General features: G+C 51.0%; 2 protein-coding genes and 1 long non-coding RNA gene across 4 annotated transcripts; all 3 read left to right on the top strand.

Annotated features, from left to right (window-relative positions):
- The first annotated feature begins 4,800 nt into the window (after positions 1 to 4,800).
- Positions 4,801 to 57,148, top strand: LOC116952627 (protein phosphatase 1L-like). The gene is made up of 4 exons (XM_032972174.2): positions 4,801 to 6,704; positions 10,290 to 10,698; positions 36,838 to 36,999; positions 48,439 to 57,148. Exons 1-4 carry the CDS (start codon positions 6,171 to 6,173, stop codon positions 48,867 to 48,869), a joined length of 1,536 nt encoding a protein of 511 aa, XP_032828065.1. The 5' UTR covers positions 4,801 to 6,170; the 3' UTR covers positions 48,870 to 57,148.
- A 12,173-nt stretch (positions 57,149 to 69,321) lies between these two features.
- LOC116952524 (uncharacterized) lies at positions 69,322 to 77,301 on the top strand. Its single transcript, XR_004404460.2, has 2 exons — positions 69,322 to 69,497; positions 70,978 to 77,301. It is a non-coding gene; the product is annotated as an uncharacterized LOC116952524 (long non-coding RNA).
- Positions 77,302 to 92,754: 15,453 nt separating this feature from the next.
- Positions 92,755 to 252,170, top strand: LOC116952487 (glypican-6-like). Of its 2 annotated transcripts, XM_032971873.2 has the most exons (11): positions 92,755 to 93,550; positions 155,718 to 155,876; positions 179,360 to 179,514; positions 183,441 to 183,677; positions 216,421 to 216,586; positions 228,630 to 228,760; positions 229,926 to 230,105; positions 231,327 to 231,356; positions 238,508 to 238,638; positions 242,748 to 242,923; positions 243,559 to 252,170. In XM_032971873.2, the coding sequence occupies exons 1-11, from the start codon at positions 93,298 to 93,300 to the stop codon at positions 243,804 to 243,806; spliced, it is 1,866 nt and encodes a 621-aa protein (XP_032827764.2). In that variant the 5' UTR covers positions 92,755 to 93,297; the 3' UTR covers positions 243,807 to 252,170. The 2 variants fall into 2 exon arrangements, with proteins under 2 accessions (XP_032827764.2, XP_032827765.2); XM_032971874.2 differs by lacking the exon at positions 231,327 to 231,356 and having other exon boundaries at positions 92,756 to 93,550.
- Positions 252,171 to 261,033: the final 8,863 nt, after the last annotated feature.

Genomic DNA, 261,033 nt, shown 5'->3' with positions numbered 1-261,033 from the left:
AATGAACATCTGAATGATTCAGAGGACAACTGGGTGAAAGCGTTGTGGTCAGATGAGACCAAAATAGAGCTCTTTGGCATCAACTCAACTCGCCGTGTTTGGAGGAGGAGGAATGCTGCCTATGACCCTAAGAACACCATCTCCACCGTCAAACATGGAGGTGGAAACATGCTTTGGGGGTGTTTTTCTGCTAAGGGTACAGGACAACTTCACCGCATCAAAGGGACGATGGACGGGGCCATGTACCGTCAAATCTTGGGTGAGAACCTCCTTCCCTCAGCCAGGGCATTAAAAATGGGTTGTGGATGGGTATTCCAGCATGACAATGACCCAAAACACACGTCCAAGGCAACAAAGGAGTGGCTCAAGAAGAAGCACATTAAGGTCCTGGAGTGGCCTAGCCAGTCTCCAGACCTTAATCCCATAGAAAATCTGTGGAGGGAGCTGAAGGTTCGAGTTGCCAAACGCAGCCTCGAAACTTTAATGACTTGGAGAAGATCTGCAAAGAGGAGTGGGACAAAATCCCTCCTGAGATGTGTGCAAACCTGGTGGCCAACTACAAGAAACGTCTGACCTCTGTGATTGCCAACAAGGGTTTTGCCACCAAGTACTAAGTCATGTTTTGCAGAGGGGTCAAATACTTATTTCCCTCATTAAAATGCAAATCAATTTATAACATTTTTGACATGCGTTTTTTTTGGATTTTGTTGTTATTCTGTTTCTCACTGTTCAAATAAACCTACCATTAAAATTATAGACTGATCATTTCTTTGTCAGTGGGCAAACGTACAAAATCAGCAGGAGATCAAATACTTTTTTCCCTCACTGTATGGCACCATTGGCATGACATTCGGGGAAAATAAAATAAAAAAGGCGCAGAGTAACAACATTATAAACAAGTTTGTCCCAAAACTGTCTCGATTTACAGGCACAAAAAGCATTTTATTTTTTACAAAAACTGCATTACTTTGACAACTTCTCCCTGATGTGATGAACAAACCGAAGCTCAAAGATACAAGCGAAGTTTCCTCTGAAAAAAACAAACGAGACATCCATCCTTAAGAGGGATGCCTATCATAGATTCACAGGGTCCCTTTAAGAGACACCTTTAAACAGCTGGAAAACGTCGCGACAGACGCTCCTCCGTTGGGAGACACTCCTCCGTTGGGAGACACTCCTCCGCTGGGAGACACTCCTCCGTTGGGAGACACTCCTCCGCTGGGAGACACTCCTCCGCTGGGAGACACTCCTCCGTTGGGAGACACTCCTCAGCTGGGAGACACTCCTCCGCTGGGAGACACTCCTCCGTTGGGAGACACTCCTCAGCTGGGAGACACTCCTCAGCTGGGAGACGCTCCTCCGCTGGGAGACACTCCTCCGTTGGGAGACACTCCTCAGCTGAGAGACACTCCTCCGCTGGGAGACACTCCTCCGTTGGGAGACACTCCTCAGCTGGGAGACACTCCTCAGCTGAGAGACACTCCTCAGCTGGGAGACGCTCCTCCGCTGGGAGACACTCCTCCGTTGGGAGACACTCCTCAGCTGGGAGACGCTCCTCCGCTGGGAGACACTCCTCCGTTGGGAGACACTCCTCAGCTGAGAGACACTCCTCAGCTGGGAGACACTCCTCCGTTGGGAGACACTCCTCCGTTGGGAGACACTCCTCAGCTGGGAGACACTCCTCCGTTGGGAGACACTCCTCCGTTGGGAGACACTCCTCAGCTGGGAGACACTCCTCCGTTGGGAGACACTCCTCAGCTGGGAGACACTCCTCAGCTGGGAGACACTCCTCCGTTGGGAGACACTCCTCAGCTGGGAGACACTCCTCAGCTGGGAGACACTCCTCCGCTGGGAGACACTCCTCCGCTGGGAGACACTCCTCCGTTGGGAGACACTCCTCCACTGGGATACACTCCTCCGTTGGGAGACACTCCTCAGCTGGGAGACACTCCTCAGCTGGGAGACACTCCTCAGCTGGGAGACACTCCTCAGCTGGGAGACACTCCTCCTTTGGGAGACACTCCTCCTTTGGGAGACACTCCTCCGTTGGGAGACACTCCTCAGCTGGGAGACACTCCTCCGTTGGGAGACACTCCTCCGTTGGGAGACACTCCTCAGCTGGGAGACACTCCTCCGCTGGGAGACACTCCTCCGTTGGGAGACACTCCTCCACTGGGAGACACTCCTCCGTTGAGAGACACTCCTCAGCTGGGAGACACTCCTCAGCTGAGAGACTCTCCTCAGCTGGGAGACACTCCTCAGCTGGGAGACACTCCTCCGCTGGGAGACACTCCTCCGTTGGGAGACACTCCTCTACTGGGAGACACTCCTCCGTTGGGAGACACTCCTCAGCTGGGAGACACTCCTCAGCTGGGAGACACTCCTCAGCTGGGAGACACTCCTCCGTTGGGAGACACTCCTCAGCTGGGAGACACTCCTCAGCTGGGAGACACTCCTCAGCTGAGAGACACTCCTCAGCTGGGAGACTCTCCTCAGCTGGGAGACACTCCTCAGCTGGGAGACACTCCTCCGTTGGGAGACACTCCTCCGTTGGGAGACACTCCTCAGCTGGGAGACACTCCTCAGCTGAGAGACACTCCTCAGCTGAGAGACACTCCTCAGCTGGGAGACACTCCTTCGTTGGGAGACACTCCTCAGCTGGGAGACACTCCTCAGCTGGGAGACACTCCTCAGCTGGGAGACACTCCTCCGCTGGGAGACGCTCCTCCGCTGGGAGACACTGGTTATATTGCCAGGCAGAGGGCGCTCTTGAGACAGAGGACCCCATAATTGGAAGAAATGGCGCAACCCTTAGGAGTACATTTTGACTTAAAATTTTCGTGACTGCAGGAATTCATATTCTATGGTTCTTTCGGTAAAGTAACGTAGATAGAAAAATAAATACCATGTAACGACAGGTGGAGTTCACTATTATGGGAGACAGTCCTACAAATGATTCCCATTGCAAAGGCACACCGAGCAGTGGGAGACGTGCGCCTTTAAGACACTCAGTTAAAGCGAACAGCAGATGGGGATTTTTGTTTGTTTTAAAGAGACCATTAAGAATGGGGTCACTGATAACATCACAGACACGGGGTAGCCTTAAGACGTCAGCAGCACGGCTGGTAATAATGTGAGATAGACGTGCGGCTTCAGGAAGTGCAACCTTTCCATCGACACCTTTAATAGTGATACACATAAACTGGCAGCATAAATAACACTCTTCACCTTTAAAGAGGCACGCTTAATAGAGAGTAGCAAGGGGTGTCCCCTCTAGCTAGGCGCGCCTGTAACAGTGGGGTACATCGAATGCTATATCACCCCTCATATCTGCAGTTATACAAGAGACGAACATCGCCTGATCCGATAATTACCCACGATATATCATTTAGGGGGGAACCTGCGGATAATCGAAATAGCCCCGCGGATAACAGGAGTTTTTGTGGATGCCACAGATCCCGCGGATAATAGAATTCCCCGGTAACAGGGAATTCTACTTGAAAGGGAGATTCTGTCCACTCGCAGTTATCATACTGCAGTGCACCTTGAAGGGAAGCCTCCTTCAGACACTCATAACGAGAGCAGGATGCACCGTGCACATTGTAGACGGAGGCACCCACGTTTAGCGCGGTTGGCTATGTACTGTGTCGAAAGAAGTCCATACACTCCTATAAGGATAGTTCTTGGTCAATCCACTGCTGGACGAAGGCCTCCCTACGCCGTGTCGGTTACGGGGGCTGTTTGACCATACTTCGCCACACCGGTCAGTGAAAGATGGGCAGCATTAGTCGTGGGAGCATAAGAGTGTAGTCCAACGCTGCGTGGTGGTTGCTGCAAAATGACGCGGCAGGCTGAAGGCATGCTTAGCCCTCAAGGCAAACGTCAATATGATTAGACCACATGGTGTGCGTATACAGGGTGAGGCAGCCTAAAGACAGACGCACCTTTAAGAGAGCGGCACCCTTAAGAAAAAGACACTCGTAATGCACGGTGCATCTTTGAGACAGAGGCACCAATACTGGGATACGTGTTGCGCCTTTAAGAGAGACACACCAATGCTGTAGAGATACGTCAAACCACCACGCAAGCATTGGACACGTTTAAGAGAGAGGCACCCGTAAGGTGGTATTGTGGTATACGGTACAGTCCCAACATTATAATGATGTACAGACCTGGACTGGTAGCTCTGCTTGGTATAGCAAGCGTCTCTTTAAGGGAGGCATCTTTAAGACAGATTCTTACAGCAGAGACGCTTGATAGCGGCACACAGACAAATATCTCCCGTTATAGCCTTTAACACATTGTTGGGCCGAGTGCTGTCAGAGACTACATTATGGAGGCATCGCAAGCGGGTGGGTGGCCAGCACCACGCCCGGCCGCCTTTGTCCTCGGGGAGACCCAGGGACCGGTTCAAGTGTTCGTTTACTGGTGTTGGTCGTGAGCGGGACTCGAACCCGGGTGTCTGGGTTTTTTTAGTGCAGCGCGCTAACCACTGCACCACCGCTCCCCACAGCACACACACGCGCACACCGGACACACACACAGAGCACACACACACACGGGACACGCATCCCTCTTTCATCAGCGCACACGCACGCACAGAGTACACACACAGCGCGCATACGCACACAGAGCACACACACACACAATCACACAGCACACACACAGAGCGCATACAACACACACACAGATCACACGCAGCGCGCATACACACACAGAGCGCGCACACACGCACAGCGCACACACACAGCGCACACACAGCGCACACACACACGCACAGCGCACACACACAGCGCACACAGCACACACACAGCGCACACACACACACAGCGCACACACACACGCACACACACACAGCGCACACACACACGCACACACACACAGCACACACACACACAGCGCACACACACACACAGCGCACACACACACGCACACACACACAGCGCACACACACACGCACACACACACACAGCACACACACACACAGCGCACACACACACAGCGCGCACACACACAGCGCACACACACACGCACACACAGCGCACACGCACAGCCTCTACTCCTCCCCTCCGCACTGTGTGGCTTCCGTGCTGCTGCTGCCCCCACAGCAGCGCCCACCGCAGCCTGCCGGCAACGCGCACGCACGGATCGTGCACGCAGCACGCAGCAGCAGCAGCAGAGCGTGGCGTACAGCACTTTGCGGGATTTCCACACGGTCAATACAACCAACACAGATCTCGTGAGCCTGCCTGCTCGCGCGTGCGACACGCAGAGCGTTCTATTTCGTTTCTGGAGCGTCCAGGCGCGCTCGGCTGTCGGGACCGAGTCGTGGTGATAGCGACCTTGCCCTGCACGCCAGGCGTACGGTGGTGGGTGGGTTGTGTTTGCGAGCGTGGTATGTTTACTCTCGTACGTGCGGGTATCTGCTTGAATAATTAACGAATTGATAGCTCTCGGTCTGCATTGTGTGCTTGTCGTCAACGGGCGCTCTCTGCTGACAATTTGATCTTTACTGCTGCGATATCAAAGGGGTGAGTAGCTACACCATTGAACATTATATTACGTGTGCCGGTGTGTATATATAGAGAGACAGTACTATATTTAAAACCGACACCGATAAAGTATAATGGTATGTCCAGCTTGCAAATCTAGCGAGGCGGATTGCATCTATGATGGTGTGGGCTTGCCGAGCCATTTGAAGGCGTAGTAGGTAGGGGCCCATCCACACCCCCAGATTGCACGGTGTGTTATTATATTGGTACAAGTGTCAACCCGTCAAATTATCAAACAACAGCGGGTGACGTTCTCGTGCATTCGTTGCATTACTGTGCGCATTGATAATTGCATGTAAACCCGTGTAGCCAATCGCATTGCAGTGTTACTATACGAATTGTCAATACATAAGACGGTCTCATTTGAATTTGTTCGAGAATTTGAGCAGCGAATATTGCACGATTTAGCATTGTATTATGTATATATGTAGTCTGCATAGAGCACGCGATTAACTTATAATAGTTAATTGTCATTGGGACCCCACTGCCATCGCTTGGCTCAGCGTACGTGCAGCAAACGTCGTGATGATTGTGCTGAGGTGTAGGCAGTAGGTCGGCTCAGTGGCTCGTTTAGCCAGACGATAGCTCTCTCACAACCAGACGATCGCCCTCGTCACAATGGGTCTGTGCTCTCTCTGCGGCCGCGCCATCCGCTTTATCCTCCTGCGCCCCGCATCTCTGCTCCTCGCCTGCCTCTGCCTGGCCTTCTGGTCCTACCTCGGATCTCCGGGCACCCGGGTTCGAACCCTGGTCTCTGCTGGGAGCGGCACGGCTGGGCGTGGCGCTGCTCGATTCCTGGGTGGGGGAGAACTCCTGCCTGGTGCCAGGGCCGGTGCTGGCGGTGCTGCTGATGCTGCTGCTGGTGGTGACATCTCAGATGCTGCCGATGACATGGAAGGGCCGGGAGGCTACATGGCTCAGGCTGGCCGCCCAGGGATGATACCTGGCGGAGGGCCTGAGTTTGTGGAGGTGGCGAAATGGAACAGCAAAGCGGCCTCCGCATTTGCTCTAAGGGGACTTGGTCGAAGGGCTGCTGGTGGTGGTGCTGGTGGTGATCGAGGACCTTCAGACCCTAAAATGCGCGCGCTTGAAGATTGGGACAACCGCACTCACCCTGGAATATTTGGCATCTTTGACAGCCACGGAGGAGAGGTGAGGAGACGTCATACGGCCATCCTGCTGTGTTGGCATGCGGCAGCATTCGCAAGTCCGTGTGTGTTCTTTTTAATGTGAATTTGTGATGCTCGTGGACACAAAGCGTACTGTCGATTGACTAACGTGTACTCGCATTTTGTGCTCACCAAAATTTACTAACATGCAAATGACCGAGCAATATGATAGGGCAACTACAAAGTTTGTAACAATTTCAGTTGTCCTAGAATGATCTTGTGATGGACACTCTGGCTCCAGTAGGACAACGCTTGTCAATAGTTTATCACTTCCATACCAGCAGAAGCTTGCCCAGGCACAATGAATGAATTAATGTCGAGCTATAATCATTTACAAAGGCTCACTGACTCGATAAACTCACTTTCAAAAGTGCTCTGTTTTTCAATACTTGACCATATGATATTGGATTATCTTTCAGGAAGGAACCCAGATTTTAAAACCTTGTATATATAAAAATATATATTGAGAACCAGTGAAGATTTCCTGGTTAACTATGTAAATACTTATGGTTATATAAAATGGAATGCTACAGTGGTGTTGTTAGCACTCTGGACCTGTAATCCAGAGATGGCCCGTTTTATCTCCCGGTCTGGAAATTTAAATAATCGTGCAAGTTACGTCAACTCCTCCGTGTCTCTCTCTCCCGTGTCTCTCTTCTCTCCGTGTCTGTCCATCAAGCAGCTGTTGAATTTGTGTTGACCACAGTCGATGGGCAGATCGCACGTGGAGGGGTAAAGTGTGGGTACTCCCACCTCTTCCAACACATCTGGGCAGCGTGGAAGAGTAGGCCAAATTACCATCTAGAGTGGCTTCTTGAAGCTCCCTAGAGGGAAGGCATTTCCTCCAGCTGGGGCATGAGAAAGCCATTCCATACCTGCACCTTTATCACTACTTTTACCGATGCACAGTACAGACAATCAAAGTCATCTCTTCCATACAATACCTTGGGCGAGTTTGTACACGTGTGTTAAATTTAACACTGTACATGTCCGTGACATGATCTCTCCTGAGATTCCGAATATTCTATTCTTGCGTATGGCAGCAACATTGCCCAGGAGGTCGATGTCGCTGTCGAGGTCTGCTGCTCGCCACGACGAGAGGGCTTCAGGAGGGAAAGGAGAGTTCGTGTAGTTCTGCTCTTTCCCCACCTCCTGCAGCGGCTCACGATTCTGTCTGTTCCAGAGTTTGTGTGGGGGGCATGGTCACAGTCGCGCTGCTGTGGCTTGCGTCTTTCATTTGCCGTTTTTGAAGGAGATTTGCACATCGGACCGTTGATGTTCTGATGCGGTTGATGGTTACACCACCGGTGTCTTCGCACCTCCGATTAGCACGGTTATCTACGTGCGGTGCGAAAGAAGTCCAGCATACAGTACATGAGTGGTCACGGATGACTGTCCAAGCCAGGAGGTGCAATGTTTGGGTTTCGAATGAGGTGTTTATTCAAACCAGGATGGAAACAGCATGTAAAAATTCGTTGCGCTTTGTTTGGCAGCCACCGTAAATATTGTTACAGAATTTCCTCTCGTGTTCCAACTGGTTGGCACCATGGTTAGTGCGCACCTGACCGACTATCGGAAAGTTACAAGTTAATATCCCAGTCAAGGGCCGACTCAGCACATAATTTATCAGCGAACAACAAATCAGGTACCATATTGCGTGAGGTGACAACTTTTGTCCTCATACGGGCGAGAGACCGCCTCCAGCCATAACAATGGTAGAACGTCTCGGAACCTATAGACTCGCAGAGACCCATAGACCTACCCTGACAGTCCACCACCATCGACTCTTAGACACCTAGAGACCTATAGACTCACACAGGGACCTATAGACTCTTACAGAGACCCATAGACCTGCCCTGACAGTATCCCATCATCCACTCTTAGATACCTAGAGACCTATAGACTCACACAGGGACTTATAGACTCACACAGAGACCCATAGACCTACCCTGACAGTACCCCATCATCCACTCTTAGATACCTAGAGACCTATAGACTCACACAGGGACCTATAGACTCACACAGAGACCCATAGACATACCCTGATAGTATCCCATCATCCACTCTTAGATACCTAGAGACCTACAGAGTCACACAGGGACCTATAGACTCTCACAGAGACCCATAGACCTACCCTGACAGTATCCCACCATCCACTCTTAGATACCTAGAGACCTATAGACTCACACAGGGACCTATAGACTCACACAGAGACCCATAGACCTACCCAGACAGTAGCCCACCATCCACTCTTAGATACCTAGAGACTTATAGACTCACACAGGGACCTATAGACTCAGACAGAGACCCATAGACCTACCCTGACAGTATCCCATCATCTACTATTAGATACCTAGAGACCTACAGAGTCAAACAGGGACCTATAGACTCACACAGAGACCCATAGACCTACTCTGACAGTACCCCATCATCCACTCTTAGATACCTAGAGACCTATAGACTCACACAGGGACCTATAGACTCACACAGAGACCCATAGACCTACTCTGACTGTATCACACTATCCACTCTTAGATACATAGAGACCTACAGAGTCACACAGGGTCCTATAGACTCACACGGAGACCCATAGATCTACCCTAACGGCATTTGTACACCAGGCTGCTGTGGGCCAAACCAAGAGGACTAGGTTGCAATGAGCGGGACACGTGTTCTGGAAGGAGAAGGGGCAGCTACCCTCGCAGACATTGGGGTGGCAATGTCTGTATGGGTTGGCGACCGAGGGGAATACATAAATGGGAAGACTTAAAGCAAGACGATGCCGGTGGTGATGATGATGATGATGAGACTGTAAGAATGGATATTTGAGGTTGGGTTTCAACTGTGTAACAGCTCAGGACTGGCAGAAGGAAGGAATCAGTGGCATCAGTGGAATTGACCACAATAAACACTTTTGATGTTGAGATCTTTTGTATGTGTTCAAGTCGAAGTTGATGTTGTTTAAACAGGTGAGCACTCCAAGAGATCAGCACAGAGTCTCATTCGCACGAGTGGCCTGAGACGTTCGTCTGCCAGTCGGGGGCGACGATCGGCAGCTGTGTGTGTGTGTGCGATCCCAATTGAGTGATGTGCGGTGTAACTTTTGAATTTGGCAAATTCGGACCCTGATGCCTGCACACGGTGGCCTACTCTTGCGAATGACGTCGGGGGGATCTTGTATGCCTGCTGCGAATCGGATGGCGCGTGGGCGTTGCTATGGTTACTACACGCCCAGTATTAACCAGGGCGACCACTGGATTCGAACCGTGAACCTCTGCAACGAGCGGCCAACGTGCTACCTCGTGTCTCTTCCGTTTGCGTTTTCGTCGCCAAACGGCCCTGAACTTGCCTGGCCTCATCACAGGTGGGAAGCCAAGCAGAGCAAGCCTGGGGAATATATTTTAGGGTAAACTTCCACTCATCGACGTAATTGGCCAAAAAAAACCCGAAATAGCAGAGGACTGGCCGCGTTTACAAAGAGTCTTGAGCCTCGGCAAAGGCGTTTGTGGGTAGATCAAGAGAATCGTCACCTCGGTCGCGAGTAATGACGACGATTGTTCATCTTTAGTTCGCCGCAGACTTCTCTCTCAAGCGGCTGACCCAAGGCCTCCGCCGACGGCTGCTGGAGGAGAGGGTCGGCACCGCGCCGCCGGCCGCTCCCCGGGCTCCTCCGGGGGCCCCGCCTCCCCCTCCGTCTTCAACGTCGTCGTCGTCGCTCTCGTCGGCCCCAGCCCGCGACGTCGCGGGCGCGGTGGCGGCGCCGTCCAAGGGAGGAGGGACCTCGCCCGCGGCGGCCGTCGCGGCCGGCGGGACGTCCGCGGCCCTGGGCGGCGACGGCCGGGGCGCGAAGGCCCGGGCGGCGGGGCGCCCCGCGCGGGAGCTCTCCCCGTCGCGCGTCCGCGAGCTGGCGCTGGAGGAGGTCCTCGCCACGGAAACGGAGCTGCTGGCGCACCAGGCGGCGAGCCAGGACGAGTCCGGTAGGACGCGCCGCTCCGGGCCCTCTGCGCGAGATGGGGTCCCCGTTCGATTCCACGGCGACGCGAGACATTCACCATTCTGGTTGGATGCTTTGTTTGAAATCACATTTCTCGCTTACCGTCGTCGTCGTCATCGTGATGGGCCATGGTCTGTTCGCTGCTAGATGATGGCCTCCCCACGTCGTAGTAATAAGTCCATCACGCACCATCGATCAATCTCCTCGGTGGACTGAAAGTGCTCGCTGCCCCAGCTGCCCCTTTGCCACTATTTGAGCCGCGTGTCCTGCGCTCATGCCACTTAATTCATCAACAGCGAGAGCGATATCTACAAGCTACCATATTTGTTATCTAACCCACTTGTTCCCACTTTCTGTCTCGTCATATTGAATCTATAATAATCATCCAATACCACCATCATTGTCTATTCTCCATTCCTGAGTTGATGTCTTCCCCTGTTAGCGTCATCTACTTGGCAGTTCCTCATCGTCTTTGTCCACAGCTTAATGACCGATGACCGCATTGCTACTGTACAGTATAGAGTATTCATTTTTGTTTTGTTTATGCCAATGCTGTGGGTGTGCCGCCACTCTCCCGCAACGCGCCGCCGCTCGAACAATGCCGTGCTCTTTCGTGCTGCAGAGGGAGTTTATCATCAGCGCGGCTGTAACTTCAAAGGTCAAGCGGAAATTCGCGGAAGCCCTCGGTTTGCCGATCGAGATCGCCCAGCCGGCGAGGTGTCGCGCGGGAGAGACCTGGGGTTCGCATCCCAGCTGGGATGCTGGGATGCGAACCAGCCCCATCGACCGGGTGCTTGCCACCTCTGTCCTCAATCTTCCCAGGATCGCCCCCCTTGTTTGAGGCAGCCAGCTGTCCCGGGGCCATTTAACAGTTCTGGTTTTTGTCAGTCGTGTAATGATGGCGACGGACGACTCAACACGACGCACTCTCGTGCAGTTCTCTGCGGTATTTTTTATCGCAGGTGACAAGCCGGACCTTCATCTCACCGGGTCCAGTAAAGTAATTATTAATGGGCACGTCCCATGGATACACTTGACTTTTGCTATTGTAACGTGGAATTTCCACCCAATGGGCACAATCGTACCCCCCTTTTCCACTTGCACATCCGAGCCACGCCAGCGCAGCGCAGGCGGTTTTTCCACTGGCGTTTTTACCGACCCCGAGAGAGACGAAGCCGAGCCGCGCTATATCGTCCTCGCAGAGGCGACATCGGAATCTGGCTCGGGGTCAAGCAGGGCCAGGGCGCGGGACTAATGACGTCACGCGGTCGGTGCGCAACTCGAGCACCGCGTCACCACGGCACCCGCGCGAGTCTCGACGACGCAAGTCGCGCGCGAGTCGGCATCACGGCACACGGCCACGCGCGGCGGGAAAACCCAAACGCGCGCCGGGCCAGCACGGCTCGCGTTGTGTACGCACGCGTCAGCGCGTGCGTACGTTGAACTGGTTTCGCAGCGGACGTAGACAACCACGCGAATCGGAGGTGCGAGTGACGAGAGGCTTTATCAGAGCGGCTGCCCGGGTGCTCGGGTGACCAGAATTCTTCTTCTCCGGTGAGATGTTTTTGTTGCTGCCAAAGCATCGTCGCCGAGCGGCACGGAGCAAAAAGTCGTCGCAGAGCAACGGCGTCCATTTGGGATGTTGCAACTGGCACGGGCGAATGGGCAGAGTGGCGTGGGTGGACGAGCGTTGCCACGGATGTCCACCGAGCAGTGGTGCGACGGAGGGATGGTTTTGGGGGTGGGGGGGGGTAAAGACATTGCGGATCGTCCTCTCGTCGTGCGCCAGGGGGTGCCCGTCGGGGTGGTGGCTGGGGCGCCGCGAGCCTCGTCGCATCGCCCGGCGGCGCTGACGCATACGGTGGCCACCCCGACTGTGGGAGAGAGCTCCGGTGGTGTCAGTGGACAGGAGACGGTTATCGCAACTTTGGCGATATAATCGGGCGGTGTAAGTGGTTCGTTCGTGCGCGGACGCACGCACGCAGGGCAGGCAAATTGTATTCGAATGAACGTCGTCGTGGCTGTTGGTTGTGGGTGCCCCCGCTTTGTTTGGGAGTTGCCGATGAGGCTCAGCGAGGTCAAAACAGTCCCCGGGTTTATCTTACCTAATAAAAAAAAACAATGTCACTTTGAACAAAAAATAATCTAAGAGAAAAGTGATTTAGTCCGCGGGATTAAACTTTATTTCATTTCAGGGACTGATACAAAACCGATTAGTGAAGGAAGTATTTCCATTAAGTGTTGCCTTAGAATTTTGCCATCAAAGCATTTAGTTTAAAAAAAGCCGCTTGTTTCCTTCGAAAGGCATTCCTCGGGCCATTCCAATCCTCGTTGAGATTTTTCGAGAATGCCGCCCGTCGAATGTGATTTGGCTACCCAAACAGCTCAACTATTCCAGCGATTGTATCTCCTCGCCCACGACCGCAGGCATGCAGATCTCTCCGCGTTCTCTCCTCGATACCCGCATTACTTCGAGTCACTCCCTGAGTTTTATTTTAATTCCCAAATCTTCTGCCGCTTCACTTTATGGCTTCATAACCAAAAAGGTGCCGCCCCATCACCTGCTATAGACAGTGCCACCCTGTCACCTGGGATAGACAGTGCCACCCCGTCACCTGGGATAGACAGTGCCACCCTGTCACCTGTGATAGACAGTGTCACCCCGTCACCTGTGATAGACAGTGCCACCCTGTCACCTGGGATAGACAGTGCCACCCTGTCACCTGGGATAGACAGTGCCACCCCGTCACCTGGGAAAGACAGTGCCACCCCGTCACCTGGGATAGACAGTGCCACCCCGTCACCTGGGAAAGACAGTGCCACCCTGTCACCTGGGATAGACAGTGCCACCCTGTCACCTGGGATAGACAGTGCCACCCTGTCACCTGGGATAGACAGTGCCACCCCATCACCTGGGATAGACAGTGCCACCCCGTCACCTGGGATAGACAGTGCCACCCTGTCACCTGGGATAGACAGTGCCACCCCGTCACCTGGGATAGACAGTGCCACCCTGTCACCTGGGATAGACAGTGCCACCCTGTCACCTGTGATAGACAGTGCCACCCCGTCACCTGGGATAGACAGTGCCACCCTGTCACCTGGGATAGACAGTGCCACCCCGTCACCTGGGATAGACAGTGCCACCCCGTCACCTGTGATAGACAGTGCCACCCCATCACCTGGGATAGACAGTGCCACCCCGTCACCTGTGATAGACAGTGCCACCCCGTCACCTGGGATAGACAGTGCCACCCTGTCACCTACTATAGACAGTGCCACCCTGTCACCTGGGATAGGCAGTGACACCCTGTCACCTGGGATAGACAGTGCCACCCCGTCACCTGGGATAGACAGTGCCACCCTGTCACCTACTATAGACAGTGCCACCCTGTCACCTGGGATAGGCAGTGCCACCCTGTCACCTGGGATAGACAGTGCCACCCCGTCACCTGGGATAGACAGTGCCACCCTGTCACCTGCGATAGACAGTGCCGCCCCGTCACCTGTGATAGACAGTGCCACCCCGTCACCTGGGATAGACAGTGCCACCCCATCACCTGGGATAGACAGTGCCACCCCGTCACCTGGGATAGACAGTGCCACCCCGTCACCTACTATAGACAGTGCCACCCTGTCACCTGCGATAGACAGTGCCACCCTGTCACCTGCTATAGACAGTGCCACCCTGTCACCTGCTATAGACAGTGCCACCCCGTCACCTACTATAGACAGTGCCACCCCGTCACCTACTATAGACAGTGCCACCCCATCACCCGGGAATCTGCTGGATCTCACCGTTTGTCTTCCAAACCGTGATCCCTTCCGTCGGATTCTTCCCAAAGATCCCTTGATAGTCGTCTCCACGTAGCCGTTGGATTCCGATGGCGATGATTCAGGCGTTTATCGCGCGACACTCCCGACGACTGCAGCATCCGCTTCGTCCTCTCCGGCTGTTTCGTGCCATTGCCGTGCGGCCCAGGGACACCGCGGCGATGACCCTGAATGACCTTTCCAGGCCGCAGCTATCCTAGCCGTGTACTTTGACCCAAGGCACTAAACAATTCACAACTCCGGAGTGTTTTCTCAAAGTCACTGCAACAGGTGTCAGCTTATCGGTGGGGGCACAGATCAAAACGATTGAGTTATGATTAATTAATGTGCATAGCGGAAGCGTGTGAGAGTGCAGTCGGTGTATAAGCCCTGCTGTGACATTTGGATCGGAAAGGTGAGCGTCGTAAGAGGAATCGGAACAAAGTGTGCAAGGAAGCGTTGAGAGATGAATGCCTGGATCGATTACAACGAAAGACGGCGAGAAAGACCTATTGGTTGGAAAACGAACGTAAGTTACAGACGCATTAGCTGTGAAGAACGCAACAATTGTCGACGCTTGGGCAGGGTACAACGCGAGGCTAAGGACCTGAGTGGCAGCCAAATGTGTAAACACTCCGCACGGGATGGACACCGCGTAGACGGAGCGGTGAAACGAGCTCTCGGGGGTGAATTATCCACGTGGAGATCGCGCGCGACCTAGCGAACGCGCAAATCGCAAGAGTGCCACAGGGCGTCCTTAATTTCACGGGGCGAGGAGCCCGCTAACGCTCGTCTCCTCTATCGGCGGGGAGATCTCGGGAGAGCGCGCGGCTTTCGTGGAGTTGACGAAACAAAAAACAGCGCGAGCTGAAACATTTAGCGTGGGGGCCGTGGTGCAACGCGCCCCCCCCCCCGCCTCTCTACCCTACCCCCCACCCCGAGCCTCCGTTATCGGTTAAAGACCAGATGAAGTGTTTTGCCTCGCTCCTAATGCGTCACTGAGGGAAGCCCAGATGTTTTTTTTTCTTTTCTTACCTCCAGAACCCAGCGTGTTTGCAATGTAATTCCAGGAGCGGCGCTTATGAAAATAGAGTGCTGGTAGCTTCGAGCAAAATACCTCCTTTGAGCTTGCGGATTTAATTCCAATCGAAAATACATATGTGTATATTCAACAACCAAAATAACAAACGGGACGTTTTAGGCACAAGATTTAATTCCAATCGAAAATACATATGTGTATATTCAACAACCAAAATAACAAACGGGACGTTTTAGGCACAAGTAGGGATTTTACGGCGGCCTTAATCGCAAGAAATGGGCTCGTGCGCGGGGATGTTACGTCGAGTGATTGCGGCAGACGGTGGCGACTCGGCGAGGCCTCCATCCAGCAGTGGAGTTTTATTTTACTTAGGACGTAATACGGACACCGGGATTAGTAACGAGAGTCGGAGCTTGCAGAATCCGGTCACCGCCGGTTGGATCGTTAGCTTCCCCAGCAGTGGAGTGAGCATGGCTGTTGATGACGTTGGTGAGGGATTAATTGCTCAGTGGTGCAAGTGATTGGAGCGTGTGGCCCCCCGCTGGTGAGTCGCGAGTTCAATCCCAGCCAGGGGTCGACTCAGCCCATCACCCATCAAGGGGGCCCACAAGACCGGTACGACTTTGTGCGGGAGTCAGCGGTGGCTCTCACGGGTTGCCACCTGTCTTAGTTTTTCCCGGCATCGTCCTATTGTTGAGGCAGCTGCTGTCCTGGGAAATCTGTGAATCTTCCCCAGGCATTGAAAGTCCCACATTTCATCAGTTGCATAACAAAATTAACATGCCCCGTTATTTGTTTTGTATATTAGGGGCGGCAACCCAAGTGGTTACCCTATGGATACACTCACCCTCGCCATAGGAATGTGACAATTCTGCCTCTGGCTCAGAGTTGTAAACTGGAGATTAGCGTCGCCCTAGACTCGTTCATCATCATCATCCGTGGTCAATCCACAGCTGAGTGAAGGTGTACCCAAGCCACCACCATCTCCAGGAAGCCTGCAATGTAATGATAACGTTTAGTTTTTTGACGGCGTTGTCAATCTTGCAGATTGCATCTCACAATCATCGAGGAACCACAGACAATCCCGGTTGTAGCCAGGCGGTGAGCGGTGCTAAAAATTTCCCAAGCTCTGCAGTCCTCTGTATATTCAAATGTTCTCAACCAATTAATGAATGTGTATATGTGTCGGAGACTACCGGAGCACCCAGAGAAAACTCACGCCTGCGAGGGGGAAACACTTGACCCCATTTAGAAGGGACAGATGACATTGGCCCACTTTCTGTACATGCATTCTCCTGGCGAGTCAGGCGACTGCACCTCCTCGACACCCAGGTCGAAGGGAGTTTCACACCATCTGTGTGCGGTCCACCAACCCTCGCTGCCTCCAAAGCGCTAGAGGAGTCCAAGCCACGTGCACATCCGCCACCACCACCACCACCGCCCGGTTATGAATGACACATTCAAGACTCCTCAATTTTAATTATTCTTTTGAGGGGCGCAGTCTGCCGTTAGCCACAGAAACGTCTGGAATTCCCGTGCGGAACGTGGGTCGTGTAGCGCCTTGCATTTTCTGGACCGAGACGCAGCATGCAAAGAGCTGGCTCTGAATAATAAATAAGCAAAACGAGCTGGATCTGTTTCATGAACAAATTTCTTTTTTTGTTTTAGTCCTCATTAGTGTATGGGGCCTACGGGAGCAATGACCCAGCAGGATTGGTTTAAAAGGAGGAGATCCTTGGACCGGTTTTGACTTCTCTGAGTGCCATCAGCAAGGTTTGTGGCCTGTTCAATAAAAGTGCCGCTCTTACAGCTCCGTGCTGTTGTGGAGGGAAGAGCGCTCGCGGACACGATGGAGCGGGTGAGCTGGGCGATTTAAACAGCGCCTCTCTTCCCAGAGCGTCCACCAGCAACAATGTCTCTCTGCTTCGGATTGCACGATCTGATCCTATATCCGGAGTCGGCGAGTAGCGCGTTGTAAGTTGCAAACTACTATAATCGGATCACCCAAGTTAGATACGAGTAATCCCCATTGGATTACTAGTTTTCAGTGCCGAGCTTGTACCCAGATTACCGGTACCTAGCTTGTACCCACTGGGTTTTCGTTCTGCTCACACGTGAGTTTGGTCGTGACGGGAGTGCTGGGTTCTCTAGTGGCAGCGGTGTGTGCAGTGAAACGCAGAGGGCTCTATTTATAACGACGGCCAAGTGTTTTCACTGGTTCCTGCTGTGCCGAGTATAAAAATACAGTACCAGCTCTCTCTCTCTCTCGCTCTTCAGCCGTGTCTGTTTGTGTACAGTGAGGATTACGTCTTACATTTCTGTTCTACTTGAGTGTTTCTTGACCCGCAATGCCGCCACCGAATCATTCCCAAGTCCCGTCCTCATCCCCACAACAGCAACGGGACCCGCGCCTCGCTCCCCCCGCCTCGGTGGGACGTCACCGGCCGCTGGGCCGAGGGACGCCTGAACCCCACGACCGTCACCGGGCCCGGGTGTACGCGGGTCCGATGCTGGCACGAGGCGGTGCCAAAATCGGCGGCGGCGGCGGTGCGCTGCGCCGCAGATCAGACGGCCTGATGAGACGCGTCCTGCGGAGCTGCGGTGGAAGGAATGTTCCCGGCGCTTCTGGGTCGCGTGTTCCTACACGCGTTTAAGCCCCCAACAAAGACAGACGCAAGACAAATATGCGCGGGGCTTCCATTGTGGGGGGGGGGGGGGGGGGATTATTTATTTAAATACGATTCATCGCTTCATTCACTGCCGTTCTCTTTGGTCCAGGAAATCGTTGCTGCCGTGCGGTACAAAACGTGGCGAGGACATATTTGTGGGTTTTTTCGCGTTCACCGTTAAGAACGGTCGCCCTTTTGACAGCAGCACCCTGAAAGAGCCCGTTCTGGTCGGATCTCCGCAAGCGAAGCGGGTGTTGAGCCTGGCTAGGACTCGGATGGGCCACTGCCTGGTTAATACCGGGCCTTGCAGACTTGAGCTGAGAGGTAAGCCAAGAGGTGGCGTCACAGAAGCGGATCGTTGATCCCATCCGTTCGGCTCCCCTCGTGTGCGTGGGAGTTGTTCTCCTACAAGCCAGACGCTCCTCAGTGAAATTCCATTAAAAAAGAACCCGCAGGGCAGCGCACTGCGTCCTGAAGAGAGGACAGTAAATGACTCTGTTGGCATTGCACCCATCCCTCGTTGCGCTCTGCTGCCGGAGGGATGTCCGCTGGCAGGTCCGGTGCTGAGTCGCCTTCTGCCACGCAGAGATGGCTACCGCTAAGTGGGGGGGAGGATCCCCGCCGGCGCCCTCCCCCCCCGCCCCCCCCCCACGTCTTCTTCTTCTTCTGTACTCACTGCTGATGGAGCTGCAGTGCGACAACTACAATTTCAGATGCAGGTGGTCTAGCCCAGATAAGCGCGTCAGGAGCAGTGGCTGAGTGGTTCGTCGCTCCGGTGACGCCTCTGTCGTATTTGCCGATCGGGGCGTTGCGTCGTTGTGCGTTGTGCGGTCCGTTCTGGATGATCACGGTCGCACGCCGCTGGAGACTTCGGCAAGCACCCTATCAATTCACCGACTATTGTTGCAGTACTATCGTAATGACATCTTGAGAGCAATGTCTCTTATTTAAATTCTGTTGAGAGCCCAATGAGAGAAACGCGGTTTGCCGAATGTCAGTCATTTGAAAAATTGATACATTATCTGATATATATACACACATATCATATAATACACAGTATTCAGACTGTTAAGTCCTATGGTCCAGAACAATGCCAAATTGGCAGCCAAGAAACGGAACTTGCCTGAACGCGTCCATCCATGACACGGAGCGATAAAATCGCGTGCTATGTGAGAGACGGCGTCGGCTCTTTCCTTCGTGCAGCAGTGGATTGCCCCTGGCTGATGAGGGTTTCTCAAGCCCGGCTTGACCTCCAATTAAGTGCTTTTCCCCCTCGACTGCGATTAGCACGGTTGGCCACGTACGGTGCGAAAGCAGTTCTACATACATACACACACAGCACGGTTGGCCACGTACGGTGTGAAAGAAGTTCAACATCCATCCATGATGACCGCACGTAGAACAAAGCGTCATTCTTGCAGGCGGTGGGCGAGGGGGGTGCTGACACTGTCCACGCGCTCGGCGCGAGCACCCGGCCGACTCACGCGGCGGCTCAAGCTCAGGCTCGAACTCAGCCTCAGTGCGGTGTTGGCCCACAGCCACCATGTGGGGGGCGGGGGGTGTTTAGGGGGGGTGTCTTGGGGGGGATGTTTAGGGGGGGTGTTTAGGGGGGGTGTTTAGGGGGGGTGTCTTGGGGGGTGTCTAGGGGGGGTGTTTAGGGGGGTGTTTAGGGGGGGTGTCTTAGGGGGATGTTTAGGGGGGGTGTTTAGGGGGGTGTTTAGGGGGGGGTGTCTTGGGGGGGATGTTTAGGGGGGGTGTTTAGGGGGGGGTTGCGGGGGGGGCTTCTCGGGGAGAGGTTGGGGCGTGGACGTTGCCAGATTTGGGGTCAGCGCGGAGCTGCGGAACTCTCGTCGAGGGAGAAGCAGGAGGAGAAGCAGGAGGAGAAGCATTATGAGCAGTAGGAGGAGCAGTAGGAGGAGCAGCAGGAGGAGCAGGAGCAGCAGGAGTAGAAGCAGGAGGAGAAGCAGGAGGAGCAGTAGGAGGATGAGAACCAGGAGGAGCAGGAGGAGCAGTAGGAGGAGCAGGAGGAGGAACAGGATCAGGTCTCTCCATGTGGTGGCGCTGGGTACAGAGAAGGGCGGCACACAACGCCCCCCCCCCCCCCCGTCCGCGAGGTCGCCGTCTCCGCATCCGCGAGACGGCGACCTCGCCCAGGGCCCTGGCAGCGTGCACCTCTCTCAGGGGGGACGCTTGGCCGCGTGTGTTGACTCAGGCCACCGTCTCATAGTCACCACCACAGTGCATTGCGGGGTTTTAAAAATATATATTGAGGAGTGGTTTTTTTTGTCGTTGTTACAAAAATCTAGAAACCACCAACCCTCTTGTTGCTCTATTTGTGATGTTGGTTGCTGAGCCCTGGCGTAGGGCGACCGGCACGCGGAGGGCTTCGATTTGTTTGAAATTCTTTGGCTTCCCCCTGCGCGCGCCGTGCCACCGTGAGAGGCGCTGTGGACATCCACGTCACTCTGTGCCTGCTGCTGCTGCTGCGTGTGTATAGATGTGTAGGTGTGTAGGTGTGTGTGTAGGTGTGTGTGTGTAGGTGTGTAGGTGTGTGTGTAGGTGTGTGTGTGTATATAAGTGTGTAGGTGTGTGTGTACGTGTGTGTATAGGTGCCACCGTGAGAGGCGCTGTGGACATCCACGTCACTCTGTGCCTGCTGCTGCTGTGTGTGTATAGATGTGTAGGTGTGTGTGTAGGTGTGTGTGTGTGTGTATATATATAGATGTGTAGGTGTGTGTGTGTATAGGTGGTTTCAGGAAAGGGCGGTCCTGCACAGATGCCATATTTTCTGTCCGTCTGCTACAGTAGAGGTGTAGAGAATTCCAACAAGACCTACATCTCTGCTTTCTTGACCTGGTCAAGGCCTATGATACCATCAGGAGGCCTGGGCTCTGGGTTGTTCTTTGTGCTTTTGGAGTACCTGACCCTCTGCTCACGATCATTAAGGACCTTCATGATGGTGAGCGGGCCCGGGTAAAACTATGTGGCCGGGAGTCAGAGCCATTCCCTGTACACCTTGGGGTGCGACAGAGATGTCCTCTGGCTCCCACATTATTTAACATCTATTTTGACCACGTAGTTTGTGAAGCCTTCAATAGCTGTACCGGGGGAATCTCCATATGGTACAGATATAATGGGAGGCTGATCGATGCCCGGGTGCGATCAAGGGATGGCTCTCTATTGCTCAACCACGTTATTATGCTGATGATTTGGTAATAGCTGCTCATTCAGAGGAGGAGTTGGAGACGCTGCTGCTGAGACTGGAGCATGCCACTAAGAGGTGGGGCCTTACCATCAGCCCCACCAAAACTAAGCACCTGCCTGGGTATTTTGTACCATCGGACACTCCACCCCCACAACTCCCAATCGGTGATGGGGCAGTTGTGGAGAGAGTGGAGAGTTTCCCATACCTGGGCACTGTGCTTATGACTGGCTCCAGTTTAACAGCAGAGGTCTCACTCCGAATCAGTCGAGCGGCAATATCTTTTCATCGGTTGCGTAACGCTGTGTGGAAGCTACCTGGTCTGTCGCTCCGCACTAAGCTTCAGGTCTTCTCGGCCACGGTCATTCCCTCCCTTATCTACGCTTGCAAAACGTGGACCCCCCTAATGGAACATCTTCGCCGGTTAGAAACATTTAGGCTGGCCTGCCTACGATCCATCCTGGGTTTAACCAGACTGGATTGTGTGAGGAGCTCACAAATCCTTGAAAGATCTGGGCAGGGTTCCATCGGTGAGCTCCTCCGGCAGGCAAGGCTGCGATGGCTGGGTCATGTAGCCCGCATGCCCAGCCACCGCATGCCGAAACAGCTTTTGTTTGGCCGGATTGAGGGGGCTAAGCGGGCGCGGCACGGGCTAGAGAAGAGATGGAGTGATGTGGTACAGGAGGACGTGGAGCTGAGTGGACTTGCCGATGACTGGTACCAGCGGTGTCAAGATCGGCCTCTGTGGAGGAGGCTCGTGAAGGATGCTACTGGGCAGTTGGAGGCAGTCGCCCTCCAACAACAACGGAGGGCGGAGGAGCGACGCTCACAACAACGAGCGGAGCGCCGGGTGGCTAAAGCACAGCGGGTTGGCACAGTAGGGGGCACAGGTGGTGCATCAGCCAGTCATCTCAGTCAGTCGACCCGTGGCACCTGGGTCTGCCCAGTGACCTCCTGCCAGCGGGCGTTCGACACTTCACGTGGCCTCACGGTGCACATAGCCTGGCACAAGCATCGTGGTGACGTCACCGCTACTTAGTGGCGAATGGCGGTTGTTGTTGTTGTTGTAGGTGTGTGTGTGTATAGGTGTGTAGGTGTGTGTGTGTGTGTATGGGCGTGTAGGTGTGTGTGTAGGTGTGTGTATAGGTGTGTGTGTAGGTGTGTGTGTGTATAGGTGTGTAGGTGTGTGTGTAGGTGTGTGTGTAGGTGTGTGTGCATAGGTGTGTAGGTGTGTGTGTAGGTGTGTGTGTGTATAGATGTGTAGGTGTGTGTGTACGTGTGTGTATAGGTGCCACCGTGAGAGGCACTGTGGACATCCACGTCACTCTGTTCCTGCTGCTGCTGTGTGTGTATAGGTGTATAGGTGTGTGTGTAGGTGTGTATAGGTGTGTAGGTGTGTGTGTACGTGTGTGTGTAGGTGTGTGTATAGGTGTGTAGGTGTATGTGTACGTGTGTGTGTACGTGTGTGTATAGGTGTGTAGGTGTGTGTGTAGGTGTGTAGGTGTGCGTGTAGGTGTGTGTGTATAGGTGCTACTGGGCAGTTGGAGGCAGTCGCCCTCCAACAACAACGGAGGGCGGAGGAGCGACGCTCAGAACAACGAGCGGAGCGCCGGGTGGCTAAAGCAAAGCAGGTTGGCACAGTAGGGGGCACAGGTGGTGCATCAGCCAGTCATCTCAGTCAGTCGACCCGTGGCACCTGGGTCTGCCCAGTGACCTCCTGCCAGCGGGCGTTCGACACTTCACGTGGCCTCACGGTGCACATAGCCTGGCACAAGCGTCGTGGTGACGTCACCGCCACTTAGTGGCGAATGGCGGTTGTTGTTGTTGTTGTTGTGTATAGGTGTGCAGGTGTACGTGTGTATAGGTGTGTGTACGTGTGTGTAGGTGTGTGTGTGTATAGGTGTGTAGGTGTGTGTGTATGTGTGTGTGTAGGTGTGTGGTCTGGTCTCAGTTATCTGATGAAAGTTGCAAGCGAGAATTCCATCATCGCCTGCGGCTGGGGTTGGCATCGTCCCCCACTCCTCCGGATATCGAGGGTAAATGGGCGAGGTTTAGGACTGTCACTCATGCAGCTGAATTGGCTGCTTTGGGTACGCGGTCCAGACCTCCCCAGAGACCCTGGCTGACAGAGGAGGTGTTCAGGATAGTTGTGAAAAAGCGACAGGCCCACTGTCATCGGCTACAGAATTCCGCGTCAGAGAATGCGGAGGCTTACCGCAGCCTTCGCTCGGAGGTTCGGAGAGCCGTGAGGCACTGCAAGGATGGGTGGTGGTCGCGGGTTGCTGAGGAGATGGAGTCTACCTCAGTGGCCCGCGATCACAAATCTCTATTTTACTCCATCAAAAAAGTAACCTGCAGCGCCACACCTATTACCATCATTGGGGGAAAAAACGGTGATCCAATCTCCGACCCCCAGGAACAGGTTTGCAGATTTGCTGAGCATTTCTGTGAGGTCCTGGGGGAGGGAAAATCCCTCAGCCAGGAAAACATCGTGGCACAAAGTGAGGATGACCCTGCTGAGGCTGCGGTGCCTCAAATATCGGAAGGAGTCACCCCCTGTGAGTGGCTGGCTGAGGTGCCATCTGTTGAGGAAGTACTGAAGGCGATCCGGAGTCTGATACCAGGAAAGGCAGCGGGCAGAGATGATTTCCCAAGCGAAATGCTGAGGGAGGGTGGCGTTTGTGCACAGACTGCCCTATATGACATCATAACAACAGTCTGGACCACTGGACGGGTTCCGCAGGATTGGAAGGATGCCCTGGTGGTCCCCCTCTTTAAGAAGGGGGACTGCACAGACTGTAACAACTACAGGGGCATCTCACTCCTCAGTGTGCCGGGAAAGGTCCTGGCAATGATTATTCAACATCGCCTTGCCAGGCACACTGAGGAGAGGCTTGCGGAACCCCAATGCGGTTTGAGGAAAGGGCGGTCCTGCACAGATGCCATATTTTCTGTCCGTCTGCTACAGCAGGGGTGTAGAGAATTCCAGGAAGACCTACATCTCTCCTTTATTGACCTGGTCAAGGCCTATGATATCAGTAGGCCTGGGCTTTGGGTTGTTCTTCGTGCTTTTGGAGTACCTGACCCTCTGCTCACGATCATTAAGGACCTTCATGATGGTGAGCGGGCCCGGGTAAAACTACGTGGCCGGGAGTCAGAGCCATTCCCTGTACACCTTGGGGTGCGACAGGGATGTCCTCTGGCTCCCACATTATTTAACATCTATTTTGACCACGTAGTTCGTGAAGCCTTCAATAGCTGTACCGGGGGAATCTCCATATGGTACAGATATAATGGGAGGCTGATGGATGCCCGGGTATGGTCAAGGGATGGCTCCCTATTGCTCAACCACGTTATGTATGCCGGTGAAATTGGTAATAGCTGCTCATTCAGAGGAGGAGTTGGAGACGCTGCTGCTGAGACTGGAGTGTGCTACTAAGAGATGGGGCCTTACCATCAGCCCCACCAAAACTAAGCACCTGCCTGGGTATTTTGTACCATCGGACACTCCACCCCCACAACTCCCAATCGGTGATGGGGCAGTTGTGGAGAGAGTGGAGAGTTTCCCATACCTGGGCAGTGTGCTCATGACCGGCTCCAGTTTAACAGCAGAGGTCTCACTCCGAATCAGTCGAGCGGCAATATCTTTTCATCGGTTGCGTAACGCTGTGTGGAAGCTACCTGGTCTGTCGCTCCGCACTAAGCTTCAGGTCTTCTCGGCCACGGTCATTCCCTCCCTTCTCTACGCTTGCGAAACGTGGACCCCCCTAATGGAACATCTTCGCCGGTTAGAAACATTTAGGCTGGCCTGCCTACGATCCATCCTGGGTTTAACCAGGCTGGATTTTGTGAGGAGCTCACAAATCCTTGAAATATCTGGGCACGGTCCCATCGGTGAGCTCTTCCGGCAGGCAAGGCTGCGTTGGCTGGGTCATGTAGCCCGCATGCCCAGCCACTGCATGCCGAAACAGCTTTTGTTCGGCCAGATTGAGGGGGCTAAAGGGGCGTGGCACGGGCTAGAGAAGAGATGGAGTGATGTGGTACAGGAGGACGTGGAGCTGAGTGGACTTACCGATGACTGGTACCAGCGGTGTCAAGATCGGCCTCTGTGGAGGAGGCTCGTGAAGGACGCTACTCGGCAGTTGGAGGCAGTCGCCCTCCAACAACAACGGAGGGCGGAGGAGCGATGCTCACAACAACGAGCGGAGCGCCGAGTGGCTGAAGCACAGCGGGTTGGCACAGTAGGGGGGCACAGGTGGTGCATCAGCCAGTCATCTCAGTCATTCGACCCGTGGCACCTGGGTCTGCCCCGTGACCCCCTGCCAGCGGGCGTTCGACACTTCACGTGGCCTCAGGGTGCACATAGCCTGGCACAAGCGTCGTGGTGACGTCACCCCCACTTAGTGGCGAATGGCGGTTGTTGTTGTTGTAGGTGTGTGTGTACGTATGGGTAGGTGTGTGTGCGTACGTGTGGGTAGGTGTGTGTGTACGTGTGTGTAGGTGTGTGTGTGTGTGTACGTGTGTGTAGGTGTGTGTGTGTACGTGTGTGTAGGTGTGTGTGTACGTGTGGGTAGGTGTGTGTACGTGTGGGTAGGTGTGTGTACGTGTGTGTAGGTGTGTGTGTGTACGTGTGTGTAGGTGTGTGTGTGTCCGTGTGTGTAGGTGTGTGTACGTATGTGTAGGTGTGTGTGTGTACGTGTGTGTAGGTGTGTGTGTACGTGGGGAGCGGTGTTGTAGCGGTCAGCGCGCCGCGCTACGAACCCGGCGATCCGAGCTTTATCTTCCCGCAACAGGTCCAACACCGGTAACGATTATTTGAACCGGTCCTGGGCATCCCCTAGATCGACTCGGCCTCAAATTGAGTACCTGGTGCGATGTCTAGTAACATCGCCACTGGGGAGACAAAGGCGGTCGGGCGTGGTGCTCGCTAACAGCACTTGCCCCAACAGTCTGTTAAGGCTACACGGGGGGTCTTTGTCTTTTTGGGTGTTTCCCCCCCCCGTACCCTCCCGCGTGTAACTCGAAGCTGTCCCAGTTCATAAACGGCGCTCGCGCGCACGCGCGCGTCGCAAGGTCGTGAGTTCAAATGGCAGTCGGGAGCCGATTCGGACGGCCGTCCCATCAGGGGTTAAAGCAACCAGCATGGCGGTCTTGTGCGAATTGGACAGTGCTCATCCATTATAGAGGTTTTTGGGTTAGATCGCGTCGTTTAGAATGTGTCGCAACCCTCCACCACCCGACACGGCCAAACAGTAAAAAATGTGTCACGTTGACAAAAGACAAAATAGTTCTCCTGCCTAGGGTGCACTTGTCCCTGCCGTAGGAACGTGGAGTGCCCACCAACACCGGTTCATGGGTGTAATAATGGAGTTGAGTGCCACCCCAGGTTTCTTTTAAGAAGGAAGCCACTTGGAATTTAGTTATGTAATCGTACTTGTGTTTGTATGTGCTACTGTGTGAGTGTATGTACTGCTGTGTGTGTATGTGCTACTGTGTGTGTGTATGTACTACTGTGTGTGTATGTGCTACTGTGTGTGTGTATGTGCTACTGTGTGTGTGTATGTGCTACTGTGTGAGTGTATGTACTACTGTGTGTGTATGTACTGCTGTGTGTGTATGTACTACTGTGTGAGTATGTACTGCTGTGTGAGTGTATGTACTACTGTGTGTGTATGTACTACTGTGTGTGTGTATGTGCTACTGTGTGAGTGTATGTACTACTGTGTGTGTGTATGTGCTACTGTGTGTGTATGTGCTACTGTGTGTGTGTATGTGCTACTGTGTGAGTGTATGTACTGCTGTGTGTGTATGTGCTACTGTGTGTGTGTATGTGCTACTGTGTGAGTGTATGTACTACTGTGTGAGTGTGTCGATAATAGTAGTGTAGCGGTTAGCGTGCTGCGCTACGAACCTGGTGACCCGGGTGACGCAGGTTCGATTCCCGCTCACGGCCAACACCAGTGACGATTATCTCAACCGGTCGTGGGCCTCCCCTAGGTCAACTCGTCCTCAAATGAGTAGCTGGTGCGGTGGGGAGACAAAGGCGGCTTAGGTGTGGTGGTGGCCACCCACCCCTTCGGAGATGCTACCCACCAACAGCACTTGCCCCAACAGTCCGTTACGGCTATACGGGGGATCTTTGTGCGTTGGTGTGTATGCGTCACCGTCTGTTTTCCATGTGTTTACACCAAATGGCACAGTGCTGAGTGCGGTCTTCTAGCAATGAGGTCGAGACGGATCGATGCGCGTGGACAGGGCGAGTCTTTTATCCGAGGCAATGAAAACGCTCGCCGCGAGCCGTCCCCGGAGCTCCGGGGAATACATCCGAGATCAACACCGCATCGCAAGAACGCCGCGCTGTACGCTCGATAGCGAATCCCGCTTTAACGCGATGCCAACAACCTGGCCACGTCGCTTCCCGCTCACGAGGAGCGGCGGCAGCGGCACGGGCAGCGGCATGGATAGCTGATGACCCTGAGCTCTTGGTGGAAATTCCACATTCCCATGCTGGTAGGGTTGCCACCTATGATGGCTTTCCCAGGATCATCATATTTGTGAAGTGGCTACTTTCTTGTGAAATCAGAAAGTGCTCCTAGGACTTTAATAATCTTATTTTATTTGTCAGTTGCTTAATGATATTTATCATTATTCACCACTCTGACGATCCATTCGACGCTCGTGTTTCCCATTTTCCGGCTTCGTGAGATATATTCGGCTTCGTGAAATATATTCATCTTCCCACGATGTGTCGTGGTGTTTTGTACCTCAGAGATGGCAGCCCCATATGAGCCCTGGTGACTTCGCACAAATTGGTACGTACTTTATCAGCCCAGAGAGGTGATGGGCCGAGTCAACCTCCGATTGAGGCCAGAACTGGCGACCTTCAATATCGCAAGCGGGACCGTCTGACCGCAGTGCCACTTCAGAGTGAGATGACAGGGTGAATCAAAAAAATGTTAACACTTCGGAGAATTTGCAACACCACAAGACATGTGCTGCCTCCGAGCTCTGGAGAGCACGTGGAGAAGTTTCCAGACACGCGTTGACATTCAATATACAATGATTTATCACGTTATTTTTCCATTTTAAAACGATAGTAGCATGTAAGTGTTTTGAAGCACCCTGCATTTATTTAGACTCGAGTAATCCGATGAGCTCTGAAACAGTTTGTCACAGATGCCACTCGACTTCACGAAAGAAAACAGGTCGCAGGTAAAATCGAAGCACTTTTGCTCAAATGTCCGTTCACAAAAGGCGACGGTGGCTGTTGTCAGGAGTGAACATCGCGAAAGTGAATCTCCACTCCACGTTCCCGTGGATCCGTTGCGCGCAGTAGCGCGCGGCGCAAAGAATGAGCTGGGAAATTGTCTAATTGAATGCGCGAGCTAATTGTGATTCAGAGTATGTCCCGGGCCACCCCCTCCCCTCCGCTCTTCTCTGCGAGGTGACCTCGGCAGCCCCCCTACAAATCCCTCACATTTACACGGGGACAGGGGGGAGGGGTGCAGTGGGAAGGATGTGGGGAGTGGTGGTGGGGGAGCGCTTCTCAGATTGTCCCTTTGTGTTCCATTCACAATGTGTGGCTCGCAGAGGCTCGCCAGCGCGCGCGCGCGTGTGTGTGTATGTGTGTACACCTTCCTGTGTGTGTGTGTACACCTTCCTGTGTGTGTGTGTGTGTGTACACCTTCCTGTGTGTGTGTGTTGGGGGGAGGTGTCGCGGCGGTTAGCGCAATGCACTACGAACCCGTTTACCCGAGTTCGATTCCCACCGACGGGTCGACATCAGTGACGAACGTCTGAGCCGGTCACGGGCCTTCCCTAGGTCGACTCCGTCTTCCACAAGTACCTGGTGCGGTGTGTAAACATCGGCACTGTGGGTAGGCGAAGGCGGATGGGCGTGGTGCCGCCTTCCCGCCACCGCTTGCGCCGTGACCACCTTAATAGGCGCTTGCTAACAGCCATCGCTTTCCCCAAAAGTCTTCCGAGGCTATTTGGGGGGTGGGGATCATTGTTGTGCGTGCAGAGGGCACTTGGCCATTCCCGCCCTCTTCGTACCCTGGAACCGCTGTCCCACCACCCCCCGTCTATGGGGGCGAATGAACCATCTCTCTTACGAACATCGCTGTGCTGTTTTACAAAGAACTCGACACGTTCGTCACTGACACTGCCCTAAAAAGGGAACCGATGTACAGGGTGTCCCATAAGTCTTGAATCATAGGTCTTGAATCATAGGTCTTGATTTATAGGTCTTGAATCATAGGTCTTGAATCATAGGTCTTGAATCATAAGTCTTGAATCATAAGTCTTGAATCATAAGTCTTGAATCATAGGTCTTGAATCATAGGTCTTGAATCATAAGTCTTGAATCATAGGTCTTGAATCATAGGTCTTGAATCATAGGTCTTGAATCATAGGTCTTGAATCATAAGTCTTGAATCATAGGTCTTGAATCATAGGTCTTGAATCATAAGTCTTGAATCATAGGCAAAATAATACAAAAAGGCAATAAGAACGCTTTTATTCACAACACGTGCTCAATGTGTCCACCGTTGCTCCTGATACACAACTCCTGGAAGTTCCACTGCGTGGTTTACCTCGTATGGATCCCGTTTCCCTAAACTGTGCGACAGGTTTGCTAACACAGCCCTGTGTTGGTGGCTCGCGGTCTGGATGCGCTCTGTTAAACTCAACAGCGATCCTCACTCCGATTTCCTCCGAGTAGAATTCTCTGGACTCGTTCTTCCTACCTCAGAGACATCTTGGGCCTGCAGACGCAAAAAAATATGAATTAGTTTTTTTCCCCCTATGATTCCAGACTTATGGGACAGCCTGTATATAAAATATATAAGAGGTGACGTTTCGGGCGATGGCCCTGTTTCATAGCACATCGGTGCACGTGAAGCCACTGCCAACGCAGCATCACCAAACGATTTGTCGTGCCACAGAACAATCTAAGATCGTGGCGATTTTTTTGTGAAACTCAAGATCGATATCATAAATCATTAACGACCCTCTCCTCGTTTTTTTTTAATAAAAGAAAACCTTGCCTTAATGGGGTCAGAGGTTCTCGCGTATTGACACAGAGCTATTGAAACACAATCGATTGCTGTAACGCTATCTGTCCGCACACGTGTTCAATACATTCGACCGAGAGGCACTGCGGTTAGACCGCTAGAAAGGAAGAAAACACATCTGTGGAAAGACTGGCCACTGCCATGGGAATGTGGACTTTACACTGCTGGCTCAGGGCTGCCCACAGAGATTATCGCTACCCCGTTGGTTCGTATTCTAGCCTGAGACCAAATTGCCCTGAATGTGGCAGATCCCATAAGCTCAGCAGGGCTGAGTCTGGTTGGTACCTACACGGGAGACTGCTGGGAACACCAGCTATTGTAGGCTTGGCCCGCTAGGTTGCAGTACTGGAATAGTTTATTTAATCTATCTGTGTGGCGCTTCGAGTGTTAACTCCTGGTGTACGTGGATTTTCTTCAGATCCTGCAATTTCCTCCAACCAGCCAGACACTCATTCATCGAATTGGCCAAACATCCGAGTGCAGGAACCTCCTGCAAGAGAGTCACGATTCTCATTCCTGGGGCAGCGTGGTGAGGCAGTAGCTGGCACAAGGCACTGCAAACCCAGTAACCCGAGTTTAACTCCTGACCACGGCACTGTTTTGTCGATGGCGAGTGATAGCTGAACCAGTCCCGGGCCTCCGTTCGCTGCTGTGCACACCAACCCGCGTGGTGAAGTATGGTCAAACACCGTGCGGGGAGATCTTCATCCCGCAGTGCATTCACAAATGCTGGTACCGTATAGCATCATCATCATCACTATTATTATTTGAGCAAGAAAAAACGTTAGTTGTTTTACTATCACCTTCAATTAAATCTCACGCGTATGTCATTATGTATTTGCTGGTATGTCTATTACTCGATTCACTATCTCATCGGCATGCCTTTGCTTATTGGGGCACGGGCCCTGAATACAAATGACCCGATTATGTTTTGGGCACAAGGAAAGGGCTGTGTGGTTTAAAAAAGATGTCTTTCACCATCGTGTTCCCTGTGTTAAGCTGCACATCACAACCATCGCGCGATGCGTAGCTCGTGATGTGACATCATCATCGTCGTCATCATCGTCATCATCGTTAATGCAACATTTGTATTGTAACTTTCCCCGACCATGTGATCTCAAGGGTTAACTCTGCTGCATTTCGATCAACGTCGTCATCATCATCATCATCACTGGGCTCTCGTCATCCATCTCACTCGACCGATAGAATCGTCATCACCATAATCAATGGTGGCGTTCCAAAAAACACTTCAGAGGAGTCGGCGTGTCACCATGGACAGTGGCTCTCATGACAGCGGCAGCTCACTTATGATTCCTCGCTGAGATCATTTGCACGGCGCTTTAACGTGTGAACCCAGATCTCGCTTGCAAAACAACCTTCATCTTCACTGGTCATGAATAGATGTCATACGTGTGTGCGTATGAGGTAAGAGTTGGGAGACGTAGTGTCCTGGTCAGCGTGCGGCGCTACGAACCCGACGAGCTGAGTGACGGTTATCTGTACCGGTCTCGGGGCTCGCCTCGGTCGACCAAGCCGTGTGTAGAACAACAGCACTGGGGAGACAAAGGGGGCCGGGCGTGGTGTTGGCCGCACACCCGCTCGTGTGCTGTGCCGGCCTTCATAGGCGCTCGCTAACAGCACTTGCCCCCAACAATCTGTTCAGGCTCTATGAGGGATCTTTGTGGGCTTCGTCCAGTAGTGCCTTGACAAAGGGCTGTAAGTGATGACTCCCAGCATCACCACACTGTACCTATGTACGTGGGGACTTTGTGGCCGTGAATTTATCCCGCGACCATGTAAGTGGGAAGTGAGGTTGTGGGGTCACATGGAGAGGGGGGAGGCAGTGTGAGACGCACGCCTGCCGGGTTGGTGGAGCATGCAGGAGGCGGCAGAGCAGCAAGTCGATTTCACACTGACTACTTGCGCCATGCAGCTTGAGGTTTATCGCAGGGTGAGGTTTGCCACATTTCCAGTGGGTGGGCAATGCAATAGATAGGCTGCATCAACCCGCGATGACCAGCGTGGTGAAGTATGGTCAACAATTACCATGACCGACACAGCACATGAGGAGACCATTGTCCCATAATTGCTTGACAAATAACGCCGAGTAATAAAGACTGAACACATGGCCAGCGATAATGCCTTCGGGCGCTATATGCACTCTGAAGAAATATGAATGCCAAAAATTATAGTTTGGCCAATTCCAAACGTGAGAGATTGGCTTCTTGCGTATGGAAACCGGGGAAGCCTCGAAATCCCACCGCGCATACGAGGAGGGGGTGATGATACTCAAAGATCCGCACAGATAGATTCGATAAACCATCGCTGTGCAACGGTTTTCTGACCACACCTCGCAACCCTACAGCGGCTGCGATTATTCCCGGGCAGTCTCCCACTTAGGCACCAACAGTCGTTTCGAAAGGCGCAACACAGGGCAGTTTGCTTTTGGTGGGGGGGGTCTCGAATGTAGAAAAATATAATTAATAAACTGGGAAAATAATAAAATGACCATTTCGAAAAATTCAAAGCAATCTCGACTGTGCTTGTTTTGGCACAGCACTGCTTGCAGAATCTTTCAAGCAAAACATTTTGCTGTTCCCTTTATGTCCCAGGCTTCCTCCCTGGCTTTTATCCTCATGCAACAAACAAAAAACGCAGCAATAAATAAAGGCCGCTGTTTTCGACGTGAAGCTGAGACTCGCCTTCAAATGTAAAACCGTCGTAAATAATTTACCGTCCCATTTAATGAAAAGATATAAAGATAGCCATGGTACACGTGTTCGCATTATTCATTGTTGGTTAAGAAAATGAACAAATAGTAGTTTGGGCCCGGTGGATCAGAGGTCAGAGGTCAGCCTGGGTTCAAGTCCAAGCAAGCCGCCTGTGATTAAACAGGGCCCTCAGGTGTTGCGATTTGATGGTCTCAGCCTGGTCACCAATGACTGCATGTGCTTCACGGTGGACTTTAAAGATCCCGTGATGTAATTTGAAGAAGATGAGACCATTGTGTGCTGGTGTCATGGTCTAAATTTGGAAATAAAACAATATTACGTGCTAAACTATTGAATTGGGAAACGTATACCAATCGCTGTGCACTTTCCTGAGTAAATGAATGTCATTATAATACTACTACTACTGTGATGAACTTAACATCCATGCACAGGGTGAGTTGGAAGTGATGCCCTCTACTATGTGCGGATCAGAGGTCGCTGGAAATCATCTCAGAGGGAGCTCTGAGAATTGTGTGCATAAGGCTATCTCGCAAAGAACAACATAGTCGTATGCTTCATAAGTAGATAAGGTGTAATGTACATTTCATTTTACGAGATTCCTCCAACGCCCGACAACAGAGCAAATCAAATAAACTTTGTCACGTGTGTGGGTAAATGTGCCGTGTCGATTTGTCTTTCAGCAAAAAAACACAGCGAGTGTAATGTCGAAATTCAAGCAAAAATTGTATAAGGTGTCAAAATTGCGCGTTTCAACACTCCTCCGGGTTTGGCTGAACAGCCAAAATCAATTGGCACATTTGGCCACGCGCGTGACAATCGGATTTTGATCAGCTCCGTCGTCGTTGTTGGTGGAGGGTAATGATCGGTGGTAACTCTGTGGTATCCTCTTCTGTTGAGCCAGTTCTCGAACACCACGTGAGAGACCACTTGACCTTGTGACAGCGAGATGGAGGGGGGGAATTACAACTTTAAAAAAAACTCAGATAATTTTTTTAATTGCCGAACGTTTCGTGTAAACTCACCTTCTGCCGAATTATTGTCAAATGTTTTTTTCGCCGAGTAAAGTCGTTTCTCTCAAATGTAAATCTTGTTTTAATCAATCTACATCACCGTGCCTGTACAATAGTTGTATATATATGTGTGTGTGTTGAACTTATTTCGCACCGTACGTGGACAACCGTGCCAGTTGTCGGTTATTAAGGAAAATCAAACGCATCTTTTGCTCCGAACCTAGCAAATGACACAAACTTAACCTGTGCCAAGCTGCAAGAAGCCATGCGGCTGAAATGTAATCCTATTTTGTTTTACAATTTCCTTCAGGGCTACAAAAAGAAGAGTAAGGGAAACCCCTCCACTGATTGTTTCTGCGTCATCAACGAATGACTTTATTGTAAAATTGGCAACAATTTTGCCCAATGTACATTCTAATAATTGCTCCTGTGTGATGCATGTTCACGTTTATTGCCTGTGCGAGTTATATATTTATTTACTTGTGACTGCAATGCAGCACTGTGGTCACGTGCGTGTGTGCCCACGTGAATTTAAATTAAGCCTCTGTGCGTGTCTCTGCGTGTCTCCGTGTGTTCGTCTGTGTCTACGTGTGTCTGTGTGTGTGAGTGTCTTAGTGTCTGTGTGTGTGTGTTAGTGTCTGTATCTCCGTGCAAATGGCGTTTGTTGTTTCCGTGTGTGTGTGTCCGTGTGCCTTTTTGTGTGTATTCATATCCACGTGTGTCTGCACGTGTGTGTATGTGGGGAGCGGTAATGTAGTGGTAATCGCACTGCGCTACAAACCCGGCGACATGGGTCTAATTCCCGCTAACGGCCACCGTGACAGGGAATCGATCCGGTCCTGGGCCTCCCCTAGGTCGACTCAGCCTCAATGAGTATCTGGTGCGACGTGTAGTAAACATCGGAGGAGACAAAGGCGGTCGGGCGTGGTGCTGGCCACCCACCCCCTCGCGTGCCGTTCCGGCCTTAATAGGTGCTTGCTTACAGCACTTGTTCCAACAGTCTGGTAAGGCGATACAGTGATCTGTGTCCATGTGTGTGCTTGTTCCTGCAGACGTGTGTGTGCTGCGTTGGACGTGGTGTGTTTGTGGTCCGACACGGAGCTACTATTTCTGCCTTCTAAATGACCACCCACTCGCTCATCCTTTTTCTGACCCCTGCATGGACCTCCCCTTACGTCAGCTCAGCCAAAAATCCACTCATTTTGTTTGTATTATGATCTTAGCAGCCGTTCAGAGCGCACATTGCAACAGATTTACCACACTCCAAATCATCGCTACGTTCTGCATTACCCCATTGTGCAAGGCCCAAGCATATAAATCACTCTGACGCCATACATTCCCCATACAGCTAAGTTATGGATACTTAAAACACTATGAACCCAGACGCACAAGGATAATCAAATAAATAAACAGAGCTCCATCTGCCTCCGCATTTTTTTCGACCAATCGTCCTTGCGGATGTCATTCAGCAGCATTTGCCCGGTCTCAGCATAGTCATACATGTTTAAACAAATACTTGTGTATTGTCAGATGTTATCGGCAACAACATTTTCTCCCCCACACGACAGTGCCCCCCCCCCGTTCCGGCGGAAAAAAAATCAATAATGTATAGAAACTCATTACGTACCGTAGTGGGGAGGATGATTTTATTACCACTAATGCACCACGTTCAGAACGTAATGGGGTTTACGCTGGTGTCAAGGAGCACGAGGTGAATTCCGAAGCGGCCCTTCGGAGAGAGGGGGAAATGAGTCATCGTCATTGGACATTGAAGAAAAACCACGCGCACGCGTGGGTTACGTAACGCCTTGGCATCGCGTGTTTGTCCATGAAAGATTTGATCGGTCTGGAAGCCGATGGTTAACAGCTGTCAGGGGCAAAATGTGTTTTCACGTTTTGCAATTACTCCAGGACATTCTTTTTCACTGGCTTGTGTCTCCAAGTTTTTAGGAAACACTTTCATCAGTTTGGGCCGCTTTCTATTCTTGCATGCGATGGCAAAATACGTTCAGGAGCTGTACGTCAATGTCTAGGTCTGCCGCTCGCCACGACGAGAGGGTTTCAGGAGGGAGAGTTCGTCTGCTTTTCCTCCTCATCCTCGTGCTGCGTTGAAGGAGCGCAGACTCCCGTGGACTGCGAAGTGGAACCACAGTTTCTGGGTTGCTTGGCCACGGTAGCCCCGCAGTGGCTTGCCTCCAATTCGGCAGGTGACGCATTGTGTTGCACTGCCTCTGTGTGGCTGTGTGGGTCGGTGGTGGAGCGTTTAGCGTGCTGCGCCACGAACCCCCAGAACTTGAGTTCGACTTCCGCTCATGGCCAACACCAGTGACAATTCTCTGAACCGGTCCTGAGCCTCCCCTAGGTGGGCTCGGCCTCAAATGAGTACCTCGCGTGGTGCGTAGACATCGCCACTGGGGAGACAAAGGCGGGCGGGCGGGCGTGGCGCTGGCCACCCACCCCCTCGTGTGCCACAGTGCCGGCCGTCATAGGCGCCGCAACTCGCTACCAACAGCACTTGCCCCCGACAGTCTTTTGAGGCTACACGGGGAATCTTTGTCTCTGTCGTGCTGCCTGTGGCTGCAGGGACGTCCCTGCTGCTCGCCGTGCTGGGTGAGCGCGGCCTCACCGTGGTGAGCGTGGGCGACTCTCAGGCCGTGCTCTGCGACCGCGCCGGTCCCGCGCGACCCCTGACCCGGCCGCACAAGCCCTACCTGCAGGCCGAGCGCAGGCGCATCAAGCGCGCCGGTAGGTTCCCACGTGGGGCCGCGTCAGCCACCTCGCGTCGGGGGGCGGTGGGGGGCTGGGGAGTGGGTGGGGGGGCAGGGGAGTGGGTGGGGGGCAGGGGAGTGGGTGGGGGGGCAGGGGAGTGGGTGGGGGGCAGGGGAGTGGGTGGGGGGCAGGGGAGTGGGTGGGGGGGCAGGGGAGTGGGAGGGGGCAGGGGAGTGGGTGGGGGGCAGGGGAGTGGGTGGGGGGCAGGGGAGTGGGAGGGGGCAGGGGAGTGGGTGGGGGGCAGGGGAGTGGGTGGGGGGCTGGGGAGTGGGTGGGGGGCAGGGGAGTGGGTGGGGGGCAGGGGAGTGGGTGGGGGAGCAGGGGAGTGGGTGGGAGGCAGGGGAGTGGGTGGGGGGCAGGGGAGTGGGTGGGGGGGCAGGGGAGTGGGAGGGGGCAGGGGAGTGGGTGGGGGGCAGGGGAGTGGGTGGGGGGCAGGGGAGTGGGTGGGGGGGGCAGGGGAGTGGGAGGGGGCAGGGGAGTGGGTGGGGGGGCAGGGGAGTGGGTGGGGGGGCAGGGGAGTGGGTGGGGGGCTGGGGAGTGGGTGGGGGGCAGGGGAGTGGGTGGGGGGCAGGGGAGTGGGTGGGGGGGCAGGGGAGTGGGTGGGGGGCAGGGGAGTGGGTGGGGGGCAGGGGAGTGGGTGGGGGGGCAGGGGAGTGGGAGGGGGCAGGGGAGTGGGTGGGGGGGCAGGGGAGTGGGTGGGGGGGCAGGGGAGTGGGTGGGGGGCTGGGAAGTGGGTGGGGGGCAGGGGAGTGGGTGGGGGGCAGGGGAGTGGGTGGGGGGGGGGGCAGGGGAGTGGGTGGGGGGGGGCAGGGGAGTGGGCAGGTGTTGCTGAGCACGTGCGGCTTACAGGCACAGGCCTGCTGCTTCTAAACTAAACTATTTTTTTTATTTTACCAGGTAAGGCCCACTGAGCTCTGTCGCTCTTTTTCAGAAGCGACCTGGTTATCACAAATTATAGAGTAACTGAGTGCCTTATCACGTGGACATTTATAACAACCAACTACTCTTAACTGCACGTTCTAAATGTGGAGGGGAAAACCAGAGGACCCAGAGAAAATCCACGGAGAGAGAGACACGCAAACTCCAAATATAGAGCAGCAGGCTTCAGGATCGGGATCGAACCCACAACCTCCTGCATACCAGGCGAGGTAGTTAACATCTCGCCACAGTGGCGCCCTCGGCCCATCCCTTGTCACCGGCACGTGGGGCAACCCAACGCCTCCAACGCCTCGGCTCATCGCGATTCCGTGACGCCTGCAGCGGCACACGCAGACGCTCGTAGAGACAAGTCGACTCTCAGGAGAGACCTGTGACCGCATCTCAAGACGCCGTACAGAAACTGAGCACATTTATATTATGAAGAGAGGCAGTCAGTCATAAGGGGAGGATGAATCAAGTATGTGAAGCCCCATGACAGTTTTAGGCAGTGGCGGTCCTGCACTGACGCCATATTCCCTGTTTATTTCTGCACCTTGCACACCACATCCAGTATACCTCATTGTGGCTGTGGCTACGACCAAGGTGCCACCTCCGGGCCTACCAGTGACCTGGTAACTCTTTAGTGAGAAGAGGTCTTGAGTCTCCAATTGACCAAGTGCACGCAGCCGACAGCACAGATGGCTGGTTGAAGGGATATTCTTTGGGTCTTTCGGTAAAGTCACGTAGACAGGTTCGTTTAACCTATCTAGAATATGAATTCCTGCAGTCACGAAAGCTTTAAGTCATGGTGGAAGGGAGTTTTAGACCACGGGGGCAGTATGTGACAACGAGCGACGTCCCTCGGATCGAAGGTTGACGGGAGTCTTGAAGAGCAAGCCTTGGCTGCCGGAGCAGATCGTGCGTTCGGTAGGGTACCAACACGCACACAACAGCGCCATTCCTTTAGGTAGGGGAGTCACTTTGACTTTGGCTGGACTTCCGGTGTAGAATCAGATTGCCTTCACTTTGCATGTACCAGATGATTACATTTCAAGATAACTTTCAAAGTGACCCGATTAGATTCTGAGGAGTGTAATTTAAAACGCCTCGCCGCTTGCGTGCGGGTCATTGCACTCAGGCTGATTGAGTTGAAAAATCTTTTCCTCCCCTCACTGACCAAAGTCCAGGCGTGCAGTGTGAACACAAACACAGAACACAAACACACAACAACAACGTCCAGGCAAGCAGTGTGAACACAAACAAACAACAACAACAAAGTCCAGGCGTGCAGTGTGAACACGAACACACAACAACAACAAAGTCCAGGCGTGCAGTGTGAACACAAACACACAACAACAACAACAAAGTCCAGGCGTGCAGTGTGAACACAAACACACAAACACACAACAACAATAAAGTCCAGGCGTGCAGTGTGAACACAAACACACAACAACAACAACGTCCAGGCAAGCAGTGTGAACACAAACACACAACAACAACGTCCAGGCAAGCAGTGTGAACACAAACACACAAACACACAACAACAATAAAGTCCAGGCGTGCAGTGTGAACACAAACACACAACAACAACAACAACGTCCAGGCAAGCAGTGTGAACACAAACACATAAACACACAACAACAATAAAGTCCAGGCGTGCAGTGTGAACACAAACACACAACAACAACAACAACGTCCAGGCAAGCAGTGTGAACACAAACACACAAACACACAACAACAATAAAGTCCAGGCGTGCAGTGTGAACACAAACACACAACAACAACAAAGTCCAGGCAAGCAGTATGAACAGAAACACAGAACACAAACACAACAAAGTCCAGGCGTGCAGTGTAAACACAAACACAGAAACAGTAACAAATGGCTCAGAAAAAGGTCACGTGAGCGATCTTTCGCTGGCCGTTTCACGGGATATAATTTGACTGGAAAAACTCCCAAGCGACAAGTTCTATTTTTGCTGAGCAGCCTGGGTAAATGTATTCAATAATATTCACAGCCTGCTTCGGGATTGCCATATTGTTTTCCCTGCATCGCAGATGTACGTTCTTTTCCTTCTGCGCTTTTTCCCGAGCGCTGCCGTACTGGTAACTCGGCGTACATGTGCACATTGTTTACGAAATTTTCCCACTCTGCAAGAGTTTCCGCTGAGTGACAACAATCTGAGAAGCACACGTTTGCAGATTGGTCACCTTTTTTTGCTGCAATAACGGCAATTTAGTATTAAATATTCGGCATTTTACGTGCTCATATACACTCAGTGAGCCAAACATCCCAAAGCAAAGGCCCTCTTGAAAATGAGTCTTGAGGCTCAGTAAAAAAAGAACGTTCCTGAATGTCTTAAAATATATATTTGTACGGTCATATTTTTACCTGGGTAAATAATAAATGTTTTAGAGGGTTGTGCAGTGGAGAGGCTGATCTCCATCACAGGAATGTGCAAAATCCACGGATGGCTCTGGACGGCCAACGGGAAATCAGAATTGGTAACGAACCTTGCCCCGTGATGGTTATTCTGCTCTTTCCTTGCCATAACAGCAACTCCTCCTCTCATTACATCGATTGGTTCTGTATTCAGTTATCCACATATACACAGAGATACACAACGACAAAGACAAATCATCCTCCCGTATAGCCCTAACAGACCGCTGGTGCAGATGCTGTTAGCGAGCCACCGATGAAGGCCGGCACCATGGCGGCCTTCAAGGCTCGCACCGCCACACCTCTCTCCGGCACACTCTCTTCTGCCCGTCGGCACAACTATTTTTACGTGGCTCTCCCAGGAGACACGGCGGTGTAATTTTGAAGAGAGATGGCGACGCACTCGCAGCTGTCTCAGCGAATATTCTTTGTTTTACCGCCTGACAAGGGCCGGAGGTCATCGACCCAAATTGCTCTTCTTGTATTAGATAGCTACGTGGATACAGTATGTAGACAAATATCTCATTATCTACATTTCATAGAGCCTTTTGCAGACATCACTAAAGCTCTGCTTACCACATGTTACCACACGCACACAGACCCACAACAACAAAGATCCCCCGTGTAGCCATAACAGACTGTTGGGGCAAGAGCTGTTAGCGAGTACCCATGAAGGCCGGCACGGCACACGAGGGGGTGGGTGGCCAGCACCACACCCGGCCGCCTTTGTCTCCCCGGCTGCTCTCTCTCCGGAGGAGTGGGAACGGAGAGCTCGTGGCAGTGTGGCACCGGGGCGATGGATGAAGGAAGGTCCGGATACGTGATGCCGGGTGCGTTCTTGCCAGTCCGACGTTTGGAAGGGTTCACCATGCAGAAGTAGCAGTTGCTTGAGTGGTCAGTGGGTTCCTGACAAATTCTTTGGATAGCGAACATCATGGCTCTCTTTTCCCCTCTGTACCATCCTACAAAAATACATTTATTTCACCCATGACTAATGTGTAAGAGATTCTCGCAACATTTTTCATATATGATATATATTTTTTCAATAACATTGAAAATGGTAAAACATTTTGAAATAAAAAAATTGTTACAATGAAAAATGTGAACAAATTTTATAACATTAAATTCAGAGCAACAATTGTCCATCTTACCTTCCAGAGTTGTTTTTGCATTGCTCGCAGGTGAAATGAAGTGCCCAGGGTTTGTCTTGATCCCCGACAGGCATGCCGAAATATGCCTTGTCGGTCTCACACATCTTAGCAGATTCTTCCACAGATAACTTTTTCGCTCTTGTCTTGATAATTTGGCCGCAGACATAGCAAAATGCGTCTGCTGGATGCTTGCAGCCTCTTGATGCCATCTCAGAAAAATGCAGATATGTATCCACTAAGTCAGCTGGAACTGAACTGAACTTGTGGGCTTAAGGCCCCTGTATTTATACTACTATTTATATTACTGGAAAGTTCTAGAATGTTCTAGAAGGTACTCCAAGTTTTCTCAGCACTGAATCTATGTGAAATGTTCTGTAAAATAGGTCAATTTCAAAATATCACTGTCCTAGTCACAAAAGCTTAGTTTGTGGGGAATAATATAAATTATCTGTACTTTTGAGGCATATGCAATTAGGAAATAACACTTACTAGCCAGAATCAAAAACAAAATTCTTACACAGTGTGGTCAGTTCACTCGGAATGCATCCCATTCCGTCACATCTTGAAAGCTAAGCAAGGATTTGGGCCTGGATAGAGCACTGGGTGACCACCATGCCCAGCAGGCTGTGGACGCAGGTGATAGACAGCAGAGGGCAGGAGAGATAACGTTGTTGTACTGTATTTCTACGCTCTGATGTCAATGCTCCCCACCTTCGTAACTAGAACTGAACAGTGCGGTGAATTGTGGTAAAATCACCGCCATGAGCCACAACGGCATGGGGAGGCCTTTGCCCAGCAGTGGACGTGGGCTCGTATTGATCCGAGGGGCTTCTCTCCGAGACCTCGCAGAAAGTCTCGGCAGTTCTGCAGACGTGATACTTTTTGGGTCAGAGTTTGGGGTCAGATAATGTCGTGAGGTGATTGCGAGGGCGCCCGCCGGTTTTGCGTTCAAAGGGTGATTCAAGAGACACCTTCCACCTCTCCGTCACATTCATTCAGCTGGGTGTCTGGCCATGTCGGCAATACGCAAGATCTGTCTTTGTCCAGCACACCACGTCCAGGATAGCTCTCATTATTAGTCACACGTTAGTCCCAGGTCAACCCGTTATTAGTCACGTGCTACCCCCAGGTCAACCAGTTATTAGTCACGTGGTACCCCGGTCAACCGGTTATTAGTCACGTGGTACCCCAGGTCAACTGGTTATTAGTCACGTGGTACCCCAGGTCAACCGGTTATTAGTCATGTGCTACCCCTGGTCAACCGGTTATTAGTCACGTGCTAGCCCCAGGTCAACCGGTTATTAGTCACGTGCTATCCCCAGGTTAACCGATTATTAGTCACGTGCTACTCCCAGGTCAACCGATTATTAGTCACGTGCTACCCCAGGTGAACCGGTTATTAGTCACATGGTACCCCAGGTCAACCGGTTATTAGTCACGTGCTAGCCCCAGGTCAACCGGTTATTAGTCACGTGCTAGCCCCAGGTCAACCGGTTATTAGTTACGTGCTAGCCCCAGGTCAACCGGTTATTAGTCACGTGATACCCCCAGGTCAACCGGTTATTAGTCACGTGATACCCCCAGGTCAACCGGTTATTAGTCACGTGATACCTCCTGGTCAACCGGCGACCCGGAAAATATGAATAGATAAATGAAGCCTTGCCTGTGAGTGAAAGCCGCGGTAATCCTCTTCATTCTCGGGATACTGCAGATGCTTAGAATGGGCTTTCTGCTTTGTGGCTGTTGTTGTTGTGGATTTGTGTGCATAGGCACACAAAGCCAGAGCAACAACAGCCACCATTGACATCACCACAGCGCTTGTGCCAGACCAGGTGCGCGCAGACACACGCTCACCGCCACACATCCACACACGTACGCACACATTCATGCAAAGAAAACCACACGTGCAGAGGCAAGTACGTACAGTATTTGCATGCCCAATGGGCAATGATCCCATGTGTTGCCCCACAGACTGCTGGCTAAAGTTAGCGCGTTAATGCGTGTGCAGCGCGCACACACGGGGTGGCGTGGTTAGGACCGTGCACGCCAGGCCACCTTTGTCTCCCCACCACGAGGCACGCACGTTGTGCAGACGCAAACAACCTAGTGGGGTACCAGGGACAGGTTCAGGCAGCAGTGGCGACTGGGGGTAATGGGCACCCGGGACAGGTTCAGGCAGCAGTGGCGACTGGGGGTAATGGGCACCTGGGACAGGTTCAGGCAGCAGTGGCGACTGGGGGTAATGGGCACCCGGGACAGGTTCAGGCAGCAGTGGCGACTGGGGGTAATGGGCACCTGAGACAGGTTCAGGCAGCAGTGGCGACTGGGGGTAATGGGCACCAGGGACAGGTGCAGGCATCAGTGGCGACTGGGGGTAATGGGCACCTGGGACAGGTTCAGGCAGCAGTGGCGACTGGGGGTAATGTGCATCGTGGCCAGGTATCAAACTCGGGGCGGCTGGAAATATTTGGCGTGGTGCCGTGATCCGCTGACGCCGCAATCGAAACCACAGATTGGGACCCGAGGATCTTGGCGATGTTGGCTGATTGCTCTGACGTGGCCACTGTGAACTGCCCAGCCGCCTGCACAGAGGTCTGGGCACCCTCTTGATGTAGGGACAACAGGAGCTGTGGCTGGGGAAAACGCCTCTAGGTTGGCTCAGTCTAAAATGAGTACCTGGTGTCATGGCGAGTCACTATCAGCACCGCGAAGGCGCCACGGTGGTGAGATGTGAACTACCTCACCTCTTATACAGGAAGTTGTGGGTTCAATCATGACCTTGACGCATGTATATTTGGAGTTTGCATGTTCTCCCCGTGGTTGTGTGGAATTGTCTCCACACCACGCGTTCGGAGTATTTGTCTACTGCTATAAATGTCCACGTGATGATAAGCCCACTTTGTTGAGCTATCATTTATGTTCGACAGCTCGCTTTTGGAAAAGAGCTACACAGCTCCATGGGGCCTTACTTGGTTAAAATAAAAATAAAAAATTTTTTTATTTTAGAATGCGGTTGGATAGGCCTCGGTAGATGCTCGTGAACAGAAACGTGCCTGGACAGTCGGTCCAGCGACGAACAGAAACGTGCCTGGACAGTCGGTCCAGCGATGAACGCAATGCACACGCGTTGTTGCAGTCACCGCCTGCGCCGTGCGTGCGTGCGGAGGACAGACTGCACGGGAGATGGCTTTGGCACCTACAGCAATATAACAGAGGGGGCATTAATCCAATCATTCCATTATCAAGGTCAACAACAAACACCACTTGAATCTCAGAGCTGAAAGCAATTTACAGCCAACCTTTGAATGGCGATTTTCTTGTCAGAGAATTTCCTAACCTTCTCGTTCCCTCTCCGCCGCTCTCTCTCTCTCCGCTGCTGCTCACCGTTTCCCCGCACAATTGGGACACTGCACAGATTTATATTTTGTTTCTGTGCCGAGGATTCCCATTGGTAAATTTATTGTTTTTCTTAATTAGGCTCCGCTCTTAGTCATAATTACCAAAATAATTATCGTTATAACGATTTCAGCCCTTTGCCAATCCACTTCTGGATGTGGGTCTCACTCTGTCGGTCATAGGAGTTGTTTGACCATACTTCACCACGCTGGTCAGTTCGGGTTGGTGAAGGTGAGGGCTCAAGGCTGGTCCACACAGCACCTGCCGCTGATGTTAGCCATGGCGGAGAATCCAAGTTACTTCGCCACGCGTCACCGCTTCTCCCAATAATAATCAAAGTAAAATTCAGAGTCCTACATCTCCCTGTTCAGATGAGTGTGGGGCCGCTCACCTCCCTGTGCTATATTGCGACAGAACGTTCCACTGTGCTCTCAACTGCGCCGCTATGCCGCCCAAAGACATCCGCAGTGCCGCTCGATTCTCACGACTGTACCGCGCTCTCCGGATTATGAGATGCTCGAGAAAGGTCACACGCACCTCAAACTGGTGCCTGGTGTCCATTGAGTTACACAAATCTGGTCTCACTCACACACCACAACACGCACACACAGCACACGTTATCAGTCTCCTGCTGTCCCAGCGTCTCCCGTTCTAAATTTTGATTTAAAGCTTTCGTGACTGCAGTAATTCATATTCTTAGCTCTTTCGGTAAAGTCACGTCGAAAGGAAACAACAAAATAATAAAATATATATGCAAACCGACACACCTGATGACGACCGTTTGTGTTATGGTCGAAACGTCGTGAGAATTTTTATTGTTTTATATATATTTTATTATTTTGTTGTTTCCCTTCAACGTGACTTTACCGAAAGAGCTAAGAATGTCTCCCGTTCTGTTATTGGCCTCTTGCTGTCCCAGCGTCTCCCGTTCTGTTATTGGTCTCCTGCTGTCCCAGGGTCTCCCGTTCTGTTATTGGTCTCCTGTTGTCCCAGGGTCTCCCGTTCTGTTATTGGTCTCCTGCTGTCCCAGCGTCTCCCGTTCTGTTATTGGTCTCCTGTTGTCCCAGGGTCTCCCGTTCTGTTATTGGTCTCCTGCTGTCCCAGCGTCTCCCGTTCTGTTATTGGTCTCCTGTTGTCCCAGGGTCTCCCGTTCTGTTATTGGTCTCCTGTTGTCCCAGGGTCTCCCGTTCTGTTATTGGTCTCCTGCTGTCCCAGCGTCTCCCGTTCTGTTATTGGTCTCCTGTTGTCCCAGGGTCTCCCGTTCTGTTATTGGTCTCCCGCTGCCCCAGCGTCTCCCGGTCCGACATCGGCCTCTGCGCTAATTTTACAGTTGAGAGGGATCCATTTTGTGTCGGGCTTTGCCCCGTGACTCTTAGCACGGAGGGTGATGACCATCCGTGTTTTACTCCGCTTGAATTAAACCGCTTGATCCCAACAGATGTCACGTTACCTTAATGAGTATCTTAAACAAGGGTTCATGTAATTAAAGCTAAGAACATAATTAACATGCTTTCGAGATGTGCTTTATAATTATTTATTTACTTTAAGGAACCGGTTCATCACTTCGGTTGTGTACCTGGTTGTGTACCCAGTTGTGTACCTGGTTGTGTACTTGGTTGTGTACCTGCTTGTGTACCTGCTTGTGTACCTGGTTGTGTACCTGGCTGTGTACCTGGCTGTGTACCCGGTTGTGTACTTGGTTGTGTGCCCGGTTGTGTACCTGGTTATGTACCTGGCTGTGTACCCGGTTGTGTACCCAGTTGTGTACCAGGTTGTGTAACTGATTGTGTACCTGGTTGTGTACCCGGTTGTGTACTTGGTTGTGTGCCCGGTTGTGTACCTGGTTGTGTACCTGGTTGTGTACCTGGTTGTGTACCTGGTTGTGTACCCGGTTGTGTACCTGGTTGTGTACCCGGCGCTTTCTTCATCGTTGGCGCCGTCGCCACTTTGATCCTGTGGCCTCTTTTTTGTCTCTCTCCCGCAAGAGATCTCTCACGTCGCGTGCACATTCTCTCGCGACGGCACCAGTTAGCAGTGGCCTACTCTGTCTTCTAATTTCGCGGAGTCTTTTCTCGACCACAAGTTAACAGATGGCCAACAACGGCGTCCGTGGAACTTTGAGTTTCATTAAAAACTAAACTTTAAACTAAACTATTTTCGATTTAAAGCTTTCGTGACTGCAGGGATTCATCTTCTTGGTTCTTTCGGTAAAGTCACGTAGAATGGAAATATTATGTTTTATTTTTATTATTTTATTTCCATTCTACGTGACTTTACCGAAAAAACCAAGAAGATCAACTATTTTCATTTCGCCAGGTGAGCCCCACTGAGCTACATAGCTCTTTTTTAGAAGCGACCTGGCCACAAATGACAGATCAACGAAGTGTGGAAATTGATATCAGCGGACAAATCATCTAAACGCACGTTTCTACATGTGGAGGGAAAAAGCACGTGACCACGAGGAGAGAGAACACGCAAACTCCAAATATACAGCAGCAGCAGGCGTCAGGGTCGAGAGATCGAACCCACGACCTCCCGCGTACCAGGCGAGGTCGTTAACATCTCGGCACCGCCGCACCCCGAGGCGATAATTCCGGGCGATGCGACCGAACGTTTACAAGGGCCAACTCGGCTCTCGGCACGGTGGGCCCACGATGAGCCCACGACCAGATCTCCCGGAATCCGCCTCCATCTCGTCAGATCCCGCAGGCTCAGGCGAGGTTCGAACCTGCAGACTATGTGGACACGTGACCACAAGGTTGCTACAGGGCAGCAAACGCCTTTGTGCCTGTGCTGCTGCCCGAGTATTGGCCAAGCCACCGCGACCAGCGTGGTGAAGTATGGTCCAAACAAGCCCCATGGCCCGCACCAAGTGTGGGCGCTCTCATCCAGCAGTGGATTGTAGAAAGTAGTCAGTTGGTGTTCCTGTGCCGTGCCATAGGAATGTGGCATTTCCATTGCTGGCTCAGAACTGGAAAAAGAGTGTGGGAACATTTAACTTTGTACCAATGTGCAGCTATGACCGGCCTATTGACACATCATGCGGCTAAATTATGGTTGGGGTACTTTTTATTTATTTTTAGCATTGGTGGACTGACCTGTAATTAGCTTTTCATTATTACTCCACGTGGGTAAACATTTGCGAAGTGGAAAAATAATTCATCTTTTTTTCTTCCATCTGCCGCAGTAATGTGGACAGCTGTTTTCTAAGTCAAGGCACACTTCATAACAATCCTCTGTGCCAAGTTTGGACATTTCTGAGAAATCTGCACAGTATAAATAGATTGATTTAATTTGCTATTATGAATCGGGACAGTCTGCAATCCCTGAGAATTGGCAGCAGCAGCAGCATATGCTTGTATTTGTCACCATCCATCATCAGCGATGATAAACGCGGCGTTTCGCATGCAACCGCACGAAGCATCTTCAGGACAGCACCCAGGAAGCGAGAAGTGTCCCGTAATGAATGGGTGTCGTCTCTTCCCCCGTGGCGCGCGCGTGTGCGCGTGACAGGCGGGTACATCAGCTTCAGCGAGCGAGCGTGGCGCGTGCAGGGTGTCCTCACGGCCTCGCGCTCGCTGGGCGACCCGGGCCTCAAGGCCTCGCGGGTCGTCATCGCCGAGCCCGACGTCGTCACCCGAGAGACGATCCCCGACCCCGTCGAGTCCGCGACCGGCGTCTCCGCCAGCGCGGACGCCGGAGGAGCTCGCGCCGCCGGATCCCCGGGCCTCTTCGGGGAACCCGGCGGCGGCTTCCTGCTGCTCGGCTCCAACGAGCTGTGGAGCGGCGTCTCCCCGGACGAGGCCTGCGCCCTCGTGAGCGAGCGGCTGCTCGACCCGGGCATGGGGGCGCGGGAGCTGGCCCTGCGAGCGTTCCACCGCAGGGGCGGCCCCGACGCGCCCATCGCCGTCATGGTCGTCAAACCGCCCCTCGGGGCCCACTGATGACCCCCCCACCCCCCCCGCTCAATGCGTGCGTGCGCGTGTGTGCGAAGGCGCTGGATAACGACGCTTGCCCCGACGGTCTGCTGAGGCTACGACGGCGATCTTTGTCTTTGTGCGCACGGCGGCGTAGTGTCCAGCACGCTGCGCTACGAACCCGGCGATCTGTGTTCGATTTTCTGGCCCACGACCGGTTCTGTGAAATCAGTGATATCCTAGGCGATCTGCTCTCGGTCGACTCAGCCTAAAATTAATTATTGCTGCAGTCTTTAAATGTCAGCACTAGGCAGACTAAGGTGGCCGGGCGTGGTGCTACCCCTTCGGGCGCTGTGCCAGCCTTAGCACGTGCTCCCTAACAACATTTGCCCAACAGCTTGTAAAAGCCTCTGCGGGGGATCTTTATCTGTGTGTTTGTTGGCACGGCAGGGAGTGTGGGTAGGCCATGTGACACTCACTGTGTTGGCTTAACCCAACTACAGTCCCTGTGACCCACCATGATATGCGTTTCCACGTTCACCAGTCTTCTCTCATCACACATCTACGAATAGCCAATAATGCTTCATTACGTCCCACGTGACGTCCAGAGTGCTGATTTTAGTTACAGCTCGTGTGTGTGTACTGTGTGGGGGAGCGGTGGTGCAGTGGTTAGCGCTACGCTGCGCTACAAATGCGGCGACCCAAGTTCAATTCCCGGTCACGGCCAACAACAGTGACGATTATTTGAACCGGTCTTGGGCCTACCCCTGGGTCAACAACTCAGCCTCAAATAAGTACCTGGTGACGTTTAAACATCACCACTAAAGAGACAAAGGCAGCCGTGCGTGGTGCTGACTACCCACCCCCTCCGTGTGCCATTCCGGCCAACCGTCTGTTCAGTATCCGCTCACTCGTAGAGAGAGAATGACTCGAGTGTGAGGAGCCGCAGACGAGCAGGAAGGCAGCCATGCAATAAGTCGGTGCCAACAACTGCCCAAGCTCTGCGATCCTCTATATGAACGTATTGGCGGTACACCGGTGGTGCGCGGTATAAAACAAAACAAAAAGCAGATTTTTCCCATATTGCGCTGTGGTGGTGGTGATGGTGGTGGTGGTGGTGGTGATAGTGGTGGTGGTGGTGATGGTGGTGGTGATGGTGGTGGTGATGGTGGTGCGTCAAAATCAGTTCTCGTGATGTCGAAGCAGTCGGAAGACGAATGTCGTTAAAATGTAGATTTTAGAACTGTTGTTATGAGGACCCCGGTGTGCTATGCTGCACCGGTGTACACAGGCCAATACGTTCAATGAATGAGTGCTAGAGGAGCAACCGTGCATTTGTTTGGTTACACCATAGCACGTGGAAGGGTCCCCACTCAAGCGACTTTCATTCAAATAGTTGAACCTGTAAAAGTGGATAATGATGAGTAACAAAGACTGACGTTTGGAAAACGCTTCGTTAACCCATTACACCTGAGCCCACTGGAATCGTCTTCCCTTGTATATCATGCAGCAGTCACCCTCCTGCACCTCCTTCCCTTCATCTCTTAAAGCCTCAACCTCTTCAAGCCTCACCTCTTAAAGCCTCACCACTTCCCTACCGCCCGGTATCTTCATCTTCCCTCCCCTTGCCCATTCCACTCCTTCCCGTTCCCCTCCCCCCTCTCCCGATCCCCAAGTGCCCCTTCCATCGCGGTCGCCCATTCCTCAATCGCCGTACGCCCCTGCCATCGAAATCATTCTATCCTGTCACCGTGTTGCAAGCGATGTCAAGCGCCTTGACTTGAAGGCGCCCGATGGACGTTCGATTACGTTCGATTAGATGACCCGGCCGCGTAGAGCGTTGGGGCCCCTGCGTCCGCACGGGTTTCATATTTCTGCCCGGCCGGAAATCTCACCTGAAAAATCCAGGTGAGGTGAGAAGCGAGATCGTCCGCGTGAGAAACCGGGCTTCCGCCTGGATCTGTAGCCGAGCTCGCGTTGTGTCGAGAGACATCGACACGGAGTGAGGGGGGGGGGGGGGCTGAGTAAGGTGGCAGAGGGGTAGCCGACTCGAGTTGGCCTACGTACACAAGTTCTGTGGCTTCATGGATACTTTGTAGTCGTGGTGGATGGCGGTTGTTATTTGTCGCCGTTGCTGTTGTTTGCGTGTTATGCCAGTGCATTATTATTTGTACGTGTTGAAGTTGACGGTTCGCCGTGGAGTGTCCGCCGTGATTCGCAAGTAGCAGTCGCGTCTGGCTGCGTTGTGGCACGAAGCACAACTCCCAAATCGCACGGCTCGCGAGCTCAAATCCCAGTCGGGGTCAAGTCGGGGTCAAGTCGGTTCATTCGTCCCTCTGACGTTTGAAAAAAATTCAATACCGTTAAGTGAAAAGTCGTAAGCTAGCCCTCGTCATGGGAATGTGGAATATCCACCACCGGCTCAGAGCAAACAACATAAACGAGTACTGCCACCGCAGCGTTTTTTCTGAGCAATGAAAGCCCTTTTTGACATTTTTTGACCGATGAACATTCGCCATCACTGTGACGCTCCGTAATTTGTTCGCGGTTGTCCTGTGGAGCGCTCCGATCTGTTCCCGCCCCCCCCCCCCCCCGTCGTTTGGCACAACGTCCGACGTTTCAGCTGCCCGTGCCGGGAGCCTCTCCAGGAATGCGCCGGGAGCTTTCTTTGGTTCGGGCGCACGGAAACAAAACGTCGGACATCGTTTGCCGCAGCAGCACGCGGTACCGTCCAAGCCAACAGCTCGCCACAGGGGAGGGTCGGCCGTAGTTTCACAGTAACGACGTCTCTATTTTTAGACGCGGGCAGCTTTTGTAAATGTTTAAACATGCGTTTCCGTATAATTATTATTTAGTTTAACACGTAGGCTTTCGCGACCAATATTATTCATAATATAGGTTTTTGGGTTAGATCGCGTTATTTATAAATGTGTCGTAACCCTCCACCACCCGACACGGCCAATCAGCAAAAAAGTGTCACGTTGACAATAGACAAATAGTTCACTACTTTAGCCCACCGGTGTGTTGAAGAGTGAATCCACAACATTTACAGTTTGAGTACGACGTTTCGCTGGTAATTACATCCAGCATCATCGGGAAATTCTGGCGGTGGGCTAAAGTAGTGAACTATTTGTCTTTTGTCAACGTGACACTTTTTTGCTGATTGGCCGTGTCGGGTGGTGGAGGGTTACGACACATATAAAAAATAACGCGATTTAACCCAAAAACCTATATTATGAATCATGATTTAGTTATGTTTCTTTTAAAATGTAACTTTTCTTCCTTGTGGAAGGTCCATTGAAGAAAAAAAAAGGTAATTCACGCGATGTACACAGATGGGTGCTTTTCATTGCAACGGCTGAGTACTTCATCAAGTTTACACACTACATTGGATCCCCTTGTTTATTATCCGGCATGCACGACATGAATGGCCATTACTCCCACAATACACTCACTAGCAAAGGCCTTCACTTTATTTTAAACATGACTTTTATTTATTCCGTAAAAAAACCTCTAATTTTCCTAGAATTGCGATTGCGGATTCTAGCTGCTCCAACTTTACTTATTTTCCATTCGTCATGTTGATTAATATCCGTGGGCGAGTTCACTGGACTGTATTATGCCAAAAAATGTCACAGTAATGTTGTATAGGAATTAGTTCTCTGATTTTTTTAGAGACCGTTAATATTATGATTGAGTTTAATAGTGTTGAGATTATTGTCATTTTAACAAGTAGGCTTTCGCGACCAATATCATCCATAAGAGAGGTTTTTTGGCTTAGATCGCGTAAAAATATATAAATGTTGTGTCGTTAAAACCCACCACCACCCGACACAGCCAATCTGAGTACTCAGATTGTAAATGTTGTGTATTTGCTCTCCAACACACCGGCGTGCTGTACTAGTGACGAATTGGCCACGTTCTGTTTACGTGACAACCCTTACTAGTTGGCTGTGTCGGGTGGTGGTGGGTTTAACGACACAACATTTATATATTTACGCGATCTAACCCACAAACCTCTATGATGGATGTATTGTTGTTGCTGTCTGTCTGTTTGTATGCACGTATTAACTTGCCCGTGTGTGTGTGTTGAGTGTGTGTGTATGTTGAGTGTGTGTGTGTAGTAGAGTGTGTGTGTATGTAGAGTGTGTGTGTTGAGTGTGTGTGTATGTAGAGTGTGTATGTGTAGAGTGTGTGTATGTATTAACTTGCCCGTGTGTGTGTTGGTTCGTGCCCATGTGTGTATGTCAGTTGTGCATACGCGTCTGTGATTACTGGTTTCTGTGTGTGCGTGCATTGCTTTGTGTATATTTGTGTTTGTGTGTAAATTGGTCCATATGTGTGCGCACTTCTGTGAGTGTGCACTAGTTTGTGCTTGTATCTGTGCTTATGCGTGTGCTGGTTTGAGAGACGATGTATGTTTGTGTATGTATGTATGTGTGTCTATTGTTGCGTTATTTCTTTTGTTAGGTATGCGCAAGGGATATTTGTGCCCCCTGCACACCACACGCAGGACACATCTCTCGCTATTGCTAGGGGCCACTGGTCACGTGGCGCCCACTCCAGTCCACCGGCGACCCGGAGAACTTTCATTAAAAATGAATCCCTGTGTGTGTATGTAGAGTGCGTGTATGTAGTGTGTGTGTATGTATGTAGAGTGTGTGTATGTAGAGTGTATGTAGTGTGTGTGTATGTAGAGTGTGTATGTAGAGCGTGTGTACGTAGAGTGTGTGTGTGTAGAGTGTGTGTATGTAGTGTGTGTATGTAGAGTGTGTGTATGCAGAGTGTGTGTGTATGTAGAGTGTGTGTATGTAGTGTGTGTGAATGGAGAGTGTGTGTGTAGTGTGTGGGGAGCGGCGGTGTAGTGGTTAGCGCGTTGCGCTACGAACCCGGGGACCCAACATCGATTCCCACTCACGGCCAACACCGGGTGACGATGATCTGAACTGGTCCTGGGCCTCCTTGAGGTCGACTCGGCCTCAAATGAGTAGCTGGTGTGGTGTGTAAACATCACCAATGGGAAGACAAAGGCGGCCGGATGTGTTGTTGTCCACCCATCCCCTCGTGTGCCATGCCGGCCTTCATAGGTGCTCACTGACAGCACTTCCCCCCCTGTTACAGGCTATGCGGGGGATCTTTGTCATTGTTTTGTTCACTTGTGTACGTGTCATTACCTGTACATATATATAGAGAGAGGGTATAGAGAGCCGTGTAGTACACTCAACGTTGGCTGTGCACACCTTTTGCGACTACGTGCGACGTTACTGTTTGGGGATGTTTGGAGGTCTTCCTCGCAGCTCCGTGAGCCCTGTCGCCTGCTCCTCCTCGGCGTGCCCTCGTGACATCAATCAAAGGCCTCTTCCTCTCTCTCGCCGTTGTGCAGGGGCTATTGTCAGGCAGGTGCTGCCTCCTTTGATGATGATTTAATTTGACGATGCTGATTATTACAGATCTCCATCCAGCAGAAGATAGCGAATGGATAATGATGGTGGTGATCTATCGACCTGATGGTACACTGACATTGGCAGATGTGAATCAGCAGCAGATGGAAAAATTCTGCTGATGGTGATTGTGCTGATGATTATGATGGTGGTGATGATGAGGACCTAAATTCAGCCGGGTCCGTCCGGGTCAGCATACCTGCAAATAGTTCCACACCCGGCATACCACATCGAGTACACCTGTCGCTATGGCAGTGAGTACTCGTCACGTGCCTACTTCCGGGTATGCAAACGATCCGGATATTCAGTGAGAATTTAAGCCCTGATGGTGGTGATGATGATGATGATTTTACATGGTGTAAATTTAAGATGGTTAATGATTTTAAATAATTGGATCATGACATGTTTCGTATGACAATGAAGATGATGAGCGAGCTGATGATGATGATGCTAACGTGGATTATGGTGACTTCGAAATAACTATGATTATTTTGCCCCAACAAAACCAAGAGTGGAGGTTTTGGCATCCGTTATATATTAAAATAACCCTGTATATGCAACAGTGCTTAAATGTTTATAACTTGTAAATTATTACAGAGCTTACGCTATCGATTTACGTCCAAGATGTGTATTGTTCAAATGGGCATTTCCCACAGCTCCTACAAGCGCCTCGCCGTCAGCAGAGAAGCATCGCGTGGCAATTTCACATTGCCACGATGGAACAAACCACATCCATCTCACGATATCCATCTCACGAATACAACCAGCTTACTCGGACAGAAGTAATATGATGGTATCGTTGTTGTTGTTATTATTATTGTTGAAATTTTTTGTGGTATTTTTTTATTTTTTAGTAATTGCCAAGTGTGCTTGTGAGTTGTGTTTCACACGTAGGAGGCTTTCGCAACCAATATCATCCATAATACAGGTTGGTTTTGGGTTAGATCGCGTCAATATAAATGTGTCTTAAACCCGCCACCACCCGCCACGGCCAATTAGTAAGGTGTGTCACGTAAACAGCCACACCATTGACAATCAGAGTACGACGTTTCACTAATTGTAATTACTGGCGAAACGTCGTACTCAGATTGTAAATGTTGTGGCTTTGCTCTCCAACACACCGGTGTGCTGTACTCGTGACGAATTGGCATGTTCTGTTTACGTAACAAACCTTACTAATTGGCTGTGTCGGGTGGTGGCGGGTTTACCGACACAACATTTATAACCCCAAGACCCCAGTGTTATGTTTGTGAGTAGTATTGCAATGCATGGTGGAAAGCTTAGTGCCGCTATTCCAATTACAATGCCGTTCAAGTCAAGTGACAGCTGCCGGTAAATTCGTGCTCGTCGTAGAATCTTGAAAATATTGGACCTCATGAATCTATCTAAAGAGCAAAGTACGCAAACATATTTGCCGTGTTGTGTAACTATTAGCTTACAAATGCCTGAGCGTAACAACCGATGGGGATGTATTGCGTTGGTTCCATGCTATCATGTTCACCTTTCCAGCTGACGAGTAATCTACAACGCCATGAGATATCCGCTCAGTTATGAATGAAATGGTCGCTTATAAATGATTTGAGTCAGATATACTTTAAATCCGACCTTGAATCGCATCAGTTATGGGCACTTGTGGTCGGCTATCAGTGTTTCGCCCTGTGGGTGGACTGGCCTTGTCATCGGAACATGGAATTTCCACCGATGGCATCAGGCCACCATTGTAAGTTTCACACCAATTCACGTCCGTGTGTGCAGGGCGATTCTCTGTCGTTTTGACTTTTTTTGGTTTTAAAACGTGACTCACAAATAATAAACCCATCACTGCGCAGCTGTGTCTACTACGACCTTGAAAACACCTTGCAAATGTTTATGTGACCACCCCCAACTACTCCGCGTGCGTGCGTGTGTGCGCGTTTGCGCGTGCGTGCGTGTGTGTGCGTGAGTGTGCGTGCGTGTGTGCGTGTGTGAGTGCGTGAGTGCGTGAGTGCGCGTGCGTGTGTGTGCGCGTGCGTGAGTGTGTGTGCGTGTGTGCGTGCGTGAGTGTGCGTGCGTGCGCGTGTGTGCGCGTGCGTGCGTGTGTGTGCGTGCGTGTGTGTGCGTGTGCGCGTGTGCGTGCGTGCGTGTGCGTGCGTGTGTGCGCGTGCGCGTGCGTGAGTGCGCGTGTGTGCGTGCGTGAGTGTGCGTGCGTGAGCGTGTGTGCGTGTGTGCGGCCAGCCCGCGACACGGTGACATATACAACCAAGCGCCTTGTGAACCCGGCGTGGGAGACGGCTCCCACTTGCAGGGACAGCTGTTACTAACTTAATACCATCACCCCCCCCCCCCCCTTGTCGTTTTGTTTGCTTTTAAGGGGGGAAGAGAAATCTGTTCCGCATCAAAGCGATTGTTTAATGTGCGAATGCAAAATTGTCCCTCCCCCATCCGTATTGCTCGACATTTGCCCACGCTCCACTTTGTGCATTATTGATGGGCGTTCTCATATTTGTTCTTGTTAAGCGGGGGGCGTGGAGGAGGGGGGGGCGTTCCATTTTTACCCCCCCCCCCCCGACAAATACAAAGAGGCTCCACGTGCCGTCCGTCGTCGGTGTATGTCAAGAGAGGGGTTTTAGATCGTCAACAACAACAACGGCGATGGGTAAACAGCCCGGCCCGCGACACTTCGCCATCCGGCAGTCGCGTTGGGGAAGCTTTAACCCTCTGGCCCGTCGCACCGGGACGCAGTGGAAGGGGTCACTCGCACACGGGAACCGCGGCGAAGACAGGAATAACGTCTCAAGATAACACGCAGAGAGAGACTCCCCCTCTGGGGCTTAAACGTTCGAAACGATGTCGAGTTATGCAATAAAACTCCCCCGTGTCACTGTTGTTGTTGTTGCAATGTCTAGTGTGTGTGTGTGGTATGTGTCTGTGTGTGTGGTGTGGGTGTGGTGTGTGTGTGTGGTGTGTGTGTGGGGTGTGTGTGTGGTGTATGTGTGGTGTGTGTGTGGTGTATGTGTGGTGTGTGTGTGTGGTGTGTGTGTGGGGTGTGTGTGTGTGGTGTGGTGTATGTGTGTGTGGTGTGTGTGGTGGGTGTGGTGTGTGTGGTGTGGTGTATGTGTGTGTGGTGGGTGTGGTGTGTGTGTGTGGTGTGTGTGGTGTGGTGTATGTGTGTGTGGTGTGTGTGGTGGGTGTGGTGTGTGTGGTGTGTGTGTGTGGTGTATGTGTGGTGTGTGGTGGGTGTGGTGTGTGTGTGGGGTGTGTGTGTGTGGGGTGTGTGTGTGCGTGGTGTGTGTGGTGTGTGTGGTGGGTGTGGTATGTGTGTGGTGTGTGTGTGGTATGTGTGTGGTATGTGTGTGGTGTGTGCGTGGTGTGTGAGTGTGGTGTGTGTGGTGTATGTGTGGTTTGTGTGTGTGTGGTGGGTGTGGTGTGTGTGTGGTGTGGTGTGTGGAGTATGTGTGTGGTGTGTGTGTTGTGTGTGTATGGTGTGTGTGTGTGGTGTGGCGTGTGTGTGTGGTGTGTGTATGGTGTGTGTGGTGTGGTGTGTGTGGTGTGTGTATGGTGTGTGTGTGGTGTGTGTGGGGTGTGTGTGTGTGTGGTGTGTGTGTATGGTGTGTGGCGTGTGTGTGGTGTGTGTGTGGGGTGTGTGTGTGGTGTGTGCGTGGTGTGTGTGTGTGGTGGGTGTGGTGTGTGTGGTGTGTGTGTGGTGGGTGTGGTGTGTGTGGTGTGAGTGTGAGGTGTGTGTGTGGTGTGTGTGGTATGTGTGTGGTGTGTGCGTGGTGTGTGAGTGTGGTGTGTGTGTGGTGTGTGTGGTGTGTGTGGGTGTGTGTGGTGTGTGTGTGTGGTGGGTGTGGTGGTGTGTGGTGTGTGCGTGGTGTGTGTGTGGTGTGTGCGTGGTGTGTGTGTGGTGTGTGTGTGGTGTGTGTGTGTGGGCAAGTTCTGATTATGGACCGGGCCAGTGGGGCCAGTGCCCCGGGGCCTCGGACTGCCAGGGGGCCTCCAAGCCTCAGGCCGCACGTGGTGCGTGGCCCAAGACTTCCGTATTAAGTTGAACGCCGGGGCCCTCAGTGGGCACAGCGCAAGCTGACCACTAGGCCCCTGGGTGTTTGTAGCGTGAGCTCACATCTCGGGCCCCTGGGGCTTAAAGCGTCATCTGACCACTCGGGCCCCTGAGTGCATACATCGAGCGTAACACGTGGGCCCCTTGGTACATACAGTGCATACTGAGAGCCTCTCGGAGACTACAGTGCTTCTGTGCTACTGAGCCACTGGCTGGCACGCCGCAATACGCTGTAACATGATACAATATTCACCAACAAGTCAGTTCATTCTGCATAACAGGACAGTTTGAAGGGCGTCATTATGGCAAGCCGTTCGTTACTTGACTTACAGTAACTAGTCATCCCTTTATTTTAGCTAGCTGCCCATTTTCCCTAGCTAGCTGCCCATATGATTCACCTTGTTAACAGAAATGAGTTAGCTAGTTGCCATTTTTGCCAACTAGCTGCCCTTACAACCAAATTAGCTGCACTAAAAAGCCAGCTCGTGAGACCGAGGGCTCGTCGTTTGTTGAGAGCTTAGTTAGCCATTGACAAATCTCGATCCCGCAATCCCAAACAGGTGAAAGTCTGCATCGAACAGAACCCCCCACAAGGACATCTACCTAACGACGAGAGAAAATTCACACGAAATGTCGTTTTCAATGAAGTCTTCCAGATGTAAAATGATACTTATATATAAACAACTTTACTCTTTGGTTCTATTCGGTAAAGTCACGTAGGTATCCTTGCAGTCACGAAAGCTTTAAATCTAGAATAAACAACTTTCTCTATCTGTCTATGATGAATATGATGAACGCTTGAGAGAGAGAGAACGAGGGGATTCGGTGTCGATTCCCAGAATCTACTTGGCCCGCACCGACTCGACTTTGCCATTTGTTTTGCGACGACGACAATTTCCCATTCTCCCCGCACACGCGATCACAATCAACAAGTCGCAGGGACAGACGTTACATTATGTTGGTAAGCGCACAACTCTTTCTATCTTTCTATGATGTCGGAAAAGGAAGAGGCACAGTGTCCTATGTGTCATCGACAATTTGTGAAGAACTCATGGAGCTAATGGGTCAGAAAACTCGCCAAACAATAGCAGGTGAGATTCGGGATGTCAAATAGTTTTCAATAATTGTTGACTCCACCCCAGACGTGTCACATATGGACCAATTGATGTTCATATTCTGGTTTATTAACAGCAGCGGGAATGTGGTGGAGCGATTCCTGGGCTTTGAGCGAATTGAGAGCCTCACTGGTCAAAGTTTAGCAGACTGTGTGACTTTGTATTCTTAGCTCTTTGACTTTGATGGTGGAGGGCCTTGGGTTGGACCTCTCAAACTGTAGAGGTCAGTCATATGACAATGCAAGCAACATATTAGGAAAATACAATGGGCTACAGGCCCACCTGAAACAAAAAAAACCTCTGATAGAGTCTGTGCCTTGCACAGTGCATTCACTTAACTTAGTTGGTGTTAACACCTTAGACGGCAATAGCCCAGAGGCTGACGAGTTTTGTAACATGTTGCAGTCACTGTACACATTTTGCTCTTCATCCACACACAGATGGGAGAAAGTCTTTCGGAAGACAGATGTCAGACTGACATTAAAATCGTTGTCCAGTACTCGATGGAGTGCTCGGGCAGAGTCAACCAAGGCACTGTGGAGAAATTACACCCACATTAGAGAGGCCTTGGGTGGTATGTACAATGATGATAATGAGAAAAGAGACACTCGAATTGAGGCCGCTGGACTATGTACTAAATTGGACACCTTTGAGATGGTCTTCATGGCACATTTCTGGGGCGTCGTACTTGACGGTTCCACGCTACAAGCATACACCTACAGAAACGTGACATTGACATCTCTGTAGCAGCACATATTTTGTCTTCGTTGAGGGATTTTGTGGCGGGACAGCGACATCAGTTTGAGGCTTTTGAGAGGGCACCCTTAAATGTGACAGGTTCTCTCTCAGTCATATAAGCACGATCTTCAGCCAAAGAGGAAACGCAAACCATTTGCAGATGAGAGCTCAGAGCCAGGTGTGACACTTGAGGGGAGGGAGAAGTTCAAAAGAGAAACATTTCATGTGGTCATTGATAAGCCAGTGGCATGCCTTGAACATCGCTTGGACGCTTACAAGCGTTTGACCAGTCTCCTTGGAGTTCTGTTTATGTCAGATCAGGTGTCTAACAGTGATATCATAGTGGAAAAGGTAAATGCACTCTCCGCTGCATATCCATCAGACCTGGACATGAACTTTGCCAACAAACTCATCCAATTCAAGTCTTTCATGTCTGACTCTGAGGGTGAGAAGTGCCCAACTAAATTGCTTGAGACGTTGCAGGCACTTAGTCTGCAGTCAGTGTCCCACAATGTTTTCGTGGCACTTCGGATTTTTCTAACTTTGCCGGTGACAAACTGGCAGGGTGAGAGGACATTTTCCCTTTTAGGCAGAATGAAAAATAAGCTGCGGAGTAGCATGTGCCAAACACGTCTCAGCTCATTGTGTGTGTATGGTGTGTGTCGTGTGGTGTATGTGTGGTGTGTGTGCTGTTTGTGTGGTGTTTGTGTGGTGTGTGTGTGTGGTGTTTGTGTGGTGTGTGTGCTGTTTGTGTGGTGTGTGTGGGTGGTGTTTGTGTGTGTGGGTGATGTTTGTGTGGTGTGTGTGTGTGGTTTGTGTGGTGTGTGTGTGTGATATTTGTGTGGCGTTATTGTGTGGTGTGTGTGGTGTTTATGTGTGTGGTGTTTGTGTGGTGTGTGTGGTTTGTGTGGTGTGCGTGGTTTGTGGTGTGTGTGTGGTGTTTGTGTGGTGTGTGTGATGTTTGTGTGGGGTGTGTAGTTTGTGTGGTGTGTAGTTTGTGTGGTGTGTGTGGTGTTTATGGGTGTGTGTGGTGTGTGTGTGATGTTTGTGTGGTGTGTGTGGTGTTTGTGTGGTGTGTGTGTGGTCCTTGTGTGGTGTGTGTGTGGTGTTTATGGGTGTGTGTAGTGTGTGTGGTGTTTGTGTGGTGTGTGTGTGGTGTGTGTGTGTGATGTTTGTGTGGTGTGTGTGGTGTTTGTGTGGTGTGTGTGTGGTGTTTGTGTGGTGTGTGTGTGTGGTGTGTGTGGTTTGTGTGGTGTGTGTGTGGTGTTTGTGTGGTATGTGTGTGTGGTGTGTGTGATTTGTGTGGTGTGTGTGTGGTGTTTGTGTGGTGTGTGTATGATGTTTGTGTAGGGTGTGTAGTTTGTGTGGTGTGTGTGGTTTGTGTCGTGTGTGGTGTTCATGGGTGTGTGTGGTGTTTATAGGTGTGTGTGGGGGGAGAATCGGTGGTGCAGCATTCCAGCATGCATCGCTACGAACCCGGCAATCCGAGCTCGATTCCCGCTCAAGGCCAACACCAGTGACTTATCTGAACCGGCTCTGGGCCTCCCCTAGGTCGACTCAGCCTAAAATGAGTACCTGGTGGGAGGTGTTGACGTCGGGTGTGGTGTTGGCCACCCACCCCTTCGCATGCCGTTCCGGCCTTCATAGGTGCTCGCTAACAGCACTTGCCCCACCGTCTGAGAAGGCTATCGGGGGATCTTTGTATGGGGTGTGTTTTGTGGAGTGTTTGTGTGCGCGTGCCTGGGCAGGTGTGTGTGTGTTGTGGTACGCATGTGTTCACAACCGTCCATGCCTTCGTGTTGGCATTGACAATAACCACACGTGGGTGGAGTGGTGGCGCAGTCGTTAGCGCATTGTGTTCTAAACCCAGCAATCCAAGTGTAATGCCTGCCCGCTGCTAACGTCAGTGGCGAGTGATGTCTGAACCAATCCTGGCCCCACCCCCTTAACCAACTTGCATTGAATAGCGCGGTGAAGTATGGACAAACGAGACCACGTAGCTTAGAACATATTCAGGTTAAGAGCATCATTTGGACATGTTAGCAGTTTTAAATTGGCAGAGTTAATAAGCAATTAACTTATATTACACGGCAAAAAAGCCTTCAGTGAGATGGGTACACGTATCGCTACGGGTACACGTATCGCTACGGATGCCACCCTTTCCCATTGTAGACCAAACCCGGCCATGTTTCTCAGTCAGCACGAGGTCGATAATCAAAACGGTGCAGTTTACTGCAATAAAGTTCAACCTCATAGAGGTACCACCCGGACTTGGTGCAAGTCAATCCCTGCAACCAGAATACAGATGCCAATTCCCATGTGAATACTGGACAAGTGGCAACCTCTCTTCTGTCCTGTATATGTATATTGGGTGGGGGGGGGGATTGGTGGTGCACGCATACTTGCAGCCATCATCATGGAGAGGGCTTCATCCAGCAGTGGATTCACAACGGGCCGTAATGTATTGTTTTTTCAATGTCATATAGGTGAGAGCGATGATCTGAAACAATCATTCACATCGTACAAAACCACTGGAATTATTTTCCACCAGAGACCTCCAATTATTTATAAAGGGCTTAAACTAAAATCCAGACTCCATCCACGATTGCATTGCTTAAATTTAAAATCTCAAAGTGAGTGGCTCAAAATAGCCAAAATCTTATTTCTTGATTTACATAATTACACGACTGCAGGATACGACACTGCGATAATTATCTAACACTCATTTATTTCAGCCTCTTTCACGATCTCTTTTGCTGCCCTCTTAAGGATTTTCACACCGCTAAAAGAGATTCGCACTCCAATTTAATTTGCTCTTCATCCGAAAACTCAAGCTTCGTTAGGCTCATTCAAATATCCGTGATCTGAACACTAATACCAGTTTCATATGAACTGACACAAAATGAACACATCTATTTAATTTCAGAATGTCCTGCCTGGCCACAAAGCCTCTGGTTTAATGTCTCTCACCAACATGAATCCTTCACATTGTCAGAATTGTGAAATCACCTTGGGGTGCAGCAGTGGCTCATGAGGTTTGCTTTAATTAGATGAACAGCTAAAGTGGTCCGCGAGCCCAGGAGACCAGATAACTCTCTCACATCGTCAATATCACCTGGGGTGGTAGCGTTCTAGCGGATCATAGGTCTTCATGTGGCCAACAACAGTGAATGACGTGATAACACTTTTAAACGAGTGGGGCTATCCAGTAATTCACTCTAATTCGCAATCCTCAAAATACATCTATATCAGTGTTGCTACATTTTGGTGTCAAAAACCACTGCTGTGACCCATGGACTAAAGGCGAGCAGCCATGAGTGGGCGAGTGATCCTGGACACTACCTATCACCAACCCGATCTCACCTGCTGTGTGAAGTATGAACAAACTAACACTCCATGGAGCCCGTCTTCGATTTCGCCCCCCCACTCCCCGCCTCACTTCACCGACTCGCAGTGTGCTCCAACAACCCCAATGACCGACGTGGCACGAGGAGGCCTTCATCTAGCAGTGGGTTGACAAAGGGCCGTAAATTCATGTCCTCACTGTACAGTCTTCCATTTCAGCACAGCGGCAATGGACAAGGGCCGGCGTCGCCTCGTGTTACACTACTGCCCTCTTGTGCTCATTGTGGTTATGGTCTGCTCACAATGGAGGAAGCTCAAGATAAGTAATGTGTTGTTATCCCCCCTCCCGCCCCCTGTTTACCCAGGAAAGCCTCGCTGAGTTTCGCCACTCTTTTTCAGGAGTATCCTGCCAAGTTGTCGCAGTAGGTGGGGGGATAAATAATCCCACTTAAGTAATTTGCGGTTCATTCTTTTCAAATGTCCTACCAATATAATCAATGTGATTTTCAAAACTGAATTTTGAAGATCACATTGATTATATTGGTAAAAGGTCAAAATTGGTTTTCTGTATCGACACAAGCACTGCTTCCCCCCTATGTTCCGTTTAGAATTGATAAAAGCTACCATACTGCCTCTACTGATTACTGTGATATCGTGTATAAATCAGCCCCAAGTACTGTACTGAAGAAGCTTGATTCCATCTATCACTCGGCCTTAAGATTTGCATTGAACTGCCCATATAGGACTCACCACTGTGATCTCTACATTGGGTCAAACTTAACATCTCTTAATGTTCGACGGCTTGTACACCAGATCTTATTTATTCACGATGTACTTACAAAAAAATCCGCAGACTACCTCCTGGATCTCCTCTCTGTTTCAAAGAACAAATTTGACCTCAGGTCTTCGCTCATCTACCAGCTTCACATTCCCTATTGCCGTACAAAAACCGGAGGAAGGGCCTTTGTTACTGATGCCCCCAGGGTCTGGAATGCTATTGCCAATAAACTGCAACTTGAATCACTACCTATGAGATCTTCACTCAAAACTGCTCTAGAGGAGTTGTACACCCCTAGCTGCCACTGCTATTCAGTGGCCTAAAATAAAATAAAATGTTTCGCTCCGGATGACCGCTGCAAAGTATTATCTGTATTTTGATTTAGTGTGCTGATCTTAAAGGTGCATTGAAAAATGTGATACTCCGACTGATGCTCCTGTTGTTTGTGGAGTGACTCATGCAGCCAGCTGTGGCTCTAGGGTTTGGTGTTACATGTTATTTATGTAGTTTATTGCTAAAAATTCGGTCACAGTTCCTATGATCACTGTTACATTGCATTTATGGCTTTATTTTGGTGATTTCTAAAAGTTTTTTGGTTTGGCCATGTTTTTGTTTATTGTAGTACGGAGTTAGACTGATGGCCTTAATCTAAGTTTTGTTGTTGTTGTTTGACTTGCATCCCACTGAGATTTTTGCACACAGCGTTGGTGTACGGTGCTATTTCAGGAATATTTTTGATGTTTTTTTCCTGGATTTTCTGTTTGCACATGCACAAAGTCACTTTAAGATCTTCTTTGGTTCTTTCGGTAAAGTCACGTAGAATGAGAATAAAATAATAAATTGATAAAATAAAATAACACAATAATATTCTCACGACGTTTCGGCCACAACTCAAGCGTCCCTTCACCTGATGAAGGCCGCTTGTATTGTGGCCGAAACGTCGTGAGAATATTATTGTGTTATTTTATTTTATCAATTTATTATTTTATTCTCATTCTACGTGACTTTACCGAAAGAACCAAAGAAGATGAATCATTGCAGTCACGAAAGCTTTAAATCACTTTAAGATGTTTTCTTGTTCATGTTTTAGATTTTTTGTTTGTTGCGGTTGCACCTGATTCAAGAGCCGAATGGCTCACAGGGCTATACCAAATAAATGAAAACTATGAAAATTTAAAACTAAACTCTTGGTTGGGAATGACAGCACCGGATGATTAACTACAACTGTGCGTATGTATGTTTAACTCCTTTAGCACCGTACGCATTCAACCGTACTAATCGGAGGTACGCTCAATGCACCCACAGCATTAAACAGGGCGGCCGCTGGAATCAAACCTCTGCTTGTTGCGGAGGTTTACAGGCCAGCGCAGAGACAAGTGATGTCCCCTGTTCACAGGAGTCATGTTAGACTGGTGGTGGTGGTGACAGCAGCTCATTAGGGGCCCTAAGCATCATTTATTTTTTTATGTTTCCCATTGCTACGAAAGTGATATGATGAACAAGGTGAATAACGTAATAATATCACAGTTGTAATAATGAGGCCAATTAAGACAAATCACAATTCTTTTCGTCGGGGAATGATGAACTTTTCCTTTATTATACGGATCTGAGTTCGAGGTAATATTCGATTTACCCCGATTGTCTTCATGAACCTGGGGCCTCTTCAGTTGCTTAGGGCCCCACGCTTTTACTTGGTTTGCTTACTCCTGGCACCGCCACTGCCTATCGAGATAGGGAAGCATCCACTGGCACACGGCGTTTCCTTTGCAATTCGACTTGAATGGAATCTTTTACAGACCATGATAAATATGCATGTAAAAGAGTAGGTGATTTTAGAGCGAAAGAACAAAGACGAGTTTGTGCAGAATAAAACCGACAATAACGCGTTAGACATCCAGCACAATGGCCGAAAGGATGGGTACAAGGGCCCGCACTGAAGGTTCTCCACAGGCTTGCCGGGCTCACCACTCTGCCTGATCGAGTGAGGAGCTCGGCAATCCGGGAGAGCCTCAGGGTCGAGCCGCTGCTGCTCCTCCAGATCGAGAGGAGCCACTTGAGGTGGTTCGGGCACCTGGCAAGGACGCCGCCCGCAAGGCTCCCCCTGGACCCTCCCGGGCAGCAGCAGCAGCAGCAACGTCCCGACACTGGGCCAAGACCCCGGGGCCGGCCCAGGACCACGCTGCTGCTGCTGCTGCTGGTGCTGCTGGCGGGACGACGTCGCTCGGCTGGCCTGGGAACGCCTGGGGATTACCCTAGGAAGAGCTCGAGTCTGTGTATTGTAGTGTATAGTGTAGTGTATAGTGTATAGTAGTGTTGAGTAGTGTATAGTGTAGTGTATAGTGTAGTAGTGTTGAGTAGTGTATAGTATTGTAGTGTATTGTGTAGTAGTGTATTGTATAGTGTAGTAGTGTATCGTGTAGTGTATAGTGTTGTAGTATATAGTAGTATAGTGTATAGTAGAGTATAGTGTAGTAGTGTATAGTGTAGTAGTGTATAGGGTATAGTAGAGTATAGTGTAGTAGTGTATAGTGTAGTAGTGTATAGTGTAGTAGTGTATAGTAGAGCATAGTGTAGTGTATAGTAGAGTATAGTGTAGTGTATAGTGTATAGTAGAGCATAGTGTAGTGTATAGTGTAGTAGTGTAGAGTAGCGTAGAGCTCGAGTGTGTCGCCAGGGAAAGGGAGGTCTGGACCCAACACGCTGCCGCCGCGACCCTCGCCACGACTAGCGGGTTGAAAAACGAACGCACGAACATCTGCCAAGCTTCACAGGCTGACGTGGCGGGACCACGTGCACGTTGTCTGGACCATGTTCTCTTTTAACACATCTGGAGAGCTTGGAAGAGTAGGCCAAATACCTTCCCAGACTCTACAGGGTCTTTCCAGAGCTCCCTCTAGTGAAGGCCCTTCTGCCAGCAGTGGCGTGAGCAGGCAGGTGCAGGGCTGCGCCTTTGTCTTGCGAGTCATTTGATTGGATCAGCATATGCAGTCTGCTCTCAGAAAACAGAAGCTACCATCCAGCGGTGGATTGAGGATGGTTAAGGGTAGGAAGAGTTTTCAAACGACTTCTGAACAGGCAGGTATGTGGTCTCTGTTCGGATTAAAAAAAATACGACTGATGCCTTTTGGGTCCATAACCAAATGCCATACAATCACGTCTCATGCCAAAATAACGTTGTCTCACTTCTAATTAGCGTAATCATTCAATGGTACAGATTCTGTTCTGTCCACGAGGGTTCTTTTCTCGGGATTGAAGTAACGCCCTAAACATTTTCATTCTTGGAACTAGAATAGAAATGTTGCCTCCCACTTCAACTGATCTCAACTGAGATCTCGTAGGCGGCAGCTGGCCGACCCGTTCAGACCAGAGCGCAGGGAAGAAGCCTCGCCATTGCCAGTAGATTGTCACTGAAAGTTGTTATTTTGTGTTCAATGCAGGGATGCTACCACTGGGAAACGACGGTGAACACCCCCTGTGGTTGCAATCCAGAGGTCGCCGATTTAAATCTCCCATGCGCGGCAGTTTAAACAATCGGCACGTTAAATTTTGATTTAAAGCTTTCGTGACTGCAGTAATTCATATTCTTAGTTATTTCGGTAAAGTCACGTTGAAGGGAAACAACAAAATAATAATATATATAACAATAAAAATTCTCACGACGTTTCGACCATAACACAAACGGTCGTCTTCAGGTGTGTTGGTTTGTGTTATGGTCGAAACGTCGTGAAAATTTTTATTGTTTTATATATATTTTTTATTATTTTGTTGTTTCCCTTCAACGTGACTTTACCGAAAGAACTAAGAATATAATCGGCACGTTTTTATTTATTTTAAATCCTCCGCCTCTGCCCACCCATCAGGTCGCGTGTTGCGTACGACTCCAATCCCTGTCGTGTCCAGCAAGAGTCGGCACATCACCACGTTGTGGAGCCTCCCCTGGTGGAAGCCCCAGGAAGTGACTCAGCAGCCTGCGGCGCGGAATGTTCTCGATGTCCGTGAAGTTCTCGGGGTGGGGGGGGTGGCTTCGCGCCGTCGAGGCTTGGATGGGCGACCACCGTGCACCACGTGGTGGGCATCAGAGGGCACGTGCAGCAACCTCCATTGTTGTCCCGGACTTCTATGCTCATCCAGCAGTGGATTGAGAAAAGGGCTGTGCATGTGTACGTGCGCTTTTATGGCAGTGAACTAAAGTATGTTGCGGTAAGTATTGTGAATGCTGACTGGTCTCGTCAAGAGTACAGTTACATTTCAGGTTGCCCCATACATCACTGCCATCGGCACATGGGAGATTCATCATCATCCATGTTCTATTCACTGTTGGATGAAGGTGTGTGTGATTGACCAGATTTGGATACCGTGAGCAAGGTGTGGGGTGAGGGTTATAAGGTAAAAGACGTCAAAGACATCCTCTTAAAAGCGACGGTGGGCAAGCGAAGGGTCGACTGGTTTAACCGCCATGGCACCGTGGAAATTACATAACCTCGCCTCAGGACCAAACGCGAAACCTTCCAGAGCGCGTTCCTCCGTGTGTTTCTTGTCCGACACGATAATTAATAATCATTGTATAATCACTGCCACGAGCAATTTAGCGGCACGTCAATAGAATGAGCGCGCCACTGCGACTCGACGCACGCGGCACTCGCGCGGGACGGGGAGGGCTGGAAACTCATCATCATCATCATCTTCTTCATCTGCCGCGCAATCCGCGCGCCAATTGACTCATTGGCGCGCGTGATTCATTCGCAATCTCCCCTCCTCCTCCTCGTGTTGCTCATGAATGGGACTCAGGTGGCGAAGGGGTGGGCGGGGTTGAGGGTGGGCGGGGTCGGCGGGAGGGGTGGAGGGAGGGGGACGTGCTCTAAGCGCGAGACGAAGTGGGGGGGGAGGGGCGCGAGGCAGTGGGCGGGGCTGTAAGACGAGGGGGGGTGGGTGAGTAAGTGGGGGAGGGGGTGGAGTGAGGGGGTGGGGGTACCCAGTTGTTAATGGGGAGGGGCGCGGTAGGGGGTTGCGAGGGGCGGGGCTCGCGGGTACTAAGTCACGTGGTGCGTAGTTCGCGCCATTTTTCTCAAACAGCGGCGTGAGCGCGCGCGCGGCGGATGACCCCGTCCAGCGTCAACAACAATTTAGTTTGTTTTAATATTCGATGTAAACTTATAATTAGTCACAAATGTTCAACAAAGAAGTCTACAGTTATAAGCGCAGGTAAGCCTTTTTTATAAACACGACCGTGTGACGGAAGTTTACGCGAAACAATTTAGAAACATTTAAGTTTGTGAGGGGGGGGGGTGGTGTCTGTAAAAGTTGTGGACGCTGCTGTCGGAACAATGCCGCCGCTAACTTAAGTTAACTTTTCCCGACCAAAATATCCACTCGCATCGTTATAAAATCGTGCCCGTTCCGCCACTAGGCGCGCGCAGGCGTTGTGAAGTCGCTAATTTTAAAAAGTGATGCTTTTTTTTGGGGGGGTGGTGGATTTTTTTTTTAAAATAAAGTTTAAATCGCGGCCCGCCTGCCCGCCCGCGGCGTGGTGAGTGCGGGCTAGTCGAGCCCACCAGGCCGCGATTGCGCGACAAACAAAAAAAACGGCGCGCGAGCCGCCCCTTCTCGCCACCCATTTTTTTTTGTTCAATAATTTCTCTTTTTTTCGTTAATCTTCGCGACCAGAAGTAAACGCTGCAACTTCGCCTCGCCGTTTTTTTGTTACAGCAACTGCTGCGGTGTTTTTTTTTTGCGAGGCGTGTGTGTGTGTAGCTCTGCTGCCTGTGTTGGTGGGTGACCGCGGGCCGAGCACATGTTCGCCTGTAGCGGGGCATGGGGGGGGGTGGTGGTGTGATTTTTGGCTCCGCGGGTGTCGCGCATAACAAAAGCGGCTCGTCCCAAACGGCGACAAACTCGCACCGAGCAACTCTATTGTCTAAGATTTTCACACCTGAGTGGTGGCGCGCGGTGCTAAATGTCGCTAAAGCGGCGCGAAAAGTTTTTTTTTTGTGTGTGGAGGCAACGGCGGGGCCCGCACCCCGCCCTGGAACAATGGCCGCCGCCAGCAACATGTGGACGAGCACATGGCGAGCGGGGTCAAATGATAACTCTCACTCGAGCGAGTTGTTCTTCTGTTGCCACGTTTCTGGTCGTGTTCGTGCGGCGCCGCTTTCCCCTACATTACGGCTATTTTGTTGTATTTTTTTTTACTTTCGTTAATTTTGTAATGCGCTGGTTTCGGTTGTTGCCTAATACGCCGCCTAACAAACACGTGTTCGCAGGCGAAGCTGGCAGTGAGTGGTGCTCTCTTGCATTGTACGCTTAGCAATTATTTAAATACTTGTTTGTAATAAATTGCTTACAATTTACCAATTAACTTTACAGAAATTTTAGTTTTTATATATTGATATCGCGTACACGTGCTACAATCGGCGCTTCCAATTAGAATTGGAGAAATAACGCCGCTTTGTACAATATACGCGGTGTTACTCCAATAAACATTTGTAGCCTCGTACACCGCGGTGTTACAGGATTTGTACATTATGCGGAGTGTACATCTGCTGTGTACATTATACGCTAGGCAGCTGGATGCGACTCGCAACATTTTAATAATTGTTATTTAAGTTATCAAGTGTTATCGGCTGCGCAGCTGTTTAAAACATAGTGTGGCTGATTTATTTTGTACGTCTTTTGTTGTTTTCAGGGTGGCGGGAAAGTCTTTGGATGCCACGTGCAGTGTGCGGCACGTGGCCTTAAATCGGCCTTCAGCAAAAAGACGGTGGTGGCGGGTTTAACGACACACATTGACGCGGTCAACCCCAAAAACTATGAATGCTATTGGTCGCGAAAGCGTACTGTTTAAAAATATGGTGTTTTGAGTGTGGTGAGATTGGCGATTTTGTTGTGGGAGGGGGGGGCCTAACGGAAATCGTTGCAAAATAAAATATTGAGAAGAGACGCAACAGTGCAATCCTCTTAAATGTGTTTCTTTGAGAATGCCCTGGCCTTGCCAAAGTGCTGACATTGCAGGTAGTGACGACTTATCTTTCTACTGCAGTGCAAGCACTTGTAGCTGGGCCGTCTGGGTCATCCACCGCACAAAAGAATGTTGCACGTTGTGGTTGTCACGACGCTTTAGAGTTTTGGCAAAATCCCCCCCCCCAGGTCGGGCATTCGGAATTGTTGTGTTGGTAATTAGCGCGTTTTTTTATAAGTTTACTGATTTTCTTGCCTGCGCGTGTTCGCGTTGCCAGCCTTGTCCAGATTTGAGCTTCCTGCGCGCGCATGTGCTGTGCTTGCTTGTGTAAAGGTGCATTTAGTGCAGATAGTGGCATAGCTGGCATTCTACTGCTCTATGTGCTCCTTCTTTCACAAGAAGTCACTTTGCTGCTGCTGCCGCTTCCTCATTCCTGCTTCCATCCCTGGACACACCCCGCCCGTGCGCCATATGCCCCCCCCCCGGGGCGTGCTACCCAGCTTGGGATTTTCATCGGCCGTACCGTCGACTTAATTGACGCCAAATGTAGTGTTGTCGACTGCTGGCAAGACTGCGACTCTTGGGTCGACATTGCTCACCTGTACTGCAAGTGAAATTACCGCTTGCTCTGCCTGATCAATCTGTCCCCCCCACCCCCTCTGCACCATTTGTTCCATTAAATCCAAGCTGAGATATTGCGCTGCTGATAATTCGCACCTGGTGGTGGGGGGGGGATAAATGTGTGCTGTGGTGCTGTGCTTTTGTCAGGTTGGGGGGTGGGGCAGGAGTGCACTTCGACCTGCGGCTTGCTCGCTCTACGGTGGCGCTTGTGCAATCGTGTGGCGCTGGATTCAGGTGGTGATTTTTTTTTAAACACGCGGTCTTGAAATGGCATAGCGGTGAGATTTCAAAGTGAAGAAAACAAGGACTCAAGCCTGCTGTGGGCGTGCATTGTTAAAGTGCAGATAGTGGTAGTTGGTCCTAAAAATGACAGCTACTCTATTTACACTTTAAACACTGTGCGGTCCCAATCCCCTCTGTCGCCTTCTGCTGGATGGTTCATTGTTTAACAGGAAATGGTTCCCTGTAAAAGTTGATGGGCTTCTGGTTTGACGACACGCTTCGTTTTTAGAGCCCAGTTGTGTAATGAGCAGGTGGTGGGACTGATTTGTCTTCATCTTGGGCGAGTGGTTAAATATTAAACGGCATGCGCACGTCCGTGAAATTCTAATTTATTTTGGGTTTTGTAGCACGATGTGGCATATTTTGCAGAGTTGTGTGCTTTAAAATTGCTTGCCCCCCCCCCAACACTGCTCTTGAAAATATTTCACGTTAAGCAAATGTACTTGCAACTAAGTGCAAGGATTCTTGAGTCCCAACAAATGTAACTGCTCAGCCACTTGAGGCTGGCATGGGTGCAAGTTCAGGTGCTAACCTGTTTAAAGGAATACCTCGGATGATTATCAACGTTCAGAATTTATGTAATGTAGCTGGGATGATTGTTCTTACCCTGAATTGGTACATGGAGACAATTTTTGCAAGTTTTTTTTTACTTTCTATGCATTTAGAGATTGCACTTTTAAAAGAAGTGAAGAGAACAGGATTCCTTTGCATCGTCTCTGCGCTGGTGAGAAGGTGCCTCTGTCAGTTTTGCAGATTTGCACTGCGGTGGTGCCTCGTTCCCAAGCTGTGCAAATCCCCTGCAAAACTGATGGCGACACTGCATGTGCTCCCTACCTCGTGCCCCCATCCCCTCGCTAATGCTGCTGCATTGTCAACTTCACTTGCATCTTTTTTTTGCCTTTTGGATACATTGTAAAATTCATACAAGTTATTTTTAGACTTTTTTTCTCGCCCCACAATTGCTGTTGTATTAAATCGGATGTAATTACGAAAAATTGTAAAAAATGGTTTTTAAAGTAATCGGCTGCCATGAGTTTGTTTTATTAGGTGGCGCATGGTTGGGGAGAGCACCCGTCCGTGGCTGCTTGTGTTTTTGGGGTGTCTTGCGCATGTGCTGAATTACATTTGGCTGAGACTTGCAACTTGCCCCTGCCCCCTCTTTCACGCGAGCCGGATACACGTCTTTCCAAGGCTTTGGCAGAAGTGCTGAAATGAAAACACGGGGGGCAAGGATTGAACTAAGTAATTTTGTTTGAACGGACCCTGGTGATCCTCAAGTTACCTTCTGCTGTTGTAATATTCCCAAGGATTGTAGCCTTTCTCCTACAGAGTTGACCCGTCATGAACCCCTCTCCCTTCCAATGAAGGCATCTAAATTCAGCTTCTCCCATTTTCTCACACGCATGCTGTCCCTTAGTCTCATTACAGCAATCTCGAATTGCATGCTTGGTGCAAGGTTTGTACTGTTGTCCTTTTGGAATCGAGGTTTAAAGTAAAATCCTGTAAGTGCTGAATGTCCTATTATCCATGCAGAATTGATAAGATACGTACACTTGGATGTGGTTCTCACCATTGACTTGCAGAATTTGCGTTGGCTGCGGGTGGACAATTGCGCATTATTTTGCTGTCGAGCATTTAATATTCATTGCATGTTTGCGTTTTTGTTAAATTATGGTGCCTTTCATTATTGTAACTGATGTGCGTCATATTTTGTTAATGCTGCCAATGTCTTGCCTTTACAGCATTTCACGTGTCCGTTTATACCTGCAAGTTGTGCTGCGTGTTAACCAGCCTTGCAGTAAATTGTATACATGGGAAGCAACATTGTGCTCTTTACCGATGCCTCTGCTGCTTTCTGTGCTATATAGTTCAACACTGGCCATTTCTGCAAAACGATGCTTGGTGTGTAACCTTGACTAGAAATGTAAATGCAAGTCTCCTCGTTCACCCAACTGTTTTGCCTCAACCTAATCCCTTGCTGTTAAATATGGGGACAATAATGCTTTTATCTAGCACTTTTCCCACGCTCAATGCACTGAATGGTAAAACTAACCTTTATACATACTAGAGAGAATATTACATGAAAAACAATGACCTGTAATAAAGCTAAAGAGCATTGCAGGGACAGAGAATATACAGAGGAAGAGGGACTTTAAGCCAGTTATGACCTTTTGAACAGTCTTTAGTTGATTTGAAGGTAAATATCGACTCAATCCGATGTTGCATAGCCTCGGGGCAACTGACATGAGTTTAGCACGCAACCTCCCAGCTTGCTAATTATCTTGTAGGTCCACATTGATTACACGTTTGGCGGGATTATTTAGTGGCAGGACTTTGCTTGTGGTGTTATGTCTGCCCACAGGGTGCCAAAGTGCTTATAGTGCAGGTAGTTGATCTTAGTCTACTGCATTTTGAGCACTTGTAGCACCAGGTGTGGAAAAACCATCCTGTAGGTCCGTATTGTAAAAGTTTATGGATACCTCCTCACCTTGCAACTGAACTACAGGCCTTTCTAATCGTGTTGCTTATGTTTGAATTTTAAAACGTTTGCACCCTTCATGCTCTCCCTGCCAGTTTTGCATGTTTGCTGTCGGCTTGTCAAAATGTGCTGTGCAAATCCATGCAAAACTGACGGTGAGTGCACCTCCGCTGACTGCCCACATCAACCCAGCATGTCTTCACGGTCTGCAACAGATTCGGTGTTGCCCTGTCGCGCATTTTGGGAGGTTGCCTTGTGATTTATTTATTGTTGCATCTTTATACAACGCGTTCCCTGTCCCGCTGAGGTCAGGATGGGCAGCAATGCGTGACTAGATCCTGTATTGCACTCGTCCCGGCCTTAGCGAGATTTATCGGGTATCCGATCATTTTCAGGGGAATGAGGTGCAGCCTTGAAGTGGCATTTTTGTTTTACCACCTTGTCAGTGTTCATGCCTTTTAAAAGTAACTACTCACAGCTTTTAAAATGCTTTATGCAAATTGGGTGGGTAAAGTTATTTCCTTCGTGCCATGTGTATTTGAAAAGTTATAAAATGTTAAACGGTTTGAAATATTCTGCCTTTTTAAACTGAACTGTAATGTGAACGCCTGTGGCCAGATTAAAACTTAGACTTTGAATACCACTGAAATGTAAATTAAGTTTGTTTGTGCCCCAAATTGGTTTTGGTTTTAAGTGTATTGACATGCTGCTATCACTTTGGTATGTCAAATATTGGTATTAATTGGATTGTACAACTAATTGTAAGTAAAATCTGTGGGTGGCCACAACTCTCCCAAGGTTTGCCAAGCAGTTAATTGCGGCTTGACATGTTTGCGTCATCCCTTAATTGAGACAAGGGAATATCGAGTTGCAACAGTGTCTGAATTTTAATATACCTCTGGCTCGGCCAACGGTTTTGAGGTCGAAGGGATTACATAAATCTATACCAAAAAGGGCATTTCAATCGACGTTAAATTCAGGAATAGTTTGCAATATTAGTAACTGTTATATTGAATGAATCGTGACCCTTATGCAGACATTGGTTGCTGTGCATTACCATTTTCTAACTTCAAATGCTATTAATAAATTGACAATGTTAATGGTTACGTTTACTGCAATTTGAGGTGCATATTTGCGAACCAATAGTCCTGATTTTGTTCAAAGTTGGTTTATTTTGGATGAAAAGTGTTTTTTACGGGTTTGTTTGATTCATTCCGTAATCCATTAAGTTAATTTTCAATGTGGGTGCCAACATGGTAAGGAATGGCATTTTTTGAAACAAATGTTTTTCATGTTTGATTTGACATTCTGGCAATGTTGTCTTGGTTTGCATCACCACTGCTTGGGCCTGCCAAGCTTGTAAACATTTGGCAAGGGCCCAAAAGACTCAATTTAGCCAGTGGCGTCAATGGCACACAAATATTACGCATTTCATCACTGCTTAATGTGTGCAAAGGCTCCCAATATTAACCTGACAAGTTGGATCTATAATTGCTCTGGATTTTAGAAACCATTTGCCGTATTGAAGGCACTCGGTTTTGCAGTAGTTTCAATTACCAACCTCGGCAGAAGATTATTTTGTGGGGGTGTTGGCGACATCCACGGTCCCTTCAGTTGCCTTCCGAAAGTGTAGGCGCCAGGGCTGCGCCTTGTGACCTGACATTTTGTAACGCTCAAACTATTTTGTAAAGTGGCGTTTTATCACGTTAATTCCTACTCGCAAGTGTTAGAGCTATCGTTGGCGAGAGGTTTTCTGGAATTATCCAGCATGCAGATCTCAAACTAACCTTTTTGAACATTATTCTAGTCGGACTTGCAAAAATAACTTTCTAAAAGGTGGTGTCATGTGAAAAGCAGCAGTGCGTTTGTGGTTTGAACGAACCACGTAGACAACGTATGCCGCTTTTCGTGGGGGAGGAGGGTGGGGGGAGTGACATCTTTGTAACCTGCATAGTGCAGGCTGAAACCTGTCGCTGGCCGTTAGCCCAAACAAAACAACCCAACTCGTTCTCGCTGGTTCGAGTTATGCAGCGCGATGTCTGCCGATAGCGGCATTCAACACTGTCCTGGGGCCACAGGTGAGCAACTCCGGTTGGAATTGGGTGGTGGGGGGGGGACCGGAAAGGGAAGGGGGCTGCCCTTTGTCCCCGTGGGCGCTGGGTGGAGGGGGGGAGATGCGGGGTCTCGTCTGGACGGCGCGAGCAGGCGGAGACTGGAGCAAGTGCTCTACACTCGTGGTGGCATTGCACTAGTCTCAGTCTGCCCGAGTCGCCGCCCGAAACTTTCACCACCCCAAGCCCGCTGTGTTGTCACCGTTGTGGTGTGGCGGTCTCCGTCTAAGCAAAAGGAGGCGAACGAACTGCCGTTGGTGTGAGGCGCTGTGAATCTGAAATGTAAACAATCTCTTGGTCACAACTTGGAAGTATAATGGGTCGCAATGCTCGAAGTTGAAGCCGACAGTCTCGTATTTAACCTCCGTTTCGTCATGTACCCCGACGGTACCACCGTCTAGACTCGGGGCATCACTAGCCCGTCTGCTTTGTGTCAACTCGAAACTGCTATGCGGTGCTGTCGACCTCAGGTATTTCGTATTTCTATGGATGTCTTGTCTCCCCGCACCCCTCCCCATTCGTACGTTTCTGAATAAAAAAATATACTTTAAGCACTGAGTATTTGTAAGATTATTCGATACGCTCGCAGTGTTCACCCCCCCCCCCTTCCTACGCCTTGTTTTATGGTGATAACTTGCAGTATTTTTTCAAACCTGCATAAACAGACATGTTTACAGTACATACAACATTTTAAGATCGGAAACATGCGCGCTGGATAAGGCTCGCTCATGAGTTTTGGCAGAAGAGCTACTTGACCCAAATACGGTGTTTTTCTGAACACTAGTTTGGGTCGCGCAAATAAAAAAAAGTCCTTGTCTACCCCGTGTTTTACTCTACTACACCGTACACTACGGGCTTGTGAGCACTCCATATTCTATTCCGGCAGGCGTCGCGAGCTGTGCTGCGTGGCCGCCAGGGAGCGGTCAAGTCCCAACACTGGGCACGTTTACTGCTCCAGGAGCGTGGCCCATGCCCACGGCTTGGTTAGTCGCGCCTGCTCGATTCGGGCTTCCCGCACGTTGCTGTTCTGTGACCGTAACTTCACCGTGGGGGTTTGAAAGGCGGTGTTGACTAACCCGCTCCCCATGGGCTTTGCTGTAACGCCGATTGCCCGGTCTATTTCGCGCGTGGTGATCGTTAATTCAAGCTCCCCCCCCCCAACCTCCTTGGCATACGAAATACGAGCACATTCCAGATGCTTTCTAAGTGCATGCCGAAACGTGATGCGCAAGTGGTGTGGGAGGTTGGTGTTCTGGTGGCTGCAGTACTTGAGGGTGTAGCGGTTGGCGTGCCGGGACACCCAGCGACCCAAGTTCGATTCCCACTGACGACAAACACCTGTGACGATTATCTGGTCGTGGGCCTCCCCTAGGTCTACTCTGCGTCAGTACCCTGTGTGGTGCGTGTAAGCATCGCCAAGAGGGAGATGAAGACTGTCGGGCGTGGTGCTGGCCACCCCCTCGTGTGCTGTTCTGGCGTTCATGGGTGCTTGGTTATACGGAGTGGTCTCTGGTGCAAATCCAGTTCAAATGCACTCCTTGCCGGCAGCTTATACTGACATCACCCAGGAATGTCCTTGACGATCGTGACGTCACACGTCGACCAGCCTTCCTCAATGTTCTTGAGCAGGTGACGTCCTCTAAATGGACACCCCCAGCCCTCAATCACTAACCCATCACTAATAATGAGAAAGTGACGTCACTCCACATCGAACAGCCCCCCAATAATGAACAGGTGACGTCCTCCAAACGGACCCCCCCATCAATAATTAGTGGCTGACGGCACTCCATGGGGGGAGGTGGCGAGGTGCCCCCCCCCCCCCCTCGGCGTCAACTTACAACCCTCACCCCTAACTACAAAGGCATAACCCTCACGTCACACGATCTCCATAACGCTGTTGAGACGTAGAAGTAAAAATGACGTCGTGATGAACAAGGGAACATTTAAATTAAATAAGTCTGTCACGGCACCCTTACAAATTGCACACGGATGGATGCAATGAATATCACGTCGCGGTCTGCTTTTCGCTTACAAGTTTCAGATTTACTGCAATCCACTCGTCCTTGGACGGACAAACTTCATTGCAACGTCATTTTGTCTGGAGGCGAACGACACGGCAATCTATTCCCCTCGACGCGCTCTACACGATGCGTTAATCAAAGTTTAAAAGTTCGGGTTATGACTGGCAATTTTGGCAAGGACGGGTGCTTGTTTTCTGGTGGGTCGCGGCGTTGATGTGTGCGGTGGGATGTGGTGCCACGGCAGCGAAGCCGCTCGCTCCGTCGGAGCCGTGCCAGCAACGCCACCACGGGAGAGTGTGATGATGCTGCAGCAGCAGCATCATCACACTCTCCCGTGCCTGTCACTGTGATGCTGCAGCAGCGAGGCCGTCCGGCCGACTCCGTGGCCGCGACGCCGCCATCTCCGAGCGACGGGGCCGATGCTGCTTTCCCCTCGCCATCCCCCACATAGAGCCCCCACATAAACACACCCCCCCACATAGAGCCCCCACATGAACACACACACCCACATAGAGCCCCCCCATGAACACCCCCACATAGAGCCCCCACATGAACACACAGAGCCCCCACATGAACACCCCCACATAGAGCCCCCACATGAACACACACCCCCACAGCGCCCCCACATGAACACACACCCACATAGAGCCCCCACATGAACACACACCCCCACATAAAGCCCCCACATGAACACACACACCCACATAGAGCCCCCCCATGAACACCCCCACATAGAGCCCCCACATGAACACACACAGAGCCCCCACATGAACACCCCCACATAGAGCCCCCACATGAACACACACCCCCCCACAGAGCCCCACATGAACACACCCCCACAGAGCCCCCACATGAACACACGCACACATGCCCCACATGAACACACACATAGAGCCCCCACATGAACACACACACACACCCTCAGAGCCCCCACATGAACACACACACACCCCCAAATAGAGCCCCCACATGAACACACACACCCCCACATAGATCCCCCACATGAACACACACCCCCACAGAGCCCCCACATGAACACCCCCCCCCCCCCCCCACAGAGCCCCCACATGAACACACACACCCACACATAGAGCCCCCACATGAACACACACCCCCACAGAGCCCCCACATGAACACACACCCCCACATGAACACACACGCACACACACACAGAGCCCCCACATGAACACACACACCCCCACATAGAGCCCCGAGGGGAGGTCACCTGACCGACAGGTTTTCACCCAGAAGCCCTCTCATGAGACCAAGCTTCACGGTTTCCTGCGACCAGGGAACTGGGCGACCTCCCCCGAGGCTAACTCGCACCGCGGCGCCGTGACTTGGGTTGTAATCACGTGGTCACGACGGGGCTGCTGAGCCACCGCGGGTAGAAAACACCCACAACACACACAACACACACAACACCCACAACACACACAACACCCACAACACACACAACACCCACAACACACACAACACCCACAACACACACAACACCCACAACACACACAACACCCACAACACACACAACACCCACAACACACACAACACCCCCAACACACACAACACCCACAACACACACAACACCCACAACACACACAACACCCACAACACACAACACCCACAACACACACACAACACACACGGGTCAGCAGGCAGGTAGGGGGGGGGGGGGGCTCTCCGATTGGTAGGACAGATGCGCTTGTTTAGAGGGTGAAAAGCGGACGTCTGAGAGAGCACCGGTCCGGGGGGAGTGGTGGGAAATCCGAGCCACCTGATTGGACAGGAGGCCAGCGGATCAGCACCGATTTATCTTTGATGTAGAGGACAATAAAGAGAGAAGGTAGGGATAGGGTTAGTTCGTATTGTACTCAAGCCAGGCTCGGGGCCGTCGACTTCCCAGCCACTCGAACGTCCGTGTGACGAGTCGAAGTGCAGCGAGGATCCGACCCAGCAGCTCCGTACGAGTCGAACCGTGAGTCCCCGAGAGTGAGATATTGAGGCCATTGTGAGATTGTCTTAGGAGAGTGATTTGAAAGAGGCGATACAGATCGGGTCTTAGACCATCGGGAGATAGGTTAGACCTGCCCTGCTGACTCAAACTGACTCGGGTAATTTAGCCTCGGACTCGCTGAGAATAAACTGTTGGTGATCAATAAACCTTGTCGTGTGGTTTCTGCAAGGGTGGAACGGAAGCATGGTGGTGTGCGTCGTTGTACCCTGTGTTTGTGCGTGAGGGTGTATTTACCCACGTGTTTGCGCTCGCCCATGCGTGTAGCTCGTGGTTAGCGTGTGCGTGTGGTGAGCGGCGGCGGACTCGTACAGGGGCACGTGAGATTACTCACACGCCCTTTCGTTTAACGTGTGCGTGAGGCTAACGGGCGACGTACACGCGAGATTATTCGTGCGGCCTTTTGTTTAGCGTGTGCGTTGGGTGAACGGGCGGCGTACCCGTGAGATTGTTCATACAGACCTTTAAATAAATCTCCGAGACAGCTCCCCCCAATCGGCTGCGCGTGTGCGAGTGGCGTCCATGCCCTCTGACCCCCGACCCCGCGTCCCGCGCGCGATTGGTGCGTGGCACAGGAGAGGAGCGACGTCGGAATTCGAGTGAGTGGGTGTGAGTGTGCAGAGATCGTGTGAATTGATCCCAGGTGGCTAAGCGCCAGCCACGAATCATGCCCCGAAGGGCCGCAGCGAAGAGGGGGGGGGGGTGAGCAGTAACCCTCCCCAGGACACGGAAGAGGGGAGCAGTGGATCCCACGTGAGCGAGGAGCCGGGGGTCAGCCTCCCCGACAGGGACGGAGTCGCCAAAAATATATTAAGATTTTGACTTCCGTTTATTCGGGACCCCGGGGTCCTGCCATAAGGTTCACTATAATAATGCCCAGTTTACATTTTTGATCTGGAAGTCTAGTTGAGTAAAAACACTTCCTGCCAAATGTGTAGTTTCGCGACTTAAAATTCTTAAAATATGAAACTGATACTTGCGTTACTGATTGTACTTTTAACAATGACAAGTCATATTTTTCAAAAAATGCGCGTGACTTGTATGTAAGTGCATTGGTTTACAGTCAAACTGATGCTCAACGTCTGGAACTCGCCCCGAGGACCAAGCTGCAGTGAGAATTTCAGTTTCTGTCAAATCTTAAGAGTGAAATAAGTAATATTAAAAAAAAAACTTTTTTTAGTAACACGCTTTCATGAAATGTACCGTACTAGTAATGGAAGAACTGCACGACTCCAGGAAGTGGGCCCTAAGCTTTCTATAACGTAAGGGGGCCTTGGTCATTTACAGCCAACGTGAGTTGAGCGTGGACGATTAGACGGACGCCGAAACATAACGTAAAAAATAAAGCTTTAAAATATATAATTTTTATTTTTAATTATAGAATATAGTATTGTCATCAGTGTGACATAAGTATACCAAGTTTGCAGTCGATACCACATTGGGAAGTGAGTTAAAATTGAGTTACAAGATTTGAGGATACAACAACAGACAGACAGTGAGTTAAATAAAAGCGTGTACAAAAGGTCGGCAGTCTCTCCGAGTTCATTGAAACTAAACTTACACTATACAACGGTGAATTATTGCTGTAAACTTACACTATACAACGGTGAATTATTGCTGTAAATGTACACTATACAACGGTGAATTATTGCTGTAAACTTACACTATACAACGGTGAATTACTGCTGTAAACTTACACTATACAACGGTGAATTATTGCTGTAAGCCAATTATGTGTTCCGCGTGTGACGTCACTCCATGAAGCCCACCCCCCTCATTAATATTTATGAGTGGGATTTTTACACGAACGCAGAGGAAGGTCGAGCTGAATTAAATCACTTATTACGCAAAGTCGCTTCAAATATGACGACGTTTCTTTACAGAAAGTGACGATAAAAAATTAATCTACGCAGCACAGTGCTACATCCGTGCGTGACGTCACTTGTAAAAGAGCCCCCCCCCCCTTCATTAATATTAATGCACGCGTGGAGATTTACACGAACGCACAAGGGCGCGCACTCCACATGCCGCACCCCTCCCCTCATTAATAATCATGAGCGGGTGACGTCACTCCACATGCCGCACCCCTCCCCTCATTAATAATCATGAGCGGGTGACGTCATTCCGCATGCCGCACCCCTCCATAATAACCATTAACGAGTGACGTCACTCCACATGGGGCAACTCCCCCCCCCCCCTAATGAATAATCATGAGCTGAACAATTTTTCTATTGAATATTTCAGATTTGCTGCGTTCTACAGTGAGGGACAAAAGTATTTGATCCCCTGCTGATTTTGTACGTTTGCCCACTGACAAAGAAATGATCAGTCTATAATTTTAATGGTAGGTTTATTTGAACAGTGAGAGACAGAATAACAACAACAAAATCCAGAAAAACGCATGTCAAAAATGTTATAAATTGATTTGCATTTTAATGAGGGAAATAAGTATTTGACCCCCTCTCAATCAGAAAGATTTCTGGCTCCCAGGTGTATTTTATACAGGTAACGAGCTGAGATTAGGAGCACACTCTTAAAGCGAGTGCGAAAATCTTAAAGGGAGTGCTCCTAATCTCAGCTTGTTACCTGTATAAAAGACACCTGTCCACAGAAGCAATCAATCAGATTCCAAACTCTCCACCATGGCCAAGACCAAAGAGCTATCTAAGGATGTCGGACAAGATTGTAGAGCTACACAAGGCTGGAATGGGCTACAAGACAATTGCCAAGCAGCTTGATGAGCAGGTGACAACAGTTGGTGCCATTATTCGCAAATGGAAGAAACACAAAATAACTGTCAATCTCCCTCGGCCTGGGGCTCCATGCAGATCTCACCTCGTGGAGTTGCAATGATCATGAGAACGGTGAGGAATCAGTCCAGAACTACACGGGAGGATCTTGTCAATGATCTCAAGGCAGCTGGGACCATAGTCACCAAGAAAACAATTGGTAACACACTATGCCGTGAAGGACTGAAATCCTGCAGCGCCCGCAAGGTCCCCCTACTCAAGAAAGCACATATACATGCCCGTTTGAAGTTTGCCAATGAACATCTGGATGATTCAGAGGACAACTGGGTGAAAGTGTTGTGGTCAGATGAGACCAAAATGGAGCTCTTTGGCATCAACTCAACTCGCCGTGTTTGGAGGAGAAATGCTGCCTATGACCCCAAGAACACCATCCTCACCGTCAAACATGGAGGTGGAAACATTATGCTTTGAAGGTGTTTTTCTGCTAAGGGGACAGGACAACTTCACCGCATCAAAGGGACGATGGACGGGGCCATGTACCGTCAAATCTTGGGTGAGAACCTCCTTCCCTCAGCCAGGGCATTGAAAATGGGTCGTGGATGGGTATTGCAGCGCGACAATGACCCAAAACACACAGCCAAGGCAACAAAGGAGTGGCTCAAGAAGAAGCACATTAAGGTCCTGGAGTGGCCAAGCCAGTGTCCAGACCTTAAATCCCATAGAAAATCTGTGGAGGGAGCTGAAGGTTCGAGTTGCCAAACGTCAGCCTCGAAACCTTAATGACTTGGAGAAGATCTGCAAAGAGGAGTGGGACAAAATCCCTCCAGAGATGTGTGCAAACCTGGTGGCTAACTACAAGAAACGTCTGATCTCTGTGATTGCCAACAAGGGTTTTGCCACCAAGTACTAAGTCATGTTTTGCAGAGGGGTCAAATACTTATTTCCCTCATTAAAATGCAAACCAATTTATAACATTTTTTACATGCGTTTTTCTGGATTTTGTTGTTGTTCTGTCTCTCACTGTTCAAATAAACCTACCATTAAAATTATAGACTGATAATTTCTTTGTCAGTGGGCATACGTACAAAATCAGCAGGGGATCAAATACTTTTTTTCCCTCACTGTACACCCGTCCTTGGACGGGCAAACAAGCTCGTACAATCATGTTCTGCGAAATCTCACGCTTTACCACGTGCCCAATTATTGAAAAAAAATCCAGAGTCCTAATGTTTTCATTTTTCTTTTGTCTCCCAAATTGATGTTGGTTGTCTCGACACACGCGTTTACATTTTTTTTTTATAAATGCTGCTGACAAATCGCTATTCATGCCGCCCAGACTGCGTGACGCTGTGCAGACGGCCCCTCTCACGATGCCAGCTACGAAGATGGCTGGCAGATGTGTTCCCAGTCCAAGCAGGGCTGTAAACACGAAAGCGAGTGCGAAAATCAACAAATTGACGCTTCGGCAAAATATTATAAAAATAGCGTTCGGATGAAGAATTTAAATATAGGCGTTGATGTTTTTGTTATTAAAATATCGCGGCTGTGCTTAACACTCTGAGATTCACAGCCAACATTGCAGTTGGCCTCGGGGCTGTTTGCTCGTCGTCATCCGTCATGATCAATCCACTGCTGAATGTCAAAGACTCGCCAATCCGTTACCACCACCGGTGTGAGTCTTCCACGGCCCACGTGCTGCACGCGACCTCGTGTCGTCGCTCCAGGTGCCCCCCGTCCTAATACAAGTCGCAGTGTCAGTCGCCTTCCGTGCAGAGCGCAAATAATTATCTTAGCTGTGTGTGCCCATTCTCTTTGATAGACGAAACCGTGCTCGGGGATATTTTTTTGCACAATTGACAAAAGGGAAGAAAAAGGCCCTCCCTGGGAGCTCTGGTGGCCAATGCTGCTGCTGTGCACGCGCGCGTGGCTTTCCCCAACCGCGGAGGTCCACTCGGCGCGGTCCGGGCCAATGTACGGCGCGAAAGAAGTTCGACGTGCATCTGGGGGGCTCGTGTCGTCCCGAGGGGCAGGCAGCTCGTAGCTTCAATTCGTTCCGAGCGCACCTCCCCCCGCAGTCCCCCTCCGCTTTTCCCACATCTGCCCCCCCCCTCGCCGTGATATATCCCCCAGGCAGCCCCTCCCCTAGGTGAAAGAGACCCCAAAAAGCAAATGGTTTGTTTTGTTGCGGGCGAGCTTTGTAGCCGTGCTATGCACACTCCAGCATGGGGGGGGGGGGGGGTAAAGGCGGCCTCGTGTCCTGGCAACGCGGTCTTTTAAGTGCACACGTGGAGCACGCGCGCGCGTGTGTGTGGGACAGTTTCCCGTATCAACGAGTCCTTTTACCGATGTGTACTGGTCGGTCTTCATTTAGGGACTGATACAAGCAGCGGACGGACGTCTCCTAATTTGCTTGGGCTCCATTCTTAATTCCCAAGGCACTGCGCTCTGAGAGCGAGTCTTGCCACGGTGAAACGAGGACAGTCCTGGGGTGGCTGAGCGTCATCGTTACACCTGGCGAACCTCTTGCTGCAAGGGCAGGAGGACGCCTGCTCTTCGTGCCGTCTCCATGTCACGGGGTGCCCCAGATGTCTTCTGACGAGAGCCCGGAAAGTGTCACACGATCCACACGCAGAACTTTGAGAAAATAAACGACTGACGGGTGCAGAGATGGAGATGATGTGTTTGATGGAGATGATGGAAGTGGCCTGTTTGTATGGAGATGATGGAAATGATCTGTTTGTATGGTACAATGTTGTTTGCAACGTACAAGCTTTTCGGCCTGCACTGTTTTTGTTATGATATTGAGGTTTCTTGTAATTTACAAGTTTGATTTGTAGCGCACAATAGCAAAGGAGCCTTCTAAAGGAGATTTAATTATTTATAATTCCCCTTATCACGCAACGATGAATGATCAATTTAATTATATAATCGTTTTGTTTCTGGTATTGTATTATGAACGTCTTTCGCACCGTACGTAGCCAACCGTGTTTAATTGGAGGTGTCTCGTGCTGTCCGTTTCCATTATCCTAAATGTGGCACGTGTGTGTGTGTGTGGGGAGCGGTAGTGCAACGGTTAGCGCCCTGTCACCCGAGTTCGATTCCCGCTCGCGACCAAACGCAGCGACGATTTTCTGAATCGCTCCTGCGCCTGCCCGAGCTGGACTGGGCCTCACGAGTAGCTGGCGCGATGTGGAAACGTCGCCACTGGGGAGACAAAGGCGGCCGTGCGTGGTGCTGGCAACCCACCCCCTCGTGTGGCGTGTCTGCCTGCAAAGGTGCTACTCGCTAAACAGAGATCCCTCCAAGATTCTGTTAAGGGGCCGTCCATAAATTACGTCACGCGATTTTTAACCCCCCCCCTCGTCACACGGCGTCACAAAAAGTCAGACCCCCCCCCCCTCAAATATGACGTCACAAAGCTCTGTCCCCCCCCCCAAAACCATATTTCCATTTTGAAAATAAAACACGCTTCAAATCGCTTTAAACTATTGTCATTGTAGTAGTGCGTATTTAATGTGGCGCTGCACTCTGATGTAGGAGAAAACGTTTATTAAAAAGTCTATTTAATTAAGTAGAACGTGTTGTCTATATATTTTTTTAAGTTGCGCATTTTGATGTGACGTCACATTTCTCACCCCCCCTCGTCACACATCGTCACAATTGTCTGACCCCCCCCCCCCCACTAGGTGCGTGACGTCATTTATGTACGGCCCCTAAGGCTATACGGGTGATCTTTGTTTTAACATCTGTACATAACACGACGAACAATAAATGTTTTTTTACACCAACTTTGAAATTGTGAGCTTAAATCGACATCAAGCTTCCAGAGGAGGTTGGCGTCCTCTGAACGTGATTATGAAACGCCGTTACGGCGTGCGTGAAATGAAGGTTTTTTTTCTATCGGTTTTGTGTTACCTGCCATTGACGTGGAAATGTGAATCTTAAGACATGGAACAAAGCGGAAAGTTAATTTTAAAGCAGACATTTTCTGAAACTTTGAAAATCGATTCAGTCGTGAAAACGCATTGGTTAAGAATGTAATCTACATTGACACGTATAAATGAATAGTATTTTTTTTACGTGAAATACCGTGTATCTTGTCGGGTGGTGCTGTGTTAACGGCAACAATTTTGGCGTCAAACCACCACGTGGCCTCACCCGGAGACCAATATGGGCCAAAGCTGATGATTCCACAGAGGAGCAATGGAGTGGTGCAACGTTGTGGGATTCGCACAGTAGGCTCTGGCCTCCACTTGCTGACGGAATAAGCCAGCGGCGAGCGAGAGGATAGGCAGGGCACGGGGTGGCGTGCGATGACATCCGACGCGTATGGAGTCGTAGCGTGATGCATTGTGACGTCGCCAGACGGCGAGGGATGACGTGGGCTTGGGGAGACCTCCGTCCAGCAGTGGAGAGAGCATGCCTCACGAGAATCGGATTTTTAAATGTTGATTTAAAGCTTTCGTGACTGCAGTAATTCATATTCTTAGTTTTTTCGGTAAAGTCACGTTGAAGGGAAACAACAAAATAATAATATAAATTTTTATTGTTATATATATTTTATTATTTTGATGTTTTCCTTCAGCGTGACTTTACCGAAAAAACTAAGTATATAATCGGATTTTTTTTGTCGATTCCAGCCCCGGGGAGGGAGGGGGTCTTCTGTTGGCGGACGAGTCTGTGCGTGACGGATCCGTTGATTTAAATCCCACCGACACGCTCCTGATAGCAAGCGTTGAATGATGTCCAGGAATTTATTGTAAAAGAAATGTCCCAATTCACGGCGAGGCGAGGCGCGTGAGTGGTGGTGGTGGTGCAGCAAGCTGCTGAGACGATACCAACGAGCAATCGTTGGGTTTGCCCCCTGGGGGCCCGAGCCAGCAATTATTTTTGGAGCCGTGTCCTGACTAAACATGACACGAGCAAGCTATGTAATCTAATTATATCAGTGATGTGCCAAATTGTTAAGCTAATAGACTAATTAAAATCAGTTAATTACACTAACACATGTTTTTTTTGGTCCTGGGTAGTAAGTTATTTCCGAATTGCTTATGCCTCAAAACTTTGCTTTTGTGACCAGGACAGTGATACTTAGAAATTGTATTTATTTTCAATGAGAAAACGGACGAATTTGTGTCTTTTCGTTCACATAAAGTCAGAAAAAACAACGTCAATCAAAATTAACATGTATTTATACTAAAGTAATACAAAAATGACTACAAAAGATGTATACACCAAGGCGCACTACCACAGGCGGGACTGGCCAAAGCGGACCGAGTTCTCTGTGGGGAGGAACAATGTCAAGTGGGAGCCACTGGTGGACCCCCGGAAGGTGCTGATGCCATCACTGCACATCAAGAAGATCCTGGAGTGCAATGGATTCCCCAAGAAGCTCACTAGTAAGGAGAAAGCGGCTTGGAACAGCTTTGTCGCAGTGGTTCGTGGCTTCCTGGGCAATCCCAAGGTCTAAAACTGTGGAGCTGGTTGAGACTCTGGTGAAGAACTACGGCACAATGGGCTGTAGGATGTCCCTCAAAGTCCATATCCTTGATGCTCATCTTGATAGAGTCAAGGAGAACATGGGAGCGTACTCGGAGAAGCAAGGCGAGCGCTTCCACCAGGATATACTGGACTTTGAACGCCGCTACCAAGGACAGTATAACGAGAACATGATGGGAGACTACATTTGGGGCTGATTCGTGAAAGTGATTTACATTATAATCGTAAATCTCGAAAAACTACTCACTTCTAAATCTTTTGTAGTCATTTTGGTATGACTTTAGTATAAATACATGATCATTTTGATTCATGTGTTGTTTTTTTCTGACTTTATGTGAACGAAAAGACACAAATTGAGCCGTTTTCTCATTGAAAATAGGTAAATTTCAAAATATCACTGTCCTGGTCACAAAAGCAAAGTTTGTGGCGAATAATAGCCATTTTCCGTACTTTTTAGGCATAAGCAATTACGAAATAACACTTACCACCCAAGAACAAAAATTGTGTTACATAGTGTTATTTGAGAGTGCTATTAGACAACATTTATATATACACACCTGAGATGTAGCTGATATTTGATGCACCCACATATTAAAAACAAAACAATCCTGGGCTCCTGAAGCTACTTGAGGCATCATGCGTTTGCTTCTGTCTCGAGCAACCACTGCAAACAGGGCGGGGAAAGCGAGGCGGTTGATCGATAATTAATCGAATCTCGACATCGTCGAATCGCCCACGTGTGTGCGCGTGCGTGCGTGTGTATTTAATTGTCCCTCTCGGACGTAACACTTTTAAAACCAACCAACTGACAAGACACGACACCTGGTAGGTCGAATCGAGCGGTCCATGCGAAAGCACCCGTGAGTTGCTTCACGTGGCTGCGGTTCTGACCTCCGTGGTCGGTTACGCGATGAGCAGATTGCACTTCGACACTTTTCGTTTCACGCTTTGCCACCCCCACCACCCACCACTCCACTCCCCTTGACAGTGGCTGCCACGGGGTTGCGATGTGGCCACCGCCACGCGAGAGGGCGCCGGAGGACCACGTGGCTCTTCCACCGAAAGCCCGGAGGTTTAATCTGATGTCTTTTTTTGTTTGTTAAATTTGAGACGATGCAATGGAACCGGTGGCTTCTGGGCTGCCATTTATCTCTTGGCGCACGACGCGGCGTGCTCACAATGCTCTATTAATTTGCCCGTCCTCGATTACATAAGTGCTTCCATCCAGTCCTAACAATTCGCGTCATTAATTTACCCAGGGCAGCTTTCAAAGAGTCCCAAATTACTCATTTTTTTTCGGAGGGGCCTTGGAGTTGTGCGTGTTTGGTTAATTCCGTTGATTTAATTAACCGATTCTCGCTCAAAGGTTGGCTCAACCCATCATCAGTCCGGGGGGGATCTTAAAATGAGTACCACTTCTTGGGGGAGTTAGCTGTTGTCCCCACCGTTGCATTGTGGGACGTTGTCACGTGCTCGTGGGAACAAAACGATCCGTCTCCCGTGCTCGCGATAGCGCTGGGCCGATCACGAACCGGTGGTGAAAACTCCATGATCTTATGGCCGGGTCAAGTCGTCTTACGTCAACAGTCGCTATTACTTCCTGATCAAGTGTTACTGAAATCACGGACACCAGAGAAATGCAGACGACGACTGCTTGACTGCAATATGAAAATAATTCACTCCTCAAGCCACTTGGCTAATTGTAATGACATGAAGACACCTGCTGGCTGGAAAGGGGAAGCACGGGTACGGGCACCACTAAGACAACATCCAGTCTGAAAGGGAGAGAGAGAGATCTGGGGCATAGGTAATGGGCGGGGTTGGCCGAGATGCTCCGGAAACCCGCTCGAAGGTTCCACGATAGGGCGTGGCTGGAGGCGGGGCCTCGCCACGCCCGGGGAGATATAAGCGGGGGCGGACCCGGGGATCGGGGTTCGCGTGTGGGGTCTTGGGTCCGGACTGCGTCGCTGCTTGCCGTCATCTCCGTCGTGCGGCCACGTGGAAGATCCCATCGCCATCCTCGGCGGAGTGAGGGCGGCGGGACCACGCCGAGTGATCTGCTACTGTGTGTATCCAGTAGAGGCGTTAATATCGAAGTGTTGTACTCGGAGTAAGACGGACCAGGTTGGCCTGTTATGCCCGTGTGAGAAATGAAGTACCCTCTACACGACGTGTCGCGGAAGTCGCTCGTTACAGTCACTGCTTGTGGGTGAACACTGAGACGCGCCTGCAATTTACATTGTCTACATCTCTCCGTGAAACTCCATCCCAATAATACCAACAAAATGTAACGCTACATGTTGCACACGAAACTCATGTCAGACGCCTATGGGCTCGTCTGTTTATAAATTCTGCTGCTAAAACTGTGATCTCCCTGCAGATATAACTAACAATGTTATTGTTGTGTTTAGACGTCATTTAAAAACCAAAATCACTGCACCGACCTGTCACCTCCAAAGACACGTGGCAGTTTCTTGGCAAAAGAGCGTTGGGTGCCCTGCGGTTAGTTTTGGGGTTATGCTTCGGCTCATTCCATTGTTCCCCAAACGCGCACACTGCTGCACGTCGAACAACTCGGACTGTATTGGCAATACTTTATAACCAACAGAGCTACTTAATTGGCGAAGTATTACGCACGTAGTCGAACTTCTGTCGCACCGTACCTAGCCAACCGTGCTAATCAAGCTAACAGCCACGCGATATCAACAGCCGGCTGAAGGCCCTTTGCCGGAACGTTGCCTTCGTTTTACGGCCTCAAGCCGTGGGGCCACGTGGCCCTGTGGACGGAGGTCCCCCACTCAAAACCAAGAGGGGGTCGCAGTTGCAATCCAGGACGGGGGTCGTCGATTCGACCCAACACCCCTCTGTTGCAATGGGGGGGGGGGGTGTTAGAAGTCGACAGTGCCTGTTGTTGGATATCCTGGTCCCCTTCGGTGGGAACGTGGAATTTTTCTCTGACTGGATGAGGACCTTGGGCAGACACGACCAAGGTCCCATCGCCAGTCTGGACGAGGGAGGCGACTTTTATTTGAACGTTTTAAAAACAATGAAGTAACTGCGCTAACAACTCGGATAACCAGCCCTGCCCACCCCTTCCCCCGCCCATTTCACCAACCGGTACACACCAGCGTGGTGAAGTATGGCCAAGCACCCCCCCCCCCCTCCTGTTGACCGACAGCGGTGTGGGGGGGTCGCCTTCATCATCCAGCGGTGGCTTGCCGCAGGGACTGCCAACTATGGAGGCGCGTGACCGTACGAGCAATTGCCAATTCCGACTTTACAATCTCGGCAGGCGAGGCCCCACGAAGCTAAATCAGTTCCACAATGAGCACGACCACAGCCTAAGGTCGGTGGTGGTGGTAGCTCCAGGACACCGCGAGGCGGGGGATGTGAAAACGAACCAGAGGCAAACAACGCGAAGAATCGGCAGCGCGTTATGCACGTGAGACAAACCAGAACGAACTTTGTTCAAATGGCACATTAAGCCACGGCGACTCGGGGTGTAACCACAACAGCAGCACGGGCAGCTCTATAACAACAATTATTATTATACCCTGGGAGCACGCAGCAACCGCCCTGTCGTGGTTTACACGATTGGATGACAATTGGCCAAGTGGAGAAGTCTCATCGGACCTTGCATCGAGACGAGCACAGGGGCCGCTGTGCCCACGCAGAGGAGAGTGCAGGGGGGGGGGGAGAGGACCAAAGGGAGAGAGGGAGGGAGATGCGGAGTGGGTGGGAAAGTGGGATCCGAGCTATCGGCGATCCGTGTAAGCGCGACATTCACAGCAGAGGCACGGAGCGACCCGCCTTAATTGAGTCCACAAAGGGACGGAGCCAGCACACAGCGGACACGCTAGGGCTGTCGAGTGCGACTACAAAGAGAGGCTGTTGCCCGAAACGTCGCTTATATATTTTGTTTCCTTTTAAGGCGGTGTCATCGACGAGCGAGTATATATTTTTTGTGTGACTCGAGTACAGCAGGAGGTGTAACATCTCGCACGCGAAACGCACGTCCCCTCGACAGCCACACGGTAACCCGTTTGGAGCAGCAGCATCATCGTTGTTCCTGCACCCGCACGCACGCACGGGGAGCGTGCACGGCACGAGACCTCGCACGGCAGCTCTGGCATAGAGCCACTTGGACAGCGAGCCGCAGACGGCGAGCAGGAAGCAGCCACACGCGGGAGAGGCACGGCACGTCCAGTGCACCTCGAGTCACCGAACGAACGAGCAGGCACAGCGAGACGCACGCGGAGGAGACGGCACCACGATGTCGTCTCGTGTCCACTCGCCTCTCTCGCCGCCGCTGTCTTGCTTGGGCTACGGGCGTCTGCTGCTGCATCGTCAGCTGCAGCTGCTCCTGCTGCTCCTCCTGCTGCTGCTGCCGGCACTGCTGCTGGGTGGCTCCGGCGTGAGCGCTGGCGGGGATGCCGGAGGCTCGGCGCGGGCTTGCGGGGCGGTGCGCCAGGCGTACGCGGCGCGGGGGCTCCCTGCCAGGGGGGTGCCGTCCCACGAGATGGCGGGTGAGTGGAGTGTGTGGGTGTCTGTGTGGGTGGGTGTCTCTGTGTGTGGGTGTGTGTGTGGGTGTCTGTGTGGGTGTCTGTGTGTGTGGGTGTCTGTGTGGGTGGGTGTCTGTGTGTGTGGGTGTCTGTGTGGGTGTCTGTGTGGGTGTATGTGTGTGTGTGGGTGTCTGTGTGGGTGGGTGTCTGTGTGTGTGGGTGTCTGTGTGGGTGGGTGTCTGTGTGGGTGTATGTGGGTGTATGTGGGTGTCTGTGTGGGTGTCTGTGTGTGTATGTCTGTGTGTGTATGTCTGTGTGTGTATGTCTGTGTGTGTATGTCTGTGTGTGGGTGTCTGTCTGTGTGTGTATGTCTGTGTGTGTGGGTGTCTGTGTGGGTGGGTGTCTGTGTGTGTGGGTGTCTGTGTGGGTGTCTGTGTGGGTGTATGTGTGTGTGGGTGTGGGTGTCTGTGTGTGTGGGTGTGTATGTGTGTATGTCTGTGTGTATGTCTGTGTGTGTGTGGGTGTGTGTGTATGTGTATGTGTGTGTATGTCTGTGTGTGTGTCTGTGTGTGTGGGTGTCTGTGTGTGTGGGTGTCTGTGTGGGTGTCTGTGTGTGTGTGTCTGTGTGTGTGTGGGTGTCTGTGTGTGTGTGGGTGTCTGTGTGTGTGTATGTCTGTGTGGGTGTCTGTGTGTGTGTGGGTGTCTGTGTGGGTGTCTGTGTGTGTGTGTGAGGGTGTCTGTGTGTGTCTGTGTGTGTGTGGGTGTCTGTGTGTGTGTGTATGTCTGTGTGTGTGGGTGTCTGTCTGTGTGTGGGTGTCTGTGTGGGTGTCTGTGTGTGTGTGTGGGTGTGTGTGTGTGTGGGTGTCTGTGTGTGTGTGTGTCTGTGTGTGTATGTCTGTGTGTGTGTGTATGTCTGTGTGTGGGTGTCTGTGTGTGTGTGTCTGTGTGTGTGTATGTCTGTGTGGGTGTCTGTGTGTGTGTGTGTATGTCTGTCTGTGTGTGTGGGTGTCTGTGTGGGTGTCTGTCTGTGTGTGTGTATATGTGTGTGGGTGTGTGTGGGTGTCTGTGGGTGTGTGTGGGTGTCTGTGTGTGTGGGTGTCTGTGTGTATGTCTGTGTGTGTAGGTGTCTGTGTGTGGGTGTCTGTTTGTGGGTGTCTGTGTGGGTGTCTGTCTGTGTGTGTATGTCTGTGTGTGGGTGTCTGTGTGTGTATGTCTGTGTGTGGGTGTCTGTGTGTGGGGGTGTGTGGGTGTGTGTGTGCGTGCGTGGGTTTTTGTGGGGAGCGGTGGTGTAGTGGTCAGCGCTACGCTGCGCTACGGATCCGGCGACCCGAGTTCGATTCCCGCTCACGGCCAACACCGCCAGTGACGATTCTCTGAACCGGTCCTGGGCCTCCCCCAGGTCGATTTGGCCTGGTGCAGTGTCTCAACATCGCCACTGGGGAGACAAAGGCGGGCGGGCGGGTGTGGTGTTGGCCACCCACCCCCTCGTGTGCCGTGCCGGCCTTCACAGCTGCTGCTCGCTCACAGCACTTGCCCCTCTGGTCTGTTAAGGCTACACGGCGGCGTGGGGATCTTTATCTTTGTAATGTGGTCTATGCGTGAGTTGGGGCTGCCATCAACACAGCAGTGGATAGACAATGACTTGATGATACCACAGCTGTCAACCCACACGGTTTAGTCCCTATTCTTGTACAGGGAAATTGAGTGTTCAGGTCCATACGGCGTACAGCCATTTCAATGCGGCAAAAATAATGTGTTTTGTCTGTTTGTGTTTCTCGCTTGTGATGGGACTTTGTAGGATGAACGCTGAGATTTATAAGGGCTCGGGGTGACCAATAAGGTCTGCATTTGTCTGTAACAAGGTAGGGCACTGATAAGGGGTTGACAGGTTTGTGATATACGTGATATGTATACACACGCAGAGTAAACATGAGCTACATCGTGGAGAATATAAATAACATTTAATAAGCCGGCTAGTCACTTACTCCCCACTTCTCTTCCTATATACACCCCCACCAAACACGTGTCGTTGATTTAAATACAATGGCAGACATGCAAGACATGTATGTACGACCCCTTGTCAATCCCAAGGCCTGCCGGGCACGAGGGGAGGGGTCGCTTTGGCCATACTTCACCAAGCAGGTCCGTGCGGGTTGTTTGGTGAGAGGCGGGGGGGGTGTGGGTCGGTTCAGACGCCACTGGCCACTGATGTTAGCCGTGGCCGGGAATTGAATTCAGGTGGCCGGGTTCACAAAGTGAGAGCGCGCGCAGCGCCGCCCTGCTACTACTGCCGCCGCTCGGGCTCACACCGTTCACGGGCAACGTTCACGGGCAACGTTCACAGGCCCTGTTCAGAGCAACGTTCACTGGCAACGTTCATGGGAAACGTTCACGAGCAACGTTCACGAGCAACGTTCACGGGCAACGTTCACAGGCAGCGTTCACAGGCCCTGTTCACGAGCAACGTTCACAGGCAACGTTCACCGGCCCCGTTCACAGGCAACGTTCACCGGCCCCGTTCACGAGCAACGTTCACGAGCAACGTTCACGGGCAACGTTCACGGGCAACGTTCACAGGCCCTGTTCAGAGCAACGTTCACTGGCAACGTTCATGGGAAACGTTCACGAGCAACGTTCACGGGCAGCGTTCACAGGCCCTGTTCACGAGCAACGTTCACAGGCAACGTTCACCGGCCCCGTTCACGAGCAACGTTCACCAGCCCCGTTCACGAGCAACGTTCATGGGCAACGTTCACGAGCATCGTTCACCAGCCCCGTTCACGAGCAACGTTCATGGGCAACGTTCACGAGCATCGTTCACCGGCCCCGTTCACCGGCCCCATTCACGGGAGCCGTTCACGGGCGCCGTTCACGGGCAACGTTCACGAGAGCCGTTCACAGGAGCCGTTCACGGGTAACAGAGCCGTTGACACGAGCGCGCGCGTCGGTGTCTCGTCGCTTGAAACTTGCATGGAACGCGTGCTCACTGCGCGTCTCCACCACCACCACCACCGTCATCATCGTCGGTGCCGTCACCTCGCGAAGCGGCCCTCGGCCCCAACGAATTCCCACGGTGGCGGCCGCGTTCCCGCACACGATTCCCCCTCCGTCCTTTGGCTGCCATTCAATCGCCGGCCTCGTCCATGGTCCATCGATCCCTCAACGGAGACGTGTTCTGCCCACGACGGCTTTGCGTCCTTGGCAGCGTGGCGCCTCCGGGTTTTGCCTTTTTGGTTTTCCCCTCTTTCTGTTTCTCGGTGCAGAATTCGGAGCGCGCGCGAGTTCCGTCTTCCGTGGCCCACGTCGCGCGTTTTCTGATCCGTACGCCGCAGCCGGAGCTGTGATGAGTCGACGCGTGAATTAGACGTGGGCACTCTGTGTGCATTGGAATACGCACGACATTGCACGCCGATAACATTTTTCTCGTGGCAATAACAACAACAACAACAACCACCACTTCCATCCTGTTCTCGTTCGCTTCTTTATTTTAATTACAATCTGCTTTTCATAATTGTCTGGGGTATACTCGACATATTATGATCCGTTGTCAAATTACAGATGATGCCTTCCTCGAGCAAATTGTTAAATATTTAGCACGCACATTCTCTTATTATTATTACTACTACTGCACAATGTTAAATATTTAGCACGCACATTCTCTTATTATTATTACTACTACTGCGCTCGTTTGCCCAGGAAAACCACAGTGAGCCTCACGTCTCTTTTTCAGGAGGGTCCTGCCAGGTTTTTGCGGGAAGTAGCGGGCGACGATTGCCGAGTCACTTGTGGAGTAATTCTTCCAATTAGCACCAGGACGCCGGCGTCCACACAGCGGCCTGCTACTTACAAACGACGTCACGTGACCTTTAACGTCCACCGCGCGGCACAAGATGCACACTTTTTAAAGGTCACTGCAGTGGCAGCAATAACCAGGGCGGGCCGCCGGATTCGAACCGTGACGCTCGGCAACACGCGGCGACCGGCGCTACCGCTGGGGCTGTCACAGCCCCGACGTGCTCGGCGTATCGCTGCGGCGGCGCGGTGCGTTGCGCCGCGCGACCCTGCGAACCTGCCGATTGTGAATTCTTGCCGACGGCAAAATATTGGCGGCGAGTGAGATATCTGAACCAGTCCTGGGTTCCCCCCCGCCCCGCTTCACCAACTCGCAGCGACATCCGTGAGCGACGTGGCATGTGGAGACTTTCATTCAGCAGTGGATTGACAAAAGGCTCATCAGTTATTTCACTGCTACTATTACTATTATTAAAAGTTGACTTCTTGACTCAGGTCATGTATTGATTAGGCCAAATGTGTGTTGTTAACACCCTCCACCACCCAACGCATCCAAGCACATCGTGTCAGGTTGGTGGGGTTTTAACGACGCCAAAATGTGGCCAGATCGTTCTGTGGCCCGACCCAGAAATCATTATCTGTGAATTGTGTAACATTTGGGTGTGAAACCCATTGTTACAACTCGGATGTGGGGTTTGCACTAAATGCTGCATTTCGGGGACTTGGAGCCAAGGGAGAAAAAAATAAATGGCAGGAGTGGTCAATAAATCTCAACGTGCTGTCCCCTGCTTGTGAAGAGAGGGCTCAATGGCTCCACTGATAGATCGACCGCTTGATTGATTTATTGATTCATAGCGAGTGGCCAGTGACCGCCAGTGGCAATCGCTTGAGTCTGGCGTGGTTTTGCACTTTTTACGTTGCCCCCTTCGATTGTCGCAGGAGCCATGACTCCAGGGAGTCACAAATCTGACACACCTGGGTTATGGTGGTGGTGGTGGGTGGGGGCGGGCGGGCGGGTCAGATTTGGGGTTAGTTGCCGAGCAAGATGCATTGGCGTACGATATCTCTCGTGCAGTTAATCCTTCCCCTTGTTACGTCTGCCTCTCGGAAAAGCGCGGTCAAGTTTATAGCGCGGGCGGGCGGGCGGGCAGGCGTCTGCGGTCCAAGCGCGATGGAGGCAAAGCGGCGGCGAATCTCGTGGAGTTTTTCTCGAAACTCCTCGATCGCGAGTGAGGGGGGAGATTGCGAGCCGGCCGGCGGGCAGAAGTGGGGCGATAGACCGGGGGCTCGCCAAGCTGTGGTGCGCGAATACTCATTTATTTTTCGATTTAAAGCTTAAGCGCTGTCGTCTGGACAGTCCTGTTTCTTCACCTGAAGACGGCTACTTGTGTTGTGGCCGAAACGTCGTGAGAATTTAATTGTTTTATTTTATTATTTTATTCTCATTCTACGTGACTTTACCGAAAGAACCAAAGAAGATACTCATTTATTATTGTTGTTGCTGAAATTATCAAACACAAACGCTGACGCTTGGTGCGATCCGCGTTTCGTCCGCCACGCGTTCCGACCGAGCTCCCGCCCGCCGGTGTGCGTGAATAAAGGCCTCCACTGCCGTTAAAACTGTAAACTATTTTTTATTTTACCAGGTAAGGCCCACTGAGCTTTGTCGCTGTGTTTTTTTCGAAGTGACCTGGCCACCACAAATGATAGCTCACACAAAGTGGCTGGCTTATCATCGCGTGGAAATGTATAGCAGTCAATTACTCTTGAACACGTGATGTTGATTCTAGATGTGGAGGGAAAAACCGGAGGACCCAGAGAAAAATCCACGCGACCACGGGGAAAGAGACACGGAAACTCCAAATATACAGCAGCTGCAGGTGTCAGGGTCGGGATCGAACCCACGACCTCCTGTATACCAGGCGAGGGAGTTAAATATTGTACCGACATTTTTCACTTAACTACAGTGAGGGAAAAAAGTATTTGATCCCCTGCTACGTTTGCCCACTGGCAAAGAAATGATCAGTCTATCATTTTAATGGTAGGTTTATTTGAACAGTGAGAGACAGAATAACAACAAAAAAATCCAGAAAAACGCACGTCAAAAATGTTATAAATTGATTTGCATTTTAATGAGGGAAATAAGTATTTGACCCCTCTGCAAAACATGACTTAGTACTTGGTGGCAAAACCCTTGTTGGCAATCACAGAGGTCAGACGTTTCTTGTAGTTGGCCACCAGGTTTGCACACACCTCAGGAGGGATTTTGTCCCACTCTTTGCAGATCTTCTCCAAGTCATTAAGGTTCGAGGCTGACGTTTGGCAACTCGAACCTTCAGATCCCTCCACAGATTTTCTATGGGATTAAGGTCTGGAGACTGGCTAGGCCACTCCAGGACCTTAATGTGCTTCTTCTTGAGCCACTCCTTTGTTGCCTTGGCCGTGTGTTTTGGGTCATTGTCATGCTGGAATACCCATCCACGACCCATTTTCAATGCCCTGGCTGAAGGAAGGAGGTTCTCACCCAAGATTTGACGTTACATGGCCCCGTCCATCGTCCCTTTGATGCGGTGAAGTTGTCCTGTCCCATTAGCAGAAAAACACCCCCAAAGCATAATGTTTCCACCTCCATGTTTGACGGTGAGGATGGTGTTCTTGGGGTCATAGGCAGCATTCTTCCTCCTCCAAACACGGCGAGTTGAGTTGATGCCAAAGAGCTCCATTTTGGTCTCATCTGACCACAACACTTTCCTCCAGTTGTCCTCTGAATCATTCAGATGTTCATTGGCAAACTTCAGACGGGCATGTATATGTGCTTTCCTGAGCAGGGGGACCTTGCGGGCGCTGCAGGATTTCAGTCCTTCACGGCGTAGTGTGTTACCAATTGTTTTCTTGGTGGCAATGGTCCCAGCTGCCTTGAGATCATTGACAAGATCCTCCCGTGTAGTTCTGGGCTGATTCCTTACCGTTCTCATGATCATTGCAACTCCACGAGGTGAGATCTTGCATGGAGCCCCAGGCCGAGGGAGATTGACAGTTCTTTTGTGTTTTTTCCATTTGCGAATAATCACACCAACTGTTGTCACCTTCTCACCAAGCTGCTTGGCAATGGTCTTGTAGCCCATTCCAGCCTTGTGCAGGTCTAAAATTTGGCCCTGACATCCTTGGAGAGCTCTTTGGTCTTGGCCATGGTGGAGAGTTTGGAATCTGATTGATTGATTGCTTCTGTGGACAAGTGTCTTTCATATAGGTAACAAGCTGAGATTAGGAGCACTCCCTTTAAGAGTGTGCTCCTAATCTCAGCTCGTTACCTGTACCTGTATAAAAGACACCTGGGAGCCAGAAATCTTTCTGATTGAGAGGGGGTCAAATAATTATTTCCCTCATTAAAATGCAAATCAATTTATAAAAAAAATTTACATGCGTTTTTCTGGATTTTGTTGTTGTTTTTTTCTGTCTCTCACTGTTCAAATAAACCTACCATTAAAATTATAGACTGATCATTTCTTTGTCAGTGGGCAAACGTACAAATTCAGCAGGGGATAAAATACTTTTTTTCCCTCACTGTATAAGAATTTAGGATGAGGGGAGCTGAGAATTCATGGAGGGGGGCTGAGAATTCATCATGGGGGACGGTGGAGAGGGTGGGCGCACTCCTCTAACCGCCCCAAAGTTACTGGACTGCCTTGGGAAAGGTCGCCACTTTTTCCACAGGCCAGACTCGAATATATTCCCCAGTCAGTTCAAGGCCCCTTCAAGACGACGCAGTCCATCGTGGGTAACATTCAACACGGCACCACCTCGTCTCGGATGCTACACCCAGGCGGGTCTAGGTCAAACGGTAGCGCCCGCATAGGTGAGGGAACCCTCGTCTGTGCTCGCCTTCCACGCTCCGCCGACGATCGTCAGCATTGGGGCCGATTCGGTCGGAGGCCAAGTGAACGTTGCGTGAATTGCAGGGCTGAGGGGTCGTGCACGTGCCCAAGTGAATAATTGCGCAATCTGCATCGTGAATGTCATTGCGAGCGTGATGTTTGCAAAAGGGCAGATGGGGAGCAGTGACACGGGCACCGCCGTAAGTTCTCACGGCGGCCGCCAGCTACCGAGAGCGTTCGTGCTGTTGGGCAAGCCGTACGTTGTAAACGCCGTGCAGGTGCGGTGCCCAGCGTTTACCCCGCGCGCTCCGGCGGCGTGACGACTGACGCGCCGGACTCGCGATCCAGAGGTCGCCGCTTCGACGCGACCTCCTGGCGTGGCGGCTGAACCACCCCCCACCCCTCCCACTCGCCGGGTCAGTCCACCCAGCAGCGTCCACGGGTTCCACCGTAGTTGGTCATTCGGCCGGTCGCATGCGGTGGGGTAAAGTGTGGGCACTCCCGCCTCTTCCAAGACAACTGGGCAGCGTGGAAGAGTAGACCAAAACACCCCTCCAGAGGGCCTCTGCGGAGCTGGCTCTCGTGGTGAGCCTCCCGCCAGCAGCGGCGTGAGCGGGCAGTTGCAGGGTTGCGCCTTTGCCTCGTGCCGCTGAGCCCGTTATTAACGCGACGTCCACACCACGTGCCCTTCGGGAGGGCGCCGAGTCCATCGGTGGCGTGGCGCTGCCACGGATTTGAACTTTCAGTGGGGGTGGGGGGGCAGGTGGGGGGGGGGGCTCTCTCGAGGGCTGTCGCCACCTCTGCTGGTGGTGTTCCCGGGATTGTCGTGGGGAATCTGTAAGTCTCCCCCGGGGCATGAAGAGTTAGTATATTTGACTTGGCCAGCAATCGACATCTGTGGCATCATCATTAGAGAACTACATTATTATTATTGAACACATCGTGTGGCGATGCTGAACTGGCAGTGGTTCACAACAAAAAACACAACAACAAAACCAGACAAAACACAACAATAAAAAACACAACAAAAACACAACAAAAAATAACAAAAAACATAACAATAACAACAAAAGACACAAAAACACAATAACAAAAACAACAACAAAACACAACGACAAAAAACACAACAACAACAACACTCAACACATTGGTCAATACACCGCTCCCCTTAAAAGGGCAACTCCGTCCTGCACAGGAGTGTGCAAGGTCCCTCCTCTTGCTCGCACGATGCGTGTGCCCCATCATTGAGTGCCCCAAGCTCGGTTGTCCATTCTGTAAAGAACCAAAAAGTGGACCCCTCCCGCACCTCCGATTAGCGCGGCCGGCTACACGCAGTGCGGAAGAAGTTCAACGTGCGTAAAGTGTAAAGCGCGCGTGCGTGTGTGTGTGTGTGATTGTGGAGTTTCCGTGCGTTTACAGTTGCCGTAGGGGCTGCACACACAAACATACACCGCACGTGCTGGCGTTTGGCCGATTTACATGAATCCATGTTCAGGTTTTTTTTTCCCCAAGAAGTAATTGGGAAGGGTTTTTATGTTTTGGTCTTTCACGGGGGGTTTTAAAGTTTTTCCTTGCCCCACTGAGACACATTTGCATTTTAACATGTAGCAGGCGTTTGCGACCAATATCATCCATAAGAGGTTTTTTTTCAGTTAGTTCATGTAAAACCCACCACCACCCGACACAGCCAACTAGTAAGGGTTGTCGCGTAAACAGAACGTGGTCAATTCGTCACTAGTACAGCACACCGGTGTGTTGGAGAGCCAAGCCACAACATTTACAACCTGGGTACGACATTTCGCCAGTAATTTGCATTTATGATGAACCAGATGATCAACATCAACCCTTGGCGCCTTCGCTGGCAGGCGATTTTGGAGTAAATTAAATTTTAATGACAAAGCCATCCCGCTGGGGAAATTACAGCTGATGAGAGTAATATGGCAGATTTTGCTCATTTCGGATTTATTTTCTTTACAAGACGACGTTTCATCTCGTTTCTTATCGTGTTAATAAAAAAGATAAATATATTAGCCAGCGAATACATCAGGATCAAGGGACGGATTTTTGAGAACCGGAGTGATAACTGCTACCTTGAGTTCTGATGGGAACACTAAAGAGTGTGGAGATTCATGAATAGTTTTTGTAATAAATGGAATTAAAATTGCTGAACATGGAATGATCAAGCAAGAAGGCAATGGTATCGATGCTGACGGTGGTTTTTTGTTGTGAAGTTTTTGAATAATGTTAACAATGTACTTTTCAGAAACTAACGGTGGAAGGTACAGGCAGCGATGGATAGATGAAGGCCGCAAAGCACAAGATGACATAGATGGGGTTATGATTGATTATGATTGCTCATCATAACCCCATCTATGTCATTGAACCACCGATGTAGATGTAGTGAAGGATTGATTTTTTATGATAAAGAAGATAATTCATTGTTTCGTATAATTTAGTTAAGTCTCCCTCGGCTTCGTTGACAAGCCGAGAATAATAGTCAGTTTTGGCTTTGATAAGCAGTTTATGATATGATTGCAAGTGATTGTTCCAGATCTGTAAATGAACTTCAAGACCAGTTTATCTCCACTTCGTCTCTAAGCACTGTCCAGCTGTTTTTTTGATCATACAAATGAGTTGTGTACCACGGAGCTGAAGAAGATTGTGTCGACGAAATAGTTTTGTGATATAAATATTGTTAACTACTTCTGATAATGTTTGATTATAGTGGTTCACAGAAGGTACATCAGGAGTAAGGAAAGTCTGATTTAAAAAAAAACTCAAGAATGTGCGAAGAGGCTCGAGCAGGTGAGATATGTTTATAAGACCGATAAGAAAAGGTGGTGGCATCAGGTGGAGGATTTGAAAGGTAGGCAGAGAGATCACTGTGGTAGTGGTCACTCTGGACCACAGGGGAGATTGAGGAAACCGTAATTTGCAATGTTTGACATTACCAGATCTTTTGATATTACCTTTCGAATGAGTAGGAGAATGAATAAATAGATTGAGTCGGTCCAAGGGTACCAAGAATGGACAGAAATGCAGATGCAGAAGGATCTTTAGGGTTGTCTATATGTAAATTGAAATCACCAACAATTATTACCAGAGCGGAGGACATTGTGAGCCCTAATCTGTGAAGTCCTACATAAAGCCACAACAATGAGCCTTAGGTGGGTGGTGGAATATACACAGCTTCAGATGCGGAAAGGATGATAAGTGAAGGTGAGTGCAGCTGGACAGTTTCATATTCACGAATGTTAAATTTGATTTAGCAATCGCAACCACACCACCACCCCAACATGATGGCCCAGCACATTCAAAGAAGTGTAAACCGAGGAGGAAACGATTCAAGAAGATGGACCAATATCTGATGGCGAATGCCACGTTTCAGTCAGGCAGAGAATGTACGTAGTCCTCTCGACAAGAATATAATTAGTGTTTTATTCTTAATGGCCCAAATGTTTAATAGGGATAACTTAATAGTCGTTTGGAATCAGTGTTGTTTGGTGTAGACGGGATTACAATTTTGTGGAGGAGACCTTCGATTCCTGTGCGGCTGTGGATGAGAGTACGTCTTTATCAAGGTGGGTATGTCAAAGTTTAAACCTCGACCACGATCAGAATTAATTCTGTGTTTATTGCTTTGTGGAGGCGGCTCGCCTGATGGGTTCAGTCTTTGACCACGCCGCCACCAGAGTGTGTATGTTTTGGTCGCCGTCTTAACATTCCCGGCATTTGACAAGCGCAGTGGACGTGGAAGCCAGGTCGAAGTGAAGTATACTTCAGTCCCAGCAAAAAAAAAGACTCACGAGTGTAACTCGTTGCCGCAGTTCAGACGTAGGTAACGATTACTGGCATATAAGCAGCCCCAAACCAGCTAGCCACTGGTTGAGCAGCCAAATTGGTTCAGCCAAGATATTGGCTTTTAATAAATATATTTTTTTACGCTTGACAATTCCCCACTCGTGTATTTTTTATGCACCCCCCCTGCCCCATTCCCCCATCCCCCTCCCACCGCGCTTCGCGCAGTTCGTTATGAATCGTCTGCGTATTTCCCGCGCCTCTCTGCTACGGCGGCGCGTGATCTCGTCATCCAGCCGAGGAGGAGTAGGGAGAGGGTTTTAGTCGAATCGACCGACCCTCACCTAGTTTAACCCAGACTCACAGCGCCTGTTCCCAGATTCACAGCGCCTGTTCCCAGACTCACAGCGCCTGTTCCCAGATTCACAGCGCCTGTTCCCAGACTCACAGCGCCTGTTCCCAGACTCACAGCGCCTGTTCCCCAGACTCGCATCGCCTGTTCCCAAGACTCACAGCGCCTGTTCCCCGACTCACAGCGCCTGTTCCCCAGACTCACAGCGCCTCCCAGACTCACAGCGCCTGTTCCTAGACTCACAGCGCCTGTTCCCCAGACTCACAGCGCCTGTTCCCAGACTCACAGTGCCTGTTCCCAGACTCACAGTGCCTGTTCCCAGACTCACAGTGCCTGTTCCCAGACTCACAGCGCCTGTTCCCCAGACAGCGCCTGTTCCCAAGACTCACAGCGCCTGTTCCCCAGACTCACAGTGCCCCTGTCCTGCCGGCCGAGAGAGCCCCCCCCCCCCCCACCAGCGCGACCTCCGTAGAGCGAGCCCCCATTGTGACAGGGTGTTTGGTCTACTCTTCTACGTTGGGAAACGCTCGCGTGCCCGACCTCGTCCGTCGTAGCGGCTGCGCCGCGTCGCTCGAAGTGCAGCCCGGCGGGTGTGATGTGTGGAGCGACGCCGCTTGGCCATCTCACGTTGGCGGCCCTCCCTCCCTCCCTCTCGACACGGCGTCGCCTCACCTTGGTGGGCTGCCCCCTCTCCCCTCGGGCTCTTGCGCCGAATCCGCACGACGCCAGGAATTTAGAGTGCCGGGGTTGGGTGATGGTTAATAATGCGGCGACAACGGAGCAAAACGCTTGTCAGAGTCACGTCACACGGAATCGACCGCGTGTCGCCTTGAGCGCATTTTATTGACGGTATTCACGCATTCATTTAAACAGTCTTTTTATTATTACGCATGCCCGTTGTAGTTGCGCTGTTACACAGGCGTTGCGGCCAATGCTTGCTCACAGAGAACGCGGGTCAAGAGGTTTCATTTCTCATTTCACATCACAAATACACTCCAAGTTCATCCAATTTTGAGTGATATGGGCACATAATGGCCTCAACAACGCCCTTCATGACCCTATCTCGGTACTAATCTTACACCTGATCCCCTAACCAATTCCTTAGTCTTATCCTAAACCCAGCACCGCCTCTTAACTGTATTCCTGATTCCATCCTGATCGCTAAACCCCCATCTGAAATCTTAATCCCAGTTCTTAACCCTCCCCGACGTCCCCATCCCACACCTCAGGCCATAATCGTAACCCTTGACCCTATTTCTAACCCGATCCCTGTGGCCCACAGCCCTTAACCACATCTCAAACCTTAACCCCCTGCCTTTGCCCTGACCCCTTCATCCTGTGCCACCCCAACCATCCACAAAAGGATAGATGGGGGTCCCATATCTTGGAGGCTAAATGACCCCCCCCGCCTCCCCACGCACACACAGAGAGACACGGCACAACACAGGGGCGTCTTTGTAGATGACGCTTTAGCGCTGGACGTCCGTCTGAGAGAGAGAGGGCGAGAGAAAAGAGCCTTCACAAGCAAAGAGCCCTCTGGGTGGGCGTGAATGGGTCTCTTCCCACACCCATCCACTCCCCCCCCCCCCCCCCCCAAAAAAAAACCGCTTACCCAAACAAACCAAAGCCCGTGTGGCCTGCAGAGCCGACAGCTGAAAACGACACATTTGCATTAAGCGGCCGACTAAATGGAATCCGCCTCCGAGTTGTTTAAAAAGCTAAACCGCCGCTCCCCGCGGCTGAGGGTGTCGCGGGCAGCGGGGGGGGGGGGTGGGGGGGGGCGCGAGAGGGGGGGAGGGCGGCAGCGTTCGTCGCTTGGGCGTCTGCACGCTGACCGGGCTCCTCTCGGCGTGGACATTCCACGGTGGTGTGGCCGGGCGGCGGGGGGCCCTTTCCCGGTTCCCGCTGCGAGGAGAATGCGCGCCGACGGCTTCGGCCCAACGTCGTTTCTCGATTTTTTTCCTTCTAAATCAAAACCTTGGCTCGGATGATGTGCCGAGTCGGGGAAGACAACATCCTCGCTTGCCACAAAGCGGGCGGGGAGAGTGGGGTGACCAGTTGCGTGTAAGTTGAAACTTCTTTCGCACCGTACGTAGCCAACCGCGCCACGCGCTGACGAACTCGCGACGTTGTTGGGGAGTCGGAGCGCTCGGCGGGCTGCAGCGACGGCTGAGTTACGAGCGCCGCTCGCCGCCGCTGTCTCTGCGTCTGATATCGTCGCTTGAATCTCCACGCCGTTTGAGATCGAGCACCCACGAGGACAGATTGAAAAATGTCCGCAACTGCGACCCGGGGCATTGCCTCTGATTCATCGACGTGTTTTGAACTCCTCTCTTTCTCTCTCTCCCCCCCCCTCTCCTTTGGCGCCTCGTCCCCTCCTCCTCCTCCTCCTCCCTCTCTCTCTCTCTGTTCCCCTCCTCCCTTTCATGCGCTTCATCCCTTCTGGCTGCTGTGAGCGCTAATCCCGGATTGTTTGAATGCCAGTCTTGGCCCACAGCAATGGACCAGCAGTCGGATATTAAAATATAAAACAAATAGCAGCATCTTACATAAATAAGCGTTAGCTGCACTCAAAACATCCACCGTTTGAGCCGTTTCTTGTGTTTTCTTCCCACATTCTAAGGCGGATTTTTTTCTCTCTCAAACAATCATAGAGCAGCGGTGAACCCGAGCCAGTTGGAAATGCCGAATTTTAATGGCGGGGCGGGGGGGATCAGTCTGTCCAGTCCTCTTATTTGCTCTGGAAAGCCTTGGTAGGGTTCCCGAGACTGATTCCCACTCGGATCCGACTCAGATCCTTCTCTGGGGACCTTCGAGCCGTGCAGGAGGAGGAAACCCCGAGTGCCCGGGAGGGGGGAGAAACCCCCCCCCCGCCCCCCACGCACCCCCCACGCGCCCCCCCTGCCCCCCACGTGCCCCCCACGCACTATGAAGTAGACAGCACTCCGAATGCGCTCGCCAAGTGAAAGCCGGCCACAACCCACCTGCAGTGCTGCCCCCCCGCCACGCTGTACAGGAGGCACACCGGATACGGCTCCCAAAGGGGTCCCAGGAATCCGAGCCCCCCGCTACAATTCGTTAACCGGGTTCAGCGCCAATCGACGAAGGGGGTCACCCCCAACTCCGGAGCCTCTGTCGGTCTCACGGCGCCAACGCCCCCCCCCCCCCCACCACGAAAACAAAGCGCAATCTCGAATCGGGATTCTTTTGGGTCCTCATTTCGAGAGTTTCGTTCCAGGGGTTGGTAAGGACGGGGGTCGGCGCCGTTTATTTACTGCGCTCACGACGAGGAGACCGCTCGGTCTTCCTCGCACTCCTCCTCCGCCTTCTCGTCATCAACGGCGCAACTCGCTGTAAATTTCCCCGTCAAGTAAAATGTATCGCCGCTGTTGTTGTTGTTGTTGAGAGGCGGAGGAATGTTTCTTTGGGCCGGGATCGTTGCGCTTTTGACAGCCCCGTGGGAGCTGCCCATTATTTCGCCCCCACTGCGGAGCCCTTTTGGATAATTAATACCAGAAGGGAGACTTGGCTCTGCGTTGTGGCTCGCTTCCTCGCGCGCTCGGTGAGAAGCGATGACCAACAGACCACGGGGAGCGGAGGGGAGGGAGACGGAAGCACGGAGATGGGCAGAGAGACTGCCGCACGAGCGGGCAGGCACGCGGAGAGACGTACGGGCAGATCGACGCGGCAGATGGAGAAACGCGCAGGGCAGGCTGACGAAAGGAGAGAAAGATGGACCGGCAGGCATACAGGAACACGGACAGACGGAGACAATCAGATATGTACGAAACTATAACGAGATGTGCGTTAGACAGACGGACACATTTTTGAGACGGGCAGAAATGCATAGAGAGAGCGTCACAGGGAGACAAACGGAGAAAGACTTGCACCAAGAGAGAGCTCGGTGAACAACAGCAGAGAGACACCGAGATGATGCACGGACATGCAGAGACGGGGGGGGGGGGGGGCGGGAAGAGAGACAAGCTGCCTGCCGTTCACACCGCCACACGTGGAGGGACGCCCACAGAGAAAGCGACAGAGACAGACGCAGATGGACATGGAGCGAGAGGGACAGCGAGACAGAGACAGAGACGATGGATCAATGGGCAAGGAATTTGAGAGCAAGGCGGAGGAGGAGACGGGTGATGAGGGTGGAGCGTCCAAATGGCGTGGTGGGGGTGGTGGATCACAAGGAGCAATAGTAGAGAGAGTGAATCACTCCACCTGTTTGTAGAGAGAGAATCACTCCACCTGATAGTAGAGAGAGAGTGAATCACTCCACCTGATCGTAGAGAGAGAATCACTCCACCTGATAGTAGAGAGAGAGAGAGTGAATCACTCCACCTGATAGTAGAGAGAGAGTTAATCACTCCACCTGATCGTAGAGAGTGAATCACTCCACCTGATAGTCGAGAGAGAGAGTGAATCACTCCACCTGATGGTAGAGAGTGAATCACTCCACCTGATAGTAGAGAGAGAGAGTGAATCACTCCACCTGATAGTAGAGAGAGAGTGAATCACTCCACCTGATAGTAGAGAGAGAGAGTGAATCACTCCACCTGATAGTAGAGAGAGAGTGAATCACTCCACCTGATAGTAGAGAGAGAGAGTGAATCACTCCATCTGATAGTCGAGAGAGTGAATCACTCCACCTGATCGTAGAGAGTGAATCACTCCACCTGATCGTAGAGAGTGAATCACTCCACCTGATCGTAGAGAGTGAATCACTCCACCTGATAGTAGAGAGAGTGAATCACTCCACCTGATAGTAGAGAGAGAGTGAATCACTCCACCTGATAGTAGAGAGAGTGAATCACTCCACCTGATAGTAGAGAGAGAGTGAATCACTCCACCTGATCGTAGAGAGTGAATCACTCCACCTGATAGTAGAGAGAGAGAGAATCACTCCACCTGATAGTAGAGAGAGAGTGAATCACTCCACCTGATAGTAGAGAGAGAGAGTGAATCACTCCACCTGATAGTAGAGAGAGAGTTAATCACTCCACCTGATAGTAGAGAGAGAGAGTGAATCACTCCACCTGATAGTAGAGAGCGAGAGTGAATCACTCCACCTGATAGTAGAGAGAGAGTGAATCACTCCACCTGATAGTAGAGAGAGTGAATCACTCCACCTGATAGTAGAGAGAGAGAGTGAATCACTCCACCTGATAGTAGAGAGTGAATCACTCCACCTGATAGTAGAGAGAGAGAGAGAATCACTCCACCTGATAGTAGAGAGAGAGAGAATCACTCCACCTGATAGTAGAGAGAGAGTGAATCACTCCACCTGATAGTAGAGAGAGAGAGTGAATCACTCCACCTGATAGTAGAGAGAGAGTTAATCACTCCACCTGATAGTAGAGAGAGAGAGTGAATCACTCCACCTGATAGTAGAGAGCGAGAGTGAATCACTCCACCTGATAGTAGAGAGAGAGTGAATCACTCCACCTGATAGTAGAGAGAGTGAATCACTCCACCTGATAGTAGAGAGAGAGTGAATCACTCCACCTGATAGTAGAGAGTGAATCACTCCACTTGATAGTAGAGAGAGAGAGAGAGAATCACTCCACCTGATAGTAGAGAGAGAGTGAATCACTCCATCTGAAGACCTCTGAGGTTCTGACGTTTCGCCCCTGCCAAAAAAATTCGCTCGCAGAACAAAATGTGGAGGCTGTGAGCAATTACGCTGACGGGAGGATGTCGCGCGTGTGTGCGTGTGGTGTGTGCGTGTGTGTGCGTGTGCGTGTGCACGTGTGTGTGTGCATGTGTGTGCATGTGGTGTACGCGTGTGTGTGCATGTGTGGTACGCGTGTGCGTGTGCGCGTGCCGCGCGCGCCAGACCGCGGGTGTTCCCATCCACCCCATCTCTCTGTGGTCAGCAGCAACGCGTTAATGACGATGTAACCGTCTCGAATTTAATGAAGTCAATCCGGCCTCTTAGTCGCTGGAAGGGGACGGCCGGCCCGGTGAGCACGAGCGGCCGACACTGCCGATGCCGCCGGCATGCGAGTCGCTGCAGGTGGGCGAAGGACAGGCGGCCGCGGTGGCGAGGAGATGTCAGCTCCCTCGCCTGGTGTGCAGGAGGTCATGGGGTTCGATCCCGACCCTGACGCCTGCTGTATATTTGGAGTATGCGTGTCTCTCTCACCCGTGGTCGCGTGGATTTTTCTCCCTCCTCATTTAGAAACGCGCATTCAGAGTGTTTGGGTGCTATAAAGTTCCACGTGATGAGTCATTTGTGGCCAGGTCGCTTCTGACAAAGAGCTACGTAGCTCAGTGAACTTTACCTGGTAACATAGAAAATAGTTTAGTTTTAGAAAGCCTGTATTGTGAGTGCGTTAGTCGCCCTTCTTCGAGCACTTATCCAGGTTCGACGCTGCTTAGCTTCCGAGGTCGGATAGAATGTGGTGCATTCTGGGTGCTTTGGTCATGAGCTATAACCCCCATTATATTGGGACCTCCCATGGTGCTGTTGTCTCATTTCCCACTTTCGATGAACGACCTCACGCTGACGACAAAGACGCGCGGCATTGCCGTTCGAGCAAAAACGGGGCGAGGATGCCCATCGACGGGGGCATTCCCCTTTGCCGACAGGGACATGGATCACAAAGCCAAACGCAGGGACCGCGAGTAATTGTACAACATCGTGTGACACCTGGGAGCTCGATGAGCCACCCTGGGCAGTGCTTCACGAACAGAATCGAGCATTTAGAGCAAAACCTGCCGTCGATTGACGCACGCGGAACTAAAGTGCGCGCCCGCATCATTGTTCACGAACCATGCGGGGACCCCGCACGGTCTCTGGCCGTACCGCGTGCTCCCGCGATACCACGCAACTGGTCTCGCCCCGACGCGCGAGCCGGATCTCATCGCTCCATCTCCGTGGTGGTCGGCCGCTTGTGCACGTTCACTCCTTAGGCTGCCGTTCCCTCGCCAGTCTTGACCATTGGACGTCATCCACATCTTTAGAACTGCTTTGTGTGCGCGTTGGTGTTTAGCTTGTCGCCCTTCCGCCGCGCCTCTGATTAGCGCGGTTGGCTACGGTGCGGTAAGAAGTTCAACGTACGTACATCCATTCTGGTCACCGTCTGCCCCGCGTTCCTTCACGGTGAACGTTCATATCTCTGCGTTGCGTTTCTGTTGACCGAGCCACGTGCTCCTATTTCAAGCGATGGTCGTTCGTGGAAAATCTTAGATTAAATCTTAGATTAAATCTTAGATTTTGTTCTGTGTGCGTTGTCGCCGTCAATGTCTCTCATCGAAGAGTAATCGCAATATTCAGTGTTTTAGAAATATATCGCTTATATACTGACAAAATATTAATATGAGAATAGATTTTCCCCTTTTTCTGGCAGCTTTGTTAAGATGTTAAAACACCAAAACTGAAACCTTTAACAAGGAATCATGTCTGCATTAACCACAATACTTGTGGTCAAAATGGATAGTGTCCCTATTTCACAGCAGAGGTAGAGAGGAATCTGTCAAAAGATGAGGAACATGTAGATAATAGCATTTTACAATGCCGTGACTCAGGAAAGCACTTCATACAAACTGCCGTGTTGACAAATGAAGAACCGTCTGTCTATTCTCTTAGCGGGACTGTGGAGAGACACACACACACATACACGACCTATGACCTATGAACTCTTTCTGAGCAACACTGTGGCTCTAGCAAAGAACTCGCAATGTGAAGGCGTTGAAGTCCGTGTCAGGGATTGGACTCGGCCCATCGTCTCTCCAGGGTGGGAGTCAACAGTCGATTGTGCTCTGCAGACACTGGCCCAAGTCGTCATCGCCGTCATCATCAGCCATTGTTCTGTCCACTGCTGGATGAAGGTCATCCTCGCCACTTCCCACGGTCTCCCCAAAGCACCGCAATCCATGTCCCGTCGTTCCGTCTCCACGGCGGCCGTGTCCCTGGTCGTTCGAAAGGAAGATTTCCTGCAGTGTCTGTGGTGCTGCTGAATTAGATGACCTCTCTCTTTGTCAATCCACTGCTGGATGATGGCCTCCCCACGCCATGTTGGTCACGGGGGGGAGCGGGGGTCGTTTGACCGTACTTCACCGCGCTGAAAGGGTCAGGGACCGGTTAATATCTCACTCGCCACCCACCGATTACGGTGGGTGGAAATCCAACTGGGGTCGCCGGGTTCAATGCGGCAGCTCATTAAGGACTGCGCAAGTGAGGCTCCGAGTACAAAACGAGACAAAGCAACATGCTAAAAGCATCCCAAGTGGGTCTCTCCGCGTAATGCGAGCGCAGCGTGCGCAAGTGAAGATTGCACGAGATGACTGCGATAGCTAATAGCGGGCACTTCACACATTCGCTAACGACCTCACGTTCACAATTATTATTATGATGATTATCAGCATTGTCTTTATTTTCATTGGGCAAATTGTTCCCCCGAGCTCCACGACCGCCGCGCTCGAACGAGCCGGGAGGCGCCGTACCCAGGAGGAGGGAGCTGGGGGGTGGGGGGAGATGCAGCCCCGTCAGCTCCCCCGCTGTGCCCAAAGGCGCTCTGTGTGCCGATCCTGCCGACTCGCTGGTCGTCCTCTCGAGGCACCGGGCCCGAGTCGCTGCCGTCGCCGCCGTCGTCAGCCGTCGCCGCCGTCGTCAGCCGTGTTCCGTCCACTGCTGCACGAAGGCCCCCTCCTCCTTTATCGTGCGGCCAGCCGCTCTGCGCGGTGCCATAGCGCGGGCGAGCTGCTTCCGAGCCGTGCCGCGGTGTCGTCCGGCAGCGCGGACGACGGTCCGGAGTGTTGCGGTGCTGGCTCAATGCCGCTGGAAATATGCGCTCCCAGAAGGCCGTGGAGCCGATCTATGGGTTGTGTGAGAAAGAAAATGTGACGCGGAGAGAGATAGTTATGAGCGAGACATGTTGTCTGCTTCTCTGTTTTTAGTCAGAGGTCAAACGAATTCTTAAGCGCGTACGCGCCAAACGAAGATCTACTGGCTGCGTTCCTACCAAAGTCTTCCATTTAATATTTGTTTGACACACGCGCATGTGCTGTTCGTCACAGAAGCGGCGTGGGATATCGTAACCCCACGGCCCACAGTCAGCGGGCGAGTTGACACTGACCAGAAGTGTTGGAACGCACGCACACACACACACACAAAAAGAGGAAATCGGTTTTGCTTGCGTTAGGATTACGGGGATGACAAAAAGGTCAGCGTTTAAAGCCTTGCGCCACGGTTATAGTTACAGTTCAGTGCTTAGTTTACAAAAAATATATATAAAGCAGAGAAACTTAAGAGGATAAACAGAGGCTCTGTCACCGATGTTTACGCGAGCGCCGCACACTCGTGTCACCGCGGTGTCGCGAGCACAGCGAGCAAGGCCCTGGGGAAGCTGAGCGTGGTGATTGAGCTGTGCTTCCTGCGCGCTGGCGGAGCGGAGCGCAGGATTTAGCAGGACCTTTCAGAGTTCGCCGAGTGTATATATGAGCGTCTATATATTTAATGAGCCGTATTTACAGGACAAGCATTATTATATGTTTTGTGCCGTTTAAATAACGTGTTCGCCACGGTTAAGTCGATCGGCGGGTCGCGTGTAGTGGGGGTAAATTGGGGTTACTCCCCTTCCTCTTTCCGTGACACCTGCCTGGTGTGGAAGAGTAGACCAAATACCCTTGAGAGTGGCTCCCTCTCCAGCTGCTTCCCGTGGGAGACGCTTCGGCCAACGGTGGCTTGAGCAAGACATTTTGCGGCCTGCTGCGCCTTCACCACGGCACAACAGAAGCAGAAGATGTGGGCATTCCTCTCGGATGGTGGCGTCGCACGTGTCGCGGTTGGTGAAAACGCAGCGTGGCAACGTGCCTGAAGAAGAGCGCTCTCGCACGGCGAACGTACAACCCCCCACGTCGACCGGTGACGGCGACGCTGACCAAGCGGAGTGGGACAGGGGCTCTCTCGCACGTTCACGATTCCTAAACGCCACGGAGAGGCGGAGCGAGGGACGCGCGGATCGGGGGACAAACGCAGATTGGGGAGGTCGGCGGCGCCTGCCGAGGGGGTGCCGAGGGGGCTTGGGCCGGACGCCGCCTCCAGGTGCGACATTGGCCTGTGGCTGAGGCTGTTGAATAAATGGCAGCGGAGCGAGAGAGCGAGCCTCGACCGGGGAGATCGCTGGCACGGAGACGGAGCAACGAGGTAGGATTGTGCGCCGGAGTGAGGTGGATCACGGTATCGCAGGACCCAGGAGAGGGATGGTGACGATGTGGAGCGGCCTTCATCCAACAGCGGATATATAACGGTTATTGACAAAGTAGTGTAGATTGTCACTTACACAACTTGTCATCATCACCAGGCATTATCTATGCACTGCTGGATCAAGACCGCTCCGAGTCATCACCCAGCCACACGTCACCGTCTCGCGTTGCAGCAATCACGTCCGGCTCCTGCGAGTGCCGATTCCGTTGCTCCATCTCCGTGGCGTTTCTCCGCTCCGCGCGCAAACGTTCGGCGAAATGGTAAATTCATATAATTCCCGTCCTGCGGATTACGTAAACGTGGAACGCCCGAAGTGGTATTTGTGCTCAAACGAGCACACAGGGCAGGGCTTATCTCCGCTGGCGACTCTCCAGAGCTGCTATCTCCAAAAAGACAACTGGCACCGTTGACTATCCCACAATGTGGTACTAATTTTTTTTATCAACCTCTGAGAGATTATTGTTAAGTTGACCCCAAGTCGACTCCCCCCCCTTCCTCCTCCTTCCCCACCACCAGCCCCAGCCGGGATTTGAACTGGCAGCCGTCCGATGGAGAGGAGGCGAGCACCCTCACCACTCTGGCCCTTGGCTTGACCGTTCCAATATGCGCACGATAAATCAATAAGCAAGGCCCAGCTTCTGGGTTAAAATACTCTGATTACATAACCCCCTTGGCAGCTCTAGGAACCTTACCCCTAAGACCTCCTGCCAAAGTTAATTCATCAGACTTTCAAAAAACAAAAAAATGCATTTTACTCATGTAATTATTGCTACAGTCTACAATTGAGTATAAAGGCGGTTTTACGAAAGTTGTCGTTTGTTGGTGGAGGGGGGGGGGCATCAGGCACGACGAGAGCCCGCAACGGACTCTGCGGCAGACGCCTGCAATCCTGGGATTTGATGGCAGAGTCAGCGGGACCGGTCCCCGCCACCAGAGCACGGTGGAATTTACTCCACTGGTTCGGGGGAGGAGGAGGGGGGAGGGGAAGGAGGGAGGAGGAGGGGGAGGCCGTCACCCCGTTGCTCTTGTCCAGGGAGGCGAGCGGCTCTCTGCTCCCGGGCGGTTCAGGTGTGGAGATGCGGCGTCATTTGTAACTTCTCAATGGAACTGGAATTGAAACAGGGAAAATATCCACGGAAGCACGAGCGGGAAGAGCCCCCCGGGGGGGGGGGGGCTCGTGGGCTCTGGCAGTGGAGCCAGAATCTGAGGACTCGTGGGGGCGCTCCCACAGATTGCTGAATTCAAAACGCCACAGCCAATCAGTGCGAGCGAACCGGTTGGCTGACCCCCCCTCGCCCCCCCCCCCCACTTGACTGTGACATCACGAGTCTTCTGCCTCTCGGCCACGTGGAGATTTTGGTTTTGAGGCTCGAGGCGTTGGCTTGCTGGGTCCCCGTGCCGCTGTAACAGGGAGAGTAACACTCTGGCTACGGCTTGAGCCACTTCGAATGGCTTCTTTTACCCGCCGCTAGATTGCGCTCAGCAACAGTTTAGTTTACCACCACCACGTGGTACTTAGCTGAGGAATGGAGGACGTCTACCGAGGAGATGGAGTGATGAAAGCGGCTCGTCGTGCGCAGGCACTGGGTGCAGGATCCACGGTGGGTGGCGGCTGCGGGTGGGGGAGGCCTTCATCCAGCAGCGGATTGACCATGGCTGCTGCTGGTGGTGGTTATGATGATGATTTAGAATTGTGTTAGCCGGTTGAATAAATAGCAGGCAGCTGTAGCCCGGTTTCAATTCTCAGATTTGACAGTCGGCGGGGCTCTGCTTCGTGTCGCGGGCACGGCGTCGTGGGGCCCGGAGAGACACCGGGGGGTGGAGTCTGCCAGCACCGAAGCGTCCCGAGCGGCGTTGAGCGACTTGCCTCGAAGCCCCGGGAATGTTGAAGCCCACGGCGGTGGCAGCGCTTTGTCCCCTGCCGACTCGGGCCCCCCCCCCCCACCGACCGTTTAGAGCCTTAAACGGAGGTTTGCTTTGCGGATCATTGTGGCGACTTTCATTGAAAGGTGCGGTAATCGCCGCGGGGGCTTGTGGGTAACGTTGGGTACACAGCGGCGAGCGCATCGCTTAATGTAGTTGCCGTGGTAACCGGTCAGCATGCCCCCCCCCCATCCCCTACCCCTCCCACCCCCAATGGCCCTCCCGGTCCCTTCAGACCGCCAGTCCAATGATCCCCATGTGCGAGCAGCACTCGGTCACACCCCCCCCCCCATCACCCCCCCCATCACCCCCCCCCCATCACCCCCCCCCCATCCTTCTCCTCCTCCTCTCCCGGTCCACCAAAGCCCCCCGCCGCCCTGCCGCCTACACTCTCGCCCCCCACAACTTTCCCAAGAGGGTGAGGTCATTGTAGCAAATACGACCCCATTAGGGGATGAGTGAGTGCAAGTGGGGGAATAATCATCGGAGTGTGAGCGTGCGTTTGTGAACCCATGTGTGTGTGTGTGCGCGTCTGCGTGCATGTGTATATGTGCATACGCGCGTGTACAAATATTTTGACCGGTCCTGGGCCTCCGCTAGGTCAACTCGACCTCAAATGACTACCTGGTTCAGTGGTGTAAATGCCAGAAATAGGGAGACAAAGGCGTCCGGGCGTGGCATTGATCACCCAGCTCCTCGTGTGCCGTGCCGGGCTCAATAGGTGCTCGCTAATAACACTTGCCACAACAGTCTGACAAAGGCTGTACGGGGGGGGGGGGGTCTTTGTCTTTGTGTGGAGAGCAGTGGGCACGGCGGTCCGCGCGCTGCGCTCGACATTCCAGTGACACGTGCTCGCTTCCCGACAGAGCAGGACGCCGGTGGCACGTGGTGCCCGAGACTTGCCTTGGGCCTCCCCTAGGTTGACTCGGCATTTAAACGAGTTCCTAATGGATGATGTACAACGTCAACAATAGGAGGACAAAGGCTAATCCAGAGTGTGTTCGACTTGGTGGCCGTGATAAACATAACTGCGGGTGCCCGGGTTCAATTCAAACGACAGCACCTCCAATTAGCACGGCTGGCTACGTACAGTGCCTACATTAACCCCCTCTCCCACCCCTCTGGTCTTCGCACCTGATTGGCTCACAGGTGACGACTTCACACCCCCCCCCCCCCCCCGTCTATTTAGGATGTCCCCACAACTCTCCGGCTGTCGCCTGACGATGCTGGTTGCTGTGATTACCGGCGAGACATCACGACACTCGAATTGTAAATGTCGTGGGCTTTCTCTCCAACACGCAGCCGGTGTGCTGTACTCATAAGGGATTGCCATGTTTTACTGACCTTCCTGATTGGCTGTGTCGGGTGGTGGTGGGTTTCACGACACATTTATATTTTTACGCGATCTAACCCCAAAAACACCTATTATGGAAGTTCAACGTACAGTCCGTACAACATGAGCATTGTGGTGACTCCGTCCCAGGTTAACTGCACGGAAAACAAAAAAATGAAAGTGGATTAGCTTGCGCTAAAGCAAATGCAATTGCCTTGGGAAATTAATGCACCAACAATGTAATGGAATGGATAAATGCAAATGCTTCTTTCTAAATGCGTTGTTATCAACGTTTTTGGCCCGATTGGCTGCCCACAAGAAGCAGGGGCTCGACCAACCGCGAAATATCACTTGCCGGCAGAGCAGAAATTTACATTCAGCGTCTCGAAGTGATATTTTTGTTTTCTAGTTTGCGGTGCGTGCTAACAGCGAGCCACGGGGCAGGCTTGCGCCGTGATTCGCCACAAACCAACAGCTTCACCATCACAACCACCACTAACAACAACATCGCCACCATCGCCACCAATAACAACCGCCATCCGCCACCAAGAGATGGTGACGTCACCACGGCGCTTGTGGCAGGCTGTGTGCACTTTGATGCCACGTGAAGTGTCGACGGCCCGCTGGCAGGAGGTCATGAGACAGGCCCAGGTGCCATGGGTTGACTGACTGAGATGACTGGCTGATGCACCACCTGTGGCCCCCTACTGTCCCAACTTGCTGTGTTTTATCTGCCCGCCACTCCACTCGTTGTTGTGAGTGTCGCTCCTCTGCCCTCCGTTGTTGTTGGAGGGCGACTGCCTCCAACTGCCCAGTAGCATCCTTCACGAGCCTCCTCCCACAAAGGCCGATCTTGACACCGCTGGTACCAGTCATTGGCAAGTCCACTCAGGTCCATATCCTCTCATACCACAATTCAATCTCTTCTCTAGCCCGTTTTGCGCCCATTTAGCCCCCTCTATCCGGCCAAACAAAAGCTGATTGGTCATGCGGTGACTGGGCATGGGGGCTACATGCCCCAGCCAACACAGCCTTACCTGCCAGAGAAGTCCACTGATCGGACTGTGTCCAGATCTTTCACAGATTTGCGAGCTTCTCACACAGCCAATCCTGGTTAACCCAGGATGGAATCATACTCTTTGGTTCTATTCGGTAAAGTCACGTAGGTAAAAAATAAAACAACAAAAATCACGACGTTTCGGCCACAACACAAGCGGCCTTCATCTTCGTGAAGGGACCAGGCTGTCTCGAGGACAGCGCTGGAGTGAAACACAGCCACGCTCAGACCGCGACCTTTAAGCGGTGACCTTTAAGCGGTCTGAGCGTGGCTGTGTTTCACTCCAGCGCTGTCCTCGAGACAGCCTGGTCCCTTCACCTGATGAAGGCCGCTTGTGTTGTGGCCGAAACGTCGTGATTTTTGTTGTTTTATTTTTTACCTACGTGACTTTACCGAATAGAACCAAAGAGTATGGATCCTTGCAGTCACGAAAGCTTTAAATCCAGGATGGATTGTCGGCAGGCCAGCCCGAATATTTCAACTGGCATATTTATTCCATTAGGGGGGTTTACGTTTCGCAATCGGGAGCCATCCTTTGACCACACCCAGGCATGAATCAGCCTCCCATTGTATCTGTACCAGATGGAAATTCCTCCGATACAGCCATGGATGGCTTCCCAAATCTCGTGGGCAAAAAAATATGTTAAATAATGTAGGAGTCAGAGGACATCCCTGTCGCACCCCAAGGTGAACAGGGAATGGCTCCCACTCCCAGCCATGTAGCTTTATCCGGGCCTGCCCACTATCATGAAGGTCCTGAATGATTGTGAGCAGAGAGTTAGGGACTCCAAAAGCACAGAGAACAGTCCATTGTCCTGACCTATTGATGGTACCATAGACCTTGACCAGGTCAATAAAGCAGAGATGTTGGGTCCTGTTGGAATTTCTTACGCCTCTGCTGTAGCAGACGGACAGAGAATATGCCATCCGTGCAGGACCTCCCTGGCCGGGTTCACAACGAAGCACGCTAACCACTACACTACCGCTCCCCACACACCAACAACACCACAACCACCAACACCACCACCACTACTATCACCATCACCACTGCCACCGTCGTCATCAATACCAAAGGTCCCCCGTGTAGCCTGAGCAGACTGTTGGGGCAAATACTTTTAGCGAGTAGCATCTATGAAGGCCGGAATGGCACACGAGGGGGTGTATGGTTAGCACCACGCCCAGCCGCCTTTGTCTCCCCAGTGGCGATGTTTACAAACCACACCAGGTACTCATTTGAGACTGAGTCGACCAAGGGGAGGCCCAGGACCGGTTCAGATAATTGTCACTAGTGTTGGCCGTGAGCGGGGTTCTAACCCGGGTTACCAGGTTCGTAGCACAGCGCGCTAACCGCTACACTACTACTACCACCACCACCACCATCCCTTACTATCACCACTGCCACCATCGCCACCACCACGACCACCACCCCCACTCCCGGTCCCCTCTGGCACCGCCAGCTCTGGTTCCCTCCATAGCCCTGAGGCTTCAGATCTCAACCCACTGACTCCCTCCCACCTCTCTTGGCACACACTGGTGCATCAGCCTGTGAATGGGGGTGCGCGCGTCTAGTGTGTGCGTGTGTTTTGTGGACGTTAGTAGAGTGAGGTCATAGCCTTAATTTAAAACAATCTCTCTGGCAGTGGCATCAGTTGCAGCCGGGAGAGCCGCGTGCAGTTTGTGTGCGTGCACGCAGATGCCCGTGTGCCCACGTGTATGTTACGTAATAATTGATGTTATAATTTTTGTATATTTTGTGTTCGTGCCATTCTGATAGCGCGGGGCTATGAATGCATGTGTGTCGAACTTCTTTCGCACCATACGTAGCCAACTGCACTCATCGGAGTTGCGGCGAAGGACAAACTAAACACAAAAAGCAGTTCTAAAGAAATACATTTTCAATGTAGATGATTTAAACGTGCATAGCTGCAGTGGCTTCCTGGTGTCAGAAGGGAGAGCGTTCCAGACGGCCGCAGAAGCGCATCTGAAATCGCGCGATGCGATAGCTGTCTTTGTTCGATGGTTAGCCAAAACACAACACGTGCCAGAGAATGTGGCGAAGGAAGGCGCTACGCTTCACAGGTGGGTGTCATCTGCCAGTCGGGAGCGAAGTTGCCGTGTGCGATCCCAACTGAGTGATTTTTATATTTTATTTGGCGAATGTGGACCGCGACGCCGGCAATCAGCGGCCCAGCTCGCTTCCAATGGCGTCGCGGGGATGCTGACGTCCACCCTGAGTGGTGGTGACACTCCTCCTGTACACCTGAGTGGTGGTGACACTCCTCCTGTACACCTGAGTGATGGTGACACTCCTCCTGTACACCTGAGTGGTGGTGACACTCCTCCTGTACACCTGAGTGGTGGTGACACTCCTCCTGTACACCTGAGTGATGGTGACACTCCTCCTGTACACCTGAGTGGTGGTGACACTCCTCCTGTACACCTGAGTGATGGTGACACTCCTCCTGTACACCTGAGTTGTGGTGACACTCCTCCTGTACACCTGAGTTGTGGTGACACTCCTCCTGTACACCTGAGTGATGGTGACACTCCTCCTGTACACCTGAGTTGTGGTGACACTCCTCCTGTACACCTGAGTGATGGTGACACTCCTCCTGTACACCTGAGTGATGGTGACACTCCTCCTGTACACCTGAGTGATGGTGACACTCCTCCTGTACACCTGAGTGATGGTGACACTCCTCCTGTACACCTGAGTGATGGTGACACTCCTCCTGTACACCTGAGTGGTGGTAACACTCCTCCTATACACCTGAGTGGTGGTGACACTCCTCCTGTGCATCTGAGTGGTGCTGGCCACTCACCCTGTGTCGTGCCGACCCTCATAGGTGCTACTCGCTCACAGCACTTGCCCCAACAGCCTGTGCAGACTGCATGGGGAATCTTTGTCTGTTTGTTGGGGGGTGGAGGGGGTGAATTATAGCACAGTGAGTGACAATTTTTTAGATCCCAGTGGCATAGACGGATACGTGTGGAGAGATGGATATGTGAAGGAGACATTTCCAGCGGCATTGGTTCGATTCCCATCCGTGCACACCGTTGCCCAGTGTCATTTGACCCGGTCCAATGTCTCGTTATGTCGACCTGGGCCCCATGTCTAACAGAGAGGAGCTCTTCCCCATAAACATCCGGCAGTGCACCAGCATTACTTGAAGCAAGCCAGGATCTGCTGATGAGACAGCGAATGTAGAAACCGATCCACAGTTTTGGTTGTGTCAAACCATTGCCGCTTATATTATGCACTCGCAGAAGGCTGCGTGGCTGATGGCATGCGTAAAAATAAGAAATTTACATCAAGGGATGGATTTTGGAAGGAGGCACAATGTTTACTTCGTCACTGAACTCATCCCTAACGTCGGCATTAGGAAGACAGACAGAGGTGTGGCAGGCGGTGCGACCTGCCCCGGCGGCCTTGACAAGCCCTCGTGCACGGCGCTTTCCCAGGTGGTCTGAGGTCGTCCAGAAGGCCCCCCGTCCCCCCACCCCCGCCCCCCCCGATCCTCGCTTTGACCCCGCCGTAGGAACTTCGCGTGCCCACCCCTTGTGTGCGCCCGCGACATTTACCGGCCCTCTCCTCCAAAGCTCTTTTTGAGGGCGCGCGGGACGGCTAGGCGTTTCTCACCGCCATGTGCGCCTGCTTAGGACTACGATTGCTGGGGTATCCGAAACAGATGTCGCGGGAACGCGTTGTTAGCCAAGCGGAAGTGTGTAGTTACTTCTCCCGCGAGCCGTAAGCGATATTTAATGTCGGCGGGCAAAAAAAATATCGCGCTGGGCGAATTTTATCCCCCCCCCACCCCCGCTTGGAACACAAGAAAGGGAGAGGGCTCAGGGCACCAGCGAGCGGACGAACCGTGGGGGAGCAGGGGGGGCCCTCGTGGTTGGCGGGGGCCTCTTAGTTTAACACGAACGCTGCTATCATGCTGGGATGGCATCTCTATCATCATCCAGCAGAAGCAGCTAATATCTATCCACTGCTGGATGAAGGTCTCCCCCCCCCAACTTTGTCGCCGCCTCGCTCGGCCTTTCGCGATGCCACAATCCACGCCGCCGCTGCGCGCGAGCCAAATCGCATCGCTCCGTCTCCGCGGTGGTCGCGCTCTCGGGCGAAGTGTCGTATGCGTCGGCCATCGTCGGCCTTCCAGACGTGATGCGCCCCGCCTCAGGCCACCTCTCTCAGCAGTCAAGATAACGACTGGTATCTGGATTTGTTCTTTGATTGCGGGCGTTGCTCTCTCTGTCTCTCGTAATTCTAAGCGTGCACCTCTAAGCACAGGTATCTGGCTAAGTCACCATGAATGCGGCAAATCTCATCGCATTTTGGAAACTAAGTAGGCCTGAGCTTGTTTAGTAAGGCGTGGGGAGGGCTAACCCATAGGGCTGGTCAAGTGTTGGAGGCGTTGAGCTGCAGTCTGAACAGAACACAAGAAGTTCCCGGCATGGGAAGCGAAACGACGGACATCGTGCCGAGCAACACGAGGTGCGACGTGAATGCCCCTCGGAGAGCCGTGAAGTTTACTTTGTTACAAAAAATATAAAGTGGCTTGGGGGAATGAGGAGGGGGTGGGGGGGATGGGCGGGGGGGGGGGATGGGCGGGGGGGGACGTACACATATTCAGAGGGGGGAACATTTATTATTTGACACTGGGCCAGCTGCTGAGACATTACGAGCCTCCTGGGTGTCCCTGTCTCGGCCGAGAAGATGCTTAGCGAGCAGCAGCGGCACCAATCGAAGCGCACGAGGCCCGGATTGAGATGCACGGCGCCGTACGCAGAGATTAGGGAAACGGAAATTGTTACATTCGGAGCAAAAAAGGCACTTTATTAGAGGAGGTTACGGATGGCTGTGGGTTTGTTGTCTTTAGATCTAATAGGATTTAAGAGGCCGCTAAGGATAACAAATGTTATTTACTGATCATTTATCATGGGAAATGTCACTTGAGGGCATTGTTACAAATTTCTTGAGCGAACGGGTCCAAGAGGCATTCCAAAGGAGCCAGCGAGGCATTTTCGTTCAAATCCCCACGGCGCTCGTCGCTGACTTATCGGAGCGGCTCTCCGACGCCCATTTCCTGGTTTGTGCCGCGGCCCGTCGCTCGGCGCGATGTCTCGGTGACGTCTGGATCCACGTGCCACTGGAAAAGCCTCTTCGGGAATTCTATTCTTGTGGGCTCCACCTTGGCGAGGTGTTAACTACCTCGCTTGGTATATAGGAGGTCGATAGTTCGATCCCAACCCTAACGATGCCTCCTGCATATTTGGAGTTGGCATGGTTTGCCCGTGGTCACGTGGATATTATTGTGGGTCCTCCGGTTGTGAAATATTTCCACGTGATAAGCCACGTCGTTGAGCTATCATTTTGTGGGCAGGTCGCTTCTGAAAAACAATTACACAGCTTTGTGGGCCTATGTTGTACCGCATTGCCGGCCGCTTTTCAGTTGCTGTACGAGTGTCCGGCTGTTATCCATGTGTCCGGTTGTTGACGGCAAACCGGCTCAGCTATGTGATGTAGACCGGCAGATGTTGGTTTTATTGTTGTTGCTCTGTCTGGGACTACAAGCGGCGACAGCCGGAAAACCCATCAGGGAGCGATGTGGAGAAACTCTCTATTTAAAATGTACGCCCGATAGAAATTGTCCTGGCTGTGTTGCGACGTACGTCTTAATTTTAGTTATTCTACAGTGTTGTAGCTCGTCACAAGAAGTGAGCGGGTGTGAGTTCCCAACTCCACACCCAGCGGTCAGCAGCGAGTGGACACTGAGCGAAAATGTTGAAATCAACTCTGAAGACCCGTGCAGTAGAACCGCAGCGGTGTTCATGCGAGCGCTCGATCGTCAGAGCCGGCGTCTCCCTCTCCAAACGAGGCTGGAGCATTGCCCGTCAGCCACCGGTGGACCTCGGCCAGTGGTGTACAATTCTGCATTCTCATGGCCAGAGCCCGTCTGTTTTAGAGGGGCAACCGCCGTTGACTTCCTACAAAATTCTTTATTGATTTTGATTTCCAACTCTTTGGCTATCCAGTGCAGGATGAAGGCCTCACTGTGGCATGTCGGTCATGGGAAGTGTTTGACCATACTTCGCCATGCTGGTCAGTGCCTGTTGGTGAAGCGGCAGGAAGAGGCCAGGACCGGTTCGGAAATCACTCGCCACTGATGTTACCCGCGGCCGGGAATCGAACTCAGGTCGCCGGATTCATAAGCGAACTAGGCTAATCGTGCCACCAATCCACCCGTTTCTACAAAGTGGTCGTCATATTGTCACCCACGGAGGGTGTGGTTGTCTGGAGTCAACCCAAATAAAATAAAAAATCTTTCCCCCCCTCCCCAAAGAAATCTTCAATTAATCTCCCAAGGCATTTTTATTTTTTACCGACGTGCCACCCAGCCGCACATTTGAGCACGGAGGCGTTTGACTTTCGAGAGAGTTATTTTACGATTTAGCAGAGCGGCTGGCTGGTATACGACCCGTCAAGCCCTCGCAACCTGCCGCTGCATCGACGATTGAGCGAGCCAGCCATTGAGCGAGCGAGCACGCAGAGCGTCAGCGCGTCCAACTCCACGGGGGGAAAAAAATGGATTCATCAGCAGCGGCACTGAATTGTGACGGCCAACTGCCCTGCAATGCGTTATCGGCGGTGGGCAGGAGTGTCAGGGAGGAGTGACGGGGTGTGCGAGGAGCGGGAGGAGGTGCAAGAGGAGGCTTGAAGGATGCAGCTCACTCTCCCCGGCCGTATTAAGACGGGAGAGCGAGAGAGATCCGTCATGAGATTGACGTTGCAAGAAAGTAGTTGACAGCGAAGATGGTGGGGGGGGAAGTACAAGAGGGAGATGGATGGCAGAGATAAAGGTTGTGGTGGTGGTGGTGGTAGATTGGGGAAGCGCTACGCGTGGGTAGGAGGCTACAGGAGGACATGGTCGGATGCTGTCTGTAGCTGCAATGTCATCGCGCGAAAGCTGTACGTGTGTGTGTGCACTTGTGAAAATATTTCCCAAGCAGGAATGGACTTGAGATATATGAACGAATGACAATATTGACGATTATTCTATAAAATTTAGTGATTTTTCGGTGGAGACACAGAATGGAAATCTGTTGAAGATCAGTGGTTCTCTATTGTCTGTTTCGTTTGTGCTCATGAACAAATAAGCTGAACATCCCCAGTTAATGAGTGGCCAGCATACACGCATGCACACGCATGCATGCGCACTCAATTGCCACCGCTCCACAACCACACACATACAGACACACTGGGTGTTAGCATCAGAATTTTGTATCAATTTGAAGAAAAATACATTGAAAATGGGGGCTAGATACGACGTTTTAGATCCGAATGTTTTGTTTGCTTCGGATTGATGCGAAAATGACACCACAGGAAGTGAAGGCACTCTTTGTGACGCCACTTCCGTGCTTTTCCTTGCCAGAGCTCCTTTCAATTATTGTTTTACTCGTGGAACCGTTAAACATTTAAATTAAATAATTAATCGTTTCAATTATTACATTCAGGGGATACAAAAATGTCAACGTTTAAAACACAATGCATTTAAATCCAAAGATACGAAATAATCAAAAACGAAAACGAAGTCTGAAACTCATCGCTAAAGCGCCCGCACAACGATGTCACCGGCGGAGCAGAGACAGCACAAGGCGAGGCCGTTAGTCGACGCCTCGCATTGATGATGTCCAGTCAAGAGGAGTGTCGCGAGATGCCGAGTGAATGTCGCAGATGTTTTGCGCTGAATGAATAACAACACAAGAGACGTTCCGTGGTGAACGATGTCGTTCACAACGTTCACGCGGCAGAGGCTCCTCCGGGTCCCAGGAGTGGGGCAGAGTGAGTGGGAGGGGTAGAGACCCGAGTACTGTTGCCTGAGGCGTACAGGCAGGCAGATGCATCGGCAGACTGACAGCTAAACACGACAGACGGGTGGACAGACTGACAGCTAGACAAACGGGCAAAGAGACCGGCAGGCAGGCAGAGAGATAGGTGGACAGACAGGCAGACAGAATGGATAGGTAGAGAGACAGGCAGGCAGACAGACACAGAGAGACAGGTGGACAGACGGGCAGACAGAGAGAGGTAAAGAGATGGAGAGACAGACAGGCAGAGAGATAGGTGGACAGACTGGCAGACAGAGAGAGGCAGAGAGACAAAGGTAGAGAGACGGAGAGACAGGCAGGCAGACAGACGCACAGAGAGACAGGCAGGCAGAGAGATAGGTGGACAGACTGGCAGGCAGAGAGAGGTAGAGAGACAAAGGTAGAGAGACGGAGAGACAGACAGACAGACGCACAGAGAGACGGGGCGAGCGCCCTCCGTGAAGTGGCCAGGGTGAAGGGGGCGCCTGTCGGTGACGAACTCTAATCTGGTGAGGAATGCAAGGAACCCGTTTGACGGAGCTCAACAAAACCCTCCTAGCTGGGGGAGAGGGAGAGCGGGTGAGGGGGGGGTGAGAGCGGCGAGAAATAAGTGGGGGGGGGGGGGAGACAAAACCGCGTGTCTATGAAAAGTAAAGGGGGGGGGGGTGGGAAGGGAGTGACTTACACAATGCATCCCCAAGCCAAGCACATTCAGCCCCCAGGAATGCATTGTGCGGCGGGGCTCTCGGCGTACACCACCAATGCGTGGCCACGATCGCCGGCTCCATTGAGATATAATGATTATATGTTCATAAGAAAATGGGATGAAAGGAGAGAGAGAAAACGCACCACGCATTAAATGGTACGTGTGTGTGTGTGCGTGCGTGCACGCTGTACGTGCCTGACAAAGTACATGAGGGCCTTATCGAGCAGTGGATCATAGATCATGGATGATGTTATCTAAAACCGAACTATATGAAATATAAATTAAGGGACGTGTGTGTGTGTACACGTGGAGCGGTGATGCAGTGGTTAGCGCTCTGCGCTATGTATCCAATCGACAACACCAATGACCATTATCTGAACCGGTCCCGGGCTTCCACTAGGTCGACTCAGCCTAAACTGAGTACCTGGCGCGATGTGTAGTAAACACTGCCACTAGGGAGAGACAAAGGCAGCCGGGCGTGTTTCTGGCAGCCCACCCCCTCGTGTGCCACACTGACCTTCACAGGTGCTACTCGCTAACAGCTCTTGCCCCAACAGTCTGTTAAGACTACACGAGGGATCTTTGTCTTTGTGTGGTTGTTCACCTTTTCGGGCACGTTCATATACTTGGGGCTTGTGGAGGCCTTCACCCAGCAGTGCTATTGACCGTCGATGATCATCAGTTTGACTTCAGTAAACAAACAGCACGGTGGAGACACTCGTCGTGCCTGGGTTGCATTCCCATCCCGGTGAGACGCCCCTTGTGCATGGAGTGTTCCGTTCTCCCTCCGTCCTGCACGAGTTTCCTCCGGGTTCTCTGTCACTTTGCCTCATGCCTCCTTTTTTGATATGGTTCTGCTTTTGTATATTTGGCGAATTCCTCATGAAGTTGATTTATTTTTTATTCCATATGGAAAGAAACAAGAATGCCTAGACCAAACACACAAATAGTAGCAATGCCCACATGCACATAGCCAGTCCGCAGCCTGCTTGCTGTACTGCCTCCTACACGTTTGGAGTCTCGCACATCGTGAGCGTCACGCAGGTCCCCGTCGCTTCACGGTCGCATCGGTGACATTGGAAGCGGTCTTGAGCACAACCCCCACCTCCTTCACCAACCCGCACTGACCAGCGTGCTTGAAGTACGGTCAACCCCCACCCCTCCCCCGTTACGACACAAGCCCTCATCCAGCAGCGGATCGAACAAGGGGCTGTTGGGTTGGTTGTTTTTTTTTCTCCAACACTTACGGGAGACCGGGGGCCCCACGTTCAAACAAACACGGTGGGTGGAGGGGGGGGGGTCACTCCGCCGTACGGTGCAGCGAGCGAGCTGCGGTCTCTCCTCACTGACCCGGGGGGCCCGCAAGGGTGTGGAATGCGGCCTCGTGGGCTCCACCCCGTCCCCTTCACCGCCTCGGTGCTCGCTGCTTGCCGAGTGCATCTCGCCCCAGGAAGGCGCGCACCGGCGATCCGTCGTTCTCGGGCCAATCCGGTGACGGCCCGGGCAGGCGGACGCCCGAGCTCGCCCTCAAGTCCACCACGGTGAACCTCGCGTCGCTGTGGTTTTCTCTCCTTCGCCGCTCGTGGGGGTTTGGTTTGGCTGTTATCTTTCATCCTCGAGCAAAGAAAGTGTCAACGTAGTAATCATCGCAGCCCGATTGCGACAACTTTGGCATGACCCCTTTTGACAAATATACGAGCAATGAGACTCGGTGAGGTGTTCCTGGGTGAAACGAGCATCGTAAATAAAAGGGGCGAATACAAGTCACAGCCCGAGGTGTGTTTCCGACGACGCACACGGATATCCACGTACCCTCTGCTCGGTAATCTCACGCCTAAGTGTGCACATGTCCCACTCGCGTGCCACGCACACTCCGTGCTTGGCAGGAGAATAAAGCGTCGCGACTTAGAGCGAGAGGGGACAAAAATAATCACTCGGAGAAAATAAATAAAACTCCCGAAATCGTGAAAGCCACAGAGCGAATTCAAGCTGGGGAATTGTGTACCGCAGATGTTTGGGGAAGTGGATGTCGGCTCTGGCACAACAACCGCGCAGTTCCGCAGAGATCGCGTGACAGTTCACACGAAACGTGCGAAAGAGAAGGCCCAACGTCTCCACCATAATGCAGCCACAACAGACTTTTCTGGGGTTAGATCGCCTAAGTATATTAATGTGTTTCATCATTAGACCTCCTTTGCCAGTACCAAAATGTAATAATAGTGTTTTCCCCTTTTTTCTGGCAACAAAACTGAAACCTTTTTACAAGGATTCATGTTGCTGCATTAACCACAATACCTGCAGTCAAAATGCAAACAAAAAACATACTATGATAATATATGCATTGTCCTTGATTCTAATTGGTCCACACCAAGGGACGGCTTTCTTTTGAGCCTCGACCCGATTGGTGCTCGAGATTTGTGGAGAAATCCTCCACCCGCTCACGCACACGTGGCGCCCGCAGGGGACGATGCAGTGTCGCCTGGCGCTGAAACGTCCCCTCGCTCATGAAGAATCTCACCATGCTACTTGTCTCTCCAGGGAAGCCTCGCTGAGGCCCCGTGACTCAGAAGTTTACGGGGCCTCGGCGAGGCTCTCAGGAGAGGCCTGCCAAGTTTCCGCAGTACGCGGCGAAGATTGCTCCTCATATTCCAGCCGAATCATCTGTGGGGCTAAGCCCCTTTGGCCGATGCCCCTCGGTCTTGCTTCGTTGGGCGTACGGAGGATGCCATACATCAGGCAACTGCCGACGCCGTCGAACAAATCGGCGAACCCCAACGTAGCAGCTGCAACATGATTGTTGCCAGTTGCTCTTCAGATGTCGTACGAAAGAGAGAGTTGGACGGGCAGGTCGACCCTCCCCGTGTGTCTGTCACGATGTGCCGACTCCTTCCTTCTCGTTTGCTCCATCCCTGGATTGCATCTCGACGGGGCTGGGACTTCGGTCTCCCGCCGCGTCCGTGCACAATCGGTTCCAGATGATTGCCTCGCTGGAGAACAAAACAAACGTGCGCGAACGGTTCCCGCATCGAGATCACACTTTGCGTTGTGTAACACACGGGCCGGCTGACGTTGCCCCTTCTCCTTATCTCTAAGGCTGGAATCTACAGCTCCGATTATGAAACTGATTACTGATTATCGGTTCGATTACTTGACTGCTGTAATTGGGTAAGACCAATTATGGGGGGGGGGGGGGGGAGTCGTTTTTATTCCACTGCTGAATGAATGCCTCCCCACGTAAGAGTCTATCATGGGGGTTATCTGACCATACTCCACCACGCTGCTCAGTACGGGTTGATAGAGCAGGAAACCAGGAGTTAGCATATCACGTGCCACTGAACTCGGTTCGTCAGGTTTATATTGGCGTTTGCTAACCACTTCGCCACCGCCGCCCGAGACGTCGACACAAAATGCGTGGTCGCCAGAGACCGTGGAGACTTCTCCGTGGTCGGCAATGACACGAGAGAGAGAGAGAGAGTGATGAATAGGTCACGTGATGGGGACAATGGAGGCGCCATCATGCCTGATGAGGAACGCATGGGTGGCCCTGTGTGTGTATTTAGGACCACGCCGGATAAAACAACAGTGGTTTTATTAATTACCGTCAGCTGGGACAAAACGGCGTCAAGCTCTGCCACCCCACACCTCTCTCTCTACGCTGCTTTTCCATGGCCAGAAATTACGACGATTGTAACAATGGCGGCGGCTGCGGCATCGCCAACGCCGTTCTGCCACGTGCGCGCGTTTCTCCCCTTTTGAAGCCTTTGGCCAAATCTCCCGGATGTGTGCGCGCTCGCATCGGCTCTCGGAAGCCAAGCAGGGTGTTTTTCAAAGCCTGCAATGAGCGCCGCGATTGTTCCTCTGATAAGGGGAGGGGGGTTCGTCCCCACCATGCACCGCCAGCTTCGCTCTGAGTGGGGCCGCGCTTGCCGGTGCCATTGCATTTGCCCGCAGAGGTCAAATGCAGCAGCAGCAGGTGCAGCTAAAGGAATCGTTGCACCGTACCGACGTGCGCCGCCCAGCGTCCCTACGCTCCTGCCTCGTCGTGGTGCGGGCCGCCATCCAGCAGTGGATTGACGCGAGGCCAGCAAGTGGACGTGTGCGGTGGCCCGAGGCTGGGTCGCCGGCAGCGTGGTTGAGCGCCACTCGCTCGTTCATTCTGCAAGCAGCTTCCGCTGCGTTTGGGGGGTGGTGGCGCCGCGTCTTCTGCCCTGTCGTGGCGCATTCATTTTTCTAGCCGACTGACATTCGACTCGCTTATACGATGAAACCGCAGGGAATACGTTGTACGCAAATATAGATGTATTCCACCCCCACTCTCGCCCTCCCCCCAGAGAGTGGGGGTCCCATTATCACAGAAGGGGGGGGGGGTAAATGATATAGGGCTCAAGACACAAGGGGGCCCTGTGTGTGAGTGAGAGTGAACCGCCAAAACTCTTCCAAACCCCGCGCACGCTCCCTGGGACTCCTCCTCCGCTCTCTCAAATTCCTCTCCAAGAGAGCGGAGAGGAATGCTCGACGCGTGCCTTCCTCTCTGCCGACTATTAGTGGGGGGCTGGGGCGAGGGGTGGAGGATGCGGTGGGTTTAGGGGGAGGGGTTCTGGCTCGTGTTCACCTCCGGTTAGCGGGGTGGGCCACGTACGGTGCGATAGAAGTTCGCCGCACGCACGCACGTGCGCGCGTACGTGCGTGCGGATTAAACGTGCCACTTTGTTCGGCACGTGGTGGATGCTGGCCCGGGGCCTGTTCCACTTTGAATCCACAGCCACCTCCTGCTCGACCCCCCCCCCCCCTTGCCTCCCCTGGGACTCGGAAATTAACCGATGGCTTTATTAAAGGGATGCCGAGTCGATTTATAGATTGTCACACACAGCCTATATCTGTTCGCACACACACTCGCCACACGCGCGTTTGCTGTCAGCCCCTCTTCCGAGTCGTATTCTGTGTTAAGTCTCTGTTTTAAACAACGTGCGCTTTAGTGGTAGCTCGTTCAATTAATGGGTTTTTTTTCTCTCTGAAAAATATATTTTTCAACTTTGAAGTTAAACGTCAATTGCGCTATCGGTCGTGCCGTGGGATTCGTTTCCATTTCTCTTCGCTGCTCTCGCAGCGACCGAGTGTAGCAGCGTCGCCATCGCATGAAGGAAAAGGCCCGGGGAAGTTGATGTCGTAGAACGATTTCTGAATTCGCTTGAATGGGCGCACCTCTGTACGCCCTGCTAGGAGTGTTCGACACAGGAAAAACAAGCGAACATTTTCAATATTTCATACCTCGGCATAAAGCAAATGAAATAGCAAACCAAAGTTTAACACGACGGCTTTTTTTGTGTGTGCGGGTACGGCGTGGGTGACCGAGGTCCATCAAGAAGACTCCCTGCACTCGAGCGCCCCATTTAAATCACGACGGACAGGTTCCAGCGCAAGGTTCTCAGCCATCGGTGTGGTCGCGTTGTCCCGTGGCACGGCCGTCACGAGTCCCCGGAAGCCGCCCGACTCCCCCAGGCCTCCCTCGCCTCTCCCCCGCCCACGGCGCTCCCGGCCTCGCTTTTGCGCTTCGTCGCTGGGGATTGATTTCGAGGTTTCCCTAATCGGCCCAGAGATCCGCACTTAAGAGCAGACGTGGGTGGTATCATCCCCATCACACAGCTGTTCGATCTAAAGCTGGATAAAGCAAATAAAGGGTCGGGTCCCCCCGTACGTACACGCGTGTACTTGCGAGCCCCCCTCCCACACACACGCACACACACACCTGTCCTGCGGGCATGCGGTGTGGCGAACGGCAGCCCCAGCGGCTATCGCAACGCGCCGCCACGGTCCTACGCCCTAAAGCCTCGATTCTCACCCGCGGCCGACATCGGTGACGAATAATCTGATCCGGGCCCTCGTCATCCTCGGCCGTGATCTAGCCGCTGTTGGACGAAGGCCCCCTCCACGTCATCGCCACCCCTCTTGGTGTCGCGATCGGCACTACGTCTCGCTCGAGCACAGCGACCGATTGCATTGCGCTGTCTCCGCTGTGGTGGTCCTATCAGGCATCTCCTTTGGCTGCCATTCTGTCACCAGTCTCGTCCACAAAGGCATCGTCTCTTATCGTGCCTTGTCCTGCCCAAGACCGCTGACATTTCTTGGCAGTCAGTACGGCATCTCTTTTTTACATTTCTTCTCCGGTCCCACGTTCTTCCTAATTCTCTCTGTCAGAACCTCTTCCAGGCTTCTGTTTCGCACCTTTCAGCTTTTTGTTACAATTTCACCCCCATTACGGACATCGAAAACCTTAAGCTGGTCCGGGTCTTCCCTTAAGTTGACTCAGCCTGAAGTGAGTACCTGGTCTGGTGTGGTTGTGAATGAGCACTGGTGGTGGTGGGGGGGGGACGCAGGCGGCTGCCGGTTGTGTGCACATCGCACATCGCCCCTGCCACACCGTCACTGTGTGCCGCGCCGGCCTTCATGGTGGCTAGGAGATGTTAACTCCCTCGCCTGGTATACAGGAGGACGTGGGTTCGATCCCGACCCTGACGCCTGCCGCTGTATATTTGGAGTTTGTGTGTCTCTCTCTCATCATCATCACGGTGGCTAGGAGATGTTAACTCCGTCGCCTGGTATACAGGAGGTCGTGGGTTCGATCCCGACCCTGACGCCTGCTGCTGTATATTTGGAGTTTGCGTGTCTCTCTCTCATCATCATCACGGTGGCTAGGAGACGTTGACTCCCTCGCCTGGTATACAGGAGGTCGTGGACCTCAGGTTTTTTCCTTCCACATTTTCGAATCAACATCACGCGTTCAGAGCATTAGGCCGCTGTACGTTTCCACGTGATGAAAATCCACTCTCGTTGAGCAATGGTTTGCGATGGCCAGGCCGGGCGACGCAGCTCAGTGGACGCTTAGCCGGCAAAATAAAATAAAAAAGAGTCGTAGTGGTCGTGATAGGCGCTCGCGAACAACACTTGCGCTGGCAGTGTGATCCGGGGGGCGTGCGTGTCGTCTGCCAGGCATCCGCTATTGTTCGCGGTGTGGCCAGGTCCGGGTGTCATGCCCTTGCCTGTGCGAACACAGGCGCGAGAATCAATGTCTAATTAATGCACCGCTAATAGGCATCTTCCTTGGGAAAGCGCCGATGTTGCCGAGAACATGTGTGTGCCCGAGAACATGTGTGTGCCCGAGAACATGTGTGTGCCCTGGTGTGTACATGCGTGCGTGTGTTTTGTACGTGTGTACGTGTGCGTCTTTGGCGAGCGGTGGTGCATCCGTTGGCGCACTCCTTGCCACGAATCCAGTGACCCGGGTTTGATTTGTGCTCGCAACCACAAAGGTGAAATATTTGGATTGGTCTGAAGCCTCCTCTACGTCGACTCAGCCTTAAACGAGTAACTGGTGTGGTGTGTTAACATGAACATTGGGGATACCATTATGGCCGGCCGTGGTGTTAGCCACACCGCTATTTCGTGTGCTGAGCCAGCCCTTAATAGGTGCTAGCAAACAGCACTTGCCCGAGCAATCTTTAAACTTCTTCTGTAATGGGGATATTCGTTTTCTCTCTCACACAGTTGCGTGCGTAGTGATGCCAGGTTTCACACCGCTCCCCGATCTCGGGGAATTGTGTTCGGTTACCGGTCATGGACAACATCTCTTAATGTGTCGACATGTCCCGGGCATCCCCTAGGTCAACTCGGCCCTAATTGAGTACCTCACGTGGTGTGTGAATACCGGCACTGGGGAGATCAAGGTGGCTCATCACACCGCTACACACGTGTCATGCTCGCAGTGATAGGTGCTCGCTTACATCACTTTCCCCTTTGGTGTGTAAGACCAAATGTGGATTCTTCGTAGTATTTGTGTCAGCGTGGGAAGAGTGCTTTTAGCGAGCATTTATGGAAGCCACGACAACACACGAGTGGACTGCTTTTGTCATGAATTTCAAAGCCACATCCATCAATAGGTATCTCATCCCGGTCTGGGATTCTCCGAGGTTGACTCAGACTCCAGTATGTGGTGACATGCGATCAACATCAGGGCTCACAATCCCAACCGGGTATTTCGCATGCCGTTGTTATCCTTAATAGGCGCTCGCTAACAGCACGTGAGTTACAGTCTATTAGCCCAATGTCCTCTGTCTTTTGTGTGTGCATCCATGGGTATATGCGTGAATGTATTGGAGTATGCAGTGTGAATGCGTGTGTGTGCACGGCAGTGGAGTGGTTAGCGCGCAGCGCCATGGACCCGCCGATCCGAGTTCGATTCCCACTCACGGCCAACAACAGTGGCGAATATTTGAGTCGGTCCTGGGCCTTCCCAAGGTCGACTCAGCCTCAAATGAGTACCTGGTGCGATGTGTAAACATCGGCACCGTGGCAGCGTGGTGCTGGCCACCCACCCCCTCGTGTGCCGTGCCGGCCTTCATAGGTGCTATTCGCTAGCAGCACTTTCCCCAACAGTCTGTTAAGGCTACACGGGGGATCTCCGTCTTTACCTTTGTGCGCTCGTCGCTTTTGCCCCAGTCTGTCTGAAATTGACGCCTGCCCCGGCCAAGAGCTGGTTAATGAGCAGGGCTGTTCCGGTCGTGGACGATGCAGGGTCTGCTTGCCCTGTGGTCGATAGCTGAAGCCGTCTCCCCCCTCCTCCATCTGCCCTGACATCCGTGCCTCGCACAAAGCAAGTGATGTTAGTGAGCACTTATTAAGGCTGCCACGGGTAGCATGTTCAGCACCATGCTTGGTCGCCTTTGTTTCCCCAGTGCTGATGTTTATACATTGCACCAGGTACTAATATCAGGCTGAGTCTTCCTAGAGGAGGCCCACGACTGGATATTTGTCATCGATGTTGCTGTGAGTGGGAATCGCAGTGCGCTAGCCACTACAATTTACACTCGTAAAGCACGGACACAGACAGACACACGTCTGTGTGTGTCTGTGTGCGTGTGTGTGATGGGGAGTGGTGGTGTAGCGGTTAGCGCTACGCTGCGCTACGAACCCCGGCGACCCGAGTTCAATTCCCGCTCACGGCAGGAACCTTGTTGCCTCAGCCTTGAATGAGCGTTTGTTGTGTGCTGTGTGGTGTTGTTCTGTGTGTGGTGTTGTGTGTGTTGTTGTGTGTGTGTTGTTGTGTGTGTTGTTGTGTGTGTTGTTGTATGTGTGTTGTGTGTGCTGTGTGTGTTATGTGTGGTGTGTTGTTGTGTGTGTGTGTTGTTGTGTGTGTTGTTGTGTGTGTTGTTGTGTGTGTTGTGTGTGCTGTGTTGTTGTGTGTGTTGTGTGTGCTGTGTTGTTATGTGTGGTGTGTTGTTGTGTGTGTGGTGTGTTGTTATGTGTGTGGTGTGTTGTTGTATGTGTGTGTGTTGTGTGGTGTGTTGTTGTGTGTGTGGTGTTGTTGTGTGTGTGGTGTTGTTGTGTGTGTGTTGTTGTGTGTGTGTGTTGTTGTGTGTTGTTGTGTGTTGTTGTGTGTGTGTGTTGTTGTATGTGTGTTGTTGTGTGTGTGTGGTGTTGTTGTGTGTGTGCGGTGTGTTGTTGTGTGTTGTTGTGTGTGTTGTGTGGTGTTGTGTTGTGTGTGGTGTGTTGTGTCCACATGAAGCTATATATATGAAGGTATATGTGAAGGAGGCATATTGTCTGCTTATGGCTTCCTGTTTATATTCTCCACAACGACGTTCATGATAATTTTTCATGGCAGCATCCCCTGGTTATTCGCAAGCAATACTTTCCCAAGATGCTCGTGAATACAAAATTTCGCGGATAACGATATTGGCACTACGAAAACATATCCTTTAAATGAATGACCTTAAATAAATACGTAATTCATCTTTCTCTCATCGCTTTCTCTCTCGCTCTCTCTGTCTCTCTCGATGCAGTCACGTACCGTCCCAGATGCGATTCGCGGCTAGCCCAAAATTGCGGACAGCAAAGTTCGTGAACGACGTGTGAACAGCACGTCATTACGTCCCCATGAGGCGCTCGCCAACAGCATTTGCCCAACCAGTCTGCTAAAGGCGACACGGGAGGGACCTTTACCTTTGTGTGTGCGTGTGGGAAGCGCTGGCACGAGCGAGTTCACTCTGAATTGCTATTTCCTGACAACACCACCACCACCACCAACCACCAACCACCACCACCACCACCAACCACCACCAACCACCACCACCAACCACCAACCACCACCACCAACCACTACCACCACCCACCACCAACCACCACCACCACCAACCACCACCACCAACCACCCACCACCCACCACCAACCACCAGTACCCACCACCACCACCACTAACCACCACCACCAACCACCACCAGGTCCCATTGCCGCCGCCGCCGCGTCGTTAGTGATTGTTATTGAGAACCCTTGTCCAGGTCGGCCTGGCCTAAATTGACCACCGTGCGCAAGGTGGACGGCAACATTAACAAACAAATAAATAAATGCGCGGGAAGCGAATCGATTCCCAGACTTCAAAATTGCGCCGAGCAACAAAAGCGTCTCGACTTGACGTTATTTCTGGGGTCACTGCTTTTGAAAAGGGACCCAAACACAGCCGAGGCAACAACAATTTACTGATGTGACTTTATTTATTATTTCCCAATGCCGGGTGGCAGAGGGGGGGTGGGGGGGTGCGGGCGGGGGGGGGGTCTTGTCTTGTGTATAACAATAATTGTAAAAATAATAACTCGGGATACAATTATAAAAAGGAGATGTGGAATAAATAAATGGTACAGACGGACACAAAAGTGGGAGTTCTGAGGCCCGGTGTCCTGTCGGAATCGTCGCTCGCTGCCCGTGCGGAGCGACCGTCTGCCCGGCGGGGGTTGGCGGGCCGCTCGCCGATGGGTTCACCGCGGGCGTCAGCGGCGCAACCCCACCCACCTTGCGGGGCCACTGGGAGGATGGCGTCGTGAATCTGTACCAACCCGTTATGCACGATTGTCTCTTTCTACACATATTACATATACTGTATATTAAAATATATAAATAAAGACGTTGGCCCTTCCACCCATTGGCTTTGGGGGAGCAGTATGATCCGGCGACATTTCTTTAATCAAGCAAACTCTGGGCCCATTTCGACCTTCTGCGTCTCACCAGCAGGGTCAGGCCCCGTTCAACGAATGCTTGCCGTTTTCACGGGGTCCCTGGTGTCCCTCGCGACGAGGAGGATCCACGGAAGCCGTCGCGCGCTCGGCTCGACGTCGTTCTTGTCGTCGTGAGAATCGTTCAAACGTTCGGGTTTCGCTCGGCGCGGCCCGCGAGAGCACGCGGCCGCATCTCGACAGTGACGGCACGTGCCTTTGTCGACGTTGCAACATTCACAATCCCGCGCGACAATGTATCGAATGTGACAAAAATATATATAACAAACAAAAATAATAATATCCTTCGTTTTTAAGCGACGCGTCAGCCCCGCTTGTTTCCGACGCAGACAAACCTGGGTTAAGAAAAAAGATAACAAGCAACAATTGCAGGTATAAAATACTGCACCGGTGTGAAGCACAGAGTGTGCAGCAAATCGTCCACCTCGAGAGCGGGAGTTGAACCGTGACGTCTGTGTGTAGGCGGCCACCTGGCCACCTGGCCACCAGGTGTGTGAGGCTGTCACGTTCACCCCTGCTCGGCGGTGAAACTCGAAATATCCCAAAAGAGCTCTCCCAGCGCCAGAACATGTCGCGTGGGCGCTCATCTCTGCTGCTGGGGGGGGGGGGGGGGTGGAAGAATTCCACATTCACATGGCGGGGGGGGGGGGGTCACAGTCAGGGTCTGCTCGCCCGAGTTCTCAACACGGGTGGTGGAATGGACGAGCAAAGCGATGATGACACTGATGATGACGCTGATGATGACGCTGATGATCTCAATGACGCTGATCATGCTGAAGAGTTGACCCATGTGACCGGGAGTTGACCTCGTCGCTGTTTGACCGTGCCCCACGCTAGGCCTGTGATGAGACGCGGCCTTGCGTTTGTAATCCCCGAGCGTCGCGTCCCGCCACGGCCCAGCCCGGCGGCCGTGTCTGCCGTGAGGGTCCTGCGGGCTCCCCCCCCCCACCCCGTGCAGTGACCCACGGAGGCTTCGACGCGAGCGACGCTCCCACTGAGAACTCCCTGCAGGTGCACAACAAAGATAAAGATACCCCCCCCCCCACCCTGCCCCCCTTAATAGACGAGTTGCGGGAAGCGCTGTTCACGAGCACCTGTGAAGGCTTCAACCCCGCACTCGGTGGAGGTTTGTTGGGGCCACGCCCGGCCGCCTTTGTCTCTCCACACCGGCGATGCCTGCACGTGGCACCAGGTACTCATGTAAGGAGGCTGGGGCGACCTCGCATGAGTACCAGGTGTGGAGAGTGAACACGATCACACACATGCACAGGTGTGTGTGTGTGTGAACACATGCACAGGTGTGTGTGTGTGTGAACACATGCACAGGTGTGTGTGTGTGTGTGAACACATGCACAGGTGTGTGTGTGTGAACACATGCACAGGTGTGTGTGTGAACACATGCACAGGTGTGTGTGTGTGTGAACACATGCACAGGTGTGTGTGTGTGAACACTTGCACAGGTGTGTGTGTGAACACATGCACAGGTGTGTGTGTGTGTGTGAACACATGCACAGGTGTGTGTGTGAACACATGCACAGGTGTGTGTGTGAACACATGCACAGGTGTGTGTGTGTGAACACATGCACAGGTGTGTGTGTGTGTGTGTGTGAACACATGCACAGGTGTGTGTGTGAACACATGCACAGGTGTGTGTGTGTGAACACATGCACAGGTGTGTGTGTGAACACATGCACAGGTGTGTGTGTGTGAACACATGCACAGGTGTGTGTGTGTGTGTGAACACATGCACAGGTGTGTGTGTGAACACATGCACAGGTGTGTGTGTGTGTGTGAACACATGCACAGGTGTGTGTGTGAACACATGCACAGGTGTGTGTGTGAACACATGCACAGGTGTGTGTGTGAACACATGCACAGGTGTGTGTGAACACATGCACAGGTGTGTGTGTGTGAACACATGCACAGGTGTGTGTGTGTGAACACATGCACAGGTGTGTGTATGTGAACACATGCACAGGTGTGTGTGTGTGAACACATGCACAGGTGTGTGTGTGTGAACACATGAAATTGGAGGCGCACACGCACAGGTGCTAACACATGACTGCACACATACAAAGGCGTGCACGTGCGAACACTCGCACACACAAGCATACTCAAACGGATGTGAAAACATGACAAAGACAAAGATCCCCCGGATAGCCTTCAACAGACTGTTGATGCAAGTGCTGTTAGCGAGCACCTACAAAGGCCGGCACTGCACACGAGGGGGTGGGTGGCCAGGACCACGCCCGGCCGCCTTTGTCTCCCCAGTGGCGATGTTTACACACCGCACCAGGTACTCGTTTGAGGCTGAGCCGGCCTAGGGGATGCACAGGACGGTTCAGATAATCGCCACCGGTGTTGGCCGTGAGCGGGAATCGAATTCGGGACACCGGGTTCGAAGCGCAGCGCAGCGCCCACTGCTACTACACTACCGCTCTCCACTAAGACTGTTGGGCCAAGTGCTGTTAGCGAGCACACACACACACCGGCACACACACACACCGGCACACACACACCAGCACACACACCGGCACACACACATCGGCACGCGAGCACACACACACCAGCACACACACACCAGCACACACACACCAGCACACACACACAACAACAACAACCGCCATTCGCCACTAAGTGGCGGTGACGTCACCACGACGCTTGTGCCAGGCCATGTGCGCCCGATGGCAGGAGATCACGGGGCAGACCCAGGTGCCACGGGTCGACTGACTGAGATGACTGGCTGATGCACCACCTGTGCCCACTACTGTGCCAACCTGCTGTGCTTTAGCCACCCGGCGCTCCGCTCCTTGTTGTGAGCGTCGCTCCTCCGCCCTCCGTTGCTATTGGAGGGCAACTGCCTCCAACTGCCCAGTAGCGTCCTCCACGAGCCTCCTCCACAGAGGCCGATCTTGACACCGCTGGTACCAGTCATCGGCAAGTCCACTCAGCTCCACGTCCTCCTGTACCACATCACTCCATCTCTTCTCTAGCCCGTGCCACGTCCCATTTAGCCCCCTCGATCCGGCCGAACAAAACCTGTTTCGGCATGCGGTGGCTGGGCATGCGGGCTACATGACCCAGCCAATGCAGCTTTGCCTGCCGGAGGAGCTCACCGATGGGACCGTGCCCAGATCTTTCAAGGATTTGTGAGCTCACACAATCCAGCCTGGTTAAACCCAGGATGGATCGTAGGCAGGCCAGCCTAAATGTTTCCAAACGGCGAAGATGTTCCATTAGGGGGGTCCACGTTTCGCAAGCGTAGAGAAGGGAGGGAATGACCGTGGCCGAGAAGACCTGAAGCTTAGTGCGGAGCAACAGACCAGGTAGCTTCCACACAGCGTTACACAACCGATGAAAAGATATTGCCGCTCGACTGATTCGGAGTGAGACCTCTGCTGTTAAACTGGAGCTGGTCATAAGCACACTGCCCAGGTATGGGAAACTCTCCACTCTCTCCACAACTGCCCCATCACCGATTGGGAGTTGTGGGGGTGGAGTGTCCGATGGTACAAAATACCCAGGCAGGTGCTTAGTTTTGGTGGGGCTGATGGTAAGGCCCCATCTCTTAGTAGCACGCTCCAGTCTCAGCAGCAGCGTCTCCATCTCCTCCAATTAATGAGCAGCTATTACCAAATCATCGGCATACATAATGTGGTTGAGCAATAGGGAGCCATCCCTTGACCGCACCCGGGCATCGATCAGCCTCCCATTATATCTGTACCATATGGAGATTCCCCCGGTACAGCTATTGAAGGCTTCACGAACTACGTGGTCAAAATAGATGTTAAATAATGTGGGAGCCAGAGGACATCCCTGTCGCACCCCAAGGTGTACAGGGAATGGCTCTGACTCCTGGCCACGTAATTTTACCCAGGCCCGCTCACCATCATGAAGGTCCTTAATGATCGTGAGCAGAGGGTCAGGTACTCCTAAAGCACGAAGAACAACCCAGAGCCCAGGCCTACTGATGGTATCATAGGCCATGATCAGGTCAATAAAGCAGAGATGTAGGTCTTGCTGGAATTCCCTACACCTCTGCTGTAGCAGACGGACAGAAAATATGACATCTGTGCAGGACTGCCCTTTCCTGAAACTGCATTGGGGCTCCGCAAGCCTCTCCTCAGCGTGCCTGGCAAGGCGATGTTGAATAATCCTTGCCAGGATCTTTCCCGGCACACTGAGGAGTGAGATGCCCCTGTAGTTGTTACAGTCTGTGCGGTCCCCCTTCTTAAAGAGGGGGACCCACCAGGGCATCCTTCCAATCCTGCGGAACCTGTCCAGTGGTCCAGACTGTTGTTATGATGTCATATAGGGCAGTCTGTGCACAAACGCCACCCTCCCTCAGCATTTCGCTTGGGAGATCATCTCTGCCCGGTGCCTTTCCTGGTCTCAGACTCCGGATCGCCTTCAGTACTTCCTCAACAGATGGCACCTCAGCCAGCCACTCACAGGGGGTGACTCCTTCCAATATTTGAGGAACCGCAGCCTCAGCAGGGTAATCCTCACTTTGTGCCACGATGTTTTCCTGGCTGAGGGATTTTCCCTCCCCCAGGACCTCACAGAAATGCTCAGCAAATCTGCAAACCTTTTCCTGGGGGTCGGAGATTGGATCACCGTTTTTTTCCCCTAATGATGGTAATAGGTGTGGCGCTGCAGGTTACTTTTTTGATGGAGTTAAATCGAGATTTGTGATCGCGGACCACTGAGGCAGACTCCATCTCCTCAGCAACCCGCGACCACCACCCATCCTTGCAGCGCCTCACGGCTCTCCGAACCTCCGAGCGAAGGCTGCGGTAAGCCTCCGCATTCTCTGACGTGGGATTCTATAACGGATGACAGTGGGCCTGTCGCTTTTTCTCAACCATCCTGAACACCTCTCTCAGCGAGGGTCTCTGGGGAGGTCTGGACCGCGTACCCAAAGCAGCCATTGCAGCTGCATGAGTCACAATCCTAAACCTCGCCCATTTACCCTCGACATCAGGAGGAGTCGGGGACGATGCCAATCCCAGCCGCAAGCGATGATGAAATTCTCGCTTGCAACTTTCATCAGATAATTGAGACCAGGCCACTTTAGGTTGGAATGGGGTCCTGGGTGTACACCCACCACCGGAGTGGAAGAATGGCAGGCGCATCTTACAGATGACTAGTCGATGGTCAGAGGGCAGATCAGCTCCACAGTAGGTCCTAGTGTCAAGGACATGGGCTCGCATTCGCTGGTCCGTCACTATGTAGTCCAGCAGATGTTCTTGCTTGGACCCGGCATGCATCCATGATGTTGTGTGGATGCGCTGATGCCAGAACAGCGTGTTGGTAATTACAAGCCCATGGGCTGCACAAAAATCTAGGAACATCCTATCGTTGTTATTGAGCTGATCTGGCCCATGCCCTCCAATCACTCCAGACCTGGTGCCAGCATCATGACCAACTCGAGCATTGAAGTCACCCAACATGATGACTCTATGCCACTTTAGCCAGCACCTGTGACAGGAGGTCACAGAAGGCATCTGACTCATCGGCTTTGCCTGCATCCCTCCACGGATGTTCGTCTTCGGTGGGGGCATAAGTAACCACGACCACCACTCCTCGCCTCCGGTTGATGGGAAGGTGAGTCGAAAGTAGCCTGGGGCTTACAGCTTCCCACACCTCACCGCCACGCTCCCATGCCCCCTTCATTCTTTTGTTCAAAAGAAGAGCCACACCCTGTTGTTTGGCAGTCTGCTGCCCCGAGTAGAGGACTGTCCACCCCTAATGGTGGCAGGAGCCAGAACCGGTCCACCGGCCCTCCTGTGTCTCTGTGTGTCTATGTGTGTGTCTGTGTGTGTCTCTGTGTGTCTCTGTGTCTGTATCTGTGTCTCTGTGTCTGTGTGTGTCTGTGTGTGTGTTTCTGTGTGTGTCTCTGTGTGTGTCTGTGTGTGTCTCTGTGTGTGTCTGTGTGTGTGTCTCTGTGTGTGTCTGTGTGTGTGTTTCTGTGTGTTTCTCTGTGTGTCTGTGTGTGTCTCTGTGTGTGTGTCTCTGTGTGTGTCTCTGTGTGTGTGGGGAGCGGTGGTGTAGCGGGTAGCGCTACGCTGCGCTATAAACCCGGCGACCCGAGTTCGATTCCCGCTCGCGGCCAACACCGGTGACGGTCCCGGGCCTCCCCTAGGTCGACTCGGCCTCAAATGAGTACCTGGTGCGGTGTGTCAGCGTCGCCACTGGGGGAGACAAAGGCGGTCGGGCGTGGTGCTGGCCACCCCACTCGCTCGTGTGCCGTGCCGGCCTTCAAACGTGCTTCTCGCCAACAGCACTTGCCCTAGAAGTGTGTTAAGTCCACAGGGGGATCTTTGTCTGTGTCATGTCCCTGCTGAAGCGAGCTGCAGGGGCAGCACCACGAGGGTATCACGTGACGCGTGAAACGGTCGATGGTTGTCGGACAGCCATCGACGGTGGCGGTGGTGGCAGTCACCACCCGACTTGGATTTTGGAACTGGCACTCAGCCGGCGACATCTCCGTAGAGGCGTACCCAACGCGTAAGATGCCAATGGAAGAATCGGAAGAATCTTCTTGGTTCTTTATTTTATTTTATTATGTTGTATTATTATTTTATTTCCATTCTCCGTGACTTTACCGAAAGAACCAAGACGATGAATCCCTGCAGTTACGAAAGCTTTAAATCGAAATCGGAAGAAGTTGGTGAAAAACATCAGACCTTGCTGCAACGTCTAGACGCTGCGGGTCACGTGACTTTACACAACACAGGAGGAGGAATGGGGGGGGGGTCATGGGAATTGTGGATCGCCCCGTGCCCTACACGTTTTGTATTCGTGCAGTTTATTTTATATAAATAAAACGCGCTGCTCGTGTGCCGTGCTACGGCGCGTGAAGAGATCGACAAACTCCAAGACATTGAGCTCACAACCTTCACTTCCTTCCCGTGATAATGTTTAGACCTTCCCGTGATAATGTTTAGACCTTCCCGTGATAATGTTTAGACCTTCCCGTGATAATGTTTAGACCTTCCTGTGATAATGTTGAGACCTTCCCGTGATAGTGTTTAGACCTTCCCGTGATAATGTTGAGACCTTCCCGTGATAATGTTTAGACCTTCCCCGTGATAATGTTTAGACATTCCCGTGATAATGTTTAGACCTTCCCCGTGATGATGTTTAGACCTTCCCGTGATAATGTTTAGACCTTCCCGTGATAATGTTGAGACCTTCCCGTGATAATGTTTAGACCTTCCCCGTGATAATGTTTAGACATTCCCGTGATAATGTTTAGACCTTCCCCGTGATAATGTTTAGACCTTCCCCGTGATAATGTTTAGATCTTCCCGTGATAATGTTTAGACCTTCCCGTGATAATGTTGAGACCTTCCCGTGATAATGTTGAGACCTTCCCCGTGATGATGTTTAGACCTTCCCGTGATAATGTTGAGACCTTCCCGTGATAATGTTTAGACCTTCCCCGTGATAATGTTTAGACATTCCCGTGATAATGTTTAGACGTTCCCCGTGATAATGTTTAGACCTTCCCCGTGATAATGTTTAGATCTTCCCGTGATAATGTTTAGACCTTCCCGTGATAATGTTGAGACCTTCCCGTGATAATGTTGAGACCTTCCCCGTGATGATGTTTAGACCTTCCCGTGATAATGTTGAGACCTTCCCGTGATAATGTTTAGACCTTCCCGTGATAATGTTTAGACCTTCCCCGTGATAATGTTGAGACCTTCCGGTGATAATGTTTAGATCTTCCCGTGATAATGTTGAGACCTTCCCGTGATAATCTTTAGACCTTCCCGTGATAATGTTTAGACCTTCCCGTGATAATGTTTAGACCTTCCCCGTGATAATCTTTAGTCATTCCCGTGATAATGTTTAGACCTTCCCCGTTATAATGTTTAGACCTTCCTGTGATAATCTTGAGACCTTCCCGTGATAATGTTTAGACCTTCCCGTGATAATGTTTAGACCTTCCCGTGATAATGTTTATACCTTCCCCGTGATAATCTTGAGACCTTCCTGTGATAATGTTTAGATCTTCCCGTGATAATGTTTAGACCTTCCCGTGATAATGTTGAGACCTTCCCGTGATAATGTTGAGACCTTCCCCGTGATGATGTTTAGACCTTCCCGTGATAATGTTGAGACCTTCCCGTGATAATGTTTAGACCTTCCCCGTGATAATGTTTAGACATTCCCGTGATAATGTTTAGACGTTCCCCGTGATAATGTTTAGACCTTCCCCGTGATAATCTTTAGTCATTCCCGTGATAATGTTTAGACCTTCCCCGTTATAATGTTTAGACCTTCCTGTGATAATCTTGAGACCTTCCCGTGATAATGTTTAGACCTTCCCGTGATAATGTTTATACCTTCCCCGTGATAATCTTGAGACCTTCCTGTGATAATGTTTAGATCTTCCCGTGATAATGTTTAGACCTTCCCGTGATAATGTTGAGACCTTCCCGTGATAATGTTGAGACCTTCCCCGTGATGATGTTTAGACCTTCCCGTGATAATGTTGAGACCTTCCCGTGATAATGTTTAGACCTTCCCCGTGATAATGTTTAGACATTCCCGTGATAATGTTTAGACGTTCCCCGTGATAATGTTTAGACCTTCCCCGTGATAATGTTTAGATCTTCCCGTGATAATGTTTAGACCTTCCCGTGATAATGTTGAGACCTTCCCGTGATAATGTTGAGACCTTCCCCGTGATGATGTTTAGACCTTCCCGTGATAATGTTGAGACCTTCCCGTGATAATGTTTAGACCTTCCCGTGATAATGTTTAGACCTTCCCCGTGATAATGTTGAGACCTTCCGGTGATAATGTTTAGATCTTCCCGTGATAATGTTGAGACCTTCCCGTGATAATCTTTAGACCTTCCCGTGATAATGTTTAGACCTTCCCGTGATAATGTTTAGACCTTCCCCGTGATAATCTTTAGTCATTCCCGTGATAATGTTTAGACCTTCCCCGTTATAATGTTTAGACCTTCCTGTGATAATCTTGAGACCTTCCCGTGATAATGTTTAGACCTTCCCGTGATAATGTTTATACCTTCCCCGTGATAATCTTGAGACCTTCCTGTGATAATGTTTAGACCTTCCTGTGATAATGTTTAGACCTTCCTGTGATAATCTTGAGACCTTCCCGTGATAATGTTGAGACCTTCCCCGTGATGATGTTTAGACCTTCCCGTGATAATGTTGAGACCTTCCCGTGATAATGTTTAGACCTTCCCCGTGATAATGTTTAGACATTCCCGTGATAATGTTTAGACCTTCCCCGTGATAATGTTTAGACCTTCCCCGTGATAATGTTTAGATCTTCCCGTGATAATGTTTAGACCTTCCCGTGATAATGTTGAGACCTTCCCGTGATAATGTTGAGACCTTCCCCGTGATGATGTTTAGACCTTCCCGTGATAATGTTGAGACCTTCCCGTGATAATGTTTAGACCTTCCCGTGATAATGTTTAGACCTTCCCCGTGATAATGTTGAGACCTTCCGGTGATAATGTTTAGATCTTCCCGTGATAATGTTGAGACCTTCCCGTGATAATATTTAGACCTTCCCGTGATAATGTTTAGACCTTCCCGTGATAATGTTTAGACCTTCCCCGTGATAATCTTTAGTCATTCCCGTGATAATGTTTAGACCTTCCCCGTTATAATGTTTAGACCTTCCTGTGATAATCTTGAGACCTTCCCGTGATAATGTTTAGACCTTCCCGTGATAATGTTTAGACCTTCCCCGTGATAATCTTGAGACCTTCCTGTGATAATGTTTAGACCTTCCTGTGATAATGTTTAGACCTTCCTGTGATAATCTTGAGATCTTCCCGTGATAATGTTGAGACCTTCCCCGTGATGATGTTTAGACCTTCCCGTGATAATGTTGAGACCTTCCCGTGATAATGTTTAGACCTTCCCCGTGATAATGTTTAGACATTCCCGTGATAATGTTTAGACCTTCCCCGTGATAATGTTTAGACCTTCCCCGTGATAATGTTTAGATCTTCCCGTGATAATGTTTAGACCTTCCCGTGATAATGTTGAGACCTTCCCGTGATAATGTTGAGACCTTCCCCGTGATGATGTTTAGACCTTCCCGTGATAATGTTTAGACCTTCCCGTGATAATGTTGAGACCTTCCCGTGATAATGTTTAGACCTTCCCGTGATAATGTTTAGACCTTCCCCGTGATAATGTTGAGACCTTCCGGTGATAATGTTTAGATCTTCCCGTGATAATGTTGAGACCTTCCCGTGATAATATTTAGACCTTCCCGTGATAATGTTTAGACCTTCCCGTGATAATGTTTAGACCTTCCCCGTGATAATCTTTAGTCATTCCCGTGATAATGTTTAGACCTTCCCCGTTATAATGTTTAGACCTTCCTGTGATAATCTTGAGACCTTCCCGTGATAATGTTTAGACCTTCCCGTGATAATGTTTAGACCTTCCCCGTGATAATCTTGAGACCTTCCTGTGATAATGTTTAGACCTTCCTGTGATAATGTTTAGACCTTCCTGTGATAATCTTGAGACCTTCCCGTGATAATGTTGAGACCTTCCTGTGATAATGCTTAGACCTTCCTGTGATAATGTTTAGACCTTCCCCGTGATAATGTTTAGTCATTCCCGTGATAATGTTGAGACCTTCCCCGTGATAATGTTGAGACCTTCCCCGTGATAATGTTGAGACCTTCCCGTGATAATCTGTAGAGCTGTTGGCAGTGGAGCGCCCTCGGTGTTGAACCTGAAACGCTGAGGGCCATTCTCGCTGAAACTGGCCCCACCGGTTTTGACAGTGGCCTGTCTAAGTAAATAAATAAAGCATTCCCCTCGTCCCCCAGGACCCCTGCCCCCCTCCCTCACCCCTCCTCCTCTTGCCGCACCGACGTTTGGTGTGGGGCGGTGGGGGGGTGTGGTGGGGGGGTGTGGGGGGTGGGGGGGGCGGTGTGGGGGGTGGGGGGGTGGGGGGTGGGGGCGGTGTGGGGGGTGGGAGGACAGAAACTCGGCACGGGTCTCCCCCCATCGTTCGGCAGCATCGGGCGAGCCTTCCGCCTGGGATGCCGGCACTCTCTGATTGGCTCGATTCGGGTTAAACGTCTGGGCCCGGCTGGAGTTAAGCGGCGTTCCATGTCTCGGCGCAGACATTGCGATCGCGAACTGCAGCGCCGCGGTGTTGGGGCTCGCCCTGGGACTCTGCGAAGTGGTTGAGGCGGGAGGGGGAGGAGTCTAAGGCGGGGGTGGCGGGGGGGGGGGTGGCTTTGTGACGTCAGTTCGCTCCTGCGCGTCGGCGCCAGCGTGCGTCCTCCAAAGCCATCGTGCGTAGGGCCGCCGACTCGCCGCCCGTCCACCAGTAGGCCGTTGTGTGTGCGGCGTCGGGGAATGAAATCTCAAAATCACACCGCAAATTTACTCAACTGGGACTCATCACCCCCCAAACTGGCAGACTGACGCCACGTTTCACTCACGCACACGAGACTAATCTTGGGTCTCTTTGAGTTCTCGCCTGGTCAAGTGTTAAATAAACATTTAAACTTGCGCAATCCGTAACGGGCAATTTTCAAACGAGGAAAACAGTTGTACTGTGCTGTGACGCCGACGCACAAACGCCTCCTCTTTCTGTTTTTAATAACGCCACGGTGTCTTCAACATCGACGGTGGGAGCAGTTTATGGGCGCGTTTATATCACGGCGCGTGCACCAACCGCGGCCCTCAGCCGGGGCGGCCTTGGGGCTTGGCACGGCGCTCCTCTGCGATGAGCGGAAATCGTCGCTCACCGCCGGGCCACGTCACCGCCCCAGTTTGACGTCGCGCCTCCGACTGGGCAGGGATCGACGTCGCGACGAGGAGCACCGCCTTGGACCTGGTGGCTTTTGGTGGGGCGGTTTGTCCGGGGCAACGCGAGGCTCAATTCGGACGCCCTTCGTTTGTCACGTAAATTATTAAAGGGGTGCCATGAAGATTGCTGTGCACGGTCACACGGCTTGAATGCGAGAGCATTGGCACGCGCGCGCGCGCGAGACTCCATCGCTCGCGACGTCCCTCGCATTTGCGACTTGAAAGAATGGCATTCTTATTAAATTGCATAGCTCACCACACCGCAAGGGGCGATGCGATGGATCTTGCCGCGGGACATCGTGTCCGTTGATCAGCTCGTTAGTGTCGCGGCAACGTTGCACGTCGTGAGTAACGCCTTTGTGCGCGCCCCTGTTTGTCCGTGTGTATCTGCAGAGCACAGACACTCCTGGGTTTGATTGAAAATATCAAGGTCTGGTGTAGACTCAGGGGTTTTATTGTTCAGCATTGCATTCATTTCTGCAAGTGAACCCATCATCTCATTACCGTTTCAATCCCGATAATTGCTTGCTGTGCGGTGCCTTAAACTCTTCCACCCCATTTCGCCGCTCATTACCGCCGAAATGGTCTTCATTCACGCCCGTTGCATGCATTCCACTGTGTTTGGAATGCGAGCGTTATTTTAGATGCAGCGTGCGCGCCCACATTTGGTGGAATAAAACAAGACGAGTGAGTGACAGGGGCCCAAACGTGCATCGGCGGGATGGAACGGCCTCTGCGATCCGTCACGCCGGATGCGAGCTCGGTGGATTAACGGAGAGAGAGAGATGGTGGTGGATGTGTTCTGGGAAGCGCACGCCTGCAGAGCAGTGATGTGAGATCGGTTGGATGCAGTACAACGAGTCGGGTTTGCTTGTTTTGTCTTCCACCCGGCTGGCTATTTGAGGGCCATCGCCTTGCAGATCTCCCCACGTGCAAAAGAAAGACGCAGTACTAAAAAAAAAACACGGAGGTGGCCGCTCGCTTTGGTGGTCAGAGCACTCGACCGAATTCGGCGAGATCCTGGGGTCCAAATATGGATCGCAGCCACCCGTCAATAAACCGGGTTCTCAGATGTCACGGGTTCACGGTGTCAGCACGGTCATCAATGGCTGCATAATAAACATCACATTTCCACTGCGTTTTGTTTGTGTGTGTGTGAGAGAGAGCTTATTTGGGATAAATTGCAGCTCTCGCACTTGAAGAGTAATTGCTTTGTCAAGAGACGAATTTTTTTCTTTGCTGGAAGTTAAGAAGTGTTGCCCCCTTCCCCCCGCGTGTGGATAATCGAGGTCTGTTGAGGCCAACGCAGAAGTGCTTGTACTGTCGCTGTAGTACGTCGTCTTCCGGCGCATTATCGGAGACACGGTGATGCGCTACTTGCTGCAGCGTTCCAAATGTTAAAGTCTTCGTTTCACAACGTGATGCAACAGCACAACTATAATTATGGCAACGGCAAAGATCTAAAACAATTAATTGGCCAATTATCCCAAAGTGGGGCACTCGTAATTACTCTACGTTTGGCAACTGCCACGTACCCATGATTGAACAAATCTCATTCTCTGTTGTATTTTCACGTAAAAGAATACTTGTCAAGTCAACCGGGACCGTATTGCGTCTGTGTTTGTGTACGCATGTGCTGGGGGCTCGTGTTCATCACCAGTCACATCTGGTAAAGCCAGCGGACTTTGTGAAGAAAGCCTGACTCTGCTGATGAGTCCCTGGAGGACAAAACCATTCCAGAGTTTGCGTGCTGACAGAATTACTCTGGAAGACATTATTACAGAAGACCAATTACTATGGAATCCATGCGACCGGTTGTCTACTTTTTTACGTTATTTTAAGACGTGGAACTGACTATTTATTCAATGCCTTACTCATCATGTTCCACTATGCTGCTTGGTGAGATTATATATATTTAAAAAAGTTAATTATATGTGATGTGGAAATTGTATCTGCTGTTATTATATTGCTCACAGAGTAAAGTATCTCGATTGCCGCTCGACGAGGAATTTTAGGCGATGCTGCGAAGCCGCTCCCCCCCCCGACCGTCTGCCGCCGCTATGGCCAGAGAGCGCTTTCCTACCGAAAGAACTCCTCGCTCGGAACCCAGGACGCATCGATCTGCGAGCCGAAGGAGCGGCCTCGCTGGGCGTTAGGCGGGGGTGTCAAAATCCCGCCAATCGGAGGCGTCGGAGCACCCAGCGACAACTCTTGCCTCCGATGCGTCACCTCGCAGCGCCGAGGCGCTCGGGGTTGGAGCTCGCCCTCAAAATCAGCGTCCGTTAAAAACCCCAGCGGGCACGGTAGATACGTACACGGGTTTTTTTTAAAGTTACTACTCTTGGTATAGATTTGGTAGATGGTTATGAAGGCGTCCCCACACTGCGTGGGTCATGGGGTGTTGTTTGACCATACTTCGCCACACGGGTCAGTCTGGGTTGGTGACGCGGGTTCACATATCATTAAATGGGACCTTTCTTGCCAGTATCAAAATATAAGAATAGGTTTTACCCTTTCTGGCAAGAAGACAGTTGTCTTAAGATGTGAAAACACCAAACAGAAACCTTAGGAATCCTGTCTGCATTCACCACACACAGGACTTGAACGTGAAAAAAACAAAAAATGCTCTCGTAGTATATGATGATGCATTGTCTTTGAAACTGATTGGTCCACACCAGAGACAGCTTTCTTTAGAGCCTAGTCTCAAGCAGTGTTAGACCAGAGGACAACGCCAAAAGGCGTTTGGTATTTTAACATCTTAACGCAACTGTTTTGTTGCCAGAAAGGGTACAACCTACAGTATTCTTATATTCAGATATTATTGCCTGCTGCCGATGTCAGCCCTGGCCCAGGGATTGAACCCAGGTTGCCGAATTCATGGCACGATGCACATGCCACTACGCCACCACTCCCCCTCTTGTCAATGTATCTCATATTGTTCCTCTGCACGAGCGGCTTTCATTCTTGATTCCTCACAACGAAACGCAAACGCGAAACCGACTAAATGTTGTCTCTTGTTTTAACTCTGTCAAAAAAAAGGGATCCTTTTTTAAGATCTAGCCCCAGGATATTGCATCAGTAAGACGTAAAGATGTACGTACACTGCTGCACATTTTCATTAAAACCTTCCACCCCGTCTGCTCGAGACGGAAAGGCGTTGAAAGCACATAACTCAGGGAGGCTCAGGGCAATATGCTACATGACACGGTTGCCTCCACGCTCTCTCTCTCCATCTCCCTCTCTCACCGCCTCTCTCTTATGCATCTCGTTCATGAGATAATTGTGTACAAAGGCAAGTGGCTCTCTTCCGTGGCAGTCCCCGGCAAATTGAGGTCCAATTCAACGGTGCAATCCGTTCAGGACTCTGTTTAAAAGCAATGTGAAAGCGTGCGCCGTTAGCCTCCCCTGTCTCCGTGGGGCGTTTGTTGATGAAAAAAAATCGTGACCAGATTTCGTGTTGCTGCTGCTGAAGGCGTCGTTGGGGTTTAGCCGTGGAGGAGGAGGAGATGAAAGGGATTCATTATCTCGTTTATGTAAATAAGATTGTTTCCGTTTGTTCCATCTGAATTGGAGGCGATGCGTGTGGTGGTGCATTTGTGTTGTTTGCACGACTCCGGGGGGCCTCTCGTGCCTTCGCTTGCTCATGCGCAGCGCCCCACCGACGTCGTTTGGCCAATTTCCTTCTCGGAGCGCTGTTCAGTTTTGAACGATAACCCCGCACCCGTACGAGGCCAACGCCCTCAATGGCTCCTGCAGGTCGAGTCGGCCGCCAAGTCGCTTCCCCTCCCAACGTCCGCGGCAGGGTTCAGCGGCAGGGTTCAGGACCGCCCCACGCGGCCTCCCCCCGCGTGACGAGCTGGGGCGCGCTCGCGTTCCCGGACGCTAATCTTCCACAATTGTATGGCGCGAGCTGACCGATTGCGCCAGTCTAGCGCCGGTGACGTCTGAGAGAGGCTTCACCGTATGGGCTGCGGCCGTCTGGAACGCTCTGCCTTCTGACATTAGGAAGCGCCTGGAGCTATGTACTTTTAAATCTCCATTGAAAGCTAATTTCTTTCGGATTGTTTTTTTGTGTTTAGTTTTGTTGTCCTTTCCCCGCACCTCCGATTAGCATGATACAGTGCGACAGGAGTTCAACATACTTAGCACGGTTGCCTACGTGCCGTTCAACACGCATACATGCGTGGGCTTGTGGGGCCCGGGCCCCCATTAGCCTCTAATTCAGACTCGGGACTTAATTTCAGCTGGCAAGGCCCGTGATTGCTTGACATCCGTTTGTATGACCGACCATCTCTAAAGCACCTCTGTCACCTCTCCCCGCTTCATCCCCGTGGTCCCCCCCCCCCCACCCCTTTCTCCCCGGGTAGGCGAGCACCTCAAGGTGTGCCCGGCGCGCTACACCTGCTGCTCGAGCGAGATGGAGGAGAAGCTGTCGCGCGCCGGCCGCTCGGAGACGGAGGCCCGCGTGGAGGAGGCTGGCCGCCTCCTCTCCGCCAACTTCAGCGCTCGCCACCACAAGTTTGACGGTGAGCTGCCAGGAAGCGGCCGTGTGGCAGGGGCGCGATGTTCACATCTCGGAGGGCAATTTGGGATTCTTCTTCTTCTTCGAATATTTGGGGCGATTAACGTTCCGCAGTGGGTGAACGTGTTCCAGCGCTAAGCTGAAGTGACCCAATGCCACGTGATGCCGGCCTTTGGCGGACAGTGCGGGCGCGGCGCCGCTTCCTGTCACTCGTACTGGCAAACCGGTCGACCCCATATCAGTGCCCTTCCTTTTTACAGACCAATTCAGACCTTATTGGTCAACCCCGTGCCTTTATAAATCTCAACGTTCATCCTACAAAGTCCCATCACAAGGGAGAAACACAAATAAACAACAAATGTGTTAAATTTTGATTTAAAGCTTTCGTGACTGCAGTAATTCATATTCTTAGTTTTTTCGGTAAAGTCACGTTGAAGAGAAACAACAAAATAACAAAATATATATAAAACAATAAAAAATTCTCACGACGTTTCGACCATAACTCAAACGGTCATCATCAGGTGTGTCGGTTTGCATAAATTTATTTTGAAAACGGCATATTTATTTATATATATATAAATAACGTTTGCGTCACGCGCAACGATTGGCTGTTTGCCAGGACTAGTCCATCTATTTTTTGAAAAGAGGAGGGGGGAGACGAAATTTGTTTTTATGTATGCTGTCTGAAAGGCACTGTAAGCGTGAACAATCAATCAAGAACTGAAATGATTTATCAAATCTTTCCAATGATTGCTAAGATAGAATCCATCTTCTCGGTTGAAATTGTCTCTGTGTTTGTATATGTGGATAGCCTCATGAACGAATCTCTCATGGAAGCCAGATGGCTTACAAAGAACCTCCGTCTTGGAAAAGTCAATGGCATGTGAGCCTACTGAATTAGAACAATGATCTGCTACGGCCGAGGTGTTGGTCCTACCGTGTTTAAGGTCTGCTTTATGTTCACGAATGCGGTCCGAGATATGGCGTTTGGTTTCTCCAATGTAACTACTACCACAGAGGCAACTTAGTTTGTAGACACCAGGGTATTGTATGTCCGGAATCACATCTTTTACAGACGGAACCAGATCACGGATTTTATGTAATGTGTTGAAACGGACCTGGATCTTGTGTTTATTCAAGATTTTGGAGATCTTTTTTGTGATCCCAGCAATGTAGGGTAAAGTGATGGTTTTGAAAGGCTCCTCAAGAGGGTTCTTCTTCATGGTTTGAGTGATAGCTTTGCGGATTGTATAGTCGGAGTAACCATTAGCCCTAAGAGCTTGGTGTACGTGCTTGAGTTCACTGCTTATGTGTTCCTGGTCGGATATGCATTGGGCTCTATGATACAGAGTCTTGATGAGAGAATTCTTCTGTGATGGATGGTGGTGGGAATCCGGTTTCAGATAAGCATCCGTATGGGTAGCTTTCCTGTAGACTGAGTGGCTCATTGAACCATCAGGTCTCTTTTTAATTAGGACATCCAAAAAAGGTATCTTGCCATCTATTTCGACTTCCATGGTAAATCTGATGGCTGGGTGTATGGAATTGATGTGGTCGAAGAATTTGTCTAGAGCAGGCCGGCCATGTGGCCAGATGACAAAAGTGTCATCCACGTACCTCTTCCATAAGGTTGGGCGCAGAGTGGCAGTCTGGATGGCGTCAGTCTCAAATTTCTCCATGAAAATGTTAGCTATAACTGGAGAAAGGGGGGAGCCCATTGGGGTGCCCTCAGTTTGTTTGTAGAAAGTTCCATTCCAAGTGAAGTATGTATTGGTTAAACAGTGTCTCACCAGGGGGGGTACCTCAGTGTTTAGTCCTTGATGAACCAAGTCTTCAATGATTGCAATGGTGTCAGGTACAGGAACCTTGGTGAATAAGGAAACTACATCAAAACTGACAAGCAGGTCGTCTGGGGACAGGGAAATACCCTTGATTGTTGATACCAGGTGAGTAGAATTTTGTACCGTAGAGGTGGTCTTTCCAGTGAAAGGACGCAGGATTTCAGACGAAAAACGAGCTAGTTTGTAGGTGGGGGAGCTGATAGTAGAGACTATGGGACGAAGAGGTGTATCAACTTTATGTATTTTTGGTAAGCCGTATAATCTTGGTGGCCTGGCAGCAGAAGGTTTCAACGAAAACTGTTTAGATTGATCAATTAATGCGGTTGAATCAGAAATTATTTTGTTGGTTTGTGTGACGAGGCTGTTGGTGGGATCTCTTTTTATTTTTGTATAACTACCATCGTCGAGTAATTCTTTAATTTTGTTGTTGTATTCTATTTTATCCATGATAACAGTAGCATTGCCTTTGTCAGCTGAGAGAACTACAATATCATTCCTCTTTTTTAATTTATATAATTCAAAACGCTCATCTTTGCTGAGGTTGCTAGCTGGCATCTTAGCGTTTTTGAGGGTTGCAGCGATTTCAGATCTTGCTACGTCTGCAGCGATGTGACCCAGGCCCCTGAGAGCAACGTCTACTTGGGCAATTATATCATTAACTGGTATGTGTTTAGGTGTGACTGCAAAGTTTAGACCTTTAGCTAAAACGGATTTCAGACCATCGGAAATAGAACTGTTACTGCGATTAATTACGACTTTATTAACGTCTAACTTTTTGGTGTGTGGGTCCGGTCTTTTGTTTAAGAGGAGGTTAAATTTGGAAATCAGGTTTTCCTTACATTTGGTCGACATAGTAGCAGCTGAAGAGGCAGTCATATTGTCTACATGTTCCCAATCCGATGTGGACATTATTGCCGTCAATGATAAGTGTGATTTGTAGAGTGTCTTGTCTAACTGATCTAGTTCTGTGCGTATAAGTCTGATTTTTTCTGAGATAAGAGCTAAGCTAGTTTTGAAAAGAATTCGTTTCGCATTTGAAGAAGTTACAGTAGCAGAGGTGAGTGTAAATGCGATTGGTATTACCCCAGAGTCGCGGCATCTCTTCAGGAAGGTGAGAGACTCGATCAGCTGAGCTTTCTTATCCCGGAGTTTGTTGAAAGATCTTAAAGTTATGTGAAAACCCTCCCCGTAGAGGCGATTAAATTTTGATTTAAAGCTTTCGTGACTGCAGTAATTCATATTCTTAGTTTTTTCGGTAAAGTCACGTTGAAGAGAAACAACAAAATAACAAAATATATATAAAACAATAAAAAATTCTCACGACGTTTCGACCATAACTCAAACGGTCATCATCAGGTGTGTCGGTTTGCATAAATTTATTTTGAAAACGGCATATTTATTTATATATATATAAATAACGTTTGCGTCACGCGCAACGATTGGCTGTTTGCCAGGACTAGTCCATCTATTTTTTGAAAAGAGGAGGGGGGAGACGAAATTTGTTTTTATGTATGCTGTCTGAAAGGCACTGTAAGCGTGAACAATCAATCAAGAACTGAAATGATTTATCAAATCTTTCCAATGATTGCTAAGATAGAATCCATCTTCTCGGTTGAAATTGTCTCTGTGTTTGTATATGTGGATAGCCTCATGAACGAATCTCTCATGGAAGCCAGATGGCTTACAAAGAACCTCCGTCTTGGAAAAGTCAATGGCATGTGAGCCTACTGAATTAGAACAATGATCTGCTACGGCCGAGGTGTTGGTCCTACCGTGTTTAAGGTCTGCTTTATGTTCACGAATGCGGTCCGAGATATGGCGTTTGGTTTCTCCAATGTAACTACTACCACAGAGGCAACTTAGTTTGTAGACACCAGGGTATTGTATGTCCGGAATCACATCTTTTACAGACGGAACCAGATCACGGATTTTATGTAATGTGTTGAAACGGACCTGGATCTTGTGTTTATTCAAGATTTTGGAGATCTTTTTTGTGATCCCAGCAATGTAGGGTAAAGTGATGGTTTTGAAAGGCTCCTCAAGAGGGTTCTTCTTCATGGTTTGAGTGATAGCTTTGCGGATTGTATAGTCGGAGTAACCATTAGCCCTAAGAGCTTGGTGTACGTGCTTGAGTTCACTGCTTATGTGTTCCTGGTCGGATATGCATTGGGCTCTATGATACAGAGTCTTGATGAGAGAATTCTTCTGTGATGGATGGTGGTGGGAATCCGGTTTCAGATAAGCATCCGTATGGGTAGCTTTCCTGTAGACTGAGTGGCTCATTGAACCATCAGGTCTCTTTTTAGAGTAGACGTTGCTCTCAGGGGCCTGGGTCACATCGCTGCAGACGTAGCAAGATCTGAAATCGCTGCAACCCTCAAAAACGCTAAGATGCCAGCTAGCAACCTCAGCAAAGATGAGCGTTTTGAATTATATAAATTAAAAAAGAGGAATGATATTGTAGTTCTCTCAGCTGACAAAGGCAATGCTACTGTTATCATGGATAAAATAGAATACAACAACAAAATTAAAGAATTACTCGACGATGGTAGTTATACAAAAATAAAAAGAGATCCCACCAACAGCCTCGTCACACAAACCAACAAAATAATTTCTGATTCAACCGCATTAATTGATCAATCTAAACAGTTTTCGTTGAAACCTTCTGCTGCCAGGCCACCAAGATTATACGGCTTACCAAAAATACATAAAGTTGATACACCTCTTCGTCCCATAGTCTCTACTATCAGCTCCCCCACCTACAAACTAGCTCGTTTTTTGTCTGAAATCCTGCGTCCTTTCACTGGAAAGACCACCTCTACGGTACAAAATTCTACTCACCTGGTATCAACAATCAAGGGTATTTCCCTGTCCCCAGACGACCTGCTTGTCAGTTTTGATGTAGTTTCCTTATTCACCAAGGTTCCTGTACCTGACACCATTGCAATCATTGAAGACTTGGTTCATCAAGGACTAAACACTGAGGTACCCCCCCTGGTGAGACACTGTTTAACCAATACATACTTCACTTGGAATGGAACTTTCTACAAACAAACTGAGGGCACCCCAATGGGCTCCCCCCTTTCTCCAGTTATAGCTAACATTTTCATGGAGAAATTTGAGACTGACGCCATCCAGACTGCCACTCTGCGCCCAACCTTATGGAAGAGGTACGTGGATGACACTTTTGTCATCTGGCCACATGGCCGGCCTGCTCTAGACAAATTCTTCGACCACATCAATTCCATACACCCAGCCATCAGATTTACCATGGAAGTCGAAATAGATGGCAAGATACCTTTTTTGGATGTCCTAATTAAAAAGAGACCTGATGGTTCAATGAGCCACTCAGTCTACAGGAAAGCTACCCATACGGATGCTTATCTGAAACCGGATTCCCACCACCATCCATCACAGAAGAATTCTCTCATCAAGACTCTGTATCATAGAGCCCAATGCATATCCGACCAGGAACACATAAGCAGTGAACTCAAGCACGTACACCAAGCTCTTAGGGCTAATGGTTACTCCGACTATACAATCCGCAAAGCTATCACTCAAACCATGAAGAAGAACCCTCTTGAGGAGCCTTTCAAAACCATCACTTTACCCTACATTGCTGGGATCACAAAAAAGATCTCCAAAATCTTGAATAAACACAAGATCCAGGTCCGTTTCAACACATTACATAAAATCCGTGATCTGGTTCCGTCTGTAAAAGATGTGATTCCGGACATACAATACCCTGGTGTCTACAAACTAAGTTGCCTCTGTGGTAGTAGTTACATTGGAGAAACCAAACGCCATATCTCGGACCGCATTCGTGAACATAAAGCAGACCTTAAACACGGTAGGACCAACACCTCGGCCGTAGCAGATCATTGTTCTAATTCAGTAGGCTCACATGCCATTGACTTTTCCAAGACGGAGGTTCTTTGTAAGCCATCTGGCTTCCATGAGAGATTCGTTCATGAGGCTATCCACATATACAAACACAGAGACAATTTCAACCGAGAAGATGGATTCTATCTTAGCAATCATTGGAAAGATTTGATAAATCATTTCAGTTCTTGATTGATTGTTCACGCTTACAGTGCCTTTCAGACAGCATACATAAAAACAAATTTCGTCTCCCCCCTCCTCTTTTCAAAAAATAGATGGACTAGTCCTGGCAAACAGCCAATCGTTGCGCGTGACGCAAACGTTATTTATATATATATAAATAAATATGCCGTTTTCAAAATAAATTTATGCAAACCGACACACCTGATGATGACCGTTTGAGTTATGGTCGAAACGTCGTGAGAATTTTTTATTGTTTTATATATATTTTGTTATTTTGTTGTTTCTCTTCAACGTGACTTTACCGAAAAAACTAAGAATATAAAACAAATGTGTTGTTGCCCGTATTGAAATGGCTGTACACCGTATGGACCTAAACTCAGTTTCCCTGTACAAGAATCCGGGTCAACTGTATGGGGTTGACAGCTGTGTAAAGGCAACGCCGTCATATTTTTTGGATTGATTTAAATATCGATTTAAAGCCTTCGTGACTGCAGGGATTCATATTCTTGGTTCTTTCGGTAAAGTCACGTAGCAGGGAAATAATAAAATAATAAAAATAAAACTTATTAAAATTGTATTATGTTTTAAAATAAAACATTCTTTTATTTGTATTATTTTTATTATTGTATTATTTCCCTTTTAAATGACTTTACCGAAAGAACCAAGAATTTGATTTAAATAGTTTTGCCGCTATTTGTCTATTCTTGTCTCTCTCCTCCCCAGAAATTCCATCATTTCGCGCATTTTTTTAAACTGTGTATATGCACTCCATCTTATTTACTTCACCTCCTTCAAATTTTCATGAATTTATTGTTAATTTTAGTCCAGATTTGTTGCGTATATTAAAAAAAGAAAAGCTCACATGTATAAGTTTTATCAATTCAGAATGTCATGATGTAACCCAGGGTCGCCCTTGCAGCAGCGGCGACGTTGTTTCAGGCCTCGCAACGGGTCCCCGTTTCTCCTCGTGGTTAAATGAAGGACCTTTCCTCACTCTGTTTTTTCTTGTACCTCGGAGGAGCGTGTGGCCAAGCGGTGGGCCCCGTCGAGTCGTTGGTCGAATTAAATGAAGTCGCGAGCCAAACATGTCCCGGCGGGGAAGGGGCGTCACGGCTTCCCTCACCCCCGGCTGAAGCCGAGGGGACATGGATTGTTTGTTATGTCTTTGCGCGCCTAATTTGTTTTTTTATTTCTCAGTTTACAAAAGTCCACAACAGCGGCAGCTGCTGCAGTGCCAGCGGGGACCAACAGGGGTTAGAGGTCACGACAGCCTCCCAGATTTCAGCTGGGGCGGGTTCAGATTTCCCTTTTGCTAATTTTCGTGCCCTTTGTTGACGTCCCCTGCTTGATTTATACAGATTAGCTGCTGCTGATGATGATGATGAATACGACGACGACGATGATGATGACGTCCTTGAGTTATCGGCTTAAACGTTCACCGGACCAAATTGTGGATGCAGAGCAGATGAATGGAGGGCATATTGCGTCAGAGCTTAGCAGCTAAGCGTGGTTAGTAAATGTGATGGCACACTGCCTGGGAATACGGCTTGGGCTGCAAGGTGGCTGGGAGATGGCAGGACGTTGACATCTGCGTGTGGCTTTGAGTGTCGCCACCTCCCCGCGTGTGACGTATGTTTCCTCCCGACAACAATACCAAACATCCCAACGCGGGCATCTCCTATAAACGACTCCCTCAGACTCTTCCTAAGGAGAGGACGTTATCACCTCAGACCCTCAATCTGCTGAGATCTCACCGTTTTACAATTATGCCTGAAACTGTAATGAAAAATAAGCATTATCGACACGCAAATTCGGTTTTAATTGATATGTGAAATCCCTGAATAATTTACATATTATTAAATGTCTTTCCTTAATTGTGTTGTGGAAATGTATTGTGAGCATTGATGATGCTGGATGTAATTACCAGTAAAACATCACAGTACTGAAATGGTAAATGTTGTGGGTTTGCTCTCCAACACACCGTTGGACTGAACTAGTCACTAATTGGCGCGTTGTTTACGTGACGAACCTTGCCGGCTGTGTCGGGTGGTGGAGGGTTTCAACACATTTATTCTTACGCGATCAACCCGAAAACCTTTTGTTATGAGCATTGTTTTGTTTAGACATCCATATCGACTTTACACGCAAAGTCTTCTCAGACAATGTTACGATTCAGAATCGCTGATTTTACAATTGTGTTACGTTGCAGTGTGATCCGGCCAAATCAACATTCAACTTCCCCGAGATCTGAAACAATACCGATTGGCAACATTTGCACCACGTGACAATTTCATTTGTTTGGCAGTGTCAAGCGGCGAAGGGTTCTTAATGACACCAATTAGGCCACATCATTACCTACCTCCTATCTCCCCCCCCTCCCCCCCCGATAAAAAAAAGATTCCCTCAAAACAACCTTAGATTCATTACACATTTTCTTATTTTTGTCCTGCACTCATTTATTCCCACATCTCAATTCAACAAGAGAGCTCCTGGTCTCAGTAGGTTCTTACCCGGTTGTTAAAGGTCATCTGTCCATCACCAAATCACGTTGCGTCTCACAGGGCTGGCCAGACTCACGCCGCAACGGGCGCGCCACGAACCGCCGCGCGCCGCCTCGACAAATTGCCGTCTTGGCCGTTGCTGCCTGGGACATCCCCGCACGTTTCATCCACAAAGTGGAAACCTCTGCCCCACCTGTGGCTCAGTATCCAGGGCGTCTGCGTGTTCCTACGAGCAAAATGGGGGGGGGGGGCAGCCCTCATCTTAATTGGCAGCCCTCAGCTCGTCGCGGAAATTCCACATTCACGTGACAGGGCGAGGATGGGGGCCTGGGCGGGAGGGCAACCTCCGTATCAGACGAACGGCCGTCGAGTTCCTTACAAGCGGCGCACATTTAGTGAACCCTGGAAGACTCGTGGCGATGGCGATGGTAGGCCGGGTAACCCCCGCCCCCTCCGTCCGGGGTTTGAACTCGTAACTTTGCGAGTCAATCGCGATAGCCGCAGGCCTGTCAAGTCTGATGCGTTTGCGTTCGCACAAAAAGTCAAAGTCAAGGTTGATCTCCCGCTGCTCGAACGGATGTTGGGGCATTGGTGCTGATCTCTCCCGTTGACAGCCCTGAGAAGAGTGGCGGAGGCGATTGGTGGGGTAGCGCAGCGAGTCGGTGTCCAGGACAATTTGCATTGCGGAGTAGGGGTGGCCACGCCGCTCCCCACACATGGACACGCACACACAGCCATTGTTGTCCATCAACTGCTGGGTTAAGGCCTCCCCCACGCTGTGCAGGTTGTCGGGGTTGCTTGCCCATACTTCACCGTACTGGCCGGTGCGGGTGGGTGAAGGCGGGGGGGGGGGCGTAGACGATGCCGGTCCACTGCCCGCAACGTAGCTAGCCCACAGAGCCTATAACGCCTGTTATGCCTTGGCGGTCACCCGTCCCCGTACTATCCAGTCTCGAACCGGCTTAGCTTCCGAGATCTGAAGAGACCGGCTGCATTTCCGGCGATAGGTTCGGTCATAGGGTTGCACACTCACACGCACACACGCATTCACACGATAACACACACACACAACAACAACAACCGCCATTCGCCACTAAGTGGCGGTGACGTCACCACGACGCTTGTGCCAGGCTACGTGCACCTTGAGGCCACGTGAAGTGTCGAACGCCCGCTGGCAGGAGGTCACGGGGCAGACCCAAGTGCCACGGGTCGACTGACTGAGATGACTGGCTGATGCACCACCTGTGCCCCCTACTGTGCCAACCTGCTGTGCTTTAGCCACCCGGCGCTCCGCTCGTTGTTGTGAGCACCGCTCCTCCGTCCTCCATTGTTGTTGGAGGGCGACTGCCTCCAACTGCCCAGTAGCGTCCTTCATGAGCCTCCTCCACAGAGGCCAATCTTGACACCGCTGGTACCAGTCATTGGCAAGTCCCCTCAGCTCCACGTCCTCCTGTACCACATCACTTCATCTCTTCTCTAGCCCATGCCGCGCCCGTTTAGCCCCCTCGATCCGGCCGAACAAAAGCTGTTTCAGCATGCGGTGGCTGGGCATGCGGGCTACATGACCCAGCCAACGCAGCCTTGCCTGCCGGAGGAGCTCACTGATGGGACCTTGCCCAGATCTTTCAAGGATTTGTGAGCTCCTCACACAATCCAGCCTGGTTAAACCCAGGATGGATCGTAGGCAGGCTAGCCTAAATGTTTCTAACCGGCGAAGATGTTCCATTAGGGGGGTCCACGTTTCGCAAGTGTAGAGAAGGGAGGGAATGACCGTGGCCGAGAAGACCTGAAGCTTAGTGCGGAGCGACAGACCAGGTAGCGTCCACACAGCGTTACACAACCGATGAAAAGATATTGCCGCTCAACTGATTTGGAGTGAGGCCTCTGCTGTTAAACTGGAGCCGGCCTTAAGCACACTGCCCAGGTATGGGAAACTCTCCACTCTCTCCACAACTGCCCCATCACCGATTGGGAGTTGTGGGGTGGAGTGTCCGATGGTACAAAATACCCAGACAGGTGCTTAGTTTTGGTGGGGCTGATGGTAAGGCCCCATCTCTTAGTGGCACGCTCCAGTCTCAGCAGCAGCGTCTCCATCTCCTCCTCTGAATGAGCAGCTATTACCAAATCATCGGCATACATAACGTGTTTGAGCAATAGGGAGCCATCCCTTGACCGCACCCAGGCATCGATCAGCCTCCCATTATATCTGTACCAAATGGAGATTCCCCCGGTACAGCTATTGAAGGCTTCAGAAACTACGTGGTCAAAATAGATGTTAAATAATGTGGGAGCCAGAGGACATCCCTGTCGCACCCCAAGGTGTACAGGGAATGGCTCTGACTCCTGGCCACGTAGTTTTACCCGGGCCTGCTCACCATCATGAAGGTCCTTAATGATCGTGATCAGAGGGTCAGGGACTCCAAAAGCACGAAGAACAACCCAGAGCCCAGGCTACTGATGGTATCATAGGCCTTGACCAGGTCAATAAAGCAGAGATGTAGGTCTTGTTAGAATTCCCTACACCTCTGCTGTAGCAGACGGACAGAAAATATGGCATCTGTGCAGGACCGCCCTGTCCTGAAACCGCATTGGGGCTCCGCAAGCCTCTCCTCAGCGTGCCTGGCAAGGCGATGTTGAATAATCCTTGCCAGGACCTTTCCCGGCACACTGAGGAGTGAGATGCCCCTGGAGTTGTTACAGTCTGTGCGGTCCCCCTTCTTAAAGAGGGGGACCACCGGGGCATCCTTCTAATCCTGCGGAACCCGTCCAGTGGTCCAGACTGTTGTTATGATGTCATATAGGGCAGTCTGTGAACAAACGCCACCCTCCCTCAGCATTTCGCTTGGGAGATCATCTCTGCCCGCTGCCTTTCCTGGTCTCAGACTCTGGATCGCCTTCAGTACTTCCTCAACCGATGGCACCTCAGCCAGCCACTCACAGGGGGTGACTTCTTCCAATATTTGAGGCACCGCAGCCTCAGCAGGGTCATCACACGTACACACACGCATATACACGCATTCACACACACGCACACAATAAGTTAAAATATCTGGCCAATCGTCTGCAAGTACAAAAGTCTCGGTCACATGGGCAGACATTCGGGCCACTCATCGTGAAACGTTTTTACATTTTTTTTCACGAGAGCTCTACTAAAATAGCCGGCACGGGAAGCGGCAAGCGCAGCGACACAACAAATAAAAACACAACAAATAAAAACACAACAAATAAAAATCACAACAAATAAAAACACAACAAATAAAAGCACAACAAATAAAAACAACAAATAAAAACACAACAAATAACACAACAAATAAAAACACATCAAATAAAAACACAACAAATAAAAAACACAACAAATAAAAAACACAATAAAAAAATCTCGACGCTGGAGCCCTTAAGGGCCACCGCTGCAGTTCGCACGCAGGGGCCACGTGGGATGGGGCCACGGGGGAGAGACAATGCCAGTCTCACGCGCCAAGTGTCAAACAAAAAGACAAAGATCCCCCGTGTAGCCTTGACAGACTGTTGGGGCAAGTGCTGTTAGTGAGCACCTCATGAAGGCTGGCACGGCACACGAGGGGGTGGGTGTCCAACACCGCCTTTGTCTCCCCAGTGGCGATAATCACATCACACCAGGTACTCATTTGAGACTGAATCGATCATTTGAGACTGAATCGACCAGATAATCGTCACCGATGTTGGCCGTGAGCGGGAATCGAACCCGGGTCGCCAGGTGCGTAGCGCAGCGTAGCGCTAACCGCTACACCACCACTCAAGTGACACACACACGCATTCACCCACACACATGCAATGGATCCGAGGTGTTAATATTTTATTGAGGTTATTTAAGACGGCGGCGTGTGTCTCTGTGTGTGTCTCTGTGTGTGTCTATGTGTGTACCTATGTGTGTGTCGCTTTGTGTGTCTATGTGTGTGTCTCTATGTGTGTTTCTGTGTGTGTCGCTGTGTGTGTCTCTGTGTGTATCTATGTGTGTGTCGCTGTGTGTGTCTCTGTGTGTGTCTCTGTGTGTGTCGCTGTGTGTGTCTATATGTGTGTCTCTGTGTGTGTCTCTGTGTGTGTCTATGTGTGTCTCTGTGTGTGTTTCTGTGTGTGTCGCTGTGTGTGTCTCTGTGTGTGTCTATGTGTGTGTCTCTGTGTGTGTCTGTGTGTGTCTGTGTGTGTCTATGTGTGTGTCTCTGTGTGTGTCGCTGTGTGTGTCTCTGTGTGTCTCTGTGTGTGTCTCTGTGTGTGTCTCTGTATGTGTCTATGTGTGTGTCTCTGTGTGTGTCTATGTGTGTGTCTCTGTGTGTATCTCTGTGTGTGTCTCTGTGTGTTTCTGTGTGTGTCTCTGTGTGTGTCTGTGTGTGTCTCTGTATGTGTCTATGTGTGTGTCTATGTGTGTGTCTCTGTGTGTGTCTCTATGTGTGTGTGAGTGGGGAGCGGTAGTCTCGTGGTTAGCACTACGAACCCGGTGACCCGAATTCAATTCCCGCTCACGGCCAACACCGGTGGCGATTATCTGAACCGGTTCTGGGCTTCCCTTAGGTCGACTCAGCCTCAAATGAGTGCCTGGTGCAGTGTGTAAACATCGCCACTGGGGAGACAAAGGTGGCCGGGCATGGTGATGGCCACTCACCCTCTCGTGTGCCATGCCGTCCTTCATAGGTGCTTGTTAACAGGACTTGCCGCAAAAGTCACTTGAGGCTATACGGTGGGATCTTGGTCTTTGTTTTGTATTCGTGTTGTAGCAAGAGTCACATATGGGTGGAGTGGCAGCTCGATTCCCAGCTGTGGGTAACGTCAGTGGCGAGTGACACCTGAACCAGTTCTGAACCCCCCTGCCTCGCCATCATGAACTGACCATTGTGGTGAAGTATGGTGACTACCTCCATTACCGACATTGCATAATAAGGCCTTCATCCAGCAGTGGAGTGACAGAGCGGCAGTACATTTTGATTATTTTATTTCTGAGATCACTGTCTCTTTTGAATGGTCAAAGATCGATGTCTACAATAACTTGGATGTTAAAGATCCACGTGGCATCATCGTTCATGTTCGCGGGGACACATTCCATCGGCGAACACAGTCACCAAGTAAAAGTTCAATTTCTGAAATATATTTGATTACCAACATCTCCCTTGCGCAAACGCCAAATGTTATAATCGAGTGTTTTATCTGGCGAATTAAAGTGCTGGGTTGAGTGGTGGTGATTGGGATTGGGACACTGTCCTGTCATCGTCAGTGCACGCCCTGAGCACGTACAATTCCGCTTGGGGAGGTTTCATTATTCAAGGCTCAGTTTGGAATCTGTCGCCTTACTCCGCGGTCCTGCGCGCTGCTCCACGAATCCGGCCACCCGAGTTCGATTCCCACCCAGGGGCTGACATCGGCGAGGAGTTCCGAACCGGTCATGCTGCCAGCCTCGCCCCGTTCACCAACCCGCAACTGACCAGGATGGTGAAGTGTCGTAAAATCAATCCTCGTGTGACAATTGTTCCACGATACGGAGAACCACAACGCAACATGGGGGGGGGGGGGCGGGGCGGGGAGGGGGGTAACATTCACAATTGGCACCTGAAACCCCTTGCCCACGTGACAGTGTGGTTTGTTTGGCCGTGTCGGGTGGTGGAGGGGTCTTGCGGCAGGACCGTAACGACGTGGCCCAACGCAAACATCACCTGCGGGGGGGGGGGGGGCTACGCGTCAAAATATAGGACATCATACCAAATTTTAAGGGCAAAATAAATGGCATCATATCAACATTTTAAGGGCAAAATGAAGGACAGTCTACCCAAATTTGGAGGGCAAAATGAAGCGCATCGTACCAACATTTGAAGGGCAAACTGGCAGGGTGGAAACGAGTCTACGAGCCTCATCGTCGCGAAAGGTAATTAATTCCACATCGTCCTCCCGATACCAATCTTGCCGTCTTAAAAAAAAAATCACTGTTGCTAAGCGGAGCGGAAAGTGGCAGCCGCCGAGTACGACGAGTGAGGAATGTAGGTGAGAGGTGACGGGATCACTCGGGCTGCGTGATGTCAGGGAGCGAGGGAGGGGAGCATCGCGGGGAGAAATGCCGCATCCTGCAGTGGCAGAGAACGACGGGAGAGTGACTCCAGCAATGGTAGCAGCAGTAGTAGAGAGACAGGGAGGTGACGGTGACGATGGGAGAGTGGCTGCAGCAGTGGTAGCAGCAGTAGTAGAGAGACAGGGAGGTGACGGTGACGATGGGACAGTGGCTCCAGCAATGGTAGCAGCAGTAGTAGAGAGACAGGGAGGTGACGGTGACAATGGGAGAGTGGCTGCAGCAATGGTAGCAGCAGTAGTAGAGAGACAGGGAGGTGACGATGGGACAGTGACTCCAGCAATGGTAGCAGCAGTAGTAGAGAGACAGGGAGGTGACGATGGGAGAGTGTTGTCCTTCGAGGATTCATGAATAATGAATCTGAATTCTGTTCAGTCGACCGGATTTGTACCAAGATCGCCATCCCTGATTTAGTGGCACAACGGTCGTCAGTGTCGGCTCCACACAGAGGCACCCCCCCCCGGCCCTCTTGGCACATCATCCGCTGCTACATTCACCAATCCCCAGCTCTGCTCGAGTCCAGGCACCCTCCGCGCCTCTACCCACGACCGTCGCACTCTCTACCTCTCTCCGTCTCCACGGAGTGAATAGATGGCGAGCGTGCCACCTTGACACAGCCCCCCCCCACGCCTCGGGAATCGTGGTGCTGCGCTCTGCCGAAATGTCTCAAAAGTACAAAACGCGAAGGTGTCGACAGACAGCCAGCCGCGTGCCTCCCGCCGCCTGTTTACAAACTGGCGGCTTCGCTGTTCACGGCAATGAGGACAAACGCGGCGGCAATTGCTTGCCGCCGCGTTGAGCTTTAATCATTCACAGGCTTGGTGCGTCCGTACGCCTGGGTGCCGGCCTGGGTGCCGGCCTGGGTGCCTGGCTGGGTGCCGGCCTAGGTGCCTGGGTGGCCTGCCTGCCCGGGTGCCTGCCTGAGTGGCATGCCTGGGTGGCCTGCCTGGGTGCCTGCCTGGGTGCCTGCCTGAGTGGCATGCCTGGGTGCCTGCCTGGGTGCCTGTCTGGGTGCCTGCCTGGGTGGCCTGCCTGGGTGCCTGCCTGAGTGGCATGCCTGGGTGGCCTGCCTGGGTGCCTGCCTGGGTGCCTGTCTGGGTGGTCTGCCTGGGTGCCTGCCTGCGTGTAAATGCACTCGGTAACAGACGCGCTCGTGGCTGTACAAAGCCATCGGCTGTTCACGGCATAAAGAAGAATCTGGCGCACGAGCGGATTCTGTGAGGCTTTGCGGTGTGCGTGTTGATTGTTGTCCTTGCGAGCATGTAATGAGCGACGGTGCTTACGTGACCCTTCAGGTTCATCTGTGAGGCTCGGGGTTTTTGTCGCCAACATTTGGGCAATTCGCCGATCAGTGCGTTTTCTCCAGGGTGCGGCCCTGATAGCAACGAGACGTTCTACTCGCGTTTGCATTGTATTGTATTGTGTTGTATTGTGTTGTATTGTGTTGTATTGTATTGTGTTGTATTGTATTGTGTTGTATTGTGTTGTATTGTATTGTGTTGTATTGTATTGTGTTGTATTGTATTGTGTTGTATTGTGTTGTATTGGGCCCCCACTCCGCGAGTCACCATGACCTTAGATTACAGACAGACAGACAGAGCTCGTGCATTGAGGATTTCGATTTTCGTTGTAAAGTATTACTCACAAATAGTACATCTCCCTCCTAAAGTATTACTCACAAATAGTACATCTCCCTCCTAAAGTATTACTCACAAATAGTACATTTCCCTCCTAAAGTATTACTCACAAATAGTGCATCTCCCTCCTAAAGTATTACTCACAAATAGTACATCTCCTAAAGTATTACTCACAAATAGTACATCTCCCTCCTAAAGTATTACTCACAAATAGTACATTTCCCTCCTAAAGTATTACTCACAAATAGTACATCTCCCTCCTAAAGTATTACTCGCAAATAGTACATCTCCCTCCTAAAGTATTACTCACAAATAGTACATCTCCTAAAGTATTACTCACAAATAGTACATCTCCCTCCTAAAGTATTACACACAAATAGTACATCTCCCTCCTAAAGTATTACTCACAAATAGTACATCTCCTAAAGTATTACTCACAAATAGTACATCTCCTAAAGTATTACTCACAAATAGTACATCTCCTAAAGTATTACTCACAAATAGTACATCTCCTAAAGTATTACTCACAAATAGTACATCTCCCTCCTAAAGAATTACTCACAAATAGTACATCTCCCTCCTAAAGTATTACTCACAAATAGTACATCTCCTAAAGTATTACTCACAAATAGTACATCTCCTAAAGTATTACTCACAAATAGTACATCTCCTAAAGTATTACTCACAAATAGTACATCTCCTAAAGTATTACTCACAAATAGTACATCTCCTAAAGTATTACTCACAAATAGTACATCTCCTAAAGTATTACTCACAAATAGTACATCTCCCTCCTAAAGAATTACTCACAAATAGTACATCTCCCTCCTAAAGTATTACTCACAAATAGTACATCTCCTAAAGTATTACTCACAAATAGTACATCTCTCTCCTAAAGAATTACTCACAAATAGTACATCTCCCTCCTAAAGTATTACTCACAAATAGTACCTCTCCCTCCTAAAGTATTACAAATAGTACATCTCCCTCCTAAAGTATTACTCACAAATAGTACATCTACCTCCTAAAGTATTACTCACAAATAGTGCATCTCCCTCCTAAAGTATTACTCACAAATAGTACATCTCCCTCCTAAAGTATTACTCACAAATAGTACATTTCCCTCCTAAAGTATTACTCACAAATAGTACATCTCCCTCCTAAAGTATTACTCACAAATAGTACATCTCCCTCCTAAAGTATTACTCACAAATAGTACATCTCCCTCCTAAAGTATTACTCACAAATAGTACATCTCCTAAAGTATTACTCACAAATAGTACATCTCCCTCCTAAAGTATTACACACAAATAGTACATCTCCCTCCTAAAGTATTACTCACAAATAGTACATCTCCTAAAGTATTACTCACAAATAGTACATCTCCTAAAGTATTACTCACAAATAGTACATCTCCTAAAGTATTACTCACAAATAGTACATCTCCTAAAGTATTACTCACAAATAGTACATCTCCCTCCTAAAGAATTACTCACAAATAGTACATCTCCCTCCTAAAGTATTACTCACAAATAGTACATCTCCTAAAGTATTACTCACAAATAGTACATCTCCTAAAGTATTACTCACAAATAGTACATCTCCTAAAGTATTACTCACAAATAGTACATCTCCTAAAGTATTACTCACAAATAGTACATCTCCTAAAGTATTACTCACAAATAGTACATCTCCTAAAGTATTACTCACAAATAGTACATCTCCCTCCTAAAGAATTACTCACAAATAGTACATCTCCCTCCTAAAGTATTACTCACAAATAGTACATCTCCCTCCTAAAGTATTACTCACAAATAGTACATCTCCTAAAGTATTACTCACAAATAGTACATCTCCCCCCTAAAGTATTACTCACAAATAGTACATCTCCCTCCTAAAGTATTACTCACAAATAGTGCATCTCCCTCCTAAAGTATTACTCACAAATAGTACCTCTCCCTCCTAAAGTATTACTCACAAATAGTACATCTCCCTCCTAAAGTATTACTCACAAATAGTACATCTCTCTCCTAAAGTATTACTCACAAATAGTACATCTCTCTCCTAAAGAATTACTCACAAATAGTACATCTCCCTCCTAAAGTATTACTCACAAATAGTACCTCTCCCTCCTAAAGTATTACAAATAGTACATCTCCCTCCTAAAGTATTACTCACAAATAGTACATCTACCTCCTAAAGTATTACTCACAAATAGTGCATCTCCCTCCTAAAGTATTACTCACAAATAGTACATCTCCCTCCTAAAGTATTACTCACAAATAGTACATTTCCCTCCTAAAGTATTACTCACAAATAGTACATCTCCCTCCTAAAGTATTACTCACAAATAGTACATCTCCCTCCTAAAGTATTACTCACAAATAGTACATCTCCCTCCTAAAGTATTACTCGCAAATAGTGCATCTCCCTCCTAAAGAATTACTCACAAATAGTACATCTCCCTCCTAAAGTATTACTCACAAATAGTACCTCTCCCTCCTAAAGTATTACTCACAAATAGTACCTCTCCCTCCTAAAGTATTACAAATAGTACATCTCCCTCCTAAAGTATTACTCACAAATAGTACATCTACCTCCTAAAGTATTACTCACAAATAGTGCATCTCCCTCCTAAAGTATTACTCACAAATAGTACATCTCCCTCCTAAAGTATTACTCACAAATAGTGCATCTCCCTCCTAAAGTATTACTCACAAATAGTACCTCTCCCTCCTAAAGTATTACTCACAAATAGTACATCTCCCTCCTAAAGTATTACTCACAAATAGTACATCTCCCTCCTAAAGTATTACTCACAAATAGTACATCTCTCTCCTAAAGTATTACTCACAAATAGTGCATCTCCCTCCTAAAGTATTACTCACAAATAGTGCATCTCCCTCCTAAAGTATTACTCACAAATAGTACATCTCCCTCCTAAAGTATTACACACAAATAGTACATCTCTCTCCTAAAGTATTACTCACAAATAGTACATCTCTCTCCTAAAGAATTACTCACAAATAGTACATCTCCCTCCTAAAGTATTACTCACAAATAGTACATCTCCCTCCTAAAGTATTACTCACAAATAGTACATTTCCCTCCTAAAGTATTACTCACAAATAGTACATCTCCCTCCTAAAGTATTACTCACAAATAGTACATCTCCCCCCTAAAGTATTACTCACAAATAGTACATCTCCCTCCTAAAGTATTACTCACAAATAGTACATATCCCTCCTAAAGTATTACTCGCAAATAGTGCATCTCCCTCCTAAAGTATTACTCGCAAATAGTGCATCTCCCTCCTAAAGTATTACTCGCAAATAGTGCATCTCCCTCCTAAAGAATTACTCACAAATAGTGCATCTCCCTCCTAAAGTATTACTCACAAATAGTACATCTCCCTCCTAAAGAATTACTCACAAATAGTGCATCTCCCTCCTAAAGTATTACTCGCAAATAGTGCATCTCCCTCCTATTTATGAAGTTCCCCATGCCCTCAGTGTCAACAGAAAACTGTTCCCTGTGCTATGAATAATGCCGCTCGTGGTGGCCGTGGTGGCGGTGGTGGCCGTGGTGGCGGTGGTGGCGGTGGTGGTCGTGGTGGCGGTGGTGGTCGTGGTGGCGGTGGTGGCCGTGGTGGCGGTGGTGGCGGTGGTGGTCGTGGTGGCGGTGGTGGTGGCGGTGGTGGTCGTGGTGGCGGTGGTGGCCGTGGTGGCGGTGGCCGTGGTGGCCTTGGTGGCCGTGGTGGCGGTGGTGGCCGTGGTGGTGGTGGCGGTGGTGGTCGTGGTGGCCGTGGTGGTCGTGGTGGCCGTGGTGGTGGCGGTGGTGGTGGCGGTGGCAGTGGCGATTCACGCCTGTGATCCAACACTGTATGGAGGCAAGGTTTGGTGCATTGGGCCCAAAATGAGTGGACCTCCCAAAGCGACTGAACTGTGAGGTGTCTACGTGACTCTACCGAGAGACGCAAAGAATAGCAAGCGGGGTGCGAACTCGCGCGTGTGAGACTCTGAGTGTTGTCCCCTTGGATCTGTGGGGTTTCCGCTGTAACTCTGGTTTACTCCCACATGCAACACACTCCATGCAACACACTTGTTTGCCCAGCACGCCGATGCAGTGTTGACACTCGGTGAGGCTCCTCCTTAGGATGACTCATGACATCATTGCTCCAATTACTTGGTCACGTTGCTTCTGATTTTTAAATGTATTCCTTCCGTCTGTAATGGGGGGTCACGACAATCCAATACGAAATGCAATTCTCACCTCAAGCTCTGTCGCTATCGAGGACCGCCCCTCTAGAAACGCGGCGACGCAGACGAAAGTGCCAACGAAGAGACATGGGGGGGGGGGGGGGCGGCAGCAGCCCTCAGGCCACGCGGGTCACCGGTCCGCCGTACGAACCGCAGCGTCGCCTCCACCGCCCCACCGGACGTGGCGATGTTCTTCGTCTTCTTCTCACTTCGTCTTCTTCTCACTTCGTCTTCTTCTCACTTCGTCTTCTTCGTCTTCTTATTCTTCTTCTCACTTCGTCTTCTTCTTCTCACTTCGTCTTCTTCGTCTTCTTCTTCGCACGGCCGACGCTGCTGTAAAGCAGCGACTGTGATTTTACGCTCAGATGGGTTGAGCCAGACGATTGCGTCAGCAGTAGCGGGCAGCGGTGAATCATCGCTGCCGTGATGACACCACCACCACCACCTCCTCCTCCTCCACCTCCTCCTCCTTCGTGTTTTGTGAATCGGCCCTTGAGCCTTCATCTGTGCCATGGCTCTGTTCTGGGTGACTGCAGTCAAACCCTGCCGGGAAGTTTTTTTTCTTCCATTTGTGCGTCAAATATCCGCATCTGCTGCCGCTGCCGCTGCCATGGTTTGTGTACGGAACGCGGGTTCACGAGTTGGCGGGGGGGGGCCGTAAGCTCCAGGGCGGAAGATCAAAGCCAGCGGATCCTTCCGTGTCATCTGCTCCTTCACAGGGACGTGTTTGTTTGTGACTGTTTGTTTGTGACTGTTTGTTTGTGACTGTTTGTTTGTGACTGTTTGTTTGTGACTGTTTGTTTGTGACTGTTTGTTTGTGACTGTTTGTTTGTGACTGTTTGTTTGTGACTGTTTGTTTGTGACTGTTTGTTTGTGACTGTTTGTTTGTGACTGTTTGTTTGTGACTGTTTGTTTGTGACTGTTTGTTTGTGACTGTTTGTTTGTGACTGTTTGTTTGTGACTGTTTGTTTGTGACTGTTTGTTTGTGACTGTTTGTTTGTGACTGTTTGTTTGTGACTGTTTGTTTGTGACTGTTTGTTTGTGACTGTTTGTTTGTGACTGTTTGTTTGTGACTGTTTGTTTGTGACTGTTTGTTTGTGACTGTTTGTTTGTGACTGTTTGTTTGTGACTGTTTGTTTGTGACTGTTTGTTTGTGACTGTTTGTTTGTGACTGTTTGTTTGTGACTGTTTGTTTGTGACTGTTTGTTTGTGACTGTTTGTTTGTGACTGTTTGTTTGTGACTGTTTGTTTGTGACTGTTTGTTTGTGACTGTTTGTTTGTGACTGTTTGTTTGTGACTGTTTGTTTGTGACTGTTTGTTTGTGACTGTTTGTTTGTGACTGTTTGTTTGTGACTGTTTGTTTGTGACTGTTTGTTTGTGACTGTTTGTTTGTGACTGTTTGTTTGTGACTGTTTGTTTGTGACTGTTTGTTTGTGACTGTTTGTTTGTGACTGTTTGTTTGTGACTGTTTGTTTGTGACTGTTTGTTTGTGACTGTTTGTTTGTGACTGTTTGTTTGTGACTGTTTGTTTGTGACTGTTTGTTTGTGACTGTTTGTTTGTGACTGTTTGTTTGTGACTGTTTGTTTGTGACTGTTTGTTTGTGACTGTTTGTTTGTGACTGTTTGTTTGTGACTGTTTGTTTGTGACTGTTTGTTTGTGACTGTTTGTTTGTGACTGTTTGTTTGTGACTGTTTGTTTGTGACTGTTTGTTTGTGACTGTTTGTTTGTGACTGTTTGTTTGTGACTGTTTGTTTGTGACTGTTTGTTTGTGACTGTTTGTTTGTGACTGTTTGTTTGTGACTGTTTGTTTGTGACTGTTTGTTTGTGACTGTTTGTTTGTGACTGTTTGTTTGTGACTGTTTGTTTGTGACTGTTTGTTTGTGACTGTTTGTTTGTGACTGTTTGTTTGTGACTGTTTGTTTGTGACTGTTTGTTTGTGACTGTTTGTTTGTGACTGTTTGTTTGTGACTGTTTGTTTGTGACTGTTTGTTTGTGACTGTTTGTTTGTGACTGTTTGTTTGTGACTGTTTGTTTGTGACTGTTTGTTTGTGACTGTTTGTTTGTGACTGTTTGTTTGTGACTGTTTGTTTGTGACTGTTTGTTTGTGACTGTTTGTTTGTGACTGTTTGTTTGTGACTGTTTGTTTGTGACTGTTTGTTTGTGACTGTTTGTTTGTGACTGTTTGTTTGTGACTGTTTGTTTGTGACTGTTTGTTTGTGACTGTTTGTTTGTGACTGTTTGTTTGTGACTGTTTGTTTGTGACTGTTTGTTTGTGACTGTTTGTTTGTGACTGTTTGTTTGTGACTGTTTGTTTGTGACTGTTTGTTTGTGACTGTTTGTTTGTGACTGTTTGTTTGTGACTGTTTGTTTGTGACTGTTTGTTTGTGACTGTTTGTTTGTGACTGTTTGTTTGTGACTGTTTGTTTGTGACTGTTTGTTTGTGACTGTTTGTTTGTGACTGTTTGTTTGTGACTGTTTGTTTGTGACTGTTTGTTTGTGACTGTTTGTTTGTGACTGTTTGTTTGTGACTGTTTGTTTGTGACTGTTTGTTTGTGACTGTTTGTTTGTGACTGTTTGTTTGTGACTGTTTGTTTGTGACTGTTTGTTTGTGACTGTTTGTTTGTGACTGTTTGTTTGTGACTGTTTGTTTGTGACTGTTTGTTTGTGACTGTTTGTTTGTGACTGTTTGTTTGTTTGTGACTTCTCGCGAACTCCTTGCGGCTGCTCGCGATGTTAACGCCGCTGTGCAGGGGGCGACGGTGGCGCCCGCGTGGGGAGCGGTGGCGCAGCGGTTAGCGCCACGCCGCGCTACGAACCCGGCGGCCGGAGTTCGATTCCCGCCCGCGGCCAACGCAGGTGACGATTACCTGAACCGGTCCTGGGCCTCCCCTAGGTCGACTCGGCATCACGTGAGTACCCGTTGCGGTGTGTAAAAACATCGCCACCGGGGAGACAAAGGCGGCCGGGCGCGGTGCTGGCCACCCACCCCCATCGTGTGCCGTGCCGGCCTTCACAAGCGCTGCTGCTCGCTAACAGCGCTTGCCCCTGCAGTCTGTTAAGGCTACACGGGGGACCTTTGTCTTTGTGGGCGTGTGCAGAGTTTTTCAAGGAGCTGCTGGAGAACTCCGAGCGCTCGCTACACTCCATGTTCTCCCGCACGTACGGCGTCCTCTACGTCAAGCACCTGCACCTCTTCTCCGACCTCTTCAAGGACCTGCGGCGCTACTACGAGGGCGCCGGCGCCAACCTGCAGGTGTGGACCCCCGCTCGCCAGCGCCCCCCCCCCCCACCCGCCCCAAAGACAAAGATCCCCCGGACAGTCTTAACAGACTTTTGGGGCAAGTGCTGTTAGCGAGTAGCACCGATGGAGGCCGGCACGGCACACGAGGGGGGTGGGTGGCCAGCACCACGCCCGGCCGCCTTTGTCTCCCCAGTCGTAATGTTTTTACACGCCGCACCAGGTACTCATTTGAGGCCGAGTCGACCTAGGGGAGGCCCAGGACCGGTTCAGACAATCGTCAACGGTGTTGGACGTGAGCGTGAATCGAACTCAGGTCATTGGGTTCGTAGCGCAGCGCTCACCGCTACACCACCCCCCCCCCCCCTGCATTAACAAGGCACTCACCGTACCTGGTGGCGAGCCCAAGGTGGCGAGGGTGGTGGTGGTGGTCACCCCCTCCCCCGCCCCTGGTGGTGCTGTTTATAGTTACCAGACACGAGACGTGTTGTCCAGTCACAGGGTTGAGTTGCCCGTTTGATTATCAAGGTCCCCGCATTGACAGCCGACCAAGCGTGCTAAACTTAGAAACGCAGCGTTGGTGCCAGGTCAAGACATTTCCCCCCCAATGCCCGATCAGTGCGCCTCTCGGCCGCCCGCAGTGAGGCACTGAACGTCGCCCGGCGCCGTGGGTTGCCACCCGTCACGGTTACCCCAGGATCGTCCTCTCGTTGCGGAGGAGGCAGCCGCCGCCGCCGTTAGGGAATCTGGAAGTCTTCCCGGGACGTCAAGAGTCCGGAGCACAATGACGACACGCCGGCTCGAGACACAGAGCCTGCCCCACGCAGGCCTGTGCTCCTCCAGGGATATCTCCCTCTCCTCCTCCTCCTCCTCCCTCTCCTCCTCCCTCTCCTCCTCCCTCTCCTCCTCCCTCTCCTCCTCCTCCCTCTCCTCCTCCTCCCTCTCCTCCTCCCTCTCCTCCTCCCTCTCCTCCTCATCCTCCCTCTCCTCCTCCTCCCTCTCCTCCTCCCTCTCCTCCTCATCCTCCCTCTCCTCCTCCCTCTCCTCCTCCCTCTCCTCCTCCTCCCTCTCCTCCTCCCTCTCCTCCTCATCCTCCCTCTCCTCCTCCTCCTCCCTCTCCTCCTCCTCCTCCCTCTCCTCCTCCCTCTCCTCATCCTCCCTCTCCTCCTCCCTCTCCTCCTCCCTCTCCTCCTCCCTCTCCTCCTCCTCCCTCTCCTCCTCCCTCTCCTCCTCCTCCCTCTCCTCCTCCTCCCTCTCCTCCTCCTCCCTCTCCTCCTCCTCCCTCTCCTCCTCCTCCCTCTCCTCCTCCCTCTCCTCCTCCTCCCTCTCCTCCTCCCTCTCCTCCTCCCTCTCCTCCTCCTCCCTCTCCTCCTCCTTCTCCCTCTCCTCCTCCTCCCTCTCCTCCTCCTCCCTCTCCTCCTCCTCCCTCTCCTCCTCCTCCCTCTCCTTCTCCTCCTCCTCCCTCTCCTCCTTCTTTCGGCCGTGACACTCGACTCTGAGCTGCCCGGCGTGGAGACGGCGGGGTCGTTGTGGAGCGGTGCGACTTCACCGGTGCTCGCGGACCAGAGAGGCTGCATAGCGGGGGGTGGGGGGGGGATTGAAGAGGGTGGCGCCCCTTCAGCCCCCCCCCCACACATTTCATTCCTCACCACTGCAAATAGTGCGACAGTGGTTCAATGCGGCTGTACACCGCACCCCTGGAGTGTGAACTTGTTTAACGTGGGGGGGGGGGGCGTCCAAGCACTCAAATTTGGGCTGGGGGGAGGGGCACGGTCAATGTTAAACCAACTTTAAACAAATGTTGAGCGCCGAACGGAATCAGTGACGATGCGATCACCTCTTTTGTTTATTGTGCCGTACGGACAGCTGCGCCGACGTGTTTTGACTTGACGATAAGAAGACAGGGCGGGGGGTGTGGGTGTTAACCGTCCCCCCCAGCCCCCACGCTACAGCACTGGTGTACATTCCACATTCGTCTGACAGGGGTCAGACGAATGTGGCTGTGACGGCGGGTGGGTTGTGGCGGAGGGAAGGAAGCTCGTGGTGGCGGCCCTGCTTTTTGGTCACCGTGCCCCTGCTCTGTTGACTCGGCAACGCGCAGCGGAACATCGCGTGATGGCGTTATCTCCGCATCTTGCCTCTTTGCCTTGGAGGCTTAAAAAAGAAACCCGTGGGCCTCTGTGCGTGATCTGCAAGTTTTGACTGACACGGCGAGCAGAACAATTTTAACTCCATGATCCACGGGACGACCTCTGTTCGCTTCCTCATTAATTGGTGCTGGTTCTATGAACGCCACGGTCGGTGGTGGACTGGGAGTTGTCCCTCTAACCCGAATTTAAACTCGCACCCTTTCGATTTTGGGTCAGGAGGTTCAGTTCAGTTCATGTATTTGGTATAGCCCTGTGAGCCATGCGGCTCTTGAATCGGGTGCAACCGCAACAAACAAAAACATGAACAAAAAAACATCTTAAAGTGACTACGCGCAACAGAAAAATCCAGGAAAAAACAGCAAAGTCTTCAAGAAAATTCTAGATTTGAAGCTTTCGTGACTGCAAGGATTCATGCTCTTTGGTTTTTTTCGGTAAAGTCACGTAGGTAAAAAAAAAAAGCACCGTATATCAACGCTGTGTCGAGCAAGCTGATGGATTCAACAAATAACACCACGATATTATATTTGTCTTTTTCCCCCATATGTTGGTAACTTTGGCGAAGAAAACAATCAGCTTGACTGTCCCCGGACAGACATCTCTGCGGCAGAACGAATGGGAAAGTGCAGCGCCCCTCGGCTGGGTGAGAGGCGACTTTAAAAAGGATCTCGCGGGGGGTAGTTCTGCTGCATACGCATTCTCCGCGCCAAATTTCTAAACGTGGTCCCCTGATGTGCGTCGGTTCTGAATGGGGCCTTCCTGGTACGTCTCTTTCTCCAAAACGACGCACCGCCGATGGCAAAACTATAAGGAATCTGAGTGGACATACAAAGTGGAATCAAATTGAACAAAAAAAAAGAGAGGATAATCGTCGTTTTTTTTGGCAACGGATTTTTTTTATATATATACATTTTTTTTGTTATTTGAAAAGAAAATATTCCGCATTCTAATAATAGTAATAAGCGCCGCGCTGGCTTTGAACATCTGATAATAAGGCACAAAATCAGACTGCAATGGAGACTTGGTGGCGTTGCAATATTAATGCCGCTCATGCGCACCCTAATTGTGATCTTATCTCTGCGCTCAAAGCCCTGCGGGGGGAAGGGAAACCTCCAGTGAGAAAACTTGGCCCTGTGCTCCAAGAGACAAAGAACCGTCTCTCTTTTTTTTGTACGTATTACCTAAATGCTCGCAGTGATATCTATCGATCTACGTTGAGCTCGTTCACAAAGGGGAGCACTGTTACGGTTTTACTTAGGGGCCGTGGGCGAGTGGCAGCTCGTGGTGGCCACCACTGCTGCCGTTGCTGCGGAGCTGTGGCTCAATGGCAATCTTTGTTGAGCCCGGAGAGAGCTCCAGCGAGTCCCAGGGATGATTTTGAAGACGGGTCCAGACGTTTTGGGGCGTTTGGGACCGTTCTCTAGGAGCGCTCGTTCACGTCCGCGGGAGGAATTCCCAGCATCCGGGAGAGAGCTCGCGGACAATGCAGCAGTGGCAGTGACACTGAAACGCCGTACAAGATGGGACAAGCACCCTTCTTTCCTCGACAAAGACACCCGGCTGCCCCTGTGGATGGCCGTGTGGTGCACGCCGTGTCTCCATCGCCCCTGCGATCCACAAGTCCCACAGCATCAATGATGATGATGATGATGATACAAATTATGGTAATAATGACTGAAAACAATGATGTTGCTTACGATGAGTACGATGATGATTCTTACGATGGTGTTAATGACTGATGACGATGATGACGACGGCGGCGGTGACGGTGACGCGGCGTGGCTCCTCCCGCAGGAGTCGCTCACCGAGTTCTGGTCGCGCCTGCTCGAGCGGATATTCGCGCTGCTGCACCCGCACTACGAGCTCTCCGAGTCGTACCTCGAGTGCGTGAGCAAGAACTCGGACGAGCTTCGTCCCTTCGGCGACGTCCCGCGCAAGCTGCGGCCCCAGCTGACGCGCGCCCTCGTGGCGGCACGCGCCTTCACGCAGGGCCTGGCCCTGGCCCGCGACACGGCGGCCCGCGTCGCCAAGGTCAGCAGCGAGCACGCGCCCCGCCCCTCTCTCTGACCTCTCTCTGACCTCTCGCACCTCTCTCTGACCTCTCTCTGACCTCTCTCTGACCTCTCACATTTCTCTCTGACCTCTCACACCTCTCTCTGACCTCTCTCTGACCTCACTCACACCTCTCTCTGACCTCTCTCTGACCTCTCACACCTCTCTCTGACCTCTCTCTGACCTCTCTCTGACCTCTCACACCTCTCTCTGACCTCTCTCTGACCACACTCACACTTCTCTCTGACCTCTCTCTCTCTCATCTCTCACTTCTCTGACCTCTCTCGTTAACGCCGCCGCTTTTAAAGGAAAATCACCATAGAACAAGCAAAGTTGCATGTGTATGTATATGTTTATATTTGTTTTCCTTTGAAGGCCACGGCGTTGCCGTTGACACCCGTGGTCGCTGTTTTTTTGTGCTCGTGGGCCACTGCCCAACGCAGCAGCGACGGCGACAGTGGTAGTGGCATCACCAAATAATGTCACGTACGAAACTCATCGTGCCCTGGCTGTGATCGACAATCACGGATCATCATCATCATCATCATCGCAAAATACACTGCTGAATGGAGGCTACCAGAAGCGCGCTCTCTCTTTCTTTCTCTCTCCAACCTCTCCCGTATAAAATAAACAAGATAAATCATACCCTTATGCACGAATTGTCATGTCAGTTAAAATCTTGGACAGGAGTTTGACTTTATCGGGCATCACGCTGGGTCCCTACAACTCGCACCAATGGGTGGTTAATCAGCATTTGCTGTTATGGACAGACTGGTTCCCGCCATGGTAATGTGGAAATTGCACAGCTTGTGGCTGACGGAGATGACTTCTTCCTCATGCTAATTAGAACTTCATTTTTGACCGACTGACATCATCGGCATCGTCATCATCGTCATCATCAGCTATGATCTGTCCACTGCTTCTGGATGCACACCATCTGTCGCCGTGTTGCCATGCAACGATCGCGCTCCTGCACACGAGCTGATTTCACCGCTCCATCTCCGAGGTGGGGGTCCTCAGAGCCATTGCCTCGCCAGTCTCAACCACCCTCCGCCGTCCCTCCGAGCGACCTCCGATTAGCACGGCTGGCCAACTCACGGCGCGAAAGAAGTCCGGCATGCGCACAACGCTCGCGATCGTCCCGGCCGAAGCCGCTCGCCCCTCTTGACGGTCGACGTGCCGAACGGCCGCTTGACCTACCGCGGGGCCTTCCGCGCCATCGGCGGTTCACGCAGCGACCGCGCGAGCGCTCCGTGCTCACCCTCGCGGCTGGCGGCCTGCGGCGCCGTTCGCTGCGGCGCCGCCGTCACCGTCGCGTTTTGAACGCGAGGGAGGAGGAGGAGGAGGAGGAGTTGGAGCGGGGGGGGGTGCTGTAGAGCTCCGCGTTCCGGCTCTCGACGTTGGGGGTATGGGGGGGGGCGGTGGAGGAGAAAGCCGCAGAAAATGGCTTCGCGCGGCAGAGGTCGGGAGTCAATGTCGAACCGTGACAAGAGCTTGGGCTTCACGGGACACTGGGGTGGCGAAGGAAGGGGGAGGTTGTTGTGTTTTTCGGTTCCTTCCCGAAACGGAATTCCGTTTGCGTTTGGCCATTCACCTGAGCGCCGCGTGCCGGCGATAACGACGCTGTGCGGGAGAGGGGCGAGAGGGGGCGAGAGGGGGCGTGGGAGGCATGGGGAGGGAATGGTCCCCGAGGGGAGCGGCCGAGCGACCGAGCGAGAAGATGAAAGGAGATGAAGGATCGAGAGTGAACGGCAGAGCGAGCGGCGAGGGGCGGGCGGAGGCATGGTGACGAGAGAACGAGACGGACGTGACAAAGGTGCTGCGAGGAGGAGGAGGAGGAGGAGGAGAGAAAAGAGGGAGGGGGGGGGTAGTTGATGGAGAGGTGGGGGGGTGTTAGTGGGTGGAGACTCATTGAAGAACGCCGACTCCACGCGCCATTGAGCTCTCAAGGACATTCTTGCGAAGCAATATTACCGCGCTCCATCTCTCCTTGGCGCGCGCTTTGCACCGCGATCGTACTAAGCCGCTTGCCAGTGGGGCCAGGGGCCCGGGGGTGGTGGTGGTGGTGTGGGGGTAACGGCGTCTCGAGGCGTTAATGCCTGAGCGGTGAAAAAGACGTGAAGGTTAAAATATTCTAACCGCCGGTCAGTGAGGTTTTTTTTTCTCTCTCTGCGCCTTTCAGTTCCAGTTTGCGTGAAGCGACGGCGGCGGCGCTGATTCGGGTCGCCCGCAGCCCGCTCGCCCAGAATGCACCGAATGAAAGCGCCGTCTCGTCGAGATTATCTCGCGGTGGCGCTGGGCGCTGTGCCGGGGGGCCAGGGGATGGTGGGGGCGCGTCGTGGGGGCCCCCACCCCCCCCATCTCAAATCGCCATCAGGACGCATCGCTCAATTTCGCTCCCCTAAATTGAGGGCAAGCGACGCCGCCGCTCGCCCCCAGCACCCCAACGAAATCAAAATGACCAAAGCGTCGCGAGTTGGCACCGTCCGTGGGCGTCGCGATGCAAGTGCTCACTTGGTGACGCGGCTGTCTCCTGGGCCGCGTGTGCCGGGGGGGGGGCAGCGAGAGGGCCCGGGGTTATCGCCGTGCGGGCCGCCCGTGGTTGATGTCGCTTTGGTTAAGAGGGGTGGGTGTGTGGGTGGTGTGTGTGTGGGGTGTGTGGGTGGGGTGTGTGGGTGGTGTGTGTGGGTGGTGTGTGTGGGTGGTGTGTGTGTGTGGTGTGTGTGGGTGGTGTGTGTGTGGGGTGTGTGGGTGGGGTGTGTGGGTGGTGTGTGTGGGTGGTGTGTGTGGGTGGTGTGTGTGTGTGGTGTGTGTGGGTGGTGTGTGTGGGGGGGGTGTGTGGGTGGGGTGTGTGTGTGGGTGGGGTGTGTGGGTGTGGTGTGTGTGTGGGTGGGGTGTGTGGGTGGTGTGTGTGGGTGGGGTGTGTGTGGATGGGGTGTGTGGGTGGGGTGTGTGTGGGTGGTGTGTGTGGGTGGGGTGTGTGGGTGGGTGGTGTGTGTGGGTGGGGTGTGTGGGTGGTGTGTGTGGGTGGGGTGTGTGGGTGGTGTGTGTGCTTGGTGTGTGTGCGTGGTGTGTGTGGGTGGTGTGTGTGGGGTGTGTGTGTGGGGTGTGTGTGTGGGGTGTGTGTGGGTGGTGTGTGGGTGGTGTGTGGGTGGTATGTGTGCTTGGTGTGTGTGGGTGGGGTGTGTGGGTGGTGTGTGTGGGTGGGGTGTGTAGGTGGTGTGTGTGCGTGGTGTGTGGCTGGGGTGTGTGGGTGGGGTGTGTGGGTGGTGTGTGTGCTTGGTGTGTGTGGGTGGGGTGTGTGGGTGGGGTGTGTGGGTGGTATGTGTGGGTGGGGTGTGTGGGTGGTGTGTGTGGGTGGGGTGTGCCCGTGTGCGTGTGTGGGGAGCGGTGGTGCAGCGGTTAGCGCTACGCTGCGCTACGAACCTGGCGACCCGGGTTCGATTCCTGCTCACGGCAAACACTGCCAGTGACGATTAGGTCGACTCAGCCTCAAATGAGTATCTGGTGCGGTGTGTAGTAAACATCGCCACTGAGGAGACAAAGGCGGCCGGGCGTGGTGTTGGCCACCCACCCCCTCGTGTGCCGTGCCGGCCTTCATAGGCGCTCACTAACAGCACTTGCCCCAACAGTCTGTTAAGGCTACACGGGGGATCTTTGTCTTCGCACTGTGGTACCATTCGCACCGTACATAGACAACCGTGCTCATCGGAGGTTTAGTTGTACAGGCAGACGAGGGTGGGCATCCATACAGAGAGCGAGACAACCTGAAAGACAGAGAGAAAGACAAGCTGACTGAAGAATCCATCTGGACTCACAACCAGCCAGACAAACAGCAGAAAGACAATATACAGACACACAAAGATCCCCCTGATAGCCTGAACAGACTGTTGGGGCAAGTGCTGTTAGCGAGCAGCACCTTTGAAGGCCGGCACACTAACGCACACACTAACGCACACACTAACGCACACACTAACGCACACACTAACGCACACAAAGACACAGTGGAGAGTTGCCAAGACGCACGCAAATTGTGTAGACAGATGGAGACACCGAGACGGAGACTGTCTTACCCTCAACACGCCGTTGATGCCATTGCTGTGAGCGAGCGCCTATTAAGTCCAGCAAGTCACACAACGGGTGGCTTGGCCAGCCCCAGGTGTTCATTTAAGTCTGAGTCTGCCTAGAGGTGACCCGGTAGCGGTTCAGATATCACTCGCCACTGCTGCCAGCTGTACCAGCACTCCCCACCCTGAGAAGGATCCACTCACAGGAGACAGAGTGATGGAGAGAGACCCAATATATCGAAAGTCAGACAGATTGACAGATTAAAGACAAAGCCCATCTCTTTAACCCTTCATAGACCGTTGGGGAAATTGCTGTTCGCGACCACCTTTCAAGGTCGGCAAGGCACACGAGGGGATGGGTGGCCAGCACCCACGCCCGGCCATCTTTGTCTCTCCCGTGCCGACGTTTGTGCACGTCCCCAGTGATAATGTTTTACACAGCACATCGGGTACTTATTTAAGGCCGAGCCTACCTAGGGGGAGGCCCAGGATCAGCTCACATATTCGTCACCGGCGTTGGCCGTGAGCGGGAATCACCGTCGGGTAGCCGGGTTCGTGGCTCAGCGCGTGAACGGCTGCACCACCCCCGTCCCCGGCACAGGGAGGGGAGCACACCATCGCGTGCACTGGACGAAGAGAGACAGCGTACAGAGAGACAGCGTACAGAGAGACAGCGTACAGAGAGACAGCGTACAGAGAGACAGCGTATGGAGAGACAGCGTACAGAGAGACAGCGTACGGAGAGACAGCGTACGGAGAGACAGCGTACGGAGAGACAGCGTACGGAGAGACAGCATACAGAGAGACAGCGTACAGAGAGACAGCGTACAGAGAGACAGCGTGCAGAGAGACAGCGTACGGAGAGACAGCGTACAGAGAGACAGCGTACAGAGAGACAGCGTACAGAGAGACAGCGTACGGAGAGACAGCGTACAGAGAGACAGCGTACAGAGAGACATCGTACGCAGCGTGGGCGTTCGTGGAGGCGACATAAATTGACGTTGCAGTCGAGTTGCGGTGAGCCCAATAGAACGCTGCCGCACACAGACATCAAATTAAACGTTAAAAGTTAAGCTTTATTATTATTATCAGTAAATGTGAGAGAGGGTCCCAGGGATGAGGAGGATTAATTTAATCCATCGTTCAAACGTTTGGCTTGAAGGAAATTTTCGTCGAATTTTTTTTGCGACAAAAATAGAGACAAACGCAGCGATAGAACAGCGCTCAGAAAACATGCAGCCAGCTCACGGTGAAGTTCATCACATGCCGTTCCGCCGGCGTTTGCACGCGCATGGAAGAGAATTGATAAATAAACATAAGCGCAAGTGTCTCATGGGATTGGGGGAAACATATGTACGTGTATATATATAGACTAATATATTTTTACATACAACTTGCTGTATAATGTGGCCATATCCCTAAACTCAAAACACGGTTGGAGCGGTGGCGCTGTGATCGGCACGCTACGCCACAACCTGGCCACGCCCCCTTCACCAACCCGCACTGACCCACGTGGTGAAGTATGGTCAAGCAATGCCTGTGAGCTACGCAGCTTGAGAAGGGCTTCGTCCAGCAGTGGATTGACAAGGGTCTGTCAGTGATTGTTATGATCCCACGATACTTTATCCAGCATCTGTTGGGCAGCGATGGTTGTTGTTGTTGTCGAGGTCTCCAAACTCATACAAATATTTCGGAACGTGATTCGTATACTACACTTGTCTATCCGGGAAATATCACCGAGTCTCGAGGCGATTTTTTCAAGAGGATCCTGCCAAATATTGTCTCTACGAATTTTTGTTCCCCATTCAAGTAATTCGCGAGTCAATTCTCAAATTTAGCAAAAATGTCGACCACGACGCCCCCCCAACACTCTTCCTTCGGGTGACATCACGGCATCTTGAACGTCCACTGTGAATCAGAAGGCGCTCACCGTCCGGTCGGTATCCACCCGGCGGTGTTAACCAGCGCCGCCCGCCAGATTCGAACCGCTTGGTCCACGTCACCGCCCCGGGTGGCGATGTACCGCTGCGGGGTGGGAGGAATTTCCCTGAGATTTAGTCGTTAATTTCCCGGAGACTAACGGCACGTTTTGTGATCCATCGCCGGCGGCGTGGCGGTGGCGGTGTTGGGGGGGGGCGGGGGGGCGGGCAGGGTCGGCGGATCACGAAAGCGCTGTTCCTTGAATGGCGGCAAGCAGAGGAGAGGAGGATGTGCATCAAGGCCCCTCTGGATGTGGTTGCGTTTCTCCGTTGTGGGGCGAGTGTCTCCACGGCGAACGCCGCTCGGATTCTTGTCCGTGCACCAGCGCCTGAAGGCGCCCTGAACATTTTGAAGCTTTAGATTCCCACACGCTCTCTCGTCGCACGTGTGTGTGGTATCCCCCCCCCACCCATCCCATCCCCCTGGGCACTGTGGTTTTATTTTTTTGCATGGAAACATTCCGTGCAAAGCCATCGGCAACAACAAACCAGCATTGCGGATGAGGGACCCTGCCCATTGATGACACGCGCCGACTCCACGCATAGGGACACCGCCCTGACCTGTTTCTTTACGCTCGCAATCCGTTAACGTGTATCCTGAGCAGAGCACAGCAATCCATTATTTATAATCCCTCCACCCGCACCTCCGATTAGCACGCACGGTGCGAAAGAAGTTCAACACACGGTGCGTATGAAGACGCGACAAACACGCTGGAGTTTCTTGTTCCGCTTCTCACATTTGTGCCTCAAAACGTCCCCCCACTCGAGCTCGTGTCTACCCCCACCCAGGTCCCCGGCTGGGCACTGGCACCTCGTCTCGTCGAATTACCGCCTGGTCCTGAAGGGACGCTATCGACTGGGCTGCGTTGAAGGGAGCCATTAATCAATGGGCCCGGGATCATTAGCACATTAGGCAGAGTCATTCTAATTGTTGGCCCTTGTCAACCGACCACGAGAATTTTCAAATCCTTTTTTCGAGGTTTCGCCAGGCTTGTTGGCGTAGCTCTCGCCAGGGCATCACAGCGGACATTAAATAATTAATTCATTAATGATTTTATTTATTAATTAACACTGCACGCTGAACTCCACCCCCCCCCTCCTTTAACGATCTTTGACCAAATTAGTTGTCTTCACGCAGCCGCGGACGCAAAAGGCAAAGGTCCCCCGTGTAGCCGACACAATCTGGCGGGGCCAGTGCTGTTAGTTATTAAGACCAGCACAGCAGTGTGGCCAGAACAACCCCGCCACGCCTGGCCGCCTTTGTCTCCCCAGCGCTGATGTTTGCACACCGCACCAGCTACTCGCTTAGGGCTGGGTTGACCTAGGGGAGGCCCCTAGTCGGGTCAGCCCGAGAGTCGGGACACGTATCTCGAATGCAACCTTCCGCAAACACGCTTGCAGATGCACAGCGTGCATTTGGCCAACCGAACTGAATTGAATATTAAACCGATGTCAAATTGGATCCATTGTAAAACTAAGCCGTGCTACCGAGTGTCGAGATAAAATCACTTGACGTATATTTTTCATCGGAATCGGAATCGCTGTTGAGACTCGAGGGGTCCGATGAGCTATGAAGCTCTGTTTCACATTTCGTAAATAATACAAAGCTGGAGACCAATGGTATTTACCAGCCACGGGTGTCCATAAACATGTCTGTTTGAAGCTGTTTAACGTCAGCAATGAGCCAGCTATTCTCAGCTGATATTTATAAATCCAAGCACTTTTGTCAACCCACCGCTGAATGAATGAATGCCCATGCTGCGTTGGTCCTGAGGGTTGTTTTTTTGCCATACTTCACCAGCCACGGATTGGCTGCGGGATTGTTGAAGAGAGGGGTGGGAAACCCTGGGATCAGGCGGATCGTCACTCCGCCACCGACGGCGGGAATCGAACCGAGGTTGGCGGAGTTCCGTGGTTGTGCGCCACCGTCTCTTCCCGCGCAGGCACGCACACGGAGACGCGCAGAGACGCGCACACAGAGACGCGCGCACACAGAGACACACAGAGACGCGCGCACACAGAGACGCGTGCACACAGAGATGCGTGCACACAGAGACGTGCACACAGAGACACGCGCACAGAGACAAGCACACAGAGACACGCGCACACAGATGCACGCACACAGAGACAAGCAGAGACGCATGCACACAGAGACACGCGCACAGAGACAAGCACACAGAGACACGCGCACACAGAGACGCGCGCACGCAGAGACACGCGCACACTCGCAGGCAGGCCGTAGGTAGAAATATAACCACTTTGCATTTCGCACTTCAATATCGCTCAAGATATATTCATCAAAAATAATAAGGTTTGGAAGACGCGTGACCAAAAAAACAATTGCATTCGATTTAACCGAATTGGAAGCAGTTAATGCCTGGGGAATTGGGGCATTGATGAAAATAAGAATGCTTTTTCAGCCTAGATAGGAGTCCGTTCCTCTTCAGCTTGTGTGTGCGTGTGTCATTGTTTATGTGAACGTACCGCTATTCAAGTGCCTCCACGTATAAGTACAGTTGTATTTGTATGCATTTTATCTGTCCGTCTCAATGGCTTTACAGACCATTATTTTGGAACAGCATTTTATTTGAGCGTGTAAACTCTGCGACTGCTTTTCACCTCTTGGGTGTTTTTAGTCACAAACGTTAAACAAAATACTGCTAGGTTGGCAGATGTTATTGGCAAAGGCCATTCCATCAACGATCGAGCCCACAACACAAGGCAATGTTGTTTACACGCTGGTTATGTGCTGCTGTGGAGAAGCATGGGTAATAACAGAGTATAAACAGACCTCCACTCCGTGCCTCCACTTATAAATACAGGATGTTGAGTCATCGGCCTAGTGGCTGATATAAATGATCTTAGATACAATATTGTAAATGATAGTCAAAGTGATTTCCTGCTCAAATGAGCATCAATACATTGGTGCTCATGTCCTGTTTACAGCCCTGAGCCAGTGGTGGAAATTCCACATTCCTACGGTGACAGCAGGTTCATCCATGGGACAATCACTGTTGACGTCCCCACAGAGTGCTACTAATTGTATCGACCCCGGAGAGATGATGGGCTGAGTCACCCCCCCCCCTCACCCCAACCAGGATGTGAACTCACAACATTCGCGTCGCGGGCCGCCCGCTCTTCCCGCTGAGTCCTCCCGGGCCCGATTTGTGACTTTCATGTCGCACGCCCTGTGAGAGGCAATTTTAAACACGGACAAAACAAATATTTTTCAGGCCAAGCAGGACCCACCTGAAAACGAGTCCCGAGACTCGGGGTGGTGTTTCCTTGGGCAAACAAAAAGCACGCGGCCGCGGTGGTTGCCTTGCGAAGGTCATCGACGTCACTGCTGCCACTGCCTCCGTGTGACCAGCCTCGTTCGCTCGCTCGCTCGCTGTCCCAGGAGCCCGCTGCGTTGGGATGTCCCGGGGAAAGCCGCACAGGAAAGGCCGCCGGTTCTCTGCTCGCAGGGCACGAGATTTATTGCCCCTTGCAGGCGGCTTCCCAACAATGCGGCCCTGCCCCCCCCCCCCTCCCCACCGCGTTCCGCTGGACAAAGTTGAAACGTCAAAAAGGAGAACGCGACAACAACACCACCACCCAGCTGAGGAACTTGTTGCCGTTCTTGTTCTCTCGCTCCGTTAGAGGTCGAAGTTTACGGCGGCAGGGACCGGTGATGGAGCACGCACCACGAACACGCGCTCACCACGCGCTCACGCGGAGCGGAGGTGCGGCGGTTAGCGCACCGCGCTATACGAATCCCGCCGAACCCAGGGTCCGATTTCCCTTCGTCGCTCAACGGTGGAATAAAATATAAACCGGCCCCCTGTGCTTCCCCTAGGTTGACTCGGCCTCAAACGAGTACCAGGTGCAGTGTGTGGACATCGGCACCGGGGAGACAAAAGCGACCGGCCGTGGCGTTTGTTGACCACCCACCCCCTTCTGTGCCATGCTGGCCTTAATAGGTGCTCGCTAACAGCACTTGCCCCAAGAGCTCGCTAAGGCTCTGTGGGGAGCGCTCCTTTGTCTCTGCATGTCTTTACGCATATTCCTGCCGGCTTGTGCGGTCGCGTGCAGGCGAGCAGGGCGGTGCGTGAATGAATTGCCTTGCTTCAGAAATTATAAAATTAATTCTTTGGCATCAGCTGAGAATCAAATTACTAACCTTGCCTGCAGATGGCCAGTCTCAGGGCAATTGTAGTCACACAGCATAATTATGGTTAGTTAGGGGTAATCAATGCAGGGGGCTTTTTTGTATGTAACTGGTGAAACATTCCCTCTCTCCTTTCCATGATAAAGAGCTCCATGCCGTTTGCGGTCTGAGAGCCGGCGTACATGAAACGTAATAAAAAATTTCGTTGTGTTTTTTGTGAGCATCCGTTGCAATTTCGGCTGCGAATGAGCGCGTGTCGTGGGGCAGCGATAGCGACACTTGGCACACTTGACCCGGGTCTCCAGGCAGCGGGTTTTTTTTTTGGGGGGGGGGGGGGAATAATAATGAAAAGCCGTTTTGTTTATGAATGAGTCGATGAGCCGAGCTAACGGTGGTTGCCTACGCGGGCACAAATCCTCGCACTGGCAGAACGAATCCGTATTGCTTGGAAGTTCCAGACCCCCACCCCCTCCCCCATGTACGTTTTTATATCGAAATGAAGAACTTCCAGTGCCCCCCCCCCCGCTGTGTCCGCGAGAGTGAGTGTGCCTCACGGAGCATATCGCATTCGACGTGCTGAGCAGTGCCGGACTAAGCTAGTGAGGGGCCTCTAGCAAATGTTGTTGTAAAGGGTCCCTAAATAAAATTAAAACATTAATATTAACACAAATGTTTTACTTGCATAGTAAAGTAACTGTATTTTTTCATTTGCTATACAGCCAGATAATATGACAAATTGCTAACCTTAAACACCCAGTCGTTCGTAAAAGCCGAAGGCGGTATAGTACTATAGTAATAGAGCAAGTGCAGAATCACTGAACCGGAATTGATAGCACGGGGTCCTTGAAAGTGCGGAGCCCGTAGCTACTACATGTGTAGCTACTACATGTGAAGCTACTACATGTGTAGCTACTACATGTGTAGCTACTACATGTGTAGCTACTACATGTGTGGCTACTACACGTGTGGCTACTACACGTGTGGCTACTACACGTGTGGCTACTACACGTGTGGCTACTACACGTGTGGCTACTACACGTGTGGCTACTACACATGTTTCTTTTTGTTTGCATTTTTGACTGCTTGTGTTGTGGTTATTGCAAACATGATCCCTTGTAAATTTTGATTTAAAGCTTTCGTGACTGCAGTAATTCATATTCTTAGTTTTTTCGGTAAAGTCACGTTGAAGAGAAACAACAAAATAACAAAATATATATAAAACAATAAAAAATTCTCACGACGTTTCGACCATTCTCACGACGTTTCGACCATGGTCGAGAATTTTTTATTGACCATGGTCGAGAATTTTTTATTGTTTTATATATATTTTGTTATTTTGTTGTTTCTCTTCAACGTGACTTTACCGAAAAAACTAAGAATATGATCCCTTGTGTAAAGGTGTCAGTTTTGTGCCAGCTAAAAAAGGGTAAAAACCTATTACTAAATCTTGTTACTGGCAAAGGAGGTCTCGTAATGTACTGCGAGATAATCCGTCGCTGTTGCCGAGGCTGGGTGGGCGGCCGCTTCGTCGGCGGTCGAGGCGCGCGAGCGTCGAGTCGGTGTCGGGTGCCAGGGGTGGACTCGCAGCCAGGAGCAGCCGGGCAGCGGCACGGCAGGCGAGAGCCCCGCCGGGTCGAGCGGCCCGGGCGTCGCCGTGCCGCGGAGGGGAGGAGAGGGCGCACGCCGCGGCGGCGTCCCGCCGCTCGGCGGCTTTCCCGGCGTGCTGGACGTTTTATCGCGTGCGCTGGTGTGTGTTAGAGGGTGTGTTATAATGTGTGTGTTATGGTGTGTGTGTGTTATAGTGTGTGTGTGTTATAGTGTGTGTGTGTTATAGTGTGTGTGTGTTATAGTGTGTGTGTGTGTTATAGTGTGTGTGTGTGTGTTATAATGTGTGTGTGTGTGTTATAGTGTGTGTGTTATAGTGGACCCCCCTAATGGAACATCTTCGCCGGTTAGAAACATTTAGGCTGGCCTGCCTACGATCCATCCTGGGTTTAACCAGACTGGATTGTGTGAGGAGCTCACAAATCCTTGAAAGATCTGGGCAGGGTCCCATCGGTGAGCTCCTCCGGCAGGCAAGGCTGCGATGGCTGGGTCATGTAACCCGCATGCCCAGCCACCGCATGCCGAAACAGCTTTTGTTTGGCCGGATTGAGGGGGCTAAGCGGGCGCGGCACGGGCTAGAGAAGAGATGGAGTGATGTGGTACAGGAGGACGTGGAGCTGAGTGGACTTGCCGATGACTGGTACCAGCGGTGTCAAGATCGGCCTCTGTGGAGGAGGCTCGTGAGGGATGCTACTGGGCAGTTGGAGGCAGTCGCCCTCCAACAACAACGGAGGGCGGAGGAGCGACGCTCACAACAGCGAGCGGAGCGCCGGGTGGCTAAAGCACAGCAGGTTGGCACAGTAGGGGGCACAGGTGGTGCATCAGCCAGTCATCTCAGTCAGTCGACCCGTGGCACCTGGGTCTGCCCCGTGACCTCCTGCCAGCGGGCGTTCGACACTTCACGTGGCCTCAGGGTGCACATAGCCTGGCACAAGCGTCGTGGTGACGTCACCGCCACTTAGTGGCGAATGGCGGTTGTTGTTGTGTTATAGTGTGTGTGTGTTATAGTGTGTGTGTGTGTGTTAGGGGAGCGATAGTGTAGCGGTTAGCGCGCTGCGCTATGAACCTGGCGACCCAGGTTCGATTCCTGCTCACGGCCAACACCAGTGACGATTATCTGAACCGGTCCCGGGCCTCCCCTAGGTCGACTCAGCCTCAAATGAGTACCTGATGCGGTGTGTAAACATTGCCACTAGGGAGACAAAGGCGGTCGGGCGTGGTGCTGGCCACCCACCCCCTCGTGTACCGTTCCGGCCTTCATAGGTGCTCGCTAACAGCACTTGCTCATACAGTCTGTTAAGGCTATACGGGGGGTCTTTGTCTTTGTGTGTGTGTTATAGTGTGTGTGTGTTATAGTGTGTGTGTGTTATAGTGTGTGTGTGTTAGAGTGTGTGTTATAATGTGTGTGTGTGTAATAGTGTGTGTGTTATAGTGTGCGTGAGTGTGTTAAGAGTGTGTGTTATAGTGTGAGTGTGTGTTATAGTGTGTGTGTGTTATAGTGTGTGTGTGTTATAGTGTGTGTGTGTTATAGTGTGTGTTATAGTGTGTGTGGGGAGCGATAGTGTAGCGGTTAGCGCGCTGCGCTATGAACCCGGCGACACGGGTTCAATTCCCGCTCACGGCCAACACCAGTGACGATTTTCTGAACCGGTCCCGGGCCTCCCCTAGGTCGACTCAGCCTCAAATGAGTACCTGGTGCGGTGTGTAAACATTGCCACTAGGGAGACAAAGGCGGTCGGGCGTGGTGCTGGCCACCCACCCCCTCGTGTACCGTTACCGGCCTTCATAGGTGCTCGCTAACAGCACTTGCCCCTACAGTCTGTTAAGGCTATATGGGGGATCTTTGATCTTTGTTATAGTGTGTGTGCCGGACGGGCAACTCTGTCGTGGACAGTGCTGTGGGGGGAGGGCCAATTCCGATTGGTTCCTCTCCTCATGACGTCTGTGACCACCACAGGGGCTAAACGGGGGCTCTGGACTGGTGCGAGGGGCTGGTAACCCCTCCACCTTCAAAAATTTACCACTAAACCACGTCTAAAATATCTAACTAATAAGCTTGTGCCAGAGGCCCCGGGGGGACAGGCGTCTATGACGTCTCCTGGCCAAACCCCAATTGGCGGAGCCAGGAGATTGAATCGCTACCCTCGGGGCTCCTCCGTGTGGCCACGTGGAATGTTCGAACGCTCACTGCGGAGAAGAGGCTACCACTCTTCTGTCGGGAGCTGGACCGGTACCGCCTGGATCTCTGTGGCATTCAGGAGGTCCGGTGGACCGGTTCTGGCTTCTGCCACCATGAGGGGTGGACAGTCCTCTACTCAGGGCAATAGACTGCCAAATAACAGGGTGTGGCCCTTCTTTTGAACAAAATAATAAAGGGGGCGTGGGAGCGTGGCGGTGAGGTGTGGGAAGCTGTAAGCCCCAGGCTACTTTGGGCTCGCCTTCCCATCAATCAGAGGCGAGGAGTGGTGGTCGTGGTTACTTATGCCCCCACCGAAGACGAACATCTGTGGAGGGATGCAGGCAAAGCCGATGAGTCAGATGCCTTCTATGACCTCCTGTCACAGGTGCTGGCTAAAGTGGCCCCTCGGGATAGAGTCATCTTATTGGGTTGCTTCAATGCCCGAGTTGGTCATGATGCTGGCACCTGGTCTGGAGTGATTGGAGGGCATGGGCCAGATCAGCTCAATAACAACGGTAGGAGGCTGCTAGATTTTTGTGCAGCCCATGGGCTTGTAATTACCAACACGCTGTTCCGGCATCGGCGCATACACACAACATCATGGATGCATGCCGGGTCCAAGCAAGAACATCTGCTGGACTACATAGTGACGAACCAGCGGATGCGAGCCCATGTCCTTGACACCAGGACCTGCCGTAGAGCTGATCTGCCCTCTGACCATTGACTTGTCATATGTAAGATGCGCCTGCTATTCTTCCGCTCCGGTGGTGGGTGTACACCCAGGACCCCATTCCAACTTAAAGTGGCCTGGTCTCAGTTCTTGCAAGCGAGAATTTCATCATCGCTTGCGGCTGGGGGAGGTTTAGGACTGTGACTCATGCAGCTGCAATGGCTGCTTTGGGTACGCAGTCCAGACCTCCCCAGAGACCCTGGCTGACAGAGGTGTTCAGGATGGTTGAGAAAAAGCGACAGGCCCACTGTCATCGGCTACAGAATCCCACGTCAGAGAATGAGGAGGCTTACCGCAGCCTTCGCTCGGAGGTTCGGAGAGCCGTGAGGCGCTGCAAGGATGAGTGGTGGTCGCGGGTTGTTGAGGAGATGGAGTCTGCCTCAGTGGCCCGCGATCACAAATCTCTATTTAACTCCATCAATAAAGTAACCTGCAGCGCCACACCTATTACCATAATTAGGGGAAAAAACGGTGATCCAATCTCCAACCCCCAGGAACAGGTTTGCAGATTTGATGAGCATTTCTGTGAGGTCCTCGGGGAGGGAAAATCCCTCAGCCAGGAAAACATCGTGGCACAAAGTGAGGATGACCCTGTGGAGGCTGCAGTGCCTCAAATATTGGAATAAGTCACACCCTGTGAGTGGCTGGCTGAAGTGCCATCTGTTGAGGTAGTACTGAAGGCGATGCGGAGTCTGAGACCAGGAAAGGCACCAGGCAGAGATGATCTCCCAAGCGAAATGCTGAGGGAGGTTGGCGTTTGTGCACAGACTGCCCTATATGACATCATAACAACAATCTGGACCACTGGATGGGTTCCGCAGGATTGGAAGGATGCCCTGGTGGTCCCCCTCTTTAAAAAGGGGGACCACACAGACTGTAACAACTACAGGGGCATCTCACTCCTCAGTGTGCCGAGAAAAGTCCTGGCAAGGATTATTCAACATCGCCTTGCCAGGCACGCTGAGGAGAGGCTTGCAGAGCCCCAATGCGGTTTCAGGAAAGGGCGGTCCTGCACAGATGCCATATTTTCTGTCCGTCTGCTACAGCAGAGGTGTAGGGAATTCCAACAAGACCTACATCTCCACTATATTGACCTGGTCAAGGCCTATGATATCATCAGTAGGCCTGGGCTCTGGGTTGTTCTTCGTGCTTATGGAGTCCCTGACCCTCTGCTCACGATCATTAAGGACCTTCATGATGGTGAGCGAGCCCGGGTAAAACTACGTGGCTGGGAGTCAGAGCCATTCCCTGTACACCTTGGGGTGCGACAGGGATGTCCTCTGGCTCCCACATTATTTAACATCTTTTTTCACCACGTAGTTCGGGAAGCCTTCAATAGCTATACCGGGGGAATCTCCATATGGTACAGATATAATGGGAGGCTGATCGATGCCCGGGTGCGGTCAAGGGATGGCTCCCTGTTGCTCAACCACGTTATGTATGCCGATGATTTGGTAATAGCTGCTCATTCAGAGGAGTTGGAGACGCTGCTGCTGAGACTGGAGCGTGCCACGAAGAGATGGGGCCTTACCATCAGCCCCACCAAAACTAAGCACCTGCCTGGGTATTTTGTACCATCGGACACTCCACCCCCACAACTCCCAATCGGTGATGGGGCAGTTGTGGAGAGAGTGGAGAGTTTCCCATACCTGGGCAGTGTGCTTATGGCCGGCTCCAGTTTAACAGCAGAGGTGTCACTCCGAATCAGTCGAGCGGCAATATATTTTCATCGGTTGCGTAACGCTGTGTGGAAGCTACCTGGTCTGTCGCTCTGCACTAAGCTTCAGGTCTTCTCGGCCACGGTCATTCCCTCCCTTCTCTACGCTTGCGAAACGTGGACCCCCCTAATGGAACATCTTCGCCGGTTAGAAACATTTAGGCTAGCCTGCGTACGATCCATCCTGGGTTTAACCAGGCTGGATTGTGTGAGGAGCTCACAAATTTTTGAAAGATCTGGGCAAGGTCCCATCGGTGAGCTCCTCCGGCAGGCAAGGCTGCGTTGGCTGGGTCAGGTAGCCCTCATGCCCAGCCACCGCATGCCGAAACAGCTTTTGTTCGGCCGGATCGAGGGGGCTAAATGGGCGCGGCACGGGCTAGAGAAGAGATGGAGTGATGTGGTACAGGAGGACGTGGAGCTGAGTGGACTTGCCGATGACTTGTACCAGCGGTGTCAAGATCGGCCTCTGTGGAGGAGGCTCGTGAAGGACGCTACTGGGCAGTTGGAGGTAGTCGCCCTCCAACAACAACGGAGGGCGGAGGAGCGACGCTCACAACAACGAGCGGAGCGCCAGGAGGCTAAAGCACAGCAGGTTGGCACAGTAGGGGGCACAGGTGGTGCATCAGCCAGTCATCTCAGTCAGTCGACCCGTGGCACCTGGGTCTGCCCCGTGACCTGCCAGCGGGCGTTCGACACTTCACGTGGCCTCAGAGTGCACATAGCCTGGCACAAGCGTCGTGGTGACATCACCGCCACTTAGTGGCGAATGGCGGTTGTTGTTATCGTGTGTGCGTGTCTGTGTGTACGCGGGGAGCGGTGGGCACAGTCGTTTGCTCCCCGTGTCTGCGAGCCTGCACGTCCCGGTTGTGTTCCTGGCCGTGATTGAAGCATCGCCCTTTAACGAGTCCCCGGCACAGTGTTTAAACATCGGCACCGGGGAGACAAAGATGGGCGAGTGTGGTACCGGCCACACCACCTCCTCCAGCGCTGCGCCAGCCCCTGATAGGTGCTCGCTGACAGTTCTTGCCCACGCGGGAATTTAAGGTGAACCGTGGACTGTTGTGTGTGCGTGGTGGCCGGAGTTCGATTCCTGGCCACGATGCGCGTCGACATCAGAGCCGAGTGCCGTCTGGAACGTGTCCTGTGCCACCCCGACATCAACTCAGCCTCGAGTGTGATCGGTGACTCTCGCACGGGGAGGGGGGGGGGAGACCAATCGGCTGAAGTGTGCCGTCACCGCCTCCTCCGTTTTGTCCATCCTTTAGTAGGAGCTCGCTAACATCGCTCCGTGAACTCCCAGCGTGCGTGCGCGTATGCACCACGCGCACGCGCGTATGGCTGTGAAGGAAAATTGGGCTTTGATTGGGTCTCCGGCAATTCAGCCAATTTATTAAATGAGAGACACGTGGGCCCGGACTGGGTAGTGCCGCGTCCATTAACTCTTCCGCCCGACGGGGATTTGATGGACGGGAGTAGAGCCCGTGGCGTCCTCCGCTCTTCCTGTCTCTCGCGATTGCTGCACCCGTAGTCGTTTTGTGCCCAGTGTCTCTCGGGTGGTGACAGGCTGGTGGGTGGGCGATGCGGCTGTTGACTAAGCGATGCCGTTGGTGTGCGGGCGACGCCCGCTGAGGACGACATCGCCTCTGACCAAATCACCCTGCATGCGCCCATCTCACCGGATGTCCCGCTCCAAGCGGGCTTGACCGTGGCGAGTCCTCGGATGGGCCGGCGCCGCACGTGGGGGTTGCGAGGTGGCCGGGAGGTGGCAATGCTTGGGGGGGGGGGCAGGGAGTGTAACACCCCCCCGTCGTAAGCGTGAGGTCTTCTCCGTGTTCTCCGATTTTCTGCCACGTGCCAAACGCTCTTTAGTGGCCTTCCCCAATCGTCATTGTTGGCGGGAGGAAGAGGAGGCCCTGCGGCGCGAGGGTCGTGCGCCCCGTGGCCTCTCGTTGGTTCCACGGCGCTTGTCGGGCACTTTCAGAGTCGATCAAAATATCGATTTATGTTGGAGGAATCCGATGAGCTGCGAAGCTCTTTTTCACAGGCGCCCAGTACAGTGCCAACGCGAGCGTTCCTCGGAGCGGACCGTGCTCACGGAGCACGAGCAACGGGCCCTCGAGCGGCGACCCCCCCCCCCCCGCTCCCCGAGCATCCCGATCGGTGCTCGTGCCTCTGTGACGACGCCGTCGTCGTCATCGCCGTCGTCCACGACGAGCCTCGACGTCGTCGCGCTCGTCAGCAGTGCCGCGTCGCTAATCGCCCAACGCCGCACGACAGAAGGAAGCCGTCGCGTCGCTCAGAGGTGCGGACGAGGCATCCCGTCGTCTCGAGCGCCGATCAACGGCGGGGGCCCGGAACGCGATGCAAATACCAAGTAAAAGAGGGCCGAGGTCAAGAGGTCACCTCGACCGAACGCTACAGACGCCATCGCCTTAAGCCACTTTTCGGGCCAGAATTTCCCCGCGTTCGACTGAAGGCGGCGGCGTCGCCCTGCACTCCTGCGCCCCGGTTGGCCATCCGGGCGTAAATCGACGCCCGCCGCGAGGGCCAAGAAATGACAACGGAGCGGCAGCCGCGGGGAACGGAACGCGTCGGAGGGAGGACGCCGGCCCCCGAGGGGGTGGACGCGCGATGACGTCGGCTCGTGCGCAAAGGGCGGATCGTCGTGAGAAGCGGCGGCGGCGGCTTGTGGAAGGAGGCCTTCATCCAGCAGCGGAGAGATCGGCGGCGGTCGCGGCGACGACGGCGGCGGCGACGTGCGGAGTTGTCGCACCGCGGCCTTCGGCCGGCGGCCTTCTCTCTTCCCTCTCTCGCGCCGCTTCCCCGACCGTGGGACTTGCGGCGTCGCGCCAAGGGGGTTAAAGCGTTTGGGATTCACGGGGCGGCTCGGGGACACGAGGAGGCGCGATCCGTTATCGCCGCTGATCGCTCGGCTCGACTCCCCGTGAAGGATAAACCAATTAGAGGGGCCGCCTCCTCTGCCAGCTCGTTAGCGTAACGACCGCGTCTTTAACGGCGTGCACGCCGCGGAGACGGCTCGCTCACCGCCGCTTGGTGTACGGCTTGGGGGGTTCGCGCGCGCGCTGTGTGTGTGCGCGCTGTGTGTGTGCACGCTGTGTGTGTGCACGCTGTGTGTGTGCACGCTGTGTGTGTGCACGCTGTGTGTGTGCACGCTGTGTGTGTGCACGCTGTGTGTGTGCACGCTGTGTGTGTGCACGCTGTGTGTGTGCACGCTGTGTGTGTGTGCCTGTGTGTGTGCACGCTGTGTGTGTGTGCCTGTGTGTGCACGCTGTGTGTGTGCACGCTGTGTGTGCACGCTGTGTGTGTGCACGCTGTGTGTGTGCACGCTGTGTGTGTGCACGCTGTGTGTGTGCACGCTGTGTGTGTGCACGCTGTGTGTGTGCACGCTGTGTGTGTGTGCCTGTGTGTGTGCACGCTGTGTGTGTGTGCCTGTGTGTGCACGCTGTGTGTGTGCACGCTGTGTGTGCACGCTGTGTGTGTGCACGCTGTGTGTGTGCACGCTGTGTGTGTGCACGCTGTGTGTGTGCACGCTGTGTGTGTGCACGCTGTGTGTGTGCACGCTGTGTGTGTGCACGCTGTGTGTGTGCACGCTGTGTGTGTGCACGCTGTGTGTGTGCACGCTGTGTGTGTGCACGCTGTGTGTGTGCACGTGTGTGTGTGCGCCTGTGTGTGTGCACGCTGTGTGTGTGCACGCTGTGTGTGCACGCTGTGTGTGTGCACGCTGTGTGTGTGTACGCTGTGTGTGCACGCTGTGTGTGTGCACGCTGTGTGTGTGCACGCTGTGTGTGCACGCTGTGTGTGTGCACGCTGTGTGTGTGCACGCTGTGTGTGTGCGCCTGTGTGTGTGCGCCTGTGTGTGTGCGTGCTGTGTGTGTGCACGCTGTGTGTGTGCGCCTGTGTGTGTGCGCCTGTGTGTGCGCGTGCACCTGTGGGGAGCGGTGGGGCAGCGGTTAGCGCTACGCTGCGCTACGAACCTGGCCACCCGAGTTCGATTCCCGCTCACGGCCAAAGTCAGTGACGATTATCTGAACCGGTCCTGGCCTCAAATGAGTACCTGGTGCGGTGTGTAAACATCGCCACTGGGGAGACAAAGGCGGCCGGGCGTGGTGCTGGCCACCCACCCCCTCGTGTGCCGTTCTGACCTTCATAGGTGCTCAATAACACCACTTGGCCCAACAGTCTGTCAAGGCTACACGGGGATCTTTGTCTGTGTTTATAAAGAACCCAGGAATTTGAATCCTGGCCTGGGCTGACGTCACTGGTGAATGTGACTTGGAGGCGGCCACGTGCAGATCTCTCATCGTTCCTGGACTCTCCTCCTATCGCTCTCTCTCCTCCTCCTCCTCCTTGCAATGTGATCGACCCAACGTCCCGACTGCAGGGACCCCCCCCCCCCCTCCTGACACTCGGACTTGAGACTCGGCGACCCCCCCCATCTCCCCCCCCCATCTCCCCCCCCCCCCATCTCCCCCCCCCCCCCCCCCTGAAGCGACCCGCTCCGTGTTGTTTTACCCCAGAAGTCCGAAAACTGCGCTGGGAACGCTTTGCTGCTGCTGCTGCTGCCGCTGATGTCGTCGTCGGAACGTTTTAAACGTCGCAGTCCACGCGGGTGACCGCGCGATTCAAACTCGCGCCGGCGGCAGACGAGCGGCCGAGCGGATGCAGATCCAGCGTCATCCAGCCCGTTAAACTCACGAGCCTGATAACGTGAGCAAGAGGCAGCTATAACCACCACCACCATCATCACCATCACCACCATCATCATCATCACCACCATCACCACCATCATCATCACCACCATCATCACCATCATCACCACCATCATCATCACCACCATCATCATCACCAACATCATCATCACCACTATCACCACCATCACCATCACCACCATCATCATCACCACCATCACCACCATCACCACCATCATCATCATCATCACCACCATCACCATCATCACCACCATCATCACCACCATCACCATCAACAACAACAACCGCCATTCGCCACTAAGTGGCGGTGACGTCACCACGACGCTTGTGCCAGGCCATGTGCACCTTGAGGCCACGCGAAGTGTCGAACGCCCGCTGGCAGGAGGTCACGGGGCAGACCCAGGTGCCACGGGTTGACTGACTGAGATGACTGGCTGATGCACCACCTGTGCCCCCTACTGTGCCAACCTGCTGTGCCCTAGTCACCCGGCGCTCCGCTGGTTGTTGTGAGCGTCGCTCCTCCGCCCTCCGTTGTTATTGGAGGGCGACTGCCTCCAACTGCCCAGTAGCGTCCTTCACGAGCCTCCTCCACAGAGGCCGATCTTCACACCGCTGGTACCAGTCATCGGCAAGTCCACTCAGCTCCACGTCCTCCTGTACCACATCACTCCATCTCTTCTCTAGCCCGTGCCGCCCCTGCTTAGCCCCCTCGATCCGGCCGAACAAAAGCTGTTTCGGCATGCGGTGGCTGGGCATGCGGGCTACATGACCCAGCCAACGCAGCCTTGCCTGCCGGAGGAGCTCACCGATGGGACCTTGCCCAGATCTTTCAAGGATTTGTGAGCTCCTCACACAATCCAGTCTGGTTAAACCCAGGATGGATCGTAGGCAGGCCAGCCTAAATGTTTCCAACCGGCGAAGATGTTCCATTAGGGGGGTCCACGTTTCGCAAGCGTAGAGAAGGGAGGGAATGACTGTGGCCGAGAAGACCTGAAGCTTAGTGCGGAGCGACAGACCAGGTAGCTTCCACACAGCGTTACGCAACCGATGAAAAGATATTGCCACTCGACTGATTTGGAGTGAGGCCTCTGCTGTTAAACTGGAGCCGGTCATAAGCACACTGCCCAGGTATGGGAAACTCTCCACGCTTTCCACAACTGCCCCATCACCGATTGGGAGTTGTGGGGGTGGAGTGTCCGATGGTACAAAATACCCAGGGAGGTGCTTAGTTTTGGTGGGGCTGATGGTAAGGCCCCATCTCTTAGTGGCACGCTCCAGTCTCAGCAGCAGCGTCTCCAACTCCTCCTCTGAATGAGCAGCTATTACCAAATCATCGGCATACATAATGTGGTTGAGCAATAGGGAGCCATCCCTTGACCGCACCCGGGCATCGATCAGCCTCCCATTATATCTGTACCATATGGAGATTCCCCCGGTACAGTTATTGAAGGCTTCACGAACTACGTGGTCGAAATAGATGTTAAATAATGTGGGAGCCAGTGGACATCCCTGTCGCACCCCAAGGTGTACAGAGAATGGCTCTGACTCCCGGCCACGTAGTTTTACCCGGGCCCGCTCACCATCATGAAGGTCCTTAATGATCGTGAGCAGAGGGTCAGGGACTCCAAAAGCACGAAGAACAACCCAGAGCTCAGGCCTACTGATGGTATCATAGGCCTTGACCAGGTCAATAAAGCAGAGATGTAGGTCTTGTTGGAATTCCCTACACCTCTGCTGTAGCAGACGGACAGAAAATATGGCATCTGTGCAGGACCGCCCTTTCCTGAAACCGCATTGCATCACCATCATCACCACCATCATCACCATCACCACCATCATTGCCATCACCACCATCATCATCACCACCATCACCACCACCATCACCACCATCACCATCATCACCACCATCACCATCATCACCACCATCACCACCATCATCATCACCACCACCATCACCACCATCATCACCATCACCACCATCACCATCATCACCACCACCATCACCACCATCATCATCACCACCATCACCATCACCACCACCATCACCACCATCATCACCACCACCACCATCACCACCATCATCACCACCATCATCATCACCATCACCACCACCACCACCACCATCACCACCATCACCACCATCATCACCATCACCACCACCACCATCACCACCATCACCACCACCATCACCACCACCACCACCATCACCACCACCATCATCACCACCATCACCACTCAGGCGGGTTACTCGCGCACAGCCGCGCGAGTCATTCCCTTCGGCTGATAGAAATCTGCGCGAGCATTCACGTCATTCACGTCATTCACTTCATTCACGTCATTCACTTCATTCACGTCATTCACTTCATTCACGTCATTCACTTCATTCACGTCAATCACGTCATTCACTTCATTCACGTCATTCACTTCAATCACGTCATTCACTTCATTCACTTAATTCACGTCATTCACTTCATTCACGTCATTCACTTCAATCGCGTCATTCACGTCATTCACTTCAATCACGTCATTCACTTCAATCACTTCAATCACGTCATTCACTTCAATCACTTCAAACACGTCATTCACTTCAATCACTTCAAACACGTCATTCACTTCAATCACTTCAATCACGTCAATCACGTCATTCACGTCATTCACGTACACCGCGGGAAATCGACGCCTGCGAACGTCTCGTTAAATGCCAATGAAGTTCCGCAGTCGGCTCTCCCGTGACAAAGGAATACCTGGCGGTGGAATGTTTGCTTAAGGAGTCGAGGGGGGGGGTGTTGAGTTTGAGAGTGTCTGTGTGGGGTGGTGGAGGGAGCGGTGTTGGAGCCATGGCGAGCTCCCCTCCATCAGTGATGTCCGAGCTGGTCCCAGACTCCCTCCCGAGCACCTGACGTGGTGTGTAAACAGCAGCACTGGGGAGACAAAGGCGGCCGGGCGTGGTGTTGGCCACCCCACCCCCTCGTGTGCCGTGCCGGCCTTCATAGGTGCTGCTCGCTAACAGCACTTGCCCCTACAGCCTGCCGAGGCTATACCGGGTCTCTCTGTCTTTTACGCCTGTGTGTATGTGAGCATTATGCATGCAGGCGTGCGTGCGCGTGCATGGAATGTTCATATCCTGTGATCATCGTGAGATGCATAATCATGTCACCGCGAAAATAAATTAATCTTTGCCGAAGGTAATTAATTAAAATTTCACAGGTTGTAATTAATTACAATACGCGTCCCGATTCCGTCGTCGCGATAAGAGAGAGAGACGGAGATAGGGAGGGAGGGAGGTGCAGCAGAGGTTAATTTGGATCAAGTCTGCCACCAGGCGCATTGACGCGCAGACAGACGAGAGGCGGGGCGGACCAAGAACACCGCCGTCGAGTGCGAGCGAGCGAGCGCCAGGGAGAATCCTTGAGTGGAGGAATGAAAGCGCGAGGGACGGGGGGGGCGGGCGATGGAGCCGGCGGGGGAGAGACGGGCGGGGGAGAGATGGGCGGGGGAGAGACGGGCGGGGGAGAGACGGGCGGGGGAGAGACGGGCGGGGGAGAGACGGGCGGCCCCCCTTGACGCCTGCACGTCACGCGTGGCGCGGACTCGCAGGAACGCAGAGACCCCCCGCGCACGCACACACACGCACGTGCACACGCACGCACGCTGTTCTCGTGCACTTGGATGGGTGGCTATGTTATGGGTAGGTGAGGTGGTAGGACGGTGAGATGATAGGTAGACGAGATGGTGAGACGGGGTAGGTAGGTGAGGCGGTAGGTAGGTGAGATGGGAGGCACGTCAGTTGTACATGAAAGGGGTTGGTAAAGATAGGTAGGTGAGAGGGAACGTACAGGTTGATAAGAACCCTGTGAGACCATTGAGACCTCCATTTGGCAAGACATCTCTGTCGCAGTGGGAACCAGGCAGGGAACGACGCTGGAACACATCCAAGCACGGTGGCACAGCATATAAATCCGATGCAAGAAAATTGAAAATCAGCAAGCATGACAAAAATAGGCACCCCAGGGTGAATGAAACGGGCATGTGGATCACGCAAGGCGAGAAGTTGTCCACGTTGTAGACAAATGCTTTTGAACGCCTCCAAAGCGATGTCGCGTCTTCGCGATCCGTGGCGTGGCGGAGCGAAGAGAAAATAAATCTCGGTTTTTATTTTTTATTTTAAACAGCGCCGCAGAGGAATTGCCGGCCGTCCCGACGAGTGAGCGATTGAGCGGGCCGCGGTGAGGATGGGATCGGCGTTAGGTGCTAATGGCTTCTGCTGCCAATAGTGTGAGGGGTTCATTAGCAGCGGGGTTCACCCGGCGTTTGATGTGACCCGGCGTGGCTCTTCCGCATAGCACGCCACCCACAACCCACCACCCGCCACCCACCACCCACCACCCGCCACCCGCCACCCGCCACCCACCACCCACCACCCGCCACTCGCAACCCACCACCCGCCACCCGCCACTCGCCAACCACAACCCACCACCCGCCACCCGCCACTCGCCACCCACAACCCACCACCCGCCACCCGCCACTCGCCACCCACAACCCACCACCATCTCATCCATCCAAGCGGCCTGTGCCGCTCTCTGATCACCAGTGAATACCAATTTGCTGCCCCGAGTAGCAAGCGGCTGCGTAGAGCGGTGGTGCGGCGGTGAGCGCCACTGCGCTATGAACCCGGCGGCCCGAGTTCGGTTCCCGCTCACGGTCAACACCGGTGACGATTATCTTGAACCGGTCCTGGGCCTCCCCTAGGTCTACTCGGCCTCAAATGAGTACCCGGTGCGGCGTGTGGTAAACATCGCCACTCGGGGGGACCAATTTGGCCGGGCGTGGTGCTGGCCACCCACCCCCTCGTGTGCCGTGCCGGCCTTCATAGGTGCTGCTGGCGAACAGCACTTGCCCCGACAGTCGAGTGTTTGCCGACCTTAGCTGACCTTAGCTGACCTTAGCTGACCTTCGCGCTGCGTGGTTATGTCGCAGGGCCAGGGGCTGTTGATGTATTTCCTAAAAGTTGCGGCAGAGTTTATAACACTCGTTTCCTCTATTATTTTTAGTCGCCATCAGCACCAAACCATTAAAAGTAAATGTTGGCACAGGTGCACGTGTTCAAGGCAGGATGTAATTGCTATTTCCTGCGGGTAAGCAACTGTGTTTTATATACGCAACAAAGACAAAAATCCTCCGTATAGCCTGAATAGGCTGTTTGGGAAAGTGCTGTTCGCGAATGGCACCTATGAAGGCTTGGCACGGCACACGAAGGGGTGGGTTGCCAGCACCACACCCGGCCGCCTTTGTTTTCCACGTGGCGATGTTTAAACACCGCACCAGGTACTCATTTGAGGCTGAGTCGACCTAGGGGAGGCCCAAGACCGGTTAAATTATTCGTCAACGGTGTTGGCCATGAACGGGAACCGATCTCGGGCCGCCGGGTTCGTAGCGCAGCGCGCTAACGGCTACACTAGCGCTATACCCACACACGCACTCACGCACACGCACATTTCTCGTTTGTAGAAAGGTACAGGCGCGGCCCTGCAATTTCGTGCTCATGTCACTGCCGGCAGAAGGGGTCTCCGCGAGAGGCAGCTCTCGAGGGCCGCTCTCGAGAGGGACTTTTGCTCTTTGTTTGCCGATGCCGCCGCCGCTGCTGCCGTTGCCGCTGCGTTGGCAGTGGTGCACAAAGCTCAGTGAAGAAGAAAAGAAAAAAAGAACGCTCGGCACATTCGCCGGCGACAACAACAACACTGTGTGTGGCCTTCAGAAGAGAAGAAGAGGAAGAAACAGCTGGTAATGGTTGACGCTCTTCTTCACCACGCGCGGAGAGGCCGGGGAGAGGTGGCTTTCACGTCACACCGTAGGGCCCTGATGAGAATTTGTACAAATGTTTTCTGATGACCAGTTTTTAAATTGTTCAGATGAATATCGATTGAGTGTCGCTGATAAACACATTCTTGTTAAAAGTAGAATTTAAAGCGTGGCTGGCATTGTGTTGTGGGAAGGTTTATCTGTGTGGGGTCAAGGCACAATCCACACGGCAATGCATTCCAGGGCCCTATTACGACAGAGGGTGTTTTGGCCTACTTTTCCACATTGGCAAGACTTCCTGGAAGAGGTGGGAGTAACCACACTCGGCCTCACCACGTACGACCTGCTCTGGTCGACTCACCGTGGTGTACACATCACAACAAGGACATTCTAACGATGTCAGTACCGTACTGTATTCGACTCACTGTTGGTAATGTCTGGCTGGTTGGCACAATGGTCAGAGTGCTTGACTCTGATTGGAAAGGTTATCAATTCAAATTCAGGTCAGGGGGTCAACTCCAACCCACCATCATGTTCATCATCATCTGTAGGGTTTATAAAGTTTGTTTAATTCTTTGGAGAGAATCACCCAAACCATTCGCAATATGGAATTTCCAAGACTGGCTCAGGGTCATCAACGGAGATGAATTGGTGCCAAATTTCGATTTGCTCCCAGGAGGCACTTGGACTCTTGACTTGACAAGCAATATAAATGACAACACATTCTTATTATAATTATTATCATTATTAAAGTAATTATTATCATTGTTAGTGTTATAATTATTGTTATTATTGTTATAATTATTATAATTGTTGTTGTTGGATTCATCCTTGTTGTCTCATGCCTGTCTCTCATCGCTTGCGACAAAATTACCACATCGCTCAATACATGCTGGAAGCAGCAGTACGGGAGCGGTGGTGTAGCGGTCAGCGCTACGCTGCGCTACGAACTTGGCGACTCAAGTTCGATTCCCGCTCACGGCCAACACCGGCGACGATTATCTGAACCGGTCATGGGCCGTCCCTAGGTCGACTCAGCCTCAAGTGAGTACCTGGTGCGGCGTGTAAACGTCGCCACTGGGGAGACAAATGCGGTCGGGCGTGGTGTTGGCCAACCCCTCGTGTGCCGTGCCGGCGTTGCTAGGTGCTCGCTAACACCAATTGTCCCAAAAGTATGTTAAGGCTACACGGCGGATCTTTGTCTTTGTAGCAAAGCAGCACTGCCTGCCAATAATATCCTTTGCTTGGATCACTCTTCACTCTGGACACACGCTCTAAAATTACCGAGGCGTTCCCGAGACCAGGTCGCGCGTCATTATTGTGAAAACATTGAGAAACCTGAACAAACATTCATACACACTCGCAGTCCACTGTGCTGGACTCGTATCTGAACCGCGGGACACCCGTTGGCACTGGAGGGGCAGCAGGATGTGCGGGTTCGATGGGCCGGCCCCGGCTGCAGCCTCCACATTCACAATCCTCCCTCCCCACCCTCCACGCCGCCCGGGACGACTGATTGAGCTGCGCACGGCTCATCAACATCGATATCCTGTGCCCTATCTTCTGGACCAAACCCCTCCAAAATACCAAACAACCTCAAGTAATAATAATAAAAATAAATTACAATAATAATAACAAACAAAGAAAACGCATTCTTATTTTTCTCCGGGCGGGTTTCCTGCTTGTATGTGTGTTGAGCCTCCTTCGCACCGTACGTAGCCAACCGTGCTAATTGGAGGCGTGGGGGAAGGATAAAATAAAACACGAAAATCAGTTATAAAGAAATTAGTTTTTAACCTTTATTTACACGTGCATAACTCCAGTGGCTTCCGAATATCGGGCCGAAGAGCGTTCCAGACGGCCGTAGAAGCGCATCTGAAAGCGCCGTGCCGCGCCGCGCGGCGTGACCGCCTTTGTTCGATGGCCGAGCCAAAAGCCGCCGCTGCGAGGGTGGCCGGAGTTCGCGTGGTGGGTGAAGCTCCTTGACGAGATCGTCGAGGCGTTGCCGTTTGTTTGTGGCGAGCGCTGAGTGAGACCTCGCCATGCATTGAGTGAGACCTCGTCATGCACTGAGTGAGACCTCGTGATGCACTGAGTGAGACCTCGTCATGCATTGAGTGAGACCTCGTCATGCACTGAGTGAGACCTCGTCATGCATTGAGTGAGACCTCGTCATGCACTGAGTGAGACCTCGTCATGCATTGAGTGAGACCTCGTCATGCACTGAGTGAGACCTCGTCATGCATTGAGTGAGACCTCGTCATGCACTGAGTGAGACCTCGTGATGCACTGAGTGAGACCTCGTCATGCACTGCGTGAGACCTCGTCATGCATTGAGTGAGACCTCGTCATGCACTGAGTGAGACCTCGTCATGCATTGAGTGAGACCTCGTCATGCACTGAGTGAGACCTCGTCATGCATTGAGTGAGACCTCGTCATGCATTGAGTGAGACCTCGTCATGCATTGAGTGAGACCTCGTCATGCACTGAGTGAGACCTCGTCATGCATTGAGTGAGACCTCGTCATGCATTGAGTGAGACCTCGTCATGTATTGCGTGAGACCTCGTCATGCATTGAGTGAGACCTCGTCATGCATTGAGTGAGACCTCGTCATGCACTGAGTGAGACCTCATCATGCATTGAGTGAGACCTCGTCATGCACTGAGTGAGACCTCGTCATGCACTGAGTGAGACCTCGTCATGCACTGAGTGAGACCTCGTCATGCACTGCGTGAGACCTCGTCATGCACTGAGTGAGACCTCGTCATGCATTGAGTGAGACCTCGTCATGCACTGAGTGAGACCTCGTCATGCATTGAGTGAGACCTCGTCATGCACTGAGTGAGACCTCGTCATGCATTGAGTGAGACCTCGTCATGCACTGAGTGAGACCTCGTCATGCATTGAGTGAGACCTCGTCATGCATTGAGTGAGACCTCGTCATGCACTGAGTGAGACCTCGTCATGCATTGAGTGAGACCTCGTCATGCATTGAGTGAGACCTCGTCATGCACTGAGTGATACCTCGTCATGCACTGAGTGATACCTCGTGAGCGGCAGGTGCGAGGGCGTTTGCGGGCGGATCGTCAAAGTGAACGAAAACGTAGGGGAGGCAAAAACAAAAACGGATCTTGGGAGTGAAGCCGAGCCTCGGGTGCCGGATGGTGCGGGCCTGACGACTTGGGCGTGCGCCCGGCCTTGGTACGGCATTAAAATAATCAGCTGCCAAGCCCCAAAGGGAGGTCGCTATTGCAACCGAGACCAAAAAAAGTGTAAAAATATCTGCTCATCTCCGCTTTCCTAGAAGCTTTGTGAGCAGCCAACCCTTTCCGCCGACTCTCAGAAGGAAAGAGAAAAAAATATAAATTATCGCCATCGTGAAAGCGACATTCCCTCTTCCCTTGGACTCAGGGGAGTGCCGCGCGTCGTCGATTTCACGCTCGCGACGCTTCGGGGCTCACGAGATTGGTGCCTTTACCACGTCGTCGGAGCAAATATCGGAACCTATTTTATATCATTTTGTTATCGTCACGACCACCGTACGTGTATTTTATCGTAAAGCGTGTCGCTGCACAGCTGCCGATGAACGCTGGGTCTGTTTGTATATTCCGAGTGGACTTGGCAGTCCAGGGGCACTTGTGCATGCGAGGTGTGCCAATGGTGGGTTGTTCGGTCCATCAGCAAGCCCCCGCGAGTGTGCGTGCCTCTGCACGTGTGCGTGCGTGCGTGCGTGAGCAAATGTGTGCGTGCGTGAGCAAATGTGTGCGTGCGTGCGCTTCTGCCAATCGACTCGGCCCGTTAACCCATAACACTCGAGGTTGTTCCGTGACCTACCAGTGAGAGAGTGCACCTAGCCTGGCACAAGCGCTGTTGGGGCATCACCGTCACTTGGCGGTGAATGCCGGCTGTTGTGTGCGTGCGTGTGGTGAGTAGCGGCACGGTAGTTACTGCGCTCCCGCGCTATGAACCCGGCAAACTTGGTGTGTTTCCCAGCCATGGATAACACAAAGTAGTGGCTGGTGTCAGATACTCATCCTGAGTCAAGTAGGCCCTAAACGAGTACCTGGTGCGGTGTGCGGGTCCTGGCCTACAAATGTCTGACAGTCCACCAGCGTTAGTTCAAGCAAGCCTCACTGCTCGGGGGAGACCCGGAATGTCAAAACCGGTCTTGGGGTTTGCTTGTGTCCATTGAATGCTGAAGTGATAGGCTCCCAGAAGGGCCGTGTGTCTGACAGGATGTGTAAAGAAACACTTTTATATTTCACGTGAAGTCGGTATTTGTCCACTTATTCCTTTTGTAACACCCCATGCTTGTGTGCTGCGGTGGTTAGGAGATGTTAACTACCTCGCCTGGTGTACAGGAGGTCGTGGGTTCGATCCCCACCCTGACACCTGCTGTGTATCGTGCTGTGTATTTGGAGTTTGCATGTCTCTCTCTCCGTGGTCACGTGGATTTTTCTCCGTTTTTTCCCTCCACATTTTATAAACATCCGTTTAGAATTCAGAGTATTTGGCTGCTATACATTTCCACATGATATAAGCCACTTCGTAAAGCTGTCATTTGTGATAGCCAGGTCGCTTCTGGAAAAGAGCTACATAGCTCAGTGGGCCTTAGCTGGTAAAATAAAAAATAGTTTGGTTTTAGTTTTAATAGTTCTCAAGTAGATGCTCGCAGGCAGGGCTTGCCCATACTGTCTTTAAGACTATACTGGGATCTTTGTTTTCAGTTATCTGCAGAGGAAAATGAAGTAATTGACAGGAAGGCGGTTGTGGTCTTTATCTTCCAACGGCAATTGTGCAAAACAAAAGTGAGAAAAGAATAACAGCAGAGTTGTGTTTTCTTTTTATGTGGGCTGCTATGGTGCCCAGACACAGAGAGTGAGAGAGAGACCTGCTCCTATTGAGGATAAATCTGTCACACATTCTTGAGAGTCCACTTCACAGCACACCGAGTGCTCGGGCAAATTCCTGCGCGCGAGGCGCTGTTAAAGCGGCTATCAAAACAGGCGCTCCTTGAGGTTCACACACGCTGCCGGCATCGTGCCATGAGAAATCTCCATCGGGAACTCGCCCAGAAATCGGCATTTACATCAACTCCAGTGGAGTTCCTCAGGAACCGTCGGCGGCTTTTGCTCGGAGGCGCGTGGGCGTTTTGTGTCGTTGTCGCACGCAGGCGCTCTGGCGTGTCGTTTTAAATCCCCCGCCAGGGACGCGCTTCTGGAAGATGACACCGCGGGGCTGCTCCGCGGCCGACGCATCGAGCGGCGAAATCGGTTGACGCGCGTCCCGGGTGAACCGTGGGCACCGCGCGGCCGTGAGGGATTGCGGCGGTTTGGCCGTCAGCCTTCGTCCGGCAGTTTGGGCCGATCACGGACGACGGCCGTCACTCACCGTGCCGCCGCGGTGCGCCGGTCCGCGCACTCGACTTGCGGGGCGCAGGCCCCACCGGGCCCGGGCTCCCCGCGCTGCAGACGAAGCAACGGTGCCGGCCTCCTGAGCCGCCCCCCCCCCCACCCCCCCACCTGTCCCGACGCCGATCGGCCGGTCACGTGCGGCGGGCTAAGTGCGGGTAGCTCCCGGCCGCTTCCAAGACGTCCTGTCCGGCGCGAGATAATTGGCCCAAAACAACGGTTGGGAGAGAGAGGGAAGGCGCTCTCCGGAACTCCTTCTGGTCGGAGGCGACCCCGCGCCGGCAGTGGGCCGAGCGGGAAATTGCGGGGCCGCGCCTTGACCCCTGTCGCGCGCGGGCGTGCGTGTCGCACAGGTGTCTCTGTCCTCCGAGTGCATCAGAGCCCTCACCAAGCTGTGGTTCTGCCCCTACTGCCGCGGGGTGCCGCAGCTCAAGCCCTGCCGCAACTACTGCCTCAACGTCATGAAGGGCTGCCTCGCCAACCAGGCCGACCTCAACGTCGAGTGGAACAACTTCATCGGTGGGTTGGCTCTGCGTACGCTCGGCCGCTCGCTCCTTCCTCACGCGCCCGCCTGCTCGCTCGCTCGCTCGCTCACACACTCTCCCTTGCCCACCCCACTCACATGCTGGCCCACTCTCTCACCCGTTGAGTATCTCCCTCGATTATTAAAGTTGCACCTTCTCTCTGTCGCTCACCCCACTTCTTTACTCGCTCGCCCACCCCCTCGCCCACCCACCCACCCTCTCGCCCACTCTGTCTGTCTCCCTCTCCTGCTCACTCATCCTAGACACAGCGGATGCCTGGTCTGGACCCAGGAGAGTGTGCGCGAGGTCCCCTTAAAGACGAAATATAGGTCGCAAATTCTTCAGTAGCTTTTCTTTGCACATCTCTTAGAATAATATTCTTTACGCTTGATGTTATTTTAAATAACCCCTGAGCGAGGGAGAAAGAAAAACAACATTCAGAAGAGCGGTATCAAAAATAAATCCCTGTTTATTATGTGCTGACATACGTGCACATGTTTTTAAAGTGTGTCTGTTTAACAATCACAGAAAAGACCACTCACAGCGGACTGCTGCTGTCTGGTATGTTGTCGTTTGTATTGATTTTGAAATGCTATTGCTTTTCTTTTTACAAAATGCCTTTCAGCGTGGAGTTGTTTTTTTTTTTTAAACACAGTTGCATTCTGGTGACAGGAGCAGAATTTTAATTATTTCCTAAGCGCCGGAAGAGCGAGCGAGCGAGCGAGCATTGTCGCACGAAAACGCTCGGCTCGCACGCACCGCTGCGTGCTCTCCTCGCCCCCATTGCGCTCGTTGGGTGGAATAGCAAAGGGCGACGGAAGTGTTCAGAACGCCGGCATCGCAAACAAATACAAACACAGGGCGCTTCAAAGAAACGTGAACACTTCGGAGCATTTGCAACAACACCACGTGACATGTGCTGCCACCTCCAGGCTCTGGAGAGCACCTGGGGAAGATTCCAGGCCACGTGTCGACATTCATGGCGAACGAGCGCGAGACCCTTTGACTTTTTGAAGCTATTAACATTACATTTGTTATCACGTTACCGTGTATTATTATCCGCTCTTTTCCCATTAACAACGATGGTCCCATATAAGTTTGAAGCACCCTGAAAATTCTCCCGCGGCGTGGTGAGCGTGCCGCTGAGGCAGGGCCACACGACTCGCTGCCCTGGGTAGGAGGGCGGATCGAGGTCAGAGCTCTCCCCCAGTCCATCACCTCTCTGAGATCGATCGATTTAGTACCGAGTTGTCGTTGGGCAAGTGACGTTTGTGCCAATTCATCGATTATATGCCGGGTCTCTGAGCTCACAGTACACAGTTCGAATCATATGAAGAGTCGATGTGTTTTTCTCGTGCGATCTTGACAATGTACGGTAGCATCCTTTCGTCAATCCATTGCTGAGTGATGGCCTACTCCCCTATGCCGTGTTTGATCATGGGGGATGTTTGACCATACTTCACCACGCTAGGCAGTGTAAGGTTGACGACGAGTAGGGCCCAGGACCGGTTCAGATATCATCGCTCCGTGGGGCAGGGAATCAAATTCGGGTCCCAGGGTTCAGAACGCAGCGTGCTAATCGCTGTGCCACCGCTCCTCCCGCGTCGATGAGTACATTTCATATGGAATGGGTTTACATGATCCCCTGCAGTGGCGATCGGCCGTTAAGTTCACCGCAGTGTAAATAATCACGGTGATCTTGAAATCGAATCAAGAGGCTGACTCGTGACATTTTTTTCAAATTCCCGGTGGTCGTCCCACGGAAATATTTGCCACCATTACAGTGCAGTACAGTGCAGGTGTATCCTTCGATTTACGAAAGGGATAGGTTCTTCAAATAGACGCTTAAAACAACATGCGTCCCCTCAAGATCTCGAACATCTGGAGATGATGCAGATCTTCTCTGCATTCCCAGTTCGAGGCTTCGGTCTATGGGTGACCGAGATTTTTCCCCATGTAGCCCCCAGGCTATGGAACGCTCTTCCATGAGATATCAGGAACACTGTTGACATTTTAAAAATGCGTCTTAAAACCTATTTATACGCTTCCGCCTATTAAACTTTTAGGTTAACTAGTAAATGGATTATAATGTAATTGTGTTTATGCTGAGCGTCTGCTGCTGCTGCTGTGTCCTGTGCAGCGCTTTCAGATCCTTGATAAAAAAGTGCTAAATAAATGTAGTAATTATAATTTTGTAAATCAGAATAGATTTTACCATTAATCCTAAACATCAGAGATGCGTTTCGGACAGTCATTCCAACTCTACCGCCGACTGAAAAATATACCCCACCTATATCACTTTTCGCAGTACAAAAATATTTGTTAAAAATATATAAATATTCAAACTATTGAATGATATAAATTATGAATGAAATATGGCGCAAGATAATTGAAATAGTACGTTTCGGCATTTAACGCTGGGACCGGGGTTTTTCCGTAACAGCGCCTCTGAATGTTGCCTGGCATGTTGATGGCAGGGAATGTGGTGGCGCCGCAGTGGTGGTTCCGGTTGTGGTGGTGGTGGTGCCGGTGGTGAGAATTATTGTCGGTCGTGGGCAGGAGGTGAGCTGTGTTGGGTCAATCGTGCAACGGTGACATCGAGGGAGCTGTGGCGAGCTTAGACATAATCCTCATGGAAAGCAGCCCAGAGTCTTATAACAATGCAGATGCACGCACAAAGACAGCCTCGACAATTTATTCTGGGGCAAGTGCTGTTGCCGAAAACCTAATGAAGGCGGGCACAGCGCTCGAAGGGTTGGTGCGGACAGCACCAATCAAACTGGGCCCGCCGTGGTGCGCTAACCACCATGCCACCACTCCTCCCCACGTACAAAGATCCCCGGTGTAGCCTTCATAGACTTTTGAGGCAAGTGCTGTTAGCGAGAAGGCCAGGCACGGATACACGAGGGGTGTGGGTGGCCAGCACCACGCGCGGCTGCCTTAACGCGCACATAGCACGCACGCAACACGCACGCATTGTTGACAGCTCCCCGCAGACATTTTCAGAGGCGCTACACAAACTGGACAAAATGCGCGAGCAGATACGAGGAACACCGCGTATCCGCGTCACTGGCCGAGAAAAAAATAACTCTTCTGTGCGGCTCACATTGGGGCGCGTGGCTCCCATTGGGGCGTCTCAGTGTGAGCTCCGTGACTCATCATCATCATCACGCCTCGGAGCGATGCAGCGCACTCGGGAATTTTGCAATTTTTGCCCCGCTGTCATGAGAATTATTTGTTGAATGTTTTTCGCTTCTCTCTGTCCCAGGGGGGAGGGTGCATGATACATTCCGTTTGACTTGACTCTCTTCATTCGGCAGTAAAATTATTGTACATTTTTGTAGCGTATATTGTATTCACACACATGAAGAAACAAGAAACACACCCCAAAACCGATAATTGCTCTGCTCCAGCCACAGAACCATGTGCGTACATGGTTGTAAAGATAGCGCTCATTATTTTAAATATAACACTCATTGAAGATAGTCCTTATTATAATTGCTCATAGTTTGTACAGGAACGCATGTGTGAGTGTGTTTCTATGTTTGGGGAGCAGTTACAGTGCGCTCTGCTACGAACCCGGTTCCCCGAGTTCCATTCTCGCTCACGGCGGCCAACAGGACCTCCGCTAGGTCGACTCAGCCTCAAATGAGTACCTACTGAGATGTGTACTTGTCGCCACTAGGGCCAACGTGTACACGTCGCGAACGTCCCTTCCACCAACAGTCTGTTAAGGTTGTACCAAAAACAAAACAGTGAGTGAGCTTTGCGTGCTCGTTGTCAGCTTTAGTATCACAAGAGGCAAATTACTTTGGTTCACCGATGATGTGGGTGTCATATATGTGGAGCATGTTTATGACGAGACTTTGGAGCGACGCAACACTGTCGACCAGACCCCTGCCCCGCGAGTGAAAGTTTTCAGGATCCAAAATTTAGCCATTGGTGGCTTTCGTGTTTTTCCTCAGTCGCAAAGTACAGTGTGAACTCTATCCGCGTGACCCGGTGGAAGATGATCTCGAACAAAGAGGGCGAGAAGAAGAGGAAGCCTCGAGGCTTGATGTGAGCCTGGAGAGAGAGGTACAAAGATGTGACTGGGCCCCATCATCTCTCATAGAAGATGTGGCAACGAGCCATCGAAGAAAGATAGTCACCGCATCATGCGCTTCTGCGGCCGTCTGGAACGCTCTTCCTTCCGATATTAGGAAGCCACTGGAGCTGTGCACTTTTAAATCTAAATTGAAAACTCTTTTCTTTACACCTGCTTTTTGTGTTTAGTTTATTGTCCTTCCCCCCACACCTATTAGTCGTGAGCGGAACTCGGGTCGCCGGGTTTGTAGCACAGTGTACTAACAGCTACACTGCCACTTCCCCCGCTCTAACAAAAACAAAGATCCCCCATATAGTCTCAACAGCCTGTTGGGGCAAGTGCTTTTCGGGAGCACCTATGAAGGCCGGGCACGGCTCACGAGGGGGTGGGCCGCGAACACCACTCCTGGCCGCCTCTGTCTCCCTAGTGGCAATGTTTACTACACACCGCACCAGGTACTTATTCGAGGCCGAGTCGACCTAGGGGAGGCCTAGGACCGGTTCAGATAATCGTCACTGCCGTTGGCCGTGAGCAGGACTCATACTCTGGTCGACAGGTTCGTAGCGCAGTGCGCTGACCGCTACACTCCACCGCTGCCCCTTGCTGTAACGCGCTGTAACACCCAGGCACACACACACTGCACGAGAACACGATGCTTTGTTAAAATTAATGAGCTAAGATGAGATTTGTTAACACATGAACGGCCCGAATGGTCTTACGGAAAAATAAGTTAAGTTTAACATATTTTTTTTGGGGGGGGGGATAATTGTGCGTTCGTTTAGTGCAAATGTAATGAGCAGTTACGATTACAGAGATGCATATTTAAGGTATTCAACAGCTGCCGTCTGCAGGATCAGAGGAATTGTCATCCTCCCGAGAACGACTGGAATATATTTATTCTGCCGATTGAAGCTCGGTCATTTGACCAACTAGGCCGGTCTCGTTTTAAACGTCCGTCCGATGCGCAGCGCTCGCCGCAACAAAAAATGAACGCGTGAATAAATGAGCGAATTGTGCACTCCTTTTTTAATAGGAGGCTTTTCAAAGATCTCACGAAAGGGCTTCGCCTCCACGCCGCACGTGGCAATGCGCCCCATCGGTGGAGTCCGGCCCCAGTTGGTGCTTTTTTGACCTTGGCGGAGTTTCTCTCTGATACTCCTGCCGTAGGCGTTCATGGTTTTTTGATATTCCTGCCGTAGGCGTTCATGGTTTTGGCGCGTGCTGCTCGGCGCGATGTCCGACGGTTCACCCCACGCGTCGGGAGCTTCTTTCAGGAACTGAATTCAGACGGACGTCATTCCGAGCAAGCCGCGGTACAACCCTCTGATGTTAGATTTAACCAGTCGCGGTCTCCCGATTTTATTCTAAAAGAGTCGGGTTTTATAGACTGTATGACAAAGGAAGGCATCACATGGGACTATTCCCATCCCGCAATTAGCATTGAACAAGTTTCAGTCGTATGCAGGTGTCAATGGAAAGACGCATCGATCTGATTTTCATCAAAATGTATTTTACTTTGCAGTTAATCGACGATGGATGTCTTATGGATAGACTGGCTCCCACCATCGAAGCGTGGAATTTCCGCCACATGCCAACAAAGATGAACACCGCTAAACGCAAGATAATATATCGATCAAAGCTTCACTGAAGGTCCTGCAATGCAGTGTTTGACCAATTCTGTAAATTGGAGTACTCAGAAAACACCCCCCACCCACATTGAATAGGAGGGGATGGCGTTCAAAGTTTGATCAGATTCACGAAGAGACGATCTCACGTTTTGACACTCATCATTCAAAATGCAGAATGTCAAAATTATGCTATGCAAATGTGTAAGGGTACAATCTGGGGATCGGGGAGAGAGGGAGGAATCTTACTGTTTGGGTCTTTCGGTAAAGTCATGTTCTGTTGCGATCGAAACGTCGTGATTTTGTATTAATTGTTCTACCTACGAGACTTTACCGAAAGACCCAAAGAGTATGAATTCCTGCAATCACGAAAGTCAAGGGAGGAGTCTCTCAGCAGCAGAGGGCGTGCCCAACCCGGGGGAGGTGCCAGAGGAATACTGAGTGCTAGGATTGGTCGACTTGGTTCAAAGGAAAAAAGAGCGGGAAAGTGGAAGAGGGGGAGGAGACAGTGGGGAGTCGGTTGGGGGGCAGAGAGATGAGAGATGGGATTGGTGGAGGAAGAGGGGGGGGATGGTGGCCGAGGGCTTGTTAGTCAGAGTGCGTTATTTAACCTTAGGGGCCTTCCATTTAGTAGGCACGCAAAAATCTGTCAAGTTTCAAGTTTCATTTATTAGGTATAGCCCTGTGAGCCATGCGGCTCTTAAGTCGGGTGCAACCGCAACAAACAAAATGTGAACACAGAACATCTTAAAGCGACAACGCATAACAGAGACATCCTAAATATAACCAGCAAATATTCCACACAAAAAACGTATTAAAACGCTGTGTGCACAAATCAATGTAGTGCAAGCCAACAACAACAACCATAAAACAATTTAGATTAACCATATGTTTTCGAATCACCAAAATAAAGCTATAAAAACAATGTAACAACAGTAATCATAGGAACTGTGATTTTAAATTGAACAATAAACGATATACATAACACGTACGACAAAACCTGCAGCCATAGCTGGCAGCACGACACTCCCAGTGTATGATGTGTGAGTGAGTCAGCAGCGGCGTGAGCGAGTGTATGATGTGCGAGTCAGTGTATGATGTGTGAGTCAGCGCACGATGTGATTGTCAGCGCATGATGAGTGAGTCAGCGTATGATGTGTGAGTGAGTCAGCGGCAGTGTGAGTGAGTGTATGATGTGCGAGTCCGCACGATGTGTTAGTCAGCGTATGATGAGTGAGTCGGTGTATGATGTGTGAGTGAGCCAGCACACGATGAGTGAACCTGTGTATGATTGAATGGGTCAGTGGTTGTGCGAGTGTATGATGTGTGAGTGAGTAAGCGCATGATCAGCGAGTCAGTGCATGATGTGTGAGCGAGTCAGTGCACGGTGTGTGAATGAGTCAGTGCATGGTGTGTGAGTGAGTAAGCGCATGATGTGTGAGTGAGTCAGTGTATGGTGTGAGTGAGTCAGTGTATGGTGTGAGTGAGTCAGTGTATGGTGTGTGAGTGAGTCAGTGTATGGTGTGAGTGAGTCAGTGTATGGTGTGTGAGTGAGTCAGTGTATGATGTGTGAGTGAGTCAGTGTCGGCTCCCTCTGCTCGCGCCGTCGGCCCCCCCCCGGCTCCGTCGCCCCCCCCCCCCGGCTCCGTCGCCCCCCCCCCTGGCTCCCCCGGCCCCGCCAGTCCTGTACGCACGCAGACTTTTTACACCCCCCCCCCCCCCCAGCTGCGTATGTACGCCTGATGCACCCCCCCCCCCCGAATCCTATAGAACGGCCGATATTTAATCCACGCAGAAACGACCAAGGATTAATACTATTAACGTGTTTCAGCAAACAGTCCACCACCGGCTGCATTAAAGAAACACATTCCTGCAGAGGGAGCTGGTTAGGAACGTTGGGTTGCTCGGTCAATGGCCAGGGTCAACGGCGGCACCACGTGGTGTATTCCGCAAATGTGGCCGACTGTGAGGGCGGGCACAAGCCGGCGTGAGTAGGTTAAACGTTGAGTTTTATAAGGGCACCACGGGGTGACCAGCCCCACCCAGCCCCACCCCTCCCACCCCCACCCAGCCCCTCCCCACCCAGCCCCTCCCCACCCTCCCCTCCCCACCCAGCCCCTCCCCATCCTCCCCACCCAGCCCCTCCCCACCCTCCCCTCCCCACCCAGCCCCTCCCCACCCAGCCCCACCCCTCCCACCCCTCTCCACCCAGCCCCACCCCTCCCATTTCTGGATGCACTACGGACGGCCACAATAATCCCCTGTGGGCTGGTGTAACCAGGAGGTTCCTACCAGTATTAAGTTGCGTACCTTGGCCACTAATTTTGCTGAGCTGCGTGATAGCTGCAGTCAGGGGTGGCACACGAGTGGCATCTCTCCCACAGTCCCACTCCTCCCGGTACGACTTGTCTGACTTGTGGCTCATTTGAAGGCCAATGACGACAAATTATTATCGAGGCTTCACCCCCACCCCCAACCATTTCCTATACCCCCCTCCATGCGTACGTACTGAATGGATGGCTCCTTATGACGGGACCCTGGGGTCGCGTCAAAATCGTAATTAATTTGTGGCGACTCCGTCCCACGGCGCACATAAACGCCGCGACCCACCTGGCGCGGACCATTCTGTTGTCGTGACGTCCAAGCGCAGCAGCGCGGGTGAATGCCGCAGTCATAAACAAAACTTTAATTAGCGCATTGTGTAGAGCTCGTCAAGATGTATAGATCGCCGTATCGTTCGACTTCAAAAGACATAAAATGACGTCGCAACGCAGTTAATGCGAAAGCCGAGGGCTTATGGGACCCCGCGGTCCCGCCATAATGTTCTATAAAGATCCTCAACCAATGTAGGTGTACAGAGTCCTTCTACAGAAGATGGTGGTGATAAACTAAACTCAACAATTCTTATTTCACCAGGTAAGGCCCCCACCGAGCTGTACAGCTGTTTTTCAGAAGTGACCTGGCCACAAATAATTAATAGCTCACCGAAGTGGCTTATCACGTGGAAATTCATAGCAGCAAAATACTCCAAAAATATGCGAGGGAAAACCCGGATTACCCTAAGAAAAATCCACGCGACCACGGGGCAGAACACACACACAACTCCAAATATGCAGCAGGCGTCAGGGTCGGGATCAAACCCACGGAACCTGCACACCTGGCGAGGCAGTTAACGCCTCGCCACCGTGGCTCCACGGGCATTGTGTGAGCAACAATTCATCTGAAGCTGGCTGCCTGCTGTGTCCGTGAGCTGCCCCCACACGACCGATGATGTCCTTCAGCAGCCACCTCTGGCGGGGGAACTTGGCCACAATCCCGACGGCTCGTTTTCTCAACGCCGGAAAAGGGAACGCAAAACGCGACGTGAGCTGAACTACAGACGCGAGATTCACACGCGGGTAAAATACATCGGCGTGAGGGCGTAAACAACAACAACAACGACAACGTCACAAAAATAACAATGACAGCCGTCGCCGCCGGAGTGGCTCTGCGGGCGCGTGGGAGCGGTGATGCCCTACATTAGTGACCGCGAGACAAATGTAGAAATTCCACATTTCCATGGCAGGGGCTCGTCTCTACCCCTCGGGACAACCGCTGTTGATTTCTCGCAAAGCGGCAGGGGTGCTAAGCCCCTGCAGCCCCCCCCCGCTCCTATTTAGTGTCAGTCACTGCGGTATACAAGCTGTCTGCTATATTTGGTGGGGGGGGGGGGGGGGCTGAGAGGCGGAGTGGGATTGCGCGATAGCCACAAAACGCCGATCGCGTTGTTACTCATTCTGATTAGCGCTTAGCGTTTGTTTAACGTTTGTTTAACGTTGACCGTGCCGTAGCCCACACGCCTGCCCCCCTTGAGTTTACGTACCCCCCCCACCACCACCCCTTTAAACAAGGCCATGCCGCAGGCAACTCGTTTTACGTTCTCCAGAGAGGTGACGAAGGCAGGTACAGGCAGCCATCGACTTACGAGCACCCGGACTTACGAACGCCCGACTTACGAACACCCGACTTACAAACCAGCTCGCGTGAAATATTAGTTTTGTTTTACAAAACTCTCGCCTGCAAATCGAACCGCGGCACTATTTGTGTTCAGCTGCGGGATCCTCAGCGAGATGCAATGAGTTGGCCCCATGCTGGGAGTGAGTGTTGGCATGTACGCGCATTTAAATATTCGGTAGATTACTGTGTTCCGAACTTACGAACGGGTCCCGGGAACGAATTGTGTTCGCAAAGTCGAGGACTGCCACTGCAACCGACGCCCGACCAGGAGCTTGAACCCGCAGCCGTCTGATGGCAAGTTAAGCTCTCGCTGTGAAGGGCAGCGGCGGCCACCCCCGTAAGGCTTCAACGGGAATGACGACCGAGGGCAAATGGGGGGGAGGGGAGCCTTTAGCCGGACAGATAACTGATGAAAACATTAGGAGGCAATTAGGCAGAAGGGGCCAGCCGTGTCAGAGCGTGGGGAGGTGGTGTTGGTGGTGGGGGCGCGAGGTGGGGGAATTGTGAACTCAATCTGAACGAGCGTGGAGGGAGACGCGAGCTTGCAGGGTTTTAGGGAGGGGAGATGGGGGGGGGAGCAGGAAAGTGTTTCTGTGTCGTTTGCGGCGTCCCTGTCGTTGCCGGTGTTGTGGGAGAGCGGTGGAAACGTGCAAGATGGATGGGGATGTTGGCGTGCGTCCGCAAGCCGTGAACGGTTTAGCATCCGCTTGGCATGCAGAGCCCGATACAGCGTCCCCGCAGAGACTCGCCTGCACTAAGTCACCACAGATGCAATTTGTATTCGCAATGATGATTTACGTTTGTTTTATTCTGTAAATAAATAAACATCTTGGTAAATACAGAAGCGCCTCGAAAACAAATACAAGCAACGGGATTGGCTTGCGTGTTTTGTTGGCGAGTTTTGTGTGTTTTTTACCGCGTGTGATTTGCATGTGTTACCATTGTAAATTGCTTCCTTTGTTTAACTCGGTCAAGGGGACATTCCAGGGGCAGTTCTCTCGCGCAAAGGAGTAAAACTAATCGGCAGTCTGGATTTAAAGCTTTCGTGACTGCATGGATTCATCTTTTTGGTTCTTTCGGTAAAGTCACCACGTAGAAGGGAAATAATAAAAATAAAACAATAAAATAAAATTATCACGACGTTTCGGCCACAACACAAGCAGCTGTCTTCAAGTGAAGAAACAGAACTCATTGGAACGCTGTCTTCCCGACAGTTCTGTTTCTTCACCTGAAGACGGCTGCTTGTGTTGTGGCCGAAGCGTCGTGATAATTTAATGTTTTATTTTATTATTTTATTATTTCCCTTCTACGTGGTGACTTTACCGAAAGAACCAAGAAGATAATCGGCAGTCGCCTCTCTGCTCGAACGAGTGTAGGGCAGTGCGCCCCGTCTCCTCTTTATGACCCAGAGCCCCTGGTGGAAATTCCACATTTCCATGGCCTGGAGAGAATGCCTTCAGAGCGGAACTTCTGTTGATCATGGTAGCGGTTGGCGTCGGGGGCTGAGTGGACCATGATGGGAAGGTCGCGACTGGTGGAGTTTTGAACGTGACAGAGAACGTGAAGATATTTGTTTAAAAAAAAAACAGGTACACGTATTCCCTGAGGAGTTTTAACTCGTTTAGTTTCTTTATAATTGCCTAGAAAAAAATAACACTTTCAAATTTAAACCGTGAAGGCTAATATTTCTCTTCGCATTCATCATCTTAATTACATATTTGATGAAGGCTTCAGTTTTGTCACGGTATTGGTAAAATTCATGGCTAAGGTGCAGGGGGTCAAACAATATTTCGTAAAAAGGTCACGGGATTAAGAGTGGTTGTGACCTAAAAATGAGTGGAAATAAATATACATTTCTTAAATATATAAATGCTAAAATAAAACGTCAACCAATTGGCGATTGTAAATCATTTTGATGCGTAACTGAGTTTTGCGTTCGGCCCGGTTATTATCTGACCAGATCTGTGTCGTCAGGCGCTCCACCACCCACCTGACATCAAAACGAGTGAAGCTGCCGCGTGCTGAAAAGCAATTTTCACGAGCGACGCCGTTTCGCTTGGAACTGCGCCAAGCATCTGCAGGAAAATGCAGGAAGTCAGAATATCCTAAGCAAATCACCCAATATTATGAACCATGACATTGACTTCAAAGACATACGTGTCAAGTCAAGCAATTTTATTGTAATTTATTTTGCTTTCGTAATTTTAAACAGTGTCGGAACCGAGGGAAATGGTCGAAAGAGCTTTTTGCATCGGGATTGCCGTGTGACTGTTTGACGTCTTACACAGAGGCGGTTGAAGTAATTGTGACAATGTGCCCGTTCATCTCAGATGCCATGCAGCTGGTGGCCGACCGTCTGGAGGGGCCTTTCAACATTGAGGCGGTGGTCGACCCCATAGACGTCAAGATCTCAGAGGCCATCATGAACATGCAGGAGAATGCTGTGCAGATCACCACACAGGTGAGGCATCATCGTCGTGACCATCATCATAGTCGTCACCATCATCGTCATCATCAGCAACATCAGCAGCAACAATTATTGTCAGTGTCGGCATCATCATAATTATCAGAAGTAGCATCGTCTTTCATCAGCAGCAGCATCATCATCATCATTATTGTCAGGATTATAATTACGTAAAAAAATAAGCACACTAATTAAACATGTTAAATATCTCAATGGAGGACCCTATTGCATATACATTTTTGACTCAACGAGGTTTTCCAAGATCAATAAATATGATTTTTAAGAATCATCAATGTCAACAGCACTATCATTGGCATCATCTGTAGCAGCAACAGCAATCGTAGCAGTAGCAGAATGTTTGTAGTCGTAACAATCATAATTATCACTGCTGTCATCACTTACATCATTGCTACCATTGCAAACACCAGTAATAACATGTATCAACACTTTACAGAATTGCACGTGTATGCCCTGTACACACACATTTGTTTACACGCACGTGTTAATATCCACATGCAGCGCATTGACTCGATGGGGCAATACCGGCGATGGTATTTGCACGGTGTTTGCGGTTTGCCTACGAACACCGCATATGCTGAAGGCGCTATCAATTAGAGCTGGACTGATGAGAATGTAAGTGCTTTCGCAATTGCTCGAAGTGAAGCAATGCAAGGGAAATGCACGGTGAGAGAAATGACGGGGGAACAATTGTAATGCAATCCAGCGGTAATTTCCAACGTAGGCCCTCACCGCCACCGCGACGGAGACGCGATGAACGATCCCGCACCGGTGGCGAAGCGCGGCAGAGCGACGGTGCGTTACGGCGGCGGCGCTCGGCCACGAGCCCCACCGCCGGCGAATCTGTGAACGCACGGCACTATTGTAGAATTGTAGAATAGTGCCGGGCGGAAGAAGAAAAAAACACACACGAGTTTCAAACAACGCCACGCAGGGATGTGCGCAAAAAGCACGCAGTCTTTGCTCTTAAAAATAAAAAACCCAAATGTATTTATTTTCTAGCCAGCATCGCGCCCCGTCAGGAAACCCCGGACGGGTTTTTTGCCGAACGCCGCTGCAGGCTGTGCGCATTTTACAGACGAGCGGTTCGTGCGTTGATTAAAACTCAGTGGGGGGTGGGGTGGGTGGTGGTTGCGCTCCGCAGGTGTTTGCGGGCTGCGGGCAGCCAAAGGTGAGCGCGGCCGGAGGGGGCGCTCGAGACGACGGGCCGGGCTCGCGGAGAACGGCACGCGGCACGGGGGACGCGCCGAGCCACCGCTTCCGAGGGTACAACCGGGACGCGCCGCGTCCCACCACCGCCGCCGGCACCAGCCTGGACCGCCTGGTGAGTCGGCCGTCTCGGTCGCTTGCGCGCGCCGGCACGCGCGTGTGGATGGGCGCACACGAGCGTGTAGACGCTGTGGGGTTCCGAGGTTACGCACTCACGTGCGCGCGTGAATGCGCACGCGAACACGTGCAAACACAACGATACCCTCACCCACCCCCCCGGCGAAACTGCCGTTAGCGAGCGCCTATGAACGCATACGCGCACGCACAGACGTTTAGCATCTATACGCAGACGTACACATGCATGCTTCACGTACAAACCCGTGCACACGTACACACACCCGTGCATATTTCCAACGCATTCGCACGCATTAATAAGAAACAACACTCATGACTAATTTGCGTGGCGCATGTTTGTAACCCTGTGTGAGAAGGTGGCAGTACAGCAAATAGGTTAACACGTGGGTGCCGGGTTCTGTGCTGTCACCGGGTTCCTGCCACGTGTCAAAATTAGGATTCGGTGAAACGTCTCAAATGTATTAGGAAGCCACAGGAGCTATGCACTTTTACATCTAAATTGAAAACTCGTTTCTTTCAAACTGCTTTTTGTGTGTAGGTTGTAGTCATTCCCCCGCACCTCCGATTCGCATGGCTGGCTCCGTACGGTGCGTAAGAAAATGAGCTTATAAGATGCAAGGAGGCTTTCTTAGAGAGAGAGAGAGAGAGTGCCGTTTTAAATTATCACTTTTAAGGAAATTCATTGTTACAAACTTTATAATACGAAATTATTTTTCTATTTCCTGTAATTACTCGTTAACGCCAGCACTTTACTATTTACTATGTAATGCCACACGTTTCACCTAAAAGCCAGCTTAGAATTGGCACAAATATAAAAATGTGAAAATCAAACAAACCTCGATGGCTTACAATGTAACATTTTGTCCGCCTTTAAAAATACAGCAACAGACATGGAAAATAATAAAACGACAGAGATGAAATAATACACGAGCGTGTGATGTGTTTGGGGCCACATGTTTCCGTTAAATGGGGATTTGCGATGATGCTAACAATGATCTCTTGTCCTTCCCTTCTGCGACCTTTGACTCCCATTTCAAATTTCTATCTTGGGGATTACCCTTCTGTCTCCACCACCCGCCACTCTCCCCGTATCCCTCCACTCCTCTGTCCCATTTTATCTTCCCCCCCCCCCCCCCCATTATTTTTGTTGAGTTGTTTTTTTATTTGGTTGAAATGTTCCCCTCCATTGCTCGCATATCAGAGGAACAAGTGGAGAGAATTCCAGCAAGGCGTAAGACCATTCTTATTTGAATTTATATCCATTGATGTGTTCTTTAAAAATGTATCCCGACATTTCCGCGAGCTGTGCACGCTGTTTATTGTTGTAAGCGTCTCAGTGCTGCCGTGGGGTGGCAATTGTTACGTTTTCATGGCTGGGGCCAGCGACGTGGCCCAGCGGCAAGCGCGTTGGCCGTTTGTTGCAGACGTTCGTGGTTCGAATCTGGTAAATACTACAGATGTATTAAATTTAAATACATGCTGGCCGATTTTGCGGCGGACGTTAAAGATCACGTGACGTCATTCGAAAAGAGGAGGCCATCGTGTGCCGACGTCATGGCCCAAATTCGCCAAAGTTTGAAACATGACACCACAAATTACTCAAGTGGAATCACGCACAGCAGCAATCGTCCCTGTCTACTGGCAGGCTAATGCCCGACTGTAGGCCGGTGCTGAGTCAACTTGCGCTGCACCAGGGACAGCTGCCACTGCAGGGGGGGGGGGGGGGGTCCCCCTTCGAATGGTTGATGTGAGATGTAAGGTGCTTTGCGATGCTGAGGCATTCATGCAAACGCCACTCTACATGCACGGAATATAATGGTTATCTCCGTAGGTCATCCACTGGTGGCTTCCCGCACAGTGGCGCGTCGGTTTTATCTACCCTGAAGAGATGATGAGTTGAGTTGTCCCATGACCAGGATTTGAACTCCAACATTAACATTTTGACAGCCCGGGAGCATCCAGGGAGCTTTGGAGGGCTGAGCCCCCCCCCCCCCGCCCCCGCCCCCACCCCCTCTGCTGAAGGCTCAGCCCTCTTTCTAAATTATTAAGTAAAAAATGTCAGTACAATATTTAACCGTATCGTTACTCGTTCTAATTGGCGTTAAAACATTCGATCAAGTTTTTCAACGAGGTCACGCTACAAGGCTGGTGTGTAAGCGATTGGTTGGCAGGAAGGGGGGGACAGGCGGTGAGTTTCCCCCTGCTTCAGGCTCGTTAGTGAGTCGCGCTCGGCTACGAATTGTTGTCAACGCTCATGCTGTCGTGGATGAGACCACAGCTGGGCGAAACATCATTGAGTTGCTTTCTTGATGGTTAAAGTTAAGTTCTTGTTTTTAATCTAACGTGTTTAAAATGTTGGGTAACGCACGCTCGCGCTCTCCGTGTGGTCAAGGGATGCAGAAGTCAGAGTGTTGAGTTGGCATCCAGCTTGACCCCTGGGTTTGAACCCGGGCAGCTGCCTCTGATTAAGCTGGGTGCTCGAGTGTAGTGAGTTCGATGGCCTCAGCCTGGTCACCAATGACTGCACAACATATGAATCGTCGTTGTTAAATTTGGCTTTCACTTAATTTGATTACATTAAATCTGTGAGAATCTTATCAAATACGTTTGACTGGCATGACATGAGCACATCTCTTTGGAGCAAGGTGTCCAGGGAAGTGCTGCCCTTCGCGTGGATTCGTGGTAACTTGGTGATATTTCAGAAGTAGTTCTGAGATCCGCTTCCAGGTGCCATTCTCCCAACACGCGGGGTGTGATGAGCTGCACTGGTAGAGTTTACGAATGATATTCTCATATCACGAGTTGAAAAACGATGACGGGCAATCGCACAAATTGGGTTGCGACACGGTGAGAGAGACAACGCATCGTGTATGTGTGTGTGTGTGGCACGTGCGGGAACTGCACGCTTCGGTTTGCAACAGCAGCCGCTGTTGTACCGCTTTACGCCGTCCCTTTAAAGAGCGCCGTTGTACAAGCCCCCCGAGAGAAATCTTATTTTCCTTCATTAAGCACTCGGCCCACTTGGGGAAGGTTTTCAAAGCGCACTGTTCATACTTTACCGTTCATACTTTACCGGCGTTTATTGGAACGCGGGAATTAATTTTTTTCCCGCTCCGGTCTGCTGTTTTTTTTCTGCCATGGCAGGAGGTTGCCAATCGTCCGTAAAAATTTGCAGGCAGTAAAAAAAAACGAGACATTTTATTTTTACCGCGAGCACAGATTGCAAAACAAGTGTGATTTATTTTAATAGAGATGGACGAGAGTTGCTTTTGTGTTTTCATCGATTTGCTGATTTATGCCCCCGAACCGTCGTCCCAGTGAGATTGATGCCGACATTGACAGCCCGAGTGGAATTTCATGTTCACCTCCCCGCGTTTGCCCAATAAGTGCTCCGATCGCCCCACCCACGACTTCTTAAACAACCATCGCCACCACCGCCATCACCGACAACATCACCGCCGCCGCGATGTAACGCCAATGCGGTCATCGTGTTTGGTAAAAGATCGTTGTTGTGTGTACAGAGCAATCCATTGCTGGACGAGGGCCTCCTCATGCTGTGCGGACCGTGAGGGTTATTTGACCATACTTTATGCTGGTCAGGACCGGGTTGGTGAAGGCAGGGAGCCATAGACGCACAGTGCAACAATTCGCATTTGTTTTGCACTGCCCTCTGCTGCCCACCAGATAGCACCTCAGCCTGTAACACCTGTTAGGCACTGTGGTCTGCCAACCGAGGACTATCCAGGCTCAAGTACCTGCTTAGCTTGGGACATCGAATGAGAGAGACAAATTCAAATGTGGATGTAGACGCGAAACTGGCATCGCCATCAGTGAAGGCTCCCCCGTGTCGTATCAGTCATGGGAGTTGTTGGACCATACTTCACCACGCTGGACGGTGCCGGTTGGTGAATGGCGATGATGCCCAGGACGGGTTCCCATGTCAACCACCATTGACGTTAGCCGTGGCTGGGAGTGAAACTCAAGTGGGCAGATCCACAGCGCAAGTGTGCGAACGAACTGTTCCACTGGTACAGAATCAGAATATGTATTTATAATGGAGGAATCCGATGAGCCATAAAGCTCTTTTTCACAGATGTCCAGTAAGGGAAGGTAAGAACGTTACAACAACAAACAGTTCACAAACGCGATAGGAGTGCAAAGTACAAGAAAGGTGAACTAATCACACAAACACAAACACATACAAAACACTAAACCATCTCCATCCTGCCAGGCAAAGCCCACTGAGGTATGAACTTACTATTCAGAAGCAACCTGGCCACAAATGATAGCTCAACAAAGTGGACCATCATTTGGACATTTATAGAACCAAAATAATCTGATAAGAGCTTCTAAAAGCACGTGTCCCAGCAGTTTGCAATGCTATAAGATAGATCTCTCTGAATCTCCATGTGAAATGGCTGTATTTTGTCTAAATTATGGGCCAAAGCTGTATTTGACAATATAAATTGCACTGACATGAAGATGTGATGGGTCAGTTTAATATCAACGCGATGCTGTATGTGCACATTTGACTTTGCTCGCTGGGGTATTGAATCACTTGGCCAATTTGCTCTCCGGCTTCCAGATCCAGCTGATGTACCTGAGGCTTCGAAGGAGGAATCGTGGGGCATTAAACCCACACTTACAGCTGCCCTGGCTCTTTCCAATACATGCAGTTTGGGACTTCTCTTAATTTCGTAGAAATTCTGACTTTTTCTCAATCAAATATTTATACTTGCTACATATATTGAATTACCGTGGGTAATTTCGAGAATGATAATGCTGCTGCCGATGATGATGATGTTGCTGCTAATTCTGAATCTGCTGATCATGATTGCTCTTGCCGATTATTCTTCTTCTGCTGCTGATGATAATGCTGGTGCTAGTGAAGCTGCTGCTGATGATGATAATAATGCTGGTGCTAGTGATGATGCTGCTCCTGATGATAATGCTGGTGCTAGTGATGCTGCTGCTGCTGCCGCTAATGCTGTTCTTGATGATGCGACTGCTAGTGATGGATGATGATGCTGCTGATGATGATTATGATGCTGCTGCTCCTGACAATGCTACTGCTGCTGATGATGCTACTGCGAGTGATGATGATGCTGATTCTGATTACGATGCTACTGCTAGTGATGATGTTGCTGCTGATGGCGATGCTGCTGCTGATGGTGATGTTGCCAATGATGATGATGCTGCTGCTGATCATGCTGATGCTACTGCTTGTGATGATGCTGCTGCTGCTGCTGCCGATGACAGCGATGGTTACAATGATGACCACTGCAATACCCGTGCAGAAGACAAAACGCACAAACCCCTTCCACGCAAACCCACCAGGCAAGGTAAATGGCGGAAATGCTGAATTTAAACACAAACACTCATCCCGCTTTCAGCGCAATTACCAAACGGCTTAACGAACGCGAGCATTGCAGTCCATCAGCGGCGAGCATAATTTGATTTTGAAATTACTGTGTCATGGGCTACAGTTGCCCCAATCGGATGGTGCTTCAGTTAAACTCATTCCCATCCTCGGATTAATTAAATCGTGCATCTGTTAAATAATGGCGTGCCACTGAGCGCCATGCCCAAGAGTCTGGCTCCGTGCTGAATTTATAAACTATTTTTATTTTACCAGCTAAGGCCCACTGAGCTACGTAGCTCTTTTCGAGAAGCGACCGGGCAACAAATGATAGCTCAATGAAGTGGCTTATCGTGTGGAAATTTATAGCAGCCAAACACTCCAAATGCACGTTGAGTCCACATGTGGAGGGGAATACCGAAGGACCCGGAGAAATAAAACACGCGTCCACGGGGAGAGAGACACGCAAGCTCCGAATATACAGCAGCAGGCGTCAGGGTCGGGATCGAACCCACGACCTCCTGTGTACCAGGCGAGGTAGTTAACATCTCGCCCACCATGGCGAATTTGCCCATTCAAGTAGCCGCAAAGCCTTTGAGGGGTGTAGCTGAACCTGTTCAAAATTCCGGCAAATGCAAGCCTGTGCCAAGTTTGTGTTTAGCCACCAATCGTCAAGTTTATTTTGCTTAAGCAAGTGAGAACTCAAAAGACAAGGGAGAGTGTCATTTGTAAGGGGCACCTGGCGGGGCGGGGGGTCCACCAAAATGACAAAAACCAAAATGTAAAATAAAGTACAATAATTAATTAAACATAAATCAGAGCAAAAAACTACTTCGCGTTGCAGAAGAAATCGAAGGCAGTGCGCAACGACTGAACAATTAATAATGTGCAGTACAATTTTGATTTAAAGCTTTCGTGACTGCAGTAATTCATATTCTTAGCTCTTTCGGTAAAGTCACGTTGAAGGGAAACAATAAATAATAAAATATATATAAAACAATAAAATTCTCACGACGTTTCGACCATAACACAAACGGTCATCATCAGGTGTGAAAACCAACGGCAAGAAACATTTGAAAGAATTTGAAAGAATGTTTATTGCCGTTGGTTTTCACACCTGATGATGACCGTTTGTGTTATGGTCGAAACGTCGTGAGAATTTTATTGTTTTATATATATTTTATTATTTTATTGTTTCCCTTCAACGTGACTTTACCAAAAGAGCTAAGATTATAAAAATGCGCAGTACATTATTAATTGAAAATAAACATTCCTTTGCAGTAGTTGACTCAGGAAAATTACCTTAAAAATGTAAGCAATCATTCAGTGGCCGACATCACCTGAATATATGGAGGCCCGCAGAGCTTGGGCAATTGTTGGTGCCAATACTGTGCTGTGCATTACAAGTTGACATTATTTTTAAAATACAGAATCGTCAACATGGATTGAGGGCGATTGTTGGACCGGTATGTAAACAGACTGGGAGATGTGTCGAATGGAACTGCAAGTGAAATGACCATACAGAATACACAGAGTTGAGCGTTGCCCGTAAATGATGAAAATATGGTTAAACTTTATTGACATGTACTGGATATATTTGTATGTACGCACGTACAACGGGAGGAGGGGAGAAGTGGAGCAGTTGTGTCAAATAACTCGGCAACCTGAGTTCGAGTCCCAGCCACAGCTACCATCAGTGGCAGTGATATATGAACCGGCCCAGAAAAGACAAAGAGCCCCCGTGTAGCCTTAACAGGCTGTTGGGGCAAGTGCTGTTAGCGAGCAGCACCTATGAAGGCCGGAACGGCACACTAGGGGGTGGGTGGCCAGCACCACGCCCGACCGCCTTTGTCTCCCCAGTGGCGATGTTTTTACACACCGCACCGGGTACTCATTTGAGGCTGAGTCGACCTAGGGGATGCCCATGGCCGGTTCAACTAATCGTCACCGGTGTTGGCCGGGAGCAGGAATCGAACTGGGGTAGCTGGGTTCGTAGCGCAGCGTAGCGCTAACCGTTGCGCCACCGCTCCCCACCACCCACCTCCTCACCCGCAATGGCCAGCGTTGGTGCAGTACGGTGAAAACATCTGCCGTGTCTGACATGGAGTGAAGGACATTTCCTTTGGCAGTGGATCGACACATTGTTTTTGTTATCACTGTATTCATATGCACATTGAGTAAGTCTCTGGTCTATTCAGTGGTTGGACGTGTGATGACCTCCCCATTTCCTTTTCCCCCTGTGATGATTCTATGCATTGCCGCGATTCAAGGTTACAATTGAGGGTGTGTGTCCTGGAAAACTGGAATAACCCACACACGCACACACATATAAATATGTATTGTTTCATAAACTCATTCTGGCTTCATTGGCACACGTTACAATCCACGTTTGATCATTTTCATTGTATCCTTACCCCACAGATGGCCCAGACAATGAACTTAATAAAAAATAATTCTGTATCCACATAATCCGTCTAATCTCAACAAAATCCTGGCTTGTGGAGAATGACACTTTGTGGATTATGAAGTTTTCCAGTGTTGCCCCTCAATTCCATTCAAAAAGTATGTTTACTGGGGATCGTCTGATTCTTACTATCTGGTTTGAACTCTGCGCTTCGTACCGTCGCCCCGTACGGCCTGTCGCGTATGCCAGCGTGTTTCTATTTCGTTCATTGATTTAAGCCAAAGGAAACGCTTGCAAATTATTTGCATCCAATATTTTTTTATAAACAGTAAACAATTGATCGGTACATGCGTTGTGAGCGTGAGGAGAGATTTTAATTGATGAATAAATGTATCGTTACAACCCCAAACTGAAGCTCGATTCAACAGATATTGACCCTTGTGTCCAGCGCTATCCAGACATGTATGTTTCCACTCCTGTGTGTGTGTGTCTATGCACGTGGGCAACCGGCCGTGTCGTGGTTCGCGACCTCCCGAGCGCCCAGGAATCGTGACTACTTTCCAGCGCTGCCGCCTCACTCTCGCCGCTTCCCCCCTCGGGCCTGCCCCTCCCCCCGTAGGTGGTGGACGTGAAGGAGCGGCTGCGGCAAGCCAGGTCGTTCTGGGCGACGCTCCCCTACGCCGTGTGCTCTGAGGAGCACGCGGCCGGCCTCGTCGATGACAAGTGTTGGAACGGACAGATGCGCGGGCGGTGAGCACCACCACCCCCCCTCCGATCGCTCGTCCGCTCGGAACAGTTGTAGATATCTGTTTGTGGGATACTTTGTGTGTACCAAAGGTCAACAATTGAAAGTGCGCTGGAATCAAAGCGATGAAACAAAGAGGATGGGCGAGAGACTCCCGGTTGTTAAAAGACGGGCGTTTGATGCCGGGAGCAGTGTCCCCGTTACCGCAAAGCTTGAGTTTGAGTGCGGGCGCACGCGGAGGCAGCCGGGAATTTGGCGGCAGAATAGAGCAGTGAAGCATTGCGGGTCGCGATGATGAGGATGAGGAGACTGTTCGACCTGGGGGCAGATGGCGCCGTTCGTGGAGGTCGGGTGTCGACTGTGCAACAGCTGCGGGGTCTTGACCAGGAGAGGCGCGGTGGGGCGGTCGTGCGTGCCGCCGTTGTTGGCATTGACCCTGGCGACATGAACCGCTTTGGAAGAGAAGACAGATTGCTTTCTGGGGCAGGATTAAGGTCTGCCACTGTAGATGACGTCGCAGAACTAATTCTGACATCGCTTGTCCACGCGAGGTGACACGGCCGTTTGTCCCTCGGAGTGTTTGTCGCACGGCCGTCGAACTGACATTTTATATGACAGCGCTCAGAACTGTGCTTGGGCGGGGATGGTTCTGTGTGTGTCTGTGTGTGTCTGTGTGTACAGTGAGGGAAAAAAGTATTTGATCCCCTGCTGATTTTGTACGTTTACCCACTGACAAAGAAATGATCAGTGTATAATTTTAATGGTAGGTTTATTTGAACAGTGAGAGACAGAATAAAAACAAAAAAATCCAGAAACACGCATGTCAAAAATGTTATAAATTGATTGGCATTTTAATAAGGGGAATAAGTATTTGACCCCTCTGCAAAACATGACTTAGTACTTGGTGGCAAAACCCTTGTTGGCAATCACAGAGGTCAGACGTTTCTTGTAGTTGGCCACCAGGTTTGCACACATCTCAGGAGGGATTTTGTCTTACTCCTCTTTGCAGATCTTCTCCAAGTCATTAAGGTTTCGAGGCTGACGTTTGGCAACTCGAACCTTCAGCTCCCTCCACAGATTTTATATGGGATTAAGGTCTGGAGACTGGCTAGGCCACTCCAGGACCTTAATGTGCTTCTTCATGAGCCACTCCTTTGTTGCCTTGGCCGTGTGTTTTGGGTCATTGTCATGCTGGAATACCTATCCACGACCCATTTTCAATGCCCTGGCTGAGAGAAGGAGGTTCTCACCCAAGATTTGACGGTACATGGCCCCGTCCATCGTCCCTTTGATGCGGTGAAATTGTCCTGTCCCCTTAGCAGAAAAACACCCCCAAAGCATAATGTTTCCACCTCCATGTTTGACGGTGGGGATGGTGTTCTTGGGGTCATAGGCAGCATTGCTCCTCCTCCAAACACGGCGAGTTGAGTTGATGCCAAAGAGCTCCATTTTGGTCTCATCTGACCACAACACTTTCACCCAGTTGTCCTCTGAATCATTCAGATGTTCATTGGCAAACTTCAGACGGGCATGTATATGTGCTTTCTTGAGCAGGGGGACCTTGCGGGCGCTGCAGGATTTCAGTCCTTCACGGCGTAGTGTGTTACCAATTGTTTTCTTGGTGACTATGGTCCCAGCTTTCTTGAGATCATTGACAAGATCCTCCTGTGTAGTTCTGGGCTGATTCCTCACCGTTCTCATGATCATTGCAACTCCACGAGGTGAGATCTTGCATGGAGTCCCAGGCCGACGGAGATTGACAGTTCTTTTGTTTCTTCCATTTGCGAATAATCGCACCAACTGTTGTCACCTTCTCACCAAGCTGCTTGGCAATGGTCTTATAGCCCATTCCAGCCTTGTGTAGGTCTACAATCTTGTCCCTGACATCCTTGGAGAGCTCTTTGGTCTTGGCCATGGTGGAGAGTTTGGAATCTGATTGATTGCTTCTGTGGGCAGGTGCCTTTTATACAGGTAACAAGCTGAGATTAGGAGCACTCCCTTTAAGAGTATGCTCCTAATCTCAGCAGCACCTGGGAGCCAGAAATCTTTCTGATTGAGAGGGGGTCAAATACTTATTTCTCTCATTAAAATGCAAATCAATTTATAACATTTTTGACATGCGTTTTTCTGGATTTTTTTTGCTGCTATTCTGTCTCTCACTGTTCAAATAAACCTACCATTAAAATTATAGACTGATCATTTCTTTGTCAGTGGTCAAACGTACAAAATCAGCAGGGGATCAAATACTTTTTTTCCCTCACTGTATCCGTGTGTGTTTGTGTGTTTGCAATCATTAGCGACAGGGCGGGGACCATCAACAATCAACTCACTCATCTTACCCACCCCCTCCCCGATATAAATTATGTAAAAAAGAAAAAATCAAAGACCCACACACACACACAGACTCCTAAATTGATTATCGCGCAAATAAATTATGAAATTGGGTCCGGGTAAAGTCTCTGTAGGCTTCACCTCCCCAGTGCGTTCAATACTCAGCCCCCCCCCGCCCCCTACACTAACTCCACGTCGCCCTCGCTCCACAACCCGCTGCTCGCTTGTTCCAGCCCGTTACCGCGGCGTGTAATTTCGAATGTGCCATTACAATTGATTCCCCAAAAGTTTTACGATCCAACGACCCCTTGGAAAATTGGAAAAATATGCTTGGACGGGTCGATGGACGGCTGGCGGGGGGGGGGGGGGTCAGGAGAGGGGGGTGGTGGAGACGTTGGAGGCGCGCTGTCTCGCAACGTTTATTTCTCAAATCGATACGGGGGGCGTCCGTCGTAATTGACTGAGTTTTCATGGGCTGGTTGTGCGTTTGCATTTCGTGCGTTTGTACGTTGTGTGTGTGTCTGTGAGTGCATGTTTGTGTGGAGCGGTGGAGTGTAGCGGTCAGCGCACTGCGCTACGAACCCGTCGACCTGAGTTTGAGTCCCGCTCACGGCCAACGGCAGTTACGATTATCTGAACCGGTCCTGGGCCTCCCCTCGGTCGACTCAGCCTCAAATGAGTACCTGTTGCAGTGTGTAAACATCACCACTAGGGAGACAAAGGTGGTCGGGCGTGGTGCTGGCCACCCACCTCCTTGTGTGTTGTTCCGGCCTTCATAGGTGCTCGCTAACAGCACTTGCCCCAACAGGCTGTTAAGGCTACACGGGGAACTTTGTCTTTGCATGCGCATGTTTGCCGGCGTAATGACGCGTGTGTGCGTGCATGCATGTGTGAGCGTGTATGGACGTACGTGTGTGTCTGTGTGTGTTGGGGGAGGGGGAGTGGTAGTGCAAAGGTCAGTGCACTGCACTATGAGCCCAGCGACCTGATTTTGATTACCGGCCACGGCTTGCATCATTTGCAAGTGGTATCAGTACTTCTGTACTGGGCCTCCCCTAGGTCAACTCAACGTTCACTGATGAACCGGCTCAGCGTGTAAAATATAAGCACTGGGAAGATAAAGGTGGCCGGGCATGGTGCCACGTGCTAAGTGGGCCTTGGTAAGTGCTCACAAACAGCACTAGCCCCAACAGTCTAAAGGTTATGTGGGCGATGTTCGTGTAGTGTTCATCTTTTCGAGTGCATTATTATGTGCATGTGTACAAGCACGTGAGTTTGTGCGGGTGTTGTCCATGTACTGTGGGAAGCGGCGGTGTAGCGGTTAGCGCGCTGCATGACGAACCCGGTGATGCGAGTTCGATTCCCGCTCATGGCCATCAACAACAGTGACGATTTATCTCAACCGGTCCTGGGCCTCCCCGAGGTAGACTCGGCCACAAATGAGTACCTGGTGCGAAGTGTAAAAACATCGCCACTGGGGAGGCAAAGGCGGTTGAGCGTGTTGCTGGCCACCCACCCCCTTCGTGTGCCGTGTCGGTCATCATAGGTGCTCGCTAACAGCACTTGCACCAACAGTCTGTTCAGACTATACGGGGAATCTTTGTCTTTTTGTCCATGTACTGTATATTTATACATGTTGGGGGGGGGGGGGGGGGGGCGGGCCGGTTTAGCGCGCTGCGGTACGAACCGCAGCGCGCTTCTTGCCGCGAGGAACGAGCGCTAGCGCGGCGCGTGACCCCTGTCGCCCGGTGACGGCGTGATGCCCGCCGTGTTGTTTCCCCAGCTACCTGCCGGACGTGATGATGGACGGGCTGGCGAACCAGATCAACAACCCGGAGGTGGAGGTGGACATCACGAGGCCGTCGGCGCTGGTGCGGCAGCACATCATGGCGCTGCGCGTCGCGACCAACCGTCTGAGGAACGCCTACAGCGGCAACGACGTCGACTTCCAGGACAACGGTGAGGCCCCGCCGTGTGGGTCTGTGGCGCCGCTGGCCGCGCGACTCTCGCACCTCGCCCGACCCCTCTTGAGTAGCGGCGCCCGCCAACGAGTCCAGACGTCTAACGGACATCTGTGAAAACCACTGGACCTCTTTTGGAGAAGAGCTTCATAGCCCATCGGATTTTTCCAATATAAATACAAATTCTGATTCTGAGGCCCGCGGTGAGCTCCCTCGTGTTTACTACAAATGATGTTCGGCGAGGCTATACGGAAGGGGGGGGGAGCGGGGATCTTTGTCAGTCTGTGTGTGCGTAGCAAACAGCACTTGCTCCTAGTCTGCTCAGGTTACACGGGGGATCTTTGTCTGTGTGTGCGTAGTGGGGGAAGCGGTAGTGCAGTGGTTAGCGCGCGGCGCGATGAACCTGGTGACTCCGGCCAACATCAGTGATGTTTATCTGAAACTGTCCTGGGCCTGCCCTTGGTGCGGTGTGTAAACATCGCCACTGGGGAGACAAAAGCAGCCAGGCGTGGTGCTGGCTACCCACCCCCTCACGTGCCATGCTCTCCTTCATCGGTGCTCCTCGATAACGGCACTTGCCCCAAGAGTCTGTCAACGCGCCGTGGGGAATCTTCGTCTTTTTTGCGTGCGTAGGCGATGACAGCAGCGGCTCTGGAAGCGGCTGCATGGAGGAGCCATGCTCGCCGGACTTCGAGTCGTCGGGAACCGAGAGCCCGGGCTCTCAGAAGAATGTTCCTCGCCTCTCATCGTCGTCGTCGTCATCGTCAGCGACGGGAGCGGCGGCGACGATGGCGACGGCCCTGTTGACGTTATCGCCGGGCGGCCGGCTTTTCGTGCTGCTCTTGCCGCCAGTGGCCGCCTGGCTCTGCGCAAGGGGATGAAGGAATGAGATATAAGGGTGCTGTGCGTGCGTGCGCGCATGTGTGTGCGCGTGGGTGCGTGTGGATTGTAAGTACAGGCAAGGTGGGTGTTTATATGTCTTGTAACATACACTGTTGCCAATTATGTATTGCCACTTTTCTTGATCAACAACTTTAATAATGTCTTTATTCGCCCAGGAAAACGTCGCCGTGTCCCACGACTAGTTTTCAAGAGGGCCCTGCTTAGGATAATTGGCATATTCCTAATTTGAGCATCTTCCCGGCGAGAGGAAACCAGAGTGCTTGGAGAAAACCCAGGCATTCGAGGGGATAGCACCGATTATTATTTTCTAACAGAGAGGTGAATTGGTTGCCACTGGTGATCGCGGATTAAAACTTAAAGTACGCGACGCAGAGTGAAACGGACGACACACACTGCTTGCTCCCGTCATGAAGCTTGCGGTTTCAAGACGTCGCAAATCATAATGGGCAGCATCTGGGGAATGGAAAAATTATATATTTGCCATAATCGAGCTTGATATGCAGGACAGATTTTACCCTCTAGTCAGTTCCAAGCCATTTGAGACTGTGGTGCTCTCAAGCGGTGTTGGGAAATTGGGTCAAGAACAAGTTGGTATTTAAAAAAAAAGGCTCACTTTTTATAAACTGTATCATTATTTAGCTTACGCTATGCAGAGCTGTTGTGCCGTTTTAAAAGTTAATGTTTTAAGAGACCTTTACTTTAATCGGTCTCTTTTGTCGGTACGATGTCGTTTCATTGTGATTCCAAAAGTAATGTTATTGTGCTGTTGGCCTGGAAATGAACAAAAAGTATACAAGCGCGTGTATCACATGAGCTGTGGATATCGCGAATGATCAGGTATAGACCAATACAACAAACAAAAACCCCCGAGGAAATGTCTGATCAATGTACAGTATTGTTTTCATGTTCGAAAACCGAGTGGTTTGGCACGTGGGAGACGTAAACCCTGCAGATTTGTGTTTATTACTTAAATTACGTAGAATCTTTGTTTTATGTTGCTCACTCGTAATGAGCAAGAGAATTAGTTAAGGAGGAAGGAGTTCTGCTACCCATGTGAGGATGATTAAAGAGGACTTCACATTGTCATTTAAAATATTATTTTCATTTGGGCAAGAATGTTGGCATTACAATCTCTCAAAACGTTATAAGACAGTGATCGCTCTTCTTAATATGTTTGAATTTTTGACAAAAACAGTTTTCATATTTTAAATTGTGAATAATCAATACAAGTAGTTTTATTATTATTGTTGTGATCCATTTAGAACCGGCTCATGACTTAAATCTAACAAGATCACGAATTGTAACTCTACTCTTCTGCTTCCACACAGCATGTGCAGGTGAGAGAAGAATACATAACTGGAATGTGATTGCAGCGGCTTCATTGGAATTTATAAACGCAAGTTGGGATTTCACTCAAAGACTTCTTCTTAGGCGAACTTTCTATTCAAAGTATAACACTATCATCATGCATTCAAAATATAGCATTATTACCGTTATGGAATCCTTTAATCAAAGTGTCTCTCTGGTTAAGTGAGCATGGGGTGGCACGTGTTGACTCGAACAGCCCCGAGCTAGTGGTGGGAAATTCCACATTAGTATGTCGGGGCTATCCCTTGCATAGAACAACCACTTTCAACTACCCACAGTGATACACATTTTAATCATCCATGGAGGAATTATGGCAAATTAACTGTCCCAATCCACAACTCGGTTTAAAACTCACGACCTTGTGAGTTGAGCGCTCTAACCAGAGTGCGTAACTTGGCTGACACAAAACAAAATTTCGAAGAGACGAGCGATTTATGAATTCCAGAGATTGACGATTGTGAGCAAAAAATGCAGGGTAGTCCGTTAATAGCGATTCGAAGGCAAAATGGCATGGGGCCGCCGTCAGTGTGTACATTTGCCATGTGGCTGTGTGGATGATTGACCTTAATGTTTTAATTGAGTATTTATAAGTGGGGCACAGCAATGTTTGTTTTTAGCAAGGCAGGCCTGTTGATAACAAGCACCCGGGGCCTAATTTATGTCCCTGCTGAAAAGCTGTCTCTGCCAATGTTTTGCAGAAAAAAAAGGTTTCCACAAACTTTGCCATTTTTCCACTGAAAATTGGTGGACAAAGTGGTTCATATCAATCCACCAACACTGACACTGGGCCTTTGGTTAAATATAAGCATTAGTTATTGAGGTGCAGGGTTTTTTTTCTTTCAATTCATAATCTGAGAATAATGCAAGGGACTATTATAACAACATTAAAACAACAAAATATCTGCCACCAAAATGCCCCTGTTGAAATAGGTTTGCACCTTGCTGAACACGTGCTTGTAACTTAATATTTTTTATTGATTACGTTTTTTTATTGTTCCTACACAAATCACTTCCCCATTTAATCATTTCGTAAATTGTTTGTTTATTAACATTCTATCTTATGAGCACTGGCTGGGCATAATGAGCGTGTCCTGACTGTCGCACTTATTACTGGGTTCTTAAAAACGTTATTTCTTTTTATTTAACCAGGTGACAGTGCTTTGTTACAGCAATTATTTTTGTAAGGAAAGACAATTTTCGAGGATATTTTTTTTACATCACTGAAAGTCGGTGTTTTCTTTTCATATGGTGTTCGTTGGGGCCACGGCACCCATATAACATCGGCCAATTTTAGCAAATGAAACCACAGGGTGACTAACGTCCAGCCTCACAGTGGACGACGCACTTTGATACGAAAAAACACACACGTACCAACCTAGCAAACACACAGGACATGTGGAGAGTGAATGTGGGCATCTCCACAGGGCAGCTGTTGTTTCGTATTGTTTAGACAAGCGCAATGCAGAACATGCAGTTCACGTTTTTTTTAAACAAATATTTCTTTCGATTTTTTTCGGAGCCCTGCATGAATTATAAATGTATCACAATAGCGAAAGAAACGTGGTTTGCAGAACAGAAATTAAATCGCAGAAGTCGCATTTGTAAATTAAATAAGTATTGGCAGACTTAATCTAGGGATGTAGAGTGTGTGTTTGGAGTGTGTGTACGAGTTTGGATTAAGGTAGGAGTGACATTTATTCAGCTCTTTTGTCATACAACCATAAGGCAATATTTGGCTTCATAGGAATGAACGAAAAATGTATAATGGACACAAATATAGGCAGCCTGTATTCAATGCCATTTATTTAATTGCATGAGAGCCAAATGAGAATCATTACCTATTTTACATTATATGATAATAATTACACAATTACCCAGGAGAGCCACACATACCAGTCATTCTTAGCTATTACTGTACTTTGTTGTTATTGGCAGCGACATAAATTTGAAAGGTTTCGGCTGCGACACTGATGCATAATGGTGAAAATCTTAAGATGATATAGCTAAATGTTGTGGATTCATTCTTCAAACACACCAGTGGGTTGAAGAAGTAACTAATTGGCATTTTGTTAACGTGACACATTTTTTACTGATTGGCCGTGTCGGGTGGTGGAGGGTTGCGACACATAATAACGCGATCAAACCCAAAAAATGGTATTATGAATGATATAGCTGTACAAGATCTGTGTGCGACTTATAACCATGTGGCGGTTTGACCAAGGGTCAGCCCTCCTAGCTCAGTCCGAATACCCGCATGTATAAGTGCTGCCTCGCGATTTGGAATGCACCTTGATAATTTTCACCCTGGCCTGAAAGAATTACTCGTTGGACAGTTTGACATCAGAATAAATGATGCATCTTGGGATGAGAAGTCACATTCCATGGGCCGGTTGTATAAAACACTTGAGGCACAATTCCCTTGTTGTCGAGGGTGTCTTCATCCGTGACATTTCCGTGACATGGGGAGCACTTTCATGGAAATGACTCCATTCGCGACAATGGGGCAATCCGGCGGTGTGATGTGTTCGAGCCGTTTTGTCAAGTCGTGAATTTGGCCTCCTTGAAGTGAAAATTTCCCACGTCGTTTTAAGAACATAAGTGCGAAAATATAACCAAGGCGTTTCATGCAACTTTTTGCAATTCATATATATTGTACCAATTTATTTCTGAGATGCACAACGATGCGTGTACACATATACGGGTACACACAGATGCAACGATACCCGAGTCAGACTTGAACACACACTGGTACACGCCTATCAAGCACATGTGCGCGGCTACAAATGAATGCCTCACATTTAATCTCATATAAGCGGCTAAGGAATATCTTATTTTTATTTTCCTATGTTCGCGTGTGTAATCATATGTGTGTAATCATATGCCGCAAAGGCATTAACGTCTTTGCGGCATATACATGGTATGACTTTTAAGAGTGTCCCCAAGTAACATTTTATTATTAAATATTCCCTGGCTACACTTTTAAAAGACACACCCTGTACACATAACGTATTTTGTTACGTATAAATATATAATTATATGCTGTATAAAACCATATTTGTACACATATATAATTATGTATATATATGTGTGAATACTTTATAATGTAGGCACATGCTGAGGCACACAGAACACTTTTTTAAACACGTCAAAGCCTACGATTAAGTAAGCATGTTAATGGTGTATTATGAGCTTATGTACATATTAACTTTGCATTAATTATAACATTAATATCTTAATTACGCCACTAGATATTTTCACCATGAATGCAGTCAACATGAATTTGCAGAATGACGAGGCATATGACACGTTTCAATAGTGTCATTTCAACTCAGTCATGTAGATGAGTGCATTTTGTGAGTTGCACATAAAATTGCATTTGCCGAAGCTGTATTCATGGTAAAAATATATATATTCTAATCAGTTGTATCTATGGGAGTAAATACTATGGGTGAAACGAGGGTCTGGTTGAAATTCCACCATCACCAAAAGCAGATACTTCATTGTATTTCAAATTGCTCCGAGTATATCGAGGTGCCCTTCTCCTGTTAAGGACTCGGAACACGACGGCACATAATGCCAATATTTGCATCCGGAAGATTGTTTCCCTAATAGAGAGATCAGCAACGGCAGCAGCAGCATGCAGGCCACCCCATGTCCCCTCGCTGTAACGATTTCCATGGTGGGCTGTAAATAAGACAGTAAATAGCACAACAAGGAATGCGTTGAAATCTAACACGCAAACCTAAAGGAGAATGCCCGGGAATGTGGGTATCCATGAGCAGTCAGTTATAGTTATGAAACTTTGGTTTCTTGAAACAATAAAATTCCAGAAAGCAAATGTGCCTTGGGAATTTGAAAAAAAAACTGCAGCGTGCCACAGAGAAACACATCAATGATGCAAAAACATCCACCGTGCATGCATCATGTTTTAATATGAGATTAGGGTCCTCATTCAAAATTTCAGTGCTCCTACCCTGGAGGAACCTCGTGTATTTTATATATATAGCAGCACCCCCATCGTCCACTGAACCCGACACACCCTCACACCACAGACGTTACGTCTCGGATTTATCACAGTAGGCGACCCTGACTGCTGTATTCTCTCTGCCGCTGAAATGGTTATTCCGCTCGATTAAGACGCCCACCCAAATATTAAAAATATCGAAACGGAAATGGTGTTGATAATCACAGCGGTAGCAACACACAAACACGTTTTTTTTTAAACAAGGCTAAGTGTAGAGTTGACATCAGACCCAGAAGGGCTTTTAAAGCAGCAGTGCATGCGAGCTTCCCCCACGCTCCCCGTCGCTGGAACCTGCTGTGCGTTTCTCACGAAATTTCTGACGACTCGGATTTCATCGCTAAACATCCGTAAGTGGTTCGGTGGTCTGAAGTCAAAGATTGGCACAAGCCGACTCGTGGCCCAGTGTTCATTATGCTGAGCCTCACACCATCACTACCAGGGAAAGGCATGGGTGCTATGACTGTGCCTGTATACAAACCCTTAAATCGTACTGTCATTGTAACTTAAGTATATAACATATGCAATGATGTGTATTGCCTGTGACAGTTTTACCTCTGCTCAGTAAAGCTTCACTGACGCCTCAAATTATTTGGAAAAGGGACAACTTCGTATCACCATTTGTGGTGGTACAAATTCTGCATTGGTACACACAGCTCTATTGCTGGCCTGCTAACAGATCCGCGAAATTAACCATCTGCTGTGGATATTAATAATTCCTTAAAATAACAGGCCAAGCTTTCTGCAGATCAGCAAAGTCAAATTCCACATACACTACAGTTGTAGTTTAACATTGCTTTGATAACCTGGGCAAATTTGCAACGCTGATCACAGCTAAACTTCAGTTATATTCATTTTTTTACAAAAGTCACCTGACAAGAAAGCTGTAAGTACATCTCTATGTACTTTGAAAGATGTAAACAAGAACCCACCACCATCAATGCTCGTGTCACCACTACCAATACATTGTATCTGTCACCACCACTGCCACCACGATTACCAAAAACATGTTAACAACCCACTAGGGTTGTTGAATTGTTATATTTTTCAAGATCAATAACCGCATGGAAAATGGTTAAAACTGTAACTGTTTTACGGCACATTGAAATGAATAACAATTTAAAATGTTGAAATAAAAAACGAAGGGAGCTGCCGTGACGTTGCAACCCAGAGGTTGCTCGTTTGACGCCATGTCCCGGCACGGGAATTTAAACAGGGATGCACATTTCTTAAATTCCTCCCTCCCCCCGCGCTTCTGTCCAGGTCGCGTGCGGTGGGGTAAAGTGTGGGTACTTCCACATTTTACAATGTTTGGTCAGTAGGGCTGCACCTTTACATCTTAAAAGAGAAACAAGGACACATGTACCACGCGGAGACTTAGGTCTGCTGCTGGTGCCTTACGATTGCTACCGTGCGATTTGAGCTATTCCTGACTTTCGGAATCGGGAATCAATTCTTAAAACAATTACCGGTTAACTGATATATATCATTTAACAACCCCAGCCACCAACAACCACGAATCAATGCCTCAAAGAACATGTCTTCATTGTGAATAAGAGTTTTGTGGACAGCACAGCCACCTGTGCACACTGTCACAAGGATGGCAACGTTGCTACAATTAAGAGGAATCGCTTCAAAGCTGTGGTGAGGCAGTGGTAGAAGCAGGGATTGTCTGGGATACTGGGAGTTGTCGGGCTATCAAACTACCAACAGTATTCTGCTGATACAAACTGTGCCAAGTCTGCAGTGGCCGAATTCCAGGGCCGGCTTACTGACCAAATGGCTGGGTGCCCAGTCACCTGGACCAATTGTGGCTGCTGGTGGCACTTGGGCTGCTAACATGGCACAGAAACTGTCATACGATATGCAGCAGCCATATAAATTAGACATAGATTTCGACGATATGAATTCAACTTGGCACAGCTACAGATTCTCGAGTGCCATTTCTCAGGCTTCTCCATCTCCATCTGGACCATATTTAAATGTCTAGCAGTGCAGTATTCACCATTCAAACGTCACATTGCTTGCTTGGTAAACATCACATGATGTACGGTGGGGAGGAATGTGTTTATTAAAAAGTTTACACATTCCTTTGGCTTCAGATTTTAGAACGGGGTTAGTGGTTTGTATACTCTAATCCTCCCAATCCCCTTGATGCAGGTCAACTTTCCAAGTCTACCAATTAACAGACCCGCCGCAAAGACAGTTGCTTGTAAAGGCAGAAGAGAAACATTGACAGACGTGAAAACCAGGACTGTGGCCGAATAAAAAAAACTATATGTTGTGTGGCAGACAGTCCATAATAATCAAGCTTCATTTCCCGAAGTCTGCTGCCCAGCCCAGCCCAAGCAATGCAGAGTTGTCTCGATCATGTTTTGTGTCACTGATACCAGGTGCCATTGACCCAACTTGAGATGAAAAATACGGAGTGGCACATTCTACATTCTTGAATCCAACTAATCCAGGTTGTTCATATTGGTGGAATGTTTTTGTGTTATGCGTATAACAAGCCTCGTGTGTGTGTGTATGTTTGTGTCTAATCAATTAAAGAACTGTATAATATTATTGTACCGTAATACTTAAGAATATACGTCTTCACTACCCTTAATTAATGATGACATAGGTCCGCGCTTAATTGAAGGCTAGGGGAACACTGTATTTTTATTTATTTATATAATTTTCAAAGGTCAGGCATTTTGAACGTGACAATTATTTCGGTTTTCGAAGAAAGGCGGAGGGCATATTATTGCCTTTGAGCCGCAATTTAAAGCGTGATTCACAAATTTAAAAAAACAGGACTCTATAAAGTTCAGAAAACCTGACCTTTAAAACTGAAGCTGTACCGCAGGATTAAGTTAGCGGTGCTCATTTGTAGGCATTCCATGGTCAATGTATGACTGTAGATACTTTTTAAACAAACATAAAAAATAAAAAATAAACTCTTCTGCTTAAATATTTGACTATCAAATGGCGTTTTTGTGTGCATGACATGCGTGTACTGCAATTATACGCTTGTGTTGTGGTTCCATGTCTGAATTAATTTCTGAATGTTTAAAAAAATATTTTTGGATAACTCAGCTTGTGTAGCAATTAACTGTTTCCTGTCATGTGAATTTTTAATTTACACATGTGGCCCAGTATCATATAACGTTAAAAAGAACACCTTTCTCTCTTAAGTCATCTTCTCTTAGCCCTAGGACAGATCAATTGCTCAATTCCCCTCCACCCCATTAGATCCCCTTCTCCATCCCATTGGATCCCCTTCTCCACCCCATTGATCCCCTTCTCCACCCCATTGATCCCCTTCTACACCCCATTGATCCCCTTCACCCCATTGATCCCCTTCTCCACCCCATTGATCCCCTTCACCCCATTGATCCCCTTCTCCACCCCATTGGATCCCCTTCTACACCCCATTGATCCCCTTCTACACCCCATTGATCCCCTTCTCCACCCCATTGATCCCCTTCTCAACCCCATTGATCCCCTTCTCCATCCCATTGATCCCCTTCTCCACCCCATTGATCCCCTTCTCCATCCCATTGATCCCCTTCTCCACCTTGCTAGGTACTGGAGCCACAACTATAGGAGAATAGACGGACATTCTTTTAGCAGTCAAAACCTTTTGATCTAGAACGTATCGGCCGTGTGAATAACGTAACATTCTAGGTTTGTCAACCCCTTTATTTATTTAAGGCTCCTTGTACCTATTTTCCCTTCATGCTTACTAATAAGTGTATTATTTAATTCAGTTGTATTGTTTCAGTAATAGTGTGAGTACAGCAGGGGTGCGGTGAGCTATTTACTATTTTTTACTTTTTATTTTACCAGGTAAGGCCCAATGATATATAGCTCTTTTCCAGAAGTATCCTGGCCACAAATGACAGCTCAACGAAGTGGCTTATCCAGGAGCGGAGCCAGGGGGGTGACAGGGTAGACAATTGTCACCCCCGAAAAAAAATAAAAAATCTGAAACATTCTGCGTATAAGTGTACGACACTCGGTCAGGCAGACTCCGTGCAACTGCATTGTCAGAGTGTGTCGCCAACCGATGGCGTGGGGTACAGCCGATTTCTCATTCAATCATTCTTGAAATTAAAATTTGTTGAATGTCACCCCGGGCTGAAAATCACGTCGCAATTTATATCAGCCAAGTAGTCTAAACGCGTCTTGATTATAAATGTGGAGAAAAAACCCGGACGACCGGGATACATTTTCACGCGACCACGGAGAGAGAGACACCGCAAACTTCAAATATACAGCAGCAGCAGGCGTCAGCGTCGGGATGGAACTCACGACCTCCTGCATACCAGGCGACGGAGTTAACATCTCCTAGCCACCATGATGATGATGATGAGAGAGACACACAAACTCCAAATATACAGCAGCAGCAGGCGTCAGGGTCGGGATGGAATCCACGACCTCCTGCATAGCAGGCGAGGTAGTTAACATCTCCTAGCCACCATGATGATGATGAGACACACAAACTCCAAATATATAGCAGCAGCAGCAGCAGGTGTCAGGGTCGGGATGGAATCCACGACCTCCTGCATAGCAGGCCACGGAGTTAACATCTCCTAGCCACCATGATGATGATGAGAGAGAGACACAAACTCCAAATATACAGCAGCAGGCGTCAGGGTCGGGATGGAATCCACGACCTCCTGCATAGCAGGCGACGGAGTTAACATCTAGCCACCGTGATGATGATGATGAGAGACACAAACTCAAAATATACAGCAGCAGGCGTCAGGGTCGGGATGGAATCCACGACCTCCTGCATAGCAGGCGACGGAGTTAACATCTCCTAGCCACCATGATGATGAGACACAAACTCCAAATATACAGCAGCAGGCGTCAGGGTCGGGATGGAATCCACAACCTCCTGCATAGCAGGCGACGGAGTTAACATCTAGCCACCGTGATGATGATGATGAGAGACACAAACTCAAAATATACAGCAGCAGGCGTCAGGGTCGGGATGGAATCCACGACCTCCTGCATAGCAGGCGACGGAGTTAACATCTCCTAGCCACCATGATGATGATGAGAGAGAGACACAAACTCCAAATATACAGCAGCAGGCGTCAGGGTCGGGATGGAATCCACGACCTCCTGCATAGCAGGCGACGGAGTTAACATCTAGCCACCGTGATGATGATGATGAGAGACACAAACTCAAAATATACAGCAGCAGGCGTCAGGGTCGGGATGGAATCCACGACCTCCTGCGTACCAGGTAACGAAGTTAACATCTCCTAGCCACCATGATGATGATGAGACACACAAACTCCAAATATATAGCAGCAGGCGTCAGCGTCGGGATGGAACTCACGACCTCCTGCATACCAGGCGACGGAGTTAACATCTCCTAGCCACCATGATGATGATGAGAGAGACACACAAACTCCAAATATACAGCAGCAGCAGGCGTCAGGGTCGGGATGGAATCCACGACCTCCTGCATAGCAGGCGAGGTAGTTAACATCTCCTAGCCACCATGATGATGATGATGAGACACACAAACTCCAAATATATAGCAGCAGCAGCAGGCGTCAGGGTCGGGATGGAATCCACGACCTCCTGCATAGCAGGCGACGGAGTTAACATCTCCTAGCCACCATGATGATGAGACACAAACTCCAAATATATAGCAGCAGGCGTCAGGGTTGGGATGGAACACACGACCTCCTGTATACCAGGCGACGGAGTTAACATCTCCTAGCCACCATGATGATGATGATGAGAGAGACACACAAACTCCAAATATACAGCAGCAGCAGGCGTCAGGGTCGGGATGGAATCCACGACCTCCTGCATAGCAGGCGACGGAGTGAACATCTCCTAGCCACCATGATGATGATGAGAGAGAGCCACAAACTTCAAATATACAGCAGCAGGCGTCAGGGTCGGGATGGAATCCACGACCTCCTGCATAGCAGGCGACGGAGTTAACATCTCCTAGCCACCATGATGATGATGATGAGAGAGACACACAAACTCCAAATATACAGCAGCAGCAGGCGTCAGGGTCGGGATGGAATCCACGACCTCCTGCATAGCAGGCGAGGTAGTTAACATCTCCTAGCCACCATGATGATGATGAGACACACAAACTCCAAATATATAGCAGCAGCAGCAGGCGTCAGGGTCGGGATGGAATCCACGACCTCCTGCATAGCAGGCCACGGAGTTAACATCTCCTAGCCACCATGATGATGAGACACAAACTCCAAATATATAGCAGCAGGCGTCAGGGTTGGGATGGAATCCACGACCTCCTGCATAGCAGGCGACGGAGTTAACATCTCCTAGCCACCATGATGATGATGAGAGAGAGACACAAACTCCAAATATACAGCAGCAGGCGTCAGGGTCGGGATGGAATCCACGACCTCCTGCATAGCAGGCGACGGAGTTAACATCTAGCCACCGTGATGATGATGATGAGAGACACAAACTCAAAATATACAGCAGCAGGCGTCAGGGTCGGGATGGAATCCACGACCTCCTGCGTACCAGGTAACGAAGTTAACATCTCCTAGCCACCATGATGATGATGAGACACACAAACTCCAAATATATAGCAGCAGGCGTCAGCGTCGGGATGGAACTCACGACCTCCTGCATACCAGGCGACGGAGTTAACATCTCCTAGCCACCATGATGATGATGAGAGAGACACACAAACTCCAAATATACAGCAGCAGCAGGCGTCAGGGTCGGGATGGAATCCACGACCTCCTGCATAGCAGGCGAGGTAGTTAACATCTCCTAGCCACCATGATGATGATGATGAGACACACAAACTCCAAATATATAGCAGCAGCAGCAGGCGTCAGGGTCGGGTTGGAATCCACGACCTCCTGCATAGCAGGCGACGGAGTTAACATCTCCTAGCCACCATGATGATGAGACACAAACTCCAAATATATAGCAGCAGGCGTCAGGGTTGGGATGGAACACACGACCTCCTGTATACCAGGCGACGGAGTTAACATCTCCTAGCCACCATGATGATGATGATGAGAGAGACAAACAAACTCCAAATATACAGCAGCAGCAGGCGTCAGGGTCGGGATGGAATCCACGACCTCCTGCATAGCAGGCGACGGAGTGAACATCTCCTAGCCACCATGATGATGATGAGAGAGAGCCACAAACTCCAAATATACAGCAGCAGGCGTCAGGGTCGGGATGGAATCCACGACCTCCTGCATAGCAGGCGACGGAGTTAACATCTCCTAGCCACCGTGATGATGATGATGATGAGAGACACAAACTCCAAATATACAGCAGCAGGCGTCAGGGTCGGGATGGAATCCACGACCTCCTGCGTACCAGGTAACGGAGTTAACATCTCCTAGCCACCATGATGATGATGAGAGAGACACACAAACTCCAAATATATAGCAGCAGGCGTCAGGGTTGGGATGGAACCTACGACCTCCTGTATACCAGGCGACGGAGTTAATATCTCCTAGCCACCATGATGATGATGAGAGAGACACACAAACTCCAAATATACAGCAGCAGCAGGCGTCAGGGTTGGGATGGAATCCACGACCTCCTGCATAGCAGGCGACGGAGTTAACATCTCCTAGCCACCATGATGATGATGAGAGAGACACACAAACTCCAAATATACAGCAGCAGCAGGCGTCAGGGTTGGGATGGAATCCACGACCTCCTGCATAGCAGGCGACGGAGTTAACATCTCCTAGCCACCATGATGATGATGAGAGAGACACACAAACTCCAAATATACAGCAGCAGCAGGCGTCAGGGTCGGGATGGAATCCACGACCTCCTGCATAGCAGGCGACGGAGTTAACATCTCCTAGCCACCGTGATGATGATGATGATGATGAGAGACACAAACTCCAAATATACAGCAGCAGGCGTCAGGGTCGGGATGGAATCCACGACCTCCTGCGTACCAGGTAACGGAGTTAACATCTCCTAGCCACCATGATGATGATGAGAGAGACACACAAACTCCAAATATATAGCAGCAGGCGTCAGGGTTGGGATGGAACCTACGACCTCCTGTATACCAGGCGACGGAGTTAATATCTCCTAGCCACCATGATGATGATGAGAGAGACACACAAACTCCAAATATACAGCAGCAGCAGGCGTCAGGGTTGGGATGGAATCCACGACCTCCTGCATAGCAGGCGACGGAGTTAACATCTCCTAGCCACCATGATGATGATGAGAGAGACACACAAACTCCAAATATACAGCAGCAGCAGGCGTCAGGGTTGGGATGGAATCCACGACCTCCTGCATAGCAGGCGACGGAGTTAACATCTCCTAGCCACCATGATGATGATGAGAGAGACACACAAACTCCAAATATACAGCAGCAGCAGGCGTCAGGGTCGGGATGGAATCCACGACCTCCTGCATAGCAAGCGACGGAGTTAACATCTCCTAGCCACCGTGATGATGATGATGAGAGACACAAACTCCAAATATACAGCAGCAGGCGTCAGGGTCGGGATGGAATCCACGACCTCCTGCGTACCAGGTAACGGAGTTAACATCTCCTAGCCACCATGATGATGATGAGAGAGACACACAAACTCCAAATATATAGCAGCAGGCGTCAGGGTTGGGATGGAACCTACGACCTCCTGTATACCAGGCGACGGAGTTAATATCTCCTAGCCACCATGATGATGATGAGAGAGACACACAAACTCCAAATATACAGCAGCAGCAGGCGTCAGGGTTGGGATGGAATCCACGACCTCCTGCATAGCAGGCGACGGAGTTAACATCTCCTAGCCACCATGATGATGATGAGAGAGACACACAAACTCCAAATATACAGCAGCAGCAGGCGTCAGGGTTGGGATGGAATCCACGACCTCCTGCATAGCAGGCGACGGAGTTAACATCTCCTAGCCACCATGATGATGATGAGAGAGACACACAAACTCCAAATATACAGCAGCAGCAGGCGTCAGGGTCGGGATGGAATCCACGACCTCCTGCATAGCAGGCGACGGAGTTAACATCTCCTAGCCACCGTGATGATGATGATGATGAGAGACACAAACTCCAAATATACAGCAGCAGGCGTCAGGGTCGGGATGGAATCCACGACCTCCTGCATAGCAGGCGACGGAGTTAACATCTCCTAGCCACCGTGATGATGATGATGAGAGACACAAACTCCAAATATACAGCAGCAGGCGTCAGGGTCGGGATGGAATCCACGACCTCCTGCGTACCAGGTAACGGAGTTAACATCTCCTAGCCACCATGATGATGATGAGAGAGACACACAAACTCCAAATATACAGCAGCAGCAGGCGTCAGGGTCGGGATGGAATCCACGACCTCCTGCATAGCAGGCGACGGAGTTAACATCTCCTAGCCATCGTGATGATGATGATGAGAGACACAAACTCCAAATATACAGCAGCAGCAGGCGTCAGGGTTGGGATGGAATCCACGACCTCCTGCATAGCAGGCGACGGAGTTAACATCTCCTAGCCACCATGATGATGCTGAGAGAGACACACAAACTCCAAATATACAGCAGCAGCAGGCGTCAGGGTTGGGATGGAATCCACGACCTCCTGCATAGCAGGCGACGGAGTTAACATCTCCTAGCCACCATGATGATGATGAGAGAGAGACACAAACTCCAAATATACAGCAGCAGCAGGCGTCAGGGTTGGGATGGAATCCACGACCTCCTGCATAGCAGGCGACGGAGTTAACATCTCCTAGCCACCATGATGATGATGAGAGAGACACACAAACTCCAAATATACAGCAGCAGCAGGCGTCAGGGTCGGGATGGAATCCACGACCTCCTGCATAGCAGGCGACGGAGTTAACATCTCCTAGCCATCGTGATGATGATGATGAGACACAAACTCCAAATATACAGCAGCAGCAGGCGTCAGGGTCGGGATGGAATCCACGACCTCCTGCATACCAGGCGACGGAGTTAACATCTCCTAGCCGCAATGATGATGATGAGAGAGACACACAAATTCCAAATATATAGCAGCAGGCGTCAGGGTTGGGATGGAACCCACGACCTCCTGTATACCAGGCGACGGAGTTAATATCTCCTAGCCAGCATGATGATGATGAGAGAGACACACAAACTCCAAATATACAGCAGCAGCAGGCGTCAGGGTTGGGATGGAATCCACGACCTCCTGCATAGCAGGCGACGGAGTTAACATCTCCTAGCCACCATGATGATGATGAGAGAGACACACAAACTCCAAATATACAGCAGCAGCAGCAGGCGTCAGCGTCGGGATGGAATCCACGATCTCCTGCATACCAGGCGACGGAGTTAACATCTCCTAGCCACCTTGACAACCCATTCCTGGGACCCCCTCTTCATCAACCTGCTCTGATCAACATGGTGAAATATGGTCAAACAACCCTTGGCGTGGGAAGACCATCCATTCGCTACAAGCTGGGGTGTTTTCCTTTCAATTAATAATTCTTAGGTAATTTTAATAAAGTGGGAGATATTTTAACACACGGCACAGACTGGAAGCTGGGGGTTTTATAACACGTTGTCAACAAAGGTGAAAACAAAACGTTTTAATGTAGCGCATTGAGACAATAGATTGCGCCAACGTTAATTTTAAAAGTTCGCATTGAAACAAACTATTTGCAAAGGAGACCACAGTACTGTACCTTAAACATTGATGAATATACTCTCAAAGACACGGGTACATGAAATTGACCAAACATCGCAACAGAAATCCATGAAAATGCCTTTCCTACACACAGCATGTGTATTTGTGCCTGCTGTTTTATTCACACCTATTCGTAAAACATTTATTCACAAATGACGTAAAAAATCGGCACACTAGCCCCCCCTCAGGACCCTCTTAATAATACATTCAAATACTATTGTGAATATTTAAAATCGCATTCTTTTGTAAGGCGCATTCCCGTTGTTTGATAAGCCACTGCTGGGGAATTACCGTACTACTATCGCTCCTGATTAATAGTCGGGGGCTTTAACATCACAACATCCCATCTCTGGGTCATCTCTGTCGGGGTCAGTGGTCAAACATTTACCCACGAGCTTCTGCATTCACCGCTTCGACAATTATCAATCTATTCTGAAGTCGTTAGTGAAAAACATTTTTTTAAAAAGAAATTCGCGCAAACGTACTCGTTTGGTATCGGATGCATTTTCCACACAAACCTCGATGTTAAGATTTTTGTTTTAAATCTCCCATCACATTTGTGTTTTTTTTGTGCGGCCGTTCCTACCCCTTTAAGGCTGCGAGATCGCCGAGCGGTGATTTTAAGTCTCCGTGGGCCATGAAACATAAGCTGTTTGGCAACATGAACCGCTGTCGCGTGATAAGTTAAGTGTATTGTTGTTTTTTTTACTCGAGATGCTTGCACGAAGCTTCAGGGACGATAACAGCGGTGGTCGTTTACGGAACCGGCCGTTTGGAAGCGGCGGTCGCGTCAATAACATTCGAACCGAACCAGGGATAAAATATTTATTTAAAAAAAAACCCCGCCGCGTGTTTGTAACTTTTCTGGCAACTGCAACCGCGTGTTAGCTTTAAGCGGCGGCGCTTTGTGTGGTTTATTTTTTTTCCCTTTCAGCCGAACAATTTGATCGCCTCAGAGGCCGCACAAAAACAATTGGGCGGGAAGAGAAAGCGGCCCCTCGCGGTGACGTCGCCACCCGCGCCATCGCGCTTATGACGTCACGAGGGGTGGGGTGTGTGAGCGTTAGTCGACACGGACTGGAATCGTTTCCATCGATCCGACCGGTTATAAGCCAATAAGTGCATCGA

The sequence above is a fragment of the Petromyzon marinus genome, chromosome 47 (assembly GCF_048934315.1).
Source record: "Petromyzon marinus isolate PM22_M1 ecotype Great Lakes invasive population chromosome 47, UKy_Petmar_22M1.pri1.0, whole genome shotgun sequence".
NCBI lineage: Eukaryota > Metazoa > Chordata > Hyperoartia > Petromyzontiformes > Petromyzontidae > Petromyzon > Petromyzon marinus.
This window is presented reverse-complemented; position numbering and strand designations above follow the sequence as displayed.

Bases quoted from the DNA above. Each gene is read 5' to 3' on its own strand.
- LOC116952627 (XM_032972174.2), top strand. From the start codon at position 6,171: ATGGGTCTGTGCTCTCTCTGCGGCCGCGCCATCCGCTTTATCCTCCTG. The intron at 6,705-10,289 runs GTGAGGAGACGT...GTTCATCTTTAG, and splicing joins TTGACAGCCACGGAGGAGAG to TTCGCCGCAGACTTCTCTCT. The intron at 37,000-48,438 runs GTAGGTTCCCAC...TGCGCGTGACAG, and splicing joins CAGGCGCATCAAGCGCGCCG to GCGGGTACATCAGCTTCAGC.
- LOC116952487 (XM_032971873.2), top strand. From the start codon at position 93,298: ATGTCGTCTCGTGTCCACTCGCCTCTCTCGCCGCCGCTGTCTTGCTTG. The intron at 183,678-216,420 runs GTCAGCAGCGAG...CGTGTCGCACAG, and splicing joins CGGCGGCCCGCGTCGCCAAG to GTGTCTCTGTCCTCCGAGTG. The intron at 228,761-229,925 runs GTGAGGCATCAT...TGCGCTCCGCAG, and splicing joins CTGTGCAGATCACCACACAG to GTGTTTGCGGGCTGCGGGCA.